Source organism: Solanum dulcamara, chromosome 4 (genome assembly GCF_947179165.1).
Source record: "Solanum dulcamara chromosome 4, daSolDulc1.2, whole genome shotgun sequence".
Classification (NCBI taxonomy): domain Eukaryota; kingdom Viridiplantae; phylum Streptophyta; class Magnoliopsida; order Solanales; family Solanaceae; genus Solanum; species Solanum dulcamara.
In genome coordinates this window covers 4,013,190-4,261,799 of record NC_077240.1, presented here as the reverse complement: position 1 = coordinate 4,261,799, position 248,610 = coordinate 4,013,190, and the positions used below count along the sequence as shown (strand labels likewise).

The 248,610-nt window shown below is 33.5% G+C and overlaps 19 protein-coding genes, 1 non-coding gene and 3 pseudogenes across 26 annotated transcripts; 14 read left to right on the top strand and 9 right to left on the bottom strand.

Annotated features, from left to right (window-relative positions):
* The first annotated feature begins 2,744 nt into the window (after positions 1-2,744).
* Positions 2,745-19,763, top strand: LOC129885603 (DNA repair protein REV1-like; annotated as a pseudogene). Its single transcript, XR_008766093.1, has 24 exons — positions 2,745-3,009; positions 3,850-3,994; positions 4,369-4,484; positions 4,581-4,657; positions 4,756-5,255; positions 6,391-6,534; positions 6,711-6,843; positions 6,931-7,019; positions 7,124-7,174; positions 7,251-7,454; positions 8,223-8,342; positions 9,622-9,714; positions 10,491-10,550; positions 10,631-10,717; positions 10,839-10,922; positions 11,012-11,084; positions 12,653-12,721; positions 12,824-12,922; positions 13,410-13,655; positions 13,769-13,839; positions 13,968-14,560; positions 16,474-16,534; positions 18,360-18,454; positions 19,666-19,763. The product of XR_008766093.1 is annotated as a DNA repair protein REV1-like (transcript).
* Positions 19,764-24,747: 4,984 nt separating this feature from the next.
* Positions 24,748-42,841, top strand: LOC129885602 (DNA repair protein REV1-like; annotated as a pseudogene). The gene is made up of 27 exons (XR_008766092.1): positions 24,748-25,012; positions 25,853-25,997; positions 26,372-26,487; positions 26,584-26,660; positions 26,759-27,258; positions 28,394-28,537; positions 28,714-28,846; positions 28,934-29,022; positions 29,127-29,177; positions 29,254-29,457; positions 30,226-30,345; positions 31,625-31,717; positions 32,494-32,553; positions 32,634-32,720; positions 32,842-32,925; positions 33,015-33,087; positions 34,656-34,724; positions 34,827-34,925; positions 35,413-35,658; positions 35,772-35,842; positions 35,971-36,563; positions 38,478-38,538; positions 40,364-40,458; positions 41,670-41,767; positions 41,865-42,070; positions 42,204-42,267; positions 42,389-42,841. The product of XR_008766092.1 is annotated as a DNA repair protein REV1-like (transcript).
* Positions 42,842-47,832: 4,991 nt separating this feature from the next.
* Positions 47,833-51,018, bottom strand: LOC129887986 (uncharacterized; annotated as a pseudogene).
* A 10,283-nt stretch (positions 51,019-61,301) lies between these two features.
* On the top strand, positions 61,302-62,336 carry LOC129884528 (uncharacterized). Its single transcript, XM_055958821.1, has 2 exons — positions 61,302-61,661; positions 61,750-62,336. Exons 1-2 carry the CDS (start codon positions 61,354-61,356, stop codon positions 62,138-62,140), a joined length of 699 nt encoding a protein of 232 aa, XP_055814796.1. The 5' UTR covers positions 61,302-61,353; the 3' UTR covers positions 62,141-62,336.
* A 1,157-nt stretch (positions 62,337-63,493) lies between these two features.
* Positions 63,494-68,804, bottom strand: LOC129885601 (methylthioribose kinase). Its single transcript, XM_055959933.1, has 6 exons — positions 68,469-68,804; positions 67,382-67,691; positions 65,707-65,881; positions 65,386-65,587; positions 64,324-64,538; positions 63,494-63,916 (listed from the first exon to the last, which is right to left on the bottom strand). Exons 1-6 carry the CDS (start codon positions 68,652-68,654, stop codon positions 63,742-63,744), a joined length of 1,263 nt encoding a protein of 420 aa, XP_055815908.1. The 5' UTR covers positions 68,655-68,804; the 3' UTR covers positions 63,494-63,741.
* A 13,447-nt stretch (positions 68,805-82,251) lies between these two features.
* Positions 82,252-84,101, bottom strand: LOC129885600 (gallate 1-beta-glucosyltransferase 84A24-like). Its single transcript, XM_055959932.1, has one exon. It carries the CDS (start codon positions 83,785-83,787, stop codon positions 82,324-82,326), a length of 1,464 nt encoding a protein of 487 aa, XP_055815907.1. The 5' UTR covers positions 83,788-84,101; the 3' UTR covers positions 82,252-82,323.
* Positions 84,102-105,028: 20,927 nt separating this feature from the next.
* On the top strand, positions 105,029-111,730 carry LOC129885599 (RNA pseudouridine synthase 4, mitochondrial). Its single transcript, XM_055959931.1, has 10 exons — positions 105,029-105,568; positions 106,801-106,845; positions 107,002-107,142; positions 107,289-107,336; positions 107,417-107,497; positions 108,125-108,238; positions 108,345-108,446; positions 109,320-109,431; positions 110,484-110,530; positions 110,661-111,730. The coding sequence occupies exons 1-10, from the start codon at positions 105,215-105,217 to the stop codon at positions 111,018-111,020; spliced, it is 1,404 nt and encodes a 467-aa protein (XP_055815906.1). The 5' UTR covers positions 105,029-105,214; the 3' UTR covers positions 111,021-111,730.
* Positions 111,731-120,227: 8,497 nt separating this feature from the next.
* LOC129885598 (probable cinnamyl alcohol dehydrogenase 1) lies at positions 120,228-124,881 on the top strand. Its single transcript, XM_055959929.1, has 6 exons — positions 120,228-120,344; positions 120,562-120,671; positions 120,819-120,932; positions 122,552-122,779; positions 123,268-123,707; positions 124,439-124,881. The coding sequence occupies exons 1-6, from the start codon at positions 120,339-120,341 to the stop codon at positions 124,639-124,641; spliced, it is 1,101 nt and encodes a 366-aa protein (XP_055815904.1). The 5' UTR covers positions 120,228-120,338; the 3' UTR covers positions 124,642-124,881.
* A 3,185-nt stretch (positions 124,882-128,066) lies between these two features.
* LOC129885597 (uncharacterized) lies at positions 128,067-135,695 on the bottom strand. The gene is made up of 10 exons (XM_055959928.1): positions 135,367-135,695; positions 133,984-134,051; positions 132,571-132,596; positions 131,300-131,390; positions 130,883-130,978; positions 129,497-129,565; positions 129,281-129,339; positions 129,063-129,185; positions 128,470-128,541; positions 128,067-128,388 (listed from the first exon to the last, which is right to left on the bottom strand). The coding sequence occupies exons 1-10, from the start codon at positions 135,457-135,459 to the stop codon at positions 128,324-128,326; spliced, it is 762 nt and encodes a 253-aa protein (XP_055815903.1). The 5' UTR covers positions 135,460-135,695; the 3' UTR covers positions 128,067-128,323.
* A 2,099-nt stretch (positions 135,696-137,794) lies between these two features.
* LOC129885596 (uncharacterized) lies at positions 137,795-142,051 on the top strand. Its single transcript, XM_055959927.1, has 2 exons — positions 137,795-138,257; positions 141,575-142,051. Exons 1-2 carry the CDS (start codon positions 137,997-137,999, stop codon positions 141,836-141,838), a joined length of 525 nt encoding a protein of 174 aa, XP_055815902.1. The 5' UTR covers positions 137,795-137,996; the 3' UTR covers positions 141,839-142,051.
* An 817-nt stretch (positions 142,052-142,868) lies between these two features.
* Positions 142,869-148,476, top strand: LOC129885594 (reticulon-like protein B11). Its single transcript, XM_055959926.1, has 6 exons — positions 142,869-143,163; positions 143,419-143,599; positions 144,010-144,151; positions 144,245-144,314; positions 144,393-144,565; positions 147,925-148,476. Exons 1-5 carry the CDS (start codon positions 143,112-143,114, stop codon positions 144,560-144,562), a joined length of 615 nt encoding a protein of 204 aa, XP_055815901.1. The 5' UTR covers positions 142,869-143,111; the 3' UTR covers positions 144,563-144,565; positions 147,925-148,476.
* Positions 148,477-149,130: 654 nt separating this feature from the next.
* On the top strand, positions 149,131-150,996 carry LOC129885593 (uncharacterized). Of its 3 annotated transcripts, none has more exons than XM_055959925.1 (3): positions 149,166-149,276; positions 149,440-149,574; positions 149,817-150,996. In XM_055959925.1, exon 3 carries the CDS (start codon positions 149,845-149,847, stop codon positions 150,853-150,855), a length of 1,011 nt encoding a protein of 336 aa, XP_055815900.1. In that variant the 5' UTR covers positions 149,166-149,276; positions 149,440-149,574; positions 149,817-149,844; the 3' UTR covers positions 150,856-150,996. The 3 variants fall into 3 exon arrangements, with proteins under 3 accessions (XP_055815898.1, XP_055815900.1, XP_055815899.1); XM_055959924.1 differs by having other exon boundaries at positions 149,440-149,657; XM_055959923.1 differs by lacking the exon at positions 149,440-149,574 and having other exon boundaries at positions 149,131-149,276.
* A 1,791-nt stretch (positions 150,997-152,787) lies between these two features.
* LOC129885592 (protein TIC 21, chloroplastic) lies at positions 152,788-156,151 on the bottom strand. Its single transcript, XM_055959922.1, has 4 exons — positions 155,787-156,151; positions 154,914-155,171; positions 153,668-153,868; positions 152,788-153,223 (listed from the first exon to the last, which is right to left on the bottom strand). Exons 1-4 carry the CDS (start codon positions 156,063-156,065, stop codon positions 153,110-153,112), a joined length of 852 nt encoding a protein of 283 aa, XP_055815897.1. The 5' UTR covers positions 156,066-156,151; the 3' UTR covers positions 152,788-153,109.
* A 6,696-nt stretch (positions 156,152-162,847) lies between these two features.
* Positions 162,848-166,717, top strand: LOC129885591 (probable LRR receptor-like serine/threonine-protein kinase At4g37250). Its single transcript, XM_055959921.1, has 2 exons — positions 162,848-164,731; positions 165,853-166,717. Exons 1-2 carry the CDS (start codon positions 163,090-163,092, stop codon positions 166,524-166,526), a joined length of 2,316 nt encoding a protein of 771 aa, XP_055815896.1. The 5' UTR covers positions 162,848-163,089; the 3' UTR covers positions 166,527-166,717.
* Positions 166,718-167,526: 809 nt separating this feature from the next.
* LOC129885590 (stress enhanced protein 1, chloroplastic) lies at positions 167,527-171,029 on the bottom strand. Its single transcript, XM_055959920.1, has 4 exons — positions 170,895-171,029; positions 170,718-170,810; positions 168,226-168,407; positions 167,527-167,740 (listed from the first exon to the last, which is right to left on the bottom strand). The coding sequence occupies exons 1-4, from the start codon at positions 170,938-170,940 to the stop codon at positions 167,636-167,638; spliced, it is 426 nt and encodes a 141-aa protein (XP_055815895.1). The 5' UTR covers positions 170,941-171,029; the 3' UTR covers positions 167,527-167,635.
* Positions 171,030-174,646: 3,617 nt separating this feature from the next.
* Positions 174,647-176,055, bottom strand: LOC129885589 (LRR receptor-like serine/threonine-protein kinase RGI5). The gene has a single exon (XM_055959918.1). It carries the CDS (start codon positions 175,908-175,910, stop codon positions 174,744-174,746), a length of 1,167 nt encoding a protein of 388 aa, XP_055815893.1. The 5' UTR covers positions 175,911-176,055; the 3' UTR covers positions 174,647-174,743.
* A 20,275-nt stretch (positions 176,056-196,330) lies between these two features.
* On the top strand, positions 196,331-213,116 carry LOC129885588 (cyclase-like protein 2). 2 transcript variants are annotated; one of them, XM_055959916.1, is made up of 7 exons: positions 196,331-196,887; positions 199,169-199,213; positions 199,498-199,570; positions 201,178-201,275; positions 202,726-202,796; positions 212,425-212,580; positions 212,845-213,116. In XM_055959916.1, exons 1-6 carry the CDS (start codon positions 196,470-196,472, stop codon positions 212,548-212,550), a joined length of 831 nt encoding a protein of 276 aa, XP_055815891.1. In that variant the 5' UTR covers positions 196,331-196,469; the 3' UTR covers positions 212,551-212,580; positions 212,845-213,116. The 2 variants fall into 2 exon arrangements, with proteins under 2 accessions (XP_055815891.1, XP_055815892.1); XM_055959917.1 differs by lacking the exon at positions 196,331-196,887 and adding an exon at positions 197,153-197,794.
* Positions 213,117-213,213: 97 nt separating this feature from the next.
* LOC129885587 (uncharacterized) lies at positions 213,214-215,656 on the top strand. The gene is made up of 3 exons (XM_055959915.1): positions 213,214-214,315; positions 214,713-215,034; positions 215,179-215,656. Exons 1-3 carry the CDS (start codon positions 213,910-213,912, stop codon positions 215,633-215,635), a joined length of 1,185 nt encoding a protein of 394 aa, XP_055815890.1. The 5' UTR covers positions 213,214-213,909; the 3' UTR covers positions 215,636-215,656.
* Positions 215,657-216,082: 426 nt separating this feature from the next.
* LOC129885584 (cyclase-like protein 2) lies at positions 216,083-224,009 on the top strand. 2 transcript variants are annotated; one of them, XM_055959913.1, is made up of 7 exons: positions 216,091-216,691; positions 218,066-218,110; positions 218,395-218,467; positions 220,079-220,176; positions 221,006-221,076; positions 223,318-223,473; positions 223,738-224,009. In XM_055959913.1, the coding sequence occupies exons 1-6, from the start codon at positions 216,277-216,279 to the stop codon at positions 223,441-223,443; spliced, it is 828 nt and encodes a 275-aa protein (XP_055815888.1). In that variant the 5' UTR covers positions 216,091-216,276; the 3' UTR covers positions 223,444-223,473; positions 223,738-224,009. The 2 variants fall into 2 exon arrangements, with proteins under 2 accessions (XP_055815887.1, XP_055815888.1); XM_055959912.1 differs by lacking the exons at positions 223,318-223,473; positions 223,738-224,009 and adding an exon at positions 222,522-222,677 and having other exon boundaries at positions 216,083-216,691.
* A 97-nt stretch (positions 224,010-224,106) lies between these two features.
* Positions 224,107-226,549, top strand: LOC129885585 (uncharacterized). Its single transcript, XM_055959914.1, has 3 exons — positions 224,107-225,208; positions 225,606-225,927; positions 226,072-226,549. The coding sequence occupies exons 1-3, from the start codon at positions 224,803-224,805 to the stop codon at positions 226,526-226,528; spliced, it is 1,185 nt and encodes a 394-aa protein (XP_055815889.1). The 5' UTR covers positions 224,107-224,802; the 3' UTR covers positions 226,529-226,549.
* A 2,785-nt stretch (positions 226,550-229,334) lies between these two features.
* Positions 229,335-231,129, top strand: LOC129884527 (uncharacterized). Its single transcript, XM_055958820.1, has 3 exons — positions 229,335-229,725; positions 229,922-230,243; positions 230,673-231,129. Exons 1-3 carry the CDS (start codon positions 229,335-229,337, stop codon positions 231,127-231,129), a joined length of 1,170 nt encoding a protein of 389 aa, XP_055814795.1.
* A 1,678-nt stretch (positions 231,130-232,807) lies between these two features.
* On the bottom strand, positions 232,808-232,892 carry TRNAM-CAU (transfer RNA methionine (anticodon CAU)). Its single transcript is given in 2 exon segments — positions 232,808-232,843; positions 232,855-232,892. It is a non-coding gene; the product is annotated as a tRNA-Met (tRNA).
* A 12,283-nt stretch (positions 232,893-245,175) lies between these two features.
* LOC129885583 (cyclin-D3-1-like) lies at positions 245,176-247,323 on the bottom strand. Its single transcript, XM_055959911.1, has 4 exons — positions 246,485-247,323; positions 246,192-246,393; positions 245,906-246,036; positions 245,176-245,816 (listed from the first exon to the last, which is right to left on the bottom strand). Exons 1-4 carry the CDS (start codon positions 246,989-246,991, stop codon positions 245,562-245,564), a joined length of 1,095 nt encoding a protein of 364 aa, XP_055815886.1. The 5' UTR covers positions 246,992-247,323; the 3' UTR covers positions 245,176-245,561.
* Positions 247,324-248,610: the final 1,287 nt, after the last annotated feature.

Below are 248,610 nucleotides of genomic sequence, written 5' to 3'. Positions count from 1 at the left end.
TGTTTATCACGATTACTTATTTAATGTGTGTGTAATACATTTGTTGTTCAAGTTTAATTCATTTTTGTGGCCTACAGATTACTGAAGGCTGGTTTTGTTAGCTACATGTTTCATTTGTGTCTAATTCTCTTCTAATTCAAGTTTAATGTGTGTGTAATACATTTGTTGTTCAAGTTTAATCCATTTTTGTGGCCTACAGATCACTGGAGGCTGATTTTGTTAGCTACATGTTTCATTCATCTTTAATTCTATTCTAATTCAAATTTAATGTGTGTGTAATACATTTGTTGTTCAAGTTTAATTCATTTTTGTGGCCTACAGATCACTGAAGGCTGATTTTGTTAGCTACATGTTTCATTCATCTTTAATTCTATTCTAATTCAAATTTAATGTGTGTGTAATACATTTGTTGTTCAAGTTTAATTCATTTTTGTAGCCTACAGATCACTGAAGGCTGATTTTATTAGCTACATGTTTCATTCGTGTCTAATTCTCTAATTCCCTTCTAATTCAACAAAAAAAAATGCAGGAGAAAAATATGGCTAATCTAGCTGTGCTTCTTTACTTCAATGGTCCATGAAATTCTAGTAACAAGTATATTAATTACTTGGCAGATAACATTTGCTAGTCTTTTTTCTGTGATTGCTACTCAATTGCCAATAGAAACATCAACAAGTAAAGTTGAAATCAGTTATAAGATTGATGAAAGGTCTCCTCCAATTCAAATTCATAACGATATGGGGGTAAAAGTGTATGTTGAAACCAAAAAAGGAACATAGAGATATGTCAAAATACCTTTTATGTGTCACAACAACTGAATCGATCAACTTGGAGAGTGATTCCACCCTAATTCCACTATTATGTTCAGACACTTCAGAAGATATGAGGATTACACACAATTCATACTATTCTAATGCATTTAGTGGTATCGATGATGCACTAGAGTTAATTGGCTTTGGATCATATGAGGAAGTTGATGAGCAAGAAGAAATACAACCAGGCATCATTATAAACCTTAATCAATCTTTTTTTGAGATAGATCAAGTTTACAAAAATAAATATGTCCTTATTAGTGCACTAAAAAGACATTCCATTCTTAAACACTTCAAATTCAAGACATTGAGATCAAGCTCAACATGGTAAGACTCAAATTCAAGTTAGTTTATATTATTGATTGTATATTAATAAAAAAAATCAACAGCTATTCAATACAATGCCTCGGAGAAAACTGTAGCTGAAATTTAGGCGCTTCAAGCGTGAATAAATCTCAAATGTTCGCTATTAGAGATTTTGAAAGGGAACACACGTGTTTGTTGCTACATAATTCATTATCGAAAAAGACAATCAAGCAAGACAGTTGTTGGGAGTATTATTATTGCCAAATGTATTGATCCAACTACACACCAAGAGATATACAAAATGACATGTTACAGGAATATGATGTGCGGCTCATATGTTACAGGAATATGATGTGCGGCTCTTGAATTAGTCCGAGGTGATCCAGCTCAATCATATACAAAGTTGTCAAGTTACTTTCACATACTAGAGGCAACTTACCCTGGTTCTTATATAAGATTGCACAAATCAGAGGATGACCATTTTCTATATCCATTTGTAGCTCTGTTTACATCGATAAAAGGATGGGAGTATTGTAGATCAATTGTAGTTGTTGATGGAACTTTTCTAAAAGGAGCATACAAAGGGACAATGCTAACAGCTAATATCTTAGATGCAGCAGATGAGACTTTTCGAATACAATACTAGTGCTTCTATAAATGAAATTCTAATTTGTATTAATTTTTTTTTAATTTTACCCCTACAATTAATATGATCTTTTGAATGTAAACAATTTTCAATACTAGCTATTTCTATACTCCGTGTATATTGTATTGATATAAACAAAGGGTAAAATAATAATTTTTTTCAATGTATTAATGATTTCTTAATTATCGTGTAAAGTTAGTAGTGTTTATGTAATATGAGACGGAGATAGTATTTGTGAGTTGGATTTCTCACCGGTGTACTTAGTTAGTTTGGTTCATAATGGACGGATCTTCACTTCTAGCATATAAAAATGTATATTTTATTTTTGAAGCAATAAGTTATTGTACAAGTGAATCTTTGTTAAATAAATGCTTATGTTCATGCATTCTCAAAATTAGCCTTTTTCATGTATTTCTCATTGTGAGTAATAACTATATATTTGTTAACTTAAATAAAGCTAGAAAATTGTTTTGTTTGCTGAAAGATCAGTATATTTGTGAGTGAAACGGAAAGAAATGAGCATGAAATGATTGACCCAATACATCGACTGATAATTTATAGCACGATCCTGAACCAATCGATATCTTATTTATTGGCTAGCATATTAATAATTTAAAAATTAATACCCGATAAGCGAACCCGTCAAGCATAATTATACGCTTGATAAGCAACCCTAATGATAGAGTCAACAACAACAAAAATATACCTAGTGAAATTCCACAAGTGAGATATGGAGATGATAGAATGTACATAGACCTTAACACTACTTCGTGGAGGTAAAAAAACTATTTTCGAAAGACCCTTGGTTCAGGTGCAAGCAACACATCAGGTAAAGAAGAAGAAAACAATAAAAAAAATATAACAAATAACAAAAAAATGTTTTAAATTCACCCTCTCCATCAAAAAATAAAAATGTTTTGGGTTAACCGACCCGATTCCTCCTTAAGATCCGTGTGTTTATAAATGATCCCTTGCTTGCATATATTTCCCGCTTCATTTTAGAAATTGCGCAACTCTTCTGCGTCTCAACTCCCAGAAATCGGAGACGAGCATGGAACCCTCACGCTCTGCTAATTCCGGTTCCAATTCTAAACGAACCTCAAATTCAAATCGCAGTAACAGCAGCAATCAAAGCAACAAGAAGAAGAAGGCGAGTCAAAAGACCCTAGGCATGGCCTGGGGTGCCAATTCTCGTTCTGCTTCTCGTCCTGCCTTCTATAGTTCACCTTTCTCCAATTTCGGAAGGTTTATTCTTCTTCTTTCTTTACTTAGTTTGGATTGATTTTGGGAATTTTTGAACGTTGTGTACACTATCTTGAATATTTGAACAGTTCTCCCCTGAGTTGATTTCGAATAGATGATCATCAAGAAAGTTGGTGTTGATCATCAAGAAATATTATTCTTATTACTTTATTGACGTCAATGCTTGGAATGAAACGAGTCTGCTTAGAATGGAATTAATATAGAGTATTTTTGTCGGTGAGGCTTACTATTTGATTTTGGGTATAGTTGATTGATTTTTTATGGACTGTTTTTAGAGTTTCACTTCATATGTCTTCCTCTATATGGGCTAGTTCACTTCTTGCACAATCTACTTCATAAATGCACCCCTCCTCTCTGATAGTCTGTTTTGATGTGCATAGTGTATGCTATTTGACTTGTTCTTGGTGCTGTACATCATCTTAAATATTTGAATGGTTTTCCTTTGAGTTAATTTCGAATAGACGATCTTCAAGAAAGTTTAACCAGTGGAATTTGTTGATCATCAAGAAATATTGTTCTTGCTACTTTATAGACGTTAATTCTTGGAATGAAACGAGTCCACATAGAAAGGCACGAATATAGAGTGTTTTTATAGGTGAGGCCAACTAGTTGGTTTTGGGTATTGTTGATTGATTTTTATGGATTGTTTTTAGAGTTTCACTTCATATGTCTCCTCTATATGGTCAATTTACTTCTTGCACAATTTACTTCATAAATGCACCTCTCCTCTCTGATTTGATGCGTATAGTGTATGCTTTATGACTTGTTCTTGGTGATGACTTCCTGATATTCTTATTGTGGCTTTTGACAACTTTGCTGTAGTTACATGGCCGTGAAGAATCAGAAGCTTCACGAGCAGTTTGAGGTGGAGGCATCAAGCACTTCTCTCAGTGGTCCAAGTTCTTCAAAACCTATATTTCAGGGCGTATCCATTTTTGTTGATGGATACACGGTTCCTTCCAGTCAGGTTTAGTACATTATGGTTTCTTTCTGGTCTATTTCATGTGATTTTCTTGCCGGGGATTAATCTGATATGATTGCTTGAAGATTGACAACTTAAAAGATCCTGAATCGAATAATGAATGATGTCGAATACTGTTTCATCAATAAAAAACTTCTCTAACTTTTGAATTGGCGAAACAAACAATTACTTGTATTCTTACTTGTAAGAAGAGTTCATTCAATCTGCATGTAAACCCGTGTACAAACATCCATCATCATTGTAATCAATACCTTGACTATATAGCTATCATATTCTTTTCCGTACCTCACTGGATTTTCTCATATGGAAGATTAGGTTGCTTCTCTTGTAGTTTATTGATTTCAACAATATCTATCCAGGAACTTCGAGGATATATGTTGAAGCATGGAGGCCGTTTTGAAAATTATTTTTCTAGGCGTCGTGTTACTCATATAATCTGTAGTAATCTTCCTGACAGTAAGGTCCAGAATTTAAGGTCAGTTGTAAAACCAAGTTCATCAGTTTCCTATTTTTTGTATCTCTGTTGAAAATAAAAGTATTTTCGTCTAAGTTTTGTCTGAATTTCATATAGGTCCTTTAGCAGGGGACTTCCAGTAGTCAAACCCACATGGGTGTTGGATTCTGTCTCTGCAAAGAAGCTTCTGAATTGTAAGTTTATATTTCTATGACTTGATTTTTAATGCAAACGAGCAAGTTGACTGCTTGTTTACTTATTAGCTTTTCTATCATTGTTTTGTTGTTTTCAGGGGTTCCTTATCAGCTTGATCAGCTTGCAAGTGAAGTTAATAACCAGCCTAAGCTATCTGCTTTCTTCACAAAAAACATTGCTATTTATGATGATATGACAACATGTTCAACTGTCCAAGCCACATCTAGAGTTGAGAGCCCATTGTCATATTCTGGACCAATTGAAGATCCTGTATCCTTTGAAGAGTCGCAATCTGCAGAAGATTTGGAGCCTCGTGCTCTAGAATCTAAAGATCTAATGCAAGCAAACTACAATGTAGATAGAATCGAAGAGTCAAGTTGTAGCATGGCAATGCAAGAACTGAGTGATGCTGCAAGTGGAGATGGAAGCCAAGCTCCATTTTCAGCACCTTTCAGTCCTCATAACGATGCATCAGTTTGTAGCGACTGGATGAGTGATCCTGTTAACACGGCCCCATCAAATTTAAAGATTCCTAGGTCTCCTAATCAGCGACATTCAACTCTAGTTGATGCTAATTTTGTGGAAAATTACTTCAAGGTACACACGTGGCTATCTTGACATTGGCTTTGCTAGAACATCTTGTATTTATCTTCCAGCCCCCCTCCCCCCCAAAAAATAAATAAATAAATAAATTAAAAAATAAAAAATAAAAAATGATTGTAATGAACAATCTCTACTCTCAAGTTCATTTTTCTTTTTCCTTTTTGCTTAAGTGTTGAGTGTTGGCGTTAGAAAGTTAGTTTATATTGTTATTATTGTTAAGTTAATTATCGTCACATATTACAACACCTCTCCGCAAATATAACCTGTTTTTTGGAGTTCACATGTAAATTTCGATTCGGACTTGTAAGTATGGAAATGGGCTTATGAAGTCGATTTTGATAGATGTGTTGGACTAAACATCCAACCTGGACTTTGAGGCAATGGGTCGAGTAACTTAAGATGAACTCCCCGGGATGCCCTTTATACAAACGACGTGGGATATAGTATATACACACACTGATAACTTGTGGGATGTTATGTATCTCCAACACCTTTGATAAGTGAAATGCCAGGATATGTTATTTTTACCATAATAGGGCACCAAAGAGGGGCTTTTCATGTGCAAAAAGCTTTTGCTCAAAGGATAGAGAAGGCTGAGATCATAAAGAAAAACATGTTAAAGGTGAATATGACGTTGGTTTTCTTTTTTTCAATAATTGCCAAAAGGAGATCCACATGCTCATAGCAACCTTCTTTTTTTGGGTTATAATTTCCTTTAATGATTGACCATTATCAACTTACTTTATGCTTTTGCTTCTGCTGTTACTGGATCTGGGATGACACAATGATGGACCTTTCAAGATTGTGGAAGATCTAATCTCAATTCTTTTTTTCAATTGAGAAACCGAATATCAAGAATCAACAGCCAACTCATACCTAGATATTGTGTTGCTTATATTACTTCTACTAAATTCTTGGCATCAGATTTTCTGGGGCCTTCTGATGTGAAGAAATTACCTGCTTTTGCTTGTGGATCTGTTATTTTGAATTTGTTTATTTGAAGCTATTGCATTGTATAACTAATATATTCATAAATGTATGTGCACATTGATAAGTAATTGCATATTAAATACTAAAAGCGCCTAGTGACAAAGTGGTTGACATATTCCTCGGGTGCTTTTGTCTTCAGCATTCTAGGTTGCATTTCATTGGCACCTGGAGAAACCGGTATCGTAAATGATTTCCTAGCTCCCCTGGTGGGTTTAGATGCATAAGTTCAGGCCCTAGTTCTTCAGCAACAGCAAATAAGACAATGATTATTCATGTGGATATGGTAATTTCTGCTTCGATGGTCTGAAAACTCGACTTGTCCTCTTTATGTTTTTATGACTGCGTCTATGTTCTGTCTCCTTTTCCGGCTCACCCTCTTTGATCATATATATGACATTCTACCCGTCTCTGTTGATTATTCTCTGTGCTAAAACAATCAGTTCAACTTTACTTGTTCAGGATTGCTTTTTTGTGTCTGTGGTCATTAGAAATCGCCCCGAGTTGAAGGATAAACCTGTTGCCATTTGCCATTCAGATAATCCACGCGGAACAGCAGAAATATCTTCAGCCAATTATCCTGCTAGGGGTTATGGTCAGTCTTTCAGTCAGTAATCCAACCTTTTCTTAAATATCATCCTGTGTTTGAAATTTGATTGTCATTCAAGTTTTTTTCTCATAGGAGTTAAGGCTGGAATGTTTGTCAGAGATGCCAAGTCACGTTGCCCTCACCTAGTCATTCTTTCTTATGACTTCGAGGCTTATGAGGAGGTGGTTATGATATTTCAGTTTCTTCATCTTGTTCTTTTTCCCCTTTTAATTGGATTCTTTTGTATTTGGATATCGAGTCCTATAAAATCTGATTTCATTTTCAGGTTGCTGATCGGTTTTATAACATATTGCACAAGTACTGCAACAAAGTGCAGGTATGGCCTCAAAACTGCTTGTTGAACAATTTCACGATGTTCTTATCTCTTGATTGATAATTGCTACTGAATGCAGGCCGTAAGTTGTGACGAAGCATTTTTAGATGCCACTGATTCTGGAGTAGAGGAAATTCAAGCTTTTGTCTCAGTGATCAGAGATGAGATTCTTGATGCGACAGGCTGTACTGCTAGTGCTGGTATTGCTGAGAATATGCTTATGGCGCGGCTTGCTACTAGGATTGCAAAACCAGACGGGCAGTGTTACATCCCTGCCGAGAAGGTAGCTTATTTCGAGCTGACTTTTTGATGTATGAAGAGGGGGGAAAACTTATGTCTTGATCTTTGTCATCTAAATATGTGCATCTTCTACCGTATCACAAATTATATTTTGCAGCTACATCTTTATTGGTTACATGTCATTGCCTTCTCTTTAACTATTTGTAGTAAATCTCTTCTTACCTGATGACCATGCATTGTGAATTTGCATGTACTTCTAGAAAGGGCATGACTGCAAGTGAAATCAGATTTTATAGGCTCCACTTTCATAAAGCGAAGTTTCTGCCGGGGCTTCTCCATGCCCTTGCCACGTGAGATGTTTCTCCATTGCCACATGATGCTCTTTTTGTTTCACTTTGTTTATGTCGATCCTGGTCAAGCATAATAACCTTTTCCGCTGCAAGAATCTGGTGTTAGATGGAAATCAACATGAATCCGTGAATTATTTTACTAATGTTTTTTTAATAAATTACAACTTTCTTATTACCTTTTATAAAAGAAAAACAATCTGCGGATATTTTATTAAGGATTAGTCCCAGAAAAGGGCTATTTTGATCACTTAGTTTTATCCCATCACAGATACTATTCAATATCAAAGACATTTCTCTTGTTTAGATCTTCGCTGATTAACTCCCTTTTTGATCATCTTAATATTTTAGTGTCTACTGCATGTAGTGGCAACAGAGGAAAACAAAGGCTTGAAGATCATTTTAGAGAATTAAAATAATTATTGTGATTTTATTGTCCTGATTTATCTTGTTGGCTATATTAGGTGGAGGAGCACCTGTGTGAACTTCCAGTAAAAGCACTTCCTGGAATCGGTCATGTGTTGGAAGAGAAGTTGAACAGGAGACAAATCACAACTTGTGGGCAGCTGCGTATGATTTCCAAGGTTCTCATTGTTTAGTATTTGTTTCCTTCTGCAATATATTGGTGATTGCTCTTGCGGTTTTGATTTTCTATCTCGTTATAGTTTGTGTACAACAAGCACTCTTTTGCATCTCTTTTGATCTGGTTTCTCTCAGATACATTTCACGCTTGAAAAAACACTACAAGAATACTTCATGATGAATCATTGAATCTCTTGCTACAGTATTTGTTTTAAAAAATAATAAGATAATGGTGTTTTATCAAAGCTAGTACCAGGAAGGTACTGCAAATTGTATTAAGGTGTGTGTTTTTAAGAGTTCCTAAGAAGAATTTCTGTCAAGCCGGGTGGCCTAACGTTTAGGAGCTGGAGTGACAACCTTGGAAACCAAGGATTGCAGTCTAGCATGGACGACACTTGTTGAATTATTCCGATCTTCCTACGCTATGGAAGGAGGGAGGGAGTTGTGGTGGTGTAGTGTTGTTTGATACCTAGGCCAGTGGGGGTTGTTGTTATTTGGTGGATTAATCTTCTTGTTTATTTGCCTTCTCCATCCAAAGCTCTCCATGAAACTATATTTTCCATTTCTTGTGAAAAAGGGTTTCACATTTAACAGGTAATCTCAACTGGATAGCTATCAAAGAAAATTGAGGTTTGTTATTCATGCTGTCTGCTTGAGTCAGAGTCCTCTTTGTCACTTGTTCCCCAGTTTCATGGGCACATTCCTGCCCATGTAAAGTTAAGCATCCTTGGAACCTTCATTAACTAGAGCTGATGAAATAGCGGATATATTGTTTATTTAAGACAACATTTACACCTATTTGGCTTACTCAGCTCCTGGAGTTTATTTCAGCTAATGATGTTTTGTTAAACTCATGGTTAAAATGTTTCCAAATGTATGATCATTCGATGAAATGAGAATATCTCGTCTTGTGGAAACTATTACTTAATTAGTGCTTAAGAAATCCCTTATTGGCATGGGGGTTGTTTCTTTTGAGAAGTATGTCGAACACATTACAACACTTGTTTGTTCGTTGATTAGTTATCTTTTCTTAGAATAGCTCAAGACTTGTCTTACTGATTAAAGAAGCGATTTCTTATTTGTGAATACTTTCATAATTTTTTTGCTGTTATTCAGCCGGACGAGTGGGATGCTTCTCTCCTTTATATGATACTTATCGATACACCAATCGTGGTGGCACAAAGAATGATTTTATATATGTGGCCTGCCATGTTTTGGGTTGACATGCATTATACTCAATATTGGACTATATATATTCCCACTCATTTGTCGTGTTTCCAGGAAACTCTCCAGAGGGACTTTGGTTCTAAAACTGGCAGTATGCTATGGAACTATAGTAGAGGGATAGATGATCGGTTGGTTGGCATGATACAGGTTAGGATCAACACAGAATATCTTACTGTATCGCTTTTATTTGTAGGCTTTCTTTTGGATTTTTGTCATTCACACAACTGACTCGCGAACTCCCATTGACTCCTTTATTTCACTGTTATTTTTTTGAATATTGGAGACTTGGAGCCTGTTTGGAATTTGGATGGACTTATTTTAAGTAACTTATGAGTTGAAAACTGCTTATAAGTTTTAAAAAAATAAGTAGGTGCAGCCCAACTTATTTTTTTTTTAGTTATAAGCTATTTTCAACTTATAAGTTGCTTCAAATAAGTCCATCCAAACAAACCCAATTATTTATTGTGACTTATTTTAAGCACAAAATGACTTTAAGTTGGACAGCCAAACACTCAAAAAAGCTGAAAACAGCTTATAAGTAACTTATAAGCCAATCCAAACGGGCTCTTGCTTAATGATTGATGAGTTATTATTTTGCCTCCTGTGCTGCTTGTTGCTTCTAACTTGCGTCATTGATTCTGGTGCTGATATAAGCAGTCCCTCAAGTGGTACTGTGTGCGCGCGCGTATATATTTATGTATTTTCAGAGCAAGTTTTGGTTCCGTTTCGAATGTAGTAAGTAGGACATATACACTTGCATCGTATTTCTGTAGAGGTCTTAAAAAGCTGTTCTAGTGTCTGTCAAAAGGAAGCAGATACTAGTTACATGCTTCACGAATCTGCATCATGAAGTTTGTCATTTTGTTTATAATCAGTCATGCGTGTTCAAGCCAAATATATAAACCTCTCGATAACGTTTGCAGGAAAGCAAATCCATTGGTGCAGATGTTAACTGGGGCGTGAGGTTCAAGGATCTGAAAGACGTTAGATCTCCACTAAATATCGTTGTTGTTTTGGCCATTTGTACTAATGCTTATTGACACTAAACACCACCTCAATTCAGGTACAACATTTTCTGTTAAACCTTTGCAAGGAGGTTTCATTACGTTTGCAGGGATGTGGAGTGATAGGGAGGAAGTTTACCTTAAAGGTCTCTCTCTGTTTTTTGCTTTATGAAACCATTATTTATATTGAGATTATAGTTCATTTAGTATAAAGTAGTCGTATAGTTGGTTCTTATGCTGCTTTTGCACCTATATTTATCAATACAGATAAAGAAAAGAAAGGGTGATGCAGGGGAGCCAGTAAAGTATTTGGGCTGTGGTGTATGTGATAACTTGAGCCATTCTGTCACGGTATAATATTTTCTGTGATAACCTTGTTCTCTATGTTTTTTAATTGAAGAAATTTCTATTTTCCTTTAATTGCATTGTGCCACTTGTAGGTGCCAATGGCAACAGATAGTGTTGATGTGCTTGAGAGAATTGTTTCACAGCTTTTTACGACTTCACACGTGGGTAATTGCTTTCCCTATGTGAATGTTACTCTTCAAAATAAGGGTTTAAAACCGCACCCAAGTGTGTGGCCTAGTGGTTCAATGAACTGGGCGTGAACCTTGAAGATCAGGTTCAAATTCCAGCAAAGACAAAAAAACACTAGGTGATTTATTTCTAGGGTGAATTCCAAAATGGAAATGGATTATCTTAAGAAATTTTAGCTAATCTCAATGTCATTTCAATGTGAATAGTGTGCTTACCTTTGTTCTTTGGGACCACCAATTCACTTCACATTCACACTTATGGGCTTTTGTTGTGATTTTAATCTGCATTATCCTTCTTGTTTCCTAGTTTTGTTTTTTATCTTGATACATCTGTGCCAAAATGATTATCTGATCTGCTTTGGAAGTCGAACAAAGATTTTTTGACTGTAATTCTTAAATATTTTTTGTCATATGAAATGGGAAAATATCGAACTGTATTGTTTTTCATATAGTTCTAGTACTTGATTTAATTCTCAGCAGATGAAGTCATATTAAACTTAAATAAACAAAATAGGTCATATCAATTTGGGACGGAGTATCAGCTTTTGTGTGTGACATTCCATATCTGAGCAACTTTCAGTAAACTAATCCATTTGATACATGATGTTATTAAGGAAAACACTGAGCCAATCCTTTGAGCATCCTATGCTTCTTGTTTCTTATGCTTCTTCCACTTCTGTCCCCCATTTGATTTTTGGAAGAGTAAGAATAATAATCGTAAGTCCGCAACCTTCTTTAGGGCTGAGGTAATGTCATTGTATTTTCGCTCTTTGATATAGTTTTTGTGTATTGACACAGACAAACTTTTCTCTACTGATATTTCTGTGCTGATAAGCTTAACAAAGAGGGAGAAATGGTGAAGAGCAAAGATGCACGTTTCCTCACATGCAGAAGCTCGACCACTTGTTTTTCATGATTTTAGCCAAATTATTGCAAGAAACAAGATTTGTCTTTCAGAGTCATGTTAACCAAAAAATCTTGAGATTCGTGTTTTAGCTATTTCATATTAGAGTCCCAAGTGTTAGGATGGTGAATAGAGCTCAGAAAAGCCTTTTTTTCTTTCCCTTCAATAGGGAGTTTCTGTTTTATTACCCAAGAATGTTACAGTATGTTTTTTTTTTGAGTTGGGCTTGAGACCTGTCAGAGAATGCTATTGCCTGAAACTTCAAAAACCTTATGTATAGCCTAAAGGGGAACTAAAAATATACTGGTGCAGCTCTGATGCTGATGAAACTTTTAAGTGCATTTTTGATGTTCTTTGGTTTCTGCATTAGCGGCGTTTCTTTTTTCTAAATTGTTAGATGTATCAGAATCAATCAACTCACGGTGAATTTTGAACATTGCAGACCAAAAATTTTCTCTAAGGATGTTAGAATTCCCTTTGGACCAAATGAATTTAGAGTAACAAACTTAGATTTTTCTTCCACGTCAACCATATCTTTGTTCAGCAACAACAAATACATACCCAGTGTGATCTCAGTATGACTTGTAGTCTACCCTGTTTCTTCTTCTAATATAAATGCTGTTTTGACAATCGCTGTGCAGATGTGGAGGACATACGAGGCATGGGATTGCAGGTCTCAAAGCTTGAAACTGCGGATAGTTCCAAGCAAGGTCTTTTCTTCACGTTTTATATCTCTCTCTATGCCAGTTATGATGACGACAGTATGCCATTTATGAACTGTTTTTCTACTAATTTCATTGACATAAATCCAGGGAAAGAGAGATGCTCCATCAGATCTTGGCTCACTGCTGCCTCTGCTAAGACCAATTACCAAAACAGAAGCAGTAGTCATGAGAAAGGTGCTGATGCAGGTTTGACTTCTTCACTTATTTTCATTGGCTTGTCCAAATATTTATTGCCTCCAGTCATGCCTATTACTTGATAGAAGTATTTCTAACACACTTAAACTGGTACTGAAACTCTGTTGTGGTTCCTTGCATTGGCCGTGTTCTAGCACATGAAAGGTGGTATACCTTTTATAGGAATCTCTTTAATTTGCGTGTCCTAAGAAATACTTGAGGACATCATAATTGTTTCCTTTCTCTGTCTACAACATGAGCAACTCAATGGGATTTTTATCTCAGCAGCACTGATGGATATGGAATATCTTTTTTAATGCTTCTGTTAAAAAGTTAGTATGATGGTCTTATGTTGTTTCTTCATGTCAACTTATTCCAACATCGATTCTGTGTTTTCAACAAGTTCTTAACTAAAAAGTATCGCCTAAACTTTTATTGAGTTCATTTTCCACTAAAGACAGGATGAGTCTGAGTTCGATCTGCTTCTCTGATATGGCAGATAACGGTAAAAACAGTGTTCATGAACGCCAGGCTCAGTTGCAGGGTGATTCAAGTACACCTTTCATTGAAATGACTGCAACGTCGCCCTCCGGTGCTGCTGGTTTTGGACAGAGAGGAACTCTTCCTCCTATGAACGAGCTTGATATAGGAGTAATAGAGTCTCTTCCTCCTGAGGTCTTTTCAGAAATTAATGACATGTATGATGGAAAATTGGCTCATTTTATTACTGAAAAGAGAAGCAAAGGTAAGGATGCATTCCTTTAAATTACAGAAGGCAGTTGGTTAACCCAATTAGCTTATACATATATACCGTTTTGTTATAAGCTTTTGCCTCAATTCTCATATCTTTTAAATTAGGTGTATCAGAAAAAGAAAACATATCTTCTGTTTGCCCTGCTGCACAGGATGAAGTTTTTGCTGCTCATGAGGTATCTTCAGTTTTTCTCCTCTACTTGGGCTGGCTTATTGTTTCTCCTTGTTTAATGTTGATGATGAGGTTTATCTTGTTTCTACAACTTCATGGTGTTGATTCTGGTGACTATAATTGGAGCATCAGCATAATGAAGAGGAAATCCAAGCGGTCTCTTATCCTAATAAGCTTTTTGCTGATATGAAAAGTGGGACACTGTCTGATGCTAGTGTACCAAATATGGATGTGGTTATTAATGCTCTTGTCTCAGGAGGTATCAGTCTAATGCCCTCTTCTCTAAGTCAAGTAGACACCTCGGTTTTTCAGGAATTACCTGAGGAGTTGAGGGCAGATATACTTGAACTCCTTCCTGCACACAGGAACAATGAATCTTCACTAGATGCTTCCTTGGTCTGTGCTAATAATCAGAACTGTAGTCCTTCTATTTCAAGCATTGATTTGTGGGTTGGAAATCCACCTGAATGGATTGACATATTCAAAGCCAGCAATTGTCAGATTTTGTGCGTTTTGGGAGAGATGTATCAAAGCGCAGGGGCAAGGAAACAGTTATCCTCTATATTGCAGAGGACTATGTCTCAGATTTATATTCTCCCTGATGTCGGCACTGACGGATGGGTCGAGGCTGTTAGTTTCTTAAGCGAGCTTATCAAGCAGTATCTAAAATTAAAAATTTCAACTGATATTGAAGAGGTTTATACTTGTTCTTGCCTTTTAAGAAGGTATGTACCAGAGACTAAACTTACCTGCAGTATGCGTTCATTTTCTTGAGCACATCTATTTTCTTGGCACGTGCTTCTGTATTTTCATTCCTCTGTGTGATCTTAAATCTTTTTTGATGCTATTGTATTCCTTTCATCTTTGGAATCTTGAAGTAGAAACTCAATGTGGTGTGTTTTATACATGCAGAACCCAGGGTGATGAGGAAATTAGACAGCCACTAAGTGTAGTTTTCCAAGTAAATATTTTGATAAGATTTCTCAAGTAAAATTTTGAAGGACACAGACTGGTAGAGACTTGCGGTCTTTTCTGTACTACAACGACGACTACACCTCAATCCCAAATAACTTGGGGTTGGCTATATGAATCCTCACATTTCTATTTAAGCTCAACTCATGTCATCATCATACCAAATGACATCATACCAAATAATAATATAAGTAAAAGATAAACTAAATATATATAATAATAATAATAGCAATAATAATAATCAATGTTATTAGAAGTTCTCTAACAAGTCTAAAACCTATTCCCATCTAGTAGATATTATCTATATGGAATTTTTTCTTCAATTATACCCTATCTTTAGCTAATTCTCCATTGATTCCAAGAAATTGTTGGTCTTTCGCGACGACTTCCTTCCATGTGATTTTAGGTCTACCCTCGTTTTAACATCCTCACTCATCATAGTTGCACACCTACGTACTGGTGCATCTATAGGTCGACACATGACAGCATCTCGAGTGACCTTCTCTCTTTTTATCTTCATTGCATGCTATTTGCACATTTTGGCGAGTGTGACCATTTTTATTTTTAACAAATCTTGTATGAACGCACATTCATCTTAAGAATCCGCCTCTCGGACTTAAGCAACCTAACATTTACTATCATATAGCATTGTCGGTCTTATAGTTTCTGAAGAACTTACCATTCACTTTGGCCGCTCGGTAACACATTTCCATTTCAACCATCCAATTTTATTTTTATGAGTATTATCTTCATTTATTATTCCATTCTCTTGAAACAACAAGCCTTTATGTCTAAATTGTTTGTATTTTTGCACTACGATTTCGTCTAGTCTCACCTCAATTTCGCTCTTCTGACTAAACTTGGTGCATATATTCAGTTTTACTTCTATTTTTTTTAAAGATCTTTACTCTCTATAATGCTTCTCCATAGTTCATGCTTTTGGTTGACACTTGTTTTGTTGGTTCACACAATATGATCAGCAAATAGCATCCACCATGGGACCTCATTTTATATTGTGTTGGTTAGCTCAACCATAACTAGGATAAACAAGTCGGGGCTCAATGTTGATCCCTAGTGTGAACTCACTGTTACGAGAAACTCTTTGTATTTGTATCTCCTACTATTATTCTCATGTTAGTGATGACTCCTTCATACATGTCCTTTCTGACATTGATATATTTAATATGAATTTCTTTCTTCTCCCTCACCCACCAAACGACCTTTTGTGGTACTCTGCCTCAATAAATAAATAATAAGAAGTATGTTGTTGTTATTGCCAGAAATGTAAGTATTAACACAGGAAGAAGGGCTTCTCCTGTTGTTTACCTTCAAACATGGCAACATTCCCCACAACAGCTGGTGAGGAAGATTAACTGGAGGGACTCTTGAAAGCTGTCTTTTCAACTTCTTCCTCTTCTTTGTCATTTTTTCTGGTGCTTTTGGTAAATACCTTGTCTAGCACAATGATGACATCTCATCGATATCTTTGTTGTTTGGATGTTTTGGATTCCTTTTGCATTGTTTTTTTTTTAAATTTAAAATAATACTATTTACCTCTTTTACTGCGAGCAGTAGCAAAAGTAAACATGGGAAGTTTAACAGGGAAAATGCATTTGTAATTTGTGATGAATGAAGACCGGGTCTGACATTGTAATTGTGACATCAGGTTAACTGCAAGGTCAAAAGTTTTCATAGAAGTTTACAACAACTTGCTTCCTCATTTTCAGGTAACATAAACAGTTCCAGTTATTTTCTTGTTGAGATGTGTATCCATATTGTGTTATAGGGAAAAATATGGTTCGGATAATCTTTTTCTCATACTTGTCTTTCTGACTCTCAGTGGAAATCATGACATTTAGCTATATATGTAGGAAGCAAAAATGTTTGCTGGCTGTTGCCTTGCAAGATTATGTACATGATACTAGTTTCGGTCCCTTTATGGTTTTTGCTTATAGTTACAGGCTCTCTATGATATCACATTGTAAACTGGTTTCCCTTGTTTATGACATGTACCAAAAGAATGATATGACTTGTATGCATTGTTGAAAGAATTTCTTCTAGATATTGATTTAACAACGTTTGCGAAAACTGGGCAGGCTGTCCTGCTGTTCTCGTTAACCCATTAATTGATATGGTTTCTTCTAGATTCGTTCTATCGTTCTAGGGTTAGTTTTACTTCTTAAGAGTTGTTTAAGATTCTACTATGTGGAGAACCACTTCCAATGTGTAGTTCAGGGCCTGGGAACATGACTTAAATGAATAACTATGTGCTCATTTATTCAGCTGACTTCTTTTGGTTTTCATGTAAACAATTCAAACATGTTTTATTTTATATAATAAGTAACAATGCATGAGGGTGATGATATTTCGTAAGAATGCTGTGTGCACGATTACAATCTTACAGTAGTTACAATACATACTGTTACTTCATTTACGAATATTGGAAAATGTTATTGAAGTCTACCCAGCTAGATTGTTATATGGGTAGAAAATTCCCCACCATATCTGGTAATGGTGTTGGATGTTGAGTATCCTCTTTGATGCCAAACCTATCAAAAACTCCTTCAAGTCTGCAAATAGGTAGTACCCAATCTGTTGGTCTGCTGACAGATTTTGCATGGAAAATTATTCCAGTCTTTCAGTTAACAAGCGTGTTGAAGTCCACATCGGTTGTGGGAGGGAATATTGGCCTCTTTATATGATCTCGGGCAATACTCGCCTCATGAGCTAGCTTTTGGAGTTGAGTTTGGCCAAGGGCCATTTCCTATCATGGTATCGGAGCAGAAAGAATTAAGTAAATAAAACTGTGCTCTCTGTAACAACTTAGCTTTTAGATGAGATGATAACATACTTCATCTTGGTATCAGAGCTACGCCCATCCCAATTCTTTGTTTACCCGATGTAAGCCTCCAACTTGTATTGTCCATGCTCCAAATGTTCAATCCTGGGCATGCGAGGGGGTGTTGAAGTCCCACATCGGTTGTGCGAGGAAAAAATGATCTCGTTATATGGTCTTAGACAATCCTCACCTCATGAGCTTGATTTTGGGGTAGAGTTAGGGCCAAAGTCCATTATCAAAGCGGTTCCACAGGTGATTCTGTTCTTCCTCTTAAGTATGTAATGGTCTCACTGTGCACGTTAATTAGTTTATTCCTTTTCCCTTTGTAATATAAGTGTGTCAAGTTAAATAGTTAAATACTGCATTGATGATTCAGGACTGTTCTGGTTGGAGTTGTCTTTGCAGCAAAATAGCTTCCTTTGTTCCTCCTTTTTAATTAGTAACTGCAGGCTTTTAGTTGCAAAGCCAGTTAAACTTAGATGATAATGAAATTTTTAATTGTAGGTAAAATCTATTTTTTGATAGTGGTTACAGAAGACTTGCTTAAAAAGGTTAAAGTATAATGTTGTGACATCTTAGAAAGTCTTTGATTTTGAAACCATTGGTTTAGATGCATAGCATCCTTTTTTTTACAATAGCAAATTCAAGTTTAGAATCTGCTTTAACAGTGAATTTGTGACCTAGCCTGATCAACTTTTTATCTCAATTTGTAGGCATTGGTTAGTGAGAACTATGGTGGCAGCTTTTACATGGCTTCTGTGACAGAGTGATGTGTGGCATGCCTTCTTTGCCAAGAAAAAAGTGTCAGGTGCTCTATGTCTACAAGTCCGCATTCCATTTGTGATTTTTTGTATCTTCTTTTCATTTTCATATGTTACTTGAAGTTCTCGCATCTTTCACTGATATCCTCTCTAAGTTGAAATCATAATCATATAGAGTGGGGGACCCCATGGGATGCATTGGGTCTGATAAGATGTCTTCCCAGGTTAAACTGATAGTGCTGGAGATCATGGTAGGTACCTGTCTGTTCTGGAAGTGTTATTTCCAATTTGTGTAGGTATACATTTGTCTTCCCTCTTGCTTGAAGTCAAGTGGGGCTTCATTCTTTGGATGAATAACGTTAGGTGATATGAACTGCTTGATTCAGTTGAACAATGTATTCATTTTTGTCGTAGGCTTACTTTCTGAAGGTCCTGTATGGATGATGTTCAAGAACATCCTTGATATTAATCCAACTGAATAGTGAAACAAGAATGCTATTTTTAACTTCCCATTGTTGATGCAAACCTTTGTTTGAATGTTGTCTCTTCCTAGAGGGAATCTAGTTAATGAGAAGTGTTTAAAACAATCAAATAAATAAAGTCTCTCTTCTCTAGCAGTTGGGAGCTTTTCTATGCCATGCTCACACAATTCAACATGGTTATCCAAGTAGGTATTCATCTGTTAACAGATTAGTATTTAATGTGCTTACCCATGAAAAAGGAATGAAGGAGTCCATACAGAATTAATTGGATAAGTACAAATATTCTCTCTCTAATAATTTAAACTTTTAGATGAGGTAGTAGAGACACAATTAGACAGAAAAGAGAAAGGAGTTTGTGGCTTACAAGGCATCAAAATTAATATTTGGAGAGGTATTAGACAACAAAAGTATGAAGTGGCATGTGTTGCTTCCTTTGCCCTGTGTGAGGATAACTTTTCCCCTTCTGTGTCATCATTACTTAGACCTGATAACATTGCATTCTGTATTTGTCAATGATTAAACTTAAGGAAGTAGTGCTGTTGACATTATTTAAGAGTTCAGTGGTAAACTGCAGCACTAGTCAGGTCCAAGTAAAGTTGCACACAAAAACAATTTCTTGATTCACCTGTGTTAGCCAAAAGAAGAAAGGAGTGTCCTGATTAAATAAATGCATATGTAGTCTATTGTTGTTTTCTTTTTTCAATTTCAACCATCTCAGTCTATTCGTCTTGCTTGGAAAAATTCTAAGAAGTTTGGTTGTTACAACTTCTATTTAGGTGTGTGCTGTCAAGAAAACTGGTTGATGGAAAACAGTGCCTGTATGTCCTTGACTTGCTCGATTCTTCTGTTTAAGGATATTTTTATCTGCCTTTAAGTATGCTCTATTCTCTTCCCACTTTTCTCTCTCTTCTTTTCTAGTTTTATTGTGCCAGTGATGATAGTGCTTATCTTTTATTTTATTAATATTGCAGAAAGGAGTCCTAGGAGTCTGCATTTCTCTGTACTTTGGCATTATTGATCAGGCCTAACTACACTGTAAATACTGGTTGGAGTGAGGAGCAGTTTCCATGGTTGTGGATTGCTCAGAAGCAGTGTTGGGGCAGACAAATGCTTGTTGCAAAGCTCATGGGTGACCTAAATTAAGTGCTAGAAGGATTGCTCTAGAGTTCATTGGATGGTAATTATCTTATGATCTGATATGACTATACCAAACTTTGGTTTGATAAAGTCATTTTTATTGTGTTTGCATGTCATAAGATATTGGAAAATGACTTTTCTCACTTTACGACTAAAGTTATTCTTCTTTGCAGTTACGTAACTTATTGACCTCATATCACTGCTACACGTAAACATTATTATCCATACCGAAGGTAGGTCGTTTTTCTGAGTATTTATCTTTTCTCATACCGAACAGAGTGTGTGTTGATTTTTCTTGTTAGTGAAAATAGAATATTTTATGCTGAGTCAAGTACATAATTTTCTGAATTTCAGGTAGATATTATGTGTTGACTCAGGTGAAACTTTGTTTACATGAAAAACGGTGGCCTGTCATGGTCGCAACTCGTAATTGAAGCATATATGCAAGGGTCAGCCATCACCTGGTCTGACCATGAAAATGAAAGAATACACTCGTGCTCAAATCTACTTTGCCAATGCATTTTTCAGCGTGCTGTATATGTTAAACAGTTGAAACCGTACTGTTGGTTTACAATTTTTTTGATTTATAATTACATATGTCGGGAAGGGTGGAGATAGGATTCCAACTTTATGAATTTTGAATGTTAGGTTAAAGCACGACTTCAAGTGCTAATATATGAGTTAAATTTAAGGGAAAAGAACACTATGCCCCCAAAAAAATATTTATCCTTAAATGTTCAATTATTTTCATATCTTTTTTTTAATTTTAAATTTGTGTATCAAAGAGTAATTGAGCAGTGTCTTCATTGAAGGACTGCTTCTTCCTCCTTGATACCATCAAAATATAATATATTCTGGTGGTATCAAAGAATAACTGGACAGTATTTTTATTGAGATTTGTCTTAGTCCTTCAATGAGATTATTCAATCATCCATGATACCACTATGATATATCTACATATTGTAATGGCATTGATATATGCTTCAATTCTTCAAAATTTTAATTTAAAAACAATTAAAAAGTTCATAATTTAGATACAATTTTCTTAAAAAATTGAAAAAAGAGAACAAAATTATGAAAAAATATATTTTTTCTATTAATTTAGAGTTTAATAAATAAGTTTTTTCTTAATTGTTTTTTATTTATTTCTTAAAAAAGAGCCAAATTGTATATGATACTGATAGGGTATAGATATATCGACGGAATATCAAAGAGGAATAAGTTTAGCCTTATATGATATCGATATGGTATCAATATATTGATGGAGTATCACAAAGGATTAATTCGTAATTGTGATGCTGATGTTATATTGACGTCATGCGCGAAATAAGAAAAAAAAGTGGGGTAGCGCGTAAATAGTTTGGCCATAGATCCATTAAGGGTAAATAGTTTGAATTTGATCCAATTTGGATAAATAATTTCACTTATGTATCAAGATATAATTTTCTCTAAATTTAAGGGTAAATTATCTAAATGTACGATAATCAAGAAATATTTACCACATACAACAACATAATTATTTTAACCATATATAGCATATTGTTTGAATTAAATTAAGTACAGTCCTTACTCTTATAAAACTCTCACCCGCGATTTTCTCTTCCTCTGTTTCTCTCCAAATTTGCTACACCAATATTCTCTCCAATCTTCACACCCACGATTTTCTGAAAAATTAGGGCAATACTTACCTTCCCAGCTTCTCAACCAAGACTTTCTACAACATTAATACTCCAATTTTGGAATTCAGTGATGTGTATTTGATGGTTATTGCAGAAGAATTGCGAAATTTAGGTGAATGCAGATTTGAATCAGTTGAAGAATTGTGATTTCTGAGTAGAGATATGTGATTACTTAAAGATTTGAATGGTTTAATGTTTAATTGTTTGAAGATTTGAATTAGATTGCATGCCTAATTCATTAGCAATACAAGATTTGTATTCAGTTGTGATTCAACATGAAAGTTTATTTACGTTTCTATGTTTATCACGATTACTTATTTAATGTGTGTGTAATACATTTGTTGTTCAAGTTTAATTCATTTTTGTGGCCTACAGATTACTGAAGGCTGGTTTTGTTAGCTACATGTTTCATTTGTGTCTAATTCTCTTCTAATTCAAGTTTAATGTGTGTGTAATACATTTGTTGTTCAAGTTTAATCCATTTTTGTGGCCTACAGATCACTGGAGGCTGATTTTGTTAGCTACATGTTTCATTCATCTTTAATTCTATTCTAATTCAAATTTAATGTGTGTGTAATACATTTGTTGTTCAAGTTTAATTCATTTTTGTGGCCTACAGATCACTGAAGGCTGATTTTGTTAGCTACATGTTTCATTCATCTTTAATTCTATTCTAATTCAAATTTAATGTGTGTGTAATACATTTGTTGTTCAAGTTTAATTCATTTTTGTAGCCTACAGATCACTGAAGGCTGATTTTATTAGCTACATGTTTCATTCGTGTCTAATTCTCTAATTCCCTTCTAATTCAACAAAAAAAAATGCAGGAGAAAAATATGGCTAATCTAGCTGTGCTTCTTTACTTCAATGGTCCATGAAATTCTAGTAACAAGTATATTAATTACTTGGCAGATAACATTTGCTAGTCTTTTTTCTGTGATTGCTACTCAATTGCCAATAGAAACATCAACAAGTAAAGTTGAAATCAGTTATAAGATTGATGAAAGGTCTCCTCCAATTCAAATTCATAACGATATGGGGGTAAAAGTGTATGTTGAAACCAAAAAAGGAACATAGAGATATGTCAAAATACCTTTTATGTGTCACAACAACTGAATCGATCAACTTGGAGAGTGATTCCACCCTAATTCCACTATTATGTTCAGACACTTCAGAAGATATGAGGATTACACACAATTCATACTATTCTAATGCATTTAGTGGTATCGATGATGCACTAGAGTTAATTGGCTTTGGATCATATGAGGAAGTTGATGAGCAAGAAGAAATACAACCAGGCATCATTATAAACCTTAATCAATCTTTTTTTGAGATAGATCAAGTTTACAAAAATAAATATGTCCTTATTAGTGCACTAAAAAGACATTCCATTCTTAAACACTTCAAATTCAAGACATTGAGATCAAGCTCAACATGGTAAGACTCAAATTCAAGTTAGTTTATATTATTGATTGTATATTAATAAAAAAAATCAACAGCTATTCAATACAATGCCTCGGAGAAAACTGTAGCTGAAATTTAGGCGCTTCAAGCGTGAATAAATCTCAAATGTTCGCTATTAGAGATTTTGAAAGGGAACACACGTGTTTGTTGCTACATAATTCATTATCGAAAAAGACAATCAAGCAAGACAGTTGTTGGGAGTATTATTATTGCCAAATGTATTGATCCAACTACACACCAAGAGATATACAAAATGACATGTTACAGGAATATGATGTGCGGCTCATATGTTACAGGAATATGATGTGCGGCTCTTGAATTAGTCCGAGGTGATCCAGCTCAATCATATACAAAGTTGTCAAGTTACTTTCACATACTAGAGGCAACTTACCCTGGTTCTTATATAAGATTGCACAAATCAGAGGATGACCATTTTCTATATCCATTTGTAGCTCTGTTTACATCGATAAAAGGATGGGAGTATTGTAGATCAATTGTAGTTGTTGATGGAACTTTTCTAAAAGGAGCATACAAAGGGACAATGCTAACAGCTAATATCTTAGATGCAGCAGATGAGACTTTTCGAATACAATACTAGTGCTTCTATAAATGAAATTCTAATTTGTATTAATTTTTTTTTAATTTTACCCCTACAATTAATATGATCTTTTGAATGTAAACAATTTTCAATACTAGCTATTTCTATACTCCGTGTATATTGTATTGATATAAACAAAGGGTAAAATAATAATTTTTTTCAATGTATTAATGATTTCTTAATTATCGTGTAAAGTTAGTAGTGTTTATGTAATATGAGACGGAGATAGTATTTGTGAGTTGGATTTCTCACCGGTGTACTTAGTTAGTTTGGTTCATAATGGACGGATCTTCACTTCTAGCATATAAAAATGTATATTTTATTTTTGAAGCAATAAGTTATTGTACAAGTGAATCTTTGTTAAATAAATGCTTATGTTCATGCATTCTCAAAATTAGCCTTTTTCATGTATTTCTCATTGTGAGTAATAACTATATATTTGTTAACTTAAATAAAGCTAGAAAATTGTTTTGTTTGCTGAAAGATCAGTATATTTGTGAGTGAAACGGAAAGAAATGAGCATGAAATGATTGACCCAATACATCGACTGATAATTTATAGCACGATCCTGAACCAATCGATATCTTATTTATTGGCTAGCATATTAATAATTTAAAAATTAATACCCGATAAGCGAACCCGTCAAGCATAATTATACGCTTGATAAGCAACCCTAATGATAGAGTCAACAACAACAAAAATATACCTAGTGAAATTCCACAAGTGAGATATGGAGATGATAGAATGTACATAGACCTTAACACTACTTCGTGGAGGTAAAAAAACTATTTTCGAAAGACCCTTGGTTCAGGTGCAAGCAACACATCAGGTAAAGAAGAAGAAAACAATAAAAAAAATATAACAAATAACAAAAAAATGTTTTAAATTCACCCTCTCCATCAAAAAATAAAAATGTTTTGGGTTAACCGACCCGATTCCTCCTTAAGATCCGTGTGTTTATAAATGATCCCTTGCTTGCATATATTTCCCGCTTCATTTTAGAAATTGCGCAACTCTTCTGCGTCTCAACTCCCAGAAATCGGAGACGAGCATGGAACCCTCACGCTCTGCTAATTCCGGTTCCAATTCTAAACGAACCTCAAATTCAAATCGCAGTAACAGCAGCAATCAAAGCAACAAGAAGAAGAAGGCGAGTCAAAAGACCCTAGGCATGGCCTGGGGTGCCAATTCTCGTTCTGCTTCTCGTCCTGCCTTCTATAGTTCACCTTTCTCCAATTTCGGAAGGTTTATTCTTCTTCTTTCTTTACTTAGTTTGGATTGATTTTGGGAATTTTTGAACGTTGTGTACACTATCTTGAATATTTGAACAGTTCTCCCCTGAGTTGATTTCGAATAGATGATCATCAAGAAAGTTGGTGTTGATCATCAAGAAATATTATTCTTATTACTTTATTGACGTCAATGCTTGGAATGAAACGAGTCTGCTTAGAATGGAATTAATATAGAGTATTTTTGTCGGTGAGGCTTACTATTTGATTTTGGGTATAGTTGATTGATTTTTTATGGACTGTTTTTAGAGTTTCACTTCATATGTCTTCCTCTATATGGGCTAGTTCACTTCTTGCACAATCTACTTCATAAATGCACCCCTCCTCTCTGATAGTCTGTTTTGATGTGCATAGTGTATGCTATTTGACTTGTTCTTGGTGCTGTACATCATCTTAAATATTTGAATGGTTTTCCTTTGAGTTAATTTCGAATAGACGATCTTCAAGAAAGTTTAACCAGTGGAATTTGTTGATCATCAAGAAATATTGTTCTTGCTACTTTATAGACGTTAATTCTTGGAATGAAACGAGTCCACATAGAAAGGCACGAATATAGAGTGTTTTTATAGGTGAGGCCAACTAGTTGGTTTTGGGTATTGTTGATTGATTTTTATGGATTATTTTTAGAGTTTCACTTCATATGTCTCCTCTATATGGTCAATTTACTTCTTGCACAATTTACTTCATAAATGCACCTCTCCTCTCTGATTTGATGCGTATAGTGTATGCTTTATGACTTGTTCTTGGTGATGACTTCCTGATATTCTTATTGTGGCTTTTGACAACTTTGCTGTAGTTACATGGCCGTGAAGAATCAGAAGCTTCACGAGCAGTTTGAGGTGGAGGCATCAAGCACTTCTCTCAGTGGTCCAAGTTCTTCAAAACCTATATTTCAGGGCGTATCCATTTTTGTTGATGGATACACGGTTCCTTCCAGTCAGGTTTAGTACATTATGGTTTCTTTCTGGTCTATTTCATGTGATTTTCTTGCCGGGGATTAATCTGATATGATTGCTTGAAGATTGACAACTTAAAAGATCCTGAATCGAATAATGAATGATGTCGAATACTGTTTCATCAATAAAAAACTTCTCTAACTTTTGAATTGGCGAAACAAACAATTACTTGTATTCTTACTTGTAAGAAGAGTTCATTCAATCTGCATGTAAACCCGTGTACAAACATCCATCATCATTGTAATCAATACCTTGACTATATAGCTATCATATTCTTTTCCGTACCTCACTGGATTTTCTCATATGGAAGATTAGGTTGCTTCTCTTGTAGTTTATTGATTTCAACAATATCTATCCAGGAACTTCGAGGATATATGTTGAAGCATGGAGGCCGTTTTGAAAATTATTTTTCTAGGCGTCGTGTTACTCATATAATCTGTAGTAATCTTCCTGACAGTAAGGTCCAGAATTTAAGGTCAGTTGTAAAACCAAGTTCATCAGTTTCCTATTTTTTGTATCTCTGTTGAAAATAAAAGTATTTTCGTCTAAGTTTTGTCTGAATTTCATATAGGTCCTTTAGCAGGGGACTTCCAGTAGTCAAACCCACATGGGTGTTGGATTCTGTCTCTGCAAAGAAGCTTCTGAATTGTAAGTTTATATTTCTATGACTTGATTTTTAATGCAAACGAGCAAGTTGACTGCTTGTTTACTTATTAGCTTTTCTATCATTGTTTTGTTGTTTTCAGGGGTTCCTTATCAGCTTGATCAGCTTGCAAGTGAAGTTAATAACCAGCCTAAGCTATCTGCTTTCTTCACAAAAAACATTGCTATTTATGATGATATGACAACATGTTCAACTGTCCAAGCCACATCTAGAGTTGAGAGCCCATTGTCATATTCTGGACCAATTGAAGATCCTGTATCCTTTGAAGAGTCGCAATCTGCAGAAGATTTGGAGCCTCGTGCTCTAGAATCTAAAGATCTAATGCAAGCAAACTACAATGTAGATAGAATCGAAGAGTCAAGTTGTAGCATGGCAATGCAAGAACTGAGTGATGCTGCAAGTGGAGATGGAAGCCAAGCTCCATTTTCAGCACCTTTCAGTCCTCATAACGATGCATCAGTTTGTAGCGACTGGATGAGTGATCCTGTTAACACGGCCCCATCAAATTTAAAGATTCCTAGGTCTCCTAATCAGCGACATTCAACTCTAGTTGATGCTAATTTTGTGGAAAATTACTTCAAGGTACACACGTGGCTATCTTGACATTGGCTTTGCTAGAACATCTTGTATTTATCTTCCAGCCCCCCTCCCCCCCAAAAAATAAATAAATAAATAAATTAAAAAATAAAAAATAAAAAATGATTGTAATGAACAATCTCTACTCTCAAGTTCATTTTTCTTTTTCCTTTTTGCTTAAGTGTTGAGTGTTGGCGTTAGAAAGTTAGTTTATATTGTTATTATTGTTAAGTTAATTATCGTCACATATTACAACACCTCTCCGCAAATATAACCTGTTTTTTGGAGTTCACATGTAAATTTCGATTCGGACTTGTAAGTATGGAAATGGGCTTATGAAGTCGATTTTGATAGATGTGTTGGACTAAACATCCAACCTGGACTTTGAGGCAATGGGTCGAGTAACTTAAGATGAACTCCCCGGGATGCCCTTTATACAAACGACGTGGGATATAGTATATACACACACTGATAACTTGTGGGATGTTATGTATCTCCAACACCTTTGATAAGTGAAATGCCAGGATATGTTATTTTTACCATAATAGGGCACCAAAGAGGGGCTTTTCATGTGCAAAAAGCTTTTGCTCAAAGGATAGAGAAGGCTGAGATCATAAAGAAAAACATGTTAAAGGTGAATATGACGTTGGTTTTCTTTTTTTCAATAATTGCCAAAAGGAGATCCACATGCTCATAGCAACCTTCTTTTTTTGGGTTATAATTTCCTTTAATGATTGACCATTATCAACTTACTTTATGCTTTTGCTTCTGCTGTTACTGGATCTGGGATGACACAATGATGGACCTTTCAAGATTGTGGAAGATCTAATCTCAATTCTTTTTTTCAATTGAGAAACCGAATATCAAGAATCAACAGCCAACTCATACCTAGATATTGTGTTGCTTATATTACTTCTACTAAATTCTTGGCATCAGATTTTCTGGGGCCTTCTGATGTGAAGAAATTACCTGCTTTTGCTTGTGGATCTGTTATTTTGAATTTGTTTATTTGAAGCTATTGCATTGTATAACTAATATATTCATAAATGTATGTGCACATTGATAAGTAATTGCATATTAAATACTAAAAGCGCCTAGTGACAAAGTGGTTGACATATTCCTCGGGTGCTTTTGTCTTCAGCATTCTAGGTTGCATTTCATTGGCACCTGGAGAAACCGGTATCGTAAATGATTTCCTAGCTCCCCTGGTGGGTTTAGATGCATAAGTTCAGGCCCTAGTTCTTCAGCAACAGCAAATAAGACAATGATTATTCATGTGGATATGGTAATTTCTGCTTCGATGGTCTGAAAACTCGACTTGTCCTCTTTATGTTTTTATGACTGCGTCTATGTTCTGTCTCCTTTTCCGGCTCACCCTCTTTGATCATATATATGACATTCTACCCGTCTCTGTTGATTATTCTCTGTGCTAAAACAATCAGTTCAACTTTACTTGTTCAGGATTGCTTTTTTGTGTCTGTGGTCATTAGAAATCGCCCCGAGTTGAAGGATAAACCTGTTGCCATTTGCCATTCAGATAATCCACGCGGAACAGCAGAAATATCTTCAGCCAATTATCCTGCTAGGGGTTATGGTCAGTCTTTCAGTCAGTAATCCAACCTTTTCTTAAATATCATCCTGTGTTTGAAATTTGATTGTCATTCAAGTTTTTTTCTCATAGGAGTTAAGGCTGGAATGTTTGTCAGAGATGCCAAGTCACGTTGCCCTCACCTAGTCATTCTTTCTTATGACTTCGAGGCTTATGAGGAGGTGGTTATGATATTTCAGTTTCTTCATCTTGTTCTTTTTCCCCTTTTAATTGGATTCTTTTGTATTTGGATATCGAGTCCTATAAAATCTGATTTCATTTTCAGGTTGCTGATCGGTTTTATAACATATTGCACAAGTACTGCAACAAAGTGCAGGTATGGCCTCAAAACTGCTTGTTGAACAATTTCACGATGTTCTTATCTCTTGATTGATAATTGCTACTGAATGCAGGCCGTAAGTTGTGACGAAGCATTTTTAGATGCCACTGATTCTGGAGTAGAGGAAATTCAAGCTTTTGTCTCAGTGATCAGAGATGAGATTCTTGATGCGACAGGCTGTACTGCTAGTGCTGGTATTGCTGAGAATATGCTTATGGCGCGGCTTGCTACTAGGATTGCAAAACCAGACGGGCAGTGTTACATCCCTGCCGAGAAGGTAGCTTATTTCGAGCTGACTTTTTGATGTATGAAGAGGGGGGAAAACTTATGTCTTGATCTTTGTCATCTAAATATGTGCATCTTCTACCGTATCACAAATTATATTTTGCAGCTACATCTTTATTGGTTACATGTCATTGCCTTCTCTTTAACTATTTGTAGTAAATCTCTTCTTACCTGATGACCATGCATTGTGAATTTGCATGTACTTCTAGAAAGGGCATGACTGCAAGTGAAATCAGATTTTATAGGCTCCACTTTCATAAAGCGAAGTTTCTGCCGGGGCTTCTCCATGCCCTTGCCACGTGAGATGTTTCTCCATTGCCACATGATGCTCTTTTTGTTTCACTTTGTTTATGTCGATCCTGGTCAAGCATAATAACCTTTTCCGCTGCAAGAATCTGGTGTTAGATGGAAATCAACATGAATCCGTGAATTATTTTACTAATGTTTTTTTAATAAATTACAACTTTCTTATTACCTTTTATAAAAGAAAAACAATCTGCGGATATTTTATTAAGGATTAGTCCCAGAAAAGGGCTATTTTGATCACTTAGTTTTATCCCATCACAGATACTATTCAATATCAAAGACATTTCTCTTGTTTAGATCTTCGCTGATTAACTCCCTTTTTGATCATCTTAATATTTTAGTGTCTACTGCATGTAGTGGCAACAGAGGAAAACAAAGGCTTGAAGATCATTTTAGAGAATTAAAATAATTATTGTGATTTTATTGTCCTGATTTATCTTGTTGGCTATATTAGGTGGAGGAGCACCTGTGTGAACTTCCAGTAAAAGCACTTCCTGGAATCGGTCATGTGTTGGAAGAGAAGTTGAACAGGAGACAAATCACAACTTGTGGGCAGCTGCGTATGATTTCCAAGGTTCTCATTGTTTAGTATTTGTTTCCTTCTGCAATATATTGGTGATTGCTCTTGCGGTTTTGATTTTCTATCTCGTTATAGTTTGTGTACAACAAGCACTCTTTTGCATCTCTTTTGATCTGGTTTCTCTCAGATACATTTCACGCTTGAAAAAACACTACAAGAATACTTCATGATGAATCATTGAATCTCTTGCTACAGTATTTGTTTTAAAAAATAATAAGATAATGGTGTTTTATCAAAGCTAGTACCAGGAAGGTACTGCAAATTGTATTAAGGTGTGTGTTTTTAAGAGTTCCTAAGAAGAATTTCTGTCAAGCCGGGTGGCCTAACGTTTAGGAGCTGGAGTGACAACCTTGGAAACCAAGGATTGCAGTCTAGCATGGACGACACTTGTTGAATTATTCCGATCTTCCTACGCTATGGAAGGAGGGAGGGAGTTGTGGTGGTGTAGTGTTGTTTGATACCTAGGCCAGTGGGGGTTGTTGTTATTTGGTGGATTAATCTTCTTGTTTATTTGCCTTCTCCATCCAAAGCTCTCCATGAAACTATATTTTCCATTTCTTGTGAAAAAGGGTTTCACATTTAACAGGTAATCTCAACTGGATAGCTATCAAAGAAAATTGAGGTTTGTTATTCATGCTGTCTGCTTGAGTCAGAGTCCTCTTTGTCACTTGTTCCCCAGTTTCATGGGCACATTCCTGCCCATGTAAAGTTAAGCATCCTTGGAACCTTCATTAACTAGAGCTGATGAAATAGCGGATATATTGTTTATTTAAGACAACATTTACACCTATTTGGCTTACTCAGCTCCTGGAGTTTATTTCAGCTAATGATGTTTTGTTAAACTCATGGTTAAAATGTTTCCAAATGTATGATCATTCGATGAAATGAGAATATCTCGTCTTGTGGAAACTATTACTTAATTAGTGCTTAAGAAATCCCTTATTGGCATGGGGGTTGTTTCTTTTGAGAAGTATGTCGAACACATTACAACACTTGTTTGTTCGTTGATTAGTTATCTTTTCTTAGAATAGCTCAAGACTTGTCTTACTGATTAAAGAAGCGATTTCTTATTTGTGAATACTTTCATAATTTTTTTGCTGTTATTCAGCCGGACGAGTGGGATGCTTCTCTCCTTTATATGATACTTATCGATACACCAATCGTGGTGGCACAAAGAATGATTTTATATATGTGGCCTGCCATGTTTTGGGTTGACATGCATTATACTCAATATTGGACTATATATATTCCCACTCATTTGTCGTGTTTCCAGGAAACTCTCCAGAGGGACTTTGGTTCTAAAACTGGCAGTATGCTATGGAACTATAGTAGAGGGATAGATGATCGGTTGGTTGGCATGATACAGGTTAGGATCAACACAGAATATCTTACTGTATCGCTTTTATTTGTAGGCTTTCTTTTGGATTTTTGTCATTCACACAACTGACTCGCGAACTCCCATTGACTCCTTTATTTCACTGTTATTTTTTTGAATATTGGAGACTTGGAGCCTGTTTGGAATTTGGATGGACTTATTTTAAGTAACTTATGAGTTGAAAACTGCTTATAAGTTTTAAAAAAATAAGTAGGTGCAGCCCAACTTATTTTTTTTTTAGTTATAAGCTATTTTCAACTTATAAGTTGCTTCAAATAAGTCCATCCAAACAAACCCAATTATTTATTGTGACTTATTTTAAGCACAAAATGACTTTAAGTTGGACAGCCAAACACTCAAAAAAGCTGAAAACAGCTTATAAGTAACTTATAAGCCAATCCAAACGGGCTCTTGCTTAATGATTGATGAGTTATTATTTTGCCTCCTGTGCTGCTTGTTGCTTCTAACTTGCGTCATTGATTCTGGTGCTGATATAAGCAGTCCCTCAAGTGGTACTGTGTGCGCGCGCGTATATATTTATGTATTTTCAGAGCAAGTTTTGGTTCCGTTTCGAATGTAGTAAGTAGGACATATACACTTGCATCGTATTTCTGTAGAGGTCTTAAAAAGCTGTTCTAGTGTCTGTCAAAAGGAAGCAGATACTAGTTACATGCTTCACGAATCTGCATCATGAAGTTTGTCATTTTGTTTATAATCAGTCATGCGTGTTCAAGCCAAATATATAAACCTCTCGATAACGTTTGCAGGAAAGCAAATCCATTGGTGCAGATGTTAACTGGGGCGTGAGGTTCAAGGATCTGAAAGACGTTAGATCTCCACTAAATATCGTTGTTGTTTTGGCCATTTGTACTAATGCTTATTGACACTAAACACCACCTCAATTCAGGTACAACATTTTCTGTTAAACCTTTGCAAGGAGGTTTCATTACGTTTGCAGGGATGTGGAGTGATAGGGAGGAAGTTTACCTTAAAGGTCTCTCTCTGTTTTTTGCTTTATGAAACCATTATTTATATTGAGATTATAGTTCATTTAGTATAAAGTAGTCGTATAGTTGGTTCTCATGCTGCTTTTGCACCTATATTTATCAATACAGATAAAGAAAAGAAAGGGTGATGCAGGGGAGCCAGTAAAGTATTTGGGCTGTGGTGTATGTGATAACTTGAGCCATTCTGTCACGGTATAATATTTTCTGTGATAACCTTGTTCTCTATGTTTTTTAATTGAAGAAATTTCTATTTTCCTTTAATTGCATTGTGCCACTTGTAGGTGCCAATGGCAACAGATAGTGTTGATGTGCTTGAGAGAATTGTTTCACAGCTTTTTACGACTTCACACGTGGGTAATTGCTTTCCCTATGTGAATGTTACTCTTCAAAATAAGGGTTTAAAACCGCACCCAAGTGTGTGGCCTAGTGGTTCAATGAACTGGGCGTGAACCTTGAAGATCAGGTTCAAATTCCAGCAAAGACAAAAAAACACTAGGTGATTTATTTCTAGGGTGAATTCCAAAATGGAAATGGATTATCTTAAGAAATTTTAGCTAATCTCAATGTCATTTCAATGTGAATAGTGTGCTTACCTTTGTTCTTTGGGACCACCAATTCACTTCACATTCACACTTATGGGCTTTTGTTGTGATTTTAATCTGCATTATCCTTCTTGTTTCCTAGTTTTGTTTTTTATCTTGATACATCTGTGCCAAAATGATTATCTGATCTGCTTTGGAAGTCGAACAAAGATTTTTTGACTGTAATTCTTAAATATTTTTTGTCATATGAAATGGGAAAATATCGAACTGTATTGTTTTTCATATAGTTCTAGTACTTGATTTAATTCTCAGCAGATGAAGTCATATTAAACTTAAATAAACAAAATAGGTCATATCAATTTGGGACGGAGTATCAGCTTTTGTGTGTGACATTCCATATCTGAGCAACTTTCAGTAAACTAATCCATTTGATACATGATGTTATTAAGGAAAACACTGAGCCAATCCTTTGAGCATCCTATGCTTCTTGTTTCTTATGCTTCTTCCACTTCTGTCCCCCATTTGATTTTTGGAAGAGTAAGAATAATAATCGTAAGTCCGCAACCTTCTTTAGGGCTGAGGTAATGTCATTGTATTTTCGCTCTTTGATATAGTTTTTGTGTATTGACACAGACAAACTTTTCTCTACTGATATTTCTGTGCTGATAAGCTTAACAAAGAGGGAGAAATGGTGAAGAGCAAAGATGCACGTTTCCTCACATGCAGAAGCTCGACCACTTGTTTTTCATGATTTTAGCCAAATTATTGCAAGAAACAAGATTTGTCTTTCAGAGTCATGTTAACCAAAAAATCTTGAGATTCGTGTTTTAGCTATTTCATATTAGAGTCCCAAGTGTTAGGATGGTGAATAGAGCTCAGAAAAGCCTTTTTTTCTTTCCCTTCAATAGGGAGTTTCTGTTTTATTACCCAAGAATGTTACAGTATGTTTTTTTTTTGAGTTGGGCTTGAGACCTGTCAGAGAATGCTATTGCCTGAAACTTCAAAAACCTTATGTATAGCCTAAAGGGGAACTAAAAATATACTGGTGCAGCTCTGATGCTGATGAAACTTTTAAGTGCATTTTTGATGTTCTTTGGTTTCTGCATTAGCGGCGTTTCTTTTTTCTAAATTGTTAGATGTATCAGAATCAATCAACTCACGGTGAATTTTGAACATTGCAGACCAAAAATTTTCTCTAAGGATGTTAGAATTCCCTTTGGACCAAATGAATTTAGAGTAACAAACTTAGATTTTTCTTCCACGTCAACCATATCTTTGTTCAGCAACAACAAATACATACCCAGTGTGATCTCAGTATGACTTGTAGTCTACCCTGTTTCTTCTTCTAATATAAATGCTGTTTTGACAATCGCTGTGCAGATGTGGAGGACATACGAGGCATGGGATTGCAGGTCTCAAAGCTTGAAACTGCGGATAGTTCCAAGCAAGGTCTTTTCTTCACGTTTTATATCTCTCTCTATGCCAGTTATGATGACGACAGTATGCCATTTATGAACTGTTTTTCTACTAATTTCATTGACATAAATCCAGGGAAAGAGAGATGCTCCATCAGATCTTGGCTCACTGCTGCCTCTGCTAAGACCAATTACCAAAACAGAAGCAGTAGTCATGAGAAAGGTGCTGATGCAGGTTTGACTTCTTCACTTATTTTCATTGGCTTGTCCAAATATTTATTGCCTCCAGTCATGCCTATTACTTGATAGAAGTATTTCTAACACACTTAAACTGGTACTGAAACTCTGTTGTGGTTCCTTGCATTGGCCGTGTTCTAGCACATGAAAGGTGGTATACCTTTTATAGGAATCTCTTTAATTTGCGTGTCCTAAGAAATACTTGAGGACATCATAATTGTTTCCTTTCTCTGTCTACAACATGAGCAACTCAATGGGATTTTTATCTCAGCAGCACTGATGGATATGGAATATCTTTTTTAATGCTTCTGTTAAAAAGTTAGTATGATGGTCTTATGTTGTTTCTTCATGTCAACTTATTCCAACATCGATTCTGTGTTTTCAACAAGTTCTTAACTAAAAAGTATCGCCTAAACTTTTATTGAGTTCATTTTCCACTAAAGACAGGATGAGTCTGAGTTCGATCTGCTTCTCTGATATGGCAGATAACGGTAAAAACAGTGTTCATGAACGCCAGGCTCAGTTGCAGGGTGATTCAAGTACACCTTTCATTGAAATGACTGCAACGTCGCCCTCCGGTGCTGCTGGTTTTGGACAGAGAGGAACTCTTCCTCCTATGAACGAGCTTGATATAGGAGTAATAGAGTCTCTTCCTCCTGAGGTCTTTTCAGAAATTAATGACATGTATGATGGAAAATTGGCTCATTTTATTACTGAAAAGAGAAGCAAAGGTAAGGATGCATTCCTTTAAATTACAGAAGGCAGTTGGTTAACCCAATTAGCTTATACATATATACCGTTTTGTTATAAGCTTTTGCCTCAATTCTCATATCTTTTAAATTAGGTGTATCAGAAAAAGAAAACATATCTTCTGTTTGCCCTGCTGCACAGGATGAAGTTTTTGCTGCTCATGAGGTATCTTCAGTTTTTCTCCTCTACTTGGGCTGGCTTATTGTTTCTCCTTGTTTAATGTTGATGATGAGGTTTATCTTGTTTCTACAACTTCATGGTGTTGATTCTGGTGACTATAATTGGAGCATCAGCATAATGAAGAGGAAATCCAAGCGGTCTCTTATCCTAATAAGCTTTTTGCTGATATGAAAAGTGGGACACTGTCTGATGCTAGTGTACCAAATATGGATGTGGTTATTAATGCTCTTGTCTCAGGAGGTATCAGTCTAATGCCCTCTTCTCTAAGTCAAGTAGACACCTCGGTTTTTCAGGAATTACCTGAGGAGTTGAGGGCAGATATACTTGAACTCCTTCCTGCACACAGGAACAATGAATCTTCACTAGATGCTTCCTTGGTCTGTGCTAATAATCAGAACTGTAGTCCTTCTATTTCAAGCATTGATTTGTGGGTTGGAAATCCACCTGAATGGATTGACATATTCAAAGCCAGCAATTGTCAGATTTTGTGCGTTTTGGGAGAGATGTATCAAAGCGCAGGGGCAAGGAAACAGTTATCCTCTATATTGCAGAGGACTATGTCTCAGATTTATATTCTCCCTGATGTCGGCACTGACGGATGGGTCGAGGCTGTTAGTTTCTTAAGCGAGCTTATCAAGCAGTATCTAAAATTAAAAATTTCAACTGATATTGAAGAGGTTTATACTTGTTCTTGCCTTTTAAGAAGGTATGTACCAGAGACTGAACTTACCTGCAGTATGCGTTCATTTTCTTGAGCACATCTATTTTCTTGGCACGTGCTTCTGTATTTTCATTCCTCTGTGTGATCTTAAATCTTTTTTGATGCTATTGTATTCCTTTCATCTTTGGAATCTTGAAGTAGAAACTCAATGTGGTGTGTTTTATACATGCAGAACCCAGGGTGATGAGGAAATTAGACAGCCACTAAGTGTAGTTTTCCAAGTAAATATTTTGATAAGACTTCTCAAGTAAAATTTTGAAGGACACAGACTGGTAGAGACTTGCGGTCTTTTCTGTACTACAACGACGACTACACCTCAATCCCAAATAACTTGGGGTTGGCTATATGAATCCTCACATTTCTATTTAAGCTCAACTCATGTCATCATCATACCAAATGACATCATACCAAATAAAAATATAAGTAAAAGATAAACTAAATATATATAATAATAATAATAGCAATAATAATAATCAATGTTATTAGAAGTTCTCTAACAAGTCTAAAACCTATTCCCATCTAGTAGATATTATCTATATGGAATTTTTTCTTCAATTATACCCTATCTTTAGCTAATTCTCCATTGATTCCAAGAAATTGTTGGTCTTTCGCGACGACTTCCTTCCATGTGATTTTAGGTCTACCCTCGTTTTAACATCCTCACTCATCATAGTTGCACACCTACGTACTGGTGCATCTATAGGTCGACACATGACAGCATCTCGAGTGACCTTCTCTCATTTTATCTTCATTGCATGCTATTTGCACATTTTGGCGAGTGTGACCATTTTTATTTTTAACAAATCTTGTATGAACGCACATTCATCTTAAGAATCCGCCTCTCGGACTTAAGCAACCTAACATTTACTATCATATAGCATTGTCGGTCTTATAGTTTCTGAAGAACTTACCATTCACTTTGGCCGCTCGGTAACACATTTCCATTTCAACCATCCAATTTTATTTTTATGAGTATTATCTTCATTTATTATTCCATTCTCTTGAAACAACAAGCCTTTATGTCTAAATTGTTTGTATTTTTGCACTACGATTTCGTCTAGTCTCACCTCAATTTCGCTCTTCTGACTAAACTTGGTGCATATATTCAGTTTTACTTCTATTTTTTTTAAAGATCTTTACTCTCTATAATGCTTCTCCATAGTTCATGCTTTTGGTTGACACTTGTTTTGTTGGTTCACACAATATGATCAGCAAATAGCATCCACCATGGGACCTCATTTTATATTGTGTTGGTTAGCTCAACCATAACTAGGATAAACAAGTCGGGGCTCAATGTTGATCCCTAGTGTGAACTCACTGTTACGAGAAACTCTTTGTATTTGTATCTCCTACTATTATTCTCATGTTAGTGATGACTCCTTCATACATGTCCTTTCTGACATTGATATATTTAATATGAATTTCTTTCTTCTCCCTCACCCACCAAACGACCTTTTGTGGTACTCTGCCTCAATAAATAAATAATAAGAAGTATGTTGTTGTTATTGCCAGAAATGTAAGTATTAACACAGGAAGAAGGGCTTCTCCTGTTGTTTACCTTCAAACATGGCAACATTCCCCACAACAGCTGGTGAGGAAGATTAACTGGAGGGACTCTTGAAAGCTGTCTTTTCAACTTCTTCCTCTTCTTTGTCATTTTTTCTGGTGCTTTTGGTAAATACCTTGTCTAGCACAATGATGAACATCTCATCGATATCTTTGTTGTTTGGATGTTTTGGATTCCTTTTGCATTGTTTTTTTTTTAAATTTAAAATAATACTATTTACCTCTTTTACTGCGAGCAGTAGCAAAAGTAAACATGGGAAGTTTAACAGGGAAAATGCATTTGTAATTTGTGATGAATGAAGACCGGGTCTGACATTGTAATTGTGACATCAGGTTAACTGCAAGGTCAAAAGTTTTCATAGAAGTTTACAACAACTTGCTTCCTCATTTTCAGGTAGCATAAACAGTTCCAGTTATTTTCTTGTTGAGATGTGTATCCATATTGTGTTATAGGGAAAAATATGGTTCGGATAATCTTTTTCTCATACTTGTCTTTCTGACTCTCAGTGGAAATCATGACATTTAGCTATATATGTAGGAAGCAAAAATGTTTGCTGGCTGTTGCCTTGCAAGATTATGTACATGATACTAGTTTCGGTCCCTTTATGGTTTTTGCTTATAGTTACAGGCTCTCTATGATATCACATTGTAAACTGGTTTCCCTTGTTTATGACATGTACCAAAAGAATGATATGACTTGTATGCATTGTTGAAAGAATTTCTTCTAGATATTGATTTAACAACGTTTGCGAAAACTGGGCAGGCTGTCCTGCTGTTCTCGTTAACCCATTAATTGATATGGTTTCTTCTAGATTCGTTCTATCGTTCTAGGGTTAGTTTTACTTCTTAAGAGTTGTTTAAGATTCTACTATGTGGAGAACCACTTCCAATGTGTAGTTCAGGGCCTGGGAACATGACTTAAATGAATAACTATGTGCTCATTTATTCAGCTGACTTCTTTTGGTTTTCATGTAAACAATTCAAACATGTTTTATTTTATATAATAAGTAACAATGCATGAGGGTGATGATATTTCGTAAGAATGCTGTGTGCACGATTACAATCTTACAGTAGTTACAATACATACTGTTACTTCATTTACGAATATTGGAAAATGTTATTGAAGTCTACCCAGCTAGATTGTTATATGGGTAGAAAATTCCCCACCATATCTGGTAATGGTGTTGGATGTTGAGTATCCTCTTTGATGCCAAACCTATCAAAAACTCCTTCAAGTCTGCAAATAGGTAGTACCCAATCTGTTGGTCTGCTGACAGATTTTGCATGGAAAATTATTCCAGTCTTTCAGTTAACAAGCGTGTTGAAGTCCACATCGGTTGTGGGAGGGAATATTGGCCTCTTTATATGATCTCGGGCAATACTCGCCTCATGAGCTAGCTTTTGGAGTTGAGTTTGGCCAAGGGCCATTTCCTATCATGGTATCGGAGCAGAAAGAATTAAGTAAATAAAACTGTGCTCTCTGTAACAACTTAGCTTTTAGATGAGATGATAACATACTTCATCTTGGTATCAGAGCTACGCCCATCCCAATTCTTTGTTTACCCGATGTAAGCCTCCAACTTGTATTGTCCATGCTCCAAATGTTCAATCCTGGGCATGCGAGGGGGTGTTGAAGTCCCACATCGGTTGTGCGAGGAAAAAATGATCTCGTTATATGGTCTTAGACAATCCTCACCTCATGAGCTTGATTTTGGGGTAGAGTTAGGGCCAAAGTCCATTATCAAAGCGGTTCCACAGGTGATTCTGTTCTTCCTCTTAAGTATGTAATGGTCTCACTGTGCACGTTAATTAGTTTATTCCTTTTCCCTTTGTAATATAAGTGTGTCAAGTTAAATAGTTAAATACTGCATTGATGATTCAGGACTGTTCTGGTTGGAGTTGTCTTTGCAGCAAAATAGCTTCCTTTGTTCCTCCTTTTTAATTAGTAACTGCAGGCTTTTAGTTGCAAAGCCAGTTAAACTTAGATGATAATGAAATTTTTAATTGTAGGTAAAATCTATTTTTTGATAGTGGTTACAGAAGACTTGCTTAAAAAGGTTAAAGTATAATGTTGTGACATCTTAGAAAGTCTTTGATTTTGAAACCATTGGTTTAGATGCATAGCATCCTTTTTTTTACAATAGCAAATTCAAGTTTAGAATCTGCTTTAACAGTGAATTTGTGACCTAGCCTGATCAACTTTTTATCTCAATTTGTAGGCATTGGTTAGTGAGAACTATGGTGGCAGCTTTTACATGGCTTCTGTGACAGAGTGATGTGTGGCATGCCTTCTTTGCCAAGAAAAAAGTGTCAGGTGCTCTATGTCTACAAGTCCGCATTCCATTTGTGATTTTTTGTATCTTCTTTTCATTTTCATATGTTACTTGAAGTTCTCGCATCTTTCACTGATATCCTCTCTAAGTTGAAATCATAATCATATAGAGTGGGGGACCCCATGGGATGCATTGGGTCTGATAAGATGTCTTCCCAGGTTAAACTGATAGTGCTGGAGATCATGGTAGGTACCTGTCTGTTCTGGAAGTGTTATTTCCAATTTGTGTAGGTATACATTTGTCTTCCCTCTTGCTTGAAGTCAAGTGGGGCTTCATTCTTTGGATGAATAACGTTAGGTGATATGAACTGCTTGATTCAGTTGAACAATGTATTCATTTTTGTCGTAGGCTTACTTTCTGAAGGTCCTGTATGGATGATGTTCAAGAACATCCTTGATATTAATCCAACTGAATAGTGAAACAAGAATGCTATTTTTAACTTCCCATTGTTGATGCAAACCTTTGTTTGAATGTTGTCTCTTCCTAGAGGGAATCTAGTTAATGAGAAGTGTTTAAAACAATCAAATAAATAAAGTCTCTCTTCTCTAGCAGTTGGGAGCTTTTCTATGCCATGCTCACACAATTCAACATGGTTATCCAAGTAGGTATTCATCTGTTAACAGATTAGTATTTAATGTGCTTACCCATGAAAAAGGAATGAAGGAGTCCATACAGAATTAATTGGATAAGTACAAATATTCTCTCTCTAATAATTTAAACTTTTAGATGAGGTAGTAGAGACACAATTAGACAGAAAAGAGAAAGGAGTTTGTGGCTTACAAGGCATCAAAATTAATATTTGGAGAGGTATTAGACAACAAAAGTATGAAGTGGCATGTGTTGCTTCCTTTGCCCTGTGTGAGGATAACTTTTCCCCTTCTGTGTCATCATTACTTAGACCTGATAACATTGCATTCTGTATTTGTCAATGATTAAACTTAAGGAAGTAGTGCTGTTGACATTATTTAAGAGTTCAGTGGTAAACTGCAGCACTAGTCAGGTCCAAGTAAAGTTGCACACAAAAACAATTTCTTGATTCACCTGTGTTAGCCAAAAGAAGAAAGGAGTGTCCTGATTAAATAAATGCATATGTAGTCTATTGTTGTTTTCTTTTTTCAATTTCAACCATCTCAGTCTATTCGTCTTGCTTGGAAAAATTCTAAGAAGTTTGGTTGTTACAACTTCTATTTAGGTGTGTGCTGTCAAGAAAACTGGTTGATGGAAAACAGTGCCTGTATGTCCTTGACTTGCTCGATTCTTCTGTTTAAGGATATTTTTATCTGCCTTTAAGTATGCTCTATTCTCTTCCCACTTTTCTCTCTCTTCTTTTCTAGTTTTATTGTGCCAGTGATGATAGTGCTTATCTTTTATTTTATTAATATTGCAGAAAGGAGTCCTAGGAGTCTGCATTTCTCTGTACTTTGGCATTATTGATCAGGCCTAACTACACTGTAAATACTGGTTGGAGTGAGGAGCAGTTTCCATGGTTGTGGATTGCTCAGAAGCAGTGTTGGGGCAGACAAATGCTTGTTGCAAAGCTCATGGGTGACCTAAATTAAGTGCTAGAAGGATTGCTCTAGAGTTCATTGGATGGTAATTATCTTATGATCTGATATGACTATACCAAACTTTGGTTTGATAAAGTCATTTTTATTGTGTTTGCATGTCATAAGATATTGGAAAATGACTTTTCTCACTTTACGACTAAAGTTATTCTTCTTTGCAGTTACGTAACTTATTGACCTCATATCACTGCTACACGTAAACATTATTATCCATACCGAAGGTAGGTCGTTTTTCTGAGTATTTATCTTTTCTCATACCGAACAGAGTGTTTGTTGATTTTTCTTGTTGGTGAAAATAGAATATTTTATGCTGAGTCAAGTACATAATTTTCTGAATTTCAGGTAGATATTATGTGTTGACTCAGGTGAAACTTTGTTTACATGAAAAACGGTGGCCTGTCATGGTCGCAACTCGTAATTGAAGCATATATGCAAGGGTCAGCCATCACCTGGTCTGACCATGAAAATGAAAGAATACACTCGTGCTCAAATCTACTTTGCCAATGCATTTTTCAGCGTGCTGTATATGTTAAACAGTTGAAACCGTACTGTTGGTTTACAAATTTTTTGATTTATAATTACATATGTCGGGAAGGGTGGAGATAGGATTCCAACTTTATGAATTTTGAATGTTAGGTTAAAGCACGACTTCAAGTGCTAATATATGAGTTAAATTTAAGGGAAAAGAACACTATGCCCCCCAAAAAATATTTATCCTTAAATGTTCAATTATTTTCATATCTTTTTTTTAATTTTAAATTTGTGTATCAAAGAGTAATTGAGCAGTGTCTTCATTGAAGGACTGCTTCTTCCTCCTTGATACCATCAAAATATAATATATTCTGGTAGTATCAAAGAATAACTGGACAGTATTTTTATTGAGATTTGTCTTAGTCCTTCAATGAGATTATTCAATCATCCATGATACCACTATGATATATCTACATATTGTAATGGCATTGATATATGCTTCAATTCTTCAAAATTTTAATTTAAAAACAATTAAAAAGTTCATAATTTAGATACAATTTTTTTAAAAAATTGAAAAAAGAGAACAAAATTATGAAAAAATATATTTTTTCTATTAATTTAGAGTTTAATAAATAAGTTTTTTCTTAATTGTTTTTTATTTATTTCTTAAAAAAGAGCCAAATTGTATATGATACTCCCACCATACCTTCCTTTCTTTCTCCTCTTCCATAGCTCCCAGACAACTACACAGGGCAATGCCAGATTTACAGTTAATGAATCCTTGTAATACAAGTTCTTTCCTCTAACGATGGCTACGAACTATGCGAGCCTCCTTTTCAGTCGCCCTCTCCCCATCCCTTACTCGTCTTTTGAAAGCCGGCGGGCCCCTACTGGTAGTGATACCCCGATCTCATGGATGAAGGCTAACGTTTTCTATTGGAATAGAGGGATGTGCAGAGGTAAGAGCTCTTTTTCTTCAATAGGGTATAAATATATCGACGGAATATCAAAGACGAATAAGTTTAGCCTTATATGATATCGATATGGTATCAATATATTGATGAGTATCACAAAGGATTAATTCGTAATTGTGATACTGATGTTATATTGACGTCATGCGCGAAATAAGAAAAAAAAGTGGGGTAGCGCGTAAATAGTTTGGCCATAGATCCATTAAGGGTAAATAGTTTGAATTTGATCCAATTTGGATAAATAGTTTCACTTATGTATCAAGATATAATTTTCTCTAAATTTAAGGGTAAATTATCTAAATGTACGATATTCAAGAAATATTTACCACATACAACAACATAATTATTTTAACCATATATAGCAAATTGTTTGAATTAAATTAAGTACAGTCATTACTCTTATAAAACTCTCACCCGCGATTTTCTCTTCCTCTGTTTCTCTCCAAATTTGCTACACCAATATTCTCTCCAATCTTCACACCCACGATTTTCTGAAAAATTAGGGCAATACTTACCTTCCCAGCTTCTCAACCAAGACTTTCTACAACATTAATACTCCAATTTTGGAATTCAGTGATGTGTATTTGATGGTTATTGCAGAAGAATTGCGAAATTTAGGTGAATGCAGATTTGAATCAGTTGAAGAATTGTGATTTCTGAGTAGAGATATGTGATTACTTAAAGATTTGAATGGTTTAATGTTTAATTGTTTGAAGATTTGAATTAGATTGCATGCCTAATTCATTAGCAATACAAGATTTGTATTCAGTTGTGATTCAACATGAAAGTTTATTTACGTTTCTATGTTTATCACGATTACTTATTTAATGTGTGTGTAATACATTTGTTGTTCAAGTTTAATTCATTTTTGTGGCCTACAGATTACTGAAGGCTGGTTTTGTTAGCTACATGTTTCATTTGTGTCTAATTCTCTTCTAATTCAAGTTTAATGTGTGTGTAATACATTTGTTGTTCAAGTTTAATTCATTTTTGTGGCCTACAGATCACTGGAGGCTGATTTTGTTAGCTACATGTTTCATTCATCTTTAATTCTATTCTAATTCAAATTTAATGTGTGTGTAATACATTTGTTGTTCAAGTTTAATTCATTTTTGTGGCCTACAGATCACTGAAGGCTGATTTTGTTAGCTACATGTTTCATTCATCTTTAATTCTATTCTAATTCAAATTTAATGTGTGTGTAATACATTTGTTGTTCAAGTTTAATTCATTTTTGTAGCCTACAGATCACTGAAGGCTGATTTTATTAGCTACATGTTTCATTCGTGTCTAATTCTCTAATTCCCTTCTAATTCAACAAAAAAAATGCAGGAGAAAAATATGGCTAATCTAGCTGTGCTTCTTTACTTCAATGGTCCATGAAATTCTAGTAACAAGTATATTAATTACTTGGCAGATGGTGTGTTGATAAATACCGGTTTAACATTTGCTAGTCTTTTTTCTGTGATTGCTACTCAATTGCCAATAGAAACATCAACAAGTAAAGTTGAAATCAGATATAAGATTGATGAAAGGTCTCCTCCAATTCAAATTCATAACGATATGGGGGTAAAAGTGTATGTTGAAACCAAAAAAGGAACATAGAGATATGTCAAAATACCTTTTATGTGTCACAACAACTGAATCGATCAACTTGGAGAGTGATTCCACCCTAATTCCACTATTATGTTCAGACACTTCAGAAGATATGAGGATTACACACAATTCATACTTTTCTAATGCATTTAGTGGTATCGATGATGCACTAGAGTTAATTGGCTTTGGATCATATGAGGAAGTTGATGAGCAAGAAGAAATACAACCAGGCATCATTATAAACCTTAATCAATCTTTTTTTGAGATAGATCAAGTTTACAAAAATAAATATGTCCTTATTAGTGCACTAAAAAGACATTCCATTCTTAAACACTTCAAATTCAAGACATTGAGATCAAGCTCAACATGGTAAGACTCAAATTCAAGTTAGTTTATATTATTGATTGTATATTAATAAAAAAAATCAACAGCTATTCAATACAATGCCTCGGAGAAAACTGTAGCTGAAATTTAGGCGCTTCAAGCGTGAATAAATCTCAAATGTTCGCTATTAGAGATTTTGAAAGGGAACACACGTGTTTGTTGCTACATAATTCATTATCGAAAAAGACAATCAAGCAAGACAGTTGTTGGGAGTATTATTATTGCCAAATGTATTGATCCAACTACACACCAAGAGATATACAAAATGACATGTTACAGGAATATGATGTGCGGCTCTTGAATTAGTCCGAGGTGATCCAGCTCAATCATATACAAAGTTGTCAAGTTACTTTCACATACTAGAGGCAACTTACCCTGGTTTTTATATAAGATTGCACAAATCAGAGGATGACCATTTTCTATATCTATTTGTAGCTCTGTTTACATCGATAAAAGGATGGGAGTATTGTAGATCAATTGTAGTTGTTGATGAAACTTTTCTAAAAGGAGCATACAAAGGGACAATGCTAACAGCTAATATCTTAGATGCAGCAGATGAGACTTTTCGAATACAATACTAGTGCTTCTATAAATGAAATTCTAATTTGTATTAAAGGTATGCACTATGTATTAAAAGTGTATTATGCAAGAAACAAAAATATACTAAAAATGTATTAAACATTATACCTATCACGTGTTTATGCTCAAGCAAATAGGATTTGGATGATGACATCCAACATTGCAGAATCAGTCAATTCAAGAACAAGACATGTCAAAGTTCTTACAGTCTTACACCTCCGAAAATTCATGAGACAACTCTTTCAAAAATGGAATAACAATAACAGGTCAAAGGCAACATTTTCAGGATTTTACCTTGGAAAAAAGTATGAAAAAGTTATACAACGTAACAAAACTGCATCGGAGAAATTAAAAGTATGGTATTTGTAAATTTCTTTTTGCTAATATTTTTTCTTCTAATTCACATCTAACATCTCTCTTGCTTATATTTCTTCTACTTTTCATAGGTTAGGGAGACAAATGAATATGTATATATAGTACTTGATGTTATTACATGATTCGTGGTATGTCTTCAACAACGTACATGAATATGTGGGAGATTTCAATTGGATAAGCTGCCATGTTCACATGCTTTGGCTGTTTTAACAACAAAACACACTAGTTATGAAAAATATTGTTCTGATTACTACACAAAAGGGAATTTATTGTTGACATATCAGTTTTAGATGAATTCCCTCCTATATGAAAGCACCTGGAATGTACCAATATACGTTCTTGAGGAGGTTGTACTTCCACCACTTGGAAAAAGACCTCTCGGGAGGCCAAAATATAAAAGACACACGCAATTGAGAGAAGATGGATTCAAAAAATCAAAAATAACATGCAACAATTATGGACAACAAGGTCACAACAGGAAGACTTGCAAGAATGTTAGGCCTTCGGAATTCAGATTAAAAATAAAGAATGACATTTGAAATAAAGAATAAACTCTGTTTGTTTTAGGTCATTAGTTTGCTACAAGAATTTATTTTTTAGTTCAAGTTTAATTCATTTTTGCGGTCTATTGATCACTGAAGATTTTTTCATTAGCTATAATTTTCATGCATTCATGTCTAATTCTTTTCTAATTCAACTTTAGTGTTTATGTAATTCATTTTTAGTTCAAGTCTAATTCATTTTTGTGTTCTATACATTACTGAAGGCTTTTTCAATAGCTACACATTTCATTCGTTCTAATTCTATTCTAATTCAATTTTAATGTGTATATAATAATTTTAGTTCAAGTCAATTCATTTTTGTGCTTTATAAATTACTTAAGGCTTTTTCCTTAGCTACACTTTTTATTCGTGTCTAATTCTTTTCTAATTCAACTTTAATGTCTATATAATACATTTTAGTTCGAATTTAATTCATTATTGTGGTCTATAAATCATTGAAGGGTTTTTCATTAGCTACACTTTTCATTCGTGTCTAATTCTCTTCTAATTTAACTTTAATGTGTATGTAATTTATTTTTCATTCAAGTTTAATTCTTTACTTCAAATTTCATTTTTGTGGTCTATAGAATACGAAAGGCATTTTCAACACAACATTAATTCATAATGCAAGTTTCAGTTTGATAACACTACTGCAACATTTTAACATTAACGTAACTATGTATTACATTATAAAAAATATATATATTTTACATGAGCAAAATACTATATTAAAAGTGTGCTTACATGAACAAAAATCACCTTAAAAAAGATAGAACAAAACAATCTTCAAAACCTAACTAATACACCAGCTATAAACTGCTTTTAGACAATATAATTTTCATAGACATATTAACTAATATAACTACATTTTTTCATTTATGTGGTCTTTCGTCTTCACTTTGAAGGTTACTCTTTTGCTACTTCACTGCATATTCTCATAGTAGAACCTCAAACCTCTTTTGGAGACTGTTTGCATTTAATTATTGATTTGCAATATCCTGGCCATTGCTCAATAACTCAGCAAATGCAGCCACAAAAACTCCACAGTCCCTACAAAATTTGAAATGTAAAATTATTATAAAAATACTATTGAGTTTAATAAGACCAATACAAACGATAGTATCTATTTGATAAACAATTAAACTTAGAGTGAATCTTCTTGTTGTCTAGGAATTCCTTCAGTTATAAAATTAGATTCAATGAGCTCAAACTCATTTTTTTCATTGTATTTAGGCGATGTATTCAATTCAGGACGTTTATCATAGAACTTGACCACACTCAAGTAGTATGGTAAAATCAATGAAATCATGCCAACAACATTTTGAGCCAGATAATTCGCCCCCCCCCCCCCAACCGGAAATGAATTATATCATACACCTTCAAAGACCTTTCAACAATATCAAACACAATAAAAATTCAATGATAACCCTCTTTAATATTTACTGGAAAGAAAATATAATCCACTTTGTTCCATGGGGTGCTTGCCAACAAACGGCGTCAACATATATACTCAGCAATAGCATCAGAAGCTTTGATTCTAATTTTTTTCTTATTTTTATGAGCTTCATAAAGTTAAAAATAAGATTGAGCAATCTTTGTCTTGAATAGACAATCAGTAGTTATAAATCAAACATTCTTGTTGATTTCATACTTTTCTTTCTTTCTAATATAACAAAAAATGACGTCAAGATGTTGCAAAAGATTTAAAAATGACGTCAAGTGTCAGATAATACTTCAAATCTATAGAAAGTGTCAATTCAGTGAGCTCATTAAAGCTCACCTACTTTTATGACTTTTAACTCTTTATTTCTTTGGCAGGTTTTGGAGAAAAGCTCCATTTATTACTAAAAGCCTCCATAGTAAGTAGCAATAATCACCATAGATATGAATCGTGAAAGAAAAATGGGAGAAGAAGTTGATTCAGAAAAATAAGGGTGTTGAAATGGAGCTTACATAACTAACATCATCACTCCATGCTTGTCCAGAATGTGCCAATTTGAAAAACCATCCTTTTGCTTGTACATTGAAAACACTTAATTCAAATACTGGCTTGAGGACATCAACAACATTTGGGTAAGGTTTCTTTCCCCTTTAAAACCTAAAAGAAATGAAATTTTCAGTCAGTTAACTCATTTAAACTAAAGAAATTTTTTTGACATATAAAATAACAAACATAAATAAATTATCTCTTTTTTGTACCCATATAAAGTCACGAAGTGAATGAATCTATCAAATCAGATTCATCATCTACTCCGATTATAAGTGAAAAAGGATATTTTATCTCAAATATTTGACGTGTTACACATAAAGTCCCCCAGATTCAAAATGTTGTACATAAGGAGATTTAATTGACTTTCCTGGATTTCTTTTCTTCCACGCTTCTTCAGTGTCGTTTTTTTTATTTTCATCAACAGTGACTTTCTTTTTCTTTTTATTTTTCTCAACAGTTACTTTCTTTTTTAGATATGATGCTTCTGCCTTATGGATCTTGAAAAGATTTTCAGCACACAACATGAAGTCATCAAGTGTTTGAGAAGTTTTTTGACAACCCTTTGCTGCATCGGCATCAGTAGAAGCACCACATTCTAGTTCACCTTTATTAGTTGCACTACAATTAGGTTGTTCTTCAAATGCATTAAAATCAGCAGCCTCTTCACCTATATACAAAATAAATATTTTAGTAATTTAGTAAGGGAGGAGCAGGTAGAGTAATTAGAGATCACATACAAAAGAAGTTTATTTGAACTTTCAAGATAAAACTAATACCATGTATATCAGCAGCAACCTCAGATAAAACTTGTTCAATAGCAATTTCTGCAACATCTTCATTTGTACATAAATGAACACTTTAAAAAAAAGTTGAATGAAAGTATATGAAATATTTATTACATTTGTATTAAACCCTTCATTACCAATTTTGCTTTCAGAATTTTCAACAACAGCAAATTTAACTGAAGCTTTAAACACTTGAGATTTTTCATGTTGATTTGATTTCACAACTTAAGCGTCATACCCTCTTGATACATGTATTGATGCATCAACACAAGGAGAAAATGTTGGGTGTGTAATTTAAATATATTATCAAAAAAATATGTGAATAAAAACTCAAGTTTAAACTACAACTTAGATAATAGTAAATAAACTACTAGTTAACTCCTTGCCAGCAAGCAAAACAAGATATTATAGATGTATTAAAAACATAAAAGAACCTCCATTGAAGTCTAATCCACATAAAAATGTCTCGCCAGCCTCCTTGTTAGATGATTCCCTAGCTTTTTGAGTAAAAGAACTGTTGACGTCTCTCTTAGCAAACAACAAAGAAATATCCTTCAATAATTATTTGTTGGAATTCATCACAAATTCTTTCATTTGAATAGATTATAAGTCTATCTTCTCTTCAAGAGATTTGTGATTTTCATTCGTCTAGTATATAATCAAATATAACACAAATATTAGAATAATAGTTTTAAAAAAGATAAAGCCTAAAGTCAAGTTAGCTTATATCTTTACAAGTTCTTTTTTCAACTCTATAACCTCCCTGGTCAGCATATCTAGACTATGCTTTGATTCTTTTGGCTCCAATTTCAAGATTTCAGAATGGTAATCACAAGGTTTAGGAAGCCTGAATTTAGATACCTCATCTTTACTTGCCATTATATTCTCAAACTGAAATTAAAATACAGAAACAAATAGATGTATTAACATGAGTTGAACTAATATATATATATATATATATATATATATATATATATATATATATATATATATATATATATATATGTATGTATGTATGTATGTGTGTGTGTGTGTCATAAATTGTATTAACTTTGTATAGATACCTTGTGTTTCATAGGCATGAAGATGCCATTTTCAATATGCTTTTGCCAAGGACTTTCAGCAATTGTTTTCCACCTCAAAATTCTTGGAATAAAATCATAAATTCGAATAGCTAAATCTTCATCGACTCTAGAACAACACTCAAAAATCCAAATTTGAAGGGCAAGAGGCAATCTACATAATCTATAGTACTGATTGATTGAATTAAGCTTGTGCCTCATATTATCAAGCAACTTTTTGTAGACATCTAAACCCCACTGGTAAAAATTAAATTGTCCATTTTCCACAAGTTCGAAATCTCTATTACTAATATCATATCCATTGTTCTCATATGAGAATAAAAACTCATTAATAAAGAACAAAACAGCTAGTGAAACAGCGGAATCATCGTTTATAAATTCTTTTGAGCAGTGATTTGTTCAGAGAAATAATTGCTCAACAACCGACAAGGAGAATCTGAAACATTAATAGAGCAGCCATCACTAACACAATTTAAGCCTGTAATTAACCTAAATTTTCTAAGCCCGAAAAAAAGCCTTTTCAGCAAACACATCATCTGTTGTGTGTTTTAACTCCTTGTTCATAAAGGCAATGAATAAGTTGGAGTTGTGTGATCACTTTCAGAAGATCAAGAATGTAATCAAAACAAGTATTCCTAAACAACTCAAACTGTTTTTCAGATAAAGAAAGTTTTATTTTCTCAATCACGTTGTGAAGTATATGACGACCACCTACTTGAAGAATACAAAACATTTGTATGTCTCCAAAATTTATGATCCTGCATATAAATAATATTAATCTATCACTATAGATAATTATAGGAGACCAAAGTAGACATGAAAAGAGCTCAAGCTAAGCAAGTGATCACATATTTCAAGAAAAACTACAATTCAACACTCAACTTTAATGTGTGTGTAATACACATTTTAGATGTCGATGCAACATCAACTCATTTTCTTTTCGATTTAGATTCAGAACTCAACTCAGTGGGTTTTTTCTTACTTCTACCGCCATTTTTCTTCACATGCATTGCTTGAATATTTTGATTAACCTCACCACCATCTTCTTCTGGAGATTGATTTGCAGAAATTTCCAAATTAAAAGTAGGACCGACATTTATTTCACCACCGCCGGTTGAATCAACAATTCGAATTCATGAATTTTTCTAGGAGATTTCTAACCTTCCATTGCAATTGTGCACTTAAAACCTACGAGTTCTGTCTGAAACAAACAAAAAGATGAAGGAATAAAGGAAGAATGAAGAAGCCCTAAGAGAAGAGAAAGAGAGAGAACCAGAAAAATAAAGAAAAAGCCCTAAGACAAAGAGAGAGATAATGACGCCCTTTTCCTTTTCTCCAAATAAAAAAATGTATACAATGTCTTATTTAATTAAAGTATTGTTAGATTCAATCGAATCGTATTTAAAATGTACATATTTGGAGTTATTAGATTCAACCGAATCGTATATGGATTATGGGCCTCTACCTCCTCCCTGGTGGCAGCAAAACGTATAGTTCCTAAAGGTTTACATATCTTAGTCCCCCATGGATTTGGCAGTCGTCTTGATTGAATTTTGAATTGTGTCAAAGGAATCCTCACACACCATTAACTATTGATAGTAGTAAATGGATATATACACAGTGTGATAGTTAATGTGCTGTTACAGGGATAATAAACATTATACTAAAAAAATTAACATTTGCAATGTCGGTATTTAGTCCAATTTATATTCGACACTTACGCAATTTGGGTGAAAGGTAGGTAGCTGAGGCAACTAATTCTTTGGTCAAAATTTTCCCATCTGACCTGTGATCCACGTGGACTTTGTACAACAAGAAAGAGACTTTTGTAGGGTAACGTGTACACGTCGTCAGTGGGAACACCAATTTGTGTGTGGCGTTGGTAAAGTTGTGCGTGGGTTGGAGGAAGGGAAGCATGTTTTCGACCAATGTGTTTGTGTGGGGGGGAAAGTGGGGGGTAGGTCATGAAAGTGTTGTTAGACTCTTCTTATTTGGTCTTAGATAAGCAATGTGAAAGACTCACTCAAAAAAAGTAAAAAGAATAAATAAAAAAGGGGCGACGTGCTACAAAAAGATTAGTTCATCTATAAAAGAAGATTATATGACAAACGTAAATCCTTTTAAATAATTTTGTATAATACCTCCTGGGTGGCCCAGTTTTAGCTGCGTCACGTAAAAGAATACACTAGAGTATGTTTGGTTTGTTGAACTAACAAAAATAATTATAATTGTTGCATAACTTAATCATTGACTTTATTAAATTTCTGTATTATTCTTCACGTGATCAATAGCATCTTTAAAAGACAAAAGAAATCCTTAAAGTAATTAGTTCTCACATAAGAAATTATAAAATAGATATATTTGTGATCACATAGCTATTATTCATCGTTAAAACAATCAACTAGTTTGTGAATCAGATGACTTTGTATTTGCGTTATACATGTGGCACAACTTTTTCATTATCATTGTTTTATATATATTTACAATTTTTGAAACATTCTCTTTTTAAAAAATAAATAATGAGAAATCGATGGACGGGGTTGCACAAATGAGTTTAATATTTTGACTTTGGTATACCGATCGAATTTCCATCATATAATTATACTGAATGTTCCTATGTTTGACTTTTGCAAAAGTCTTTGATAACATGCGCCACATTTATATACCAGTATGATTTAACGTTTTCAAACCAAAAATTCTTCCAATCTTATGAAAAAAAGAGAATTCCAACCTTAATAAATCATAGTAGTAGGACAAGGAAAGTCAAAGAAACATACCTTTGTTGCACTTGTACGTAACCAAAACACCAAACCCCCTTGATACTATTTGTCACCTTTATATACTGAAAAATCCTTCTTTCTGAAAACACAAATTAAAAAATTAGAGTTTTAGTATTTTCTGGTCCATCGCTCTCTTGCAAATGTTCGTCTACCGCAAAAAATAACAACGCCCGAAAAATGAAGAGTACTTTCAAGTCTTTTCTAAATGTCTTTGCAATGATACTCCTTGTTGTGTGGCTTTCAAATTGCATCAAAGTGAAGGGGTTAAGAAACCTCAAGGAGGAACACTCTTTAATCTATTCAGTAGTAGAGAGTTTAGTTAAGCAGAGAGCATATTCTGGGCCAAGTCATAGGGGTAAAGGTCACTAGCTAGCTTCAAGTTTTGTTCCATTCTTTTTAATTTTTCTTTTCTGTCAGAATTTTGTGATCATATAGAAAAAAAGAGAGTTTGTCGGATTCAGTTTCGGTGAAATTACTTTACGTTGTTGATATTACAAGATTACAAATTACAAATTACAATTAAAAAAATAAAATGAACAACATAAATTCACTTTTTGGCTGAGGCGCGAATATCTCGCTCTCTTTAAGGAGATTCAAGCCCACTGCAGCAAATCTTTTCACCGGTCCAGCAGTAGTCCTCTTGACTTGTCCCCACCAGGATACAACAGCCTAATCACAAAATGTAACTCAACAAACTCTGAACAAGAGTTGAGTTTAAAGCTCCACAAAAAAGAACACCTCCCTTCAACTAATAAGAACTCTCTTTTTTTTGACAAACTTAATGCACTCAATGTTTTCTTACTTTCAAAACAAAGAAGACCTCTCTATTTATAGGAGAGGAAATCATTCAAAGATGAAAAAAATAATGGAATGTCATCATTATCATTTAATACACCATTATAATTTAGTGCACCACTAATTAGTGATAATTAGGTTAAAAATACGTAATGGAATGAATAATCTTGCACTAATTAAAGATGATAATGAAAGATATTTTTATACACTAAAGAGATAATTATAACATATGCCACTTATGCAAATTAATATCACTCAATATTGATATTAAAATGCTAAAACTAACAATCCCCTAGTCATTTTAATATTATTTAAGAGTTTATCAGCTCAAGGAAGACTACTATACATAATAAAGGTGTGCTCTGCATTGAACCTCCACTTAGTGAAACAATAACATTTACTCCAGATTCATAGTGGTCTCAGACTTGAACTACGATTGCTTAAGAGACATAAAATATTACTACTCACACATAATAATCAAGATGTTGTTACGAGCTTTATAAGACAACACATTAGGGCCTTGTGCTATCCCGATTTTATGAGTGCTTTTGAGAATAAACCCAATACTCATAGGAAGCGACCTACTTCCACACTCACATAGATGAAATCTATCGAGAGTACTCCTGTAAGTTTAACACTCCACCCATACGGGCTACAAATTTTCATTAAGAGTTTTTAAAACTCAACCTCCACAATTCACTACAGGAAACAATGCACTCACATCATAGGGAGTGAATAAAAATAGTGCATTTTTTTTTCACTACAAGTCATCATATGATTCGTTTTTCCCATTGAACCTAGTTCGACTGAACTCGTTGGTTCTGTGTTGGTCGTAACCCGATTCGAGAACCTTCTCCATTCTATTACTGGAGTTAGAACATGAAATGAAGAAGTAATAAAGAACGTTACCGCCCCAAATTTCATTGATTAGGTCCGAGAGTAAGATGGCTTTTTTCAGCTCTTCTGACTATGCTTTCCATGGTAGCTAAGCAAAGTCCAGTAACCCTTTTCTTGTTCGTTCTTCGAATGTGCCCCCTGTCCTTTCTTTCTATCAGTCTCACCCAGCAAGCCACCCCAACCCTACAGCCAAAAAAGGTAAGCGCCTACTATCTCGAGAGAAGCAATCGGCTTGGGATGATGTCATTGGTTCTTTTCTTCTTTTTCCCTCTCGGGAGCTTTCCATCCATAGAATCTCTTCCTTATGCTTGTATTGCTCTCCCACAACCCCGTTTTCACGGTTTAGGCAGCTCTCATTTTGTTCGCCGCTACTATGGGAATCGCGCGCCCAAGCACTTTTTAGGCCAGCTCAGTTCTCTTATCCATCGATTGACAAAGTAGGGGGAGATGTCTCTCTCTTTTTGAGAGAAGATTTTCTACCCCGCCTGCCTATGAAGAACTTCAAGTCTATCGGGAAAGGATGTGGTGGTAACTAGGTTTCCTCATATATGACTCATGAATTTATAGGCTTCAATCCCATCCCCATCGATGTGCTCCACACCTTTTCTCTTCTTAAGGCCTTAGTAAGAGGATCTGTAAGATTTTTACAAGATTTGACCTAATCAACATTAATGGTACCACTTGTCAAATATGATCTTACATTACTGCGTTTCCTTCTTATAGGTCTAGATTTACCGTTGTAATAACGATTTTGAACTCTATCAATTGATGGAGTGCTATCACAATGAATTAAAATTGGAGGAATTGATTTTTCAAAATAAGGTATTTGAAATAATAAAACTCTTAAGCAATTTCCTTGCTCAATAGCTGAAGCTAAAGCAATTAGTTCAGCCTCCATGGTAGAGTTAACAATTATAGTTTCCTTTTTTTATTTCCAACAAATAGCACCACCACCCAATGTAAAAATGTAACCAGTGGTAGAACAGAAATCACCTGCTAGGGTGTTCTAATCTACATTAGAAAAGCATTCAAGTATAACAGGATATTTTTTATAGATTAAACCACAAGTTTTTATTCTAATTAAATATCTCATAACTCTTGTTATAGCATGCCAATGTTCATTACCTGGCTTGCTTGTAAACCTGTTAAGTACTCCTACTGCATATGCAATATCAGGCCTAGTGCAATCAGTCACATATCTCAAACATCCAATTAAGTTAGCATACTCCTTTTGATTTATCACATTATTTTCACTTTGAACAGGAAACAAGTGTACACTTGAATCAAAAGGAATTAAAACATGCTTGCAATTTGCCTCGCCAAGATCTTTCATATCAAAATGGCTTCTAAGAATGTTCTTAGTATCATCAATAACATTCATATTCGAGTCAAAGATCAATAAATCATCAACATATAGACAAATAATAACATATATATTATTTCAAGACTTATGATATATGCACTTATCACACTCATTTATTTTAAAATTATTTTAAATCATGGAGGAATTAAACTTTTCATGACATTGTTTTGGTGCCTGTTTCAAGCCATAGAGGGATTTAGTAAGTTTACATACTTTGCTTTTTTGGCCTGCTTCAACAAAACCCTCAGTTTGATCTATTTAAATTTCTTTATTAAGGTCTCCATTTAAAAAATCAGTTTTTATATCTATTTGATGAATATGCAAATTAAAAATTGCAGTCATAGAAATTAAAAGTTTAATGGATGTAATTCTAGTAACCGGAGAAAAAGTATCAAAAAACTCTAGGCCTTCTAGTTGCTTATATCTTAAGCAACTAGTCTAGCCTTATATTTATCGATAGATCCATACGTTTTTAACTTTTTTTGTAAGACCCATTTGCAACCAATTATTTTACAACCTGGTGGTAAATCAACTAACTTCCAAGTTTTATTAGAAACTAGTGATTTTACTTTATCATTTACAGCCTTTTTCCAGAAAATAGAATCATGTGAAGATAAAACTTCTTGTAAAGTGAAAGGGTCATCTCCAACATTAAAAACATAAAAATCAGGACTAAAATCTTTTTCTACTCTAGCTTTTTTACAAAATCATCAATTTCTTTATTTTTGAAAATGGAAGAAGAAGAACTAGGTAGTGATAAAATATTTTGTTCAATCCTTTGACCCCTACTATTTTTAGAATCAAAAGGAAATTTATTTTCATGAAAAATAGCATCACCTGATTCTATTACAATATTATCTTCAAAATTAAAAAATCTATATGTTGTAATATTTGAAGCATAACCAAGAAAAGCACAAGTAGTAACTTTCTTACCCAATTTTGTAACCTTGGGATCCATTAGCCTCACAAAGGCTAGACAACCTCAAACTCTTAGATATCCCAAACTTGGTTTGTGGCCTTTTCACAACCCAAAAGGTGTTAGTTTAGTCTTTTTATGATGTACTCAATTTAACACATAACACGCAGTCAAAATAGTTTCACCCCAAAGATTTAAAGATGCATTTGACTCAATAAGCATGGCATTAGTCAATTCAACCAAAGTTCTGTTTTTCCTTTCCGCTACACCATTAGATGAAGGAGAATAAGGAGGAGGAGTTTCATGAATTATTCCCAATGATCTAACAAAAGAATTAAACTCATTTGACTCATATTCACGGTCTTTATCACTTCTAATTCTTTTTATTTTCTTTCCAAACTGATTTTCAACCTATGGAGAAAAAAATTTAAATTTTCAAAAACATCACTTTTATTTTTCATCAAGTAATCATATGTAAACTTAGAAAAATCATCAATGAAAGTGATAAAATATCTATTTCTTCCACGAGTTAAAATTCCTCCAATTTCACAAATATTAGTGTAAACTAATTTTAATAAATCACTTTTTCTTTCAACTTGAAAATGAGGCTTTTTAGTGATTTTGGCTTTACTACAAGTTTTACACTTTTCAAAATTATTTTTAATCATTGAGATTAATCCTAAACTACTCATGATTCCAACATAACGATCATTAATATGACACAAATGATCATGCCAAAAATTAGTAGAAGAAAGCATGTAAACAGAAGTAGAAACTTTATTCATTTCAACATTCAGTTTAAACATTCCATCACAATCATACCCCTTTCCCACAAAAATACCCTTTTTCACAGTTACATATTGATCAGATTCAATAATCTGTTTAAAATCTGCTTTGTTAAGAAGAAAACTAGACATCAAGTTTTTTCTCATGGAAGAAGTATAAAGTACATCTTTCAAAGTTAATACCCTTCCAGAGGTAAAACACAATTTGACATCTCCCGTTTCAAGAGCTCGTTTCAAATTTCACGGGTGAAACTCCATAATAATGTCCTGGTGTGAAATAACAGCAAAAGTCACTGCTAAATTGAAATTGTCACTGCTTCCAGGTGGATGAATAGAAGGGATTGCGGATTACGTGAGACTAAAGGCTGGTTATGCTGTTAGTAATTGGACGGTCAGGGTACTCGATGGGATGAAGGTTATTCGGTCACAGCACGTTTTCTGGATTATTGTAATGGTTTGAGAAATGGATTTGTGGCAGAGTTGAATAAGAAGATGAGGACTGCCTATACTAACAATTTCTTTGTTGAATTGCTTGGCAAGACACCTGACCAGCTTTTTGCTGATTACAAGGCTAAGTACAAAACTGCTTAATTAACCCTTCTATAATATGGTTACCATGCATTAAAAAAAAGTATATATATATATATATATGGGATATGATGTATGACAGAATAATGCTTATGGTTATGCACTTATGTTTTAAAATAAATGAACAAAATAAGGTGCTGGATTTGGATTACCTACATAAAGAGATGTGTCTCATTATCATGATCTCCATCATGATGACAAGTTTCAAAACTTAATCAAGGATCCTACCACATTAATCGAATAATTGATAATAATGATGATGATAGTATAACCCTATTAAAGAATTTGGATAAAGTATTGAAAGCTAAGGAGATACGGACAATATTGTTGGGCTACATTGAAAAATCAAGGAAAGAGATTAAGCTCCTAAGGGATAAGGGGGGATGATCTCTACGCCGGAAATATGCTAAATGGTTTTGGGTTTAAAAAAAAGGGAAAAGAGGTAAATTCACTTCTTAATTTGTATCGAAAAATTAATTACATATTTAAATTATTTGGGTGATCTATTAAGCACCTGTTCTGACTGAAAATGAAATTAATATCATCCTCAAAGCTGACGTGAAAATAAAATTAAATACAAAAAAAAAAGGCATGTCAGAAGTCAAAAATAAAGCCAAAGATATTTTTTTCTCCCACCCATTCTCCTACTTTATGCTCTCGTTCTCCTTCACACCACCCTATTTTTTTTCTCATTCATTTTTCTTATCAAAGATACTTTTTTTTTTGGCTATGGCTTATTGAAAAAATAATAATTTTCATGGTAATTTTTTGAGTGAAAAAACAGAAAACGTTAAGGTTGAGGGATAGAACCCATTGCAAAAATTGGTGAAGTTGTTCAATATATGAGGTTTGCTGCTCGAAAATTTTTTCGATAAGACATTCAAAATTAATCAAGTTTACTATTTTCACGATCAAATTCGTCAAGTCGAACACCAATTATTCAAAATTTATTTCTATCTTTTTTATTGCTTGTGAGCACATGAAATAAGAAAATTCTCAAATCTTCCTATTCCTCTGTAAAAAAAAATCTGGTTTTGCACAAAATTCAATCTTTTAATGTATTTTATAGTTCTTTCTTCTCCCTCTGAAATTTTGTATTTTTTCTAGTTTTTCCTCAAAATCAGTGACGGTAAATCGAGCACTAATTTTTAAATCGAGCACTATAATTATTTTTTTGGTGTAGATTGGTGAAATTGGTGGTTAGATATGGTGATTTAGTGGCAGTGAACGAGTGTGGTATTGATGATGTGTGTGGACAATTAGAAAATTTTTAATGGTGGTGAGCTTGATGGTGGTTAGAATAGAAGATTAAATTGGATAAAATCATTATTTGACTTTACTAATTTTTGAATCGATAATGGAGGAAGAAGAAGATGACTGATAGTGTTGGTTGAATGGAAAGAGAAAATAAAGGAAGAAAATGACATTGGTGGGTTTTTCTTGAAAAAGAAAATGGAGTCATTAAAGTAAAGATGGAGAGAGAAAATAAAGGCAAAAATTATTGAGAAAAAAGAGTGAATAAATAAATAAATTTTATTTTTACTTGTCTAAAAATCAAGAGAAAGTTTAATATTTTATACCTATTTATTTCTTATTATTAAATAATATTTATTTCTAATATTTAGATGACTTATAATTAATAAATGATGATATAATAAAATTATTATTTTAATTATAAAAAATGTGTCACATCAAATATAAACAAGTAAAGAAGGAGTACTAATATATATTATGAATGCGTTAATGACTTGGTTCCGCAACCCCAAAGGCGTGGCAAAATGAGATTAATTTGAATAATTGCATTACCAAGCAAGCTGTATAATAGATTATTTAGAAAGCAGTTTGAATTTTTCATTTCTCTTACCCGGCGGCTTTTAACGATAACTTTTTTTCAGAAAAGAAAAAAAAAGAGACAAATAACGTTGGTTCAATGGTCAAATTCTCTACGTATGTTCACCAGCACCTGAAGCAAGCCTTTTATTTTCATATATTCATATGCTACAGTCTACACCTTTAACTTTGAAAAATAAAAAGGATATTAATTATTTCATTTTAATTTTGTTCCAATAAATGATTTATACAATTTTTTTAAAGTCTTTCAACAATATATTAGTATATAATTTAGCACTAATCCTTATGGTTAATATTAGTAGTAAATAATTAAATTTGGATCTCGCAATACAAGTTCATTTCCAATAGAATTTTTTCCATACTCAGAGCTCGAATACGAGATATCTAATTAAGGATGAATCAGTCCATCATCCGCAACCCATGTTGGTGACTTGGTCTTTTTCTTTAAAGCAAAAAGAAATTGTGAATACTCATCAACTGACCTAGTCCCGGTATCACTATTTTATTTATAGGAAAAACTTATATATAAGTCACTGTCTTTTTAAGCTTTGAGTAAAAGATATGGCTAACATGATTTCCTTCCTTGCTTCTCTGATAATTATCCTTGCAGTATTCTCCCAAAAAATCAATGCGGTCGATTACGCGGTCACCAACAGGGCCGCAAACACCCCTGGTGGTGCCCGTTTCAACCGAGATATCGGTGCCCAATATAGCAAGCAAACACTGGCAGCTTCAACTTCATTCATATGGAAGACATTCCAGCAGAACTCTCCTGCTGACCGCAAAAACGTGCAAAAAGTTAGCATATTCGTTGATGACATGGACGGAGTAGCTTACGCTAGCAATAATGAGATTCATGTTAGCGCTAGGTACGCGTAAATTGATTTAATAAATATGCAGTGAATGTACATGATGAAATTCCAACTGTGTCATATAAATTCATGTTTTAATTTGTAGGTATATTCAGAGTTACTCTGGTAACGTCAAGAGAGAGATCACTGGAGTATTATACCACGAGAGTACTCATATTTGGCAGTGGAACGGGAACGGACGGGCTCCAGGTGGATTGATTGAAGGGATTGCTGATTATGTGAGGCTCAAAGCTGGTTATGCACCTAGCCACTGGGTGAAACCAGGGCAGGGTGATCGATGGGACCAGGGATATGATGTGACTGCTCGATTTCTTGATTACTGTAACAGTTTGAGAAGTGGATTTGTGGCACAACTTAACAAGAAGATGAGAACTGGTTATAGTAATCAGTTCTTTGTTGACTTGCTGGGAAAGACGGTCGATCAACTATGGAGGGATTACAAAGCTAAATTCCGCTCACTGAATGAGTCATCTTAATTTGACCGAAAATGAAAAATATCATTGTTTAATTAATGTCTTTGTACAAATTCAAGGCTATATGTGTCATGCTCTTATTGAATAATAATAGTAAAAATATAATAACAATAAGTACAAGGGATTAACTACAAGTTATCTCACTTATATGACTATTTCTTTTCGTTGGTTGGTTTAACTATTTGGGGTTCAAAATTCACATCCACATGGTATATATGACCCCGCTTAAGAGGAAAACACTTTTTATCAAAAAATAATTATTTCTAGGCTCGAACTCGAGAGTCGAGACTACTTGGTACTCCTATTTTAAGCAATACTTAGCATATTACCAAACAAAATATTAATTATGAGGTCACTGTATAATTTGTCTAACTATTTCCTCTTTCGTTGTTTAGTTGAAATGTCCATAAAACAATGTTTATGCCCGGTACTTTCGCGTGACTCAAGTCTTGGATGCCAAATATTTGCAACTAAGAAATCAGGTGTTTGGTTTTTCTATTCATCTCTTATATTAACCTTTATTTTTCAGAAGTAAAAAAAACTGAGATATAGGATAACATAACAATTGTCAGACGTAGACGAGTCATCCTTTAAGTAATTCCCATGTATAGTCGGTTTGGTCAACTTAGAGCCCGTTTGGATGGGCATAAAAAAAGGTAATTTTTATTTATGAAGTGTTTTTAGAACTTTGAAGTGCTGAAAGTTATTTTTATAAATAAGCAGCTGAGTGTTTGGATAAAAGTGCTTAGGCCGAAGAAATGAGGAAAATGATGTGAATTTTAGGGTTAAAAGAATAAAAAGGGTAGTTTGGGAATTTAGTTAAAATATAAGGAATATAAAAGTAATTTTCATGGTCAAAGAAAATAGTTTTAAGCACTTAGAAAAAAAAATTTAGGAATCCTAACTTTTCATTTTTGGCTAACTTTAAGAACTTTATGGCTTAAAGTTAACATTAGGCAAACACCACAATAAGTTAACACTCTACAGCTGAGTTATATTACTTTTTTCGCCACATAGAGAAATAGAATTAACTATTCTTGAACAACTTGAAACCGGACCTTTTTTACACTATTACAAATATTTTGATCAAAATAGGATTCAATTGTCAACTGCCCCTATAATTACTATCGATTTCAAAGGAACTGAAATTGCATCTCTTTTCCAAGAGTTCTTATGCGTTCCCACGCCCCTTTGAGACCTAAGATACTTCCTTTCTTTTTCTTTAGTTACTTGTGTAGCTAATTCTCTTCGAGCTTTAAAAGATTATAGGATATCTCCATGGCCTCTGCAGACTTTTGACTGCAGTACACAAAGCCCGAAGTTACTCTTCGTCTTTTAACAAGGGATCAAAGGATGTTCTGGGAATAAATATGAAGTTGATTCTGAACTAAACTGGAAACGATAATGTCCTCCATCAATAGAATGACTATCGAACAAAGAAAACTCACTATTTCATGCAATATGTATACCTAAAAGGAGATTATTACTAATCAATATGCCTTCTGCATGCCTTAAGAGACTCCAGAATGCTTAGTCAAAAAGCAAACATAGCAACCGCTTAGTCAAAAGACCAACATGTTACATCATCCATTATAACTTCGACATTACTGCAACTGAACTTGCTCAATTGTGGAAACAACTTCATCAATGCTCTTGATGTTTCGTCTTTCTTTCAGAAGCTTCTTTGCACAGTTAAGCGCTTGTCGTTCACAATCAGCACGTTTGGCAACATCCTTGATTGATTCAAAATCTTCTACATGAGCTACCCCAACTATTCTCCTGTGTATTATAAAGAAGATAAGAATTTCAATCACATGCACCAAGATTTCAGAACTTTATTGGGATTAAGAAGCACATTGCTCTTCAATTCCAGAACAAGGCATATTTGCTTGGCATGAACGTGTTTTTCCTAAAAGCGCTTTTTTGGCATTATAAGGCATTGCATCTTGTCCACCTTTATAAATAAAGATGCACATAAATGTGTATAAATACGCACACACATGACACGTATATAGTTGTTCATTGAGCACCTCTGTGCCGTTACCAAAATTGTCATGGGAATAAAGCTATTTGATTTTCTTCCCTGTGCAAGGTGTTGTTAAATTTGAAGGAAAAAAAACCCAGAAGAGGACAGAGAGAGAACATGCATTAGAACCAAGATTAGGAAAAAAGAATTCACCAATCACCTTATCATTTTAGCAGCACCAAATCCAAGGGTGTCCTCAAAGAGTTCTTTCATGTATTTCTGCTTCACCAGTTGTTGAAGCTCAGTATTATTGTATATATCAGGAAGATATGCTTCACCAGAACCATCCTTGTGCTCATCCCAGAGTGCAAGAAACTTTTGGTGAAAGAGGTTCCAAGTCTCTGTTATTGTCTTCAAAATCCAAACTTTATATGACTGAAAACAAACGAGTTCACGAGTAAGTGCCAAAACTATGTCAGTGTATTCTTGACTTCGCAAATAAGGAAGAAAGAAACAAATGTCAAATCCACCAATCCATAATCACATCAACATGTCCTTGCCGGAAAAAAATCTTTTACAAAAACTAACAAGATGAGGAATTCATCACTAAAATTTAAGCAAGAAGCAATGGGACAAAAGACATGAAAGGAAAATAAAGGTGGCCTGTTCTCATTTCTAGTTTTTTGTCCATCCTTCTAATTTAAGAATTCATCAGCATATGAAGGTTATATAAGGATCTTCTATCTCACAGGAATTAATTTGAACAAGTTTAAAGAAATTAAAAAGTCAAGAAACCACACTTGAAAAGATTACATATTCAGAGTACTTATTAGCTTGTGAAGAAATTTATGAACTCGTTGAAATCTCTAGATGAATATTCAATTTTACAAACATATCTTTGGAAAAGGAGCCTAACGACAAGCCTAAATTTCTCATGATGAATCAATCTGCCATTACGACATGTATCTTCTTTTTTTTTAAACCAGTTTCTGGCATTAGGACATATATCTGAGCAGGTGCAAGTCATATACAACTCTAAGCAGCCTCAGTGCCTCACGACATGCCTCAACTTTCTCCAGATCAATCAATCTGGCATTATGGCCTCTGAGGAGGTACAAGCCATATACAATTCTAATCCCAGAATAGCAATGACCAAAGTCAAGGACGAGAGTATCATGCACAAGAAGAGAACAAAAAGGGGGACAAAGACCTTTACTATGAAACAAGGAGATTGCAGTAATAAAAAACAGAGAATAGAAAGGCAAATGTTGCAACGGATTACCTTGCGGTCATTGGCCTGATCCGCATGTCCATCTTGGGAAAAGTATGCCAGAATTAGATTTCCAATAAATGCTCCAATATCATAACCCATTGGCCCATAGAAAGAAAATTCTGGGTCAATTACTTGGGTTGAATCGTGAGTGACCATCAACGAACCAGTATGGAGATCGCCATGTATAAGAGCTTGGGCTCTCTCACAAAACCTGCAAGTATTACATAAAGATTGTCGTGATTTTCCAGCTAAGGAAAACAAAAACAGATAAAAGTCAAGCAAATCAGTTAGATGCACTAAAGCAACATCTTCTAAGAATCACAAACGTACTTGGATTTAAGCTCAGCAACTTCAATCTTCAAACCATTATCGTTGCGAACTGCCTCTGCATCGGCATCAAGATAAGGAGATGTACAGTGATTATATTGTGACACTTTGTAGGGGTCCGAGAAGACAACCTGCTCAGTGAGCCTACACAACTCAACGTTTCCACAAAATTCAGCAACTGCAAAAATGAAGAGGTCAAAATCAAATAAAAACAACAGTCATGGCCATAATATAGCTGGCCAGTGGCCATCAAAAACCAAAAGTAAATAGTTCTAATCCATAATAATGAATTGGTTTCACTTTCTCAGCAGAAAGTCAAGTGTATAACTGAGAGTAAATGCTATGAGTGAGTGTACGTGAGTCTTGAGGTGTTGTACTACGTTTGAAATGAAAAGAGTGTGTGGCTGTTTCAAAATAAATGAGATGGAGAAGTTTGAGCTATTACACTTTGGACCTGGCAGTAACTAACTGAATTCCAGACATTAGTATGGTTGTTAGTGGCAGTTAGGTGGTTAGCTGAACTTGCATAAATATTGCAATTCTAATTCCGAAGTCATTGAATCGGAATCTCAGCTATTTTGGCCTAATCGCATTTCTCCATTTGTTCTCCTTTTTCTTTTCCGTTATTATTAAGCTTTGAAGCTCAAGAACTATAACAGTACAAAAGACCATACACTTGAACTTGCAGTATTGTATACACTTGCAAGGACTTGAACCAATTTTGCAAGATAGCTAAACCAACTTAGCAGGCACCCAGTGCAATAGTTGAGGAGAGGCCCGGACACCATTGTTGTAAAATAAAATATTAAAAACAAAAATATAGCTCGACCAACTTTCAGATTTGATCATGAAGTGGTTACTGATCTTTTGATTTACTCTATTCATTCTCAATAAGAGTACTGCCTCACTAAAAGTCAGGGACAGCAACAATGATAACTATCAGACAGAATGCACCACAAAAGCAAGTTATTATTGATAACAAGTGCAGCAATGCCAAACCAGTGTTTCCATTTCCCCAACATGGAGGATGAGATGAGCAAGTTAAGATGCACCGATGCAGAGCTCTTCACTGCACATTTAAATCAGAAATAGATAAACTATAATTCACCAGATGAACTTTGTTGACAAATATGTAAAAGCTCTCCTGGTCAAACTCTGATTTCTAATAAGTGCCACCAAAGGATACAACTTTTACTAAACAAGGAAAAACCAGGGCACATGCGGTACAACCAATATGTCTACCATTCTTACCATAAGTTTTATATAACTTCCAGTAATATCGCTTACCTCACTAATATGGTCAACCAGGGGTGAACCACATGGTGGCTAGGGGGTTCATCTGAACCCCTTCGGCGAAAAATTATACTATTTATACATGGTTAAAATAATTTTTTATATGTAAATAGTAGATGTCGAACCCCTTCAGCTAGTTCGTGTGTCTAGCTATTCAGATTTTGAACTCTTTATTGAAAATTCTGACTCCGCCACAGTGGTCAACCATTATAAGAAGTATGACTATAGAACAACCAATTATGTATATTCACACAACTGACACCAATCCATCTAACTGAAACTTTCATGAACAACTTAATAAAGCCTAATGCAGAAACACAGGTGTGGAAAGCATATATGTACATATACAACTATATGCAGTTCCATTGGGATTATTATGGCTCACCTGCACGTTTGTGATCCGTTGTTGTAAGATAAAGCAGGGAGGTGAAGAAAAGAGTCTTTGCCATATAGTCTGAAATGTGTTCAGCAAGCAACGGATACTCGACCCCAGCAATCAATCCCTTCCTCAATATAATATGAGGAGGTTCAAGGTAACGCATACCGATCAAACACATAGTCTTGTCAAAATGGTAAACTTCAGGTACATGCTCAGGAGACAGACGACCATGCTCTTTTAGTGCAGTGACTTCAAAGTAAGCACGTTCTTTTGCCATTGGCCATGACTCTCCAATGCATCGAATATAAGGAAGAGCCTGCATACACCATCAGCATTTAGAAACATAAACAACATAATAGGAAAAGAGTTTAGTTGACATCTGACCAAGAGGTGACGGGTTCAAGCCTGTAAACAGCCTCTGACATAAATGCAAGGTAAGGCTGAATACAATAGACCCTTGTGGTCGGGCCTTCACCGGACCCTGCGCATAGAGGAGCTTTAGTGCACCGGGCTGCCCTTTTACACTTTTACGTTACTTAAAAGTCAACTAATAGTAAGTGGGCTGGTAACGTGAAAAAATTCTGGCAATAACCTGCCGGTAATCCTTTTCACTAGTGGAATTGTGAGAAATGGCAGTTTCACTCAGGAGTTACTGGGAGATGCAAGATATTTTAAGTTATATGCACTGCCCTAGTCAGTTTAAGACGGTATCAACAGTCGAAGCCATCAGTGATAAACCAACAACAACATAGCCAGTGGGTCTTGAAAGGATAGTGTGTTCACAGACCTTACCCTAACCTTGGGAGATAGAGACCCTCGGCTCAAGCAAAAAGGAACGATCACTACAACAAAATAATAGGACAGTGGAAGTGCAAGAACCACCAAGTATTAACAGAAATAGAATAACAAGAAACTCCAAAGAATGACACAATTCAATATGGGGAATCCCTAAGTTCGTTTGGGGAAAAAGAAATCTGAATAATTTGAAAACTCCATAGTCCAGCGTTGACTAAAAGTGAACTAAACGATCAAGAATAATTTAATTATAGTAGCAGACAAGAGAAAGGGGGAAACAAAAAGAGATGAAGGCCACCTGTTTGATGACAATCGAACCAGAGGGGGCAACAACAATATAGACAAAGTTGAGATTTCCATCACCCACTTCCTTGATTTCAAGTTTATCGAACTGCTTCCCCAAAATTGAAACAAAAGAAGGAGTCGATTTTATGTACTCCACCAATGACTTCTCGTCCAATGGCCTAAACCCATCAGATACCATCGTCGCTGAGATGGTGAATGGAAACGGATGATTTGGGGCTAAGGGATTTATTATTACTGGAGTAAAATGCTGCTTCTTTATACTTTGGTTGGACAGTGAATCTCAACAACTCATGAACCATGCTATATTGAATTTTCCTAGGTACATTGTACCTGGACATCTTTCATCATTTCATATAAACAGTGGAGATTACCAATATTTCCAACTCTTACCTTAATTTCCTATTAATTAGGAGTAATAAGCCCAGTAAAGAATAGAATTTCCCAAATTCACCGCGACAAACTTTTTTTTAAGAAAAATCTTGAGTCATTCATGAGACAACGATTTTCAATTAAAAACGACTAAACGCTATTTGTTTGTCGTTGAGAACTTGACGATTTATCTCAATATTTTAAAATTTGTTGATTCTTTTGATCTTTTAGCTTGGAAAAGTAGTTCTTAAAACTCCGAATTCTACAAATCATCACTACCTTGGTTTCCATTTGTAAAATGTTACTTGACTTGGAAAAATTGACATATTAATTGTATTAATTATGGGACAAATGTAATGTTTTGTGTATTAACTGCTTATTTACTTTTCAGCTACTAAATAGTATTATTTTGATATTATTTCAATAATAACATATCCATGTAATTCCATAAATTTTGGGAATAACTATTTTATTGTTAAAGAGTTGAATATACTAAATAATATTCATGTCCTATCAGATGTGATAATGTAAATGAAAATAAAAAAGATTAATTTGTATGTTAGTAGAGAGTTAAACATCACTTGCCGATCAATTAGTGCTAAATTCCTAACGGATTTATTGGTTATTTTCGTCCAAGGCCAGTTAGCAATTTAGTATGATTCTAGGCTAACAATTCAATAAATACCTGATACGTCTTCACAAATATGGTTATCCCTATATCATAACTATTTACCTTAATTTATCACTTAATTATAGTACATTAGTATGACTTGCTATGAATATCCGATACCGTTAAATTTTAACGTTCTTTCTCGAGCAAATTACTTAGAGATACCACTATTTCATGAGAGTTATTCAAAACGGACCGGCCCAATTCAGCCTAGTTCTATGAGGCCATAAGCTAATTAGAGCAAGGCCCAACAGCTTATGAAATGGACCGGAGAATCTTTACCAACCCATCAACTAAAGCGGGCTGCGTTCTAGCCTATGGGCTGACCTCTCAATTTTTGTTTATAAAAAAAAAAAAAAAAAAAAAAAACGCGGATAAGCAAACATATATTAGTTAATTAGCTAACATAGCTATAGTTTGAATTAATTATGGAGCGCGGCAAACATCTAGCTGTAATTATAGTTTGAGTTTTGTGTAATTCGCGCGATTTATACAAACGTTGTGCGCGAATCGAATTGTATATCGAAATATACAAACACTACAAATCGTATAATGAATTATACAAATGTTGTGCATGAATTGTATAGTGAAATATGCAAACGTTATACAAAAACTGCAAAATGTATAGCAAATTATACAAACGTATACAAATATTGCGTGAATTATAAAAATACTGTTATAACTATAACTACGAATTGTAATTAGCAAATTATATCTATGGAGCATAATTAAGGTATTTTTGAGTGGCAAAAATTCCCCCAAAAAAATTTTAAAAGGTGGAATTTTTTTTTAACTGGTAGTTGTGAACAAGGTTTATCAATTTTTCACTTGTTACAAAATAAAGAATGTGCAAGGCTTATGCAATGTTTTATAATAATACCAAAATAGTAACAACGTTGAAAAATCAAGAGAAGCAATGTAGAGAGAAAGAGAGATATAATTTTCCTCTGTTTTGAAGTGCATCATATATTACTTCTCATGTGTCTATTTATTATATTTACATAGAGTATTTTTTTTTTAAAAAGGTCTTAAACGTGATATTAATTATCAAGATTATGGAGGATTTTTCAATGTATTTGTCAAGAGTAAGTAAAGATACTTCTTACTTTCAAGAAATGAGTAATTTTCTTTAAAGATATGTTCATGCTAAATACATCATTTTAATTAGGTATTTATGGCTCAATGCAATTTCATTCATTTCAAAATAAGTGATATTTTTACTTTTTTTTAATTATGTGAAAAAATAAGTGATATTTTACAACAACATATCCAATGGAATTTCACAAGTGAAGTTTGGGAAGAACAGAGTGTAAGCCTTATCATTACCTCGTAAAGATAGAAAGAATGTTTACAAAAGATCTTCAACAAACAAGAAGAAAACATTGTAGAAAACACAGCAGCTAACATGATAAACTAACAAAATAGTGCAATAATTAAAAAATATTAATAATATGCTTCCAATTTTACCCCTATTTAAATTATAAAAAAAATACTTTAAACGAGAAATTAGTAGTTACCTATTGAAAATGAATGCAGTCATTATGTGTCTCGAGTTGGGCGTTTTCCGCTGAAATTGGTGCCTAAAAATAGGGAGAAAAAGGCCCACACTGGTCTCATCCAAAGCCAATCTTAATCTAGAATTTAAATTTATGAAACTCTGCTGGGTTCTTAAATTAATATAAAACGATAATTAATTTTATAAGTAAATAGTTATATATATTTAGTGAATCTTTAGAAAAAATACAGAGCTCTAACAGAAGTTATTGAATTAGTGTGTTGTAACGCTAGATCGGCCTCATCATACATGGACACATATAAGCTTTTGATCAAATTCATGGGAAGTTAAAAGTGCTTTTTTAATTAGTATTATTATTAAAGTAAAATACTTATTTTAGAGAGTTGAAGTATTTGATCAAACATGAGCTGTATTTTAGATATAAAAAAATCACATAAATATTTTTGAAATCTTGACTAAGCACAAATTATTGTTTCAATATTGACAAAATTACTTTTGAAATTGATTAATTAATCAAATGCAAATTATTATTATTCATAAATACTTTTTATATATAAAACATTTTTGAAAGTTTTCTTTTACTTAAATAAGCAAATTTTAAAAGTTTAATCAGCCAAGTTAATAGTACTTTGTAACGTAGAAAAATAATTGAGAACGAATAACATTTGCAAGTGATGATATTCGGGATAAGACGCAAGAGTCAGAAAACGTAACTATATGAAGTTGTCAATTTTCCAAAATGGAATGGGACTTCTTGAATTTTTTCTTCTTTGTTTTTGGTTCAATCGAATTTAATCCTTGTCATTTTCTGTAATACGAGCTGTTTTGAATAATTGATTTTAGGTAGTTTCACGTAGATGCTTCCTTCATACTCCCTCCATTCAATTTTTCTTCAAGGAAGTAATAAACGAAGTTTAATATATTGTTATGCAATTTATGACTATTACAATTTTTTTTGACATACAAGTTGGAAAATTAGTAATTAATAATAGGAGTACAATAGAAAAAACGAAAAGGCTTGGTTGAAGGCAAAATTCGGTATAATTCGCCATTTTTTAAGAAAAGAAAAGCAAGGTAGAAAGTCTTGCTTACTTATTTCTCCATCTAAGTAAGAGAAAGGGGGTTGAAGTTTATAGCTAGTCAAAAAAATGATAAGAAGGTCTAATCATGCTACTTCAGTCGTATGCTTAACATATGCAAGTTGATCAGTTCGCCATCGATGTCTTACTCCATAACTTTGAGGGAACTATAGCCTGACAAAGGGTTTGGTCCAATTTGTACGCCCATTTAGGAGGTGCCAAACAGACCCCATCATTGATTTGAGATCTTGATAAGGTGAATACCTAGTCTATTCAATGCTAGGCATAATGAGTATAAGGACCTCAAAAAAATCTTGAATGATCCTGTATTAAGAGCTAAATTGGCTAAGGGTAGCATTTTCCTTCCTCACTACTATCTCGAGAGAAGCAATCGACTTGGGATGATGTCATTGGTTGCACTGTCTCGGAGAAAGGCTCGGTGAAATAGACATGTCTATGAAGATGCGGACTACCTGCACCTGGACAGAAAGACCCTATGAAGCTTCATTGTTCCCTGGGATTGGCTTTGGGTCTTTCTTGCGCAGCTTAGGTGGAAGGCGACTGCTTCAACAATAGTTTCTTAGCGACCTACTGCCCTACCACTAAGACCGGCAAGAGCACCGGATGATTGAACACTATCCCAATCTCTAGAAAGAGTACCAGCGGACCACCCATCTATCATTGGAATCAGAAGAAACTGGTCCATCCAACGCCTCTGACCTTGTTCCAAGAAGATCTCATTTCACCCTTTGCAAGACAAAGATCTCGAACATCGTAGAAAAAAGTCCTAACTAACCAGTCAAGTGAAAGTAGCCCGCTTACCCACTCCCCTTCCCCCCATTGTTAGGAGTGTCGCCCTCTTGACTTGATATGTCATGTCATGTCAAGAAGACTACAACAGATAGTAGATCACCTTTTGTTTTGCTTAATAAAAAAGAAACTTATCTTCCTCTTAAAGTTGACTAATAAAAATAATTTTTTTTAATACTGTGGATAAATAAAAGTGAACAATGGGATTAAAATAATTTAATTTTAAGTGGTCAAAATATAGCATGTGCTAAATTTAAAAGCCGTTACGAAATTAAGAGCTCGCTCTGCACCTGTTATAACTAGTACATTTTATGTTCCCAATTAAGTCAGTAGTATGGGTTATAAAAACCACATAAGATAAATAAAGCAAATAATAATAATTTCTAAGCATGATGATTAAACCATTGGAGTTGATATATCTTAGACCTCTTCGTCTTACGTATTTCCGTTCATAGGTTAAAGGATTATATATAGATCAGGAAAAGATAAAAAATAATGTCTTGGATGCGCTTTTTTTTTTCTTCGGAGAATTTAATGGTAAAACATATTTGTAATAATAATAGTTTTTGTCAGTTTTGATATATTTAAATTTCAAAGAATGTTTCCATGGATCTTCTCAATCTCTTTATTGCGTATGGCTAACAATCTATTGTACTTGCTGAAATTTAATGTCGGATGGGGACATCTCTAATTATTACTTCATTGAATGTAATGTATTATCATGAATTTGCATTATTAATTTTTTTATTTGTCTTTTTAACAAGAAGTCGAAAAGATATACACAAATTCTTTTTCTATTTTTATGAGATAAAAAAATTATTATCAGTAAAATATCAGTTTAATTTTCCTACGAACTAATTTATAAGTTTTTTTTTTAATTTGTTCTAATTCAAATAAATTGATCCAGGATAAACTCTTACCAAATAAAGTGGGACGAAAAATGCCAAAAGCTCTGCGGGAAGAAAAGCAAAGATGTCCTTGTGATTTGTTAGGCACATTTGACATTGCTCGACGTAACTCATATGTCACCACTTGATTACCAAATAAAGTGGGACGAAAAATGCCAAAAGCTCTGCGGGAAGAAAAGTAAAGAGGTCCTTGTGATTTGTTAGGCACATTTGACATTGCTCGACGTAACTCATATGTCACCACTTGATAAATATTGTGTTGTTGATTCCTTATTTTGGGAATTGGGATATTGTATTATTGACGACTCCATTTATTTTCTTTCCCAACTTATTTTGTTACTATACATGCACGTGCAACACAAGTGTGGTGAATTTAATATAATGAAAAATACCAAGCTTCATCAATATGAACCGCCTAATCTCCATTTCTGACCTAAGACTTTTTCCTTGACAAAAGGGACAAAGTTAGAAATTCCAATCTTAAATAGTTCGTTGTCATCACAAAAGTTTGTAAGACAAACAAAAAGCTAGCACTTCTCTTCAGTCAGAGAAACTTAGGAGCCACGAATGTATAAAGAGAGTTATAATTGCGAAGATATCTAGATCTTACTTTTGTCATTTACATAAATTCTATAGTCTATCTAATATTATTCTCTCACGAAAGAAATAGAATCAATTTCAAAAAAGTGCTTTTCAAGCACCCTATTCAAGTGTAGTCGTAAAATAACACAATTAGAAAGCAATTACTTAGGCAAGTCGAACTAATTGAAGCACATGTATATCAGGTTGGAGGTAAGAAAAATAGATATTATAGATTATAGAACTGAAAATTTCACTGAAATTCAACATAAAGAGGTACACACTGAAGTAACGAATCGAAATAAGAGAGAAATAAATTGAGAAACACTAATTGAACACATATTAGCAATTTTTTGAAATGAAATCGAAATAATAATGACAGCAACCTTAGAAAATTTAAAGAGAACCAGCAGAAGATTAGTGTGAAAATTGAGAGAAATGCAGACCTTACAAATATGCTTGTGGTCGTTCTTCCACCTCACATTTCTATATAATAAAAATATATTGTTTTTTTTGGCCAAGCGTATCAAAAAAAATCTCTTTATCTTTTAAATTAAAGGTAAAATCCACGTACACATTATATACGTTATTAAGACCTCACTTATGAATTATATTGGATATGTTATTATTAATATTTGAATGTTAGATCTAAAATATATTAGTACTCTTTCTAATTATGCTTATAACAACTAAATAAGGTTTAAACGTCAAATTTAGTATACATATATAACAACACCTCATTATAACAATAATAATTTTTTTGAACAACGTCTTTAGTTGGTGCTCCGAAAGACAATACAGTTCCCAACCTAGAGAAGAGCATGAGAGTTAGACAGTTAGCTAGTAAGGGTAGTAATCAATATGAGATGTGATGGGTGATTGAAATCGAACTGATTTCACTCCAAGTTTTGACAACCAGGTTTGGAAACAACAAATCATAAGGGCTCCTTATTTTTAATCAAAGGGTTCTGATTTGAGCCTTTGGAAATGAAAAAAAAATCACATTGAAAGAGTATCATTCTCAAAAATAATCTTGTAATGCGCGAATTCAAATTTAATCGAATGCTAATATGAATATCAAACATGAGAGAACCACAACAAACAAATGGTTATAAGTGAAGCTCCACATGTATGGTGAGTGGTCCTTTGCATATGGAACATATCCAAATTTGATACATGATCGATCTATTTTTAGATCCATTGATCTCAACATTTTAGTGTGTCAATTACTCCATGAAAATAGGTGTCGTGTATTCAATACGTATGGTGCCACTAGCGTCTGAAACTTGTTTATGTTATCAACAAATTTGGATGCATGCTAACTCCTTCCTTTCTCTAATGTGTTGTATAGAATCTTCGCTCGTAATATCTATGTGAGTTATGACTATGCATATTTTATATAATTAATTGAAAGCAATTATGAATTTTCTGAAGTATTAGAATTTTATCATTAAAAATAAGTATTTTGAATTTTCCAACCTAAAGTAAAATTATTACTCCTTTCATTCCTTCCATTCCATATTAAGTGAATTTGTAAGGCAATTCACACATATTAAAAAAAATATTCAAGGACATAATTTGAACCATACTTTCCACTATTGTTCTTTGTAAAATCATAAATATAACTTTGCAAGTGGTGTGATTTATCTCCTAGAAAATATAAAACTTCAATAAATGAAAGGAAAATTATAAAAAAAAGTTTCAAACATCTATCTCAAACTTTGAACAATTTAATTATTTTGAATAATAAAAAATTATTTAAAAATTCATTTAATATGAAATGGTGAAGTATTTTATTAGGAAGTGTATCAAGTTAAACGAGAAGAGGTAAAAATGGACTAATTAAAGTGGAAGGTGGCAATGCTCCGGTCACTTTGTAACTTTCCGTATCTAATCAACCAAACAAAAAAAAAAAAAAAAAACTATGTGCATCTTTGTAGTCTCATCGTACTTCCCAACAATAAGATTAAAAAACAAAAAAACCGTGCTGTTATAAACAAACTAGCTTAGTAAAATAAATAAAAAACTGTAAGAGAAAGAAAGAATAGGGAGAATTCCAGTGTATATATTACGATATGTGTAAGGCTAATTATAGTCTGAAATGTTATGAAGATAAGGAAGAACAATATATATTTTTTAAGTGGGTCCCACAAAGTGGAACTCCATTACTTTACTTTATTTTTATAACACTCTTCCTTGCATGTCTACATGTAATGTGTCTTATTAAAAACTTTACAATAAACAATATACATAATTATCCTGAACATCTATAGATTTTGTGCCTTGTTAAAACTTTACTAGGAAAAATCTAGTGAAAAAAAGTCTAGTGAAGAAAAAAGAGTACATACATCTGGTAATACACCTTGAGTGCTGCCTAATTAAAAACCTTATTAGGAAAATTCAGTGGGACAAAATATTGGTTAAGAAAAAAAGTACAGCGCATATCTTACTCCCCTTAAAGAAAACTTTATTTGATATTTTGGAGATGACGCATTCCATTATTATATCTTAGTTTTTCAAAAGTTGATGTTGGTAATGCTTTGTGAATAAATCTGTAAGATTATCACTCGAACGAACTTGTTGTACATCAATATCACCATTCTTTTGGGGATCTTGTGTGAAGAATAATTTTGGTGAAATATATTTCGTTATGTCTCCTTTTATGAAGCCACCTTTCAATTGAGCTATGCACTCGACATTGTCTTCGAATATAACTGTGGTACTTTGACATCATTTTTCGGGCCGCATCTTTCTTTGATGAACTGTATCATCGATCTCAACCACACACATTCTCTACTTGCTTCATTAATTGCTATTATTTTAACATGATTTGAAGAAGTTGCAACAATTGATTGTTTTGTGGATCGCCATGATATAGCAGTTCCTCTGTGTGTAAATAAATAGATTATTTGAGATCTAGCTATATATGAGTTTGGTAAATAACTTGCATCTGCATAACCAATAAGGTCTGCACAACCTTTGTTAGTATAAAATAATCTCATCAACATAAATGACATATATAACAAACTCTGATTCCGTTTTCTTAATAAAAACATATGGACAAATGACATCATTTATATAACATTCATTTATCAAGTACTCACTAAGGCGATTATACCACATACACCCTGGTTGTTTCAGATCATATAATGATCTTTGCAATTTGATTGAGTACATCTCTCGAGACATAGTACATGCTTAAGGCAATTAAAATCCTTCTGCGATTTTCATGTAAATTTCATTATCAAACGAACCATAAAGGTAAGCTGTAACTACATCCATTAGATGTATTTTAAGATTTTTATGTACAACTAAAGTAATGAGATTTCGAAAAGTTAATTCATCCATAACAGGTGAATATGTTTTTTCATAGTTGACTCTGGATCTTTAAGAAAGTCCTTGTGCAACAAGGCGTGCCTTGAATCTTACAATTTCATTTCTGTCATTTCGTTTTCACACAAAAACCCATTATAGCCAACCGATTTTACACCTTCGGGGGTTTGTACTATAGGTCCAAAAACCTCATGTTTAGCAAGTGAGTCTAATTTTGATTGAATTGCCTTTTGTTATTCTGTCCCAATCACATCTACGTTGGCATTCTTCGACAGATTTAGGCTCAAGACTTTCACTATCTTGCATTAGGTTAACTGCAACATTATATGCAAAAACATTATCAATCGTGATTTTTGATCGATCTAAATTTATCTCATCACCAGTAGAACTTATTTAAAGTTCTTCATTCAATTGAGTCTCGGGCTCACCGATTTTTCAAGAATATCAGGATTACTCAAATCTTGATCTTCTTCATGAAGTTCTTTTATAGTATCATCTTTATTGTTTCTCACTCTTCTATTTCTAGGATTTTTATCCTTTGAACCCAATGGTCTACCACACTTCAGGCGTGTTTGAAATTCAGAAGCTATGATAATAGTAGATGGTCTTTTTGAGACATCAATCCGGATAAGCACATTCACTGCAGGAAGGTGTGACCTAGCTATCCGTTTCAAATCAGTAAATGCATCTGGCATTTGATTTGCTATTTTTTGTAAGTGGATGATCTTCTGGACCTCCTGTTCATATGTGCAGATACGTGGATCAAAATAAGTTAGTGATGAAAATTTTCCCGAAATTTCTCTTTTGGGTTCTGTTTTGTCTCTCCCTAATTTCAAAAAAGTTATTTCGTCAAACCGACAATCTGCAAATTGAGCAGTAAATAAGTCCTCTGTCAACGGCTCAAGGTAGCGAATTATGGATGGTGAGTCAAAACCAACATATTTTCCCAACCTTCATTGAGGACCCATCTTTGTACGTTATGGTGGTGCTACAGGCACGTATATCGCATAACTAAAAATTCATAGATGGGCTATATTTGGCTCATTACCAAATACTAATTGTGATCAAGAGTATTTATAATAATTTGTTGGTCTGAGACATATAAGTGATGCTGCATATAAGATAGTATGACCTCAAACAGTAATTGACAATTTTATTTTCATAAGTAGAGGTATTGCTATCAATTGTAGGCGCTTAATAAATGATTCTGCAAGACCATTTTGAGTATGAACATGAGCAACAAGATATTCAATTTTAACCCAATTGATAAAAAATAATCATGAAAAGCTTGGGATATAAATCTCCAGCATTATCATGGCGAATAACCTTAATTGGATAATCTTAAAATTGTGCCCTTAATCTTATTATTTGTGCTAATAACTTTGCAAACACCAAGTTGTGAGATAATAAGAGGCACACATGAGACCATCTTGATGATGCATCTATTAGGATTATAAAATATCTAAACAATCTATTAGGTGGATGAATAGGTTCACATATATCCCTATGTATACGTTGTAAAAACTTAGGAGATTCGATGCCAACCTTCAGGGTTGATGGTCTGGCAATTCTTGATAGCAAGTAGCACATGAGAATTCATCATACGTAAGAATTTTCAGGTTCTTTAATGGATGTTCAATTGAATTTTCAAGAATTCGTCTCATCATTATTGATCTAGAATAACCTATTCGATAATGATATAGCACAAATGTATTTAGATTAATAAATTTCTGGTTAACGATCAAACGTGCTTCAATTGCAGTAAAATTTGCACAATATAGGTCAAACGACAAAGTTGGTAATTTTTCCAAAATATATTTCTGACTTGAGACACTTTCGGTTATACCAAGGTATTCAATATTCATTTTTTTAGTGTCTCAATATGATATCCATTTTTGCGAATATCTTTAAAACTTAACAAGTTTCTTGGAGATTTAGAAGAGAATAATGTATCTTCTTTAACAATTTTTTTCTCCTTAAACAGAAATATAGTAGCTCTTACGGAACTTTCAATCATTTTTGAATTACCAAAAATTATAGTAACATTTCCTTTTTTTCTAAGTAAGTACAAAAAATATTTCCCGTTTTTAAAAATGAGACGAGTTGTTCCACTATTAATTACACAAATATCTTTGTGATTGATCGTTGATCCAAACAAAATTTGAGGCATATCCATATTTTTCTTCAAAAAGAAATCAGGTAAACATTATAATTACAACATGGCTCATTATACAAATTTTATTTTTTTACATGAATTAGAAAAATACAAACATATTATTTAGTACAAACAAATAAAAAAATTATTTAAATATTATTAGGCTTATCAATATTCATATTTTCTTCTGAAAAAATTAAAGAAATCAGCTACATCCAGAATCATAGGCTCAATATTATCTTCAGAGATAAAATTTGTCTCTGGATTATTTTCTGTCCTCTTCTAGGATGCCTGATATAGCTGAATCAAATGTTTTGAGGACCGACAAGTCTGTGATCAGTGTCTCATACCTCCACATCTATGACATATACTTTCTGAATTTTTCTTTGATATAACTTCTTTCTTTTCACTCTTCTTTTTATATTGCTGATCATTTTTCAACCGAGCAACATGATTATAATTTCTTATTCGATTACGACTGGGGTCATGACCTCTTTCTTGTTGGTTATAGTTTGTCAGATTCATTTAGGAAATCGCAAAGAACCAACAGGCTGACCATCATGATTTTTATTAAGTTCATTGTGGAATTCAGCAATAAGAAGGTAAAAAAGTAATTTAGAATATTTTTTAAATTTTTTTTCACTATATTGCTCCTGCAGGAGCATATTCGCGGGTGAAAATGTGAAGTATGTTTTTTCAAGTTTGTCTTTTTCAGTAATTTCTTCTTCGCATAAATTTAATTGTGATATAATTCTAAACAAAGCAGAATTATACTCGGATATATTTTTAAAATCCATTAATCTCAAATTGAGCCAATCATGACGTGTTTGTGGAAGGATGACCAACTTCAGGTGGTTATATCTTTCTTTTAGATTTTTTCACAGTTTAAATGAGTCTTTTAATGTGAGATACTGTAATTTTAATCCTTTGTCAAGATAGTGGCGGAGAAATATCATGACTTTTATACGGTCTTAACTAGATGTCATATTGTCATCTTTGATGGTGTCTGTCACACCCATTGATTCTAGGTGTATTTCGGCATCTAATGCCATGATGAGTAGTCTTTTTCAGATATATCAATAACAACAAATTCAACTTTTGAGATATTCAATATTTTAAGAAAATAAAATTTTTATCCTTTTGTTACTATTTTTAAAATAGCTCAAAGTGATGGAACCTAATACTGATAATATATTATAAATAAATTAATTTAGCAAAATAAAAAAAACAGTAAAAGAATGGAGAGAATTTCAATACATGTATTACGATCTGTGTAAAATTATTTATAACCTGAAATATTATGAAGATAAGAAAGAACCATATATATTTTTTTAAGTGGATCCATAAAATTTGACATCCACTGTTTTACTTAGAGCCCGTTTGGATCCCTTTTTCAGTTTTGGACGTGTTTGCCTAATGATAACTTTAAGCCAGAAAGTTCTTAAAGTCAGTCAAAAATAAAAAGTTAGGATTCCTGACTTTTTTTTTCTAAGTGCTTAAAGTCATTTTCTTTGACCATGGAAATTACTTTTATATCCCTTATATTTTAACTAAATTCCCAAACTACCCTTTTTATTCTTTTAACCCTAAAATTCACATCATTTTTCTCATTTAAACACTTTTATCCAAACACTCAACTGCTTATTTATAAAAATAACTTTCAGCACTTTAAAATTCTAAAAACACTTCATACATAAAAGTTACTTTTTTTAAGTAATCCAAACGGGTCTTACTTTCTTAACGTAACATGTGCTTCTTTGTAGTCTCGTCGTACTTCCCAATAATAAGATTAAAAAACAAAAAAAACTGTGTTTCTTTGTAGTCTCATCGTACTTCCCAATAATAAGATTAAAAAACAAAAAAACTGTGTTTCTTTGTAATCTTTGTAGTTTCATCGTACTTCCCAATAATAAGATTGATCTTAAATAAAACCTATAATCTCTTTTAGAGCATATTTGAAAAGTCATAATATAATTAAAATTTGATATAATTAAATATAATTACCTTTTTTTTAGAATAATTGCAACAGATATGGGGAAAAACTTTAACCCAATGACAGAGAACCTATAACCCAACTTAACATGTTGACAAAAATAGGAATTTCACGTGATTTACTACAATAAATTATATAATAGCTTATTTATGAGAGGTGATTTTCAAAAATAAAAATAAAAAAATCATCCTCACATGCCTCAAAGAGCTAGAGTGAATAGGGTAAATCCTATTAAAATTAGTCAAGCTCAAAGTAATTAAAACTTATGATTTACACAAAAATCTGTCATAGCAAATGTTTACACAAACGAAAAATACATGACGTGTGGCACATAAATTTTCATGATTAAATATGATAATATATATATATATATATATATATATATATATATATGTTTTAATCTTATTAAATCACGTAATTAGAATAAATTAACATCTATTGCAGGCTAGCTTTCTTGAACTTTTCAGCAGTACACTTTGTAACAATGTCATCAATGAAAGCCTGCAAATTCTGCTGGGAGGAGCCACCTTCAGCCACCGCATCCTCCGCCGTTTTCTTCCACTTCAACGCGTTTTCTTTCATCTCTGCCGCCTTTGCGCCCCTCGTCGCCTCCCTCACGCACTTCTCCACTTCCTCTCGTGGAATAATCCTATTTTCAGCCTCACCTCTACACAATAAAATCCCAACTTTAAACACGTCCACTAAGTACTTAGCATCAAGAACTTGATCACCCCATTGTGGAAACGCAATAATTGGCGTACCAGTTGATATTGCTTCCATAGTCGAATTCCATCCACAGTGTGTTAAAAAACAGGCTAATGACGGGTGTGCTAAAACTTGTTCTTGTGGACACCATTGGACAATTTTAGCCCTGTCTTCAGCTTTATCCAAAAATCCATCAGGTAATTTTACTGGTAAATAACCTGTCCCTGCTGAAGGCTCTTTTAATACCCACAAAAAGTTCACCCCTGAATTTAATAAGCCATAGGCCAATTCATCAATTTGTTCTTGTTTCAATATGACTATGCTCCCAAACGAAATGTATACAACAGAGGATGATGATTTTGATTCGAGCCATTGCATTATGCCGTTATCAGACGTTAAATAATCTCCGCGAAAATCATCTCCATTGGGGGAAATTAATTTAGGGTGCTTGAATAATGGACCAACAGTTTTAATTGGACAAATTTTGGAAAGATGATCAACGAGCTCGTATTCGAGTTCTTGGAAAGTATCCATTAGTATACAAAATGGACTAGACAGTTTTTCAAATTGACCTAAAATAGCCTTCTTCAACATAGTGTAATGAGAAGCAGGGTGCAAAAAGCTAGGAACTTCGTCATGTTTGAGTAAGGGCATACCTGGAAGTTGAACTTGTCGATTAGGGTTTGATTCAGTAGGAAAAGAGGTTAATTTATGGAGATAATGGTAATAACATGAAAAACTTGCAGCAGATTGAACCCAAAGGACAGCACTAGGAATTCCGAGAGTTACAGCAACATCGGAAACCCAAGGGATAAAGGGATTGTTAATAAGACAAGAAACAGGGCGTCCCCGTTTCTCGTCTTCCTCAATCATTTGAGGAAGGAGTTGTTTACCTACCGACTCTAGATGCTGCATGTAGAGGTCGAGATCATTTCCCTCAGGCTTCGAATAATCCCAACCATCATCAATGAACTTAAATCTTATCATACCTGAACCATAAGGTGTTGGCTCATCGCTTAAGTTTTTGTTAGCTTTTCTCATTTGAGCGCCATAACTTTCAGCTGTAGAAAATGTGACGAAAATACCCTTGGCTGCTAGGCCCTTGCCGAGTCGAAGTAGAGGATTGACATGCCCTTGGCCTGGGAATGAGACCATAAACACATGAGTTGGTGGCATTTTGCCTTGAGAACCCATAATACTTTTCTCTATATTTGTAGAGTATTTCTTGGAATTTAAGAACAAGATAAATTTCTGAGTTCACAAAGTAAATAGATCAAGCTTTTTAAATAGAAAATAGAAAGGGTTGTATGCATATGCTGCCTTCAAAAAGAAAAAGGCAGCATTATATATTATAGCCTTTGGTTTTCAAACGGTATTCGACGACTCTATTGGAGCTCGCATATGGATAGTGACGTTCCCAATTAAATTTTCTTCCTACTACATCACCACAAGGTTCACCACCACATCACCACATTGCCTTTGGATATTTTTACTACTATAGACCCTAGAAGTCGGCAGCACTTAGTCAACATGTCTGCTTTCTCACAGAGGATTTTCGATATTTAATAATATTTACCAAATTGCTTTAGAAATGTACATACGTATTTCTTCGATAATAAAACCAGCTCATTTGAGTTTAATTACCTTTTTGTCCATAAAAAGCATACCAATTTTCTGTACTGTGGGTCCATTGGCCTGACAAATTTGACTTATCTTTGCTTCTCTCTTTTGCATTTGTTTCGGCTATCTTTTAAATTTGTCGTTTCCATTTTATACGATCTTTAAATAGCATTTTCAAGTTTTAATTTGTGGGTATAGGGGCAAATTTGTCATTTTGAAAAATCTGTAATTTTACGTTTTAATTTATTAGTCTTCTTTTTTCTTTTTCAGTATGTTATATATTTTAAAATTACTTAAAAATTATATTACAAATCACATATTAGCAATTTAAAATATTTCAAAGACATAAACAATTGATTTGATTTTTAAAATTCTATTAATACCACGGTAGAACAGTAACATATATTATTTGAAATGATTAAAACGTAATATAAATAATAATTAATAACCTAAAAATTTAAAAGACATGTAAAAAATTTAATTGACTCTCAAAATTGTATCAGTATCACATAAATTAAAATAAAAAAATGACATATATTAATTAAAAATAACGTAAAAATATTATAAATCATAATTATTACACTATAATATAAAAGTCTACAGCACACGTGTTGACAACGACATGTGCGTTTCTTGGAATTACATTTTCATTAAAATGTATTTTAGTCATTTAAATATTAAAAAATAATCTTCAATAATTTATATATGTAGAAATTACATAAAAAATCATACATTATAATAATTAACAATATAAAAACATATAAAAATTTACGGTCAAATAAAATTAGATTGACTCTTCAAATTTTATTTGTATCATATAAATTGAGACAAATAAAATAACATATCGTATTTGAAATGACTAAAAAGTATTATAAATTACAATAATTAATAACTTAAAAATTTAATGGACATATAAATAAATTGAGTTGACTCTCAAAATTCTATCAGTGTCACATAAATTGAGATAGAGGAGTTGTAACATATCTTAGTTGAAAATGACTTAAAAAGTATTATAAATTACAATAATTGACAACTTAAAATATTTAAAAGACATAAAAATTTGATTCAAAATTTTATCGGTGCAACATAAATTGGGACATAAGGAGTAACATATATTACCTGAAAATTATGTAAAAAATATTATAAATCACAAAAATTAATAATTTAAAATATTTATAAATCATAAAAAAAATTGATTGACTCTCGAAATTTCATTTGTATCATACAAAGTGTGATAAGTGAGTAACATATATTGGGTCCGTGATGGCACGGGCTAGTTATTTAAATGAGTTGTCAACATCTGAAAGTAGCCACCAACCATTGAGAATTAGCGAAAGCCACCGGAGGGATCCCATCGCTTTAAATTTAACGTATTTTATTAAATTTTTTCTTAAATTGTACCTAATCTTACTTATTTCCTGTAACTTGTTCTTTTATAATCATTAAAATCTCGAATACTAATTAGGATCAATTATTATTTGACGTGGTAATGATTCTAAAAAAAATCAAATACAAAAATAATGAAAATCAAGTATAAGTAAGAAAGATCTAAATAAAACACGTCAAATAGGAAGTGTGTTTGGCAGGTGTTCTGTTTAACTCAATTAATTTGTGTGGTAGATATACAATTTGGTGGTGTCTTTTTCTCTTTTCCACTATTTTTCCTTTTTATTATTATATTAGTACTATATTACGAATGGACCATAACTAGCAAACAGAAAAGTACACTGGAAAAAGGTCACGGTGGGAAAACATGTAAGGTACCTTTGGCTATCTGATACTAAATATGTGCTTTCTTATTTTATTTCTTATAATTAATAGTTACTATTCAATAATACTTATTGATTCTATTTATTTAGATTCATGAGTCACATGACTTTTAGAGGTATACAAACACTTTCTTGGATGTTTTCCTATATTTTTAGATTTAAATTTAAGATTTTTAATTAAAAATAAATAAATTTTATTATATATCCAATTACACGTTAATGGTTGGTGTGTTTCATTAGATGGATTTCTAAAACTAGCAAATACAATCATGAATTTTATTATATATCCAATTACACCTTAATCGTAGGTGTGTTTCGTTAGATGGATTTCTAAAACTAGCAAATACAATCACATTATTATGGATTGTATATTCCAATTGCACTTTATCTGAACATGTATAACTTGACCAAAATGGAAGAATTTCTGAATGGATTTTATCGTCTTGGTATTCCAACCCGATTTTATTTTGTAGTTTGATTTTTGAGATGGCACAGTGATGTGGGAAAAATGATATTTGTATGATAAAGTTTATAAAGTTTTTAAAGGTTGTAGTCTTTATATATGTTATAATTTCAAAAAGAAAAGGCAGAATAGCTAAAAAGACTCTAAATTTGACGGATTTTATTTAAATTTTTCTTAAACTATACGTACCTTAATTATTTTTTATTATTTTTTTACTATTCGTAACCCCCCTCAAACAATTAGAATCAATTATTATTTGAGGAAGTAGTGGTCCTAGAAAAATCAAATACTAAAGATAAAACAAAGTATAATTTACAGAGATCTAAATAAAACACATCAAATTTAAAGAGATTACATGTATTCTGCCTAAATAAATTGGAAATAGAAAGTGTATTTGCTAGGTTCTCAGTTTAGACTTAATTAATTTGTGTGGTAGGTATACATGCTCAATTTGGTTCTTTTTTATTTTTTTATTTTTGTCAAATACTAGTACTATATTATCAAGAAGAATTTTTTTATTAGTACAATATTACGAATGGACCATAACTAGCAAACAGAATCTAATACTAGTGTGTGTTTTTTTCTATTTTATTTCTTATAATCGATTAATAATCAATAATACTTATTGACTCGATTTATTTGGAAACTGAAATCCAGCTCATAGCTTGAATATTAAAAGTCCAATGTAATGTATCGATATTTATTTGACTATCATGTATTTTACTTTAATAAATAAAATATAAACAAACAAAATATTTATTTTTTTCACAAAAAAAAAGTGAAACAATTATAAAAGAAAAAAAAGGAGCAAAAACATAATAATTAAATCAACAATTTTTTTTAAAATAGCACAACATTTTTTTTATTATTTTTTTAATAAGAAAGCAAATGGGCAACACACACAAAAAAAGAAACAATATATAGAGGACGTTTAGATTGGCTTATAAGCTATTTTCAGCTTTTTTTGAGTGTTTGATTGGCCAACTTAAGTCACACAGTTGAATAAGAATCAAGAAATTCTTGTTTCACCGGGTTCTGATTCATCTTGGAAAGGATACCACGAGGTTAGATCCAAACATGATAACGATCCAGTAGTTATGGATAAGTTACGTGCGAAATTGAAGTCGAAATCTCCAGTTCAACATGCACTCAAAGAAGCAGACAAAAAGATTGAAGGGTTACAACATGCCCTAATCTCCCAAAGGTATGAGTTCATCTAAGCTGTGATCTATTTTTTTTAAAAATCTCGATTTTTCTGATACATTTCAATGTACCTTTCTTAATGTTCCTATTTTGATACTCAAGCTTTTGATATGGTTTTGTTATTGTTGTTCTGATACATAAGGTCTAATATTTTTTATAATTTTCTGATACATCAAGTACTAATCAAGATACATAAGGCGTTTATGACTTTTGCATTATTTACGATACATTAATTTCTGTTTTTTCTATTGTTTTTGAAATCTAAAGGTAAAATAAAGTGTCTCATATCAATATACATAAGCTCTATATGTATAATGATTAGACATGCATCTGATTCATAAGGTCACTTTTATATCATCTATTCTAATGTATCATATCAGATGTACAATGTGTCAAGTTCAAAATGTATTTAATCATTTTCCCTATCAATGCAGGTATTGAAGTACGTCATCAAAAAGATTCCTTCCACTCTTTGAGATTCGGCACTGCATATACGGCTAATTTTATTGATGATTTCAAATCATCAATAGGTGAAAAAGCTATACAGTTATTTAGGCAAACCATCCTTGGTCACTACCTAGATATGCCACATTATAATTTTCAAGGGCAAATCATCAAATGCCTCGTACTTCTTGAGGTGGAGCAAAAAAATAAAGAGGAATTGCACATTCGTCACGTGTAGGGTAATGTACTCCAATTCACAATCAAAGAATTTGCTATTATTATCAGTTTGCGATATATCGATAATATCAATGAATTTTGGTACCCAGATGCACCAACAAGTAAATTGTTGTCTAGATATTTCCCTGGTGTAAAAAAATTGGGTAAACAAAGGACGTTTCGTTCAGTATTTTTTGATTGGACGATGGAAACCCAATGAAGACGCTGCTCAGATGGCCATTCTCTACTTCATCCACACTTTTGTCTTTTCTCAACTAGATGATTCACCTATTTCTGTTGATGATTTTAAGATGGTGGAGGATGGTAGATATGAGCAATTCTCATGGGGTAAAATAGCATTTTCCAAATTGATGAAAGGAATGAGGCAGGAGTTTTTTAGTGCCAAATAAATGTATCGCTTGGGCGGCATGCCATACGCTCTAAATGCATGAATTTATGAATGTGCATCTCAGGCGCCTTCTGAAATTATCGTAAGAGTGGGATATCAAATTTTCAGAATTCTTAATTGGCGTGTTATTGCGGTCAAGCCAAAATTTGAGACCTTCATGTCTAGCATTTTCAATGAGGTATATTTCATGAAATCATTTTCATACTTATATCAAATGTATATACCATCTGCGGCTTATTAAATATATTTTAAGATTATTCATTTTTCAATTATGCAATGACTCATTATACATAACATTTGTGATACATTCAATAGTCTTGAATCTGATACCATAGTCTTTGTTCTGATACATATGATTTCTGTCATGAACTCATGATTCATAATGATTCTTGTTTTTATTTTTTCTGCTTTTCAATCAATTTTTTTTCAGTATCCATGCTCCAATATTGTGTCAACTCAAAATGAAATGGAATCACTTGTCATTCCTGACAGTGAACATCCTACTGAAGCGACTATATCAGCTGTCAAGGTCAAATTTACGGAACCTCAAAAACTCCCCGGATGTGAGGACTTTTCAACAAAACCATCCATATAATTGTTAAGAATATCTGATCATGTTGCTGATACATATTCTCCACCTCCTTCCAAAAAAAAGGAAGACTACCCCTGGTAAACAACTCATTCAAGTAGAAACAGCTAACATACACAAGGATGTCATACTACCAAAGCCATAAAAAAAACTTGTTTCTACTGCTACAGAACCAGCGGCAAAGTCAGTGATAGGCGGTGAATCTTCTGGTCATTCTGAGCAAATTGTTCATATAGAATTCAAAGCATTAAAGAAGTCAATAAATAAGTCTCTAAAAAAATACGTAAGTTATTACTATAAAATTTAAGACACACAATATACTTTTAATAAGTTGATACATTCTGATTTTTCATATTATTGTATTAAGATTGATCGAAAGTTCAAACGACTAAAGAATAAAATTGATTTAAATCATATCAATCTCTTGAAAGCCATTGACAATATAATGCACCACATGACTGACACATCATCTCCAATTAAAAAAAATGATTTTGTTCAACCATTCCATATGGTGGAAGAACAACAAGCACCTATGTTTTGGAGGAGCATTATGATCCAAATAAAATCTGATCTCCCCTAGCAAATGATCAATCTTATGTCCAGAAAGATATTAAGGTAGATACATCATATAGTTATTGATATTTCTATTTTGATATACTTTTAAACTACTAAATATATTTTATTTTCATATATCAGATCTTTAATTTTCATTGTAATTGTCATTCTCATAAGTATATGTTATTATAATTATAGGATGCTGAATCATCCAAGACAATGCAAGAAATGGATGATGTATCAAAATATTACATTGTATCAGATGCTGCAAAATCCCTTCAATAATATTTTTCTACTGATACATTAAAGGTAATGTATCAGAACCAAAGCTATGACCAATCTGATGCTACATAGCTCTTGTATATGGTAAATCTGTTATGCTATATAGATCTTGATACATTTCATTTTCATATATCATAAGTAAATATTATTATATTTGGAGAAAGTAGAACCATCCAACACGATATAAGAGGTGGATGATGTATTAGAACACCACATTGTATCAGATGCTGCAGAATCTCGTCAACAGCATATTTCTAATGATACATTAAAGGCAATGTATCAGAACCAAAGGTATTAAAGGTAATGTATCATTTCAATAGTCATTTTCTTAAATAATTGTTATTATTATATTTTTATGAACTAGAACCATTCAATCAGAGGCGGAGCTACCCTTGTCCAAGGGGTGTAGCGACACCCCTTCGTCGAAAAATTACATTGTATATATAGGTCAAAATTTGGTTTAATATATATATATACAAGTGTTGAAACCTCTTAATACAAGTTGAAGGTTTAGTGTATTGGTTAAAGAATTGTAAAAATTACTTGAGGTTGTGTGTTCTACCCTTGCTAGTAGCATTTAATTTTTACCTTATATTTTGACACCCCTTAATGAAAATTCTAGCTCCGCCACTGCATTCAATATTCCACAACAGTTAGAGGATGTATCAGCACACCACATGGAATCAGCTAGAGCAGATTCTTTTCAAGTGAATATTGATTCTAATACATTAAAGGTAATGTATCAGATCAATTCTTGTGATACATTCAACATTAATAAGTTTAGTATTGACGTTATACATTTAATTTAGAATAATGCCATGAAAGATGCAAGAGAGACTATTGATAGTAGTGATCAAGTTGAAGAGCATGTTGAGAAGATTGATAAAGAAAAAATCAACCCAAGTGCATCGGTAATATTCCTCAATTGTATATGATTCATTAAATTTAATAAAGTTTATTATACTAAAGTCATTATATTTTTATAATTTTTAAAAAATAGGAATCCACTACTTCAACCTCGATATCGCCCGAAACTTAAGATGTGATAGATGCTTTAATATACGGACTTCCATTACCGACCATGCCATTGACTTCTGTTAGTCATGAACATATAATTCAGGATGAATGTCTACTACGTGATAGCCAGCTACCTACCACTCTTTCAATGGTATTGCCAAATAATGTGAAGACACCTCTTCCAAGAAGTAGGCTGTCTTCTAAGATCTTACAATCATCGTATCTAATAACATTTGGGTCGAGTGAAAAGGGTAAGGAAAAAATGACTACTGTTAGGTATCAAACACACCCCTTTGAAGGTTTTGGCATATGCTATAGTTTCTCAATTGAGCTTATCACCGACTACTCCTAATGAATAGATAAAAGACTATTAAAATTATATGCCAACAAGTAAGTATGATATTTACAACTTATATCAATACAAGCTGTTTATTGTATATGTACTATCATTTTAATATAAGTTTTCATTCAGGAAACCAAAAGAGGAACACTACAGATTCAAGTGTTCTTCATTCGGATTTCAAAAAATAGACTTTGTAGTGGCATTTTTTCAAGATAAGAACTAGTTCTACCTCATGTCATAGCCGAACAGATGCTGGAATGATAAGGTAATCATTTTTTGATACAACAACCATTACATGTCACACAATATTTGATACATAAATACTATGAATCAGATATATTCAGTATAGAAGTTTCTAGTCTGTTTAGTAACTATGTATCAGTTTGTATAACTAATACTTTCTTAAAATGTGCAGCTCATCGATGTAATATTTTACTACCTTCGAAAGAAATCGAAGACTTACTTGGGCAATTAGTATCAGTGCACAATAACAAACTATATTTTCAATGTTTTTATTGAATCTGCACACACATGATATAATCACATTCCACCTGATATTTTTACCAAGAAGATATGGCAGGGCCTCTGTCATAGCTCATCACGAGAGATTTGTGAAGAACATAATAAGAGGTTTCTCAATTCCCGTCGGGTTACCCTAGCATTTTGTAGATGAAGTAAACATCCCGGTAAACTGTGATAGGTATTTTCATTGGGTTTTGACAGTAGTTATGTTGAAACAGAGGTTGATACGCATCTATAATTCATCATCTGGAAGAAGAAGTAGCAATCCTTCCCCAAAGATTCAAAACATAGCAGTAATGTTACCTACATACCTTCAATATAGTGATTTTTTGAGAAAAATGAACGTACTGATTGGTCATCGCTTAATTTATACAAGGACAAATCAATCGATAACATGCTTGAAGCACGTCACCCTTTTACAGTTGAATATGTTGAAGGAATTGCGCAACAAGAAAGCGGTAGCTTGTGAGTATTAACAAATATGCATATTTAAATCATTAAAATTTCATTTTATTTTTTTAAAGTTAGGTATTTCTTTCTTTGTAGGGATTATGGTATTTTTCTGGCTATTTTTATTGAATATCTTAGTGATAGAATTTCTATTTTAACTACTGGATTACATGCCGAATACTTCCATTCAAGATATGCCCCACTACTGTGAAATTATGATTGTCGGAAGGCCAAGAATGATTATGTTAGTAAAAATGACGATCCAAAAAAATTAAGAGAGATTTCATCTCTCCTGGTCAAGGAGAATCGATGGACGTCGAGTAGTTTTTTTTAAAATTTGATAGTAGTAGAATGTACAATTTTGTTTTTGCATCAACAGTAAATATTTTTTTTGGCTATTCAACAATTTAGCAGATATTGTTGAATATAAATTTCGTTGTTCGTATCATAATTCTTTGTATCAGTTACATATCTCTAGGAAATTTTGAAGATGTGGTACATTGTACATATTAAGTGTGAATGAATATTAATTTTTGTTCTTGATAAATAACCTTTCTAATATGCGGTGCATTGTAACAATGCTTATGTATCAATCCTAAATCAGTCGAATGGTCATGTATCAGTTATCAATTTATCAAACTCAAATATAAGATGAAAGTTTATGTATCAGATTTTCATGTATCAAACTTTACTGCTTCTTATACATCTACAATTTATAAAATACAAGTTGTTATGTATCAATCATAAATCAGTTGAAAGCTAATATAACAATCTTCAATGTATCAACTGTAAATCAGTTGAATGGTCATGTATCAGTTATCAATGTATCAAACTCAAGTATAAGATGAAAGTTTATGTATCATATTCTCATGTATCAAATTTTAATGCTTTTGATACATCTACAACTTATATCAATACAAGTTGTTATGTATCAACCATAAATCAGTTGCAAGCTAATACAACAATCTTCATTGTATCAACCCTAAATCAGTCGAATGGTCATGTATCAGTTATCAATGTATCAAACTCAAGTATAAGATGAAAGTTTATGTATCAGATTCTCATGTATCAAATTTTAATGCTTTTGATACATCTACAACAAAACACCTGTGGTGCCTTCTACCAAATAATCCTAAATTAATATTTGACACATTTTCTATGTATCATATAAATATTTTGAAATTATCATTTTCACATAACTGTTAAATGATTATATAACTTTATATGATGTATCAAATTATAACAATGATGTATTAGTGACATTTGTCAGCTTAAATAACTTACTTAATCTATTTATTTTGATATTTAATAAATTTTATTATATCACTATCAAGTTACTTATAATGAAAATAATTACCAACCATGCATGTATCAATTATTGATATTTAATTACTTTTCTGATTCATAGAACTATGTATCAAATACAACCACTAAAATGTTAAAAATATGTGTAGATGTAAGTACATTGTAACAACCCCTAAAATGTTGTATGTCGGTATTTCAATTCTCGACAAAAATAATACAGCCTTTGTATTTTGGGTATAACTTTTTATAGGTTGGTCCAAATTAGGTGATTCAAATTTCTGGGTAATTACAACATCCTTACCTACAACTTTCATGAAGAACATAATTTCAAATTCGGAGTATAAGTAGGTCAAATAAATTAATCTTTGCAAGATATAGTGCTGTGACGGAATTGAGTGTTGATAGAAGAAAATTCATATCTCACTGTAGGTTGCTCCAAATTGGTTGATTCTTGAACGATATGAAACTAGACTTCCATATCTACAATTCTTATGAAGAAACCAAATCCTAATAAGGAATTTATCTTATTCAAACGTAGCTTCGAAAATGAGTATTCTGTTAAAAAGAACTCATCTTACCTACCATGGAAACATCTAGATGCATTTGACATCATGCATGACATAAATTGTCCTCCATTTAACATCATCCATGACATCAATATATTCCATTAAATTTTCAGATTTTTCTTTATAATTATTTTATTTATTGTTAGGTCCCTCTTTCCCACCTATAAATACCCACCTTATTTCCTCATTTTATTCATCAAGCTTTCCTAAGCATTTCTTCTCTCTATATACGTCTTCTCAAATATAGTTTTAGTTTTAGTAGTATAAAAATACTACTCCGGTTATTCTTATACTTCGGGTAGTACACAAAACGCTCCGGCGAGGAGAAAAGGCTAGGGATCCAAGAGTATTCCAATTCGGAGTAAACCTTCGGATTTAAGGTATGTAAGGCTTTCATAGCATCGGATTGAGTTCGTCCATGCGCCCAATATTTAAATTCATTATAATTGAGTTATAGTTGAGTTTTATCCAAATCTTGAATTCTAAATGAATTATTTCTTCTTCTATTGAGTTAGATATATTTATGCATTAATATTATTATTATTGTTATCTCTCATATTATTGGAATTATTGTTCATGGCTACTTTCCCATGAATCCTAATTGATTTGATGTTCATGAATATTTTTACACATGTTTTGAGTAAAGATGTTGGCTTTTTTTTTATTTTTATTGATAAAAAGAGAGTTATATGAATTAATACTATATATGTATTTTATTGAGTTTTGAAAGAGCAAAAGAGTTGAATTTGAATGAATTTGAGAAAATGATATTTTGAGCAAGATGTTTTGATGAGATGTAAATGATGTTTTTGGAAGTATAATGATTGATGAACATGAAATGAGATGAGTTTGATGATTTAAATTAAAGTCCAATGAGACTAGATTATGAGTTTAATATGAGCACATATTTTGGGAGTAGTATTGAGCACCGAGTTGGGTAAGAGTTTAATTGACTCAAACCCCAGAACTACGTAGCCAGCATAGGATGGAGGCTATGCCTCTTAAGTCCCAAAAAGAGGACTTTGATGAATGGATCCAAGATGGTGATGTCCTTTACCCTGGCAAGGTATTGGATGGATGTGGCAACGACATCACTTCGTTATATCATCGCTAGCTCATAAGTGATGGTTGTCGGTTAGAGAAACTCCCAACTGAGTAAGCATTGCTTATTACTATTATTTTTATTATTATATTTTAAACTTGCATTACATATTCATGTTGAGATGATGTTGAGTTCTGAGCTGAGTTTTCTTGAGAGGAGTTTCTTGATATCTGTCCTTACCTTCCTGCCATTTTACATACTCGTACATTCCACGTACTGACGTCATTCGACCTGCATCGTTTTATGATGCAGATACAGGTGTTAGAGATCCTCAACAGGCGCATCGTTGAAGATCATTTCTTTTCAGCTATTTGGTGAGTCCTTCTTGTATTCGAAGGAACTCCTTATCCTTTTATTATTGTTGAGTGTGATGTTTCTTTTGAGGTAGCCATGGACATGTCATTGGCACCATCTAAGAGTATTAGAGGCTTCATAGACAGAGTCTGATGATGTAATCGGAGTAGTTCTCCTTAGAAACTACTTCTTCTAAGAATTATATATTTTTCCTTTGATTATGACAATCCCACATTAGTATTATTAAGTCTTCCGCTGATGAACAAATGAGTAATGAGACCAAGTGGTTCTCTCGGAAGCCAAAGATGGTTTCTGAGTGCCGGCCACGCCTAGGGTACCCTCTCGGGGCGTGACATACATGATCCAAATCGAATATATCCTAGAAATCAAAATATTATTTCTCATTGGGAATGAAATTAAAAGTCCTTCTGTTATGGCTTTCATGGCCACAACGACCACAACAATTTGCGTTCATTCTTAGCTTCTTACTAGACTTCTTTTTTCTTCTTTTCTTTGATCTTCCTAACAATCTTTTGTATCTTGGTGGCAAGACAAATTCTTCCAAAAATTTTTTGGAACAGACCAATCTTTCATAGCTGGCATTGGAACCATTGACAATTCATAAATATTTGCCAACGCCTCTGGATTATAGTAATCAGAGCAATATGGGTGCATGTCTGTAATGTTCTTGCTCTTCAACACTGCAATTGCGTGTGGACATGGTATCTCGTCTAGTTGAAACCTACCACAATTACATGTTTTTCTTTCAAGACACACAATGTATCTTCTACCTGATTCATAAACAGAATGTAGATATTCTGATGAAGCAACAACCTGCAGAAAATAATTATCACAGATATGAATATAGAACTAAAAAAAACCACTATGTATTAAGTAGATATCTTCTTAAAATTGTTGGTGTGTACCTTCATTCTCAAACACTTCATAGTGTTTACTACTAGGATATCTTCGAATTTTCTACCAAAAATATTTTTTGTATAAGTTGCTATTTTCCTATTTTTGCAGTTTAAGCACCAAATAACATTCTTATCTCCTCAAAAAAATTAATTATAGGCAGCTCTCGTGCTTCAACAAGATATCCATTGATACATTCTGCGATGTTAGAAGTCATCATTCTCCCCTGTTGACAGTTGCATAAACCCTTGACAACTTTTTGTACCCCACATTTTTCAAATACTCTATCGCCTGGTGATTAATTTTTTTAAGTTTTGTCATTAATTTTTCGAATTCATCTTTTTGGTATGCCTTGGCCTTCGAGTAGAAGAGGTCACTTAGTATAGTTTTGCACCTCATGTAGTTAGTACACACATTTTTTCATATATGTCATATGCATGCAAAGTGAGGGACATTGGGAAATACAATACTTACACTCTTCATTATGCTTTCGTTCCTATATGATACAACACACATATTGTCCCTATCACCAAATGCATCTTTGAAGTGCTGGAAAAACCACGACCATATTGAATCACTTTCAGTATCAACAAAACCATACGTCAATGGCAATATGCAACCTAAAAAATTATTAACAGCCATAAAATAATTATTAGAATTCATCAGATTCACAATAAATATGTCAAATGAGATGATACATTGCTATTCAATATACAATAGTATTAAAAAGTGATACTTGCCCCATCAAGTGTGCTAGCTGGTACAAATGTCCCTTTATAAGGTCCATCATGATGAGCACCGTCAACAACAACTACAGTTCTACAAAATTGAAAACCCTTCATCAATGGCCTTAACGCTATGAATAGATATATGAACTTATCAATTGGTGACTTGTGCATACTTATGTACGAATTTGGATATATGATTTTTAGCATATGTATGTATACATGCAACTATTTATATTCATCAGGAGGTTTTCCCCTTAACATCTCCAAAGCATATTCTTTTGCACGCCATGCTTGTTGATAGGTAATATCAACCCAATAGACTGCTTTAATATCATCTCGTATATCATTAGGGGTGTGAATTCTCTTATGATTAACCAATTTAGATATAGTGAATGCACTAACAAAAGCCTTTGTAACATGAACTTTGTTGAAAATTCTATCTCTTAAGAACATAAATGTTCACTATTGAAATATCTCACTTTGAATATATAGAATTTTTTCCTACATGATGCTTTCATTCTCCAACAATAGTCGTCTCAATAGCATATTAACACATAACTTCACATTTTTAGGAAAAAATATTAATATGTATCAGATACACAGAGATTCATATATAATATGACCAAATAAAAGTACATATTGACAGCAAAATATTTTTTAGCTGTACTTGATACATAATAATTAGTATGTATCATGACTATAAAATAAAAATTAAATTTTCAAAATCAACAAATGCCCATACCTTTTACTGTCAGATCTTTTAACTTTGAAATTGAATCCATTATCAATTTTGTATTTGGCCATTACAACAACTAGTATTGTTTTGTCCTTATACAATTGCTTCTCCTTCATGTCCACACCAATTATATCAGTTATATAGTTTGTCACATCCAATTTTGGTATATAACAGGTTGTAGCATTATCAGATTCTTCTAAATCAAAAATTTGTGAATCATTCGTGTTTGCTTCGACACAAACAATTGCTCCATAGGTAGCGTTGAATGCTTCTATCTTACATCGTTTTCTATCACATGTTGTTATGCATAAAGGATACATTACGAATCTAGGCTCGCTTTTTTTCAACTCTATGTAAAGATTAACACCCATATCATTACGAATAATCATTGGCGACGAATTACCTTGAACGATGTATCAGATTTCAATATTTTTCACTGATTCATCTATGGTCAATTCAGTAGCAATTGCTGATTCTAGATTTACAAAAGATATATTGTCCCCCATTATGATTCCATTAATTTTGTATCGTTCATACCTCACCTCGGTTTGCCAAATTCTAGAATGTCTTAGTAGAATCGGGATATTCATCTCGAATTGCTTGATGATTTTCGAATTTTGGATTAAAGTTTGGTACGATCCTATGCTCTGTTTTTTGAATTTTTCAAGTCTCTCATAACTGTTACGCTTTGTGGGGGTTAATTTCCTTATTTAGCTAAGTAATTGATTGAAAGAAGGAAACTTAACTTGATTTACGTTACCTTTCCATAAAAAAATCAGCAGCTTTAATTATTATGATGTATCAGACGTATTACTAATGTATCAGAAATCTGAAAAAAATCAGGAAGATCGGGTAATTTAAGAAAAAGTATGAATAAGTTGTAATTGAGCCTTTTCACTATGAGATTTAGGTAAAATATACTATAATTTACCCTTTGCAAATGTTTGAATTGCATAAGCCCAAAACCTTAATTTATTTTCATTAACGTTAAGACGTCTGAATCTAAATAATTAAGATGTTTATGTAGGTCCGAACACTGAATAATTAAAATTATTTATTTTTTAATGTGCATAATTTATTTATATAATTTATTTATATTTAAACATCATAAATATGTAATTTAAATAAGAAAGTAACTAACCATCATTCTAATCTCAAAGCATATTTAAAAAGAGGAGGATATTGAATTTTGTAACTACAAGATTCAAAATGAATCATTCAGACCTTTATTAAGTGCAAACAAATGAGACCTAGTCTTTTATTAAAATGGTAGGCTTCTTTAGCAATCATTAACGGTTTGTTTTACTAAATTATCTTTGTTGATGGTTGTTAAAGTTACAATTTTTATAAATTTATCAAGTAAGATGAAATCATGATATGAAATCATATGAGATAGAGTTGAATTTTGCTTAGACATGCAATTTGAATTTTTAAATTATATTTTTTGCTCATTAACATAAAAATTTCATAAGTTGTGAAAACTATCAAAATTGTCTTAATTCTTTGTATAGTCTTACCAAATAAGCAAAAATTCATAATAATAAAAAATATAAAATATATTGATCGAACTTTAATTTAATAAAAAAGTAACATTAAACATGAATTATTGTGTACTGGTTGAGTTGCATTGTGGAATAAAATGAGTTAGGTCCTTTTCCTAAATTCTCTAACTCACATGATTATTAAATGGTGAGATCTTAATTGTACCCCAAAAAAATGGTGAGATCTTAACGGCCAAAAAGGTTAAAGGGGTTGCAATTTTCATGTTAAAACAGTGATAATTAGTTGGTCTGCCATTTATCCCAAAGTCCTTTCTCCTTTTAACTTTTAACGACTTGCAAGTTTCAATAACATGGCTGGGTACATTGCTTCTTAAAACCACTCCCTCTTTGTGAATTAGGGTGTACCAACCATTCACTACTCTTAATTAGGGAGTAATAATAATAAATTAATACTCTAATAAATTTTTCAAGAATACATCTGAATTTATATACGTAATTTAAAGACACATGGATCGAATTGACGTTATTATGAGAATATAATAAATTAACTTGCAAGAAATAAATAATAAACATGCAATTGAACAATATGAATTAAGACAAAATATAAATGAATTTATCATTGCTTTCGGTTGTGTTCTACTGGCCACACCATCGGAAAAGATGATTTTGGAACACTTAAAGTTGTTGGAACTTAGTAACCTTGAGTATTAAAACTTTTAGTAAAAAAGTTTGTGAATCAATGAAATTTAGATGCCTTTCAACAAGAAGGTCAAGTGCTACTCCCACTGTTCTTTACTTTCACAGTTTATCTTTACTTGTCCATTATAATATTTTGAGATATTCAATAATATTTATTCAGTTTATAAAATCAATGAATAATTTAATATGATGTTTCTATTTTATCCTTACTATTAAATGTTATTCATTTTTCAATGTTTAGGTGAATTGTGTTTAACAAGAATGATTTGATAAAATTATCGCTATCATTTACTACTTCTTAATTCCTGTGTTTAGTCAATAATGGACAACCATTTTTAGATAAAGAAAGTACTACTATTTAGTTAAGTTGTCACTATTTTAGATTTCACGTTCAAAATTAAATAAATTTATCATTACACCCTTATTTAGTGTTCTCCATCTTTCAAGAAGCTTCAACTTTCGAGACAATTTTTATTTTTTTCTCCATCTTTTATTTTTAGTTTGTTTGTTGAGATTCCTTTTTGAAGATCAGATTTTAAAGAGTATAATGGTGGGAGTAATTAATTAATATGAAGTAATTACAATGAACATGAAATAATTACTTATTTTTTTTAGTCAAATACATATTTTCGAGGCTAATAATTCTCAAGAATAAAATAAGAAGAATAATGGTATTTATGTATTCGTTTTGTGAAATAACAAGTATTAAAAATATCTATTTTTAATAAGGAGGACATGTAAATAGGAACGAAATAAAAAAAGTATTATACCTATGTATATATCAAGGGATATGATCCACAAATTATGTTCATAAAGTCTTTATATTAATTGTCCATTATTATCATCGAGTAACAACTGACGACAATTTCTGAACCTTGTGCAACAGCTCAATCTTCGTGGACAGATGCATGACTGTTGTATAATTCATGCTAAGCATACTGCAAGTTTTTTGAGAAAATAACATAAATATACTGATTATTAGCTTATATTAGCCTCTTTAACCATTAAAAATCGTTATTAATACCATTTTAATTATCAAATAATTAGGTATCAATTTCATTTTGTGGCTATTTCGTTCGAAGCAATGGTTATTCAGTTTTAATTAATAGGGGTTTGTTCATTTTGACTTGTTAATTAAGTGAAATCATCCATGTTTCGGGATTTTTTTTCTTTGTTAATTAATTAGTTTTTATTTTTTTGGTGTTTTTAGTACGTTTATGAAAAAAACATAAAGCCTTGATCACCTCTCAAAGGAAATTTGCTACGATTTTTTTTTTGTTATATCGAGAAAAAATTAAATAAGTTTACAATCTTTTAAAAGCAACGTTCCTTAGGTCTGCCAAAAGAAAAGCTCCATATCCTAGCACATTTTTCCAGATTATCAAATCTTCATCATGTTTGTATTCTTCATTTACAAAATCGACATAATGATTTGTCTCTCTCTAGATATATTTAATAGTGGTCTTCTTGTTTAAACAGCAATGAAATGAGCTCCTCCAATATAGTAATAATCTCTAGCTACCAAAGTTTATCAATATTCTCTTAGAAAATGACATATTTCATGCTCAAACATACAGCAACTTATTAGGTGCCACGTAACATGAAATTTAACAAAATGTTGACAAATGAAGTTTAAAAGATAGTATTATACTCTATAAACAAATTTTAATACTACCTTTTTATCTTACCTTATTGATGGAGTCATCTTCCAAACAAAATCTTTTACTTCACATTCTTAAATACACTCTTTGGGTAATGTACCATTTTTCTTTACTCAAGATTTGGCTACTTGTCAACATTCTAAGTCAAAACTTATGTCCCTATTGATTACATGCAAATTCCTCATTCATTTTTGTATAAATACCCATGCAAGGATTTTTTTTTATAGCATCACCATTCTTACAACCTCAAAGAGAGAAAAACTACGTAATAAAAGATCGAATATATACCCTTGTCATGGCTCGGATTATAATTCAATACGTCACAATATTCTTCTTTCTTCATCTCCTTTTGCTGAGCTCCGTTTTGTTTCGTGCTACGGAAGCTAGGCCATTTATAAAGTCTAACTTTCATGTTGTGGTGAAAAACTCCGGGCCTAGTCCGGGAATTGGCCATCATGACTATGAAGATTTTGAGAAACCTATTGTTGTTGATGTTGGACATTCTGGTCCAAGTCCGGGTGAGGGACACAAGTAATTATGACCAACGTTGTTTTAACAAGTTTATTAGTGGTTCATATCATGCAAAAGTCAAGAAATATATAATACTGTACTATACTACTCTAGTGCAACAAGTACGTAAGTTATCAATAAAACTCAACAATTCTTGAGAAGACAAAAAAAAGTTTACGTGTTACTTTTACCATTAAATTGTGGATTATGTCAAACACTTGATGTATTTAATATGCGTGCATCGTTTGTATAATTAGGTACTACTATATTCTTCATGTATGCTACAGTGGAGGAGGCTGCTACTATATTGCTTCCTTGTCGTAGACCAATGTAAAGAAATTAAACACTATCATATAATATTGTTATTCAATGGTGTGGAACTTCTTTAACTACGTATATAGCAGGCAAAGATAATACGTATATCATAATTAATTAGTTGCCGTATTTGATATTTGCTATCAATCGTTGAAAATGTATACTCATTTCGCCGAATTTTCAACTATATGATTTATAGTTGTTACTATGTCACTTTTTAGTTTTCTACGGCTAGATTGCCCTGCACACTATTCCCTTAGTTAAATTTGTCTGGCTTTAATTTAACATAAAATTTGAGAAAATAAAAGAGACTTTTGACTCTTGTACTTTTAAATAAAAGATACGTAGAATGTATCAAAATAATGTCCTTTAATGACATGTAGAAAGTTAAAATCAAAGAATTGCTAAAATTAAGTAAATATATATTTTTTTAAAATAGAACAAAAAGAAAAGTAAGACAAACAAATTAAACCGAATAAAATATTTAAGGGAAAAGAACACTTGTACCCCAAAAGAAAAACTATTTACAAGCGGCTACCCCTTACTTTCATATCCCACCCCACTATTTTTAATTACTAATTCGCGTTTACTGCTTGATACCATCGGATCGAAGTATATGTATACCCCGATGGTATCAAAAAGAACATTACTCAGCTACTTCTTGATACCATTAAAGTATATATATAACATGCAGTGTTTTCAGTAAAAAGACTATTAAATTATTGTTTGATACCATCAAAGTATATAGATACCATCAAAGTTTATATGTCTCCGATGATATCAAGGATGAACAAGTAGTGGTTCAGTAAATAGAACAAGGGGTAGGCGGGTAAACAGTTTGGGCCATGAGTCCAATTTAGATAAATAGTTTGTATTGAATCCAATTTGAATAAATACTTTGCCTAATGAATCCAATTTATGTAGTTTAGCTGTCATTTCAAATAAACACTAGAAAACAAGGTTTCATTTAATTAAGAACAAGTTACACTAGAGGTTCGGGTTCAAAAATAAAATTCATTTAAAAAGATCGTTTTCCTCTAAAGTAATTTCTAATTAGTCGTATTCTAAAGTAGATGTAATTTCAAATTAGCCGAGTTTTAAAGTAGATATTACTCTATAATATAGAAGCGAATAGAAGAGCTTAGCGTTAGTCGGTCAAATGACCAATTTGCCCTTCTCCTTTAATTTCTTCTATTTATATATTTAAGATTTCTTTTATATTAATTTATTTGTCTTACTTTTCTTATATTATGTTATGTATTTAAAAATTACAAAAAAATAGTACTATAGTATGTTATTTAAAATTTACGTAATTATATTAAGAGTACTATATATTACAATAACTAATAACTTACAATATTTGAAAAACATATTAAAAATTTGATTACCTCCCAAATTTCACACGTGCCACATAAATTGGGACAAATGGAGTAACATATATTACTGAAAAATTACGTTTTGATTAACTTTTAAAATTTTAACTATGACACATAAATTGGAACAAGGGAATAACATACATTATTTGAAAATTATGTTAAAGGTATTATAAATCACAATAATTAATTAACAACTTAAAAATATTTAAAAAAACATAATAAATTCGATTAACTCTCAAATTTTCACATGTGCCACATGCGCGCGAGACAAGAGAACATATATTGTTTGAAAATTATATTAATTAAGAACATTATAAATAACAAAAATTAATAAATTAAAATATTTAAAAAACATATGAAAATTTAGTTGACTCTCAAAGTTTCACATGTGCCACATAAATTGAGACAAAAGTGAGTAACATATATTATTTAAAAATTATGTTAGAAGCATTGCAATATTTAAAAATTATATAGAATTTTGATTAATTCTCCTAATTCTCTTCGTGTCCACATAGAATGATATAAATAAAATAATATATATTGGATCTGTACTTGCACGCGCTTTTGTATGTAGTGAAAACTAGATGAGAACCCAATGAAAGTAATAGTCTGTTTGGATGAGCTTATTTTAAGTAGCTTATAAATTGAAAACTGCTTATAAGTTTTTTAAAAAATAATTTTTGATTTATAAGCTATTTAAAATAAATTCATCTAAATAAATCCAATTATTTATTGAGCCTTATTTTAAATGATTTTAAATAAATCAGTCAAACCCTAAAAAAAAACTTAAAATCACCTTATAAGTTAATCAAAGGGCTCTAAAACAGCAACACTTTGAGAAGCAACTTTTTGAAAATTGGGGAAACAATTGAATTGAAGATTAGTTTTAAGGACGAAATCATACATCGATTCAGAAGTTCAGGATCATTTCGGAAATTTCCCTAGTCGTAGGTCAAATCAAATTGTTCAAATCCGTTAAAACCCCTCTCTGGTGTTTACGAAAGCCCGAATTTCACAAAGAACCACCGTCATGGCAGGGACGTGGCTACTCCGGCGAGTCGGCCACCGCTCTCGGCAGCTGTCCCCCTCCTCCGACGAAGTCCAGACACTGTGCTCAGCTTTTTACCGGTTCCAGTGTCACTACCTCACCACCGTAAGTGAAGCACAAGTCTGTAAGAGGAATGAAAATGAGAAAGGCAAGTGGTTAACTCTACCACTCTTCACTGCCACCGTCAACGGTGCTACTTTAGGGAGGGAGCTCGCCGGAGTTAAAATGGATGTCAAGGAGAATTCAACCAACACCATGACAGCACTCAAATGGGTTCAGCGTTGCTGCCCTGAGTTGCCGAAGTCCCTAGTGCAAAAGCTTTTTCGCTTAAGACAGGTTCTAATTATGTTACGATCTTTAACTATTTTGTTATGTTTCTTTACAGATTATTGATTCTAGAATCGTGTCAATTAATGGTGTGTAAAATACGTTAAAGCTACAAATTTTTGCCTAAATTCCATTAATTTCCTTTGAAGAATCTAATCAAACACATAGTTTGCAGGATCATTGAATTTGTTTCACTAGTTTAATAGTATAATCATACATAGACATGAACTACATCAAAGAATCACAGTCTATAAATCATTCCTTGTCATAGAATAGTTCCAACTTCTTTTCGTAGAAGAAATCTTCTCAAGAATCTTCACGTGGAACTTTACAGGAATATGAAGTAAGAAGGAACTTTTTCTTTCTGATTCTAGTAATGAAAAGATGTGTTGTTTCTTTTCAACAGAAATCTTTTATAAGCCTAAAGGGAAATAACTATTTAAATAGTTGTCTTTTCCATTCAAATAGTTGTGTTTTTTCCATTCAAATGATTGTGTCTTTTCCCTTTATATTTATTAATATACATCATACATAATTATATATTTAATCTCTCATGGATCCGGGTTGACCCACATGGGTGACCCGTCCAATTTCCTTCGTCCTCTGTACCAAATGTCATTTCTTTAAGTTGCATATTGCGAATAGCATTGCATCATTATAGGGTAATGTTTTGTGAGGAACCATAGGAATTTTGTTATAGTAGACGGCAATGCTCGTAATTGATACTTACAATTCCTCATGGCACTAATTATCATATTTTAACTTGTATTTTCATCTTTTTGACTGGCATACTTTGGTAAAGAGAATCCATTTTTTAACATTGTTGTGAGAAGGCATCGACCATCGTTGTTGGTTATTGTACATATGCTGAAAATCTAGGGAAGCGAGAGAGATGGAGAACAGAACTTGATTTAGCATGTGTATGATCTCACTCTAGATTTCTAATTCTGCAGATTATTTCCTGACGAAGTCTGTGATTATTAGTAGGTATTCTAACTTCCAAAAGTAATACAAGACTGAATGCTGCAAAATTTGTATATAGAATTTGTTGATAAACACATACTTTTAAGTTAGAGATCTCTTTTTCTCTTGAAATGTTAAAAACCAATGTCAGGGATGAGCACATTATTCTCAATTACAAGCCTTCGTCAAGAATATTGACAAGAATTACTTAAAAGGAAGTACTTATAACATTTCTTCTTTTATGTCACATGGTTGATTTAACATTATTGTTTCTGCAGGTTCGAAGAGACTCTTCTAATTTTGAAGAACAGCGGCCCAAGAGGGTATGGTTTGTTTCTCTTTTGGCATTTAGCTGTTGATTCTTACATAAGGGATTTTGCAAGTCTTTCTACTGACATCTCCATGAGATGTATTTGACTGCTATCAGACCAATTTTTACATTTTCAATGTTGTAATCTAATATATCATGTTTTCGGCAGGTTTCTGCGAAGGAATCAATGAATGTTGGAGATCGAATATTTCTTCCGAGAACTGTTCAGAAGTTTCCCTCCGAGAAAGTAGTTGATTACCCTTCTAGTGAAGAAGAAAGGAAGTTTGTGCATAGCCTCGAATTGTATAAGGTCTGCAATCTATAGTTGATTTCTGGACTTCCCAACTCTTTAACTTGCTGCGACCCCCAATCTAAACCATTGCATATGAAGGGGAACATATCAAACCTATGTGCTTTTTGATTCTGATGCACTTCTGTTTTCCTGTAAAATTTCAGGATCCAGAAATTATTGTGGTCAATAAACCTCCAGGAATGCCAGTTCAGGTTAGTTGTCAACACCCAAGTTCTTTTTATTGGATTGTGAGAGTTAATATTCTTATTACAGCAAATGGAACTTTGGACAGGGTGGAATTGGCATAAAACGGAGTTTAGATGAACTTGCTGCTAAGTATATGAGACATGAGTACTCTGAGGCCCCTCGCCTGGTAGGTTTCATGGTTTTTGCGTTAATATTTTTTCAAATCAATTCCCTTTTCTTCTTTCTTTAGTATGTGCTTCAAAGCACAATGCTAATACCTAGGATGTACCATGAAAAATTTATTTATTTATTTTCTGTTTCTTCTTCTTCTTTTTATTGCTTTAGCAAGTAGTTGAAGCTGATTTTATTTAATTCTTCCGCAGCATTTTCTATTCATTATTGTGAAAAGAAATATGTGCATAGAATGGAAGCAGAATAAGGAAGTTCTTTTGCCAGGTTATAGGCTTTGCATGTGTACATGTCATGCAATGGAAAAAAATTGTTGTCCAGTCTTTATGGTTGAATGTTGAGGAAGAACGTCTCAATCTATAGCTAAAGTCTAGAAAATGTGCACATGAAACCATAGATTTTATTGGAAGATTTCCATATTGTTTGACTCGAGTTTCATGGATATTATACAATTAGAAAATCTCTCTTCCATGTGTCAAGTTACTCTAATTGCTCTTCCCTTTCTTCCGCTACTTATGTTAGAAGGCATTCTAAATGTCCTCTCGTTTGTCTTTCTGGGTTGAGTACCCTTTTGGTGAATCTTGTGTCTGTTTGTCCTGTTGCGGACAAGCTTATTGTTTATTAGGTACACAGACTGGATAGAGACTGCAGTGGACTATTGGTGATGGGAAGAACACAATTAAGTGCTTCAGCTCTGCATTCGATCTTCCGTGAGAAAACATTTGACTCGCAAAATGAGGTATACTGTTACTCCCTGCAATATATAATGGTGAACTTACTAATGATTGCATTTCCCAATTGATTTTCTTTTCCAAACCTGATATATTGCCTTTATCTTCTGAAAGGATCTTGAAAGCAAGAAAAGAATTTTGCAGAAGAAGTACTGGGCACTTGTCATAGGATGTCCGAGACGCTCCGGAGGGATAATATCAGCACCACTAGGAAAGGTTAGGCAAACTGATGTATCAATCAATCTTACAGAAACTATCTAGCACTCAACTATGTTTCAAGGGTGTGGCCTAGTGGTCAATGAAGTGGTTGAGCACCCTAAGGTCTCAGGTTCAAAACTCAGCGGAGACAAAAAACCCCCGGTGATTTCCCATTTGTCCTAGCCTTGGTGGACAGAGTTACCTGGTACTTGTTGCTGGTGGGAGGTGGCAGGTATCTCGTGGAATTAATTGAGGCACATGAAAGCTGGCCCGGACACCACGGTCAGAAAAAAAAAACTATGTTTCAATCCCAAATTAGTTGCAATCGGCTGTATGAATATTCCATTTTCATTCTAGTCTATTTGAGCATGTTCATCCCAATACTAAATAATTTATCTTTTAAGACAATTTTAGGGGAGTTCTATAATAAATAGGAAAATGGGGAAGGGGGATGCCCAATAAATTTTTCTTTTTCTGGAAGTGTTATTGAAGCCTGAGTTTATTCTAGACATATACGAGAGTTTAGCAACCTTATAACTGATGCCTTGGATATCTTTATCAAAAAGAATGGATTAGATATCAACAAATGAAAAGTTAAAAGGTTTATCCTGAAATAAATTTAAGGACTTCGTTAAGACTTCATTATAATCATGTAAATGCTAATCCGAGATGGACTTCAATTCGCGTTAATTGACCCCCAAATTTACTCTAATTTATCTGTGCTGGGGCTGTAGAGTTGCATATGTGGGACCGGGTAGGGGGGATTTCATAACAGAAATTCAAACTGCTCTCTTGTTTCTCCTGCATCAATTGCTTGATGCATTGATAAACATTTTTTTGCTAAAGGAGAAGTTTTCTGTAAGATGGATTTCTTAGCTTTCCTTCTCTCAGCTGGTGTTAGACAACGGGAAATCTGAGCGCATCACAATTATGTCTGATGTCAGAGCACCATCGGCACAGTATGCTGTAACAGAGTATCGCATCATTGGATGCTCCGAGAAAGGTTAGTTCTGAATGCTATCCTGAATACCTACATAAACAAAGGCATGGAACTAGATAAGATTAAATGTGGTTGATTATTCTTGGTAACCTCCCAATACATCTTTTAGTTATGTAGCTCTTATAAATTACACAGATCAACGATATAACTTACTCTCTTTCCAACAGACACACACAGCAGTTTCCACCGAAGTTCTCGTGAAGAGTGTAATTCTTCTTTTGCTAAGGTGGTTCGGCAGGGGAGGGGCTTAAAGCTATGTTGCTTAGACTCTTCCAAAATATTGAGGTGTGTCTCAGATCCTCCAAAAGCTATGCATTTTTTTGAGGATCCGAGACGGGTACGACAACATTTTTGGAGAGTCCAAGCAACATAGGCTTAAAGTGTGGTGCAGGGAGTCTGGTACAAATAGGAAAATATCGTACTTCCTCTTATTCCAGTTGAGCAATTAAGTTTGACTAGGCACAATCAGTTAAGGAACAAGGTGATTTACAAATTGGTCCAACAACTTCTTAACATCTTTCTCTTTAAAAATTGAATTCTGAAATGACTGTGTGAAGTGTGCAAGTTTCATCACCCGGACCTGAAGAATAATCTATAGGAGAACTTTTTAAAAATCATTTCAAAGAATAAGCCGTGACTTTCAGTTTTGAGTAGTTCAAGACAAAGGCAACACATATAGGTCTCGGATAGTTAAAATTTTTAGGTGCTGTTGTTGAGCTGCTTGTTGACATAGCATGGATTTTATGTATTGGGAAATGGGAAAAACGTTTCCATTAACATACTTATTCGAGGATAGATTTAATTGCAGAATACACCTGGGCACGTATTGTCAAATCATTCTTAGTTTTTCTGTTACTTGTACAACATGCATGTGCCAATGGCCAAAGATAGTTGCTAGCTTAGCTTGCGTTAGTTGGATTTGTACACCAACATTTATAGAGAAATGGTTGCTTGATTTGGTCGAGAGAAAGTTATTCGTTTTAAGAAATAAACTCTCATATCTTCTGAAGCATCTTTGTTTATGGACATATTCTTCTTTTTTTGGTGAATTCCAGGCTACACATGGCTAGAGTTGTCTCCACTTACCGGCAGAAAGCACCAGGTACAGGAAACTGCTTCTCTGTAATGCTAGCTTCAAGTTTATATGTTAACCTAGTGATTTTTTAATTATTTTTTTTGGATAAAGTTAGGCTAGTGAATATTAAACTGATATTTCACCCTCTGTTTTGAAGTTGCGCGTTCATTGTGCTGAGGCATTAGGAACTCCAATAGTTGGAGATTACAAGTATGGTTGGCAAGCTCATAGAAAGCTGAAACATCTGCCTTTGCCCACTTCAGCGTGGAACCCAGGTGTGCAAATTCCCTGGCAAAACCCAGATCCTTTCAACCTTCGTTTAGGGAATGGAAGTATTTCAGACAAGCAGCCTCATCTTCATCTTCACTGTAAGGAGATGGTTTTGCCCAATATTTCTCTAGCTTTGCAACAAGCTCAAGTAGTTTCAGATGCTGATCTCGTAGATGTTGAAAGTATCAAGCTGGTTGCTCCTTTACCCTTCCACATGCAAAAAAGCTGGGATTGCTTGAGTTCTTGATTTATCTTAGAATGATGTTTTCTACTGAGCACAAGTGCACAACAGAACTGGAGTGAGGATACTAACTGGTGAACATATGGCTATATTATTACCTCTTCCCGAGAGAAATTGGTAAGGGGTGATGTTTCCTTGGTGAACTTTCATTCTCCTCAAGGATTTACTTCTGACAAAGTGTAAAAATCTTAAAGCCATTATTCACGAATATGATGCACTTGTAGTTAACAAGCTCATCTCGCCGATTGACTTTCTACTGTGGAGAGTGAGATCGTACTTCATTACGCTGAAAGTTGGCAGAATCTTGATTGGAGCTGGTGCTGTAAATGTTCCCTGGCAATTTCTAGGCAATTTTTTTCGAGTTTTAAGTTCTAAAACATGTGGTTTTATATTGATAGCAATACTTTCGAAAACCAGTTGGTCAAAAGCTTGTGTATGGTTGGGCCAGCTTGAACTCGACCCTTGACCTGAAATCAATTCAGGTCCAAGTTTACTACTAGACTGAATGGGCTAGGCATTAGTCCTTGGGCTAGAACCAGGACTCAGCCCATTAACCAGGTCAGATCACCCCACCAGAATAGCTTAATGTTCCCAACTTATACGACTTCTTTTTCTTATTTGGGTTGAAAATATCAAAAGACCAAGCTGTCAACTTCATTTGATGGAGATTCATGGAAATGATAACACTAAATTTCTGTATTATTGTTTTTCCACCCAATTGTAATGGTATGATTTATTTAATTTGCATTATTTTTGCTTGTACGTTTGAAAGTCAATTTTGTGCATCGGTAGGTTTCCAGTCAGACAACAACATTGTCATTTGATTAAAGACGTTCCTCCTAATCTGTTTTTTAAAAATCAGTTGACAAAATTTCCTCCATGACTAAGGGGCGAAAAGAAAAAACAGAACAAAGGAGTTGTTTTACCACCGAGACAAGTAGTTTGATTTTCATGCAGTTTAAAAAATAATATGTTTAGAGCTAATCATCGTATTTATATTATTAAAAAGGCATTTGAAAGAATAATTTAAGTTCTTCAGGGAATACCTGCTGTTGTTTTTTCCCATTTGAGAAAGTTAGTAAGATTTCTGAGAATTGAGTGTTACCTAACTGATAGAGTTCCTAACACTATTGTTGATAGAGGTGTAAAGTTCAAATTTATTTCCGAGCCTTTTATTTGTGTCCGATTCCCCCCAAAAAATGTCCACTTTGGACCAAAAAATTTTCTGGTATGTTACTTTTACAAGAATAACATAAGGGATCGTTTGGTTGCTGGTTAGAGTTATGCAGGTATTAGTAATACATGTATTAGTTATGCATGTATTAGTAAGTAGGATTTAGTTATGCGGGATTTAATAATTTTTTTGGTGTAAGTTTATAATATTAAAAATTAATAAACATTATCAGTTAACCCATTATCTTAATTCACCATCAAAACAGTAGCAGAAGAACATCTATTAACATTCATAGACTCAAGCTTAACCTGAGAGCAAAAACTGAACCTAAAAGAGAAGAGGAATGGACCGAACGTGGCTCAGCATTAATCAACTCAGTACCACATGCTCCTGACTCAGCAAGCAACCAAGCCTTGTTATACTCCAAACTGCTGACACCTTTATCCTTCTCACCGTTATCCTCGACGGAAGCTCGCCGGCGGCGGGTCGGAATAAAACAAGCCAATCCGAAATCCCAAATCATTTTGTAAACTAAAGACTTGATTTTTTAACTCTTCATTGCTGCAATGGTTATCAGTATTTGATTGAGAGTGAGGGTAAAGTTGTCAATTTGTATTTTTATTCAGGTATTAGTTATTCGGGTATAACTTATTTCATCTTCTATCTTGCATAAAATAATACATAGATCGATTCATAACTTATACATGTATTATTTATATGATTTTCTAATTTTCTAACCAAAGATAGTATTATGTGTGTTGAATTTTATACCTTACACAAAAATATTATTAAACATGGTAAAACTTATATAATATTTCATACTTAAATAACTCAATCCTTATACAATAACCAAACGGCCTTAAATGTCCAAATTGCATATGTAGAATGTGATTTAAGGTTAAAATATAATAGGAAAGAATAGCTCGACTGGTAATACTATATTCCTCCATTTCAAATAATATATTCCCTCTCTTCCTCTTTCAAATAAATCGATGAATGTGATTTATTGTTAAGGTCGTCTTCCATGTGTCTGTTAGATCCGTTTATCGTGTTTAATTAGTCGATTATTGGGGGTGTTTCAATGGATTTTTTTTTAAGTACTTATAAATTAAAAGTTAAAGGCCATAAATTGTCTTCATGTCCAACTTTTGACTTTAAGCTTGTTTTTGTACTTTTTAGGCCTAAAATTAGTTTTAAAAATATTTTTTTGTCTTTCCCAAATATTCCTAAAAATAAAAGAGTTTAAAAACTAAAAATTACTTAAAATAAGTCAATTCAAACACCCTCTACATTCTTTTAATATACAACAAGATATTCAATGTAATTCTACAAGTAAGATCTAGAAAGGATAGAGTGTACGTGACCACGGAGTGGTAGAAAATTTATTTTCGAAAGACCCCGGCTCAAGGTATAGCAAATCAAAATATTTACTAAAAAAGAAAATACAACAATGGGCAAAACATGTCAGTTATTAAGGGAGCAGTACGGAGCATCAAGGGAAAATAAGCAGTAACACAATGAAATATGCGGTAACTGAAAATACAATACATGTATATGATTTAATACTATTACGGACAGAAAGCTCCTACCAAGTCTAAATCCATCGAAAACCGAGTAAAAATTCAAATACCTACTAACTTTATACTTTAATTTGTGAATTCAAAAAGATACTATAAATAATGAAGGTATATTCTAACGCAAAGTGCGCGTAAAATATGATTTTAAAAAGTGAAGCATTAAATTTTAGTGAATGATGATGATTCATAAAGTATAATTAATCTATTTAAGAATCTTTTAAGCTTTGTTAATTAATTAACCTTTCATCCACCACTTGATGGTCGGTCCTTTGTTAACAGAAATAATAACGTTGTTAATAATAATTGAATTCACCAACATATTTGAAAGAACATCATAATATCTCTAATTTGTATTTTCCATACAGGAATATTGTCAGGATTCTAACACGTCGTGCACAGCATTTCCCTATTTTTTTTATTTTTTTATTTTTGTAATCTTGATTAGTTCATGAGCAAGGGCGGACCTACGTGGAGACGTGAACAGCGGCGGAGTCACGTGGTGGCTAGGGGTTCATCCGAATTCCCTTCGATTAAAAATTATATTATTTATATATGGTTAAAATAATTTTTTATGTATAAATAATAGATGTCGAACCCCCTTCGGCTAGTTTGTATGTCTATTTTTTTAGATTTTAAACCTTCTTATTGAAAATTCTGGATCAACCATTGAACGTGAACCCACACTTTTGTCTCTAGGTTCGATATAGCAATGCGCCTTTAGCCTAGAATCAAGATCGTAATTTCCATGTATTTTTCCTACGTTTTTAATATGAAAAAAAATTATTAGTCTCTCTATCTGAAATCTTAATTGAGTTTATAAGCAAAGGCAAATCTCTGTGGAGATGGTGGGTTCACGTGAAATCATTCTCCCATTCCTAAACTCAGTATAACAATAGTTGTGCATGTTTATCTCAGAATTAGGATATCAATTCCCTACATGTTCTCCTTAATTAATTTAAATTTCTTTCTTAATTGCCCCCTTTTCTTTTTTGGGTACCATTAGGGGCGTTAACGGTTTGGATAAAAATCAATCCAAATCGAAAAATCAAATCAAATCGATTAAATAAATTATTTTTTTATTTGGTTTGGTTTGGTTTAGTTTTACATTTTTAAAACTGATAATATTTAATTGGGTTTTGGTTTCGTTCAAAACAACCGAAGAAATAACTGAACTGAACCAAATCGACAAATTATATATATATATATATATATATATATATATATATATATATATATTTATAATTATATATACATAATATATTATTTTTTATGAACACTTTTTATGCAAAAAAAATGCAGCACACTAATTTAAAATAATAAATTATGATGTGTCTTTTATTTGTATAATAATATCATTAACTTATGCATTATTCATTACGTTTATGTTATTTAGTACATTAGATTAGCTAATAATATAAGTAGAAAGTTAAACATAATTAAAGTTCTAGTATATAAGAATTATAGATCCAAAATGATACGAAGACAAATTATTTTTTCTCTTTTGAATGAATCGTTTATTTTATTTTTGTGTATAATCAATAACCAAATAATCGAACCAAACCAAACCAAAACTGATAACAACCAAACCGATGGATGTGTGTTTTATTTTGTTGATTTGATTTGGTTTTAATAATTTTAAAATCGATAAAATTGATTTAATTTTAATTTTAAGCAATAGCCAATTCAAACAAACTCGTGAACACCCCAGGTACCATGTCTAGGCCATTCTTTGTGATTCTTCAATTTCGCAGAGTATATATTGTTTTTCTCCCATTTTCTTTTTCTAATTCACTAGGAAACTTGTCCGTGCTTCGCACGGTATAACAGTAATTCAAAATAAATTTCTATAAATTAAAAACAAATAAATAGATAAATTCTATTTTGATTAGAATCGAGACTTATTTTTTCTTTTAAAATAAAATAAATAAGAAAAAAATAAAATCTTCACATAAGTTGACATTAAAAAAGATCAATTTTTTTTATTATGGCAAAAAAAGTAAAGTAAAGGAAGTTGAAAATGAATATTATGGCAAAAGTAAAGGATTTTTAGGTTATGTACAATGTACTATCATCATCAATATAAAAAAGAAGAAACTCTGCACGTCCATTTTATTCACATAAATTAAAATAATGAACAATAAAAAGATGAGAATTAAAATGAGCAATTTTGAAAAAGAATTTTTTAGGCTTTAAAGACTGAAACATTTCAGACATACTTTATTTCTCTTAAATGTTTTTTCTCTTTTTAACTGAGCAATAAGTATAAATAATTATTATTAAAATTTTGATAAAGTAACTTCATTTTTGAGCAATTAGTTAAGAAAATTATAATTTTTTTTTTGATAAAAGTAAATAAATATCTTGCGTAAGAAGGGTGCCACTTTACCTTTTATAATTTTAGCTTTATAATTATAGATAGGTATGAATCTTTAGTAGAAGAAATGATCTAAAAATTCAAAAAAAATGGAAAATCAAATATTATATATATATATAATACAATTCATTAATAAATTTAATAAAAAATAAAAAGAACCAAGAAAGGAAAAAGAAGTGATTTAAGGAAATGTAAATAACATCAATGATGAGATAAGGAAAGAAAATAAAAACATTTAATAGCTTTGATGATAAAAGGATTTAAATATAGTCATATTTGATATTCTTAAAAATTTTCAGTCTTTTAAAATTTGGAAAAATGCAAAACCAAAAATGGAAAATAAATAAATAAACTTCCAGACACTTTTTTGAGCAATTATTTTAAGAAAAATATAAGAGAAAATGTTTTTTTAAAAATTGATAAGAAATATATATTTGAATGATCTAAAAAATCAAAATAAATAAATAATTCAAACTCTGTAATATATATATAACTAATTTTTTTCTAATAAATAAATAACAGATAGTAAAAAACAAAGAAATACTGTTTAAAGCTTTTTTTACTATTCAAAATAATTGAATTGTTCAAAGTTCAAGAGAAATATTTAAATCTTTTTTCATGTTTACCTTTTGCGTTAATGAAGTTTTATAATTTTCCAGAAGTTAAACCACACTACTTATAAAGTTATATTTCAATAACGGACTATTTGTATTTATGATTTCAAATCTAATCATCTTTATGAGGCTGATTAAAAAAAGGGTAATAGTAAAAAATATGATTCAAATTTTGTCGTTGAATGTTTTTCTTAATGCATGTATTACCTTAGAAATTCAGTTATATGGAATAGAGGGAGTATTGTTTACTTTAAAAAAGAATCAATATATATATATATATATATATATATATATGGAAGAATAAAATGAGAAAAAAATAATTAATTTCATCTTATTTTTCTAAAATAATAAGTATTTTGGATTAAGTATTTTTAATTATCCTGACAACTAAATAGAGGGTGTAGTACCGTTCATCTTACACATTTTTATTGAATGTTTTTCTTAATGCGTGCATTATCTTAGATATATATTTGGGAAGAATAAAATGAGAACAAAATAATTAATTTCATCTTAATTTTCTAAAATAATAAGTATTTTGAATTAAGTATTTTTAATTATCATGACAATTAAATATAGGGCAGAGTACCATTCATCTCACACATTTTTATTAAATATAGGGCAGAGTACCATTCATCTCACACATTTTTTTTTGTTGAAAATGTCATTTGATGAATGTGATTTATGGCTAACGTCATCTCTCATGCGCGTATTACATCTGTTAGGTCTATTTGTATGAGCTGCTTCTAAGTCACATTACACCAATCTGATATATTGCACATTTCTAAAAATCTCACAATAACAGCACAAAAATGAATGATTTAACATTTGCTTGAAACTCGTGATCGCAAATCAGAAATATTGAATTTTGTGATCTTAAATGATATAACATTTATTTGATTATATTTTTTTTAATTAATAATAACATGAAACTTTTAAAGTTAAATTTTTTTAAATATATAATTATTTCCTTCTTTTTTTGATAAATTAATAAAAAAAATAATGCTAAACAAATTGAAATAAAAGAAGTAATAAAAGTTTTAAAAGTAGATGCACTTTTTGCCCTCATTTAATCCAAATAGAATTGTTTCTACTATCTGTTTTACCTAGTGTTTTTATTGTTTCTGCCTTTTCTTTTTTAAAGAAAAATTGCATATAATGCCTGATTAATTTGTGTGCATTTTAATTAATTCGAAGGATTATCTATGTGCATTTTACTTAATTCGAAGGATTATCTATGTGCATTTTACTTAATTCGAAGGATTATCTATTATTTTTTACTAGCAAAGATATCTGATAATTATGTATATCAAGTTGAATCATGTTGTCGTATAATAGCTAATAATATCATGGGTCGATTATGATTGTACTATATGACTATTTTTAAAATAGGAATTGTATTGTACTATAATATCAATAGGAATTGTATTGTACTATAATATCAATTTGGAGAAATGACAACTAATATATTTGTTAGGAAAAAATAAATAAAAAAGGGCAATCCGGTGCACTAAGGCTCCCGCTATGCGCAGAGTCCGGAGAAGGGCCTGACAACAAGGGTCTATTGTACGCAACATTTCTGCCAGAGGCTAAAGAAATTAAATGACGTGAAATCAGATTCGTTAGTTGTAAAGGACAAGACGTCTGTGGGGGTGGAGGAATGTATAATTTATCTTCATCATTCTCTATATGTATAGCTTTACATTTACGCAATGAAAATAGTAGAAGCTAAAAAAAGTAAAAATTTTGATATCTATTGCTTTATGTAGGGGTGTACATGGACCGGGTTGGTTCGGATTTTTTATAAACCAAATCAAATTATTTGTGTCGAGTTATTAAATCTATAAACCAAACCAAACCAATAAAGTCGGGTTTTTCGATATTAATTTTTTTCGGGTTTTTCAGGTTTTTTCGGGTTTTCATAGTATCTAATAAAAAACAAAGAGCGGTGCTTCTTAAAAAAAATTCTAGTACAAAATATCAACATATAAGATGGAGGCAGAACACTGTTTGGAGTTTTAACTTTATAATATAACTTTATAAGATGGACTTTTTTTGTATATTATTTAGATGAGTTTCTCAAGTCCAAAACTAAATGTAAGAAAGAAAAAACAATTATGAAAAATTTTAAAAAAATATTTATAAATTATATTTTAATAAATATTTTTATGTATAACATAATTTAAGAGTAGTATATCTATAATCGGGTCGGTTTGGGTTCGGTTTGACTTTTTTTAGTTAAAACCAAACCAATCCTATAATGGTCGAGTTTTTTTTTCAAACACCAAACCAAGTCAAACCAAACCACTAGTCGTTTTTTTTTTTCGGTTTGGTTTGATTTGTCGGTTTGTCCTGTACAGCCCTAGCTTTATGTATAGTAATTGATTCATTCACTTCATAATTTGCTTCTCACATTACCAAATTAAAAGAGATGTCAATCGATAATCGTACTTCAAAATAAACATTAATGTTTATTGATTTTTCCTTTCTATTTCTTTGATAAGCGGATCGTACGAGCATGTACTGCGAAAAAATCTGTGTTCTTGATCATATGCCGATGGAATATATACACAACGTACGTAACTAAGGAATTTTTTTTACTCACAATCAATGTTAACATTAACCAATGAATATATGTAATTATTCAACATGCAATGTTATTGCTAAATCTAGTAGTAATCATGTTAAATTATGCAACTAAATTATTTTTTTAAGTGAAATTTGAATTCTACAACTTCTGAAATGATTTGTTTGGATTGTAGTAAATTTAAGCTATCATAATATCTCTTTTTATAATAGTAAGCATATAAAGGGTCTTAAATAATTTTGAACTCTTATATAATGCTATTCTGAATATCTTTAAATGATGTGGTTATATAGAAAAGTTTAAGCTTTCAACATATATAAAGTTAAAACTCTATTTGCAAGAACGAATTTAGGGAGACATGAGGGTGTTCACCCGAATTCTCACAACGAAAAACTATATTATATGTGTAAGGCAATTTTTTATGCATATATATATATATATTCTAACACAAGACTAGATATTGGCTCAATGATTTAAGGAATTCAAAATTCACCTTAAAATTTCAAATTCAAATTACAAGCAGTGTTTTTTTTTATACTCCCTTAATAAAAATTGTGTATTCGTCAGTGTGTGTTTGGTTAATTTGTTTCTTACCTCTTTTGGACGAGCAATTGGAGTAATCTTTTTCTACTACCTATATTACCTAACTTAATACAGTAGTATTTTTATTTTTTTAAATAAGAAAACCCTTACCTAAAAGATGACGATCTAGTGACGCACCGTTCCACCCAACCCCGTGGACCCAAACTGCTCTCCACAACAACGTTTCCTTTTACGATAATTAAAAAATTAATCTTTTGTAGGAATATAAGAAAAGAAAAGAGATACCAAAATATAAAAATAAAACTAAACACTCTACTTTTAAAAATTTCAATATAAAAGTTGGTGAGAGAAAAAATTGTAAATTGTCGAATAAATGAGATTTCTTAATCACTTACAAATGATATACGTTTTAAGTGATAGGATGATGGGTATTTAGGGTAATTATATCGTGTATAAGGATGATGGTATGTGGACATTTTAGTCAATCTAATTATAGAACTTTGATGTCAATATCTTAGCTACTGAAATAAATCAATTTTGTTCCAAAGAAAGGTCACCTAAGCTCTGCCTTTCCCCTGTTTAGAACTATATATATGTATGTGGTGATATGAACAAAAATAGTAGCTCACAAATCTGTTATTTCTCTGTTCCTTTGAACTATTCTTTTTTTTTCTTTTCTAGAGTTTAAGTTCAAAGAAGCAAATGGGTAGCTTGGAAGTTGAGAAAACAGCTATTGGCTGGGCTGCTAGAGATCCTTCTGGTGTACTTTCACCTTATACCTACACTCTCAGGTACCTATTACATTGCGGATATAGACAGTGAGGATTCATATCATCGATCAAACCTAGTAATTCTTGTTTGTTGTTATATAACAAGTCAATATATTTTAGGATTATTCATGAACTTTTTTTTTTTTAAAAAAAAAAAATGATGTGCAGAAACACAGGGCCTGATGATGTGCAAGTCAAAGTTTTGTACTGTGGACTTTGTCACAGTGATCTTCACCAGGTTAAAAATGATCTTGGCATGTCCAACTACCCTATGGTTCCTGGGTAATTTCTCTTTCACCTCTCTGTTTCCCCTGCTTTTTTCCAGTATCTACACTTGTCATATTGTGAATTTGCGCCTTTTTTTCGGTGTGCTGTTTGGTATCCGGTGCTCGTATTTTTGCTAGAAAATTGTAAGGTAGAGTATTTCTTAACAAAAACTTTTGATTAAGAATAAAAAAAATATTTACCATTTCACCACAATATTACATATATGACTATATAGTATGGAGTTATTATTAGACAAGTGAGAATTACTTAGAAGGAGAGCATTAATGATAATTGATAATATTGTTATCATGTGACTAGATCAAAAGGTTACAAGTTCATTCTATGAATTTAATCTTTTACAGAAATATAAAATAAGACTATATATAATTAATAGATTTTTTGTGATCCGATCTCCTAAATCTCAGGCATAACAGGAGTTTAGTATACTTACTTTTTAAGTGAGAATTACTTAGTTGTTAAAACACTTATACCTCTCACAAATAAGTTGAGTAGGTGAAAGTGATATCTAATCGAAATGTAAAATTATGCTATTTCGAACAGGAGACTTGAAATAATTTTTGAACCATCTTATCACTACAGTAAAAGCTTTTGTCTTATCAAGGAGGTTGTACAAAAAAGGAAGATAATTTTACTTTATTTGCGCATTACAAGTATTTAATGAAAAAAATAATGAACTACTCCACTTATGTAGCCCCCTCAATGGTAAGTGGAGACTACTGTGGATCTCATGGGGTGGGGGGATTTTGATTAATTAGAAGTCAATTTTCATTCTGCTGTTTCTCAACAATAAAATTGCAACCCCTTGAATCTTTGATTGATGTCAATTTCAGTTTTCTTGGTAGCCCCAATGGAATGACAGCTTGAGGAGGAAATAAAAGCATATATTTAATCTAGTTATATAACTTAGATGTTCATATATTAATTCTTACCCATCAAAATAAATCAACAAAATATAGTGGTCCTTGTGCCTTTTAACACCTAATAATTTTTTCAACCATTCGTGGTTGAGATTTGGCTGACTATTCCAAATGCCTCGTCTTTTTCTTCCTTTCATCACACAAATGTAAATCGCAATAAAGCCAACGTTATTTTCATGACATCAATCACTCGTTTTCAATATAGAACTGTATAATATAATGTATACTTATTAATTTTTCGTGATTGGAATTTGGTTGACTATTCCAAATGCCTTGTCTTTGTCTTCCTTCCATCACACAAATGCGAATCGCAATAAAGTCAATGTTACTTTCATGACATCAATCGCTCGTTTTCAATATGCGAATCGCAATAAAGTCAATGTTACTTTCATGACATCAATCGCTCGTTTTCAATATAGAACTGCATAATACAATATATACTTATGAGATTAATTTCTATATATTGATATCACCTAAAACAATAAAAAGAGAAGTTAGTAAGTTAACTTACACTATAATTAATTAAACGTATATAAGTAATCATTTATGTAAATGATTTTTACGTGGCCTAGATGCCATAGTAAAGTTGGTGGTGACAATAACGTTTTGCTCTAATCTAATGCTATCGTTATCTATTTTGATCCTTATCCCTTTGTAGTTTTTTTAATTTTGTGGTGGTGATGAAAATTGATGTAGACATGAAGTTGTTGGAGAAGTGGTGGAGGTAGGGCCAGAGGTAACAAAATTCAAAGTGGGTGATACAGTTGGAGTTGGATTGCTAGTTGGATGTTGCAAGAAGTGCAGGCCTTGCAAGGCTGACATTGAGCAATACTGTGCAAAGAAGATATGGAATTGCAATGATGTCTACACTGATGGCAAGCCCACCCAAGGTGGTTTTGCTAATTTCATGGTTGTTGAACAAAAGTAAGCCTGCCCACCCTCCCGTAGAATAGTTTTTCTATATTTTGACTGAGTAAAAAAAAATTACACTATCTACTCACCTAACAAATAAAGTTGTTTTTTTTAAATGTTGTTATCATAAGTTAATTGTTATAGACATTTTTATATGTTATATGTACTAGTAATCAATTTATGGATGAGTGCTTTTGGAGTTACAGCAACTATATTTAATTGCCCATAAAAAAAGTGACATTAGTAACCTATTTATATACATCGACACTATAAAAAAATTTAAACACCATTAGTGTAGTTTTATCTATTCATGCTTGTCAAAAAAAAGTTATATGCAACTTACCTTTAGTGAGCTAACAATATAAAAAAAAAAATTAGTTAGATTTCAGAAAATTTGACTGACAACATGCTCTACGGTTAAACTTAATCAGTATATATAAGTTAAATTATGTTAATTATTTTCAAGATTAGATGAATGATTCCTTCTGCACTATATATAGATTTGTGGTGAAAATTCCAGAAGGTATGGCACCAGAACAAGCAGCACCACTACTATGTGCTGGTGTGACAGTGTACAGTCCATTGAACCATTTTGGTTTTAACCAAAGTGGATTAAGAGGTGGAATATTGGGACTTGGAGGAGTTGGACACATGGGAGTAAAAATAGCAAAGGCAATGGGACATCATGTTACTGTCATTAGTTCTTCGGATAAGAAAAGACAAGAAGCATTGGACCACCTTGGTGCTGATGAATATCTTGTTAGTTCAGACAATGAGAAAATGCAAGAGGCTGCTGATTCACTTGACTATATTATTGACACCGTCCCTGTTAATCATCCTCTTGAACCTTATCTCTCTTTGCTTAAAGTGGATGGCAAATTAATCTTGATGGGAGTTATCAACACCCCCTTGCAATTTGTCTCCCCCATGGTTATGCTTGGTAAGTCATTATTTAACTTATTACGCTGATAATATAATTTATTTTAACGTTATCAGGTCTTGTGTTATCTATTATAATAAGTTAAAATATGTTGATTTGTGTAATAAGTCTGAACGTACTAAGTAAGATAATTTTTTCTAACACGGCATTCTTCTATTATGAAACTTGAAAATTTATACGCAGGATTTGTCAAATATATGACAAAAGTTGGAACAAAGGAATTGCAAGAGTGATCATTTAGTTAAAGAAAACCATAGTTGATTGAAATATGTAAGCCGCTAGGCATGATATTGTCTATTTTTGCGGCAAAGAAGGATAAGGACAAATTCCCTTACAAGATTTTGCGTCTTTTAAGGAACCGTCCGCAATAATGGACAACATAAGCAACACTAATCATTCACGTACTAAAGCTAATCAATTAGTTAACATTACTTTAATGGAACCTTCAATTATTATTTTAAGTTTGATATGAATACTTAGAAAATTGTGCAGTCACATGTTGCAACAAGTTAAATTGAGTTAATGGCGTCACACTTGGAGTCAGGATCGTGTTTTAAATTCTAGAATATCAACATAAAGTGTTAGTAATTGGGTTTCGAATTCAATTTTTGTACATATTAATAGATTTTTTTAAAATACAAATATAAAATCTGAACTAAAATTTTCTGTACTAGGTAACCTTCTTGCTCCGCAATTTTTATAGTAGAACTTAAATTCTTAATTTTTATTAGGGAGAAAGAGCATCACCGGAAGTTTCATTGGTAGCATGAAGGAAACAGAGGAAGTGCTACATTTTTGCAAAGAAAAAGGTCTTACTTCTCAAATAGAGATGGTGAAAATGGATTATATAAACACTGCAATGGAAAGGTTGGAGAAAAATGATGTGAGGTACAGATTTGTGGTGGATGTTGCTGGAAGCAAGCTTGACCAGTAATAACACTACGCACCAAAGGAATTTGGATGGTTTATCAAGAAGGGCTACAATATAAATTATCTATATAAGAGAAAATTAAAATGCCCAACTTTGATATTGTCATCTTTTGTTTTTTTTTAATTTGCACTTGTATTTTGTTTTCTTTAATCTGTACCTGTATTATCGTATTTGGTGATTGAATGTTACAGTTCTGTATTTTATTTTCTTTCTTAATTAAAACAATATAAGCGTGAGACTTTATTTTTGATGTTGGTGATGATTTTGAAATATACCAACCATATTTTGTTTGGTATGTGAAAGCGACCTCCTCTATCTCTTCTTGTGACCAAGAGTACAAAATTATTATATTTCATTGACGGATTCAAAATTTAGACATTAATTTTAAATTAAGAGAGTAAATTTTGTGTACATCTAACTTGTTATGCATTTGTTTTGCACCTATACGTATATAGGGTTGGACTCTGGAATACTAGTTATATTAAACTCACAAATTCATTATCGGATCCGTCATTAATTTTAGATATATTTCACTGTCATATATATATATATATATATATATATTATTATTATTATTACATATACTTTTAAAATATTATGTATTTTGTCACTAATTAAGAGTTTTCTATTATATATTATGGAAGATAAGATACATGTATTTTTGCTATCAGCTATACTAAAATAGTGAGAGAGGAGAGCGAGATTCGTTATGTATTCTAGATACATGCAAATGACACTAGATACATGTATATGCATGTATCTGGGATATCAGATACGTAGGAGAGTGGCGAGCGAGATTTGTTATGTATCCTAGGTACATGTAAATCTACTAGAATACAATGTATCTAAAACAAATTACACCTAATTTTGATTCATGTATCTTGAGATACATGTATCTGAACGAATCAAAATCTAATAAAATACGTAATATTGCAAGCTAAAGTATATCTAAGTAATTAGCTCTTAAACAAGTAAGATTTAGTTGAGTTTTCCATTTTTATTATTTCTTCTAGCCTCTTTGAACAAGAGATGTGACAATATGACTCATCAATATTTTCTTAATGAACTAAAGTAACCAAACAAATCCAAGAAGATGTTCTACCCTAAAAATAGCGAGATTTGATTGTCCTCCAATTTCACTAACAAATCCCAAGTCCTTTCATTTAATTATTGGAAAAAATGTCGTATATCAGCTTGACCAAGTCAAACATGAAAATATCACAAGCATTATAACAAATGCCAGCTCTATGTTCTTCTTTAACTGTTGGAATTTTATACAGTATATGCACTCACAAAAATAATAATCGATAAATTGTATATTACTTTCTTCATTTTAATTTATTTGTCTTTTTAATATATTTTTCTTAAAAAGAATTCTTTCCTTTTTCAGGAACTTCTTAATTCTAACTTTCTATGACATGTTTGAAACCACAAGATTAAAGAGCATTTTTATATATTCTACCTTTTTAAAATTTTAAATCATAAGATTCAAAAGTTTTCTTTACTTTCTCAAATTTCGTATAAGTTAAAACAAAAAAACAAATTAAAACGTAGAAAATAATATTAATATACATAAAATATACATATTTTATACATAATAGAAATTATCTTCCAGAGGACCAATGTTGGCATTAGGAAGTTAGAAGAATGATGGGCAAGTTACTGGAAACATGTAAATTTACGCATGAACTTATTGCTAAGGATCCAATAAGTTCAACATTGATTCCTTCAAACATGTCAAATGGGGAGGTACATCACCCACTTCATAAAATAATTTTGGGAAAATTAGAGAGTTGGCAAACACTACTAATTTATTATTTTATCTGGGTATAGTTTTATTTTATTATTATTTGTAGGTATATTTTGTTGAGATTTTCTATAATTCATGGGTATAGCGTTTGTATAATTCGCTATACAATTCACAGTTTTTGTATAGCGTTTATATAATTCGCTATACCATTCACAATTTTTATATAACGTTTGTGTATTTCGCTATACAATTCGTGTACGGCGTTTGTATAATTCGTTATACAATTCGTAGTGTTTGTATATTTCGATATACAATTCACGCACAACGTTTGTATAATCGCGCACATCAGTCATTTTTAAAGGAAAGGAATTTTGTATATTTTTTTAACTTAAAACTCCGTTTATACAAATTTAAATGAACCATAGCAAATATAAATTTGTCATTGTAAGTAATTAGGAAAACTATACCATATGGAGTTATTATGTTTAAAAGGTTTGCCATATATGAAATTTTCCCTAAAAAGAGGCAGAAGCATATCCAAAATTTAAGTTTTACGAGCTCACCATTTAAAATTCTTAATATTAAATTCACGGCAAAATTCATCGGTGGCCCCTTAAAGTTGGCACCAACTTTCACTAAGACACCTAAACCAGGAGATGTTCATTTTAGATACCTCATGTAGGGGTCCGCTGTGTCATGTTGACATTTTTTACACAGTTGGCACTTTGCGTGTTTTGCACCTATTTGAGGCGCGTAGAAGCTCTTTTTTTAATCTGATGTGGCATCACACTTAGCCTATAACGGTAATATCTCTCCCATCTATGTATTTATTAGTGCAATTTCCTGAAAAAAAATCCTAGTTACAGAATGCTAATAAAGAGAGTGGAAACAACCAGAACATACACCTTCTTCAAGAATGAAACATACAAACACAAGAAGTAGTTGATAGAACCTTCGATTTCTCCAATGTCAAAAAGTCCGACAAAATAACAATCTCCAACACTTGATTTCAACCTTTAAACTTGAAAATTGGCAACATAAACTAACATAATAGTTAGTACTAACTAAGAATTGAATGAAAATCAAGAAAGGTTGGAAGTTCATATTCTTACCTAGGGTTTTGATCGAGGAACTGAAGAAGAGAAAATGGGAATTGAAAGATCAAGTTTTTACCCTTTAAATTTGGAGCCAATATGACGTGGAAAGAATAATGAGTTGGCTTGATATAATTGGTCAACTAATCCATGTGGACGAAATTGTAATACACGCGCTTGAATCTAATAACAAATTATTTAAAAAGTGTCAACATGACACAGCGGACCCCTACATGAGGTGTCTAAAATGAACATCTCCTGATTTAGGTGTCTAAGTGAAAGTTGATGCCAACTTTAGGGGCCACCAATGGATTTCGCCTTAAATTCACTGTATCTTTAAAGTCATGGGTACATATCTACCATTTGTTGCAACTTTTATGAACTTTTACACATGAAAACTTATGCTTTGCGTCGAAAAAACTTGACTCAGATGACCTCAATGTCCGTATACTACCATTTTCAATTTGTTACAAAAGCTAGTTTTCCTCAAATGTTTCAAGCTAATTTTAGTCATGGACACCATCAAATGGGAAATGTTGTAACCGCAGAATCGAAAATTCATAACCAATGCTACAGGTTCAACATATCAGAAATAAAATCTTTACATTAAATGAACTCATCGAGTGAAGATTTATAGCTGAAGTACAAATAAGGCTCCCGTCAGATATATTTCTCATTCATAACATCAAAATTACCTAACCAGAGATACTAAACAAGTGTTCCCCAATCACATTAACAATTAAAGCCTCTGCAAATGATTTCAATAATGTCCTTCCTATTCACGAGCTGTCTGAAAGGCGTCTTTCATCCTAACATGTCCTCATCCAGTGTTAGCTTGTGTTCATAACACACTGCTGAAGTAGATATTCATGAAGTGTCTTGATGGATTGAAGCCAATCAAAATAACTATAAGCAACAAACTAAAATTGTCAACTTATTAACCAAATATGAAGACAACAAAGATCATGAATAAATATAAATACTTACAGATGGGTGAAAGGACGATGACAATGCCAATTGGATATAGGAAGAATGTTGTCCTCTCCAAAAAGGGTAATACTGCATAGGGGGATATAATAAGTTCATCATTCATATCAACTAGTTAACATAGATGGAAACCACCAACAGAAAGCCGTGCATTAAGGCAGAATACTCTATAAGTTTCACAACAGTGGTTTAAAGACCATGCTTACTATACATAGGGATGAAACAAAACTTGATTCCAACAAACATTTGACTTACTATTTGTTCTGGAGACATATATACCTTGGGAAGAAAAACTCATACAGCACTAGCCATCAGTATTTAATTTGGACATCTCAGACCAGAAATGATTTGAGTTTGAACACACCAATCATGAAGCAAGAAAATTCATCACTATAATTTGCGTACAGAGGTAGTCAACAAATTTTAGCCACAGGAAATCTCTGCACAGAGTAACCAGGAAGATATATGCTGATACAGATAAATCTTAACTGCTTCCATAAAAGTTAAGACTCGAATACACAAAGTTCACCCCATGTTGAATTTTCACGAAATTCAAAAAGGTAAATATTCTTAGGATATGGAATTCATCTTACCATCATAACCTAAAAAGTTGAGGTAATGATAGTAGGAGGCTGCGACCATGAAAAGCAAATTTGACAGCAAAACAGGAATGAAACCATGAGCTATCAAAACAGGGGAGAGAAAATAATGTATGACTGCCACAAAAACAAAACCATCAGTAGCCGTCAAAATATACTGAGTCTGAAGATGTGCAAACAGCACGTTTCATCTTAACACTGCCCTTACTTACCATAAAGCAAAACGAACATAGGGAAGAAAGAGTTGCAGTGGACATCAAATGCATACAGCCTTCATGAGAGACAAGAAAGTGTGTAAGTAAGAAAGTTCATAAATGAAAGTGAAATTATTAACCCTAGATGTAGAGTTTCAGAATTCAACATGAGGAGAAAGAAGTAGACAGAATAAAGTATATGAAAAGTTTGATATGGAAAGGTTCTGAACTTGCCATTCTACCCGCTGTTCCACGGCATGACTGCTTGGAGCTTCCTCTCGAAGGTAATTGTTGGTTAGGAACCTGCAAAGACAATGGTTGGCAAGACTATGCTGGAAGACAAACTTTTATCATCATAAATATTGCAAGCATAATGTCATGATACAATGAGAGATATGCTTTCACCATAAATATGGAAAACTTGACAAGAGAAACAGAGGGAAATTTTATACAGTACTTTTTTCTCTTGCTTAGTTTTTGTTGAGAATGAGGAAAGAAAATAAGGGAAATCTTTTTCTTCATGGCCTCAAAATTTTAATCAACAAAAAGGAAAATCAAACAATTTTCCCTTTCTTTATTGTTTGCCACCCTAACTAAACAAAGAAAGACATGATGTCCTTCAGTTTCTCGTGTGTTTACGCTTCTGCTATCTTCTTTTCCTTTTTCCATGCATAGGCTTTACTCTACAGAATGTTTATATGAGAATGTCATGATACAGTGTAAGATTTGGAGTCTAAAGAATTCTGACAGAAAATGTCCATAAAACTACTCAGGGATCAGTTAGTACAGAAAATAAAATGTACTCACTCCGTACCACTTTGTTTGACATAGTTTCACTTGACACGGAGTTTAAGAAAGAAATGAAAACTTGTAAAACCTGTACTCTTGAATATGCCGTAATAGTTTGTGGCTATTAGACTTTTGAAACTTATGGTCTTAAGCATGTCATAACAATTGTGTGGCTATAAATATTAAGGAAATATGGACACGTGACATTCCTTTTGGCAAAATCCTAGGAGGGATTGTTCCAGGTGCTATAATTGTTGATTTTGAATATCAATTATGCTGCTCGCACTCTCCAAAAATGCTGCCATACCCATGATAGATCGTCCAAAAATGCACTACTTTTGGAGGATCCAACACGCAGCCGGTGGAATTCTTGAAAAGTACGAGCAACGTAGATCATAAACTAAAATCTAGGGTAGAAGTTCTTCGTTGTACCTTCCCTACAATTAAGGTTAGCACTCTTTTGCTATGAATTTCTAGTTTAGTAAGGCAAAGCTAGAGATAAAACAAGTAGCATGAAGCTGTAGTGATGATCAGGTGACCCTCTCTATATTCTCTAGATGAAGTTGATCACCTATTTATTTTATATGCTGAACCGTGAGAATTACATTGTTTGGAATACGAGAAATTTCTGATTCCTTTCTATAGTTCCTCACAGAGATCTGATTGCAAGTTCAACCAACTAATTGAGACATGAATTGAAAGCTTATCGTTCCTATTGTTCCATCAAAAATAATAGACAATTGTACAAATTACATCAAGATTAATCTAAGTTAAACAGCAAGAGAACCATGATGAGGTTCTATTGAATATCCAAATGATAATAGCCCTTACCAGCAACATGTTGCCAAAGTAGCTCCGGTGAGTATAAAATGAAAAAGCAATACTGAGATAACTACAAAAACAGCATGTCCTGCACTATGATCATACCTGAAACAAATGAAAGATAAAGATTGCAACACGATTCAGCATCAAGAAGATTATAAGTTAAAGAGAATACAAAGAAGTCAATATCTAACTAGAACGCATTTACATTATAAAACTGAACTCAACAATGGCACAGATGGATGATATTAGTACACTAAAACGGAAATGTTGGACTTCTCTAAACCATAAATAACTTCATTCAATCTATGACATCATAAGATATTCTCTTGATAAGGCAAGGTTTTACAATTCTCAAGGAAAGAAATTGAGTTAACCAATCTGTGATCTTAGACCAAAATGAGTAGCAGAGTATAGGAAACGTACGCAGCGCAGTATGCTAAAGTTGCAACCACCAACAGAAGAGTGCATATAACAATAAATGCAGGATCATCGCGTGCCCACTGGTTCTTCGTTTCTAAGAGGAAAAAGAAAATAACAAGAGGCCAACTTTAGATGAACAGTAGAACTCCAGTAAGAAAACTACTTTGCAACCGGACACCAATACTTATGAAGGAGATCAACACAACACCAAATGGATATTCAAGTCACCCAGACTTGTGTGCTAGTGTCAAGTTGCAAAGCATAAAGATGAGAACAATTACACTTAACATATTAATAGATCCAAAAATGGTGGAACTGTAATCAAAGTTGAAAATTCAATTTCTTTTTAACACTCATCAACTTTTGCTTCAAAGAAATTAAAGGCAAAGTTCAAACCAAGTGCACCAGATTAGAGGGTTTTTTCTACACATAACTCTCGCCCTCCTAATTTAAATGGCCCCTTTGACCAGCCCAAGGATTTAGAAAAGAGAGCGTGGCGCAATTTTATGTAGGAGTTTCTTAAATATATGTTTGTAGATGTCATAGTAAAACCGATACAGATGAAAGTAGTATCAGTGCTTTAACACTAAGGAAGTATCACAGTTATAGAACACCCTTTGTCCCATTTTATGTGATTTGAGCACGAAGCATAGGAAATTAGTTCGACTTATGTAACAAACAGAGAGTGATAGAAGTAAATATTAATAATACTACCCACAACCTACAAAAGAGATATGATGTTGATAGTTTATTATATTTCCTAGCTACCTAACAGATTAGAACAGCTAGGGGCTGAAGATTTGTTAGGCTCCTGGCTACACTCTTATGCATCATCTTGCCGCATTTATCAATACAAGTCTCACTTGCTTAACAAAAAATTATCAGTAGTACTAGCTCAAAAGTTAGTTTAACAAGAAAACATCACATCAAATATAAACTTGACCAGTTAAATGAATTTGAATTCTTAAAACTTGTGAAAGTTGTATAGATATTAATTTCTTTATATAAGCTGTATACAACAATACTATTAAGGGAATGATATAAAAAAATATCATTTTTAATAAAGTCCCAACATAGGAATTATCTTACAAATTGGGATGGATGAAGTAGCTTATATTAGTGAAGTTGGATGGATGAAGTATCATATAAAAAGTGAATAAGAAACCATAAGGATTAAGCAGTGCTAGCACAATTCACAAATTCAATTCCAATATAAAAGAATCATATTGCATTAAATGAACGAAAGAATAAAGGAAGAGAAGAAGGAAACTTACGCTTGTGGTACTTTGTGTGCTGATATCTGAATCAAATGTCCAATGACGCAAACAAATGCAAATACAACATCAGTAATTCAGACTTAAATTGAGCATCACTGTATAATGAACTGATATACTGTAGCATATCAACACCAAATTCAAAGATGAAAATTAGACAAAGATGTGAAAAATGCGCCAGTGCTCTCACATTTTGCTGTGTAGATTATTTTCCTCATCTCAATACTTAATTCCTCGAAAAAACAAGATTAAGGCCAACTGCTTTATAACTTGGAGTTTGACGGTTTGAATGACAATGAAGAAATGGATTCTCAATTAGTGTAACTTAAGTTACCAATGTTTAGAACGACACACTTGTAAAATATCTTGATGAAAAAATTTACAAACAGGCACCTAAAAAGCTTCAAAAGAAGTGAGCCTTTTTTCAATCAAGTAAATGTATTTTCATTCATAAACATGGCCATAAACAGGTAACGAATCTACAAAAATATGATTCTCTACAAACTCCACTCAATAGTCTATACAACAAGGAACTTTTTGTGCTCACCAAACGAAAATAAAGAAGCAGAGTCTACTACTCAACCGAGAGAAGCTCGACTCAACTCCCTCAAAAGCTCTCCTATGTCTCTCTCCAAACAATCCCCATTAACACAAATGGAAACCCTTTATAAGAAGTAAGCTTACTATCTTACTATCTATAACTACCTCATTAAACCGCAAAACTTCCTCGTCATTGCAGTTGCACGTATACTAGCAGAATCACACCTATTTCTGACCACTCCTTTTGCTTCACCTATTCTTACCACACTCCACGGTAATCTTTCAAATGTAACATATCACATCATTGCCCTTATTAGCATCTCTCTCTCTCTCCCTGTTGCCAACATCTTTCCATTTAAATCATTGCAAGAACCTTCACAGCAGATGAACACAACGTTCTGTGCAACATAACTCCTACAGTTTCTTTTTGAGCCCCACAGTGGGCATTTGGTGCTTTCTTTTAGTTATCAAAAGCTCCTACAGTTCCTCTTTCTTTTTCTCCTTTCATTTTCTTTTTTATTTGGATACTCCATCAAGCCTTTCGATAATTTAATCTTTTCAAATCAAGTATTGACACTAAAAACAACTTCTCTCATGCAATGCTTATCCATCTATGAGTATGTTTTGGATCACCAACATATTGTTATAGTTCACACTTCACAGGAAAATGAATGCTTATTCATTTGTACTCAAATCAGTATCACATCTTGTTAACTGATACCCCATAAAAAATGATCACTAGACTGGATAGTCTAACACTACTTAACAAAACACAAGATAATTGCAAGTTCATTAACACCATCATATTTGATGAAATATTAGCTGTAGTACTAAATTCAAAAGGACATGGCACTTGATAAACAAAATGCTTACACTACTTTAGGGGAGGTGCATAGATGAAGCATTTGCCAAAAGGTATATTCGATGTCCATCTGTTGCCACTGCACGCATTAAAGGAGGAGAGGAAACAGTAAGGTTACAGGAAATGAAAACCCTTTTTGAACAAATGAATTAAACAGATATTAACAAAACAAGGACATTGCTTCAGTGCTGTTGCCTTTCTTGAAAAGAAAAGCACATTGCTTCATTGTTTCGCTACAATTTGCCAACATATAATCAAGGAGCACTTATCAAACAATATGGAGTTCATGATGAAAGATACACTGGGGGCGAGGATCTAACATTTGCAAACTAATAGGTCTAAATTAGAGAACTGGAAGCATTAAAGTTACCCTTATTTAAAAAAAAAAGAGAACTGGAAGCATTAGAGTGATTTTGACAGTAGAACTGAGAGAAACATCTGAGAAACCAGAGAGATACCAGTGAATCTAAGAGATGGAAATGGCTAAGTTACTATTGTTTCGTAGATTTCTAGTTGGTATAATAAAGAAAAATGTCATTGTCCAAGAAGAGAGTTCAGGCATTGAATACAATCTCCAGCACACTAACAAGCAGTTTGGATTGTGTGTTCATACTGTAGTATTGTTATTTTAAATCAATGTTTGTTATCATTGTTAATTAAAAATTATTGCATTGCAATGTTAAAACCATTTTTACATAACACATAAAAGACCCATCTTACGCAATAACTAATTGAATATGGTGGAATTATTACGCACTTCTCTCACGATTTGCCCTTACTATTACTTAATAATATCATCTCCTTTTTTTTTTATAACTGTAGTGTCTAGGCCAGCTACTATCATTTAATAGTATCATTTTACCCTTAACCTTACAACTCCACCCTTTACTCTATTTTGCCTTGATCATATTTTAGCCCTGCCTTCTCATCAATAGTACTCCTCCTTATTGTCACTCCATAGGTTCTCCTTCTCTACCTTCTCACCAGTTACTTGCCAGTAATTTTTTTTTCTTTTTAAGTTTTGAATTGTTTAGTATATCATATTTTAACAACTCTTCCACATTAGTACTCCTTCTCCTTGCCACTCATGTATTCTCCCTTTTACTGCTTTACTATCTTGTATGTAATCATCATTTTTTTCTTTTATAGTTTTAAACATATGATAATCCAATATTTACAATAATTACCAGAATTATAATCAGTTAACAAATCCTAAAATCTTAACAGAGAATTATACAAAGAAGTACCATAATTTGAAAGCGTAGAGACAGAATGGCGATAAATTGAAACAAAAGAATACTAAGATCGGGATCTGATCTATACAAGATCAGACAAACTACATGTCGATGGCACACTAGAGAGTTAATTGAAATGGAAGAATGAGAAAAAAACACCTTGATTATTTTGCGAAGGTACTGAGGCAATACTGAATTGGGTCGAACATGAGAGCTCGTTCGACCTAAACCTTTTGAAGTTGTGGGCAGCATCTTTATCTTTTTTTTTCCTCTTTCTTCAAGAATTTTTTGATTCCTTTCTTTCGTTGATTCAATTGGATCAGATGTATCTGGATTTTACAGCTCTGCTTCTGGTTTGAAACTGTATTCCCCTCTCTCTCTCTCTTCTCTTCCGCTCTGTTTCTGGTTTGCAGGTGAAATCGCTAATGGGTTCGGGTGAATGACCCAGCCCAACACAAAGCCCCCCTGAAGACCCGACTACCCAACCTTCGCTAATTGTTCTTATTTATCCGACTTAAAATTTTATTTTTCCGCTTTATTAAAAAGAGTACAGTATAGCCTTTCTTAATTAATATTTAATTTTTTTATATTCAAATTTAGGTCAGTGAAAAAAGTTATCTATTTTGATAAGATAATATATTTTTAGAAGACCCCTAATGTGAAATAACATAAAACTAGGGTCAATAGACTGCAATTACTAAAATACTCTCAATTAATACCAAAAAAAATCAGAAGCAGACATTTTTTTTTGGTAATAAAGGATTTTTATTTATTAATCAAACGAAAGAGTCATTACATAAGGAGACTAGCCTAGGCAATATTGTGTCTATTTCGTCCCTTTCAAAAATAGAAGTAGCAAACCAGGGGATTGAGTACAATATTAAGCTTCCAAAAGTATCAAGCTCGCATTCTGTTTTTGCTAACTAGTCCGCTATTTCATTAGCTTCTCTATATATATGTTTGATTGGTTCTCATCCTGCTTCATGCAATAGATACCTGCAATCGTTAATTAAATTTTGATAGGAACACTCTTTGTTAGATAACATGACGATGACGATGATTTCAAAGCAATCAATTTCGATTACTAAGGGAGTTAAGTTATTTTATATAACAAGCTTTAAACCGCGAAGTAAAGTCGGCACTTCCATGTAAATATTAATGGTATAGTGCATGCCCATGTTGAAACCCAAGACCCATTTCTTATTATGGTCTCTAAACACGCCTCTAATTCCTCCCTTACCCAAATTAAATTTGCAAGCTTCGTATATATCGAGTTTGAAGATGTTCTTATCTGGAGGTTCCCATTTGATGTAAATGACACCTTTTATTTTATTTGGGGCATTTTTACTAGTCATAAACTTGTATTCAATTGCTTTATGGTATACTTGGCTAATCAGGGGAAATTTAGTATTTTTTTGAAAAATGATGTCATTTCGATTGTTTCAGATTTGCTGTAGGAGGACTGGGATAAAATCAGACCATTTTAAGAGATCATTCAGATATTTTTTTTGACATAAATTATTTTTTTCAACCATAATGTCATGGTATCAGGGGTATTCAGATAATTGGGATAGTTGTGACATTGATTCATTTGATCCCATAAGATTTTTGAGTGAGTGCATCTAAAGAACATATGCTCTATATCTTCCATTTCACATCTACAAATGTTGCATATATCACTGGAGCATATTTTCCTCCCGCGAAGTATGTGTTTTTGTGGGAATCATGTTAAGGCAAACTAACCACAAGAAGTGTTCTATTTTATTTATGGTGTTGATCTTCCATAGCCAAGTAAGATCTCCTTGAAACTACGATTATTTTCTTTCGAAATTAGTCCGTAAGCTGCCTTTGTTGAGTAGATATTGTATCCTGGAGAATTTCATCTATAATTATCTTCTCCTATGCTAATTTGCTTGATGTAGGTGCTATGAATCAATTTGTTAATTTCAGTTGGAAGCTCAAAGGAAAAAGATTTGATTTTGATGTAATCATTATTAAGGATGTCGACAATAGTTATATCATATTCATGTTTCATTAGAGGATCATAAATCATATTTCTTATTGGTAGATTCATGTTTCATTAAAGGGTCGTAAATTATGTTCATATTTCATTAAGAAACAGACATATTGATACTTTAATCTTACCCACTCTTTTATTATAATAGAAAAATACATGATATTATTTTATTTTGTTATATATTTAAAGTTGCACTGTTCTATGTAGTAGTAAAAGTAAATATATGATACTATTTTGTTTTGTCATCTATTTGAAGTTATAATGGTCAATATGTGATTACACTTGTGTTTTTTAAAGTAAAATTTTCATTCTTGAATTTGAATAAAACATATAATTAATAAACTTTGAAGTGCATCTAAAGTTGAAGATCGATTTTAAGAATTTTAATATTTAGACGTGCATTTAAATTCAGATATCTTAATTTTAATGAAAATAAATTAGTCTTCTTTAAATAAACAAGTGAATTATTTGGAAGAGTTTAGATCCTTGAATACGTATTTGGCTTTTAACTAAACAAGAGGATCCAAGGGTCAAAAGTGTACTATAACTAAAAGTTTAGATTGCTAAGATGCATCCTGATAGAATTTTAGGGGTATATTGGCCTAAAAAGATTAATCGTCTTCCAGCTCCAGGCAATCATAGTCGGCGTCGAAGCCCCCGGTACCCTAGGAAAGAATTCTCTCAGTTTGCAACAGTTAACATCCTCTATAGCCTATTTAATCCACCCCGAGTACGAGAGTGAAAGTAAGAAGCTCTTGTTGGGGCCGCGAACATGTCATCGTCGGGTCGATCAGCGGCCGTAGCAGCCGGAGATTTACAGATTGTTCCTGCATCGAACATGCAGGTGGCTGCTCTACCTCCTCGACCTCCTGCTTCTTCTTCAACCGCTCTTGTGGAATACACGCCACCTGCGGCTAATCCTGAAGAGGAGGATCTCGAGATCAAGCTCCGTCGTATACTTGAATGTGTGCCTGTACGGGTTAGCAATACATCTGGTAGTTCTGCCGGTTCTGGCTCTGGCGACTTTCATCAGGTACCTCTATTCTATTCTAGTTTGTTGTTGAGCTCTAATTTGATTTCTGCTCTGTGGTTAACTGTAAATCTAGCTATTTTCGAGCAGTTGATTATTTCATGCTCTATCCTGATGTAATCATGTTAGCGTGCTCGGTAAGCTGGAATTCATTCTGTTTAACGGCTGTTGAACAGGAAATCAGTGGAGTTTAGAGACTCTGTATGTGGTCATTAAGAACACCAGAAGAGTAGTTAAGGTTTTGAGAATGATGTAATTCTTGTCGCAAACATTGAAACAGATAAATAGTACTTTGTTTTGTGCAGCCTGCAAGATGTATAATGTTCGATTAAATGTGTTCAAAATTTGATTATATGCTTAATCCTAACCATCAATTTGCAAGGCTGCACGTGTGTAATATCTATTGAAAATCATAATAAGGTAAACATATCATGCAGTTCTCTGGTTTGACTCTTAGATTGAGCAGACAAGAGGGGTTGCTCAGGTGATAGCACTCTCCAACCTTAAGGTTGCGGGTTTGAGTCACTAAGGGAGCATAAAAGGTGAAAGCTCCTAGGGAGGAGTAAAAAATAAAACTATTAGATTGAGTTGCTACTAGTGAATGACTTTCTTGCGAGACTCGGCTGATACACTACTTATTTACTGATTCACTTATTTTGTTAAAGTTCTTGGCCATGCAATGTGATTGAGTTAATATCCTATGTGTCCCTAATTCTTCTCCTGAAGAAGAAAATCAGTGTCGTGTTAAAAACCCCTTTCCTTCTGTTGTCTTTTTTGGTTTGGGGAGCGGTAAAGATATAATTTTGTTGATGAAACATTCTTCCTTTTCCTTCGTTTTTCTGCATTATCACTTGATGAATTATAAGTTGCGTGAAGAGGTCTGTTCAACTCAAACTTCCTCGAGAATTTCGGTAACTTGAACACAAACATGTCTTACAATGTTCAGGTGATACTATAGAATCCAATGACAGGGATCTTTGTCATGGTTACTATATTTTCTAGGAAAATTCAGATGAAAAGTTAGATCACTTTTAGATAGCCTGATGGTGTTTATGCCCTACCTTAGAGGGCCTAGGTTCTCTTTATAATCCATTAGTTTGCGTATATTGGACTAATCTTATGGAGGAAAAATCCAAAAGTAGTAGTCGTGTTCACCACTTTGACATACCCCTTCTTCCCTACTACTACAACCAGGAAGAAAGAAGCACTTGGCCCGACCTTCTAGGTTAGCCACAGGGGACAGTAGGGCCATAATTTTCCTTAGAAAAAATCACTTGTTTTTCAACACTGACAGCTGCACAAGGGATGCTTCCAAATTCCAACCTCACTTTTCTGCATTATTGATAGTTTAGTGGAACATTTGAGTCTAGCTATGGTTTGAAATGTATTCTGGCTACTTTACTGTTGTCTCATCAACTGACTTTTCTTTTCTAGTTTAATTTTCAACGGTTCAACCATAAGTCTTTGGCCGGCAATATAGTTGGTTTCTTGAGCAAAAGTTTCCAAAGAACCTTTTCTTTAGTAGGTAAAGCTTCGAAGGAACCTGTTTGCTTATTGTGAGTGTTCGAATTGTATAGCAATAGCTGAGGTAGTAGGATGGAGATGAGAGTAGTTGAGGTCTAGAGAGCAAGAGATTGCAAAGGCAGTACTTAAAACAGTAGAAGAGCCATCTCTTGTATATAGTTTGCTTTGTAAAGAAAGGGAATGCCAACAAGATAGCACTCTAGGGTGTGGGTGGTGGTGGTGGGGTGCATGATTGAGAATGCATAAGGTGCTTGTTGTTTATCGAAGAATGTCTGCATTGTTGTTGCATGTGTAAATTGTCAAAAGGATCAGATATGTCCTCATGGATGAACATTTTCAGCGAAGATTATGGGAAAAGTGCTAAAAAGGTAGGGAATAGCTCTAGAATTGCTAAAGGTTCAACTTTTTATTCATCTTAGTGTTAACATTTTGAGAGATTGATCAGTGTTCATTGTAAAAGAAGATTGAAGAAGTGTTAAGAGTTGATTGATATCGGATAATTGAGAACATTCACGTAAAAGTTGCAAGTGATTACATTGGTTTGTAGTGTTCACAGATAGAAGTGGATATTTAAACTCTGGTTAGTATGAGGGATAAGGGATAATAATTCTGGGATAAAATGCAAGATTATTTTATCCTGCATTTGGTTTTGGGTATTAATTAGTTCCGGAATTATTTATCCCACCATTTGTAATATGGTGGAATAACTAATCTCATGTGATAACTTGTTATTACATATATATGGTGAGATAACTAATCCCATGGGATAACTTTGTCTATGGGATGGGATAGGATAGGCAAAGTTATCCCATGGATTGGGATACATCATGAGATATAGTTATCCCACCATATATATGAGATAACTATTCCATTATTGTAGTACAAATGGTGGGATAAATAACCTTGGGACTAATTAATATCCCATACCAAATACAGGATAAAATAATCCTACATTTTATCTTGAGATTATCATCCCTCGTCCAAACGACCCTTAAATGATTTCAATAGGGTTTTCATTAAAAAAAAGGATTTCTGTAGACTTCCCTCAAAGTAGGAGAATAAAATGGTACTTTAGATTTCCTATTCTGCTTAGGCAATTTCTTGTGTGGTTGAGGATTTCATTACTTCTGCAAAAATGCCTAGTCTCCTCAGTTCGGCAATTTGTTATCTTGAAAAACATTGGGTGCTGAACTATTTTACTGATAATAGAATTAGAGTTGTGTACATAATACATATATTACTGACAAAATACTATTTTACTTGCTTTAAGATTTTGGTGGGGGTGGTGCATGTAATTCATCTTAAGCAGTACGAGTTGATGTGTATACTCATCGAATTGGAGTGTGTCTTGTTTTTTTTTCCTTCCAAAACTGCCATAATTATGACTTATGTGACTTTAGTGACTCACAGTACTTCTTTGAGTTCAAATGCTCTTGAGTAGTATTCAAGGTCTCTTTGTATGTGCATTTATGTTTTGTATGATATGAATCATGGCAAATACATACAGATGGATAAAGTTCTTCCTTTTTCTTAGTCATGATTTCTGTTGGATGCATAATCTAGAATGTTCGTCCTTATTAGTTCAATATGTCTATTGAAAGATGTTATTCATCATACTGTATTTTCTGCAGATTTTGAATTCTGAACATGCATTTTGTTTATTCGGCATTAATTTCAATCTGTTGAATGGTGTGTTACTAAGAAGTGATTTACTATGATTAGGTCATATCTGGTTTTTAAGAATAAGTAGACAGTGTCAAGTGTCAGAAATCACATTTTCTTGGGGTTCTTTGCAGTATCGGCAGATGAGACGGAGAGAACAAGACCGACTTGCAAGGATGGACGTTGACTACCAGAGAAGGAAAGAAGTTACTGAATTCAACTTGAGAAGAGAAGAAAAATTAAAAGCTGCGGAAGAGCGGACAGCAAAGAAACGCGCAAAGCGTCAGAAGAAAAAGCAGAGGAAGAAGGAGAAGAAGAGTAATTCTGGTGCAGGCGGTGAAGAAAACCGTATAGAAGAGTCGTCTGGTGATGATGAAGCTGACTCCGATAACAACTAAGAAGGGAGAGACATGATTGGCTTCAAATTTAGCACTGTCGAGATCCTTGGATCAGGAGCTTGCATGAGTTATATAGTTGTCGAAAAATTGAGATCATGTAACATAAGTAGCTTTGTGAACAACGTTTCGAAATCCAAAATGTAATACTCATGTTCTTTTCTCCGTCTCATTTAGTTGAAAAAGACTGTCCTCTAGAAACTGTGGGGCTTGAAATTTTGATTCGGGAAATCTAGATGGTCAATGGATGGGCAAAACTTGGCTGCTAAGACTATATTCCATTACCATTGTCATTTGTCAGCAAAGTAAGGCGTTATCCAGTCTACCAGTAATATATAGTCCTTGGGAGGCCCCAACCCCATCATTTACTGGAAGTTGCAGTTGAATCATTGAACCGCATCACTAGCAGTTGGTGGTGGGCGTCACAAGATGTTATAATTCTCTTTTGCGTACAATTTAAGAAACCAACGCCTAATTTACATCTTTCTTTTCTAGGAGCATAAGTAAAATAATCAAAAACTCTCAAGCCTTCAATCGTTGGAACAGCTTGCAGTTGGTGAAAGTAAATTTGATCTTATTAAAGGAAGCGTTGACAGAACCAACAGGTTAGATGATCTTTTTTGAGACAAAAAAAAGTTAATACACACAAGTCACAACGCCATATTTCTATTTTTTACAGTGGAATACTTTTTTTAAAATGAGAAAAAAAAATGGGGAGAGGGGATTAAGGAAAGAAGATCCCCCAATGTACTTATTTCCACACTTCCAAAGTTTTTAATACTCTTGGCTAAATTTGTGACTAGTAAGTTGTAGTGCATCAAAATTATGCATGTTGGCCATATGATAGAATTGCACTGGAATATTGTTTACTAAAAAATTAATTATGTGCCTCACACAATTGACATTAATTGTCTGAAATTATTTTGTGTCACACACAAAAAAATAATCCCAAATTTGTGAACCTAAAAGTATTAGTCTATGTTTTATGAGACAAAAAAATTATCAAGTGAAAAGTTTTTCAAAAAAAAAATAAATAGAAAAATTGTAAAGAAACAGCCTTCACCTTTCACCTTTAGCATAACGTCTTTCTGATGGGAGTATTTTATTTCGTCGTCCTTTAGATTCATTATTTTAAGTATTGTTTAATCCATTAGTACGACTGGCATTTTTGAAGTTGAACTGATTTGCCAAAAAATTACTGTCGTCGTCGCCCTCCCTGCGATTTCATCACCGTCGTCCTTCTTCAGTTGCAGACTGGGCAGAAACCCTAATCGCCATGGGAGATAATCGTCAATCTTTTGTCCATCATGCTCTAGGTGGTGGCTCAGGTCTCTTCCTCGTCTACGCTCTTCTTTATATTCTTGCCTCTCTCTATATATGCATCCATAGCCCAATTCATGCATTTACATAAATTCAGATTTGATATTGACCTTATTGCAATTATCAATTAACACATCAATTCAATATGGATTTTGAAGTAACACTTGATCATGATGATAACCAACTTATCCTCCTCCTCTAGGAAGATGATATTATTGATAGGAAAAAAATTGTTGTAGCGGTTATTTTTTTTTTAATTGCAGTAGCGGATGTGCTGCTGTGGAGGAGATGGTGTGCTAGTGTTACTCTGCTTGTCAGTTCTACTGCGCTTTGGATTCTGTTTGAGCGAGCTGGATATAATGTCCTTTCCTTTGTTGCCAATGTTATGTTGCTTCTAGTTGTGATTCTCTTCTTCTGGGCTAAATCTGCCTCACTTCTTAACAGGTAATTAAATAAGTGCATGTAACGCGATTCAAAAAGTTTTGAGATAGTTTCTGATTGCTTTCTGAATGAGATTGGTGGATCATTGATTTTGTCTGTAGTATTTGAATATTGAAGCCTACTGTTAGGCTAATTCATAGTTTCTGTCTTCTCTCTGAATAAGATTGGTGGATCATTGATTTTGTGTTTAGTATTTGAAAATTGAAGCCTACTGTTAGGCTAATTTGTCACTGAGGCAGTGGGTGCACCTGAAGTAGATCTGCCTCTGGCTTTTGCATTTCTCTGTCTTTTCTACTGGGGCATGCATTTCAATTGTGGTTCTGATTGTGTTTAGCAATTGAGATCCTTTAATGATTATGCTATAGTAATACTTTTTATGGATTACTGAATATATTATGTCTGTACAATTCCAGGCCTTTACCTCCTATCCCTGATTTGGAGGTTCATGAGGAATCTGTGGTAAAGGCTGCTGACATGATGCGTGTTTGGATCAATCATGTCCTGATGATTGCCCATGATATTGCTATTGGTGGGAATTTAAAACTTTTTGTTAAGGTCTGTTCGTATAGGACTCCTTCCATTTCAGGCATCATGTTTGTCACGTTATCGTTCACATTTACATCTTATTAATATAGATTGGTTTATCAGGTTTCACTTGTCTTGTGGCTGATATCTTATGTTGGTAGTTTCTTCAACCTTCTCACTTTCATATACATGGGTGAGTAAGGTTCTTTTCAGGTGATATAAGTTGTTGTTGGGGATTTATTGTTGCCTGAATTGTGTATCTTTCCTTCAGGAATTCTTTTTAGCTTGTCTGTGCCTCTGTTGTACGACAAGTATCAAACTCAAATTGATGACAAGCTTATTATAGCACAAAAGGTCATTCAGACACAGTACAGGAAAATTGATGATAATGTACTGAGAAAGATCTCAAGGTCTTCAAATAAGGAAAAGAAGACTCAGTAAACTGTAATGTCTCACCTCATCCCTTTTTCTTACTCTCTCTTTCTCTAAGATATGAAAGATATACATGCAGTTTTCTCTCTGTCCTGTGCATATCTTCACAGGATGTCTGGGTTCTGTTATCTTGTGAAATGACTAGAATTAAACATTTGCTTGTCAAAATATTTTATGTTCTTCTGCTCTGAATCCTTTCCTTTTGATCTGTAAGCAAAGTACATTTGTTCTTCTGTAAGTTCTTGATATCCTAATACAAGGGGGGCACTAAACAAGAGTTAATTTTTGCTGCTTGACTTTATCTTTATCTTTCCTTCTTTTTTTCTTGTATAAGTAGAAGAATAATTGGATCTTGCGGTTCCTGAAGACTTTTAATATTGCCGCTACACCCTGATCACTAATGTATGATTTCCCTTGTTAAAGACCTTTCCCTTTTATGGGCACATTGATAGTCCTCTGACCATTGCAGATAGATTTTTTAGCAAACAACATAATGTGCTCTAGATGCCTTAATTTTGGGAGAAATTTGGAAACATAGGGAAAAAAACCATAGAAGTAAAGTAAAAGAAAGTGGAGAAAGTCACACGTAAGAGAAGATATTGAAGATTTGTCTCATTTTGTCTTTTATGTCTTTCAGCTATGTATTATCATGTATCCCTTTTTGCCCTTTAAAAAACTAAATGAATGTCATCCGTGATTGCTTTGACCAGAGAGACGACTCTGATTACCCTAAGGACCACCAATTAGTACGAGTTAGAAGTGGAAGGATAGAAAATGGTTATTAAATAGAGAATAAGCGAAACTATTAAGAGTCTTTGGGGGCCTAAAGGGCAAAATTATCTTTCCAGATCTACTCATCCGACTTCTCTGGTATTTCCCGAAGTGGGATTATTTGCTAAAAACTCAAGTATATCTCCATGTTTTATTTGTAAGTCTCTAATTATCACATGTTCATTCTATAATGCGATGAAGAGGCAATCAGTTAGCACGAACTTATATTAAATCACACTTTACCAACAGCAGTTTTTTATTCAGGAAGTAAAATGTCAAAATTGTTTCATCCATTTTGCAAGTGATTGTCTTGTTTCACTGAGATACTAGACATGACTAAGTGCCCCCTAAATAAGAATCTCAATGTGCTATATATCTCAAGCAGAATATTTAACTTAAACTTGGATGTCCTGTTTACTGTTTGCCTCCATGCTGATTATAAAGTTAGCTCAGCTGGTGATTCTGCTTCTCTTATTGCTATCTAACATTTGTGGCATATCTAGAAAGTAGAAAGAATGACTGCAGTATTAAACTTGTAGTAGGCCAGGAAACTTTGCTCCCAAGTTTTTGCATTGCTTTATCCTTTCGTACACGTCTGAATCTAAAGATTAACACTAACTAGCTCCCGAAGGATTATTGGGCATTCCTTCATGTAGGGAGGAGGTTGTGCTTGGAGGAGTAAGATAAAAGACAACTTTCTTTCTTCCATTCCACTCTTGCTCCAATTTCAACAGGACAAATAGAGCTAGCATTTGCTATAAGGGCCTCAGACTTGCCACTGCAAGGAAACTAAAAGGCTTTCTTTGTTTTAATATAAAGAAATATGCTCTCTTCCCCTCTTCTCTTTTGAGTTCATCTCATAGAGGGGAGCTATAGTTCAATAATATGGGTAATTTATCCTTATAAGAGGGAGAATGTGCTAAATCCATATGGATGTTCTCCCACAAGGATGGGTAATAAGCATAACTCAAGCGTTTTGCAGAGATAAATGGAAGATTCTCTCTATTCTTACATCAAGCTCGGTCATTGGCTGTCCTTAATCCATTGGACTATGGCGAATGAGGGACAGATCCAGATATTCTCTTAATATGGTGCAACCAAGATAATTGAATCTACTATCCCATGCAGAAACAAGGAAAATGTTGGTTAATCAATTTTACTATCTATCTTCACTAAACATGATTTTTGAAATAGGAAACTCAAAGAAATGAAAACAGTTAAATTTGTTCCAGTGAAAGTTTTTGAATGGACTTGTATATCAAATTAAACTATTCAATGTGATTACACAAGATAATGGAAAAAAAATTGAAAATGGGAGACAAAAATTTGTCAAACATGTTCTTTATTAACTTTCAAACAATCAAAAGATAATCTTTCTGTCCAAATTAATAGACTATTTTCACCAACCACTCTTTAGAGATCAACCAATCATAGATTAGTGTGTTTAATTTTCTAAAATAAAGCAAATATTTCCATCTCAAAATGACTGACTGCATACACTGATGGTATTGTCAAAGATCCACCTTGTTTATTATCAAAAAATGAAACATGCCAATTAACCATGCAACAACCAATACTATTACTGCACCTCATTCCTAAACTAGTTGTTTTAGGTTATATGAATCATCAATATCCATTCTACGCCATGTAGATTCAATTTTAATTGTTCGTCTGTTAAGACAAATTGCTTGTTCCCTAATACTAGAGGTTTTCTGCGATAGGTATGGACAAACTAAAAAGGCTCTTGGATGCAAAGTAATTTTTTTTAGAAAAATGGAATTAAAAAGAGACTTGTTTAAGGTGAAAAATGCTTACTTTTAATATAATTTATTTTCCTTAGTGCCAAGAATTAGTTATACATAATTATTTTTACCTTCTATTATTGTGATCTGTTTTCTAAATAAGCCTTGCGCCTTTGGCATAAAAGCTTTTGTTAATCCCTTACAGTGTGCTCGCTCTCTTAAATTACTCAGAAGTTTAAACAAGTTGGTCAGAATAGATTTAACTGGATACACAAATTTGGGATTTTTTAGAACCTTTAGATATTACTTCATAATTGCTGATATAAGTTTCTGGGTTTGGATTAAAAGGGATACCTGTCAGGTTGAAACATGAAACAGGCAATTAGCTTGTTGCTAACTTTTGGAGTGAGATCCTTATCTCGTGTCGCTTAGAGCGATGATTTACATGAACCAGATAGACAATTTTAAGTTCTTGAATTATTCCTTCACTCTTAATTTTGAGTTGCTGCTCTAGGCATGGGTTTGCTGATATGGTGATTCATCTCCTTACTGTTGTTCAAACAACATCCAAAGGCAGCTTGTAGAAATACAGGTCTTTTTGCTTCCACCCTCACCTTGTGTAAATATTAGAAGCTATGGATCTTTTGCTTCCACCCTTACCTTTAATCTTCTGCCAACCATGAGAGGGAATATGTCCCGATTGCTCCTTTTCTTGATTGCACGACTGTTTTACTTCCATTTCAACTTTGTTTCCCCTTGATAGTGGATTAAAGCAGATAGCTTAGCCGCATTATTCTGTGTTCATGACTGAAACTTTCATTCTCAAAGTTTTCTAAAATCTGTTTTGTTGATTTGTAGGTTGACCTGTAGGACTGTATCATCCAGCATCGTTGGAATGAGGTTTAATTGCTTGCAACACAGAGATTTAAAGAAGGCTGAACTGACTAGTGCTTTTCTTTTTTTTTGTGAATGGTTTTCGATGATCTTGTTTAGTGGAAGTGCCTGTGGCAGATGAAGTAATGGTTTACAAGATTGGAATTGAAATAGTGGCATGGTCATTTTGATTGGTAATCCACAAGCATTTCAATGGAGCTAGTGGTGCATATTCTAGAAGTTCTCTTTTGCTATTGATTTTGAATCTTTTATGATGCTTGTCGCCTAGTATTTGTACTCTAATCTAGTTTACTTTGAGCACCTAAGTAACTGCAGCTCATTTTTTCCTTTTTTGGGGTTGATATCTCACCTTTGTAGTTGATGGTCAGCTCTTTCACACGAGTTTCTTTTAGGTATCTTTGGAAGAAAAAAGTTTCCCTTTTGGCTGGCTTGGGTGGTGGTGGAGAAATGATATGTGATTGATGTGAATGTTGTGGGGCTTTGCAGTTTAATCAATTTCCAGAAATTTATCCTTCCTCTTTTCTTTCCCTTTTTTATTATGTTTTTTCTCGCTATTTTTTTTTGGTTTGGGAATCGACCTCTATTATTCCCAAATGACATTGAAGGATCATATTTTATTTACAGTAATATTGACCAATACTGTGTTATAGAAACTGATAATACGAGTACTACTTCGGGATAACTTGAATAGTAATCTATATTTTATATTATTTAGCCAAGTTTTGTTTGAACATTAATGGATCGTATTTATCGTGTTTAATGGAGTCGTAAGAGTGGTGTAAGTAGAGCAAAAATGCCTGCCCAGTGCCCAATGAATCAGGCTGAGCGTTTGTACTGATGCTTTCGATGTAGTATATTGAATTCTATTTTATTTTTTTAAGAATATATGAATATATTTTTTATTCCTCGTCAATTAATTAATTAATTCTATGTCCCAAACTCAAATTAGTGAAAATCTTGGAAAAAGAAGTGAAGAGTGAGTTCAATTTCTTGCTTTTGGATTGATTTTTAAGAGAAATAAAAGGAGAGAAAAGGAAGAGCAAGAGCATAAACAACTTTGTAAGTGTATAAATAAATATATAAAGATTTCCTATAAAAGGAAAATAAAATTAAAAAAGAAAAATTGTAAGTACCATGCAAAATTAATTATATTTCTAATCCCATTTAATTCCAACATTACCCTCAATTACAAAAACCCTCAATTACAAAAACCCTAGACCAAACATTCCTTTTCTCCTTTCTCCTCCAGCGGTTTCTTCATCTCTCCTCTCTTCTTCCTTTCCTCCATCTCTGCATACCTTTTCTGCGTTTTTTCGGTAAGCTTTCCTCTCGTCTTTCTCAGCTTCTCTATCTTTATTTGGCGAGTGTCTTCAATAGTGTTGATGATTGATTTGTTCAGGCTGTTGTCGTTTTATATGGTATGATGAGTTAATTGTTAAGATGAGGACCGAAAATAAAACTTTAAAAAATCGATGTCAGGTACTTCTACTTCAATTTGGCAATGATTAAGAGATGAATTGAATCATGGATCACTGTGCTTTTCTAGCCCGATTGTCTATCGAAAACAATACATCCTACCACCCTCCCCTGATCCCACGTGTGGGATTTCACTGGGTATGTTGTTGTTGGGATCACTGTGCATACTTGACTTGATTGCATATGTAGATGTAATTAGGGTAGTTGGTGGTAGCCCAAAGGTTCGCTCCGTTTTCTTTTCCTTGTCTCTTGTTTCATAAAATTCATTTAAATAATTAATTTTTTGTTTCATTTAGTTCTCTCTGTCTTTGTTGGCTCATAGTTCTTAACATTTAGTAGCTTCTTATAGTAAATTTGATAATTGATAATTTTTGTTTCAGAGTAAAGTTTATTCCTTTCCGAAGAAAAATGAAAGAGGAAGAAGTAAATAGGTGCCAGATTCAGGAGTGGTATCCCAGATTTAAATCTGATTCCATAAAAACAATGATTCATGAGCTACCCGAATCCTTTATAGAGTACCTTATGGATGATCATGGTCCGTTCCTTCTCCCCCTTTCCATTGATGATGATGATGCACTGCCTAATAGGATCCATAAACCTGAAGAAGAGGAGGACTTTGAAGTGTCTGAAGGCTCAGAAGATGAATCAGAACGACCATCACCTCCTCCTTCTTTCCCGGAACTAGAAACAATGATCAAGGAATCTATAAAGTCCCTTGGAGGTTCTGTCTTCCCTAAGCTTAATTGGAGTGCACCAAAAGATGCTGCATGGATCAGTTCAACTGGGAATCTTTGTTGCAACTCTTTCAGTGAGGTTGCACTTCTACTACGGGCATCGGATTCTCTAATCCATGATCTGTGCCATGTGTATGATTCCTGCAGTGATAAGACTGTCTCAAGGCCCCCAAAGTTTTTCCTTGCACTTCGCAAATGGTACTCATCCCTGCGCCCCGAGATGGAATTCCGCTGCTTTGTACGCAATGGGATCCTCGTGGGGGTCTCTCAGCGCGAGGTGACTGGATTTTATCCTGCTCTTGTTGAGAAGAAAGACGAGTTGATAACAATAATCCAGAGATTTTTTATATATAAGGTGAAGGGAAATTTTGAATCAGAAAGTTATACTTTTGATATATATGTCACAAATGATGAACGAGTTAAGCTTTTGGATTTCAATCCTTGGGGCGCATTTACCTTACCTTTGCTTTTCACCTGGGAGGAATTGGAAGATAAATTGATTCAAGAGGGAGATTGCTTGGAGTTTAGACTTGTAGATAGCCAGTGTGGGGTCCGTCCTGGTTTGAAAACTGCAGTTCCTTACGATTACCTGGATACTAGTCCAGGTAGTGGTTGGGATGAGTTTCTCAAAAAGGCTGATGAGGAATTGGCACAACAGATCAGGTCTCCTCTAGCAGGTGCTTGATTTTGTTTGATGTTCAAACCTTTTTAGAGTAATTTACCAATAATATACTTGTGGTTTGTTATAATAGTTCTTGACGTATGTAAACCAGATTGATCTTCTCATTTATTTGCTTATTTATTCTTAATTCATTTCTTTAAAGAAGATTTATCTTTTTTTCTTTATTATAGTAAGATAATGTGTACGAGATCCTTAAAAAATGTGTGCTTGATTTATGACCCAATTTGACATGATAATCTTCTAATATGGTTAGATGGTTAAATTTATATGTTAAGTATCTAAATGCTGGCGCACTCCATTTGGACAAATTATCTTGTAGCTTTAAGCAATTCACATATGGTGAATTATGTGATAGTAATGGCTTATACTTTTGGTGCTCTAAGATGTGGATTGAAGTCTGGAAAGTATGTTCTTTATAATATCACAGTATAACTATGAGAAGATAGAACATTACGATAAGCAGGTATGCCAATAAGCCATTTGAATTTTGGAACTGTAAGTAGTATATCACCTGTCTGCCACTGGAATCGTCAGTTTCCGTCCACTTGGTTCTGTTAAGCTTGCTGCCAAAGTTTATCTTGAGCCAGGATCAAACTCTCCAGGAGATATAGTTGCATTACTTGGAGCTTCCTTGCTTGGGGACATTGAGGATTTTGAATTCCTTCATTCCAAGGCATAATTTGTATGCCTGCACTTCATATACGCCTGAAGTTGCCCCCCAGATATATAGCCATCCTTGCTTCTGACGTCAATTCCACGAGCCTGTTACCCATTCTCATTGAACGATGGTTAACGAGCAAATCCCACTAGAAAACTCATATTGAGCTTAGGGTTCAGGGCTGAAAAGGTTGCTTTCCGCACCGTCAAGGTGATGCTCTACAGCTGAGTATCAAGGTGATGCTCTACAGCTGAGTTATATTCCGTCCTGCCCTATCGAAAAATAGAATGGACTGTGATCCAAAGTCAAAAGGGTCGAGAAATTCAACGCCACTATTCTTGAACATTATAAAGGCCTAAATCTTTACAATTTTTTGTTTGAGCGGAGAATGTGTAGTAGCCATTATGAAGTTTCAAGTAAGAAATAGAAGAAAGTTGGCTAACTTTCGATGAAGATTTTTGTTTGGACTATTGTAAGAAAACTCTCCAGAAAAAAATATTCCTTGAATGAAGAGGGTATTAAATTCCAATCAAATCCTCTACGGCTGAATTTCAGATTTTATGTCACCTGTAGATTTGTTTCATTTTTACTTTTTAATCCCATTGTCTGAAAACTCTATGGATGATTTTTTACAGGAGAAAACCATAGTGTGTTTTACTCAATAGTTATGTGCATTGGATGTAATTTACTGTTGATCAGAAAGGAGACATCAAGGGCACAATTTTCCACACTGTTTTGGTCTTTTAGGCATAGGACATTTTAAAGATCCAACGTTGTAATATATGTAATGTTAGTTAGGTGTGGAAAAAGACTGCTTGTTGAGTACTAAATCTTGAATAGTAGTTGACATGAAAATCTTGTAGTACATTTTATGCCGCCTTCATTTTCTTGGCATGTCAATGCTATAGCAAATGTAGTACGAAAGCAACTAGTGCAAATGCGTAAGCTGTTTTCGACTTGAATATCCCTCCTTTTTTCCTTCATAAAACAGAATAATATGGCATTTTGGATCTTGTTTAAGCGATCGACTTGCTAATTTAAAGAGTTTAGAATATGGTTAACACTAAAGGCTCTCGTGAGGTAGGCGTAAGAACCCAGCAACTAAAATGTTCAAGACCAGGAGTCCATTTTGAAAATATCACGCAACTTTGCAAAGATATTCCAAATCTGCAACGCTTGTTGAAATGTTAAGAACATTGTGATTCTTGTTTTACTTTAAAGAATAAATAGAGTTAAAACAACAAAAAGGAACAATAGCAGAGAAGACGAGGAAAACGAACACAGAAAGAAAGAGGTCGATATTTTATTTCTAGTAGACTAACACAGAAAAAGAGGGCGTTAGGTTTCTTCTTGCACTGTGAGAGGAGTCTTTAACTGGTGGCAAACAATTCCCTTTTTTTTTAAAGATGCTCCAGAAAGCATATGCAATGACAGTAGTTGAAATTTTTATCAGAAGCCTCTCAGAAATTGGAGAAAGAACAATAATTTCATTTGCAAGTTACCAAGGAGAGGGTCACTCATACTATAGTAAATACATGGCTGTGATCTCAAAAGACCTGAAACTTTCTCGAGTATTATGATGTTGACTCCCCAAGCACGTCATGCAACCCTTGGAACCGGAACGCTTTCTGAAGATGGTAAGGTGACTGAGCGCAACAGTTCCAATGAGAATGCTAGACCTAGAAAGTGTGAAACGATTGTATTTGCTGATGCCTGTAAAGATAACATGTAAGAAAGCAGAGATTAGCAATTCTTGAGCTCATTGAACACGTCGCGAATGCATGGGTGACATTAGACGAAAAATGCTTGAAGATCAAGAGATGAAAAGGGACCAACATGCTTCTCCCAGCTTGACCTCATACAGGAATTCCATACCTTTAATCAGTAGTACTAATTGTGATAAAAAATAAGAAACCTTGACGTTTTTGAAATAGACATTAAAATGATTGGAAGTACTTGTGTATGTAATATGTATGAGATAATTTAGGTAATGGCCAATTTTTCAGAGTAAATGAGACTCCACAACCATTTTTCAACCCCTCATAAAGCAAATTGTTCCCCTTTGTTGTTCTTGTCGATTTCAATCACCAGTTAATAGATGAAATATGTTTAATACATTAACGAAGGATACCAAATGGTAACAATTTAATGGCATACCTGAACCAGAAATACATCCAAAGCAAGCACAGGGCTGCTCCCAGGAGTCAAAGTCTGGTAAGGATTAGTTGATGTGGTAAGAGCCTTAGCCACCAATAAACCTACAGTTGCTTGCAAGCCAAGTACAGCGGCACCCATTCCCAGAAGGTTCACCACTATACCATTTTTCAAGCTTTTCACAACATCAGCACGAGGAGGAGCCTACAACAGAAGCAGTCAGTAGAACAGCTCCACCAAATCATTTGAGATACACTTACCAAGAAGTAAGAGAGATATACCTTATTAAGAAAAACATTATATCCGTGTATATATATATATATATATATATATATATATATATATATATAACAGTAAAATATAAAGCATAGAATGGAACTTTATCATAGCAAAAAGTCATTTGCGTGCGTATACTAAACATAATGAGTTCTATGAATACAAATTACAACAAAGTTAGCAGAAGAACAGCTAAAATTGGGGAATTCATAAGATACTTTCAACATTAACAAATCTTGTTCTAGAAATTCCACCATGATCCACATTACCCCAACCCCCAAAAGAACGGGAACAGAAACTGTAGCGTTAATTGAAATAACCACAAAACTGGAACCTATGAACTTCTTTTTTAATAGCAGGAATCCCCCAAGGGCCAATAGTGCAAGATTCGAAACTCAGTGGATAATGGAAACCCACTCACCGAGTTCCTTTTATCCTTCTCCATTTAAATACTAAGGTTTTGTACATGACAGGGTTCATATTTCTGACATGCACCTAATCCATGTCATACATTGTTGCACTCTTACCACTAAGGGAAGGTAATATCTCTGGAAGCACCAAACATTCCAGAGAAACTCCATGAAACATCTGGTTCATCAATATCCCAATATATTTTGTATATCTTCAAAGAGATGTCACCAACTTCAGGAAAAGCATCAGGAATTTTGAGGAAAAGCAGAAGCAAAAATTGGATTATGTGAATCATTAGTTTCTCATAGCACCTGGAACTTCAAACATCATCTGGCTCACAAATGATACATTTATTTCAGAACTAGCTCGATGGCTGAAGAAGCACCATCTCAGGTGACATCTATGTAATAAATACTCCTATTACAATTATACCAAAAACTAAAAGTCAATGCATCAAGTTGATAAGAATCTCTTACTATTTCTTTTTGCATATTGATTGGATGAGAGTCCAACATACTGTAATCTAGTTCAGAAAGCAATTTGAGAAAATCTGGGGCGTTACCTTTGAAGGCTCATTAGCTGTCTTCCGAAGCCTTTCAGACAAACGAAGATAGCCGAATGACCAAAAAACCGAAATGAAAGCAGCTGCAATTCCACCCGCAGTTGAGTAGAATGTGAAGGGAGATGTAATCTTCCCCGTAATAACAACAGAAAACGAAAGGATCACCGCAGCAACAAGTGTACATACAAGCTGTCCCCAAAACCCTAGAGTACCCAATCTCTTGAAGTACCTTGCAGTATTCAGTAGTCTTTTTGCAACCTAAATGTTAGAGCAAAGCCCAATCAATCAGTCTCTAACTCAAACACACATATACAACAACATTTAGTAATAGTCGAGATTGGATAAATGAACCCTAAATGTCCATTTCACATCATTTGGGGCAATTTCATTCCAATGCTCAATTATTCGACTCTAAAGGGGTTCTCTAAATTTTCTACTAATTCAAATACAACAATCAAACAAGATAAAATACAGCATCACTAACTTTTGGTACATATTAAAACAACTAAAAAATCCCAATTAAGAACCCAAACCCATTCTTTCAGAACCTACCATGGATCCAATTAAGCTATCTTTACTTCACTTCAAAGAATATGCAGCAAAGTTCAAAGCTCCTTAACAAAATACAGCATTAAATGACACAATTTAGCATTTTGACAACCTTTATTTCTTTTTCTCACACTAAAAGAAAACCCTATAAGCAGCAATTGATTCATTGAGGTACATACTCATTGACACTCCCAATAACCAAACTCAGTTCACAAAGCTAAAACACTCTTAACACAAATCGAAAGGTGCAATTCGTAACAATTTGGTACACATTGCAAAATGCTACAAAAAAGGTACTGCAATTACTTCAGAAATAGGAAGTACCTGAGCTAACTTAGCTTTTTCAGACTCGTCATTTGGGGAAGTGTACGGTGCAGAAACAGGAGAAGAAGCCAAGATTCTGTTCCTTTTGATGATGAGTCTGAATTGAGGCAAACTAAAAGGCTCTGTTTTCAAAGGGGAAAAAGGTAATGATGAGGGGGACGAAATTAGGGTATTTGGGCATCGGAGGAACCTATACCGCCACGGTTTGCCGGCAGGTGGAGGAGTAAATGGCGCACTTCCGATGCCGGGGCGAGCCGCCGGCAAGAGTAAAGTTTGCATAGCTAGTTTTGCTCAAAAATTTACTCAAGTATCTACAAACGCAATGTTTAAGCAAAGCTCCATACTGTTTTTCAGGAGATTATAAATTTATTTTTTAAATATTTTTTCAGATACATCAATATATATTTTATGAATATTTTTATTTTTCACCTAGGAATCTCAAAATAACACATTATGTTTTAAATTATTTATATTTAAATTTTAAAATTAATGTTCCCCAATTTCTTCAATCTTTTATTTAAAATATTCAGGTCAAAGCAACAAAAAAAACATAAAATTGATTGCCACACCTTGCATCTCGTTTTATAGTGATAGTTTTGTTAAAATTTAACAAAAAAAGTGTATATACTTTTCTTGTATTTCTTCTCATCCTAAATACTTGTCATGTTTGTCTATGTTCTTTTTTTTCACTCTTTAAGAAAAATATTAAGTAGAGGATGATTTGATTAAATTATATTCATATATATACTGAATGAACTTCTTTTTGGGAAAATTTACTCTGAATGATCACATGGAAACAGTGAACAAGATTTTTCCTAATGTGAAAATTGATCCGCACATATGTTTTTCCTAGATTTATTACCGCTTGGTGCTCCATTAATGGAGTTCTATCAATGATCAATTTATACAAATGGAAGAGAGGAAGAAGAAGAGGAGCAGAAAGCTTTTATTCAACAACAATCAGTTACATTGATATTTTCTGAATCATCTGATCATGTCATTCTACCACATATATATATTAGATCACAGTCTTATGAGAAAATCTTATAAAAAAAATTAGATCATGGCTAAAACTTTATAAGTTGTTGTTGAACATTAAAAAATAATGTATAAGATTGAGAAATATATTAGTCAATATTAGACCCAAGTCTAGTATTATCGGAAATGGTAATTCTCTAAGGTCTAATTTGTGAAACTTTTAAAAATATGGACAAAATCTAAATAGAAATCTAAAGAAGGGATGTTTTTTGTAAATCACTTAATGTTGTTAGACTAATAGAAATAATGTATTATGAGTGTTTAATTGCCATTTTCATTTGGCAGAATTTTCTTGTGGTTTAGGTTATGTAAATTTTTTACTTTTTTTTGTGGACATATTCTCTCTTTGTTTAGTCTACATTGCTTCCCAATTATGTAATGCTTCTCTTAAAAATTGCTTAAACTCAAATAATGACGTATACAATAAGGTTAGTTCATCAAGAATTAGTACAAATTGCATAATCCAATGTTAAACTATTGTTCTAAAGTTATATTGGCAACTAAGGAGATTAAATTATCTTAAATCTTTAATTAATCTATAACTCCACGAATACCAAATAAAAGGGAAGCACTTTTAATTTAATGATCGTTTTTAACCATCAGATATTTGAAATTTATTGTTGTCACTAGTGTAGATTCAAGCCGATACTTTAATTAAGAATAAAAAGACCATCTCATTTATCCCACCATACAAATCAATTGTATTTGTTCTTTTGGTTTATGTTAAATTCAACTTCAAAAATAGTTTGTTTTAATATATTGGACTCATTATTCAGCAACCTTTCTTGGATAGATAACTTGAATGAATTTCAATGCTTCATGAAATTACATAAGAATAACGTCTAACAAAGTAACAAACCATAGTAAACCGTGAAAATGGCCTAGTATGTCAATCAGAACGCAGGAAATTTTAAGCAAAAAAATTAAAACAAATGTCTTAAGCTCCTCAACCATTGAGCTAAAATTCATATTGTTTTAAGGGAATTTAAAATTTGATAATTTTAAATAATAAATTTAATTTTATATATACAATATAATTTTTCAATGAAAAAAATTCAATTAACCCCTTGCACTCCCGTAGTTCTCTCTGTCAGAACGTCACCATAACTAAAAGTCTATCATGTCGGTAATATAAGCTAAACATAGACTTTGGAAGAAGAGAAAAAAGGTAATAGGAACATGCAGTTTAGTATTTTTGTTTGATTAAGAAATTGGTCGTACCGACCAATTAAAATACGACAAAAAAGAATTCCTACGTATAATATGAATGCAATTCACAAATCAGAGACGAGCTATAGAGTCAATTTGAAAAAGAATTTTAGAAACTATTTTTCTTACTTTCGAAAGGTAAATCATTTTCATTAAATTTGAAAAAAATAAATTAATTTAGAAAATATTTAATCCAATCCAACATGAGTAAATTAAAAAATATTTTCATACCAAAACACAATACTCTAAGGGGTCGTTTGGTGTGATAGATAAGAGGAATTAATTCCAGAATAATTTTTAAATGGTCTTTAATTCCTTGTTTGGTTGCAAAAGCTGGAATAACTTATCTCAGAATTAAAAATTAGTATCGGGATAAGTTATCCCTCCTTGAGGGTGGAATACTAATCCCAGGATAACTTATTCTAGGATAAAAATGTAAAATAACAAAAATACCCCCTTAAACTCTCTTTTATACATCGCTTTTGCATTCATGTATATTTATATAATTTTTAAATACATTTATAATAACATTCATAACTTTAATTAATTTTTTTTATGATAATATATTTTTCTATTAAAAAATTATATTTTATAAATACAATTTCTATTTATGAATAAGTTGAATTTATTTGTCTAATTTTTATGGTTATTTATATTTTGATTTCTCTTAAAATGTTCACTCCACTACTAAATTACATATTTTTAATTAAATAATTTATTACTAACTTAAAAATTATATTTATATAATCAATTCAAATGTAGATAACTTTAAAATGTAGATAATTTTAATAACAAAATTTCTTTTACTTTAATAAACTTAAAATGAAAGTTTTATTTTTAAGCTAAACAAGATGAAAGTTTTATTTTTAAGCTAAATAAGAGGAAAGTTTTATATTTAAGTTAAATAAGATGAAAATTTTATTTAAAGCTAAATAAAATGAAAGTTTTATTTTTAAGTTAACTAAGATGAAAATTTAATTTTAAAAACACGTGGCACAATTATGGAAATGCATAAATAAAAATATTTAAATTAAGTAAGATGAATATTTTATTTTTAGGAATGAATTACTAAAGTTTGCAAAGAAAACGTAAAAAAAGAAGAAGTTAAGATGGAGGATATTTTCGTAAACAAACAACTTATTCTTAAAAATTATGCAATAAAATATAACTTTAATATGACCAATCAAACAAGCAATAAAAACTAATTTGTATCCAAACCAAACGATGATAAGCATGTACCAAAGTTGCACACCCTTAGAAAAAAGGAGTATAACACTTTAAAAATAATTCTAACTTGTTTTAAAGTTTTACTTCTACGTATTGATCGTATTCGTGACAATTTTTTGTTATACTATTATGTCAGAGATAACTACGTATAACTATTCATGATAAATAGGACGAACTACCAGGAAAATTTGATAAATCACTTGTTGAATAGGTTAAAGTACATAAATAATATTAATATTCTTTATATTATTAGCATATAAGATATTGAGAGGTGTTTACATTGACCAAAATAGAAATCAACTAAGGTTGGGTAGTAGAATATAATGGTCAAAATTAATTAATCAACAACTAGGCGGAGACCAATCAAAACGTCAAAAGGGTTCAAATTTAATGTTCATTTTCTTTTTGGCTTCTACTTGAATTAATTCAACTTCAAAAATGATTGTTTTATATACTGGAGTCTTATTCAGCAACCTTTCTTGGGTTAATAACTAAAAAGAATTTCAATGCTTCACTAAATTACATAAGAATAACACCTAGCAAACCAAAGTAAACCGTGAAAATATTCGAGTAGGCCAAACAGAACATTACCATAACAAATTCCACTAAGCTAAACATAGACTTTGAATTAATTAAGTATAACAATATTAATAGGACCATGTAGTTTAGTGTATTTGTTGGTTAAGGATTTGGTGGTTGTAGTTAATATAAGAAATAAGACAAACATTTTAAAGTAGATTAGCCATTAGTCATTTGTATTATTAGCCTGTGTTTAAAATTCAAATAGTTTACATGTGAAAATGGTTTACGCTCCAACCTTTGATTTAAAAATCAAACTCCCCCTTCAATTATGAACAATAATTATTCTCCCTTCTTTATCCTAATTAAGTTTTTAAAATGTCTATTTTACCCTTTGTATTATCAACCTTTGTCTTTTTTCTTTTACTTCTTTAAAATCATGAATTTTTATTTTTTTATTCTAGGTAACATCTATTAAAAAACAAAAATTATTTTTTCTCTTCGAAAAAACTAAAGTAAAATAATCCTAATTGAATATATAAATTATTGACGTTCTATAATGAAATAAATGAGCAGAGTAAAAAGGAATATTTTAATAATAATCAAGACTCTAATACCTATTTATACAAATAAAAATAATAGGTAATATAATAGCTTTTAAATGTATTTCAAAAATAATACAAAAATACTAATAAAAATAAAGGTATATCCTATAAAAAAAACAAAAGATTATCTATTTGTATTGTAAGTGATTTTTATTTTTTAATTTATCTATTCAAACAATTAAGAATAAGAGAGAATTGAAGCATGCATTTATATATATATATTAAATGCATGTACTATTAAAATAATAATAATCATAAATAATGACATAAATTTTAATGACAAATTGATAAAAAAAATTATTCTACTTATAATGTTAATGTGTTTAAATAAAAATCTATAAATACTTAGATTAAGAAAGATAAATATTATACATAGATGGAAGATTGAAAATCAAGGGCAAAATAGATATTGCATGAGATAAAGAAGGGAGAATAATTATTGTTTATAGTCAAGAAGGAAATTTGATTTTTAAAATAAAATTCGCGAGTGTAAACAATTTTCACCCGATAGTTTACTAGTAATTTAGATGCTATATTTTGACAAACATTTTAAAGTAGATTAGCCATTGGGCACTTGCTTTACTGACATATGTTTGAAATTCAAATGATTTACTAATAACATATTTATTAAGTATATATACGTTGTGAAATTCCACTGAATTGTTATTATTATTTTATATTTTTTAATGTATGGTCTAACATTTGATTTTAGTTGTTTTGGTATCATCAAAGTAGAGTGGTTGAGGATCAAACACCAAAACCAATAATTAATGCCTGAATGGACCCATTGTAAAAAAAATGTTGGTGAATTTATGTCTTTTCAGAATAGACTACCTTTTTAAAGGGCTTAATTTTAGTTTAAAAAACAGAAGCAAGGCCATTGTGTACAAAATTTACCATTAACTTTGCACTTTTCTTTCCTCTATTCATTCTGCTTTTTACTGTTGATTGTAATACGTGTAAATAAGTTAAGCTTAGTGCAATAAATCATCATTTCACATGATGTGAATAATATTTTAAGTGAATCACTGTAGTAATATTGTAATTACGTGACAATCAAATATGTTACTATATTTTGTTATTATTTGGTTTAGTAATTACATAACGATATACACTTATATGGGGTTTTCCAAACAGATTTGAACAGAAAACTGGAGAAAATTATTTTTCATGAATTTAAGTTATACATAGTGTTAATTTTTTTTTATATTATCAATTCATTTTAAAATGTGATAACAAGTTTGTTACTGTTTTTTTCGTTTCAAGAAGAATGATCAACTTTTTCTTTTTAATCTATTTAAAAAAGAATTATCTTTTTTTCTTTTTTAGCGACACTTTTAAAGAGCATTTTGATACATGTGACATAACTTTATTTTAGAACTACAAAATTAATTTTTTTTATTTATTTTCTTGAATTTCATGTCAAGTCAAATTAGGTCATTCTTTTTGAAATAGAGGAAATATTATTTTTACTTAAGTATTAAATATTTATTAATTTTTTATTTTTAATTATTTAATAAGTGACCCATTAGCAAAATTAAAGGAAAATAGAGGTTTTTCCTGTCAGAATTTCTGCAAAATTAATCAGTCGCCAGTAAGTTCCCTGAGGCCTCTTTTTTTTTTTTTTTTTATTAATTATGTATTCTAATATGTTCACTCACAAGGTAAATATGAAAAGATGGTAGTGTGGGAACCGAGAAAATGGAGTGGGGGGAAAGTCAATAGAGGTGGACTTTAATTACACCTCTCTGTTTTTGCTAACATCCTCTGCCAAAAACATAGAGATTCTCTCACTCCATTCATTTGTCTAAAATACTAATAAAATATGAGTACATAACTTTTTAATAATTTCTATCAAAAATAATTTTTCTATTATGTGAAAATTAAAATAAAATTTATGTATATTTATCTTTTCACTTGTAAAATTATATTGAATATATTATTATAGTATAGATAGATATCTTTAATAGAGGTTGATTCATGATTTTATATGTTTAATTTTTAAGAATTATAGCATTAAATTCATTATACTATTATAATTGTGGGTTCATTATCTTCTATTTCTTGCAATTTTCTACGTTTTTGCTCATAAATTTATGCTTCACCTAAAAATATTAAATAAAAATAAAAATAACTAGCTTGTTGCAAAAGGTTACTTTTTATTTTTATTTTTCACCTGATATTTAGTGCTTGCAGTATTGCTGTTCTGATTAAATTTAATTTCCACATCACAAGGCCTATTTGGAGAGGCACTCCTAACGATATTTTCTTCGACTCAAACAAAAAATGTTTGATTAGGGTGGGCAGAAGGTTACTTGCCAGAGTTGCCTCAGGTTACTAATTTTACTTAATAATCATTAAAACTGACATGATATAGAAAAAAAAAGTTTTACAATATCAGTGCACATAAGTTAAATTTAAAATAGAATGAGGACAGAATCAAAGTACAATAATAGCCATTCAATTCACTTTGTTTTCCCATACTCGAGTACCCTTTTACTCCCATCAGTATATCTATATCAATATCAATATCATTTATGTAGCAGAGTGAACCAGAACACTTTTGTTTTGCCTTACACTTCTCCATCCCTTGCTGCCTTTTTGGTCACCAAAAACAACTTCTCTAGTAGTTGGTTTACCTCTTCCTCTTTTTTCTTATGTATATAGGAGTATTATGCAGTAATGATGAATAATCAGTTCAAGAAATGATGTCTTTCTCAGAGCAGTACTATTCTTTCTGGTCATTTGGGGTCTTTTTCTTCCTTCTTTTTCTTCCTTCATTTGGTCTCAACATAGATGGAACTCTCTTGTTGTCTTTCAAATACTCTGTTCTTGATGACCCTTTATCAGTTCTTGATAATTGGGACTATAATGATGCAACCCCATGTCTGTGGACTGGTGTAACTTGTGCACCAGACATGTTTAGAGTCATAAGTTTAGTTCTCCCAAATTCTAAGCTTATTGGTTCTGTTCCAGAAGAATTAGGCTTTATTCAACATCTTCATACTATTGATCTTTCAAATAATTTCTTGAATGGAACACTTCCTGTTTCACTTCTCAATGCTTCTGAACTTCAAGTCCTTTCATTGTCAAACAATGCTATTTCTGGTGAACTTCCTGAGTCTATTGGAGGGTTGAAGAGCTTAAACCTTCTAAATCTTTCTGTCAATGCATTTGTTGGAAATATTCCACAAAAGCTGAGTTCTTTGCAGAATCTAAAAGCTGTTTCTTTAAGGAAAAACTATTTTTCTGGTGCAGTACCAAGTGGATTTCAGTTTGTTGAAGTGTTGGATCTTTCTTCTAACTTGTTGAATGGAACATTGCCTGATGATTTTGGTGGTGATAGTTTGAAATACTTGAACTTTTCTTCAAACAAGCTATCTGGTTTAGTGTCACCACAATTTGCCAAGAAAATACCAGCAAATGCTACAATTGATCTTTCTTTCAACTGCCTTACAGGTGAAATCCCAGAGTCAATAGCCTTATCAAACCAGAAAACAGAGTTCTTTGCAGGAAATACAGATCTTTGTGGCAAACCACTCAAGAAACTCTGTACAATCCCTTCAACACTTTCATCTCCACCTAATATAACCAATAATCCTCCAGCAATTGCAGCCATCCCAAAAGAAATTAACTCAACCCCACTTCAAGATTCTGATGGAACAACAGAAACTGCAGCTCAGAATCAACAACAACATGGGCTTAAGCCAGGAACCATAATGGGAATCATAGTAGGTGACTTAGCTGGTGTCGGTGTCCTTGCTGTTGTCTTTCTTTATGTCTACAAATTGAAGAAGAAGAAAAAAGCAAGTGAGTCAATCATAGAGAGCTCAATTGACAAAGACCAAAAATTCAACAAAACTCCAGAACCATCAGTACTAGTTGTAAAAGAAAAAGATACCATTTTTCCTGGTTGGCCATGCTTGACCATACATCAAGAAAGTTCAGATACTGATGACAGTAAAAACCAAGAAAGTGAAGACCAAGTTGAGTATGAAACAGAACAAAAGAATGAGAAAAACAAGAAATCGGAAAGGTCTTTTGTGATGGTGGATGGTGAAACAGAATTAGAGCTAGAAACTTTGCTAAAAGCTTCAGCTTATATTTTGGGGTCAAGTGGAGCTAGCATAGTTTACAAAGCTGTGTTAGAAGATGGAACTGCATTTGCTGTTAGGAGAATTGGTGAGAGTGGTGTTGAAAAATTGAAGGATTTTGAGCAACAAATTAAAGCAATTAACAAGTTAAGGCATCCAAATCTTGTTCGTGTTAGAGGATTCTATTGGGGAGATGAGAAATTAGTAATCTATGACTATCTTGCTAACGGAAGCTTAGCCAATATTGGTTACAGTAAGTTACTTTTCTTTCATCTCTATTCTCTTCATTTTTTATCATACTTCTTGAAAATGTAGGAATTATTCCATGTTTCATTCATTAAAAAAAATGAAAATGAAGAAGATGTTAAATTCTTCTTTGAGAGAAAAACTAGTTCTTGCTTGGTCAAAATAGAGTCCAATTAATCGTAGCATTAGTTTTGATAAATATTTTCTGTCCTTATCATAATTACCCCCAAATATTCTGATTAGTCAAGGGTACTTTATCTTTTGATGTCATGGTTATATTTGCACCAACATTCTCTGATTTGTCACTTTTAACATAAACATTAAGCCTATAGTTTAGCACTAGAGTAGTTGTTAGAGTTAATAATGTAGAAATCATTTAAGAGTAAATCTATATATTATTTTATACATGTATTAGTTATGCAATTGCAAACCAAACAGTTATCAAAAATAGTATTACTTATACAAAATTTAATATCTACATAACTCACATCTAAACCACCTATCAAACTACTCCTCAAGTACACTCTCTGTAAATAGAAGTATTTTAGTTTGTGTACATATACTATACATAGGCTTGGATTTTCGTTACTGATTTTTGCAGAGTATACTTCATATGTGGTTGCATTTGAGGCTCCCAATGGTCCTCCATGTGACATTGTCATAATCCGTGAAAGTCCCCAAACTATACTACAATACATATAATACGTCAAAGTACATGTGCACCCTTCTCAATATTGTACTACAAACGTTTAGGAGATTTGATTTTTTAGTCTTATCCCTAAGTAATTTTTTTTATAGAAATCTTAAGAGGTCTTAAAAAGATCATTTTTCCTAATTCAATTTATAAGTGGTCATAAGAGATCATTTCCATCAAACATCCACTCAAACAAAATTAGGGGTGTACTATTAATATTAATATACTTGAATTTGATATATTTTATTTGAGCTGAAGGTCTATCAGAAATAATATCTCTATCTTTACAAAGTGATCATTAAGACCGTATACACATGACCAGACATATGGAATTACACTCATGATAGCTGATTTTTAGAAAGTAGTTAGATATAACTCATGCACTTAAACTTTTTAGTATTTAAAAAAACATTATTATTGTGAAAAAATTTCAGGAAAAGTTGGTTCCTCTCCATACCATTTATCATATGAAGTTCGGCTCAAGATAGCAAAAGGAATTGCGAGAGGATTGACCTACATCCACGACAAGAGACATGTGCATGGCAATATTAAACCCAGTAACATTCTCTTAACACCAGATATGGAGCCCATAATAAGTGACATTGGCCTTCATGGGCTTATTCATAGTAAAAATAGCTGCAAACCGGAGAATTCAGCCCGGCATTTCGGTAGCAAGCGGTCCACGTCCTCCTCCCGAGATGGTTTAAATGATCAACCGGTTCATGGAAGTCCTTACATTGCCCCAGCCGGGTTCGTGGTGGGGTGCACATCTCCGTACCATGCCCCGGAGTCATTGGAGAGCCTCAAGCCTAGTCCTAAATGGGATGTTTACTCATTTGGGATTGTGTTACTTGAGCTTCTAACCGGGAAAGTATTCTCGGTTCGGGAGTTGAGCCAGTGGACCACCGGTTCAGTAGAGGATGACGTGGACCGGGTTTTGAGGATGGCTGACGTGGCAATCAGAGCTGACGTGGAGAGCAGGGAAGAGACCATGGTGTCATTGTTTAAGTTAGGTTTTAGTTGTGCATCATTGAATCCACAAAAAAGGCCTACAATGAAAGATGCCCTTCATGTGCTTGATAAAGTACCAGGTTATTCACATTACTAATCATTATGTTGGGACCAAGAAAAGCTATAAAGTAGTGTATAAAGAGCTGTTAGCTCTCTTTAATTTGTTCTTCTTTTGACTTGGAAAGATTTTTGCTACATAAAGAGGAGAAGAACCGTTGTGTTGTAATTGATGAAAGTGTTGTAAGTTTGGCAAATTGATCAAGAGTGTATTTATATTGAGTTTAACAACTACTTTACAGTTTACACCAATCGGTAACTAAAGGATACTACCAATAATCAGTAGAGTTAGTAAGGTGATTTTTTTTATACGGTCGGTCGAACTCATGTACAAATTATTTATGTATAAAGAAAATGTAGAAATAAATAACTTTAAGAGCTAGAGTTCCAAATCTAATTTTCAAATCCTAGATCTGTCTATCAATATAAGATTAGTGAGACTTCTTTGTTGTTAAGTATGGTTATTGAGAAAGGCCAAAACGAGTTGCTTAAATTGAGCTGTTGGAATATTGCCAAAGAGGTGCATTGATTTACTTTAATGGTCAAAAAGATGAGTTGATTCACTAATTGAGTAATGAAGGCTCCATCGCTGCCTTTTTTTTTTAGCCTTTAGCAAATTAAAATATTTTATTTGTATTTGATCTTCTCATACATATATTACCACTAAAAGATGAGAGGAAATAACTTCCTCGCAAAACAGAGGAACCCAAATGTAATAACTAATAAGCAATGTCACTTTTGCTTCCAAAGAAGTGTGCAAAGGCACATTTCTGAAAAGCTTTCTCAAAAAGCTAACAAAACAAAGAATCGATATACTTCTTTTTAATGAAATTTGATACGGGAGATTTTCTTTATTAAATAACGATATTGTCTAAGGTTAGTTTGTATACATGGACTATTCCATTAGTATTAGGTATCTGCTAACTCCTATCATGGCCATAATAACTTTGCTCACCAAAGCTTATAGCGTTAATTGAATGACCACTTGCACATCGGTAGCAGAAACAAATTTTTACAAGGTTTTAGGAAGGGAAAATTCTGCAGTAAATAGAGTTTCTATTGACAAATTGATAAAATATTTGTTTAGATGAATAAGGATGCATCAATATCACTCTTTAGATACATAGAACAAGAAAAGAAGAGAAATAATCAGTTCTTTGATGCAGACTGGAAGATAAAGACAGCGGTCAAAATGCCCACCAATGCAGTGACTGCCAATGCTACTGTAGGTAAGGGCCCTGAGACCCCGAAATTCTGAAGAAAAAAACAGCATGAGTTTAATTACTAATTCATGTAGTTGTTCGAACAGTTATATGATGGCTAAATATCATAATGTTTATGACAGAAGAATGAAAAAGAAGACAGACAAAATTGAACTCCGATATACAGATAATATACAAACTACTGAACATTCACTATCACAACCCAAAAGCAGAATCTCAAATCTATGTGGTGTGTGCTGAACTCAGTTACTATAGCGGTGGTGTTTGCCTATACTCTAATTCTTTTAATTTTCGCAACATGACAGTCCAATATATGTGGATGTGGTATATCAAACATCATGTTAAGTGGCTCCAATGTACAGATATCTGAGATTAGGATAAGTTGTAATTTGGTAAGAGCTGATATATCAAAGTACATGTACGGTTTAACATCTTTCACTGCAAGAAATGACAAAGATATATCCAATCCGTGACAAAATATACACATTAACAAAAAGATGAGAATAAGTGTCCTACCTCCAGAAGACCTTTGCCAGTGGCTATTTCTACACTAATAGCAGCTGCAAAACCAACCATGGCAGATCGACCAAGCCATACGTCCAAATTACTTTCTTCGTTGGTATTCTGCCCACATCGTATGGAAAGTGATGCTACTCTACTTGGCATAGCTTTAATCTGAGAGAAACTGTTCCTGATCACTGTAAATACAGAGGATCAGTTCCTAACCACTAGCACAGGGAAGTGCAAATTTAAATTATACTGTAATGGCTCCAAATTTGCATAGCATGCAGAAACCACTCCCCCAATCCACACCACCACTCAAAATATATAAAAGAAAAGAAAAAAACATGCAAGCATTGGGCTCGAATACCAAGAAGAAAGGTAACCTGCAGTCTTCCCAGTGTGCTTTTAAGTTGTGACCGACATAATAAGCTGCACTTTTGGTTATTATGTTGTAATTAATGTAAATATATATAATTGATAAAAGCTAGAGCGGTGTCTCTAACTAAATGATTAAGTAACTTTTCATATGATGGAATATGATACAAAAGACTTTCATGGAAACTGGTCTGCTCTTTACATTAAGAAAGAATAATGTTCTCTATAAGTGTCAACTGAAAGAACAAGGGAAGGGAAGGAGAAAAAATGAGTTTTCTCTCTCGAATAATCATAATGTAAAGATATCAGAGTTGATCACCCACACAAAAATCATAATAGATTCAGGTATGTTTTTTACTGATTAACTGTTCTTTTGCACATATTTGTGAGAGTCGAAAGTTCCACGATCTTGAAGTCATGATAGGACTTGTGTTAGATTTCTTTAACGTTCATAATTTATGATTAATGATTTCCCTAACATGCTGAAGGAAATATAGGTTCATATTGTGTGGATCAACCCTAAACTTACATGAATAAATTTAAAAGGAAAAACAAGAGAGGACACATTGATTGGGAGTTGTTTTGTTTAAATAGTTCTTCTCTTCCCTTGTAAGGATGACTTTTCCTTCTGAAAAAACGATATACTTTTATTAAAGACAACTCTCAACTTCCCAAAGTTGCTGAGAAAGAATACTTAAGCAGAATCTTCTAAGAAACAGTCTTCTATAACAGGTATGGTCGTAGACTGCAAACCTTTATAATGCGATTTGTATTTTATAGACATGTACGACTAGTGAAACAAATAGTGGAGAGTTGTTGGGTGTTTGCCCACACAAACATTTAACGTGGTTCGGTCAACTGATCTACATCCACAAGAGGAGATGAGCAATCCACTATAAATATGAGAGTATAAATATCGAGAGAAATAACCTCACACAATTCACTCGAAATAAAAAGAGGTTCACACAAGTGTTAACGTAACACTTGTGTCTCACCGTTTCTCCCCCTATACAAAACTCTCAAAGCCCCTAGGACTACATTGTGAATGCTACCAAGTTAGAAGGAATAAACCTCTATTTATAGAGTTATAAATCTTTTCCTATAAGAAAAAGGACTAGCCAAATATGTACGATTTGTATTTTAGGTTTTCCTTTTCCTGAAAGGAAAACACAATGTCTCCATATTTGGCTAGTCCTTTTTCTTATAGGAAAAGATTTATAACTCTATAAATAGAGGTTTATTCCTTCTAACTTGGTAGCATTCACAATGTAGTCCTAGGGGCTTTGAGAGTTTTGTATAGGGGGAGAAACGGTGAGACACAAGTGTTACGTTAACACTTGTGTGAACCTCTTTTTATTTCGAGTGAATTGTGTGAGGTTATTTCTCTCGATATTTATACTCTCATATTTATAGTGGATTGCTCATCTCCTCTTGTGGATGTAGATCAGTTGACCGAACCACGTTAAATGTTTGTGTCTCTTTTGGTATATTTCTCGCTTGTCTTCTTACTCATGGTCTTTCGAGGTTTGCATTGCTAGCTTCCGCATGACACCTAATTATTTTCGTTCCTAACAATAGTATCCTAAAGAATTGTATGTACCATGATTGAATTCTTTTTCTTCATATCTAAACCCAAAATCCATTTCTAGTGCTCTTCTTTAGAAAGCACCTGAAATTCATAAATAGTCATGATAGCAGGGGTAGCTCCGAAGGCCATGGGAAATTTACACATATACAAGATTGAAAGCCAATAACGAAATGACAATCCATGATGTACAATTTTTCGGCTCCTCATTTCAAAAGCTGGTATATAATACTTCAATCCAGCCTTATTTTTAGATGAATTTTACTTCACTCGAAGCTTTATTGCTCACAAATAATTAAACGAAGGATAAATTCATCTTCAAAATTCTGGATAACTCCCAGGAATTAGTAGACTAAGACCTAAGTAACATGTCAGCATAAAATCGTCTAACAATGACAAAAATGCTTTAACGACACCTAATTTAGTACATCTTGCATAGTCCAATTTCCAGCACTACATTTTTATTTTTCAAACTCTTAAAATCCTGAATCCACCGCTGAATGCACCGGTTGATTATTTGACAAAAAGAGTAGGTTAAGCTTACATAAGGGAGAACCAGTAGCAAAAGCAGTCCCAAATTGAGTACGAGTTGAGCTCCTAATAGAAGAAACGCTTACTGGGTTTGACACAACAACATCTGGCAAAAGGAAAACACATAATTTTTCGTTAATTTTTTTCAGTTTTAGAAACAAAAAAGGGAAGAAATTGTTGATATAATTACCACGAATTGAAGTGCAGAAAGAGCTTGAAATTTGAACGACAGCCATGTCTGGCGGGTGATTTTGGGAAATTATGAAAAGTAGACCTCTCAATTTCTATCTTTCTACAAACAAAAACAAATACTCTTTCTGATTATTTTTTTTTCATTCGGAGCTACGTAAACACGGGGAATAGCCGCCACGTAGCATCTTCTGAGATGTTATGTGCTTCTTGGGCTTTCCGAGTTTGAGCATCCTTTGGTATTGGGCTGTGTAAAAATCCATACAAGAGTTGATGGGTTCACGAGTGTGAGAAACCGGGCGTTTTAGCAATATTTTATTGTGAAATTTTTATTTGGAAAAAGGGTAAAAAAATACTTCAATTTTTCGTTTATTAGTTTACTTTGCTCCTATAATTAAAATTAAGTTAATCCTAACCTTGCCGTTTGTAAAGTTTGTACGCGTACCCTAATTTGACGGAATTCCCCAAATTCAATCAAAATTAATCCATTTTTTTTTAAAAAAAAAATAATCTAACCTGCACCCAACCCAACTACAAGTAACCCAAACAAATATACCCCTCCCATCTCACCTAAATTAACTACTAACCCCACAAATTCAAATCAATTTCCAAGAAACCCCAAAATAAGAAAATCTAATAAAGATTTTTAAAAAAATCACTTGCTGTGGCAAAAGCCAATTAAGGCATAGTGTGATTTGTAACATTGACAATCTACCCCCACCCACGCTAACACTTAATCTAATACTCCTTCCGTCTCATATTAGATGAGTACTTTCAATTTTATACGATAATTAAGAAATTATTAGTATATTGAAAGATTTTATCATTTTGTCTTTTATTTACATCAATGCAATATACATAGATTATAGAAATAGCTAGTATTGAAAATTGTTTACATTCAAAAGGTTATATTAATTGTAGGGGGGAAATAAGAAAAAAATATTTAATTTTATCTTGATTTAGTAAATGATTAAGTAATATGAGATAAATATTTTTAGTAAAATGTCTATCTAATATGTGACTGAGGGAGTAACTATATATACCATTTTCTAAACATTCCAGTCCACCTGTCTATAAAATATTGGAGCAAATATTTTTTAATAGATTTTTTTGATACGCGATCTATTGGGTTAACAAACAAAGACAAATTGCTTAGGTACCAACCTCCATTTAATTAGACTAATATTTTTAGCTGTCGAACTTGCAGAAATTAAATGACCTTAACATAGATACCCTTTCTGTTCAGCTAAGAGAATATTCAGTGCAACAATTAACTATCCAATAACTTCATGTACTTTCCACAAAAATGACAAATGAAATTAATTTAATGTTTATAAATTAATACCTATTTAAAACAAAACTAGCAGCTTAGTTTGAACAAAGTATTATAGCTTAGTCAAATAATTTATATGATTAAATCATAAGAGTCTATTTGATAAGTTCTCAAAAATTCTTGAATGATACTTACTTTGGATCGAGGGCAAGAATTTCTATAAAGGGCAGCCCGGTGCACTGAAGTTCTGCCAGAGACTGTTTTCAAGACTTGAATCCGTGACCTTCTGGTCACATGACAACAATTTTACCAGTTAATCCAAGGCTCCCCTTCAAAGGCAAGAATTTCTATAGTGCAGTAATATATAACGAGCGCACGTAACATATTTTTCTGGTGTGTGGTACCACCGAATCATAATTCAGTAGTGTTTTGATATGCCATAGGGATTAGTATTAGGGTTAAAGTTAAAAGTTTTATGTATATCAATTAAGTGCAAGTTTGAAAGTAGAGGGAAAGTTTTAACTTTTTTGGGTGAAAATTAAACTATTTCTAGTGGGGAAGTGAGCCAAATGATGCCTTTTGACAGTTGAAAAATTAAAGTATTAATTGCAGTAAAAAAATCAAAAAATTAAAAGAAAAGACACAAATTTGAAGACTTGAAGTAGCAAAGACAAAAATCAGACGATTAATTTCACTCGAAAAGAATAAAGGAAAAGAAGTAGGACACTTGATTAAACAAAGTTGACCATTTGCTAAATCAGCTGTTAGAAATACGAACTGAAAGTCTTACAAAACTAAGGTTTTCTTATTTTATCTTATTTGATTGGATTAAAAAAATTGAAAATATTTTCACCAGAAAAAACATGCTATTTAAAAATAAAAATAAAATGACTACAAGTTCTATAACTTATATATTCTACCGTAAGGCCATAAATATATTTGGAAAAAACATGAATTTTTTTAAAAAAAAAATTAGTGTATGGCCATATAACTTATTATTATTTGACAAATATACTTGCAAGTATTCCAAATTTTTAAGTTTTTTGTAAAAACTAGAATTTACCATAATTTTTTTATATTTTATAAAAACACCATCATCTATATCTCAATTAATATCTATTTACAATCAATTCCATTAAAAAGAAAAACTTGTTTTTAAGGAGTTATGATTTATCCTGAATCAAGGACAAGTTTGAGTGTGTAATTATTGTAATGTTCTTGCATATAGTGTTGTTTTTGTTATTGATTGTCATCAATTATGTTATAAGTTTTTTTTTAACGGAACATAGTCATTATAAAATGATAATACAAACTTATGGATAATTTTAATAATTTTTATAATTTATAGGTATACATTATATTTTCTTTAAAAATAAATATTTTTCCAAAATCTACGATAAAACTTTACTCAAATTTCACCCAAAATTACTTGTATCATTTGTTCTACACAACGTTTCCAATCTTACCCCTTGAGCATCCCACCCCAAGCCCCACTCCCTCACACTCCTACAACTTTTTGGTAAATTATAATATATAAATACTTTTAACATAATATTTTTAATTTACTTATCAAACATCAAAGATCAACTTATTTTTTCAAGTAAATATTTTCTAAAAAAAAACAGTTTTCATGAAAAAATATTTTCCTACATACCAAAAACACCCAAAGTCTTACTGAGAAATAACATAATTTCGAAGTAACAGAAACAGGAAATAAGACTTTCAATTTCGGAATTGAAATAAATAAATAAATAAAGTTAAGGTGAAGAAAGGAAGCAGAACACTTGGTAAATTTTGCTAAAAGAGCTGTTAAAATATATATTAACATAAAATAAAATAAAAGATCATAACTAATTTCGATATCAAGTCAAAATTTCTGTCAAACTATTCAAATATAGAGCCCGTTTGAATGAGATTTAAATTGATCAAACCAACTTATAAGCTCCTTTTTAACTTTTGAACGTGTTTGCCTAATATTAACTTTAAGCCATAAAGTTCTAAAAGTCAGAAAAGTTAAGATTTCTAAAAAATTTTCTAAGGGCTTAAAATCATTTTGTTTGACCATAAAAATTACTTTTATATCCCTTATATTTTAACTAAATTCTCAAACTACTATTTTTATTCTTTTAATCCTAAAATTCAAATACTTATTTTCAACATAAGCACTTTTATTTAAACATTCAACTACTTATTTATAAAAATAACTTTCAGCACTTCAAAAATTATAAAAATACTTTATACATAAAAATTATTTTTTTTAGCTCATCCAAACAGTCTCATTCTCGCTATTATCTGACATTATTTCACATTCCTAAGTTTATGGTATTGTTCTGGTTCATCCTCTCCATGCAATTTGTCCCGACACTAATAAAAAAACGTACATTTTCATAGTTTCACACATTAATTGGAGATTATTATACTCAGATATCCGTAATTTTCTAGTATAATTATCGTACTATACTCTATACAAAGGGGCATAATTCAGATGAGCAAATATTATATTGGGATTTTTCTTATCTAAAGAATATAATATAATACTCCTACAATTACAATATGAAAACCAAGATGAAAAAAATCTCACAAACATTGACTGACACAAGACTTTGGTTTCCCACCATAAGCTTGCTGACAAATTGACGTAGGTTTCTGTGATTTCAAGCAAAGTTGCGAAGAAATCGGACATTTTTGTAAACAATTATCTCCTAAACTGCCGGTAACTGAAGTTTGCCGGCCGAAAAATCCCGCCGGCGGCGACCCATTCAAGAAATTTCCGTCAAGATACAGCCTTTTCAACGTCGCCTTTCTGCTGTACTGCAACGGAATCGGTCCACGAAACTTATTGTACCTCAGTGACAACGACGACAATCGAGGGAAAATCGCGAAATTTACCGGCAAATTTCCTTCGATTTTGTTGAAACCCAAATCGACGGCGACAAGGTCGCTTTTCAAATTAACAACCCTTGAGATCTCGACAAGTGTAAAGCTGTTGTTCGCCATGTCGATTTGTTGTAACGAAGGTAACTGAAAGAACCAAGGTTCAATAGTTCCAGATAACGAATTTTCACTAAGCTCCACAACTTCCAGCTGATTTAACCCGTCAAAAGAGGATTTTAATAGAGACCCGGATAGTAAATTAGCCTTCGCAGCAAGCTCTAGTAGATTTGGGGGTAATTTTGGGAGTGACCCAGTAAGCTTATTGTAACTAAGATCAAGTCTTCTCAAGCTGGTTAACTCATTCATCGAATTTGGAAACCCAGAAATCAAATTATGAGAAAGATCAAGAGAAAGCAGAGATTTTAAAGAAGCGATGGAAGGTGGAACCGACCCAGAAAATGAATTGAATCGAAGAACCAGGTTCTTGAGATTCAGTAAAGAAGACAGAGAAGAAGGAATTGGGCCATAGAAATAGTTGTTTTGAAGATCAAGAGTGACAAGTTGAGTGAGTTTAGAAATTAATGGAGTAAGAGTCCCTGTATAACCAGCAGGATCAAGGGTAAGTTCAGTTACTCTGTTACCAGAGCTACAAGAAAGGCCACAAGTGAAATGGGTGACACGAGGGACAGAGCAAGGGTCAGTAGTGAAATTCCAAGATCCTAAACAAGAATATGAAGGAATAGAAGAAGGTTTAATGGCGGCTTTAAAAGCTTGAAGGGCGATTATATCTGAAGATGGAGGAATTGATTGAACTGATGAAACTGAAAAAAGAAAGAGAAAGAAGAAAACAGAGGTTCTTGATTTTGACATGTTTTAAAAATGGCTACAAATATGATCAATTTTTTTGGGGTTTTGTAATAGAGGGTTCTGGTGGTTTAGGCAAATGTGGGGCCTTTTCAAGTCCACTGACGATATCTTTGTACAATTAGCTGGAGAGCAGTATATATAGGGACTAGGATTAGCAAAGCTATAATTTGTTTTAACTCGTAATTAATCAATCAAAATGGTTTATATTGGTCTTTGCTGTCATTTGGTTTAACTTAGGGGCTAATACATTATAGGGTTGGTGAGCAGGTGCTTGCTAAACATATAGGAATGATAAAATTATTCAGCATCCCTATGATTATAAGATCATTGTTGATGCAAAATATACTAACACACAGGGGGAGCCACCAAATGTTCAGAGATTAAGAACCCCTAAATTATACTATTTATATATAATTAAAATAAATTTTTATGTATATATAATTGATGTTGAATTTTCTTCGATAAATTCATCTATTTTTTTAAATTTTGAACCATTTACTCAAAATTTCTAATTCCGTAATTATACTAACAAACTTGAAAAGAATAATATATACACAAATCTTGCCCTTATTTTCAAAGATAGTGTATATATCTGGAATATTTGACCTGAGTAAATCTTCGAGCTTGTATATTGGGTAGCTCTACATGGTAAAAGCAGGACAAAAGAGAAAATAGTACATAGGTTTTAGAGGTGGAGAATGAAAAACTATTAGGTGCGGGATGGATTATGCATTTGAAGAGTGGGAAGAATATGATGGTCTGGCGAATGGCCCAGTAGACGGTGCATTATTGTTCACTTTCATCTCTGCAATTCTTCTATTCATCATACCTAAGTTAGGTGCATCTTTTAGGAACATGGGCGTTTGGTCAGTTATATAGATATTATTTACTTTTAATGAATATAATTATAATGATTGTTTTTTTTATGATTGTATAAATATATGGTTTTACCAATTAGTCTGTAAAAATCAGGTAGGTGCGCCTAATAGAAGTTGGCATTAGCTTCAAAGAAACACTAAAAAGGACATTTTGTGGCAGATTTAAAACTTGCAGAACTGATCCCAAAACCAATTACTAATTGTAAGATTGATTTAGAAACAGAAAAACCTAAAAAGCTGGAGACCCGTTTTATTGTGAAAAAGTTTTGAGATGAAACACTTAGATGTACCAATCTTTCTTATCACCCTCCCTTTTAGTCACCTTTTCCTTTTTCTAGATGGAATATTTTAGAGATAACATGTTAATCGCACTAATGGTTCTAACATAAATTTAGATGTATCATTCTTTCTTGATCTTTTATTCGAGTTTTGGGTATAATTTTATTTTGATAGGGAGTACTTCTCCATGAACGGGATCCTACGCGACGTGTAATGGCGGAGTCGGAATTTTCATATAGGAATTCAAAATCTAAAAAAGTAAACACATGAACTAGTCGTGGAGTTCGACATTTACATATATATACATAAAAAATAATTTTAACCTTATATATAAATAGTATAATTTTTCGCCGAAAGAAATTCAAATGAACTCTCTGACTTCGTGCTAGCTTCACCCCTTTGAATTCAAATTAGTAGAATTCTAATGCAGGTACTACGGATAAAAAATAAACGGAAAAGGGCCAAAATTACCCCTGAACTTTGAAAAATAGTTTATTTATGCCCTTCGTTATACTTTAGGGCCAATTATACCCTTACCGTTTTACTTTGGGCTAAATATGCCCTTGAATATAATGGAGTGCCACGTGTCGGTCTCTCAGTGGCCAACTTATTTCCGTTTTTAAATCTTTTTTTTTTATCTATTCTTAAAATCTTTTTTTTAAAATCTTTTTTTAATCTTTTTTTTAAAATCTGTTTTTTTAAAAAAAAATTATATGTTTTTTAAATCTTTTTTTAAAATTAAAGATTAAAAAAATAGATTTTAAAAATATATAATATTTTTTTTAAAAAAAAACAGATTTTAAAAAATATTTTTAAAGATAAAAAAAATAGATTTAAAAAGCATATAATTTTTTAAAAAGAAAAACAGATTTTTAAAAAAAGATTTAAAAAATATTTTTAAAGATTAAACAAAATAGATTTAAAAAACATATAATTTTTTTTAAAAAAAAAACAGATTAAAAAAAAAGATTAAAAAAAAATTTAAAAAAAAGATTTTAAAAACAGATAAAAAAAAGATTTAAAAACGAAAATTAGTTGGCCACTGAAAGACCGACACGTGACACTCCATTATACTCAAAGGGCATATTTTCCCTTGTATAAGGAGAAAAAAAGAGGAGGAAAAAAGGATTTTTTATTACTTTGCAGAAATGGTGATGTTTATATCCACAAAAGTCTAAAAATGGTGGGGTAAGGGGGGTGATAGTGGTCTTCATTAACAAGAGTACCGACGCAGTATAGTAACATCATCGTCAACATCATCCCGCTCTTGGCTACTGCAATTACTAAAAATCTGTCGGGCACCAAAACTTGGGCCTTTACTATCAATTCCAATATTTGGCCCCATGACCAAATTGAATTTTTTTTGGTACGGATCACATATTTAATTTTTATTTTTAAATATGATATTTTTAATTTTTACATCTTATATTTAAAGAGAATTTGTACGTCAAAGTGTCCTCATCTATGACCTGATTTCACAGGAGATAAGTTTGGAGAACTTTTGTCTTGTATGCTATAAGTTCTATAAGAATAAGTTATTCAATTTATGTTATAACTTTGCGTTTTCGAAACTGAATTTTGTTTGTACTAACCAACTAGACTAAGTTCTAAGGCATAGCTTGTGGCCGAGATCTGAACTGAATTTATGTCTCTAACGGCATAAGTTCTTTAAGAATTAAATTGGATACCTTGTTATGCCTCGTAAGACATAACTTGTATTATATTGTGATATGAAAAATATAAATTTCTACTTTGTAATTTTATTTTTTCTATATCTCGATATTTTCAATCACTTTTTGGATAATTAAAGTCCTTAAGGACAACAATTAAAGACAACAAATTTAAGGGGCAAAAATTAAAGGGATAATACATTATTTCACTACTGAACTTGGCATATATACTCACTTTAGCAATTAAATATATGTTGTATTTATATACCCCTTAACAACTTACCTTTCAATTATTTTCCACCCCTAATGCTGATGACGTGACAAAAAAAAATTAAACAAGTGAAAAACATAAAAATGTGGACCCATTGATATATATATATATATTATTAGACAATTAAAAAATAAAATAAAAATAATATACAATTAAAAAATAAAATAAAAATACTTCCGTCTTCTTTACCTCTCACCCCTCCTTTACACCCCCATTCAGCTCCTACCCCGATTCCCCCTTACCTACGGTCCCACCCCCACCACCTTCCTCCTACTTCTCCACAAATCCCTCTTACCTTCCTCCTTCTCCACAAATCCCTCATTCTCTCTATATTTTCATTATTCTTTTCTTTTTATTTCTTCATTTTTTGATTTTGATTTTGATTTTCTTTCAAAAATAAAGTTACAAAATAATGGTTATGAAAGAAATGAGATTGCTAATAATAATAATAGTGGCTAACAATAAGAATCATAATGACGAATTTGGACGAATTTGAATATAAGTGGGACGAATTTGAGATGAAATTGGATGAAATTTGGTGGGGGAGATGATGGTAATAGTGATGGATATAGGTTAAAGATAATAGTGATGGATATAGGTTAAAGATGATAGTGATAATTTATTTTTTTGAAGGGCACTTCGTTCATATTAATAATGACCAACAATAATAATCAAAACAATAAATTTGAAGGGCAATTCATCCAATTTGGATAAAGAGAAAAAAGAAAAAAAAGAAAATGGAGAAGAAGAAGAAAGAAAAAGAGAAAAACTAATAAAATAAAAATAAAAATGAAGGATTGGTAATTTTTGATGTGGCAATGATATGACAACGACGTGACTATGATGTGGCTATGACATGGCGCGAGTGTAGTACATACTCACATTATAAAAGTGATATTTCTTTTAGGGTGAAAAATAATTGAAATGAAAATTGTTAAAAGGGTATATAAATATAACTTAAGTTTAGTTGCTACAGTGAATTTTTGTGCTAAATTCAAAGGTGAAATGATGTTTTATCCCAAAATTAAACACCACCTATTTTCAAAATGGGGACATTCGAATGACACGTCCGGATTTTTTAATCCCAATAGTCCCAACTCCTAACCACAAATTCAAGGTGTTTAAATAGTCATTAGGAAAGTTAAAGCGTCTATCTGATAAATAATGCCAAGCTTAAAGATTATTAAAGGAATTTGTTTATCTAAATAAATGGCATACAATATCATATTATAACGTTGACATGATGCTGATCTAAAAGCTTGGGCGATTGTGATAGTGGTCATCGTGATGAAATTGTCATCGGTGATGACTAATGGTTACACAATAATGATAGAGATTCAAAATATGAAATTTAATTATAGATTTTTATAATAATTTTAAATTAAAAATAGTAATTAGAGATTCATAAATAAATAAATATTTAATAAATTTTTTAATATAAATTTAATTAATTTAAGTAAAAGCTATCAATTCACGTGAACTCAATTTTTTAAAATTACATCCGTCTCTCACTTGCCGTGATATTACTCATAGTGTGCACTTTTTAAAAAAATTGTTTGCATCAAAAGTTGCACCAACAATTCGTAAGGTATACAGTATATGCATTATGCATATAATTTATCCAAGTTTCATCAAGAATATTATCTTTTCTAAGCCAAGAGAAGCTTATTTTTATTATCAACCAAGTAAAATGGTTGTCCACTTAAAATGGTGGATAGTCCATTTACTTTTTAAGTGGGTAAATTGCCCATTAATATTTTTCTCCACTTGTAAATATGGCTATAAATATAGCCTTAAACTTCAATGTAAAAACACACAAAAAAAACATATAAAAGAAGAGAATTACTATTACTCTCTATATTACTACTCTCTCTATTAATACTTTCTATATTATTCTCTTGTTCTTCTTCCTTTATAAAATTGTCAAGTTAGTTAATTTATAACACGTTATCAGCACGAAGCTCTAATTTTTCAGAAAATGAACTTCTATATCAGGTATATCTACTAAAGAAATTTAATTTTTAAGTTATATTTGTTACTTTCAAATTAATTTTCATCATGTCAAACTTGTCAAAATTGGAATTTGTGGCACTTGATATTTCTGGTAAAAATTATTTGTCATGGGTACTTGATGCTGAAATTCACCTTACCGCTAAGGGTCTTGGTGATGCTATAATTGAAGGAAATACAGCATCAAGTCAGGATAAAGCAAAGGCTATGATTTTCCTTCGTCATCATCTAGATGAAAGCCTAAAAATGGAATACTTGACAGTGAAATATCCACTTGAATTGTGGAAAGACTTAAAAGGGAGGTATGACCACCTCAGGGCAACGGTATTGCCATGGGCTCGTTATGAGTGGATGCACTTACGGTTTCAAGATTTTAAAACCGTAATTGAGTATAATTCTGCTGTATTTAGAATAACTTCCCAATTAAAATTATGTGGGGAAAATATAAATGATGAGGACATGTTAGAAAAGACACTAACTACTTTTCATGCCTCTAATGTAATATTACAACAGCAATACCGTGAAAAGGGTTTTAAAAAATACTCTGAATTGATATCATGTCTTCTGGTGGCTGAACAACATAATGCCCTTTTAATGAAAAATCATGAAGCCCGTCCCACTGGAACTGCTCCGTTACCGGAGGTAAATATGGTAAAGGCACATGGCTAGTCTGAAAGAAGACAAAATAAAAATTATGGCCACAATAATGTGCGTGGGCGTGGCAATGGCAGAGGACGATATAATAATCGTCGTGGTGGTGGTCAAAATAAAAGGGAGAACAATATCAGTTCTCAAAATGACCCTTCAAAAAGTAACTGTCATCGTTGTGGCATGAAAGGCCACTGGAAAAATGAATGTCGGACGCCTGAACATTTTGTAAGACTTTATCAAAATTCTTTTAAAAGAAAGGCAAATAGAGGTGGTGCCTCTTCTTCTAATGCTCGGATAGAGTCACACTTGGCGTTCGAAAATAATGTTGAGGCAAGGCCTTTGAATAATGATAATATTGAAACAAATCTGGCCTTAAGGGATGATGATTTTAATGACCTCAATGATATTACTCATTTGGAGGTTGAAGATTTTTTTAAGGATCTTAATTGCTGTTTAATTTCATGTTTTTCAATATGTTATCATGTACTTCGAATTATTGTATTTTTATGTTTATGTATTTGAAGAAAAAATAATAATAATCAAGGTCACATTTTTATGATAATTGTATATTGTTTATTACATTATGCTATTTTACAATGTTGTAATTAATTACTATTAGTGTGCTATTATTTAATCTTAATATCATATTGTTACTAAAAACAATATTCGCCTTATTTAATGTCATTATACTAACTGTTTATTCTTGTTAATGTTTTAGACATTAATAATATATAATGATTGTATTATTTTTATCAATAAACAAATTATCTATACATGATGAATAATATTATATTAATATTTTATAATATTTTATATTTGTTTTTAATACTTGTGTATACTATTTATTTAAGGTTAATAAGTATATAATTCCATAAACTAAATTATTGTAACATTCATCATAATTGAATCATATAATTTTTTAAATTTTAAATTACCATAATTTAACTTTAAAAAAAAGGGACTTATGTTTTTCTAGCAAAATTGTTACTTATTTTATTTCTTACAATGTATTTTTATTTTATGAAGATAAATAAATTTATCAGTCTTCAATTGGATTCAAGATGAATAATGGAGATATGTGCATTTTGGATAGTGCCACAACTCATACGATATTAAAAGAAAAGAAATATTTTTGTCATTTGATTATGAAAAAGGCCTATGTCAATATAATATGTGGTAGTACAAAATTAATTGAAGGCTCTGGAAAAGCAGCCTTATTACTATCTGGAGGAACGATATTGGTAAATGATAATGCATTATATTGTAGTAAGTCTCAAAGAAACTTGTTAAGTTTCAAGGTTATTCGCCAAAATGACTATCATATTGAGACTGCAAATGAAGGAAAGGTTGAATACCTTTATATTACTACAATAAATATGGAGAAGAAAATTGTGCACGAAAAATTACCTGCACTTTCTTCTGGGTTTGTCACGACCCAAAAACTGAGGTCATGATGGCACACATCTCAAAACCCAATCTGATGTGTAACCCTAAAAATAAAACTCATACAAGACTCCCAAAGGGGAAAGTGATGCCACGATTTAAATAAAAAGAAAAAAAAAATAAAGAAATTATCCCAAAACCTGGTGTCATAAGTATAAAGAGCATCTAATACAAGGTTCGAATCTGAAGATACAACATAAGTCTCTGAATGATACAAAAGACTTAAAAATAAAGATAGACTAGTGACGATCCGAATTCTGGGACCTCACCACTAATCTGAGAATTACACAATCCGCTAGAATATTAACTGTCACGTGGGGTACCCCGACTAGTATCTGCATCAAAAAGGGACACAGAAGTAGGGGTGAGTACAATTCACATGTACTCAGTAGGTTTTAGTTGACTGAGTATAAGGAATTAATCAAACCTATGAAATAAACTAAGGAACGCATCCACCTGCATAGAGAAAAGTCCCACTCCGGCATCGGTGCCGCCAATTTATATATATATTGACGCGAGTAAAGTAAACCCATAATAACAGCTCATAATCACAATTAACCAGATAATTCAAGCAGCACAAATATCAATGCAATGCAATGCAATATGATGATGCAATGATGTGGTGGTATGGTGGAATCAAGACTGTCGCACAGACTGTCGTATACACCTGCTGAGCTGTGCTACCAAGCAAGGCACATGGGGGTCTTGCAGACCATATAAATCAATCACAATATCTCATTATCCTTGCCACCTCCTCGTGGTCAAGGGATCACAATGCATCCACTACCCTGCCGGAAAACTGCCTCGGTCAGGGACTCAAGATACAAAGGTTAGGATCACAATGCATCCACTACCCTGCCGGAAAACTGCCTCGGTCAGGGACTCAAGATACAAAGGTTGGGATCACAATGCATCCACTACCCTGCCGGAAAACTGCCTCGGTCAGGGACTCAAGATACAAAGGTTGGGATCACAATGCATCCACTACCCTGCCGGAAAACTGCCTCGGTCAGGGACTCAAGATACAAAGGTTTAAAGGTGTTTCATTTTCTTTCTCAAAAGGAATTTCCATATTTCTCAACTTCCCATGTTTCATGATACGATGAATGAGGATGAATGCATCAAAACACATATACATGGAAGTAATAATCAACTCACATGTGGTATAAGGTTCAAAGTTCTCAAAACTTAACCTACACATGATATTCACCCTCAATAAATAGTAACGGGAAGAACACACTTTCATTTAAATATTCACCCCTTTCTCAGCAATATTTCAATACTCAAGTATGCTCAAAACCCCAACTCAATCTCTCAGGCGGCATCACAAGTCAAATAATATACTCAAGCCTCTCTCTTAGGCAAATCATAATTCACATGCTCTCAAAGCAAATAAGATAACAAATAAGGCCCCCACACGGGCTATGTAATACAAATAAACCCCGTCACGGCAACACATTAATAAATAAGCCTCCACACAGACATCACAATATATACAACATTCTCAACTCATACTACAACCCCATCCCAAAGTCTATAACATATGAATGACTAATTACCCCATCTCAATCTCAAAGAAAGATAGCCAAACCTACCTCAATTGCCGAAGCCGCACTCGAATACCTCCATCGGACAAGCAACTCTCGAATTCAGCGCCCGGAATGACAACCCACTATCAACAATGAAACATACACGTCACAAGGAGTCCAATGACACCCATATTGATAGGTTTCGGAACCGGGGGTAAAATGGTCCAAAAATTAACTATTTTCGAAAAGGGTCAAATCTGGAAATTTATTGAACAATCCCATTCTATTGGTAATAAGGAACTCATGGTTGAAAAACCCATAAAAATAGAGCTCAAAACGAGTTGGAAATCACAATTTTCCTTAAATTCGGATTAGGGAAGAAACAAAGATTTTTGGGGTTTGAAACTAAAATTTAAGAGTTAAAATCGTCAAAAACTTAATGAAAAAGGAAGGTTTTAGGTCAAAAATCACTTACCCAACACTTTGCCTCAAAAATCTCTTCTCAAATCACCTCAAGGAGTTCAAGAACTCAAACAAATGATGAAAAATATTGAAATGGGAAGAAAGGGGCATTTTCTGCCCAAAAAGTTACTGTTCACGCGTGTTACTGTTCACGCGTGTTTTGTACAAATTTTCGAAAATCACCCTCAAGGTCATTACATTATCCACCACTAAAAAGGATGTTCGTCCTCGAACATAAGATAAAATAAAGTACCTGGGGTCTCAAAAAGCTGAGGGTACCGAGCCTGCATATCAGACTTTAACTCCCAAGTCGCCTCCTCAGCAGGCCGATGCTGCCACTGCACCTTGACCGAAGCGACCTCCTTGGTCCTGAGTCTACGAAGCCGCCTATCTAGAATAACTGTCGGCTCCTCCTCATAAGTCAAATTCGGACTCAACTCTAGCGCATCATAAGAAATCACATGAGACTCATCCGGTATGTACTTGCGAAGCATGGAAACATGAAACACCGGATGGACAGTTGACAATTTAGGGGGTAAGGCCAACTTATACGCCATTCCACCTACTCTCCTCAGGATTTCAAACGGGCCAACAAACCTTGGGCTAAGCTTGCCCTTCTTTCCGAACCTCATCACACCCTTCACGGGCGATATTTTAAGCCACACACAATCACCCACCATGAACTCTAAGGGACGAACCCTCCTATCAGCATAACTCTTCTGACGACTCTAAGTTGTCAATAGTCGACCCTGAATCAAACGTACCCGCTCCACAGCATCCCTAAGTAAGTTAGTATCCAATGCATCAATAGCAACAGAATCAAACCATCCAATGGGTGATCGACACCTACGACCATACAATGCCTCAAATGGTGCCATTTGAATGCTGGAGTGATAACTGTTATTATAGGCAAACTCTGCTAAGGGCAAGTGTTGGTCCCATCGGGCACCAAAATCAATCACACAGGCCCTAAGCATATCCTCCAACACCTGAATAGTCCGCTCGGACTGACCATCGGCTTGGGGATGAAATGCTGAACTCATCTCTAGCCGCGTACCCAAACCACGCTGTAATGCCTTCCAAAAGTGAGAGGTGAACACTGAACCCCGATCCGATACAATAGAGATAGGCACCCTATGCAGCCTAACAATCTCACGAAGATAGATCCTAGCTAACTGATCCGCATTGTAGCTAGTCTTCACCGGAAGGAAATGGGCTGATTTGGTCAATCGATCCACAATCACCCAGACAGAGTCATACTTACCCAATGCCATGGGTAATCCAGACACGAAGTCCATAGTGATACGCTCCCATTTCCACTCAGGAATGGGCATCCTTTGCATAGGACCACCCGGTTTCTGATGCTCATACTTCACTTGTTGGCAATTTAGACACTTAGCAACAAAATCAATAATGTCTCTCTTCATGCCACACCACCAATAGTGTTGTTTCAAGTCATGAAACATCTTTGCCACTCCCGGGTGAATCGAATACTTGGAACAATGAGCCCCCTCTAATATCATACGTACCCATTCACTAACCTTGGGCACACAAATGCGACCATTAATCCTCAAAACTCCTTCCTGATCAAGAGAGACTGATTTTGCTTCACCACTCAACACTTTGTCTCGAATGGCCCTCAACTTTTCATCTTCAAATTGGTGTGTACGAATCTGGTCCATCAAAGTAGACCTAGCCTCCACAAATGCCAAAATACCATGATGTGTAGAAATATCCAGTCGGACCAACTGTCTAGCCAATGACTGAACCTCCAACGCCAAAGGCCTCTCCACAGCCTTAAGAAAGGCCAAACTACCCATGCTAGATGCTTTGCGACTCAGGGCATCCGCTACCACATTAGCTTTGCCCGGATGATAAAGTATGGTAATGTCATAGTCTTTCAATAACTCTAACCACCTACGCTGCCGCATGTTCAGATTCGGCTGAGAAAAGATATACTTAAGGCTACGGTGGTCAGTATAGACCTCGCAATGCACTCCATAGAGATAATGCCTCCACAACTTCAGAACAAACACCACTGCTGCTAACTCTAAGTCGTGGGTAGGATAGTTCTTCTCATGTACCTTCAACTGACGAGAAGCATAAGCTATAACTCTACCTTTTTGCATCAATACACCACCCATGCCGACTCCCGAAGCATCACAAAACACAATAAATGCCACGCCCTCCTCGGGTAAGGCTAGAATAGGTGTTGAAGTCAATAATTCCTTGAGCTTTTGAAAGCTCGCCTCACACTCATCAGTCCACTGAAATGCCACGGTCTTTTGAGTTAGCCTAGTCAATGGGGCTGCAATAGAAGAGAATCCTTGAACAAACAGACGATAGTAGCCTGCCAACCCAATAAAACTCCGAATCTCGGTAACCGAAGTAGGCCTAACCCAATCACGAACCGCTGCAACTTTGGCTGGATCAACCATAATACCATCCTTGGTCACTATATGACCCAAGAATGTCACGGACTCAAGCCAAAACTCACATTTGGAGAATTTTGCATACAACTTCTCCTCTCTCAATCTCTGAAGGACTGTCCTCAGGTGCCTAACATGATCCGCCTCATTCTTGGAATAAACCAAGATGTCATCAATAAACACGATCACAAACGAGTCCAAATAAGGTCGAAATACCTGGTTCATCAACTCCATAAAAGCAGCCGGGGCATTAGTCAACCCGAAGGACATAACCACAAACTCATAATGCCCATAACGAGTCCTGAATGCAGTCTTCGGGATGTCAGATTCTCGAACTCTCAACTGATGGTAACCCGACCTCAAATCAATCTTTGAGAACACCGATGCACCTTGAAGCTGGTCAAATAAATCATCAATGCGAGGGAGAGGATACTTGTTCTTGATAGTGACTTTGTTCAACTGTCGATAGTCAATATACATCCTCATAGTACCATCTTTCTTCTTCACAAATAAAACTGGTGCACCCCACAGTGATACACTAGGTCTAATAAACCCTTTCTTTAATAAATCTTCCAATTGTTCTTTCAACTCTTTCAATTCTGTCGGAGCCATCCGATAAGGAGAAATAGAGATGGGTTTAGTGTCATGCTCCAAATCAATCATAAAATCGATATCACGGTCAGTAGGAACTCCCGGCAAGTCTGTAGGAAATACATCCATAAACTCTCTCACCACCCTCGTAGTCTCTATATGAGATGACTCCGTGGTGAGATCACGTACATGAGCCAAATAAGACAAACAACCCTTATCCATCAAGTGACGAGCACGAATATAAGATATCACCCCCTTAGGATATGAACTCGGATTACCTTTCCATACCACGCTAGGTAAACCGGGATAAGCTAAGGTCACAGTCTTTGCATAACAATCTAATATAGCATGATAAGGAGATAACCAGTCCATACAAGTATCACATCAAAATCAAGCATGTCTAATAAGATCAAGTCAACTCGGGTCTCTCTACCCAAACATATCACTTCACACTCCCTATATACTCTATCCACCACTAAAAGTTCACCTATCGGGGTAAAATTAGTAATGGGCACAGCAAGAAGATCACTCATATAATCAATACCCACATCAAAATAAATCAACACATAATAGTAAGTAGACCCTAGTTCAAATAATACTAACGTAAAATGATGGCAAATCAGAACAATACATGTAATAACCACATCAGAGGCCTCTGCCTCAAATTTACCTGGTATAGCATAGCATAATTAATGGTCACCCTTAGCCTGTGAACCACTACAACCACCACCTCGAGTACTCCATAAAGCACCTCAAACAACTAAAACTGGTGTATTGCAGACAACTTGTGACCCTGGCTAAATAGAAGAAGAATCACATATTTGCCCCTTATTCAAACTCACCATCACAAAACAACCTAAGTAAACTACTCCCAACTCATCATAGGAGGACCGACAGGTCTATGAGCAAGAACAGACCTCTATCACTTCTTAGCCATTCCCGCAATTATAAAAAGAAATAAGACATTCCATGTGCCTTCAAGATACCCAATTTTGAACAACCTGTCCTGACACTTGGTCAAAAAGATATAAGCCTTCTCAACAGTGATAACCTCAAACTTGGGAGACAATACCCTGACGAATCTCTCCAAATCTCTTTTGCTCCTAAGTAAACATAGCAACGCTAGAAGACATAGGTGGAACCACAGATCTCAAAGGAATCCAAAGTGGGCTAATTAGATATCTAAAATTTGAAATCTAACTATCAAAGTCTAACCGACCATCTTCCATACTTTTTTTTTTGTTGCTCCACATCTTCATACTCATAATCAGGCTCGAATAGGCATCACTAAATCATCCTTAAGCAAGAGCCGATATTTCGAACCCGACACTTGATATGAATAAATCGCACGAAGGGAGTAAAAAGAAAGAAATTCTCCTATTAAGTATCTTGTAGCCTCTCGAAGATAAGTACGAACGTCTACGTACCGATCCGCAAGACTCTACTAGACACCCTGCTCTTTAACTTATAAGACCGGTGAACCTAGTGCTCTGATACCAATTGTCACGACCCAAAAACTGAGGTCATGATGGCACACATCTCAAAACCCAATCTGATGTGTAACCCTAAAAATAAAACTCATACAAGACTCCCAAAGGGGAAAGTGATGCCACGATTTAAATAAAAAGAAAAAAAAATAAAGAAATTATCCCAAAACCTGGTGTCATAAGTATAAAGAGCATCTAATACAAGGTTCGAATCTGAAGATACAACATAAGTCTCTGAATGATACAAAAGACTTAAAAATAAAGATAGACTAGTGACGATCCGAATTCTGGGACCTCACCACTAATCTGAGAATTACACAATCCGCTAGAATATTAACTGTCACGTGGGGTACCCCGACTAGTATCTGCATCAAAAAGGGACACAGAAGTAGGGGTGAGTACAATTCACATGTACTCAGTAGGTTTTAGTTGACTGAGTATAAGGAATTAATCAAACCTATGAAATAAACTAAGGAACGCATCCACCTGCATAGAGAAAAGTCCCACTCCGGCATCGGTGCCGCCAATTTATATATATATTGACGCGAGTAAAGTAAACCCATAATAACAACTCATAATCACAATTAACCAGATAATTCAAGCAGCACAAATATCAATGCAATGCAATGCAATATGATGATGCAATGATGTGGTGGTATGGTGGAATCAAGACTGTCGCACAGACTGTCGTATACACCTGCTGAGCTGTGCTACCAAGCAAGGCACATGGGGGTCTTGCAGACCATATAAATCAATCACAATATCTCATTATCCTTGCCACCTCCTCGTGGTCAAGGGATCACAATGCATCCACTACCCTGCCGGAAAACTGCCTCGGTCAGGGACTCAAGATACAAAGGTTAGGATCACAATGCATCCACTACCCTGCCGGAAAACTGCCTCGGTCAGGGACTCAAGATACAAAGGTTGGGATCACAATGCATCCACTACCCTGCCGGAAAACTGCCTCGGTCAGGGACTCAAGATACAAAGGTTGGGATCACAATGCATCCACTACCCTGCCGGAAAACTGCCTCGGTCAGGGACTCAAGATACAAAGGTTTAAAGGTGTTTCATTTTCTTTCTCAAAAGGAATTTCCATATTTCTCAACTTCCCATGTTTCATGATACGATGAATGAGGATGAATGCATCAAAACACATATACATGGAAGTAATAATCAACTCACATGTGGTATAAGGTTCAAAGTTCTCAAAACTTAACCTACACATGATATTCACCCTCAATAAATAGTAACGGGAAGAACACACTTTCATTTAAATATTCACCCCTTTCTCAGCAATATTTCAATACTCAAGTATGCTCAAAACCCCAACTCAATCTCTCAGGCGGCATCACAAGTCAAATAATATACTCAAGCCTCTCTCTTAGGCAAATCATAATTCACATGCTCTCAAAGCAAATAAGATAACAAATAAGGCCCCCACACGGGCTATGTAATACAAATAAACCCCGTCACGGCAACACATTAATAAATAAGCCTCCACACAGACATCACAATATATACAACATTCTCAACTCATACTACAACCCCATCCCAAAGTCTATAACATATGAATGACTAATTACCCCATCTCAATCTCAAAGAAAGATAGCCAAACCTACCTCAATTGCCGAAGCCGCACTCGAATACCTCCATCGGACAAGCAACTCTCGAATTCAGCGCCCGGAATGACAACCCACTATCAACAATGAAACATACACGTCACAAGGAGTCCAATGACACCCATATTGATAGGTTTCGGAACCGGGGGTAAAATGGTCCAAAAATTAACTATTTTCGAAAAGGGTCAAATCTGGAAATTTATTGAACAATCCCATTCTATTGGTAATAAGGAACTCATGGTTGAAAAACCCATAAAAATAGAGCTCAAAACGAGTTGGAAATCACAATTTTCCTTAAATTCGGATTAGGGAAGAAACAAAGATTTTTGGGGTTTGAAACTAAAATTTAAGAGTTAAAATCGTCAAAAACTTAATGAAAAAGGAAGGTTTTAGGTCAAAAATCACTTACCCAACACTTTGCCTCAAAAATCTCTTCTCAAATCACCTCAAGGAGTTCAAGAACTCAAACAAATGATGAAAAATATTGAAATGGGAAGAAAGGGGCATTTTCTGCCCAAAAAGTTACTGTTCACGCGTGTTACTGTTCACGCGTGTTTTGTACAAATTTTCGAAAATCACCCTCAAGGTCATTACAGGGTTGTACCATACAAATATTGGTACTGTTGAATCACATGTCATTGTAAACAAAAGGTTTACTGATTCTAATGATTTTATCATTTGGCATGACCGGTTGGGCCATCCCGGTTATAATATGATGCGCAGAATTATTGAGAATTCACATGGACACACTTTGAAGAATCAGAAAATTCTTCAATCTAAGGAATTCTCTTGTGTTGCTTGTTCCCAAGGAAAACTGATTATCAAACCATCAGCAACTAAGGTTGGGATTGAATCCCCTGCGTTTCTGGAACGTATACAGGGTGATATATGTGGGCCAATTCACCCTTCATGTGGACCATTTAAATATTATATGGTCTTGATAGATGCATCTATAAGATGGTCACATGTGTGCTTATTATCAACTCGCAACATGGCTTTTGCGAGATTGTTAGCTCAAATTATAAGGTTAAGAGCACAATTTTCAGATTATGCAATAAAGACAATTCGTCTTGATAATGCTGGTGAATTCACATCTCAATCATTTAATGATTATTGTATGTCGATTGGAATAAAAGTTGAGCATCCGGTCGCTCATGTACATACTCAAAATGGTCTAGCAGAATCATTGATTAAACGCCTCCAATGGATAGCTAAACCATTGCTAATGAGGACAAAACTTCCTATTTCAGTATGGGGGCATGCTATTTTGCATGCAGCAGCACTTGTGCGCGTAAGGCCAACAAATTATCATGAATTTTCCCCATTATAGTTGGCGTTTGGAAGGGAGCCAAATATATCCCATCTTAGAATATTTGGGTGTGTGGTATATATCCCAATTGCTCCACCGCACCGCACAAAGATGGACCCCCAAAGAAGGTTGGGAATATATGTTGGGTATGAATCTCCTTCTATTATAAAATATCTGGAACCTATGACTGGAGATTTATTTACGGCAAGATTCGCTGATTGTCATTTTGATGAATCAGTATACCCAACATTAGGGGGAGAACATAAGCAGTTGAAAAATGAGATAGATTGGAATTCATTGTCACTATCTCATTTAGATCCTCGAACAAATCAATGTGAGCAAGAAGTTCAAAAGATGATTTATTTTCAGAATATTGCAAATCAACTGTCGGATGCATTTACTAACCTTCCACGGGTTACTAAATCGCATATCCCAGCTGCTAATACTCAAGTTCGAGTTAATGTCCCGGTAGGACAACTTATTCAGGCAAATGAGTCTAGACCATGCTTAAAACGTGGAAGACCACTTGGTTCCAAAGATAAAAATCCTCGAAAAAGGAAAAGAATAAATGATCAAGATGATCATAATTTGGAGGCGAGTGCTCAAGAAGAGCCCAGAGACACAACAAATGGTGATACCACCGAGGAGGTCCAAGTACCTGAAAATAATGAGAATGAAGAAATCTCAATAAGTTATGTCTCGACAGGAAAACGGTGGAACCGAAATGATATTGTGGTCGATAATATTTTTGCTTATAATGTTGCCATTGAAATAATGCAACAAGATAAGGATCTTGAACCAAAATCTGTCGATGAATGCAGACAGAGAAATGATTGGCCAAGATGGAAGGATGCAATTTAAGCAGAGTTAACTTCACTTGAAAAACGTGAAGTTTTCGAATCAATAGTTCGAACACCTGAAGGTGTCAAGCCAGTAGGGCACAAATGGGTTTTTGTGCGTAAACAAAATGAAAAGGGTGAAGTCGTAAGATATAAAGCACGACTTGTAGCCCAATATTTTTCGCAAAGACCTGGCATTGACTATATGGAAACATATTCCCCTGTGGTGGATGCAATTACTTTCAGGTATCTAATGAATTTGGCAGTTCATGAAAAGCTTGAAATACACTTAATGGACGTGGTCACTGCCTATTTATATGGCTCATTGGACCACGACATTTTTATGAAAATTCCCGAAGGGTTTAAAGTGCCTGAAGTATACAAGGATTCTCGAGAAAATTATTCAATAAAGCTTCAGAAATTCTTGTACGGGTTGAAACAATCAGGGCGAATGTGGTACAATCGTCTTAGCGAATATTTGCTAAAAGAAGGATATAAAAATGATCCAATTTGCCCTTGTGTCTTTATGAGAAGGTCTGAATCTGAATTTGTCATAATAGCAGTATATGTTGATGATTTGAATATTATTGGAACTCCGGAAGAACTTTCAAAGGCAGTAAAATGCCTGAAAAAGGAGTTTGAAATGAAAGACCTTGGAAAGATAAAATTTTGTCTTGGTCTATAAATTGAACATTTTACAAATGGGATATTTGTCCATCAGTCAACATATACTGAAAATATTTTAAAGAGATTTTATATGGATAAAGCACATCCATTGAGTACTCCAATGGTTGTGAGATCTCTTAATATTAATACAGATCCGTTTCGGCCTTATGAAAATGATGAAGAACTTATTGGTGCTGAAATAACATACCTTAGTGCAATTGGTGCATTAATGTATCTTGCCAACAATTCTAGACCAGATATAGCTTTCTCAGTAAACTTGTTAGCAAGATTTAGTTCTTCACCAACACGCAGACACTGGAATGGAATTAAGCATATATTCAGATACCTTCGAGGTACCATTGATATGGGATTGTTTTACTCAAATGATTCCATGTCACAATTGATCGGTTATGCAGATGCGGGATATTTATCTGATCCCCATAAAGGTCGATCGCAGACAGGCTATTTATTTACATGTGGTGGTACAACTATATCATGGCGTTCAACAAAGCAAACTATGGTTGCCACTTCCTCAAATCATGCAGAGATAATAGCCATTCATGAAGCAAGTCGAGAATGTGTTTGGTTAAGATCAATAACTGAACACATTCAAGAAACATGTGGTCTTTCTTTGACAAAAGACGCTCCAACAATATTGTATGAAGACAATGCTGCATGTATAGCTCAATTGAAGGGAGGATACATCAAAGGAGACAGAACAAAACATATTTCACCAAAATTCTTTTTCACTCATGATCTTCAAAAGAATGGTGAAATAGATGTCCAACAAATTCGTTCAAGTGACAATTTGGCGGATATGTTCACCCAAGCATTGCCAACTTCAACCTTTGAGAAAATGAGATACAAAATTGGAATGCGTCGTCTTCGAGATATTAAGTGATATTTTCATCAGGGGGTGCAAAATACGCGCTGTACTCTTTTTTCCTTAGTCAAGGTTTTGTCCCACTGGGTTTTCCTGATAAGGTTTTTAATGAGGCAGCACTCAAGGCGTATTATCAGATATGTGTACTCTTTTTCCTTCATTAGGCTTTTTCCCACTGGGTTTTTCCTAATAAGGTTTTAATGAGGCACATTTCTCGTGGACATCCAAGGGGGAGTATTATCAACCAAGTAAAATGGTTGTCCACTTAAAATGGTGGATAGTCCATTTACTTTTTAAGTGGGTAAATTGCCCACTAATATTTTCCTCCACTTGTAAATATGGCTATAAATATAGCCTTAAACTTCAATGTAAAACACACACAAAAAACATATAAAAGAAGAGAATTACTATTACTTTCTATATTACTACTCTCTCTATTAATACTTTCTATATTACTACTCTCTCTATTAATACTTTCTATATTATTCTCTTGTTCTTCTTCCTTTATAAAATTGTCAAGTTAGTTAATTTATAACAATTTTTGAGTTTTTGTTAAATAAATGATGATTTTTTATTTTTTTTTAAAATGGATAAAAATCCTAGCAACATATAAACAAATCCTGCTAAGTACTAGTAAGCGGTGTTTCGTACAATGTTGGGATATTTTACAAAGAAAAATATATTATGGGATTAGTTATTTGAAATTAGTTAATATTTCAAATCAAACATGAGATAATTTCAAAATTATTATCCTTATTTTATGTATCAAACAATCTTTTTCTTAATATGACAAAAGACAAAACTCTATTTGATCCTTTTTACAATTTTAATCCGATAAAGTGAGACTATTTTAAAATCAACATTTGAAGCTGCTCCTCTCGAATTATCAATTACCTTTCAGGCAACATAATCACGGCAACAAAATTGAATATAGTTGCATTTTATATTTTTTTAAAAAAATATTATAATTGTGATTGATGGAATAGTGATAAAATTATTATCTTCACAAAAAATAAACGTTTTGTAGTTGAGACTACTAAAATAAAGTCTGCGATTATCAAATCAAGCTAAAACAACTTAACCAAATAATCATTGCAACTTGTCCTCTCATCTTTATAGATATTTTTTTGACTCCTTTATCTTTGTAGATTTGCTGACACCTATAATGGATTAGGCAAAAGAAAAGATTAGTTTGTAAGTATTTACAAACATATTTAAAGGGAACACGTTATCTTGCAGTCTTACGAAGAGTAAATACGTGTTATATTTAGCTCTTATTTCATGTTCTTATACTAAAATTAATACTTTAGTTATTATAATAGATAATTTATTTAAGATAAAATACATTTACCGGATAACAGTGTTGTTTTTTATCATCTCTAGGCGTTATTCCATTAAATCCTAATCAGTGTTTACTTCCCACTGAAAAACTTGTGTGCGCTTATAATCAGAAAATACATTTTGCTTCAATCACAGTGTCTTCTTCCTCCGTCTACCGCCAAGCTCAGCTCCGGTGACTGTTCATTCATACTCCGGCGAGATGAAAATCCCTGCATTTCTTCTTCTACTAATCACTCTTTCACAATTAATTCTCAATCCAATTGTTTCCGTCGCCGATTCCGCTTATCCTCCGCCGTATGGTACTGAAACGACAACCTCCTGTCTATCTACTACTTCCGATGACCTAATTCCTGTCCGTCGTGAAGTTTACGGGAACGGAAGGATTTTTGACATTACTCATCGATTGACCCCTGATATGCCGTCCTGGGGTTTGGAAGACGGGCTTGGTCAGTTCCTGTGGCTGCCTAACAGCATGAAGAATGGCTCTCTTGCTAATAACTCCGAGATGAAACTTCCGACCCATACCGGCACTCATATTGATGCTCCTGGCCATGTCTACGATCACTATTTCGATGCCGGCTTTGATGTCGACACTCTCGACCTCGAAGTTCTCAATGGTAACCATCGATCTCCATCTCTTTTGGTCTCAAATGCTTGGAAAATTAGTTTCATTTTTTCACAGTAACTAGTACTAGTAGTATTAGACCTGTTAATCTATCTTGTGCATTGGTCTCTCCTTCACTTAAGTTCACGCGTTTGATGAAATAAACTAGAAAGCGACATTCCACATGTTATTCTTGGCCTCAGCTAAGGCCGCAAAGTTTGAAAACTTTGTTTTGTTGAGAGCTCCATCTGGAGATTGATGTGATTAATGCAACTTGTAAATATTTATTACTTGTAAGGACCCAATTGTCAGGGTATCTTCTGAGGCATCAAAAATATTGAATATTATCCATAACTTAAAAAAAAATGAAAGCATCTTCTTGAAGAGTACCCAATGTTTACCTACCAAAATTTCTTTGCGAACTGCTACTGAGCATAGTGTGAAGCCATAACATTGAGCTTTCTAATTTCCATTGCTCAAGTTCAGGCCTTTTTTAGAAAGAAAGATGAGGGTTGTGTGTAAGTTGCTAGTATTAGCTGAGTTGCTGGCTGTAAGTGCAATATCACTCGTTTTTTCATCACCTAATGATGCATACCCAACTGGATATGGTGATGAACCGGGTGCTTGTGTTGGATCTAGTGATGATTTGAGACCTTTGAGGAGAGAGGTGTATGAAGATGGACAGATATTTGATATCACACACCAGTTCAACCCTAATACTCCTATGGGGGATTCTGATGAAGGAATTGGACAGTTTCTCACTCTTTTGTCGAGCATGAAGAATGGCTCTGATTACAACTTTTCGGAACTGAGATTAGGCGTTCATGCTGGCACTCATGTTGATGCACCAGGACATGTTTATGAGGAGTACTATGATGCAGGGTTTGATGTTGATTCCCTTGACCTTAGAGTTCTCAATGGTATTAACCACAGGAAATTCTACCTTTGATAACTCTTGTGCTTTAGAAAAATGATTACTCATGTGCTTATTTTTAACTACTCATGAGTCATGGCTCTGATTAACTCTACACCACAGTTTGAAACCTTGAATTTTACTTGCTCTTTCAAATTGATGATCTGGAGATTAGTTCTTAAAACTGGAAACAGTTGAGACCTAGTCTAAGAACTAGAGTTTTTTGAATCAATCCTTTTGAGATCTTTTTTAGTCCTAACTATTTCTGCTGTTCAAGTTTATGTGATACTATTTAATTTCTTTATTTCACCGTTCTGAAAAAATTGCTCATTTCTATATTTGGAAACATCTAACTATAAACTTCTCATTTTTTCCTTAATGTGAAGCTTTTATAGCTACACAGATGCTATGGCCTGTTTAATACCAACAGTTTCAAAAGTCTCGTAGCCACACAAATGTTATGGGATGTTTAAAACACAAGTTTCAAAAGTCTCCCTTATTTTCTTAAACTCCGTGTTTGAGTCAAAACTATGTCACATAGATTGATACAGAGGAAGTATGCTTTATCCTCTGTTGATAAAGATTTTATGACTGATTCTAGGGTCTTAAGATATTGTACTCCTCCCAGATGCCCAGGAGCAGCTGCATAGTCCAATTTTGTATTTGGCAAACATTTTGTTCTTATCAAATTGAAAAAAAGAAAAAAGAGAAGAAGCTAGTAAACAACCTCACAGGAATTCCTGAAACGTCAATTCAGTTAGAGTTGACAATCCTGTCTTTCTTTGGTGAATCGTTGACCCTTAAAAGAAAAATTCCGTTTCTTCAGTGACAGTTGAAGCCGCATACCTTATTTACGGTAAAGCATTTGTCATTGCCGAGAAAAGGGAAAAAAGAGAAGGAAAGGAAGAGTGTGGGTTACATGCTGGGAGTTTATTCTTACCTAGTGTTTCTTGCTTCACAATGCATATATACTCAAATTTAATGCATTTTCTCTGATTGCGTTTACGTTGATCCATTCACATATGATACATTCACATGATATCATTCTTTTTATTGTTTTTCATGGAATAAAGAAATTTCCTTTCTTTGCTGTCTTCTTCATTGGAAGGATACCTCCTTCAAAGATCCTTTACATTTTTGTTTTTTGTTTGACTGGTTGTGGTCCTTTTAAGGGCTTATCATTGATCTTGATTCTCTTTTCTTTTCAGAGTAAGGTTTCCTGTATATTTTTTTAAAAAAATTGAATTCTTCACTTTAACATACCACCAATTTTTCTCCCTTTGTTCGATTTTTGGCAGTGTGTATTTGTGTTTTATCTTTTTACAGGCAGTATTACACATTTTCATGCATTAATGATGATGTTCTTCACTTGCTTTAACAGGTCCTGCATTGCTAGTTGATGTTCCGAGAGACAAGAACTTAACTGGTAATCTCCCCCTCCCATCTCATGCTGAATTTCTCTAGTATGATAAACTCTCCTATTTTTGAATCAATTATTCCAGCTTATTTTCTAATAGTTCCCAATTTGCCAGCATATCAGTTGACATGAAATTATTGAGCTTAAAAGTATCTCTGTCTTTACCTTGCATGCAATATGATATTGCAACAACTAGATGAAGAAATACTCTCTGAGATTTGAGTGGCAGACCAGAGTTGTTGACATAAGTTTATTGGCTATATACCATCATACTTTTGTTTTCTTTTATTCAGCGGATGTTATGCATTCCTTGCATATTCCCAAGGGAGTCAAACGAGTACTTTTCAGGACACTAAACACTGACAGGTAATTTATAGCAGCATCTTAGAACTGTGCTTAGGTTGCATGCTTGTTGTTGATCAGAGTTCCATTCTTCAAGGTTTCTCTAAGTTGTATATAGCTTCTCCTTTCTTTTTCGACATGTTTGTTGTTGTATATTATAGTGAAGTTGTTGGAAGTTTTGTTACATGTCACTGTTATGCTTTGTGTTCTTGTTTGTCTCTTTTCATCGTTAATAGTTTGAGTATATCCAGAATTTACAGATTCTTCCACTCAAGGAATCTGGTTTGTGGTATTATATAAAATTTCATTTGAATGGAGCGTATTCCAATAGCCCCATAAGCAAAGTCGCTCGACAGGTAACCAGCAAACTTACATTTGGGGATCCAACTTTAATTATCAGTATACACCTGGACCCTTAAATTTTTTGTAAATGCACCCTACATCATCATGCTTGAACTTGACATACCCGTTTAAAGGGTTGCTAAAGACTAACCTCTTTGATAAATGATGCATCTACACATTCTTTTAATCAAATGCCCCTTCAAGCATTTTCCTTCAGGCTAGGTTGTTTTTAATTACAAAGATAAACAACAGGCATCTAATAATTTTTTTATCCTTACATCTGATTTTGGTATACTCTGAAGGAAATTTAGGATTTGTGAATCTTTGCATCTTTATGTTTGTTTCTGTTCTTTCTTTGTGGTGCTGTATGAAAGAGGGTTGTCAAATGTTAAGTGAAGTTCGCGCTTTTACTTCTTGCTCAAGTCTAATTTTTCGGGCAATATAAGAGTTGAACTTGTGTGGGGTGTGATCAATTTCTGCTTCTTGGTAGTGAAAGCTTTGTTGGACTGTGGACTAAATCGTGAAAGTTGGAAATGGAAGTTGAAAACCAACTAGAACATAGCAAAAAAAAAATTGCCTTCTGACTCTGGCGAATGTGCTTCTACAAAGATCTTGGATTACACTTTCAAAATCTCAAAAAAAATAGATTGATGAATTGCGAAAAACATAATAAAACTTACAGCACACTCCCTATCTGTTCATTGTGGATATCATTGTATCTTCTTCAGTTTAGGCATGGAATGGTCAAGTTTTTACTGGAATGGCTATACATTTTAAATAGCATCTTAATCGCGTACCTCCCAAGCATCCGTGGGGATCCCAATGCTTGTTTCACATGCTTTACTCATGTATTGCGAACCCTAGCCTGATGTAGCGGATTGTACAAAATATCTGTCTCTAACCTTTTTTCTTGTTCTTTAGTGGTAATGCTGTCGCTGAATAAATTTTTCGAAAACCTAATTGAAGTATAACTGTATAAGCAATTAAGGTTTGGCATTTAGTGCAAAGGGTGAGCTTACCTGAACTGGGTAGGATTCCTCTTCTACTCCATCTCCTTCTTAGAGTGCAGGTGTATGCTGTTTGAGAGCTTCATTTTGATGCACTCATTATTTATGTAGTTGTTGCTCATCTTTCAACGAATTAATATGCATAATCACTTAGTATAGAAAGAAGGTTAGATGCTATCAGGGTTCCTGAATCAACACTTTGCATAGAATTTTAAATGATTTGACTTAAATGTACATTTACAGTCGTGCAGTGTGTCTTGATCAAGCTTAATTGACTTTCAGGCGTCTTATGTGGAAAAAGGCATTCGACACAAGCTATGTTGGATTCATGAAGGATGGATCACAGTGGCTAGTGGATAACACTGACATCAAACTTGTTGGTAAGATGGGCTGTAACACTATGATATCTTAATAATGTATGATGTTATGGTTTACTGCATGCTTGAATGTTGGTTACAACAGTGCTCGACAATAAATAGTATACTTCGTGTACTGTTACACCTCTATAGTCAGATGGTTTCTCTCTTCTTTTCCCATCTTCCTGTGACACCCTGCTTGATTGACACAGTTACTATCTAGAGTAATATGTGAAAGTTGTTTCAATAGCTTGCACTTTCTTGCATGCTCCTTACTGGAGTGAACTTATCCTTGGTGTAAATATATTTTGTCAATTAAAAGATAATTCTGCATGAATCATGTCAGTACTTTATGCTTCATGTCATGAGTAAGTGGAACATCATGCAGATGAAGTGCTTGAACTGGTATTTAATTAATACACATGCATATATACATTATATATATATTTGTATTATCTTCAGTCTGACTGATGTCTGAATTTTTAATTGGTGAATTAGGAATTTAAACTTGATTTTACTTTCTTGCTTTATCCCACTCTTAGTCTGCATGTGTCATGGTTCATGTACCGTTATTATCCTCATCCAGTTGTTCCATTACTGCCTCCTGTTGACAAATTTCTTTGACAATAATCTGTCATAGTTATAAATTTGGTTATTTTCCTTTCCCATTTCTCCCAACTTTTGCCCTCAACTTATGAACTCCCATAGTTTGACTTTGTCCTAAGAGGCTTCTGTGTCTTACTGCTGCAGCTCAACTAGAGTAAATGAGTGGGGGATTGTTAGTGTGGGCATTTTAACATTTTATTAAATTGCAATTTTAGCAATTGTCCATTGATGAAATTTAATGTCATCTTTATTCTATTTTTCATTAGTGCATAAAATGCCTTTCATTATCATCTTTAGTTAGTGCAAGACTAAATCATTCCATTATGTATTTTTAACATAATTATCACTAATAAGTGGTGCACTAAATCATAATGGTGCACTAAATGATGATAATGATGGCATTCCATTATTTTTTCATCTTTGTACGATTTTCTCTCCTATAAATAGAGAGGTCTTCTTTGTTTTGAAAGGTAAGATAAGAGAAGAAAAAAGTTGAGAGAATTAAGTTTGTCTAAAAAGAGAGTTCTTATTAGTTGAAGGGAGGTGTTCTTTGTGTGGAGCTTTAAACTCAACTCTTGTCCAGAGTTTGTTGAGTTACATTTTGTGATAAGGCTGTTGTATCCTGGAGGGGACAAGTCAAGAGGACTACTGCTGGACCAGTGAAACGATTTACTGCTGTGGGCTTGAATCTCCTTAAAGAGAGCGAGATATCCGCGCCTCAGAAGTGAAGTTAATTTCTTCATTTTATTTTTCAATTGTAATTTGTAATCTTGTAATTTCACCAACATAACTTATTCCTAATTTTCCTCTTAGTCAATTATCGACTGGTAGAAGAATTCATAGCTGATATTTGTTTTTCTTTTTCCAGGAATTGATTACTTATCGGTTGCTGCATTCGATGATTTGCTTCCTTCCCATCACGTTTTCCTGAAAAGCAGGGTAAGTCGTCATATTCAGACTAAGTTGAACCTTTGTTGCCCCCTATGATTTGATTCACATCGAGGGGAAATTGGGGGTGTCGATTGAGGGGTGTGTGTGTTTGGTTGCAAATGTATATAATGAAGATTTTACTCTACCCAGAATTCTTTTTTTTTTAATCGCCTAATTTTTTTACTTTGGCTCGAGTTAATATTTCATAATTCCATGAGAAAGGTGTTACATGTTCAAGTTGCTCTTAGCGGTAATTGGTACCGGTGATCCAACTCTTTTTTTAAGGTGAAAAAATAATTTAAAAAAAAACAGAAAGTGATTGCATATCATGGAGATAGAAAGCCTTGCTTTCCTAAATGAGTGATTACATTTTCAAAATTTAGATCAGCTTCCCAACTTCTTGTTTACCAGGAAACTTGTTGGCCTTAACCTTGGTTCAACTGGATTGGGTGAAGGCGTGATAACAAAATGATTCACTGTAATATTTCCTAATTGCTACCAGTAGCATCTAACCCTAATCACCGGCATCTCAAAATTGATGTGAGTTGTAGTAATTATGGTGCTTTCTAAATCTTATATGCTAGATTGTGAACTAGATGTCATCTGCAAAGCAGGTAAGGTTATTTTGGGTGTATTGATCTTCACTTGTACATTTTTAGAAGAGATTTGGATAGTCACTTAATAATGACGATTGACAATCGTAGTTTCTTTACGAGGAAATACATCATTTCACTCCTGAACTTGGCACGAAAAGTCACTTTAACTACTAAACTTAAGTTGTATTTGTATACCCCCTTAAGAACTTTCATTTCAATTATTTTTTTATAAAAAATTAAGCAATTGAAGAGCACAAAAAGGTGGACCCATTGATATATATGTATTATTATATAATAATAAAATAAAAAAAAATAATATACAATTAAAAAAAATTACTTCCTTCTCGTTTACAACTCACCCCTCTATCTCTGCACACCCACCACCTTTTTCTTCTTCACAACCCACGTCACTCTACAATCCCGCCCCCACCACCTTCCTCTTTCTTCTCCTCCACACGTCCCTCTTTCTCTCTATATTTCATCATTCTTTTCTTTTCAATTTCACCATTTTTTGATTTCCTGATTTGATTTTTGTTTCTTTCAAAAATAAAGTTATGGAAGAAATGGATTTGTAAATAATAATAATAATTGCTAACAATAACAATCAAAACAACCAATTTGGACGAATTTGAGTAGGAGTTGGAAGAAATTTGATGGGGAGATGACGGTGATGATTTTTTTTTTGTTGTAGGGCAGTTCTTTCAAATTAATAATGACCAACAATAACACCAAAACAACCAATTTGAACGAATTTGAGTGTAAATGGGATTAATTTGTAAAAGAATTAGATGAGATTTCGAGGTAGATGATGGTGGTAGTGGAGGGTGTGGATTAAAGATGATGGTGATAATTATTTTTTTTGAGGACAGTTCATCCAATTTGAACGGATAATAATAATTTTTTTTTTGTGGTGTCCAGTGGCAACTGTGGTGGTTGTTGTGGAAGGATGAGGAGAAAGAAGAAAAAAGAGAAAAGAGAGAAGAAGAGAGAAAAACTAATTAAAAAAAATGAAGGGTTGGTAATTTTTGACGCTGCCCAGTAGCTAATTCAAAAGGGCTCCGCCCTGTGGCCTCACTCCGCTGCAGATTATAAGAGAATTGGGCAGTGTCCAACAACTTGGCCCAATCCTTCTGGTTGGCGCTAACATAGTGCCGCAAATAGCATTCCAAGAGCCCATTGATACGCTCCGTCTGCCCATCCGTTTGAGGATGGAAGCTGGTGGAAAAATGTAATTCTGAACCAAGTAGGCTGAACAGCTCCCTCCAAAAGGCTCCAATGAACCTTGGATCACGATCGCTAATGATGTGCTTAGGCACACCCCAGTGTTTGACAACGTCCCTCAAGAAGAGACGCGCAGCCTCCTTTGCCTTGCAACTCGCTGTAGTGGCAGTGAAGGTTGCGTATTTAGAGAACCGATCGACAACAACCATAATAGTGCCAAACCCCTCGGAGTTCGGCAAGCAAGTGATAAAGTCCATAGTGACGCTGTCCCATGGTCGCTCCGCAATAGGCAATGGCTCAAGTAGTCCTCCAGGTGCTTTGTTCTCAACCTTGTCCTGTTGACAAACAAGACAGGTGCGAACATATACTTCAATATCATCCTGCATTTGAGGCCAACAGTAAGAAGACTCGAGCAAAGCTAATGTCCGCTTCTGCCCTGGGTGGCCCGCCCAAGCAGAATCGTGCCCCTCCTTTATCAATGTGCGCCTCAGGTTTGCCCACCTTGGCACGTACACACGCCTGCCTGTGGTGTACAGCAGGCCATTCTCCTCCCAAAATTTCTTTGTCTTGCCCTGCTGGGCTAGGACAAGGAGCTGCTTCGCTACGGGATCGTGCTGCATACCTTCTTTGATATTTTCAATAACGCTGCTGCCCGTTGAGCTGATGAGGGAAGCCAGGACAATCTTCCGGCTTAGAGCGTCGGCTACTACATTGGCCTTTCCAGGCTTGTGCTCAAAAGTGAAGTTAAATTCTGCCAAGAAGTCTTGCCAGCGGGCTTGCTTGGCAGTCAGAGTCTTTTGTGTTTGGAAATATGTCGTTGCGACGTTGTCCGTCTTCACAACAAAATGAGCCCCTAATATGTAGTGACGCCAAGTCCTTAGGCAGTGGACTACGGCCGTCATTTCCCTCTCATGAGCTGAGTAGCGCCGCTCAGCATCGTTCAACTTTCTGCTCTCAAAAGCTATCGGGTGGCCCTCTTGCATTAGGACGCCACCAATGGCAAAATCAGAAGCATCCGTGTGGATTTCGAAGGCCTTGGCAAAATCAGGCAGCGCCAAGACCGGTTCTTTGGTGATGGCTGCCTTAAGCTCCTCAAACGCCTTGCTACACTTGTCATCCCATTTCCACTCCCGACCCTTTTTCAGCAGGTCAGTGAGCGGAGCTGCAATCGCTGAATAGGCGAAAATAAATCGCCGGTAGTAATTTGCAAGGCCAAGAAAGGACCGGAGCTCGGGCACTTTCGTTGGGGCCTCCCAATCCTGGATTGCCTTTACCTTGTCACCATCCATTTTTATCTCGCCATGGCAAATAGTATGCCCAAGGAATTGAATGGTGGGCTGTGCGAAGCTGCATTTCTCTCGCTTGACGCACAGCTCCTTGTCCCGCAATATTTGGAATACTTTGCACAAGTGCTCCACATGTTCCTCCATACTGTTGCTATAAATCACAATGTCATCCAAATAGATGACCACAAACTGATCCAAAAATGGGTGGAACAGCTTATTCATCAATGTGCAAAATGTGGCAGGTGCATTTGTCAAGCCAAATGGCATGACCAGCCACTCAAACGCCCCATAACGAGTTACGCAAGTCGTTGAGGAAGGTGAATCAAAACCTGATTCGACGATATGAAGGACCTTTTGAGATCATTGCCAAGGCAGGCAAGATTTCCTATTGGGTCGACATGCCACACCATTTGAAGATACACCCTGTCTTCCATGCTAGTCAATTGAAACCTTATTTTGAGGATACGGAAGACATAGGGCGAGGACAAGGCAGTCGTCCCCAAATCTTTATTGCTCCACCGGCCGTAGACAAGCAGATTGAGGCGATTATTGACCATCAGTTGGTACGCGGCAAGGGGTGGAATAATTCAAGTGCACAGTTCCTTGTACACTGGAAAGAGACTTCGCCAGAGGAAGCAACTTGGGAGAAGTATGAGGACTTGTGGCAGTTCCACCGCAAGGTCCAAGAATACTTGTTATGCTGTGGCGCCGGGGTCGTCGCCAACTCAGGTGGGGGAACGTGTATCGCCCCGCTCGCAGCTACACTGGATCGCAGCAGCAACTTGGTGGTCCAGACAGCTTGTGAGGCCGTGCCAGCATGCAGCCTACAGCCTTGGAGACTGTGAGCATGCCTGACAGCTTTTGAATATTTTATTATTGCTTGTATAGACAGCCATAGTAGAGTGAATCATTGGGCCAACAACCTTTGTTTTATTTATGTATCTATATAAGCCCTTTGGGCAGCACATATTGTAGCTAATCTGGAAATCAAATATCAGAAAATTGGCCTTTGCCTCCCAAAGCTTCTCCCTCTCTTTATTTTCAGTTTGTGGCTGTTGTGTGGACGTTTTTGTTCCAGCACTTGGTGTGCTTTCTTGTTGATCAGGACTGAACTTAGGCAAGCCGTGCACGCTGTTTAGGTTGTCTCACGTGCTGTAGAAATTAGCCCGTGACAAGTGCTCAGCAGCTTGGTGGTCCAGACAGCTTGTGAGGCCGTGCCAGCATGCAGCCTGCAGCCTTGGAGACTGTGAGCATGCCTGGCAGCTTTTGAATATTTTATTATTGCTTGTATAGACAGCCATAGTAGAGTGAATCATTGGGCCAACAACCTTTGTTTTATTTATGTATCTATATAAGCCCTTTGGGCAGCACATATTGTAGCTAATCTGGAAATCAAATATCAGAAAATTGGCCTTGAGGAAAGGCTACTATCAAGTTCGTATTGCTGAAGGGGATGAGCCCAAAACGACGTGCGTAACTCGTTATGGGGCGTTTGAGTGGCTGGTCATGCCATTTGGCTTGACAAATGCACCTGCCACATTTTGCACATTGATGAATAAGCTGTTCCACCCATTTTTGGATCAGTTTGTGGTCATCTATTTGGATGACATTGTGATTTATAGCAACAGTATGGAGGAACATGTGGAGCACTTGTGCAAAGTATTCCAAATATTGCGGGACAAGGAGCTGTGCGTCAAGCGAGAGAAATGCAGCTTCGCACAGCCCACCATTCAATTCCTTGGGCATACTATTTGCCATGGCTAGATAAAAATGGATGGTGACAAGGTAAAGGCAATCCAGGATTGGGAGGCCCCAACGAAAGTGCCCGAGCTCCGGTCCTTTCTTGGCCTTGCAAATTACTACCGGCGATTTATTTTCGCCTATTCAGCGATTGCAGCTCCGCTCACTGACCTGCTGAAAAAGGGTTGGGAGTGGAAATGGGATGACAAGTGTAGCAAGGCGTTTGAGGAGCTTAAGGCAGCCATCACCAAAGAACCGGTCTTGGCGCTGCCTGATTTTGCCAAGGCCTTCGAAATCCAAACGGATGCTTCTGATTTTGCCATGGGTGGCGTCCTAATGCAAGAGGGCCACCCGATAGCTTTTGAGAGCAGAAAGTTGAACGATGCTGAGCGGCGCTACTCAGCTCATGAGAGGGATTTGACGGCCGTAGTCCACTGCCTAAGGACTTGGCGTCACTACATATTAGGGGCTCATTTTGTTGTGAAGACGGACAACGTCGCAACGACATATTTCCAAACACAAAAGACTCTGACTGCCAAGCAAGCCCGCTGGCAAGACTTCTTGGCAGAATTTGACTTCACTTTTGAGCACAAGCCTGGAAAGGCCAATGTAGTAGCCGACGCTCTAAGCCGGAAGATTGTCCTGGCTTCCCTCATCAGCTCAACGTGCAGCAGCGTTATTGAAAATATCAAAGAAGGTATGCAGCACGATCCCGTAGCGAAGCAGCTCCTTGTCCTAGCCCAGCAGGGCAAGACAAAGAAATTTTGGGAGGAGAATGGCCTGCTGTACACCACAGGCAGGCGTGTGTACGTGCCAAGGTGGGCAAACCTGAGGCGCAAGTTGATAAAGGAGGGGCATGATTCTGCTTGGGCGGGCCACCCAGGGCAGAAGCGGACATTAGCTTTGCTCGAGTTTTCTTACTGTTGTCCTCAAATGCGGGATGATATTGAAGTATATGTTCGCACCTGTCTTGTTTGTCAACAGGACAAGGTTGAGAACAAAGCACCTGGAGGACTACTTGAGCCATTGCCTATTGCGGAGCGACCATGGGACAGCGTCACTATGGACTTTATCACTTGCTTGCCGAACTCCGAGGGGTTTGGCACTATTATGGTTGTTGTCGATCGGTTCTCTAAATACGCAACCTTCACTGCCACTACAGCGAGTTGCAAGGCAAAGGAGGCTGCGCGTCTCTTCTTGAGGGACGTTGTCAAACACTGGGGTGTGCCTAAGCACATCATTAGCGATCGTGATCTAAGGTTCACTGGAGCCTTTTGGAGGGAGCTGTTCAGTTTACTTGGTTCAGAATTACATTTTTCCACCAGCTTCCATCCTCAAACGGATGGGCAGACGGAGCGTATCAATGGGCTCTTGGAATGCTATTTGCGGCACTATGTTAGCGCCAACCAGAAGGATTGGGCCAAGTTGTTGGACACTGCCCAATTCTCTTATAATCTGCAGCGGAGTGAGGCCACAGGGCGGAGCCCTTTTGAATTAGCTACTGGGCAGCAGCCCAACACCCCTCAGTCGCTACCTGTTGACGCCGACTTGAAGAGCCCGGGGGCTTATCACATGGCAAAGGCCTGGGAAGAGCAAATCGACCTTGCACGGTCCTATCTTGATAAGGCAGCCCGAAAGATGAAGAAATTTGCTGATCGTAAGCGGCGTCCCACTGATTACCGTATTGGGGATAAGGTGATGGTCAAACTTAATCCCCGGCAATTCAAGTCGTTGAGGAAGGTGAATCAAAACCTGATTCGACGATTTGAAGGACCTTTTGAGATTATTGCCAAGGCAGGCAAGATTTCCTATAGGGTCGACATGCCACACCATTTGAAGATACACCCTGTCTTCCATGCTAGTCAATTGAAACCTTATTTTGAGGATACGGAAGACATAGGGCGAGGACAAGGCAGTCGTCCCCAAATCTTTATTGCTCCACCGGCCGTAGACAAGCAGATTGAGGCGATTATTGACCATCAGTTGTTACGCGGCAAGGGGTGGAATAATTCAAGTGCACAGTTCCTTGTACACTGGAAAGGGACTTCGCCAGAGGAAGCAACTTGGGAGAAGTATGAGGACTTGTGGCAGTTCCGCCGCAAGGTCCAAGAATACTTGTTATGCTGTGGCGCCGGGGTCGTCGCCAACTCAGGTGGGGGAACGTGTACCGCCCCGCTCGCAGCTACACTGGATCGCAGCTGCAGCTTGGTGGTCCAGACAGCTTGTGAGGCCGTGCCAGCATGCATCCTGCAGCCTTGGAGACTGTGAGCATGCCTGACAGCTTTTGAATATTTTATTATTGCTTGTGTAGACAGCCATAGTAGAGTGAATCATTGGGCCAACAACCTTTGTTTTATTTATGTATCTATATAAGCCCTTTGGGCAGCACATATTGTAGCTAATCTGGAAATCAAATATCAGAAAATTGGCCTTTGCCTCCCAAAGCTTCTCCCTCTCTTTATTTTCAGTTTGTGGCTGTTGTGTGGACGTTTTTGTTCCAGCACTTGGTGTGCTTTCTTGTTGATTAGGACTGAACTTAGGCAAGCCGTGCACGCTGTTTAGGTTGCCCCACGTGCTGTAGAAATTAGCCCGTGACAAGTGGTAGAAATTTCTTCCGGGCTGCCTTATCAAGATAGGACCTTGCAAGGTCGATTTGCTCTTCCCAGGCCTTTGCCATGTGATAAGCCCCCGGGCTCTTCAAGCCGGCGTCAACAGGTAGCGACTGAGGGGTGTTGGGCTGCTGCCCAGTAGCTAATTCAAAAGGGCTCCGCCCTGTGGCCTCACTCCGTTGCAGATTATAAGAGAATTGCGCAGTGTCCAACAACTTGGCCCAATCCTTCTGGTTGGCGCTAACATAGTGCCGCAAATAGCATTCCAAGAGCCCATTGATACGCTCCGTCTGCCCATCCGTTTGAGGATGGAAGCTGGTGGAAAAATGTAATTCTGAACCAAGTAGGCTGAACAGCTCCCTCCAAAAGGCTCCAATGAACCTTGGATCACGATCGCTAATGATGTGCTTAGGCACACCCCAGTGTTTGACAACGTCCCTCAAGAAGAGACGCGCAGCCTCCTTTGCCTTGCAACTCGCTGTAGTGGCAGTGAAGGTTGCGTATTTAGAGAACCGATCGACAACAACCATAATAGTGCCAAACCCCTCGGAGTTCGGCAAGCAAGTGATAAAGTCCATAGTGACGCTGTCCCATGGTCGCTCCGCAATAGGCAATGGCTCAAGTAGTCCTCCAGGTGCTTTGTTCTCAACCTTGTCCTGTTGACAAACAAGACAGGTGCGAACATATACTTCAATATCATCCTGCATTTGAGGCCAACAGTAAGAAGACTCGAGCAAAGCTAATGGCGAGATAAAAATGGATGGTGACAAGGTAAAGGCAATCCAGGATTGGGAGGCCCCAACGAAAGTGCCCGAGCTCCGGTCCTTTCTTGGCCTTGCAAATTACTACCGGCGATTTATTTTCGCCTATTCAGCGATTGCAGCTCCGCTCACTGACCTGCTGAAAAAGGGTCGGGAGTGGAAATGGGATGACAAGTGTAGCAAGGTGTTTGAGGAGCTTAAGGCAGCCATCACCAAAGAACCGGTCTTGGCGCTGCCTGATTTTGCCAAGGCCTTCGAAATCCACACGGATGCTTCTGATTTTGCCATTGGTGGCGTCCTAATGCAAGAGGGCCACCCGATAGCTTTTGAGAGCAGAAAGTTGAACGATGCTGGGCGGCGCTACTCAGCTCATGAGAGGGATTTGACGGCCGTAGTCCACTGCCTAAGGACTTGGCGTCACTACATATTAGGGGCTCATTTTGTTGTGAAGACGGACAACGTCGCAACGACATATTTCCAAACACAAAAGACTCTGACTGCCAAGCAAGCCCGCTGGCAAGACTTCTTGGCAGAATTTAACTTCACTTTTGAGCACAAGCCTGGAAAGGCCAATGTAGTAGCCGACGCTCTAAGCCGGAAGATTGTCCTGGCTTCCCTCATCAGCTCAACGGGCAGCAGCGTTATTGAAAATATCAAAGAAGGTATGCAGCACGATCCCGTAGCGAAGCAGCTCCTTGTCCTAGCCCAGTGGCAATGATGTGGCAATGACATGGGGCGAGTGTAATACATACTGACGTTGTGAGAGTGGTATTATTTTTTTAGGGTGGAAAATAATTGAAATGAAAGTGTGTTAAGGGGTATATAAATATAACTTAAATTTAGTTGCTAAAGTGAGTTTTCGTGCCAAGTTCAGGGGTGAAATGATATATTTCCTCTCTTTACCTTGGAACTTTACAACATTTGCATCTTAACCTTCTACAAGTTATAGAGGGTTGTCAACTTTTGAGTCAATTTTTAATGGTAAAGTTCATGGGCCACCCCCACTTCCTTAGCTGAAGTTTTCTTTATGAAGAAAAAATATATATGTGGAGAACTAGAGGAGGTGGTGGCAAAGATTAATTTGTATGCCATATTGTCATTCCTGTTCATCCTTCTCATGTAATGAAACTCATAAAGATGAAATCTAAGCGGTAACCGAGTGGACGTTAGTTGAACATAAACTTACAAAATATGTCAACCTTTTGATGGTTAATCAATGAATCTTTGTTTTCAAGATTGTGAAAGCAAGTTGGATGATTTTTTTTTTTTCGAGAATAGAAAAGAAAAGAAAATTATAGTCAAGCGTTATCTTCTTTGTTTTGAAGAGACAATAGAACGTTTATAATTAGTCACTTCATTGACATTTACTTGTTCTAATGCCAGTTAATAATCCTCCCAATCTTATAGTATTTGAAATGTTCCAGGAGATTATTCTTGTGGAAGGGCTGAAGCTGGATGATATAGAAGCTGGCTTATACACTGTACACTGTTTGCCCCTAAGGTTGCTTGGTGCAGAGGGATCACCTATTAGATGTATACTGATTAAGTAATACTCTCCTCTTATCCGCCTCAACCATAAGGTACTTTTAAACATGTTGCCTTGTATGTTTTTATATTTTTTGATAAATAACATGTTACCTTGTATACTGTCTTGTTCAATGTGAAAAACTTTCTATCTAATCCTGGTTTTTGCATCTCCTTTCTATTAATCCCTTGTGTATACCATTACTTGAATCCATTTGATCCGACAGCCCTATAATTCATAGCATGAAATTTTATAGCCTTTTCTTTTCTTCTTGGTTATGTATACTCTTCACATTGTTTGCTTGGATAAAATGCTGCAGGAAGCACTGGAGATAGCTTTGAATAAGAAAAAGTGCTGCAAAGGGGACATATTTTCAGAGTAGTTTAGGCTGTAATTGTTATTAGCTGTTACACTGAAAACGCGTAGCATGAGCAAATAATCTGCAGCTTTCATGGTATGTCTTATGGTTTTATGGATTGACAGAGTGATCAACATATTTAGATCCAAGTTGTTTTTGTCTTAAGATGACAATGATTACGTTCTTTATATTAATTTCGACAGGAGAGGAAAATTTCATAGGTGTTCATCCAAGTATTGCTTCACTCATCCATTCAAAGTTGCTCTACATTTTTTGCACATTGCTTGAGTGGCTTTATTATGGATTCACTTTCACACCTAAAAAATATGCAATTCATTCAACCCACATACCCGACCCTAATAACCCAAAGAATATGTGGTTCTTTACGTACTAATGAAATTACGCAAACCACTCATACCAGACTAATTGACAAGAAAAGGACCGGCCCTTGCCTCCCCACCAACATCACACTTCATTAATACTATAAGTTTTTCACAAGTTAAAACATATTTATTCTTTCTCATTGCTTCGTATGTAGGGTTCACATACATATATGAGTATTTGTTCTGGATTTAAGTTTTATATATATTGATTTTTATACTTGTATTTAAGCCTATTCTGCCATGCTAGTTTTTCTCAAATTACAAATCACACTTTTTATGGATCGTTGCATATAGTCATCTTTTAATGTGACGAAATAGTATATAGAAGTTAAAAAATGCGAAAAAGTATTGATTTGTTACCTTTACTATCAAGTGATGCCAAACGTGCATACTAATAGCAACAAACTACTAAAGAAATTGAAGAGAATAGAGTTGACTTGATAAAAGAAGCATGTGCTACAATATGACTTATCAAGAAACATACTATTAAATTAAAACATTGGCATTACGACACGAAACAATACTCATTTTTCTCATTCTCAACTCCTATATAAAGGGGATTGTTCTTAAGGAAATCCCATAACTCTAAACACAATTCCAGTTTTTCAACAACATATTCACATTTCAAATATTCAAAAGGAAAATGGCTCGTTCATTTGCCCACATTAATAATGTTGTGGGACTAATTGTGGTTTTCTTGGTAGTCGTTGTGGCAATAGCAGAAGCTACTTCACCTGGCATAGACAACCATCCAAGCCATTCTCATTGCTCTGATGATGAGATTAAACAATGCAAAAATCTTCCACATGTTTGTCCCAAATTCTGTCCTAATGGCTGCATAACCGAGTGTCGTTCTTGTAAGCCTATTTGCATTGATGGACCATCACCTCCACCTCCCTATCACCTTCATCCATCAAAATCCCCAAAGAAGGTTAAGTGCAAGAGCAAGGACAAGAAACATCGCAAATGCTACAATCAAGAACATACATGCCCTAGCTCTTGCCCTGGTACTTGTCAAGTTGATTGTGTCTCTTGCAAACCTGTTTGCAGTAAGTTCCTCTTCCACCATATACTTTTTAATGAATTTAACTTATAATATATACGAAAGATTCTTAATTTGATGTGTTGCTACAACATGGAAATATAGTTACGATTATCTTTTTAGTACCCTGATAGTATTAAAAATTGCTCGATATAGACATTTCAATATGCCAGTAAAAATTGTCGATTTCTATCCTTAAAAGTATTGTAGAGATTTAAAAGTTCTTTTCGTTGCTAAAACTCCTTGTGAACAAATAACTAAATATGAGAGAACTTGATTTTTCTAGTCGCTAATGACTATTAAGGACCATATTTGAACTTTTAGGGACCATTTTTCATGTCGTCAAAAGTCATTTTTCTTATAGTATATCCAATTAACAAGTGTTATAATTTATTGGAATACAGGTTGTGACAAGCCAGGAGCAGTTTGTCAAGATCCACGTTTCATTGGTGCGGATGGCATTACCTTCTACTTCCACGGCAAGAAGGACAAAGATTTTTGCTTGGTCTCAGACTCTAACCTTCACATCAATGGTCACTTCATAGGAAAACGAAACGAGAACATGAAGAGAGACTTCACTTGGGTTCAAGCTATCGGTATCCTATATGGTAATCACAAGATCTCCATTGGAGCACAAAAGACAGCTACATGGGATGATGCCATTGATCGTCTTTCCCTAAATTTTGATGGAGAATCTATCCTTCTCCCCGACAATGAAGGCGCAAGGTATTTAATTATATTATGTCTCAATAAGTCAAATTTGAATTTTTTTTAATGAGCTAAAAATGTAAAAAAGAATTGACTTATTTGGACAAATATAAACTTTAATTAGTATAATAGAGTTACTTTTATTATATTATGTCTCAACAGGTGGCAGTCTGAAACTGGACCAACGACCTCCATTACTCGAACAAGTGACACCAACGAAATTATAATCGAAGTTGAAAACATTTTCAAGATTACAGCAAAGGTGGTGCCTATTACAGAGGAAGAATCGCAAATTCATAACTATGGCATAACACAAGACGATTGTTTTGCTCATCTTGAACTTGGATTCAAATTTTTCGCGCTAAGTGATGAAGTGAGTGGTGTTCTGGGCCAAACTTATAGAAGGAGTTATGTGAGTAGAGTGAAAATGGGTGTTTTGATGCCTGTAATGGGAGGTGACAAAGAGTTTTCAGCTTCAGGACTCTTTAATGTTGATTGCTCTGTAACTAAGTTTCAAGCAGTAAATGAGATCAATGAGGGTTTGTTGAATAATTTGGAGCTGCCCAACTTGAAATGTAGCAGTGGAATTTCTGGACGGGGAGTCGTTTGCAAGCGCTAAAATTTCTTTATTAAACATTAATTGTGTTCATGAGTGATCAATAAAGAGTTCATATAGAAATTAAAATAAATAAGGTTAATTAGAAACCAAAGGAAATGTATCAAATATTATGCTTAATGAAAAATTATACATATATTAAACTTCAAATAACCATCAATCTCCATCTCTTTTTGTCTCAAATGCTTCGAAAATTAGTTTCATTTTTTCTCAGTAACTAGTACTAGTAGTATTAGACCTGTTAATCTATCTTGTGCATTGCTCTCTCCTTCACATAAGTTCACGCGTTTGATGAAATAAACTAGAAAGCGACATTCTACATGTTATTCTTGGCCTCAGCTAAGGCCGCAAAGTTTGAAAACTTTGTTTTGTTGAGAGCTCCATCTGGAGAATGATGTGATTAATGCAACTTGTAAATATTTAATAATTGTAAGGACCCAATTGTCAGGGTATTATCTTCTGAGGCATCAAAAATATTGAATATTATCCATAACTTAAAAAAAAATGAAAGCATCTTCTTGAAGAGTACCCAATGTTTACCTACCAAAATTTCTTTGCGAACTGCTACTGAGCATAGTGTGAAGCCATAACATTGAGCTTTCTAATTTCCATTGCTCAAGTTCAGGCCTTTTTTAGAAAGAAAGATGAGGGTTGTGTGTAAGTTGCTAGTATTAGCTGAGTTGCTGGCTGTAAGTGCAATATCACTCGTTTTTTCATCACCTAATGATGCATACCCAACTGGATATGGTGATGAACCGGGTGCTTGTGTTGGATCTAGTGATGATTTGAGACCTTTGAGGAGAGAGGTGTATGAAGATGGACAAATATTTGATATCACACACCAGTTCAACCCTAATACTCGTATGTGGGATTCTGATGAAGGAATTGGACAGTTTCTCACTCTTTTGTCGAGCATGAAGAATGGCTCTGATTACAACTTTTCGGAACTGAGATTAGGCGTTCATGCTGGCACTCATGTTGATGCACCAGGACATGTTTATGAGGAGTACTATGATGCAGGGTTTGATGTTGATTCCCTTGACCTTAGAGTTCTCAATGGTATTAACCACAGGAAATTCTACCTTTGATAACTCTTGTGCTTTAGAAAAATGATTACTCATGTGCTTATTTTTAACTACTCATGAGTCATGGCTCTGATCAACTCTACACCACAGTTTGAAACCTTGAATTTTACTTGCTCTTTCAAATTGATGATCTGGAGATTAGTTCTTAAAACTGGAAACAGTTGAGACCTAGTCTAAGAACTAGAGTTTTTTGAATCAATCCTTTTGAGATCTTTTTTAGTCCTAACTATTTCTGCTGTTCAAGTTTATGTGATACTATTTAATTTCTTTATTTCACCGTTCTGAAAAAATTGCTCATTTCTATATTTGGAAACATCTAACTATAAACTTCTCATTTTTTCCTTAATGTGAAGCTTTTATAGCTACACAGATGCTATGGCCTGTTTAATACCAACAGTTTCAAAAGTCTCGTAGCCACACAAATGTTATGGGATGTTTAAAACACAAGTTTCAAAAGTCTCCCTTATTTTCTTAAACTCCGTGTTTGAGTCAAAACTATGTCACATAGATTGATACAGAGGAAGTATGCTTTATCCTCTGTTGATAAAGATTTTATGACTGATTCTAGGGTCTTAAGATATTGTACTCCTCCCAGATGCCCAGGAGCAGCTGCATAGTCCAATTTTGTATTTGGCAAACATTTTGTTCTTATCAAATTGAAAAAAAGAAAAAAGAGAAGAAGCTAGTAAACAACCTCACAGGAATTCCTGAAACGTCAATTCAGTTAGAGTTGACAATCCTGTCTTTCTTTGGTGAATCGTTGACCCTTAAAAGAAAAATTCCGTTTCTTCAGTGACAGTTGAAGCCGCATACCTTATTTACGGTAAAGCATTTGTCATTGCCGAGAAAAGGGAAAAAAGAGAAGGAAAGGAAGAGTGTGGGTTACATGCTGGGAGTTTATTCTTACCTAGTGTTTCTTGCTTCACAATGCATATATACTCAAATTTAATGCATTTTCTCTGATTGCGTTTACGTTGATCCATTCACATATGATACATTCACATGATATCATTCTTTTTATTGTTTTTCATGGAATAAAGAAATTTCCTTTCTTTGCTGTCTTCTTCATTGGAAGGATACCTCCTTCAAAGATCCTTTACATTTTTGTTTTTTGTTTGACTGGTTGTGGTCCTTTTAAGGGCTTATCATTGATCTTGATTCTCTTTTCTTTTCAGAGTAAGGTTTCCTGTATATTTTTTTTAAAAAATTGAATTCTTCACTTTAACATACCACCAATTTTTCTCCCTTTGTTCGATTTTTGGCAGTGTGTATTTGTGTTTTATCTTTTTACAGGCAGTATTACACATTTTCATGCATTAAGGATGATGTCCTTCACTTGCTTTAACAGGTCCTGCATTGCTAGTTGATGTTCCGAGAGACAAGAACTTAACTGGTAATCTCCCCCTCCCATCTCATGCTGAATTTCTCTAGTATGATAAACTCTCCTATTTTTGAATCAATTATTCCAGCTTATTTTCTTATAGTTCTCAATTTGCCAGCATATCAGTTGACTTGAAATTATTGAGCTTAAAAGTTTCTCTGTCTTTACCTTGCATACAATATGATATTGCAACAACTAGATGAAGAAATACTCTCTGAGATTTGAGTGGCAGACCAGAGTTGTTTACATAAGTTTATTGGCTATATACCATCATACTTTTGTTTTCTTTTATTCAGCGGATGTTATGCATTCCTTGCATATTCCCAAGGGAGTCAAACGAGTACTTTTCAGGACACTAAACACTGACAGGTAATTTATAGCAGCATCTTAGAACTGTGCTTAGGTTGCATGCTTGTTGTTGATCAGAGTTCCATTCTTCAAGGTTTCTCTAAGTTGTATATAGCTTCTCCTTTCTTTTTCGACATGTTTGTTGTTGTATATTATAGTGAAGTTGTTGGAAGTTTTGTTACATGTCACTGTTATGCTATGTGTTCCTGTTTGTCTCTTTTCATCGTTAATAGTTTGAGTATATCCAGAATTTACAGATTCTTCCACTCAAGGAATCTGGTTTGTGGTATTATATAAAATTTCATTTGAATGGAGCGTATTCCAATAGCCCCATAAGCAAAGTCGCTGGACAGGTAACCAGCAAACTTACATTAGGGGATCCAACTTTAATTATCAGTATACACCTGGACCCTTAAATTTTTTGAAATGCACCCTACATCATCATGCTTGAACTTGACATACCCATTTAAAGGGTTGCTAAAGACTAACCTCTTTGATAAATGATGCATCTACACATTCTTTTAATCAATGCCCCTTCAAGCATTTTCCTTCAGGCCAGGTTGTTTTTAATTACAAAGATAAACAACAGGCATCTAATAATTTTTTTTATCCTTACACATCTGATTTTGGTATACTCTGAAGGAAATTTAGGATTTGTGAATCTTTGCATCTTTATGTTTGTTTCTGTTCTTTCTTTGTGGTGCTGTATGAAAGAGGGTTGTCAAATGTTAAGTGAAGTTCGCGCTTTTACTTCTTGCTCAAGTCTAAATTTTCGGGCAATATAAGAGTTGAACTTGTGTGGGATGTGATCAATTTCTGCTTCTTGGTAGTGAAAGCTTTTTTGGACTGTGGACTAAATCGTGAAAGTTGGAAATGGAAGTTGAAAACCAACTAGAACATAGCAAAAAAAAAAAATTGCCTTCTGACTCTGGCGAATGTGCTTCTACAAAGATCTTGGATTACACTTTCAAAATCTCAAAAAAAATAGATTGATGAATTGCGAAAAACATAATAAAACTTACAGCACACTCCCTATCTGTTCATTGTGGATATCATTGTATCTTCTTCAGTTTAGGCATGGAATGGTCAAGTTTTTACTGGAATGGCTATACATTTTAAATAGTATCTTAATCGCGTACCTCCCAAGCATCCGTGGGGATCCCAATGCTTGTTTCACATGCTTTACTCATGTATTGCGAACCCTAGCTTGATGTAGCGGATTGTACAAAATATCTGTCTCTAACCTTTTTTCTTGTTCTTTTAGTGGTAATGCTGTCGCTGAATAAATTTGTCGAAAACCTAATTGAAGTATAACTGTATAAGCAATTAAGGTTTGGCATTTAGTGCAAAGGGTGAGCTTACCTGAACTGGGTAGGATTCCTCTTCTACTCCATCTCCTTCTTAGGGTGCAGGTGTATGCTGTTTGAGAGCTTCATTTTGATGCACTCATTATTTATGTAGTTGTTGCTCATCTTTCAACGAATTAATATGCATAATCACTTAGTATAGAAAGAAGGTTAGATGCTATCAGGGTTCCTGAATCAACACTTTGCATAGAATTTTAAATGATTTGACTTAAATGTACAGTTACAGTCGTGCAGTGTGTCTTGATCAAGCTTAATTGACTTTCAGGCGTCTTATGTGGAAAAAGGCATTCGACAAAAGCTATGTTGGATTCATGAAGGATGGAGCACAGTGGCTAGTGGATAACACTGACATCAAACTTGTTGGTAAGATGGGCTGTAACACTATGATATCTTAACAATCTATGATGTTATGGTTTACTGCATACTTGAATGTTGGTTACAACAGTGCTCAACAATAAATAGTATACTTCGTGTACTGTTACACCTCTATAGTCAGATGGTTTCTCTCTTCTTTTCCCATCTTCCTGTGACACCCTGCTTGATTGACACAGTTACTATCTAGAGTAATATGTGAAAGTTGTTTCAATAGATTGCACTTTCTTGCATGCTCCTTACTGGAGTGAACTTATCCTTGGTGTAAATATATTTTGTCAATTAAAAGATAATTCTGCATGAATCCTGTCAGTACTTTATGCTTCATGTCATGAGTAAGTGGAACATCATGCAGATGAAGTGCTTGAACTGGTATTTAATTAATACACATGCATATATACATTATATATATATTTGTATTATCTTCAGTCTGACTGATGTCTGAATTTTTAATTGGTGAATTAGGAATTTAAACTTGATTTTACTTTCTTGCTTTATCCCACTCTTAGTCTGCATGTGTCATGGTTCATGTACCGTTATTATCCTCATCCAGTTGTTCCATTACTGCCTCCTGTTGACAAATTTCTTTGACAATAATCTGTCATAGTTATAAATTTGGTTATTTTCCTTTCCCATTTCTCCCAACTTTTGCCCTCAACTTATGAACTCCCATAGTTTGACTTTGTCCTAAGAGGCTTCTGTGTCTTACTGCTGCAGCTCAACTAGAGTAAATGGGTGATAACTTATTCCTAATTTTCCTCTTAATCAATTATCGACTGGTAGAAGAATTCATAGCTGATATTTATTTTTATTTTTCCAGGAATTGATTACTTATCGGTTGCTGCATTCGATGATTTGCTTCCTTCCCATCACGTTTTCCTGAAAAGCAGGGTAAGTCGTCATATTCTGACTAAGTTGAACGTTTGTTGCCCCCTATGATTTGATTCACATCGGGGATGAAATTGGGGGTGTCGATTGAGGGGTGTGTGTGTTTGGTTGCAAATGTATATAATGAAGATTTTACTCTTTACCCAGAATTCTTTTTTTTTTAATCGCCTAATTTTTTTACTTTGGCTTGAGTTAATATTTCATAATTCCATGAGAAAGGTGTTACATGTTCAAGTTGCTCTTAGCGGTAATTGGTACCGGTGATCCAACTCTTTTTTTAAGGTGAAAAAATAATTTTAAAAAAAAACAGAAAGTGATTGCATATCATGGAGATAGAAAGCCTTGCTTTCCTAAATGAGTGATTACATTTTCAAAATTTAGATCAGCTTCCCAACTTCTTGTTTACCAGGAAACTTGTTGGCCTTAACCTTGGTTCAACTGGATTGGGTGAAGGCGTGATAACAAAATGATTCACTGTAATATTTCCTAATTGCTACCAGTAGCATCTAACCCTAATCACCGGCATCTCAAAATTGATGTGAGTTGTAGCAATTATGGTGCTTTCTAAATCTTATATGCTAGATTGTGAACTAGATGTCATCTGCAAAGCAGGTAAGGTTATTTTGGGTGTATTGATCTTCACTTGTACATTTTTAGAAGAGATTTGGATAGTCACTTAATAATTGCGATTGTCAATCGTAGTTTCTTTACGAGAAAATACATCATTTCACTTCTGAACTTGGTATGAAAACTCACTTTAACTACTAAACTTAAGTTGTATTTATATACCCTTTAAAGAACTTTCATTTCAATTATTTCAAAAAAAAAAATTAAACAATTGAAGAGCACAAAATGGTGGACCCATTGATATATATGTATTATTATATAATTAAAAAATAAAATAAAAATAATATACAATTAAAAAAAAAATTACTTCCTTATTGTTTACAACTCACCCCTCTATCCCTGCACACCTATCACCTTTTTCTTCTTCACAACCCACCTCACTCCACAATCCCGCCCCCACCACCTTCCTCTTTCTTCTCCTCCACACGTCCCTCTTCTCTCTATATTTCATCATTCTTTTCTTTTCAATTTCACCATTTTTTGATTTCCTGATTTGATTTTTGTTTCTTTCAAAAATAAAGTTATGGAAGAAATGGATTTGTAAATAATGATAATAATAATTGCTAACAATAACAATCAAAACAACCAATTTGGACGAATTTGAGTAGGAGTTGGAAGAAATTTGATGGGGAGATGACGGTGATGATTTTTTTTTGTTGTAGGGCAGTTCTTTCAAATTAATAATGGCCAACAATAACACCAAAACAACCAATTTGAACGAATTTGAGTGTAAATGGGATTAATTTGTAAAAGAATTAGATGAAATTTCGAGGTAGATGATGGTGGTAGTGGAGGGTGTGGATTAAAGATGTGGTGTCTAGTGGCAACTGTGGTGGTTGTTGTGGAAGGATGAGGAGAAAGAAGAAAAAAGAGAAAAGAGAGAAGAAGAGAGAGAAAGAGAAAAACTAATTAAAAAAAATGAAGGGTTGGTAATTTTTTACGTGGTAGTGACGTGGCAATGACATGGGGCGAGTGTAATACATACTGACGTTGTGAGAGTGGTATTATTTTTTTATAAATATAATTTAAATTTAGTTGCTAAAGTGAGTTTTCGTGTCAAGTTCACGGATTGAAATGATATAATTCCTCTCTTTACCTTGGAACTTTACAACATTTGCATCTTAACCTTCTACAAGTTATAGAGGGTTGTCAACTTTTGAGTCAATTTTTAATGGTAAAGTTCATGGGCCACCCCCACTTCCTTAGCTGAAGTTTTCTTTATGAAGAAAAAATATATATGTGGAGAACTAGAGGAGGTGGTGGCAAAGATTAATTTGTATGCCATATTGTCATTCCTGTTCATCCTTCTCATGTAATGAAACTCATAAAGATGAAATCTAAGCGGTAACCGAGTGGACGTTAGTTGAACATAAACTTACAAAATATGTCAACCTTTTGATGGTTAATCAATGAATCTTTGTTTTCAAGATTGTGAAAGCAAGTTGGATGATTTTTTTTTTTTCGAGAATAGAAAAGAAAAGAAAATTATAGTCAAGCGTTATCTTCTTTGTTTTGAAGAGACAATAGAACGTTTATAATTAGTCACTTCATTGACATTTACTTGTTCTAATGCCAGTTAATAATCCTCCCAATCTTATAGTATTTGAAATGTTCCAGGAGATTATTCTTGTGGAAGGGCTGAAGCTGGATGATATAGAAGCTGGCTTATACACTGTACACTGTTTGCCCCTAAGGTTGCTTGGTGCAGAGGGATCACCTATTAGATGTATACTGATTAAGTAATACTCTCCTCTTATCCGCCTCAACCATAAGGTACTTTTAAACATGTTGCCTTGTATGTTTTTATATTTTTTGATAAATAACATGTTACCTTGTATACTGTCTTGTTCAATGTGAAAAACTTTCTATCTAATCCTGGTTTTTGCATCTCCTTTCTATTAATCCCTTGTGTATACCATTACTTGAATCCATTTGATCCGACAGCCCTATAATTCATAGCATGAAATTTTATAGCCTTTTCTTTTCTTCTTGGTTATGTATACTCTTCACATTGTTTGCTTGGATAAAATGCTGCAGGAAGCACTGGAGATAGCTTTGAATAAGAAAAAGTGCTGCAAAGGGGACATATTTTCAGAGTAGTTTAGGCTGTAATTGTTATTAGCTGTTACACTGAAAACGCGTAGCATGAGCAAATAATCTGCAGCTTTCATGGTATGTCTTATGGTTTTATGGATTGACAGAGTGATCAACATATTTAGATCCAAGTTGTTTTTGTCTTAAGATGACAATGATTACGTTCTTTATATTAATTTCGACAGGAGAGGAAAATTTCATAGGTGTTCATCCAAGTATTGCTTCACTCATCCATTCAAAGTTGCTCTACATTTTTTGCACATTGCTTGAGTGGCTTTATTATGGATTCACTTTCACACCTAAAAAATATGCAATTCATTCAACCCACATACCCGACCCTAATAACCCAAAGAATATGTGGTTCTTTACGTACTAATGAAATTACGCAAACCACTCATACCAGACTAATTGACAAGAAAAGGACCGGCCCTTGCCTCCCCACCAACATCACACTTCATTAATACTATAAGTTTTTCACAAGTTAAAACATATTTATTCTTTCTCATTGCTTCGTATGTAGGGTTCACATACATATATGAGTATTTGTTCTGGATTTAAGTTTTATATATATTGATTTTTATACTTGTATTTAAGCCTATTCTGCCATGCTAGTTTTTCTCAAATTACAAATCACACTTTTTATGGATCGTTGCATATAGTCATCTTTTAATGTGACGAAATAGTATATAGAAGTTAAAAAATGCGAAAAAGTATTGATTTGTTACCTTTACTATCAAGTGATGCCAAACGTGCATACTAATAGCAACAAACTACTAAAGAAATTGAAGAGAATAGAGTTGACTTGATAAAAGAAGCATGTGCTACAATATGACTTATCAAGAAACATACTATTAAATTAAAACATTGGCATTACGACACGAAACAATACTCATTTTTCTCATTCTCAACTCCTATATAAAGGGGATTGTTCTTAAGGAAATCCCATAACTCTAAACACAATTCCAGTTTTTCAACAACATATTCACATTTCAAATATTCAAAAGGAAAATGGCTCGTTCATTTGCCCACATTAATAATGTTGTGGGACTAATTGTGGTTTTCTTGGTAGTCGTTGTGGCAATAGCAGAAGCTACTTCACCTGGCATAGACAACCATCCAAGCCATTCTCATTGCTCTGATGATGAGATTAAACAATGCAAAAATCTTCCACATGTTTGTCCCAAATTCTGTCCTAATGGCTGCATAACCGAGTGTCGTTCTTGTAAGCCTATTTGCATTGATGGACCATCACCTCCACCTCCCTATCACCTTCATCCATCAAAATCCCCAAAGAAGGTTAAGTGCAAGAGCAAGGACAAGAAACATCGCAAATGCTACAATCAAGAACATACATGCCCTAGCTCTTGCCCTGGTACTTGTCAAGTTGATTGTGTCTCTTGCAAACCTGTTTGCAGTAAGTTCCTCTTCCACCATATACTTTTTAATGAATTTAACTTATAATATATACGAAAGATTCTTAATTTGATGTGTTGCTACAACATGGAAATATAGTTACGATTATCTTTTTAGTACCCTGATAGTATTAAAAATTGCTCGATATAGACATTTCAATATGCCAGTAAAAATTGTCGATTTCTATCCTTAAAAGTATTGTAGAGATTTAAAAGTTCTTTTCGTTGCTAAAACTCCTTGTGAACAAATAACTAAATATGAGAGAACTTGATTTTTCTAGTCGCTAATGACTATTAAGGACCATATTTGAACTTTTAGGGACCATTTTTCATGTCGTCAAAAGTCATTTTTCTTATAGTATATCCAATTAACAAGTGTTATAATTTATTGGAATACAGGTTGTGACAAGCCAGGAGCAGTTTGTCAAGATCCACGTTTCATTGGTGCGGATGGCATTACCTTCTACTTCCACGGCAAGAAGGACAAAGATTTTTGCTTGGTCTCAGACTCTAACCTTCACATCAATGGTCACTTCATAGGAAAACGAAACGAGAACATGAAGAGAGACTTCACTTGGGTTCAAGCTATCGGTATCCTATATGGTAATCACAAGATCTCCATTGGAGCACAAAAGACAGCTACATGGGATGATGCCATTGATCGTCTTTCCCTAAATTTTGATGGAGAATCTATCCTTCTCCCCGACAATGAAGGCGCAAGGTATTTAATTATATTATGTCTCAATAAGTCAAATTTGAATTTTTTTTAATGAGCTAAAAATGTAAAAAAGAATTGACTTATTTGGACAAATATAAACTTTAATTAGTATAATAGAGTTACTTTTATTATATTATGTCTCAACAGGTGTCAGTCTGAAACTGGACCAACGACCTCCATTACTCGAACAAGTGACACCAACGAAATTATAATCGAAGTTGAAAACATTTTCAAGATTACAGCAAAGGTGGTGCCTATTACAGAGGAAGAATCGCAAATTCATAACTATGGCATAACACAAGACGATTGTTTTGCTCATCTTGAACTTGGATTCAAATTTTTCGCGCTAAGTGATGAAGTGAGTGGTGTTCTGGGCCAAACTTATAGAAGGAGTTATGTGAGTAGAGTGAAAATGGGTGTTTTGATGCCTGTAATGGGAGGTGACAAAGAGTTTTCAGCTTCAGGACTCTTTAATGTTGATTGCTCTGTAACTAAGTTTCAAGCAGTAAATGAGATCAATGAGGGTTTGTTGAATAATTTGGAGCTGCCCAACTTGAAATGTAGCAGTGGAATTTCTGGACGGGGAGTCGTTTGCAAGCGCTAAAATTTCTTTATTAAACATTAATTGTGTTCGTGAGTTCATATAGAAATTAAAATAAGTAAGGTTAATTAGAAACCAAAGGAAATGTATCAAATACTATGCTTAATGAAAAATTATACATATATTAAACTTCAAATAAGATTATTGTTTTTGCTCTTTTATATTTCAAAAAGTTAAAAGTAATTGAATGAAAAATTGTTGTAGGGTGAGAGAGGCTCGAACTCTCGACCTCAGGATAACTCAGAAGTTATGAGATCTACGCGCTAGCCAACTGCCCCACGACCCCATATATCCACAGCTAATCACTTACATTATTTATTATATTGTAAATTATCCAAAAAATCAATTGATTAAGGTTTCCAAATCGTGATTCCAATTTTTTCAAATGTAAAACTTGACTTATAATTTTATATTTTGTAAAATAAAATGACTCATCATTTTAAATTTAGTCATAAAAGACTCACGGCGAAGAAATTGTTCGTGCTATGTAAAATGATTATTTTAAAAAATAAAAAATTACTACTATTATTGACTAGTGGATCTTTATAAAATTATGTGTATTTGTAATTTTGTAATTCACAAACATTTATTTATAAAAGATACTTAGAGATATATGATTTATTAACACGGCACCTTAGAATATTCCGATAACTTGTTTAACCTATGAACTATTAGCTTGCTCATTTGGTATGATTATACTAAATATACAAGAATTAGAAATTTTTTGATATTTTTCACAAGTTATATTTTTTTCATATTTATAAAAAATATACAACTTAAGAAATTCAAATTATATATTTAAATAAAATTTTAACTTCAAATCACAACTTCATGTCTTATATCCAAATGGGCATATGTATTAATGAGCCTGAAAAAACAACATGCATTTCGAGTACAATAGTAAAGCTCCATACGAATTGCATACAAAGAGAAGTATTGATATTTTTCAAACCTTTCTTCCATCTTTCGTTGTCCCACATAATATTTCTTGGTCTACAACTGTGTGATTCAGGATTTTCATTATGGAAGTTCGGAAAAAAAATATAGTGTTTAGGATTTGATCTTGGGACCTCAAGGCTAGTTTTGAACCCATTAACCATTAACTCAACCCCTAATCTTATATTTAAAAGGTTCAAAATTAATATATAGACATAATTCTTTTAAAAAATATACCCCATATGTATAATGTAATTTTTTGTCGAGGGGTTCGAGTGAATCCCCTCGATTACCTCTAGGTCCGCCCCGCTCGCCGCTGGCGCACCTCTCCTAACTATTGCCCATTTATTCTGGAATAATCTTTTTAGGAGGGACAGTCTTATATTGACAAGGACGAGCTTTTTCACGAAGAAAGCAGAAACTGCGTGTATATCCTTTTGCGTTTTGTAGATGTCAACCCAAAAATTAAAGGTCAATTACTATATTGTTGCATGCATTTGAAAGCACAAAATTATCAAAATTCAAGGTGTAATAGACGAATTGGAAGAAGAAACGTCTTCCCCCATTCTAATGGAAATTTAGTAATATTCCATAAATTCACCAACAGACTAAGGACATGGAAAAAAGGACATTGTATGAGTTTGACTACGTAGAATTGAAGTCACTCGATGAAATTAATTAGCTTCAATGTACGTAACTTGGAAGTGCCAACTTTAAGTTTGATAGACACAACCATTTCAGAGTACTATATGATCGTAATTATCAGTAACAATCAAATCTCTTTGTAATAACATTATCTATTTAAATAAAATTAATACTATTATAAAAAAAATGCTATTTTAGAGAATATGAAATTTAACATAATATGAAAGTCGACTTAGCTTGTTCAAAGAAAAATATATTGTTAGGAGAAATATTGTCATAAAAATGACTATTTCAGAAAGATTTGAGTATAATACTATATCGTGTTTGTATAGTTCCCATATATATAGGCCAACAGTGAAAGCCATGCATGCGAAACTCTTTATATATATATATATATATATATATATATATATATATATATATGTGGTCCTTTACGTACTAATGAAATTACGCGCACTCCTAATTATTCCAGATTAATTGGGAAGAAAAGGACCGACCTCATCAACATTACACTTCATTAATTAATAGTACTATAAACTCTTCACAAGTACACATATTTCTTCGTTTTATTCATGAACATTGTACATCGCTTTGTCTGATTGCATCGTAGGTTGCGTACATACACCATTAGTTATGGATTTAATTAAGTTGTATTATAAACAACATAAAGGACTATAATTTTATATTATCAATGTATTTTAACCTGTTGTGGTATGTAATTTTCCAGTTTAATTACTTATTTCACTTTCTTAATTATGACAATTATATGTAGTGATCTTTAAATGACTTTAATAGACAATACTGTATGTGTATAGACATTAACTAAACTCATTATTTTCCCTTAATTGTAGAGAAATGAACTGCAGATTTAAGTAAGTTATATATACTAACAATGTAAAAAACTTTAATTTTAATACTATCAATGTATTTTATGATCAAATAATGCCATTATGCTTATACGAATCGCGACAAAACTACTAAGGAAATTGATAAGAGAATGCTGAAGTTGAAGAAATTAAAGCATGTGCAAGATAAATTATCAAAGAAACATGCAATTATACAACAAAAATAATTAAAAAACACATTGACATTATAACACGAAATAATAGGCTTACTTTTCTCATTCTCAACTCCTATAAAAAGGGGGTTGTTCCTAAGCAAATCCCATAACTCAAACACAATTTTGAACAACATATTTACTAAAAGTTTGTCATATTTCAAAAGAAAAATGGGTCGATCATTTGCCCACATCATTGTTGTGGTTTTATTGGTAATGGTTGTAGCAATAGTAGAGGCTACTCCCCCTGGAATAGCTGACCAATATCCAAGCCATTCTCATTGCTCTGATGATGAGATCAAACAATGCAAAAATCTTCCACATGTTTGTCCCAAATTCTGTCCTAATGGCTGCATAACTGAGTGTCGTTCTTGTAAACCTATTTGCATCGATGGACCATCACTTTCACCTCCCTATAACCCTAGTCCTACATCAACATCTCCAAAGAAGGTTAAGTGCAAGAACAAGAATTATGTCAAATGTTATAATCAAGAACATACATGCCCTAGCACTTGCCCCGGTACTTGTCAAGTTGATTGCGTCTCTTGCAAACCTGTTTGTAGTAAGTTTCTCTTCCACATATACTTTTTATAATTCGATTTAACTTATATATACTGAAGCATTATTTGATTTGTTATTCAGGGATTGACCAAATTTGAGCTTTTAAGGGACCATTTTTCATGTTTGTTAATTAAAACAATCACCTTTTTCTTAAAGTATTATCTAATTATCGTTTGTTTTAATTTATATGAATGTAGGTTGTGACAAGCCGGGAGCAGTTTGCCAAGATCCACGTTTTATTGGTGCAGATGGAATTACTTTCTATTTCCACGGAAAGAAAGACAGAGATTTTTGCCTGGTCTCTGACTCTAACATCCACATTAATGCACACTTTATAGGAAAACGAAATGAGAAGATGAAAAGAGACTTCACTTGGGTTCAAGCCATCGGTATTCTTTATGGTACGCACAAGATCTCAATTGCAGCACAAAAGACAACAACGTGGGATGATGCCATTGATCGTCTTTCCCTTAACTTTGATGGTGAATCTATTGTTCTCCCAAACCACGAAGGGGAAAGGTAAATTTAATTATATTATATCTCAATACATGTACACATGTCTTGTTTTTTATGAGTCAAACATGTAAAAAAATAAAATCTGATTTCCACGAATAACCACTTTAGTTGTCCTGTATTTGTAGTCAACTAGTACTTCCTTTCAAAGCTATCAGTGGTCTAACGTTAAAAGATAGCCACTTGGTCTAAAGTTTGAAATTGAAAACTAAAATTCAACAATGAGACTAATTGTGAAAAATGTGACTAGCTACTTCTATATACAAAGCTACAAAAACGGCCACCTAGTGCAACTAAATTTTATTTTTCTCGTTGAGATTTGAACCCAAAATTTTTTGTGTGTGATTTGAGTAACGATCACCTCATCTAAAATTCAAATTATTACAAAGTGCACATTTCTTAGTCACTCAATTATATATTATGTCTCATCAACAGGTGGATGTCTGAATCTGGACCAACAACATACATCACTCGAACTAGCAACAACAACGAAATTGTGATCGAAGTTGAAAACATTTTCAAGATTACAGCAAAGGTGGTGCCTATTACAGAGAAAGAATCTAAAGTTCATAATTATGGCATAACAAAAGATGATTGTTTTGCTCATCTTGAACTTGGATTCAAATTTTTTGCACTAAGTGATGAAGTGAGTGGTGTTTTGGGCCAAACTTATAGAAGGAATTATGTGAGCAGAGTGAAGATGGGTGCTTTGATGCCTGTAATGGGAGGCGTCAGAGAATTTTCAGTTTCAGAACTCTTTAACGTTGATTGCTCTGTCGCTAAGTTTCAATCAGTAAACGAAATCAACGAGAGTTCCTTGAATAATGTGGAGATGCCTAGCTTGAGATGCAACAGTGGAATTTATGGACATGGTGTTGTCTGCAAGCGCTAGAATTTCTTGATTAAACATTAATTGTTGGTCGTGAATGAACAAAGAGTTCGTAAAAAAATAAACAAGGTTAGAAACCAAAAGAATGTATGAAAAACTATGTAGACTGAAAATGTATTACAGTTTGGTAAAGAAGAATTATTGTACTTCTATTAAATAAAAAATTGTTGTTTTCTTGATTAAACATTAATTGTTGGTCGTGAATGAACAAAGAGTTCGTAAAAAAATAAATAAGGTTAGAAACCAAAAGAATGTATGAAAAACTATGTAGACTGAAAATGTATTACAGTTTGGTAAAGAAGAATTATTGTACTTCTATTAAATAAAAAATTGTTGTTTTCTTGATTAAACATTAATTGTTGGTCGTGAATGAACAAAGAGTTCGTAAAAAAATAAATAAGGTTAGAAACCAAAAGAATGTATGAAAAACTATGTAGACTGAAAATGTATTACAGTTTGGTAAAGAAGAATTATTGTACTTCTATTAAATAAAAAATTGTTGTTTTCTTGATTAAACATTAATTGTTGGTCGTGAATGAACAAAGAGTTCGTAAAAAAATAAATAAGGTTAGAAACCAAAAGAATGTATGAAAAACTATGTAGACTGAAAATGTATTACAGTTTGGTAAAGAAGAATTATTGTACTTCTATTAAATAAAAAATTGTTGTTTTCTTGATTAAACATTAATTGTTGGTCGTGAATGAACAAAGAGTTCGTAAAAAAATAAATAAGGTTAGAAACCAAAAGAATGTATGAAAAACTATGTAGACTGAAAATGTATTACAGTTTGGTAAAGAAGAATTATTGTACTTCTATTAAATAAAAAATTGTTGTTTTCTTGATTAAACATTAATTGTTGGTCGTGAATGAACAAAGAGTTCGTAAAAAATAAATAAGGTTAGAAACCAAAAGAATGTATGAAAAACTATGTAGACTGAAAATGTATTACAGTTTGGTAAAGAAGAATTATTGTACTTCTATTAAATAAAAAATTGTTGTTTTCTTGATTAAACATTAATTGTTGGTCGTGAATGAACAAAGAGTTCGTAAAAAAATAAATAAGGTTAGAAACCAAAAGAATGTATGAAAAACTATGTAGACTGAAAATGTATTACAGTTTGGTAAAGAAGAATTATTGTACTTCTATTAAATAAAAAATTGTTGTTTTCTTGATTAAACATTAATTGTTGGTCGTGAATGAACAAAGAGTTCGTAAAAAAATAAATAAGGTTAGAAACCAAAAGAATGTATGAAAAACTATGTAGACTGAAAATGTATTACAGTTTGGTAAAGAAGAATTATTGTACTTCTATTAAATAAAAAATTGTTGTTTTCTTGATTAAACATTAATTGTTGGTCGTGAATGAACAAAGAGTTCGTAAAAAAATAAATAAGGTTAGAAACCAAAAGAATGTATGAAAAACTATGTAGACTGAAAATGTATTACAGTTTGGTAAAGAAGAATTATTGTACTTCTATTAAATAAAAAATTGTTGTTTTCTTGATTAAACATTAATTGTTGGTCGTGAATGAACAAAGAGTTCGCAAAAAAATAAATAAGGTTAGAAACCAAAAGAATGTATGAAAAACTATGTAGACCGAAAATGTATTACAGTTTGGTAAAGAAGAATTATTGTACTTCTATTAAATAAAAAATTGTTGTGGGGTAAAATATTGTTGTGGGGTGAGAGAGGCTCGAACTCTCGACCTCAGGATTACTCAGAAGCTATGAGACCTACGCGCTAGCCAACTGCGCCACCACCCCTTTTGTTCTTGTGTTTTCACTTTACTTATTGACTCTCTCGTTAAATACATTTTAAATAAATATAATTCAAATCTAAAAGGAAATTCTGGGAAACATACTAATTCAAATTGAAGTTTTTCGTAATGCAATAAATGAGTAGATATTCTCTGTAAGTCAAAATCAATTGTAATAATATGGGTCGAATTCGAGATTTCCATATTGAGAAATACTAAAATTCACAATCACTATGGTTTAAACACATTGAAAAAAGTGTAGTACTTAGCTTCTATATTTCCAAATCATTGTTCACTCTGACTTTCTTGTTTTAAATGCCAAGGAGAGTAGACATTTTCTTTTATATTTATGTTGCATGTTACTAAATTAAAATGTCTTTCTTAATATTATGATTACAGGTTTGCTTAGAATTGATGAAATATCGAGTATTTGACTTTGAAATATCAATTTTTCTACTGGGCTTGCTCAGAAGACCAAAAACTGTAACGGGCTGATAAACAGATCAGCAGAAGTAAGCCCAGAGTTATGGGCCAGACTACTCTGTTTAAGGCCCTATATTAGTTGTGTTGATTTCAGGCCTTTGGTTCTACTTATATAACTCACTCAAAGATCTCACTTTATTTATCACCAGATAGTGTTTGTGGAAGGGTATAAATCACTCATCTTTAATCAGAGATTTTTTGAGCATCGTAATAAAGTTCTCTTTGCAAGGGAGCGCTAAAATCCCCCTACAATGGACTTTTAACAACAAGAAAAGGATCCAAATTAGCTAATGAATTCAAGAAACAGAATGAATAAAGAAAAAGAATCACTCAAAACTAATCATTTTTACACGTATAGTTAGCATTAATACACAACTGAATATGAAACTTGTTACACGTACATTTAGAATTGTGGTCTCTTGGTACGGGTTTACAAAGACCTAGGGTTCGTTGGGTTGGTGGAAAAGGATAATGATTCTGGGATATTCTATGGGAATTTTTTATCTTGCTTTTAGTAATGAATATTATTTAGTCTCAAGATTATTTTATCCCACCATTTTAATACAAATGACACGGGATAAATTATCCCATGCAAAAGATGAGATAAAGTACAAAATTTAAAAAGAAACAACCTAACAACACAATATATAAAAAGAGAACATTGTGAGGCCTAAAAAAAAAGACTAGATTAAAATTTCAGCAAAGAAACATTCAAATTTAATTGAAGATACATATATAACATTAATAGTAGACAAGGACAGTGTCACGGGCAAGAAATTTGGAGATGTACCATGTAGTAAATCGAAAATGGAATATTATGTAGGTAACAAATTAGAATTTATGGAAATTTTCACATTCCAACTTTTTAAATGATTGTTTTCAGTTTTTACCTTACTATGGAAAATATTCTAGATTGACAGGGTCTTCGTCTTGTCATTATCATTTTCATCTTTATTCCTCACTTGGTCACACTCTCTTTAACTTTACTCCACCAGCTTTATATTGATTATTTTTGGCTTTTCAAATGGAGTAATGTTTTGGCTTTATATTAAGTTTAAGTGTTATGGGAAAGGCCAACTTACGAACAGAGTCAAGTACAGGAGTCTCTCAATTCCACCAAAGAAATATGCCCTCAAAACTTTACATGATATTTTTTGGGGGATAAAATTGATGTTGTCCATTTTATTTCAATTGGATGATAAATGAAGCAAGAAACTGTTTTCATGTAAGTTTATAGTGTCTTAGGCTCAATTTGTTTTTATGACAATTAAAACATCTCAATATAATTGCATAATTGAATGATTAACATGTTATTTTTAGATCTGAACATGGATGATTAAGGTTATTTAATTTTTCAATATATGAATGTGCATAATTTATTTATTTTTAAACATAAAAAATATATAATTAAAATAAATAAATAATTAAATAATATATATTTAACAATATAAATCATTATTTGATCAAAAAAAAAAGTCAAAACATCTATATTGGTTAGTAATGACAGAGATGTGCGTAGTAATGGTTAGTGCTAGTGGATAATAATGGTAATAAACCATATGGGCTCTTGTGAATTCAAAACTACGAATTTCTTCAATTCAATTTTTTCCTTCTTTTTTAATTTTGCGGTGAAATTGAGTATAAACAATTTCTTGTCTTTGATACCAATTTAATCAAACTCAAACCTTTACTAAGACGAGCATATGAGATGATTTGAAATCCTACTATTCTCGGAAAGGGAAATATTTTTAACAGAATTTCTTGTAAGCCCATAGTGAACATGTCCTTGGTAAAATTTTGAGTCAAAATAACCTTTCATAATTTTTGTTCAAATCCCGCTACCAAAAAAAGATGTTCACCTCTTAAAATATTCTATATACAATTTCGAAACAAGAAAGGGTTTTCATAGAAGACATAACGGGCCGGAAATACACTATGTCAAATTTGCACCACTAGTCGATATTAGAGATTTGGAAGTGGTCACCATATATAGATAAGGTTAATTACTCATACTCATACTATAGCCACTGTCGTTGAGATACTCAGATCTTTGTCTGAAAAACAAGACATGCTTCCAATGTGGCAGCAAAAGTTTTCTCAGACGTTGGGTCCAATGAATTGACAACCCACCCCACCCCCTACTCCCCAAAAAACCTTTTTTTCATTTCAGTAAATTTTATATAGCAAAAATTCCAAAATAAAAATTTTGTAGACCAATCCTTTAGTTAGCAAAATCATAGGACCACGCTATCCAAGACTCTGGACATTGCAATTATTATTTATGTTGTTAATGCTACCTCGTCTACTTGTTCTTAAATCTACCTAAAATGTACTGCCTCAATGTGGGCACCCATTTATGCCTGGTTATTCAATTAAGTTACTATTGGAGGTTCTGTTGTTTGAAAGTATGTATTAAAGAGTCAACCAGTTTGTAAAAAATACAAAAAAAAAACACATGGCTACCTAAATTATTGAAATTGATCAAGTGGTTCTTGATATTCACCTATCTTAGAAAAGACTGCAATTTATAGCACTTGTATAATATCATACACACAAAGGAAGGGCCCTAATTATGAAGCTTAACACCCCTTTAATTTGATGCAACATATGTACATACCGAGCAATAATTATATGTTCCACAATGAGAAGAACTTAGTGCAATCAAATTATCGTCCTGTTATAAGAGCGACATAAATGTCACATGTATGTTTTAATTTGTATAACATTCACAAGCTATTCTTTGGTAGGTTTTGGCCGGGCTTCTTCAGAAAAAACAAAGATATTCAAGTCCCACTCCGATCATCAAACTTTATTAATGATGTAGTTTAATTAGCTACCTAGCTAGCATGTTTTTCAGTGTACACATTTACGTACTGTTACATTTTAAAATTACTCTCATTAAACATAGTACTATATTATATATTTCAATATAGAGCTAGATATTGCTTTGGATTCTTTTTGGGATAAATCATGATGATGAATAGAAGGTGCGAAGCAATAATTGAGAGTAGTACGTACGTAGCAGAAGAGAAAGAGATGGAAAATTACGTACTGCAGTTGGGAAGGAGAAAAATATTTGAACACCATATAATATATAGTATATTAATTAATAAATATATGGTGATGACAAATAATAATTTAACTCACGCGATGTGTATGTAATGTAAGCAAGTTGGACTCTTTCAGCTTTCTCAATAAATGGGGATGCATGGCATGGGGTCCTTTTTCTTTTTAATTTTCATCTTCTTCTTAAACAGGCCCACTGACACAGATAATGTTCCATACATATATATTAACCAAGCTTCTTCATGAGACCTTCCATGGTGATGATCATACTGACATATCCCTCATTAATAACTACGACCTCCATCGCTAATATGAATTTTCACTAATCATGTTCCTCCCATATTTAAGCTTTTTACGTAGTAGAATCAATCAATGATATATGCATGCGTCAAGATAAACAAGCTACATCACACACCATTTGGTGCAGCCCTTTCATAGGTCTACGTAAATGTGGAATATTCCGTGTTGCCTTCTTCTTTTCTTTTCATTTTTTGTATTATGTATTGTGATAATTTATCATAAATTTACTCCTTGTACGCTGTCCACAATATATATGACGAAGATTTTTCTTTAAAAACATTCATGTAGTTATACACGCATGTATTACACTTTAGCGGCAATTAATTAACAGTAATAGCTTAATTGCTGATAAATATTTTTTTGTATTAGAGGCAATTACAAGTGACAGTTATATATTTTAGCACTCTTTGCAAATATCTCAAAAACCTATAGCAATATTGAATCTAATGACAATTAATTAATACTGATAAAAGTTTTAGCATATTTTGTTAATGCGCATATTTGCTGCCACCACACTGACGGCAATGTTAATTTAGAATATATTAAAAGTGAAACTTCATTAAATTAAAACTATAGCAGTTACGTTCCAGACGCAAACCACTTAAAAATCAAATTTAATTTGCAAAATCTCATACGTACGATGGAATGTAGGTCATTGTTAATGTCAGCAGATATTAGTGGTCTCTAGAAAGAAGGCAAAGTTTGAAAATCATTTGCTTACATCAACTTCTTGCAGGCTTGCTAAGTTACGTTTGTTCGTCTTCAATTTATTCACAAGATGAAACAAATGCAAGAACTATGCCTAATAAATGTTGGCTTTTCTCCTCTTCCTTTTTTAATTTATGATTTTTTTAATTACCTTCTTTTTTTTTGGTAGCCAAGGTAAAAATGATAGGAATACAATGAGGTGGTTTGACGACAGGTTAAATATGGAATAATGATAAGAATATTAGCAACATAAAAATTTAAAATACTTGAAGGGAAAAGATACACCATTAAAATAAATAATTCATGAATAACAATCATTATATAATTCATGAATCTAGAATGTGAATCAAAAATTGCTCCTAGTAGTATCAGTGATGTGCCAAGAAAACAAAAGAAACATAAAGCTAACATTTCATCCATTTCAATTTATGTAATAGATTTTAACTATAATAAAATAAATTTTAAAAAAATTAAAAAGTATTTTATTTGTAATCTAAAATAAGTTATAAATACTTATTAAAATTAAAGTAAAATTTGAAATTTAAATTAAATTATTTAAAATATATAATTTTTTAGGATAGAATAAGAAAATCTTGTGAAGATGTTTAACCATAAAATGTTTTTACTTTTTTCGGAGTTGAACTTCGAAACACATCTTTGGTTTTAAATTTCAAAAAAAAAATCTGAAACTAAAGTTAAAGTTGAATTCCAGAATTTTCACGATTTTGAAAAATAACAAAAAGTTATTTCACCTTTTTCATTCCAAATAACTCTTAAAAAAATAAAAAAAAAACAACTCCAATTTATATTCATGATCAAACATAACTCCAATTTTTGAATATAAATTTTTACTATAAAAACAGAAACTTTATCTTTCAAATGTTTCAATAAAATATGGCCAAACACCCCCCTAATAAACAGTGATATAAGGAGTAGCAGTTATATGTACAACATTATTACATGGACATAAACAAAAGAGTTGTTAGTAATACAAATTCCCCACAAAGGTCAAATTAGAATCACCTTTTCTGTATCAACAGTAGATATGATAAGAATTCAACTAAAGGTCAAATTTGGGCATTCATTTTTCTTTCTTTCTTGGTAAAATAATATGATCATGGGTCCCTAATTTGTTATGCTGTATTTTTCATCTTTACAGCTGTAAGCAAAAAAAAAACAAACTAAAATGGAATAGGGAAATTAAGGCAAATAGAAGAAAGCTCTGTTTTTACTTTTACTTTTAGTGGAGAGATTTTTGCCTTACTTTATTTATGAAACAATAACAAGTACTCTGACTACAACATACTGTATAACAAAAAAACAAACCAAGTTACCAATTAGAATTGTGATGGAGCAATATTAGGTTTGAATCACTCTAAATATTGTTAGAAAGCGTTTGAGGAAGTCAAAAAGTTTTTTTCTCTCTACCCTTTTTTCCACTAGACCTCTCTCTGGGGGCGAGAGAAAAAGTATTACTACCACATATCATATTATTCAACAATTATTGGTGGGGGACTCGACACTGATCTCATTGATATTTGAATAGCAGAAATGGATATGGGATGTTTCGTCCATAGCTAAGTTTCGGGTCTTAAGTAATCAATTAGAAATGAAAGTGATCCACCGATGAGAATTTCTCCATCTTCTTACTTATTGATAAGATATCATTCTCGAATTGGAAGTAACTATAAGCAAGGGAGATAAACGAAAAGCAAAAAGTTTTATGTGTTTGTTAGTGGCGAAATCAAGATTTTCATTACGATTTTTAAAATTTAAAAAAAGTAAATATACGAACTAGTTGAAATGTGTTCAACATCTACCATATATACATAAAAAAAATGAAATAAGAAAGATATATACATAAAAAAAATGAAATAAGAAGGGTAGATTATGGCAGAAAGGGTGGGCATACGTCTGCAATAATAGTTTTTTTTCCTCACCCAATATTCAATGCCCGCATTGAAGCAACGACTAAATTGGGATCGAACACTGCAGGGTCATTCTAGGGTGATGCTCTCCCAACATAATTTTCTCTGTACCAGGGTTCAAACCCAAAACTTCTGATTAATGGTGGAGTAGGCCAATCACTCCATGCAATAGTCGTTTTAGTACACTGTATATGTGATTAAATTGAAGCATATAAAGAAAAAGTTATTAACACTAACATGGCATCATATCTCCATAAATGAGACATACTATATATATGGGTCAACAACCTTGATGTTAAGCAAGAAACAAATGTAGGCCCAAGGGGCCAAGACAGGTTTCAAGGTTAACTAACAAGATACATCTATGTCTATGTGAAAATGTTTTATATGAAATACTATATAAGAATATACTATATATTGAATTATATACATCATTATTCAAAGGTGATGAATTACTGTAATTGTATGATTTCTTTTCTTCTAGTTTCCACCCCCGATGTTTAATATCCGTTTTGTGGCTCGACTAATTTGGATTGGTGTTGAAAAGTCCCACTTTAGTATAATTGAAGCATATAAAAAAAAATTGATCGTTATATATTGGATTAATTTATTTATTTTTGAATTGTTTTATGAAGATGATCAATTTCAAGTTTAAAAAAGTAGTTTTGACAAGTTTTCAAGTAAAAGAATTTCTCTACTTATAGAGTTTCAACTTTTTTTTCCAAAGTTAATGCAGGCACAAAAGCATATTGATTTCCAAATAATTCTTTTTCAACTTTTTAAAAATAATATTTTTTATGTCCAAACGCTTACCAAATATATTACGTTTAAACTCTCACAGTTAGGTCACGATAATTAAATCACTCTTCTTTAATCATTTTTTACTTACTTCACGATATAAATTGCAAAAAAAATAGAATGTTTTTGGCTTTTGAGATCGAACCAAAAAGAATAGGTAGTATACTCATGATCTTATGAGTGACACCTAATTTAATTTTCTATCAAATAAATGAGAGTCACTTTAACTTTTTATGTCTTTCACTTGTTTGAAATATTGTAACAAAACGTCTATTTTTAAATTTTAATTCGAATAAGAGACAAAATTCCTACAATATTGTACATGGAAAATTGAACTAATTAGTTTGAACGTCAATAGCCATCGCGAAAATTCCATAACATACAAAAAAAATATACTAAACAAAAGCAAAGTTGTTAAACGTGTTCTATTTAATGATATTAATGATGATTAGTCAAGCCAGTTACCACTGATGCAATTGCTAAATTTCGTTGGCCCACTAAATGTTTTGAATTAATGTACATAACACGTATTCTTACGATCCCATATTAATTGTCAATATTATTAAAAAAAATATTTATTTCAAAATGAAGATTTTCTTTTACCAAAATGAATCAGAAAAGGGGGAGGCGAAGAAAGAAATTACTTGATTGCAAGTGATGATTTTGTCCAGCACGCAAGTGTGAGATGACAATGACATAAGCTTTTTAAAACAATGAGAAATTGATTTGCAATTTTTTATATTTCACTAGATTGGCTAATTTTTTCTTGGTTTTCCTTTTTCACCTTTGCTGCTAAGAACATTATTTTCATTTCTATTATACGCAAGATTTATTGCTACAAGTTAGTAAAAAATCGATCAGAGGTGAAATTAATTAGAAAGATGCGTTCTGTTAAAAATTAAAAGTAGTTAACAATATCTTCGTTTTAATACAAGTGTCTCTTTAGCAAAATAATAATATTTGTCTAAAAATAATCGTCACATTGAAAATTGAAAACAAAAATAATAATAAGTTTCAATTATACCCTTATATTAAAGAAATATTTACTTTTTCAGTTCATTTTTACTTTTTCCGCTTTGAACTTTGTATGTCTATTAAGAAATAAACATGAATATTTTACTTTGCATTTCTATTAAGAAATAAATATAATTATTTTACTTTGCATGTCTAATATATTTTAAGTCTTAAAAAATGATTTGGAGAATAAGTAATTAATATAGAGAGTAAAAGAGGTAAAAATAATTATTTTTTTTAATATATTAAAAGTGAAAAATATAAGTAAAAATCTATTTTTGAAATAGTAGACGAAAAAACAAAAATAATTTAATAAATTATACCAGATATTTATTATTATTTTTAATTAACGTAAAATGAATTAAAACAATACTTATTTTAAAATATGTGGAGTATAAGATTATTAGGAGCAGACAAGAAAAAAAAAACTTTGTTTTCACTAATTTTCTTAGTGACCTTTGTTTGCTCTACTTTCTCTTTTTCCTTGAAATAGACAAAAAGGTGATGAGTGGAATCACCCTTTTTTTTTTAGAAGGACCAAAATTATACTCTATTTATAATTAGGCATAATACATAAATATGTCTATTAACTTGATCTCATTTTATATTTATGCTTTCTAATTTTGAGTGTGCACAAGTAGACACTTAAACTAATATAAAATTGAACAAGTAGACACACATGTCTTACATGGCACAATACACGTAGGACGCCACGTAGGATACAAAATCGTCATATAGAATGTCATGTAAGACGGATGTGTCTATTTGTTCAAGTTTTGGATAGTTAAATTACCTACTTGTACATTAGTAAAGTTAAAAATCATAATTACCTATTGAATTAAAGTTAAGGGTCATATTTATGTATTATGTGTTACAATTAAGATGAATAAAGGAAAAAAAATCACTGGCTACGGTTTTTTCAAGTGAAATATTTTTAAAAAAATGTAGGAGGTATATATGGTTTATATGTATATTTTTATGCTTTTGCTGAATAAGTAATAAAGCATACGTTCGAAAGATCAATAACTCAATGTTAAACTAATACAGATAATTTAACTGTCTTAATCCCTAATTTATTATTCAGTTTGATTAGGAGAGAGTACTTAAAAAGAAGAACTGTTGCAATAATTTTGAAATCAAATATGGTGTTTCAACGATGCCCCTTTTTACCAATACTAAGGGAAAAGTAGTATAATAAAGATAGAAATTTACTTTTAAATATTGACAATTAATAAAATACACTAATGGTGAAATTATTTATTCCATCTATTTTAATGTATTTATCCTATTTTTTAGTCCATTTCAAAATAAATATCTCCTTTTTTACACCTCTTTAACTTTATTTTTTTCACATGACATATTTGATATTTTTATATATTTTACATATATTTAATTTAATACTACAAAAGAGAAAAAACATCTTTACTTTTTGAAAACTCTTTGTCCAATAAAAATCAATCCAACCAAATTGATTTACATATGTTATGTTCCTTTTAAAACGTACTCCCTTCATTTTAATTTATCTATCTTATCTTTTTTTTTTAGTGTGTTTTAAAAAAATAGATAATTCTTTAATTATAATTTTTTATGTGATAAATTTAAAATCACAAGATAAAAAAATATGTTGATATATTTTAAAATATCTCAAAATTCAAAAATAATCTCTTTTTTTTAATTTCATATCAAATAAAAATAAAATAAATAAATTAAAAGGAAGAACGCATACTTCATATTGTTTTAATTTGTTCGACAGAAAGAAATACTCAAAACTAGAGAGAGAAGAAAGTTTGGAGACCGGAAAAGCAAAGAAAGAGAGATTGTGGGGTCAGGATGCAAATAATGTAATAAAGTCAAAGTCAAAATCCCTTGATAACTACAACTACTACAAATAAAATCCCCAAAAGGTCTCCATTTGAATGAGACATACACACATCATTATTCTACTTATATAAAAATACGAAAAAGAAAACAGAAGTAAAAACCCCAATGTCCGACAAAAACCCCTTTGTCTCCCATTCACATCCAAACAAACTCTATATAATAAACACCATATATTATATTATCTCCATAAATATTTATTTATTCTTCATCAGAAATTTTAAATTCAACCTTGACAATAGAGTCACATTTAATAACGAATGCTTTACTTTCAAAATAAAATTCTCCAATATGAAATTACATTATTCGAGACTCAAAATAATTATAGGTATTAACTCCTTTGAAAATGAGCCCTTCGCCTTTAAAAGAAATTTTTTATTAGATTCAAATGAATCGATATTTAAAGTGGAGAAAAAAAAATAAAAGAATTCTCTCTCTCTAGTAGATTCTTAATTTGGGCTTAAGTTATGGTATCCTTGGCATTACTTGCTTTCCTGGCCTTTTTACCATTTAAAATCTTGCGTTTTACGTACTAAGAAATCAATTGAAATTGTGATCTCACATTTCTCATATTGTGTCTCAAATTAATCACTTATAACACATGGGACCGTCTCAATCATAAGATCATTAAAATAATCGTTTGATCCTCAATTTTTATAGATCCCATACTTTCTCCCAAAAATATATGTATGTATATATATATATATATATTGTTAAAAAAAATCTTATGTATTGATAAATTTGAAAAGAACTTTTTGGGTAGAAAATATAATAATCTTTTACCACATTCAATATAAGAATTGTTGTAATAATTCAGAATGAAATAGGGTTAGTTAATTGTTGCATAGTTTCTTATGTGCCATCTATTTTGTTGCCTCATTTATATTATGACGATTATCATGAAACAACATTATTATTCTTATATTTAACTTTTTTATTCCTTTTTCACTATTTTTATTCTCTCATTATTGAATATTCTAGAGTCTTTCAAACGGTTAAACCTTCTATATTATGCTAAATCTATCATTATATGTTTATAAAGAAGATCAAATTTGTTTTTTGGTATCTTCAAATTTCAAGCACTAAAACTAATCAATATTATTTTAATATCATTATATCAACTTATCAAATTCAGCACAACATTATTTTAATATCATTATATAAACTTTTCAAATTTCTGAATCATGTTTTAATTATTCTAACATTATATTATATATTTTTCATTGAAAATTACATTGTTTATATTGTTACTTCATAATATCCATGTATATTCTACCTCTTCAGACCTCATTTGTAAGATTACACTGAGCTTGTTATAATTATTCAATTTATATATATCAACTAACAAAGCTAAAGTCTTCTTATAAAGTTTGACTTTAAGCACTAACCTATTGAGATGGCCCTAATAACACATTGATATTTTATTTGAAGATCAACTAAGCAATTGAAGTTTATTTACCTTTACATGGTCCGTAGTGAATTACAACTTTTCATTTCTTCTAAATCAAAAATAAATGGACCAAAGATATAAATTTTGCACATCATTTTTGTTACTGAATATTATCATTTCTCTTTTGGTACTATTACATGAAAAAAAGAGTGAGAATCTACTACAATTATTTAAATTTCCAAAATAGTCTGAAGGTCTTTAATATCAGTGCATATCACTTAAATTATCTGTCAATTTCTTTTTTGATGTTCTTACTACCAAAAAATATACAATGAGAATATACTATAACCAGTTCCTTTCCATATGAGTTTAACTAATACGCACTGACTAATTAGAGAAGCAAATTTAAAATTTAAAGTTTTTATTTTATATTCTATTTCTAAAATTACTAGGTGCTAAATTTTATAATTTGAAAATTACAACTATATCATACTCTCTCTATCTTAATTTTCGACAATCTCTTTACAAGTCGATCACAGAAAAATATAACATATTTTTATATTAAAAACAATAACTTTAAAACACTCATTTTATCCTTAATGAAATAACTTATAATTACATAAACATCTGCGATTTATCTTAACTCACAAATTTTAAAATTCTCTCTTTTTTCTTTAACTCCGTAATCAGTAAAACTAAATCAGATAAAAGCGAGAAAGGGGGTGTAAATAAACAAAATGTTGATGAATTTATGATTATATAGTGAAGACAATATAAATAGAGTAGTCATATAAATATGTCCATGAAAAGTACGCATGCATGAAAGTGACTTGAGAGAGAAATTGAAATAAATAGAGAGAAAAACAAATAGTGCACATATTCTGTCTTTTCTCTCTCTGGCTTTCCAGTAGTAGTAGTAGACTACACTGCTGCAAAAAAGAAAGCCAGTCCTCTTCTCTGCCAACTGCAACCACCAGCTAATAAGACACATTTTTTTTTTGATCATGTAAAAGAAAAAAATGACATAAAGGAAAATACTTCTTGAATATGAATATAAATATGTAGTACCGCCCCACCACCATAGCTGGTAATAAATAACAAAGAAGAGATTTTAATGAGGACTACCAACAGCTTCCACAAAAACTCTGCTCAATGATGATCCAAATTTCATTTGTTGTTCTTGAACTCTGCTTTTCTTGAACAGAGGCAAATCCAAATCCCATGAATCATTTGAGCTTTCTGAAGTGTAAATTGGATCAATTACACCACTTGGGCTACTTGGATTTTCATCATACTTGCGCTTGTGTGAAATAATAGGCTTAGAAGACACTTCAGAAATGAGTTCAAAGCAATTATTCACTTTCTCCTGTATACACAAAAACAGTAGCAGTAAATACTCATTTAATGGCTGTTTTTATGAGTTATCACAAAAAAAGAGTAATAAATTGAACCAACCTTGCTAATTTTGAGAACCCCAAGTAATTGATTTTGGTAGTCAATAGCATTGCAAGGTTCAACTTGACGAATAACATGAAGCATAATTGCAGTAGCCAATACAGAAGGCATATAACGTACGAATCTACAATCTGTATGATTAGGCAAAACAAAAAACAAAAAAAATCAAAAGGGGTTTCTTCTGCTGCTTTGTTTTTTTCTTGTTATCATCGAAAAATCTTAACTTTGGTCAAAAACAAGATTCCACAACAAAAAAGAAAACGAAACTGATGAGTTAGATAATTACCAGCCATGACAGAGATAAGAAGACTTTCACATCTTCTGAGAAATTCCCAGTGCACATTGGTCTTTAGCCCAAGCCTTCTTATAATATGATCAAGAAATGAAAGTGGGGTCACTGGATTCATCCTCCATTTCAGTGATGACAGCACCAGAAGCTCCATTCTTTGTATAGTCTTTGCCTCAAACACATATTTTGCATCCTCTACCTAATAAAAATCAATAAAAGAAAACAGTAAATCATAAAAGTGCCAAGAAATTTGTAGTAAATCAAGAAATGAGAAAGAAAAAAATGGATACTTGGAAGTCCAAAAGAAGGGGAACTTGAGTTTCTTCAACTTTAGCAGCTAAAGAAAGACAGGTGACAGCAGCAAGTTGAATCATCCATGGCTTATCTTTCTGATACTGAAGGCTTGAAAGAAACCTGTCAAGGTAATTAATGGCTAAAATGGCAGTCAATGCAGAGAAATCATAATGAGCATTCACTTTCAGAATCCATTCAACAACATCAACACGAGCTGAACAGAGAAAAGGGTCATTCCCAAAACTTTCAAAACAACAATGGGTTTCTTTTTCTTTAGTGAAAAGTGAAAGAAGCTCTTCATCTTCCCAAAACATATCTTGTTCCAACAGAAGCAAAGGTAATAATAATAAAGAATTAGATTTTGTTGTTCCTTCAGAAGACAACAACAATGGGTTAATAATAACCCCTTCTTCATCCTCTAACAAATCACCCCATTTTTCTTCTTCTTCTTCACAGTAAAGAACATCTGAAAGAAAAGAATGATCATTGTTCTCTATTGTCATTTTTTCTAAAATCTCTGTCCTTTGCTCATTATACAAAACAGAGAAGAAAACAGAGCTTTTTCACCATTTTCATTTTCATCTTCTTATCTCTTTCTTCTTTTTTGTCTAATTGTGTGAAGGGAAAAAAGCTATTGGAGTACTAGTACAACACAGAGGGACCGGATCTCAAAAACAGAAAGATAAAGGAGAGGGGAAGGAAGAAAAAGAAAGAGGTTTTATCAGAGTGGATGTCACGCTTGTCCTTTTTTTAATATGAGTAGTGACTAATATTTTATGTAAAGAGGAGATTTCGATAATTTTTGTTTGGGTTTTTTTCTTTCTACTTTTCTCCACTTTCTTGGCATTCGAATGGTAAAAAATAGGATAAGCGGGGGAGTCTACTTGTATGTATAAATACACACAAAATTGAAGGATATTTATATTGTATATACTATATACGTACTATACATTATATTGCTGCAGAAATGGGAAAAGACGCACTCTCCCACAATGACAGCTCCAACTCATGAGCTAGAGTTTAAAAAAGAGTTTAATTTATATATTTTGATAGTTTAAGTTTTTTTATATGATTAGATCATTCAAAAGATATCTAAGTTTAAATTTTGAATACCATCTTCATACATAATTTTTCGTAACATTAGATTATCTAAAAACAAAATACATATATATAATTTTTTTTAAAATATGAGATTTGAAATATCAAAAATAAATTGTATTATGCACCACAATAGATAAAGAATGGTCCGATGGTGTAATTATTTAAACTCATGATAATGTCAATATGAGTTACCTACGGGTGACCCTCCATAGAAAGAGCTACACGTAATCTTAAGAATAAAGTAAATATTTATTCGCACCAAATGTTTGACAAAAATATATTTACTTTTGGTACAACAACAATAACAACATCTATATTTAATGAAATTTCATAAGATGAATTTGATGAGAATAGAGTGTACACAGATCATATTCTTATCTTGTGAAAGTAAAAAAGTTATTTTTGAAGGACCCTCGTCTTAAGTAAATTATATTTATTTGTGGTATGTGAAAAACATATTAAATAGTGTTTGAACATAAAAAATGTGATATTTAAAAAAAAAAGGTTTAAAAAATATTTGAAAATTAAAATTATATTTAGACGTGCATGTTAGAAAAGATAGAAATTTTACCAATAAAGGAACTTGAAGCTCATCGTTAAATTTATTTTCAAAACGTCAGTTCAATAGAATAATCGAACGCTATTTTGATTTTATTTTATTTTTGGAAAAAAATTAATCATATTTAAACAAATCCTAAATATTACTCCGTACTATTTATTAGTCTAGATCTGTGTCTTTTAGAAGTCCAAGACTCCAAGTTGTATTGCTTCTTTTCCAATGGTTAACAATAAACCTTTAATCATATTTAATTATATAATTATCTTCTGCACCGTTAGTAGACAATATTTTATTGTCTATATTGATTAGAGCATACAACCAAGAAGAAGAAAAAAAATTGGAAAATTTGCATCATTATTTACTTTTAAATTAGTGATCCAAAATAACAATTAAGTTTGTATTTAAAGTTTAAAGATATGCGAATTATAATAACAATAATATATCAAATGTAATTCCATAAGT

What these genes read in the sequence shown, in the direction of transcription:
- LOC129885584 (XM_055959912.1), top strand. Translation starts at nt 216,277, where the DNA reads ATGAGGGTTGTGTGTAAGTTGCTAGTATTAGCTGAGTTGCTGGCTGTA. An exon ending in TGACCTTAGAGTTCTCAATG is followed by an intron (nt 216,692 to 218,065) that starts GTATTAACCACA and finishes TTGCTTTAACAG; the next exon opens with GTCCTGCATTGCTAGTTGAT. An exon ending in CACTGACATCAAACTTGTTG is followed by an intron (nt 220,177 to 221,005) that starts GTAAGATGGGCT and finishes TTATTTTTCCAG; the next exon opens with GAATTGATTACTTATCGGTT.
- LOC129884528 (XM_055958821.1), top strand. Translation starts at nt 61,354, where the DNA reads ATGGCTAACATGATTTCCTTCCTTGCTTCTCTGATAATTATCCTTGCA. An exon ending in GAGATTCATGTTAGCGCTAG is followed by an intron (nt 61,662 to 61,749) that starts GTACGCGTAAAT and finishes TTTAATTTGTAG; the next exon opens with GTATATTCAGAGTTACTCTG.
- LOC129885585 (XM_055959914.1), top strand. Translation starts at nt 224,803, where the DNA reads ATGGCTCGTTCATTTGCCCACATTAATAATGTTGTGGGACTAATTGTG. An exon ending in CTCTTGCAAACCTGTTTGCA is followed by an intron (nt 225,209 to 225,605) that starts GTAAGTTCCTCT and finishes ATTGGAATACAG; the next exon opens with GTTGTGACAAGCCAGGAGCA. An exon ending in CCCGACAATGAAGGCGCAAG is followed by an intron (nt 225,928 to 226,071) that starts GTATTTAATTAT and finishes ATGTCTCAACAG; the next exon opens with GTGTCAGTCTGAAACTGGAC.
- LOC129885594 (XM_055959926.1), top strand. Translation starts at nt 143,112, where the DNA reads ATGGGAGATAATCGTCAATCTTTTGTCCATCATGCTCTAGGTGGTGGC. An exon ending in TGCTCTAGGTGGTGGCTCAG is followed by an intron (nt 143,164 to 143,418) that starts GTCTCTTCCTCG and finishes TTTTAATTGCAG; the next exon opens with TAGCGGATGTGCTGCTGTGG. An exon ending in TCTGCCTCACTTCTTAACAG is followed by an intron (nt 143,600 to 144,009) that starts GTAATTAAATAA and finishes GTACAATTCCAG; the next exon opens with GCCTTTACCTCCTATCCCTG.
- LOC129885589 (XM_055959918.1), bottom strand. Translation starts at nt 175,910, where the DNA reads ATGTCAAAATCAAGAACCTCTGTTTTCTTCTTTCTCTTTCTTTTTTCA.
- LOC129885583 (XM_055959911.1), bottom strand. Translation starts at nt 246,991, where the DNA reads ATGACAATAGAGAACAATGATCATTCTTTTCTTTCAGATGTTCTTTAC. An exon ending in CCCTTCTTTTGGACTTCCAA is followed by an intron (nt 246,394 to 246,484) that starts GTATCCATTTTT and finishes GATTTTTATTAG; the next exon opens with GTAGAGGATGCAAAATATGT. An exon ending in GGGTTCTCAAAATTAGCAAG is followed by an intron (nt 245,817 to 245,905) that starts GTTGGTTCAATT and finishes TTGTGTATACAG; the next exon opens with GAGAAAGTGAATAATTGCTT.
- LOC129885599 (XM_055959931.1), top strand. Translation starts at nt 105,215, where the DNA reads ATGGCAGGGACGTGGCTACTCCGGCGAGTCGGCCACCGCTCTCGGCAG. An exon ending in CATTGGATGCTCCGAGAAAG is followed by an intron (nt 109,432 to 110,483) that starts GTTAGTTCTGAA and finishes GGTGAATTCCAG; the next exon opens with GCTACACATGGCTAGAGTTG. An exon ending in TTACCGGCAGAAAGCACCAG is followed by an intron (nt 110,531 to 110,660) that starts GTACAGGAAACT and finishes TCTGTTTTGAAG; the next exon opens with TTGCGCGTTCATTGTGCTGA.
- LOC129885590 (XM_055959920.1), bottom strand. Translation starts at nt 170,940, where the DNA reads ATGGCTGTCGTTCAAATTTCAAGCTCTTTCTGCACTTCAATTCGTG. An exon ending in TTTCTGCACTTCAATTCGTG is followed by an intron (nt 170,811 to 170,894) that starts GTAATTATATCA and finishes TCCTTTTGCCAG; the next exon opens with ATGTTGTTGTGTCAAACCCA. An exon ending in TGCTACTGGTTCTCCCTTAT is followed by an intron (nt 168,408 to 170,717) that starts GTAAGCTTAACC and finishes CTGTATTTACAG; the next exon opens with TGATCAGGAACAGTTTCTCT.
- LOC129885591 (XM_055959921.1), top strand. Translation starts at nt 163,090, where the DNA reads ATGATGTCTTTCTCAGAGCAGTACTATTCTTTCTGGTCATTTGGGGTC. An exon ending in CTTAGCCAATATTGGTTACA is followed by an intron (nt 164,732 to 165,852) that starts GTAAGTTACTTT and finishes AAAAAATTTCAG; the next exon opens with GAAAAGTTGGTTCCTCTCCA.
- LOC129885587 (XM_055959915.1), top strand. Translation starts at nt 213,910, where the DNA reads ATGGCTCGTTCATTTGCCCACATTAATAATGTTGTGGGACTAATTGTG. An exon ending in CTCTTGCAAACCTGTTTGCA is followed by an intron (nt 214,316 to 214,712) that starts GTAAGTTCCTCT and finishes ATTGGAATACAG; the next exon opens with GTTGTGACAAGCCAGGAGCA. An exon ending in CCCGACAATGAAGGCGCAAG is followed by an intron (nt 215,035 to 215,178) that starts GTATTTAATTAT and finishes ATGTCTCAACAG; the next exon opens with GTGGCAGTCTGAAACTGGAC.
- LOC129885597 (XM_055959928.1), bottom strand. Translation starts at nt 135,459, where the DNA reads ATGCTGCCCACAACTTCAAAAGGTTTAGGTCGAACGAGCTCTCATGTT. An exon ending in ACTTTAGCATACTGCGCTGC is followed by an intron (nt 130,979 to 131,299) that starts GTACGTTTCCTA and finishes CATTTGTTTCAG; the next exon opens with GTATGATCATAGTGCAGGAC. An exon ending in CATCGTCCTTTCACCCATCT is followed by an intron (nt 128,389 to 128,469) that starts GTAAGTATTTAT and finishes TGTTGCTTATAG; the next exon opens with TTATTTTGATTGGCTTCAAT.
- LOC129885593 (XM_055959923.1), top strand. Translation starts at nt 149,845, where the DNA reads ATGAAAGAGGAAGAAGTAAATAGGTGCCAGATTCAGGAGTGGTATCCC.
- LOC129885588 (XM_055959916.1), top strand. Translation starts at nt 196,470, where the DNA reads ATGAAAATCCCTGCATTTCTTCTTCTACTAATCACTCTTTCACAATTA. An exon ending in AGGACACTAAACACTGACAG is followed by an intron (nt 199,571 to 201,177) that starts GTAATTTATAGC and finishes ATTGACTTTCAG; the next exon opens with GCGTCTTATGTGGAAAAAGG. An exon ending in CACTGACATCAAACTTGTTG is followed by an intron (nt 201,276 to 202,725) that starts GTAAGATGGGCT and finishes TTCTTTTTCCAG; the next exon opens with GAATTGATTACTTATCGGTT.
- LOC129885598 (XM_055959929.1), top strand. An exon ending in CCTTATACCTACACTCTCAG is followed by an intron (nt 120,672 to 120,818) that starts GTACCTATTACA and finishes AATGATGTGCAG; the next exon opens with AAACACAGGGCCTGATGATG. An exon ending in CTCCCCCATGGTTATGCTTG is followed by an intron (nt 123,708 to 124,438) that starts GTAAGTCATTAT and finishes AATTTTTATTAG; the next exon opens with GGAGAAAGAGCATCACCGGA.
- LOC129885596 (XM_055959927.1), top strand. Translation starts at nt 137,997, where the DNA reads ATGTCATCGTCGGGTCGATCAGCGGCCGTAGCAGCCGGAGATTTACAG. An exon ending in GCTCTGGCGACTTTCATCAG is followed by an intron (nt 138,258 to 141,574) that starts GTACCTCTATTC and finishes GGTTCTTTGCAG; the next exon opens with TATCGGCAGATGAGACGGAG.
- LOC129885592 (XM_055959922.1), bottom strand. Translation starts at nt 156,065, where the DNA reads ATGCAAACTTTACTCTTGCCGGCGGCTCGCCCCGGCATCGGAAGTGCG. An exon ending in AAAAAGCTAAGTTAGCTCAG is followed by an intron (nt 155,172 to 155,786) that starts GTACTTCCTATT and finishes TCTAACATTTAG; the next exon opens with GTTGCAAAAAGACTACTGAA. An exon ending in TGGATGTATTTCTGGTTCAG is followed by an intron (nt 153,224 to 153,667) that starts GTATGCCATTAA and finishes TTATCTTTACAG; the next exon opens with GCATCAGCAAATACAATCGT.
- LOC129884527 (XM_055958820.1), top strand. Translation starts at nt 229,335, where the DNA reads ATGGGTCGATCATTTGCCCACATCATTGTTGTGGTTTTATTGGTAATG. An exon ending in CTCTTGCAAACCTGTTTGTA is followed by an intron (nt 229,726 to 229,921) that starts GTAAGTTTCTCT and finishes ATATGAATGTAG; the next exon opens with GTTGTGACAAGCCGGGAGCA. An exon ending in CCAAACCACGAAGGGGAAAG is followed by an intron (nt 230,244 to 230,672) that starts GTAAATTTAATT and finishes TCTCATCAACAG; the next exon opens with GTGGATGTCTGAATCTGGAC.
- LOC129885600 (XM_055959932.1), bottom strand. Translation starts at nt 83,787, where the DNA reads ATGGGTTCTCAAGGCAAAATGCCACCAACTCATGTGTTTATGGTCTCA.
- LOC129885601 (XM_055959933.1), bottom strand. Translation starts at nt 68,654, where the DNA reads ATGGTATCTGATGGGTTTAGGCCATTGGACGAGAAGTCATTGGTGGAG. An exon ending in AACGGATCACAAACGTGCAG is followed by an intron (nt 65,882 to 67,381) that starts GTGAGCCATAAT and finishes TCATTTTTGCAG; the next exon opens with TTGCTGAATTTTGTGGAAAC. An exon ending in GTTGCTGAGCTTAAATCCAA is followed by an intron (nt 65,588 to 65,706) that starts GTACGTTTGTGA and finishes TAATACTTGCAG; the next exon opens with GTTTTGTGAGAGAGCCCAAG.